Source organism: Halichoeres trimaculatus, unplaced genomic scaffold (genome assembly GCF_033239565.1).
Source record: "Halichoeres trimaculatus isolate MK-OKI-2021-1 unplaced genomic scaffold, fHalTri1.1 fHalTri1_scaffold_2, whole genome shotgun sequence".
Taxonomy (NCBI): Eukaryota; Metazoa; Chordata; class Actinopteri; order Labriformes; family Labridae; genus Halichoeres; species Halichoeres trimaculatus.
In genome coordinates, this window is record NW_027437180.1 from 5839468 (window position 1) to 6127825 (window position 288358).

Here is a 288358-nt window from a genome sequence, read left to right on the forward strand (position 1 = left end):
TATGACACCTGCTTGTACAAACAACAACTTGGACGTGTTATCCTCTCCATTTTCCCTCCCCTGCACTCCCTCCCTTCTTCCTCAGCTCACCACAGATAACGAAAGGCGATTTCAGGCCGTCTGCATTCAGTTGCAGCCGCAGAGCACGTTCTTCAGCATGTCCACATGTGTGTGTGTGAGAGAGAGAGAGAATGTGTGTGTGTAAGGTTAATAAAGGTATCATTGTTGGTTGCAGGTGTGTGCTTGTGCCAGGCAGGCTTCAGCGGAGGATCTGGAGAACAATGACTCTCTGTTTGAGGACACACCTGAGTCAGAGAGGGGAGGTGAGAGGGCCCGATCGCAGGAAGATTACACAAGAGCAGACTTCATTAAACCTAAGGGGAAAGGGGGGGGGTAACATTTGGATGGAGGGAAAGGGGCAGGGCACGGGGAGATAAAACGATGCAGGAACGTGGAGTGAGGGAAGGAAGGAGAGGAACGCAGAGGGAGAGACAGGGGGGGTAAATACCAGAAGGAGCTGAGTGGAAACAGAGGGTTGGAGGGTTAGAGTCTCAAAGTGAGCTGAATGTTGATGGGAACTTATCGAAGTGAACAAGGACAGAGGAGTCAAGGTTACTGTGGATGCACAACAGGTGCAACTTCAAATACCCCTAACCGACTCTGCAGCGATACTACAGACGCTTGCACACTGTTAAGACGTGGTGTTCATGCAGCAGCAGCACTAATCTACAGGAAAGTCATTAAAGCTTACAATGAGAAGAGGGAAAAGAAAGATGTAGTCTGATAAACTAAAAATGATAACGGTACTTTCCTTAAAATACTGCAAAGTCATTATGAGAAACATTTCTGTGGAAAACAGTGACAGAAACTGGGCTGTCAGCAACACTTCCAACAACTTTTCTTCCTTGTTCTGTTAAATTCATCCATTTAAAGAAGGTACTTTGATAATTAAAGTTGTAGGAAGTCAATTTTATACAAAAGACTCAGAATTTAAGAAGTTTTTTGTTGCTAGGCGCTGCCCAAGTAGCTGCCTGTTGCAGCAGCTCTCTCTTGTAATTTTTTTCGTCTCTTTTTCGTCATCTAGGTATTTGGAGTGGATCATCACTTTGTATAGTTCATTGTTGGTCATGGACACCAAACTTTTTGTAGCTTCAGTGATATTTTTACTACTTTTCTCCTGTGTTTGTCTGGAGATCCTACATGTAACCATGGCTGCATTGTTCACATGTGAAATTAGCTGTTAGCAGCCTGTAGCATGTCAATGCTAACTAGTGTAGAGCTTGATGATTTCCCTCGAGCTGAGGAGGAGGAGGTGAGGATGACGTGCTGGTTCTCAGGTGTGAGCTGGGAGGTGACAACATGGACCTATCCTTCCATCCATCGTTGTTGGAAACGTGGGATCTATCTCCAGTGAGATGGACGAGCTAGCCGTGCTAGCCCAGCAGCAGAGGGGCTGCCAGAGGGCAGAGTGGCATCGTGCTGTTCACAGACGTGGCTGACTGAGCTGACATCGGACGCTGGCGCCACATTGGAGGAGCTTCGCCTGCTGTGAGCAGACAGGATCCAGGAGACAGAGACTGAACAGACTGCTGGGGAGGCTCAGTCCTGGACCCTGTGGAGGTGGAGACTGGCTGGTCTGGAGAGTGGTGGACGGGGTGTCGTCGCCTTTTTCTTGTGGACTTTTTTGCACTTTCTATACACTTTCTTACTTTTGTTTTCTTAAATGCTGCTGTGACTCCTGAATTTCCCCTCGGGGATAAATAAAGTTTAAAGTAAAAAAAAGTAAAGTAAATAAAGTTTTTTCTATTCTATTCTATTCTATTCTATTCTATTCTATTCAATGCAGCAGAGGAGTAAGATAGTGTGGCCTTGTAGTGTTTCACTGGGCATAACGTTATAACTAAACTACAGCACTCTGCACCTTCTACTGCATCATCTGACCAGGCACGTGGTTCACTGTGTTAAAAAAAAAAAAAAAAAATCTTAAGAGTGCACTTTTAGATAAAGTCATAAACTCTATCAAAACTGTTTTATTTATTTAAGCTTATTTTCATTTTTTATTAATGTATTTTTCTAATCAGAAATAATTCTATTGAAAAGAATAAAAAACTCTGATATGGGTCTGCATTCACACTTTATTTAGAGAATTTTCAGCACATTACTTTCACAAAAAAACACTGCTAAATAAGGCTCTAGTTCTCATCGTGTCTCTTCGTCCTGGCAGACTATCTGCGTTTGTTTATAACTGGCACACTGCGCGCACAGACTGATGCACTAAGCGGCAAGCGCTTCGTAGCCAGCTGTGGCTCTGCAGCGGAGGTAGCGCCGTTTTACAACACGATGAGAACTAGAGCCTTATTTAGCGGTGTTTTTGTGTGAAAGTAAGTAGCTGAAAATTCAAGATCAGATTTTATTCCGTGGGAGTCCGTTTATTTGTGTTTTTGGTCAAGTAAAATATGGCCCCGTCTGAGTGCAGAGGAAACCGGCAGAGGAACAGGGAGGGGGTGTTTGGTACGAGCGCCCTGGGCTTCTGCTGCACAAAATCACTGCTGTAGGGGTAATTTCTGCCCTAAACTTAAACGAGAACATTATGGATTTGTTATAAACTACTAAGCTAGGATGCATTCATAAGGACTCCTTCTGTGGTTTGACAGCTGTTGTAAACGTGATATCCACTGACACGTTCAGCTGAAGGTCTCCACTTTACAGGGTCACTCTTTGAACTGGAACACCGGGGCCTGACAGAGACACATTTGTGTCATTAGACTCAGAGACCAATGGGAAGGAGACTTTAGATTTAGTGAAACAGCTCTGTGTGATGTGTCATGATTGAGGAGATTACTTCCCTCTGAGCAGGGAAATTTCAGGGGGAGATTAACTACTCCAAGACTCTATTTAGATCCCAGTTCCTGCTGTTTGAATACACAAGGTCACGGAAAAGTTCCTTAAATCTTATGAAACTATAGACATTAATTCCAGTTTTTACTGATCCACCTTCATATTCTTTAAAAACTAAGAGTCAAACCTGAGTTTACATCTCCAACCCTCAGCCCCACTCCCTCACAGGCTTCTGTTCTCTTTAAAACCACATCAGACTGAAATCAGACGAGGATGAATCCTCGTTTGTCTTGTAGCATGTCAGATGAATAATGAAGTTCTTGAGGCATGAGGAATGTTTAGCGCTGCTGGATTACAGACGATGACAAACAAAACAGGGATTCTCACTCAAAGGCTTTTGTCACTTCTTAATGACACGCTCTCTGTAAAGTTGGATGAGAGGGAGGAGAAGCTGTGACGAGATGACAAAAGAAAATTGCATTAAAAAACTTTCAGAGTAATTTTGCCCCTCACCCCCCATCCTTCCCTCTCCACTCTTCAATCATCCCCCCCTCCCTCCCCCTTCCCTCCCTCCTCTCTCTGCAAAAGTTCAGAAAGTCAAAGCATCCCTACTTTCACACAGAATGAACGCTGTTTCTGTCTCAACTCCTCAAACATGAAACACAAATGGTATGTAAATGTCGTCTTTGATTCTGTTTAATATATCCGGGTTACAAGGTGCGAAGAATAAAAGAGCCTTCTCCTCTTTGCCTATAAAGCATAACGGTACACCTTTGCAGGACAGAGGACCCCCTGCTGTGAGGATAATAGGAAGGAATTGTTTTGCAATGAGATGAAGAGATAAAGGGAAAAGTATGATTTTTCAAAGGCTTTGCCGCTCCTCTTCAACACCCTCCACGCGTTCCTTCTGGAGTGCATGAGAGAGGAATTGTCGAGCGCTAATTGAGTGATAGCTGATTGTTGAAGTGTTCATCTTTGATGTTTTTTCCTTTTTTTCCTGCTCATGTAAATGAAACATCAAGAAAGTGGCAGATGTTTCGCAGGGAATTAGGATAAAGTTTGAGTTGAAGGGAGAATAGTTTTCATAGATGTGTGTGTGAGTGAGGATGCTGCACCTGAGCGAGGGAAAGGTAGATAAATCAACACAGAGCTGAACCTTACCAGGAGAGAGCTCCTAACCTATATAAGCCTGAAACTTCTGAGAGTGAATTCTGACTGAAAGACCTTCCTCTGATCCAGTTTGCTTCAGCCTGACTCATAGCTGCTCACCATCTAACCAGGTAGTGGAACAAGGAGATTGTGGTGATGTCGCCTACAACCCTTGTTGTGTTAACAGACACATCATCCTCTCTAGAAACTCTGATCTTTGAACCTGAGCTGATCTGGATGCTCAAAGTCTAACCTGTCCATGCTCCTACTTTTGGCTCCTTTGACTTTGAGAAGTTCGAGGATTCATTTTGGATAACACCTGTTTGTCCAGTCGACATGTTATCCCAGCCCCACTGCTAATTCTTACATCCAGACACCCAGGTTGTCCCACACCACAGAAAACTAATCAGGAATACTTTACCAGAGACTGATTTCAGTTTCAAGACTTAAAAAAGGAGGAAGGATCAGAAACAAGTGTGCTAATGCTCAGGATTGGACTGAAGCCATATATTTTAGGAGTCAGTTTGCACTCCAGAGTCAAAGTGTGCAGCATCCAAGTGGTGCTGTAGCCCAGTCCAGTCTGGAAGAAAACTCTTACCTTTATGGAGTAAGTAGAGATAAATCAGATAAAACATTAATTCATGAAACCTAAAAGAGGTGTGTGGTGCAGGTTGTCCAGGTGGTGTGGCCATAATTGTAAGGTGAACATCTACATCAGGTATGTCCAGGGGTGCCGCCAGGGATTTTTGGGCCCCATGTAAAGAATTATCCCTGGACCCCTCTATAGTTGGCCGCAAGGCCAGCAATTTTTTTTACGCTTTGAGAATAAAACTGTGCATTTAAATGACATTTGACTTGATCATTTATGATGACAGCTTGTTAAACTTGAACAGTGAAATGTAAAAATCTAGAGTTTTTTTTTTTTTTTTTTAAATATGAGGCAGGAGAAAAGTGAGCTAGCTTAAAAACCGCATAGTGAGGAAACAACAGGCTAATGTTTCAGAACGTTCCCTCATGAACCACCTTGTTGACATATTGACGTCCCTTTGCTTCTTTCTCAAACTTGGTCTTTTCTTTTCTTTTCTTTTTTGGCTGCCCGACTTGTGCCGCATTTTGTCGTCATTTTGTGCCAGTCAGACTGAGGCACCATGCTGTGCGTTGCAGCTCAGTTGATTGGTAGGAGCCTCGAACCAATCACCTGAGCTGCTGCTCATAAATGCTCCTACTAGGAGGACTGAACATTTTACGCTAAAAGGGAGGGGGACAATGAGAAATGTTTCTAAAACAAATAAACGTAACATATCAGTACATTGTTCTAAATAATATATATTTTTATGATAAACAAATGACAAAGCATCAATTTATTTTTGTCAGTATTACAATTTTATTAGGGGCATTTCTGGGCCCCTGACAATGATGAGCCCCTAGAATCCCCCCATCCCCCTTCCTTTTTCAGGGCCCATTGGCATGTCTCAAAGCAGGCCCAGTGGCTCACTGTATCCTGATGTCTGATTTCATAAGGCCCCAAGCTTTCATCTAACAATGCGTTAATTATGGCACTGAAGCCAATGTTCTAAACAACATAAGCATTTATACTTTCTGTCAAGGTCACAAACAAAACCAAAATATATCTAGTAACGGCTCACTTTGTTACATTTGGACTGTGCATAGGCTACTTTCATTTAGCTAAAGCTGTTTACATTTTGCAGAAACACAACAACTACAGATGATGTATTTAAATGAATGTGTTTATAATGATGGGGGAATGTGCTTCGTGAACATCAAGAGCCCAAAAGACACGTTAGAGGACATAAGACTTAACCTTTCAGAGCAGATGGACCTGCCTGATTCAGTTTCTGAAATCCTGCAGATCCATCTCGCCAGGCTCCATTGACCAACAAATTCAGCAGGAGCTGCAGGAGCAGTGGAAGTGACAAGCAGACTTTCGTACTTGTCAGCGTTCCTTTGAATCTTAAGTTAACTTTACTGAAGGCAGCTGTAGTCTAACGCCATCATCACAGCTGTTTGTCGTGTTCCTGTAGTTGTTCGTCTATTTTAGTATTATATCAGTCTATAAATTGTTTTAATTTTCAGGTCAGGAAGAGAATAGTTACCCAACTGTTACTTCCTATTCTGGATTATGCTGATGTCATCTATGTATACACTACTGACTCCTGTCTACACTCCATTGATGTAGCATTCAACAGTCTTTGTCGTTTTGTCCTTCGCTGCCCTTACAGGACACACCACTGTGTCATGTACGAACAACTGTCCTGGCTCTCACCCTCTGCCAGAAGACAATATCATTGGCTGCAATTTATTTTCAAAAGTATTCATCTTAATTTCCCCAATTATTTAAAGCAACATCTAGTGCTCTATAACTCGCAGCATAACCTACGACATGGTGGGCAATTTTTTTTTAAAGTTCCAAGAGTTAAGCGTGAAGTAGGTAAATATGCATTTTGTGTTAGGGCCCCTGATGACTGGAACATCTCCCTGTATTTATTCGCTCTGTGACATCATTAACCTCATACCGTATGGCTCTACTAACATATCTTCATAATACCTGCCAGTGTTTCTAGTTTGCTTGAATTTGTTTGTTGTAATTACTTTGCTTTGTGCAACCACAAATGAACTTGGCCATGTAATTTTTTATTTTTTTATTTTTTTTTCTGGAGTTACTTTGCTTTGTAAAACCTTAAACAGACTTGGTCATGTGACTTTTCACTTTTCTTCTGGTTGCTTTGCTTTGTGGGACCATAGAGGAGCTTGGTCATATGATTTTATTTTATTTTTTTGTCTTTGAGTGACTATAAATGATTGTAATGGCATTATTACTGTAATGTTTTTCATTTGATGTAGTGTGACTTTGATGGAGGTGTTGGGTGGGGGAGGTGAACAAGCAGAGCTGGTTTGTGTATATGTTTGTGTGTGTGTGTGTGTGCTGTTATTTTCTTGCTTGTTGTGTTTATTTGGATTTGTTTGTTTGTTGTTATTTTGTTTTGTTTTGTTTTGTTTTGTTTTGTTTTATTTTGTTTTGTTTTGTTTTGTTTTTTATTATTATAATTTTTTTATTGCTGTTTATGTTTACATATACTTTTTCATTTGTATATATAATTTTCTATCTTGTATTACGCTATTCTGCTCTTTACGCTGTTTTGAATCCGAGGATCCCCTCGAAAACGAGATCACTTATCTCAAGGGGCTATTCCTCGTAATAAAAAAAAAAGAAATGTTAAAGATGTTTTCTCAGCAGCCGCGCACACAAGCTACATCATGGCTTGATGTGGATTGGTCTGTGGTGAGTGTGTCAATCAGAACGGTCGTCCAATCACCAGCTGCTGATTTTTTTGAAGGTCCCACCTCTGAAAACAAATCTGAAGAGCTGCTACCCAGATGGACTAGTGAAATATTTCTGTAGTGGAGATATGAAACTGTTCTTCTGGTGTGTCAGGTTACACAAGACTAGATTAAAGGTACGAAATGGTTCAGACTTTTAGAATATAAAATTCAGAATAGTCTGAATATTAAAAAACAGTCCTTATAAAACCAGATTCTGTTCCTTGAATAAAAATATCATAACATATTTTGCCCATATCGACCCTAATAAAGAACATTTTTCTTGTCTAGAAGAAGAATTTAATTTTTCTTAATACTGGAGTAATATTAATTAACTTGTGAAATTAAAGCGAGTCCTTTGTCCACCACTCCTTTCCTTGCAAACTTCTTTGAGAGAAAGATACATCCATCATAAATTTATGAATCATACTCAGACTTCTGACCTGCATGTTGAATCCAGTCCTTGTCTTCAGCAGCCACGCCATGTTCAATGTTCATGCCCAGAAAACTGAGGTTACTGAAACTGCAGCATGAGGATAAAACCATGAACATGGAGAAGTCACTCTGCTCCCTTTGAACTTCCATTTAACATTCAGCTAATATCTCCCAGAGACATGAAAGACCACGATGAAGACACAAGTTGTTCTGGTTTATCGCCAGTAATTTAGCACTGCTTGTTTGCAACCAACAAAGACTGCATGTGACTGGACTGGCAGGCCTGATCCAGCTGGGCTTGACAGCAGAGCACACATGAAAGAAAGGGATGGAGGGATGGAGCAGTGCGAGCAGGGAGAAAGTGAGGGATGAACAGAAACACACACTGGGATCCTGCTGTTCACAGCAGCAGGTGCAGAGGCAGAGGAGGGGGGTGATGGAGGGGGGTACAGGCGGTTTTGTGGAAAGCAGAAAGCGAGCATGTGAGAGGGGGAGTGGGTGGGGTGACATATGGGGAGTATTCACGGAATCAAACTCAGTGCCTATAAGCCAACGAGATGGAGCCCCTGCATGGGTTCCAATAAATGAAACCCCTGTTTGATTTCGCTCCACTATGAGGCTTTTCATTACCATCCACTGAACTCTGGTGCTCTGGTGACGTGCTGGACTGTTAAAGGCAGTGAAACCAACACTGACAACAGCAGGAAGGCACACACTTAACTGTCCACTGCCTGCTGTGTGGAGGTGCGAGAGAGAAAAAACATGAGCAGCAGAGAGCGGTCAGGGAGACATCAAGAAATACTTTCTGACCGGGTCGAAGACTGAGAGTGCAGCCTGCTCACATGGCCCGCTATAATTGTTGTAATGCTACTTGAAATACATGATCCATGCAGCCACAGCAGTCCCTTCTTATGCCAGCTTTCTTCTTTCTGCTGGCTGAGGCAGTCACACCCAATTCGGCATGCTCCAAATTCGACAAAATTTGGAGAAAATATGTTCTTGTGGCCTTAAACTCATGTAAAGAAAGCTACACTTTCCATCTTTTCAACCACTGGAAACCAAACCCACAATGGTCTTCTGAAGGGGTACAGGGGGTCTGCTGGTCGGCTGCTAAGAAAATATGAGATACTTGATTTCTTTGCTGATTAGAAATGTCTGTGGTGATGCTTGATAATAAAATGCTGGCAGCAGTGGTGGAGTCTACTAGACAGTTTTGTCTGCCTTAAGGTTTTGAAGTTGTTGATTTAATGTGGGCTGTTCTTCCTCATCATCCCTTTGTTTCCACTTGCATATTTAACTGGTGTCCATAAATAGACCACTTCACTATTTTTGACCTTGTAACGTGCACCAGTGGTGATTGCTTTAAGACTGCAAGGGAAGCTCAGCTTCCCATAAAATGTCCCCAAAAAAAGTGTTGATATGTTCTGCTGTGTGTACATGTCATTGACAAAATCTGCGCTAGAATTCCTTCATCTTTTGTTCAGAATCAGCTCCTATCACAGGTAACTGACTCCACCTCCTTCTCATTCATCCCTGCAGCGTCTCAGCACTTAAAAACAGTCCAATGCTGAGCGTCTTCTGACTTCAGCGGGGAAGCATACAGTGGGTTGTTCTACTGTGGAAACTGGACGGTCATTGGATAAACGCTGGGCTTTGTCCCGCCCTGGGACGCTCAGCGTCTCTGGGGTCTATGAGGCAGTGGGCTGGCCTGGACACTGAGCTTCTACATGATGATTGGATGATCTGTCTGAGGCTGACTCCCTTTTTGATTGACAGTGAAATGAGCCAGTCAGCGATCTTGAAGTATGGCCCTCCTCCAGAGCAACTTCTGAGTTTACATTAAGTTGTTCTGGACTGATCCGGAGGCTTTATCGATCCCCAGCGAGTTGACCTTTCTTAAAAACAATGAGCGTTGTGTTTAAAGATTCTCTTTCTTTTTACCAATGAGCAGCTACAGCTACAGCTGCAGACGTTGAGCGTCTGATGGGCGGGACAAAGCCCAGCGTTTATCCAATGACTATCCAATTTCCACAGTGGAACAACCCACTCTACAATTTCCCGCTGAAGTCAGAAGACACTCAGCGTCCGACTGTGTTAAAGCTCTGAGACACTGCAGAGATGAATGAGAAGGAGGTGGAGCCAGTTACCTGTGATAGGAGCTGATTCTGAACAAAAGATGAAGGAATTCTAGCGCAAATTTTGTCAATGAAATGTACGCACAGCAGAACATATCACCACTTTTTTGGGGACATTTTAGGGGAAGCTGAGCTTCCCTTGCAGTCTTAGAGCAATCACCACTGCTATTGTTTCAAACCAATTTTTTTTATTGAATTACTCAAAGTGAAAACTGGATACAGAATTTCATCAGATTTTATTTAAATTGTTGACACTCATAACTCACAGCCACAGACAGCTCGGGTGTTTCAGTGCAAAGTGTGACCCTGTTAACCGGTGACTGCCAGCCACCAATCACTGACATGTTCAGCTGAGAGTCACCACTTAGCATGGTCACTGTAAACACCAGAACACATGTTGCTCTGTAATTGTCCTGATCTAGTCAGGACTGGATAGAACTTCCACAGTGTAGTATCATTTCTGACAACAGACCACAGAACAACCAGACATTTTTATGCTACTCACAGTTCAAACTAGAGTTCAGAGAACACAGACTCACACACACTCAACACAGAATGGATAGAGCTAACTCTGCTTCCTTTGCCAAAATATGTACACATATTTATGATGATATTTACTTATGTAAAGGTGTTTATACAAAAAAAGATTAAGGTTACCTCCAGTGTTAAAGCAGAAGAAGTATACTTTCTCATACCTGTGGCCATTGGCTATATAACTGATAAATGTGACTGAAACTTCATATCAAACATCATTTGGCTGTGTGTAATCAATAATTATATCCATGTAGAAAACACAACTCAGATTCACAAAGTGTTCCTTTTAATTTATAAAAGGTAGAAATCAAAATATTCAGTGAGATATCTTTGTCAGATTCTTTCAAGGCCATCAAGCTCCGGATGATAAGAATGATCCTTCATTTATCTCTTTTTACTACCAAAACCTCAGCAGTAAACCCCCTTAGGATCCTAGTTTGGATTCATGTGTCACAATTTAGTGGTATCATTTGAAATGCACTAATTTTTTTAGACACCGACACAGGCACATTACATGTATTTACGCTAAGTATCGGTATTGGATCAGTATCCATATAGCAGCCTGAATTTTACTCAAGGAAATCAGTGCATCGCACATCACTAGTCACAACATCCTCATCTAAAACTGTTGAAGATGCATCTTGATAAAAAGTCATCAATGAACGGACAAAATAAATGTTTGAAAATTTTGAAGAATGTTTGAGGCACCACAAAAAATATGAGGGGAGGAGCTGCATAGAGTTGTAGACTTCTTGTGACATGACTCATACCAGGTCTCTGTCTGGTCCATCTCTGCTTTGTTGAGGTTTGACTCTGTGATCCCCCGTCTGTCAACACTCACTTCCAGCCTGGCTCCACTCATTATGATGCTGTTGTGTTACTGTGGCTGACTGTAATAGGATCTAGTTTTGTGTTTCATTCTGAAAAATCACCTGGATGTTTGGATGCTGTTTCAGTGCCTGACTTCTTGCCCTGTTCCTGCAGGATCTGCTCCAAACATAATGATGCATCTTGCTGCTGCATCCTGCAAAAATAGAAGGAGTCTTGGTTGTCACACACTGAAAAAAGAAAAAAGTTGGACCAACTTAAATTATTGCTTCAATTGGTCACACCTAAATAAATCAAATTATTTGAAATGAAGCGAATTAGTTCAATCAACACAATTAATTAAGTCAAATGAACTTAAAAATGTGATTGTTCTCAAATCAACATTTTGCATCAGTCAAACTAAAGATTTTCAGTTGTTTCAACTCAATAATTTGCAAAACCTCAAAGTAAAATCTGACGAGGTGTTTTTTTATACTTTATTGCACTGTAAAAATGTGACAAATTGAACTTACTTAAAAGAATCTAGGAAAACAATTGCACTAAAAAGGTCAGTAAATATGACTAATAGTCTTAAGTTGAGTTTACTTTGTGTCTACTTGTAAAGTTTACTTTACAGCCTATTGTATTGACTCATTTCAAACCGTGAGTGAGGAGGGAATGCAGTGGATTTTTGACCCCACTGTACATTAATATGTTAACCTGCCAAGAGCACAGGCTTTCTGTGCTCCACATGGCACGGACCTGCTGTCTGTGCCCTGTGGCATGGACGGTGTACCTTTAAGCGTGTTTAATGTTATATATATTGATAAATGAGATGTGTTGATGGGCTAAAATTATGATCAGAAATGACAAACTGGGTTTTGTCTCCAGGTATATTTAAATTACCATTACTGAGAGTATTTTAATCTTGAGCCCTCACTGCCGTGGAGCACAGACAGCCAAGACAAGCAGTCCATGCCATGGAGCACAGACACACTGTTCCCACGTGGTATCTTAAGGTCTCATATCCACAGCATTCCCTACTCACCCATTGTTTTTTCCTTTTGGGTTTTGCAGATTATTTAGTTGAAACAACTTAAAAGTTTAAGTTGGATTGATGAAATGTTGATTTGAGAATAATTAAAATATTTGGTTTATTTAACCTACTACATTGTGTTAAATGAACTTTTTAATCTCATAACAAAGAACTTAATTTATTTAGGTGTGACCAATTTAAGTAATTAATTTAAGTTGGTCCAACTACTTCTTTTTTTTAGTTGTAGCAATGTAGATTTTCAAGTTCATATGATCCACAAAAATACATTGGAAACCTTAACTTAAAAATATTGAGTTGGATGATTAAAAAATTACATCACTTCAACTGATTGAAGATTCCTCCTTTACAGTGCAGATCGGGACCTAGATCAGGTAGAGTTCAGCCATAGACTTAGCTCAGTGTCTTGGTATAAATGTGACTGCTTAGTTTGATGCCTTTGTTAAGCAGGTGTATCTAAAAATCTGATTAGCCGCTATTAACACCTTGGTCTAGTTAGTTTTTGTGGGAGTTTGAACACTTTAAAGTTTTTCTTTCAGTCAGACTTTAGCAGATGCTTAATAAAACTTATACCTTTGTTAACATGTATGCATTTTTACAAGCCTGTAAGGAAAGGTGTTCTTTTTTTCTGATGGCAGCATAAAAAGAGAGCAGATAAAGTAACCAAGGGCAATCTTTTTCATTGGTTGCTGTTTTATTATACCGTAAAACAGCATAAGTTTCTGACTGAACCAGTGTTAACATCTACGCCTGCACTCCCCAGAGCTAGCTTGTGCCCTAACAAAGATTTTTCAAAAAACCCCAGAGTCGGGGAGATGGAGCGGGGGATATATCAAATTACAGTACATCAGTCTCGAGGAGAGGCATCTTTTTTGAAGACTGGGCGTTGACAGACAGCCAGAGAACAGGCAAGGGAGGATAGCTGAGGATCTCTGCCTTTGATGAGACATAACAATATCCAAATCCCCGACCGCCTCTTATTTAAGTTACTGAGGACTCTAAAAAAGGGAAGTTCTTCCAAAGTCGCTCAGAAGCTTGTGCGCTTTAGGTGAAGGGAGGGAATGGAGGGAGCAAGAAGTAGAAGGGTGGGGGAAAGAAGATAATGTTTATGCATTAGATTTTCAAAGCACTTTTTTCTGCAAGGAAATTCAGATTCAAAGGTGTACTTCTTGCAGGAAGATCTAAAGGATTCTTTCTCCCTCTCCCTGTTATTGCTTGAGTGACAAAGTCTCTCTGTAGCTTAGCCAGGACTTTGTATGCACATGGTAACAGAGCGTGAGTAGGCCCGACATAGCTACAGTACATCCACCAAGGGGATTGAGTGATGTGTAAGTGTGTATTTTATATATAATATTTTTTACGCTCAAACTACACATTTGACATCAAAGAGAACAGTAACACTAAAGTAACACCTCGGCTAGGCAATCAAATGCGACTGTTGAAGTCGTGTCAGGCACCCTGCCGCCCACAAGCAATGCCACTGTGCTCACAAAGGAGCCTGAACTGTGTGCCCGCGCTTATCGCTCCAAATTCAAACTCATCTGAGCAATATTAGCCGAGACTTTTTCTAAGTGGAAGTTTGAACTCCGAAACTTCAGAGGCAGAGCACTTTGAAAGAGCTGAAGGAGCGGAGATGAGAACACGAGGATGTGTGTATGTGCAGGCTCGCGTCGGATAGTTGCTGAGCGCAGCACTCGTACATACGTGTGATTAAAAATTCAAATGAGCGCCTTTAGAATCGATGGAAGGCTTTGAGGCTCCGTAATGAGGCTGATATATGAAGTTTAAACATTCGGAGCTGCTGGAAGTGCCACCGTGGAAAAAGAGACAGAGAAAGGGGAGGGAGGCAAAGAAAAGGGGAAGATTTGTGGCTTTGATGCAGGGATATCACCGTGGGGCATGGCTGGTTAGCTGGTTGGCTGGTTGCTGAGATCCGGAGCGCTCTCTGAATGTTTGCGACAATCCCCAAGACACCATTTCCAGCAATCCCCTCGCCAAAGAGTCCAGGACAAACTGGGAGGAAGGAGGGTGAGAAGCGGAAGAGGAGAAGAAGAAGAAGCGAAGAAATCGTGAAGCAAAGAGAGGAGAGGATGGGAGCGGAGAGCGCGCTGGTACGAGGGGACGGGTAGGGAGGGTGATCACAGAGGAGGGGAACAATGAGAGTGACAGAGAGGTACCTGCTGTCTGTCCTCTGTGTACACCTGTCATTCACACACCAACATACACACTGACACACACACACACAAACGATAGAACAGGTAGCAAAGGGAAGTTTGGTGTGAGGGTTTGGGACAAAAGAAGAGGAAGAAGAAAGGTGGCAGTTCTGTATGTGGGACCATATTCCCATTTTGCCCCCCTCACACTCGCGCACACACACACACACACACACACACACACACACACACACTGTTCTACTTCTATCCGTGGAAGCAGTGGGAGTCTAGTGCCACTTTGAACTTGCCTACCATTAAAAGCCTGACAGAGTTTTGAAGAGGCCTATTGAAAGGGAACCTGTGCATTTATGATGTAAATGTATTTTTTCCAACCCTTTCTTCTTCTCCCCCTCTTTTTTATTTTGACAGCCTTTGAAATTTGTCATATGCACATCCAATTTAACAGCCACGAAAGACTTCTTTGGCCTCCTTTTTTTCTTTTTCGCTGCAATCCATTTTCATATCAACTTGAAAGGATTTGGCTGAATATTTTTGCTTGATTTTCTTTAATGTGATCATCACTGTTTCAGCCGCTCAATGTGTCTGAGCTAGATTCTTTTAGTAAGGTAATCTTCTGTCAGATTTACTTTCATAAGCAATTCTTCAAAGGGGAGAAAACAAGAGATTTCTCAGGAGAACAACAACATCTGTGGGTTTTCTGCGCCTCGTCTTTCCTTCACTTAAAACCGGACAATTCAACCTTTGCTTTAATTTGTGGCTCATGTCCTCTTTAATGTCTCCATAACGCTGGGTCAGGGGAGCATTTGAAGATTAGTTTCCTTTTATCCTGCTTGCAGAGAGAGGGATGAAAGATTAGACTAATGTTTAACTGGGTCAAACAGCAAAGATTGTCAAAATTTAACAGTGATTTTGTGTGAGGGATGATTGTGATATCTGTGATGTGGTTGATTTCTATTAGGGAGTGACCGTTGTGTTAATGTGACAGGGTTAAAATATACCTCTGTGTTTAACATTGAAAATATTTATAAAATCATACCTGTGTATTTGTGGTTGTTGAGACTCTTTGTTAATGTTTAGTATTTCTATACGCAGCCATTTCTTGACACCATTTCTTTTCTTTTCCCTTATTAATTACTTTACCACCACCGCTTTTTGTATGTTATTCCTGGTAGGAAGCCATTCTGTAAAGTGTTACCTTAATCAATATTTTTTGTTTATTCTATGTATGTTTTTGTTCTTTATACTGTTTATCAAACTGATTTTATATTAATTTAATTAGTATACTCTGTCTAAAATGTTATTTGATTAAGGGTCCCATATAATGCCAAAACCACTTTAAGTCTTTTAGTGAAATTTGTGGGTCTTTGGCTTTCCTCCCAGCCCACAAAATGTGATATTTAATAGTAAAACCTGTACTTAGTAGTGCTTGTGAATGTAAAATGCTGACCCTAAAACAAGTTGTTTGGATTTTGGGGATTTGCTGATGTCAGCGATTCCCTTTTTTGAACAATCAGGAGCAAGTCTGACCTGATTGGTCCACAGATACCCCCGAACCCACTTCCTTTCCGCTGCTGCTCCAGCAGCCATCACTGCTTTGTTTTTGGCTGTAAACAGCCACATAGTTCCATGCACAAGCTTCCCATCTCAGAGGAAGACAAGACTAAGTGGCTAGAGTTCATTTATCAAGGAAATGTGCCAGCTACCCTCAGTAAAGCTGTGCATGTGTGTGCTAGTCACTTTATGGCTGACTGTTTTTCCAACTTTGGACAGTACAACAGAGGACCAGAGAATAGACTGTTCCTGAATCCAGGCGCATCTCCAACTATCCGCCAACAAACCTCGGACCCTGGAAATGTGAGTATTTTAAATGCTGTGTGCAGTGGAGCAGATGTAAGAGCTTTTCCTCAGTGTCCCCTGTCTCTGTGTTAGCTTCAGGATGCTAACTTTAGCTGCGGTTAGCCTGTTATTTTAGCCTGCTGTGTTACGGTAATCAAGCTTCGCTGTTTTCCAAACATTATGCACTCGGAGCTCGTAGCGGCGCTCTCAGTGACGCTGAAGAGCGGGGCGGTACCAGTGGTGGCTAATTTACATATGAAGGCCACGCCCACTAAATCAGAGCGTTCTGAACAGAGGGGCTATGAGAGCCTGGAAACAATGCTGCTGTGCTTGATTTATTGGCTTTTTGGACCAAAAAATGTTGCTACTATTTTATGAAGATATCAATGATCCATAATTAACTACAAAAAAGGAGCAGAATATGGGACCTTTAAGGTTCAAGTAAGCTAGCTGAGCATGCACTAAAAGTTAAGCTAGCTGAAATGTACTTTTGTCTGTGAAGGAGCCATAGACTGTATATAGAATGGACAGTGTGGCTCCGCCTTTTGCTATTATACAGTTTCAAAGCCAAAGTACCCCCATTGGAGGGGCCGCCATCTCAAGCCGCGTTTCCACCAAGCAGACCAGTTCGATTTGTCTCAGTACAGCGTGCATTTTGTGGTATTTCCACTGACCTATCCCAGGACAGATCCCTAAATAACCGAGACAAGCCGTCCCACTTTTTGGGACCCTTTCGTATGGGTGCCAGACGGAAGGTGGAATTACAACACTGCAGACCGTTGATTGGTCAAAAGAATTGTTACTTACCCCGTGACAGCGGCTGCATTTCTCCTGGCGGCACACAGTCTTCTCTGAAACAAAGCTTGATTACACTTTGTATCAAAGGGCTACACGCCAATCACAATTTACTGTGGAAACAGATCAGGCTTAACTGAACCAAACCGAGCCAAACCGTACTGAACTGACCCAGACTGCTTGGTGGAAACGCAGCCAGTCTACGCCAAGAGGCAACATCAGGTTTAGAACATAAAGCCAATGCAGAAGTGGAAAAAATCTCTGGCTGCATTTAAACTGCATTTAAAGACAGAAAACAAATACAAACACCAGGCAGTCACAGTTTGTTTAGAAAGTTTAATTTCTGTTTGAGTCATGTTCTGATCTTCAAAGATCCTCTGTTAAACTCAGGGATTTATGTGTTTTTGTGTTTGGAGGGGTTCAAAGCCTCCAGCTGGACGAAGCAGAATAGTAAGACCTCCAAGACAAACTGAAACCTACTTTAAAAAAAGAAAAGGAATTTTATTTTTATAACTTTAACTTTTTAACTACAAGAGGTATAAAATCTTATAAACTTTTAGACGTGTTTCTAACTTCTCATATTTCCTCTTTAGTGTGTTCTCTCATTGCCAAAGGGGCTAAGGTTAAAATCTAGTTTCAAAATAAAAGCCCTAAAAATATTTTAAAAAGCAACTGGATTTTTTACCAAAATATAGAACTTAATGATGAATACATTGTTCATACTAACATCAAAGCCTGGTTTATTCTTCTGCTTAAATATGCATGCATCACACTGCAGTACATCTCCCAAACACCTGAGGGCGGTGTGGTTGATATGGTCATCAGATCACCTGTTCCAGGTTAGCTTCATTTTCTGCTTGATTTTACACAGATTTGAGCATATTATGTTACTTAGAAGCTGAAACGTGCTGCTGTGTATCATAAAGAAGCTTTGACAAAGAAGGATTGAGACAAACTGAAAAGCTCATGTGCTGTAAAACTGTAAATGATGTTTAAAGGTATAATTGGTCGAATGACTTAGATACACTTTTTGTTATACTGGTTAAAATGATCTATACATCAGGCTTCTGCTTCGGAAAAGGGCTTCACAGACCTGGTGTTGGCAATGGATTCAATTCACTGCAGAAGTATAAACAAAGCTTTACATTCTCATCAGAAAAAGAAAAAAACAGAAAAGAAAATCAAACCAAATCTGACATCAGTTGTTAGATGCTCCTCTGAGGCACTTTTTGGTCCTAGCACTGTGTGGACAAAACCTGAATCAGCAGGGTGGAATTAATCCCTTTGTTTTACCTTGAACCATTTGTTTCATACATTTACTATAAATTGTTTGCCTTGTGTGACATCAGTATGAATTTCGTATGATAAGAAAACAGTGTCCTGTGTAGAAAATTCCCCAAACTGATAAAGCTTGTTTTTTGTTTTTGTTTTTATTTCAACCAGGACAGCTGAGGAGATATGGGGGATGAGGGGGCAGCAAAGGGTCACGGCCAGGAGCTGAACCAACAACTGTGACAAGGGCTACAGCCTCTGTTTATGGGACATCCTCTTTGTTCACTGAGCCATGAAACAACATTAACCATCACTGAAACTGAACATCTTTGATACCATAAAAAGAAACAACACCTCACTTTAATATATTTTCTAAAAGCTGCCATCAGCCCAGCCTGATTGCCTCCATCACATCATCACATCACACAGGAGCAGTACATATGTTGTGTGTACGAGCAGAGCTGAAACTATACGACAGTAAAGTGAAGTGACGTTCTCTGAACAAGTCGAGCGACACTTTTAGACATGAGATACCTATTAGAGCTGATGTGTATCTTACTCCACTTGGAGACCACCTATAGGTTGAGAAAGACACTTTGTGTTGTATCCTTCACTTATTCGCTCACACACACTCACACGCTGTGTTGTTTGTGCCCATTCGTTGTGTCTGAGCCTTAATAAAGCCTAATCCCCGCCGAGCATCCTCTCTCTGTTCCACAACTCCTGCTGGTCGTCTGTCTCAAGAGTGCCGTAATTTACTGTCACAGAACTCCTCAAACCGGCCACCACACAGCGCGCTGAGGGGGACGGGAGACTAGGTAACACAGATCAGTGTCAGAAAAGACGGAAAAACATTCCTACTTCCCCTTCTGGAAAAGAATAAAGTGTTAAGAAATAATGGAGGTGGGGAAAGAAACTGTTTTTCAGAGACTTAAAAACACACAGCGGTTCGCCCAGCTTTGTTTTGGGTTTGTGTTTTTTTCAGAGAAAAGAAAAAGAAGGGGGAAATATTGCGAGGTGGTTGTCAGCGGTTGAAGCTGCAGCCGCACCTGGCATCGTGCGACTGGTCTTTGATCACTTGTCGAGTGAAATTCCACCACTGGATTAAAGTGAAGGAGGGGGCAACCGAGGGTGGGAGGACTCGAAAGAGTGACAAAGACGGAAAATAAAGAGAGGACGACTCGTCTGAAACGCAGCACTGTGTGTTTATTGCCTTTAATGTTGCATTCATCGCTCCGTTGGCTGTAATTAAAATCAGCGGGAACTGTTGAATTTGTCAGACCCGCTTGGTTTAGACCCTGCATTCTGCACACGCTCTGTTTGGACACACTGAGAAGAAAATGTCACCTTGAAGAAAACTGAAATAGGCTGTGTTCATACTATCTGTTAGGATTTGGGTTAGCTTAGTTAAATTTTGTATGTGAAAGAACCAAAATGAGTGACATCACTGACAGTCATGTGTCTATAAGGTGTGTTCACAGGTTGATTGTGATATCATCTCCGATCCATCAACAAACAAGCCTGTTCAAGATAATGCAACTTGTTGTGTTGCTCTTCTTGGAAAAATTGTGCTCTTCACCCCAAAATCTAAAACATCCAGACCCTAGTGCTCCCTATAAAAGTTACAATGAAGACAAAATGTTCAATGAAAATTTCTTGTAAATAACAATCTTATGGTTAAGATCAAATAGGTGCAATATATAGAGATTCCTTTCCTGGGTTATAAGACCTGACACAGGAGGTCAAAATGCCCTTTATCACTTTTTATATCTTGCCTTTCTCAAGGAGTAACCAATCCAAAGTGGGGGTTGCAAAATTCCCTTTAAAATATGTTTTATCGTTGTGTTTTATCTATTATTTAAAGATGCAATGAAGAGGATCTGTTTTGATTGCACTCCTTCACCACCTTGTGGCCTGGAGTCTCCATACATTGTCGAAAATTGTTTTTATTGAGGCGTGTGTTTGTTTTAGAATTAAATGGAGATTGGATCGAAACACATTTTCTTTTTTCAAGACAACTATTTAATGGATACAGTGCACTGAGATTTGGTATTTATCAGTACAGTAATGTAGCACTACGGTTTGAAGCGTGAAAGCAAACATTGTAGCAGCCAGCTATATGTTAGCGACATCTTCAGTGCTCCGATGTATCTGTAGGCTAACGTGACAACATGTAAACATTGTCAGTTTGTAAGTAGTTTAGTAGCTGTTTATATGTAGTGCAGCTCAGTAATGTGTAACATTAGTGAATCCTGGTTACGTCCTGCCAGTCATCTACCAATCAGAGCTAACGTAACCTCACTCTTCATTTTATTGATAGACTCTCAAGTTTGAATAGACCACTGCAGAATAACTGCTGACTGTGGGTTGGAATGAACATTAGCACAAACAGTTTAGCCCCTGTGTTAAAGAGTGAAAGGCTAATTAGCCTTTAGCTTGCACTGTATCACTCTCCTATTTAGCTTTCTTCTCTTATTACTGTCCTGTAAACACCCCCTTTTGATTGGGCTATTAGTGCATTCCCACAGCAGGGAGTTGCCCGTCTTCTGCATGACCACTTTGAGATTCAGTTTGGGAACCAGTGTACTAAAAGGTCACTTTGTTAGTGCAGTTAATGTCAGTGCATCACTAGAATATTCTTTCAACACACTTCACAACCAATCTACATTGTAGTGGGCATTAAAACTCTGAAGGTCATGCTGTGGTTTGTGATGAATTCTGACTTCCATCAAGACAATAACACATTTCATTTGAGTCAGTGACCAGCAGCATTGTGAGTAATTCTGCTGCTGATGGCTGTAAAAGGACTGTTTCTCCATCCAAAACTTGATTCAGAGGAACAGGTAACTCCCAAATCCATCTTCAGGTGGGATGAAACAGACTGATCCTGATTTATGTTGCTGAAGATCTGCTTCACATATTGACTCCTCAGTCTGCCACTTTCACTGGACTTGATAGAATGATGCTGCTGAGCAGAGGCTTGGTACGTGAATGCAAGTATCATGGTTAGGGATGGGTACCTTTCACATTTATGGTACCGATGCCCAGTATCTGGCAAATGGTACCGGAACTCAACAGTACCAATTTTCAGTTTTGTATTTATTCGGTGAAAATATTGTAATATTGTTTAAAATAAATTATTTACTTTTTTCAATTTAACATATTTATTCTCTCGTATATAACCTTTCAATGTTGTGTTCATGTCCAGCATGGAAAATCGCCTACTCTTCCACTCCCTCACAGTCACAAGGATGCATTTAGGTACCTAGACATGGTACCTTTCTGTTTTACATGAATCGGTACTTGGTACTTGGTACTTTTGACAGAATTCTGACAGTACCTATAAAAGTACCTCATCCAGTACCCATTCCTAATCAGAGTCAAGGAAAAAATTATCACTTTCCCAAGCGGCTTTTCCCAATTGAAATTAAAAGTTCAATAACTCAAGGGCCACATGGCGGCGCAACGGTTAGCGCCGCAACCTCACAGCAAGAAGGTCACCGGCTCGATTTTCAGCTTGGCCGATGAGCCTCTCTGTGTGGGGTTTGCATGAGCGGGTTCGCTCCGGGTACTTCTGCTTCCTCCTTCCTTGGGATCAAGCAGAATGTTGAACATCTCCTCTTCTAAGATCAGCTTCTCTTCATCCATGCCTTTGTGTTGCATCTGAGACCCTCTGACCGACTGTTTACCTGATGCACGTGCCTCCAGATGTGACGTATTTATAATATTTTGGGGAAATTTATATTCAAGAGTTCGTGCATTGCGTTTTATTTGGAATCTTCCGGTACTTCACACAGTGACTTCCTGTCTGGTGCTTTCTTATCAACAGTGAATTCATGAGGTTTGGAAGCAGCCATGCAGAAAATAGACCTGAAGCATATTAGCGTACTACAGACTACAATTAATTACTAATTCTCAGTGACTTCCTTAACAGTGGTCCATAGGAAAAGAGTCATAACCTGTCATTTGGGACACACTGATGTTTTAAAATCCAGGAAAATCTTAGAACATATCCTAATAAGGAATAAAGTAGCTGACAAGAGTGTAGCTGTTCATTTTAGATTCTGATGTTGGTTTTTGGTCTTTTCATAAAAATTTGCAATGAGAAAAAAAACAAATAGGTGAAAATGGACTTATAAAGTTTAGTTTCTGATCCTACCATTAGCTTCAACCACAGCCATTATCAGCTCTAACTTGAGTTCATCCATGTTTGAATCTTGGAGCCATCTGTGCATTTATGAGTACCCACTGTCATTTCTCCATAATGAAGAGGTCCTTTAAAGCTGGAGTGCTCCTCTCTCACAGTAGCCTTCTGTGTGACCTCCTCATAAAACACAGTGTGTAGTGTGTGCAGTGTGACAGGTGAAGCTCACACACTGTGGCCCTGCTGTATACATGTAAAGCACCAGTTAAGACCCTCTTTCAAACATGCCAGGACATCCAAGCTAAACTGTTAGCGATACCGAGTTAACACCTAGCGTGGGAGCCACGGCAGAGCCCCATTGCTTTGAATGGTGGGAGCGACCTTGGGTAAAGGACCAGGAATTCCCTCCACTTGACAGCTGGCTCTCACGTACGCCCTTGACTTAGCATGTGCTAATGCTGTCAGAGATGTTTGGGAAGAGGACTGCTGGCATGCTAATCTGTGCTATGTTTGCCACAAGGCTAAGCCGGGCTGTCCGTGGCGTGTACAGGGAGGTGTTGACAGCAGCGCTACCAGTTGTTCAGGCCTCCTCTGGGGTGGTACTGGGAGATGAAAGGGTCTGAAGAGTTCCCAGGTTGTAGTGGACACTCACAGCAACTGGGTGGAGGGGTGGTGTTCACGGCAGCTGCTGGTGGTGATATCACCATGAGGGTCTACCCCGTAGGACATACAGGCACTTCTAAAACAGTCGTAGCCTCTGCTCACTCAGAGTGTTTAAAAATATGAGGATAAATGTGTCCGTCAATCATCCCTTCTAATGAAACGATTGCGATAAAGGGTATATGCTCACATGTTGTGATTGACATGAAAAGTTTGAGGATACAAAAACATGTGTCCACCTGAATTATTCTATTGTCAAGGAATGTGCTATTCCCTGTAATGCACTAAACAAAAACATTATTAATCTATTATTAATATTATCTTATTATCATTGGAGCACGTGTTATCGAAGTGACATTGATGTTTGATTATGTTTGCAATGTAAATTAACTATTGTATGAAATATATCATGTAACAATTTTTAATGTGCTAGATGGGAAAATTGAAATAGTTCTCTGCAATAACAACCTGACAGCCTAGCAAAAAATAATAACTATAATGTGACATTAAAGGCACTGTGAGGACAAAATTTTTGGTGTTGGTTGCAGTGACACCTACGACCAATATGAGTCGTGTTTTTCCAGAGCAAAGACTCAGTTTCCCATGAGCACCGTCACCCACTGTCATAAGGCTGTGACTCTTGTTAAAGGGTTGAATGTTTAGAAGAAAATTAATGGAGATTAGATTTTCTTTCTAACACCATGTTTCTTTGTTCCAGACATATATTCCCAGGATGCACTGCAACAAGGTAATGTATTTACTTGTAGTTATGTAGCTCAACAGTTTGAAACGTGACAACAATCATACTTCGCAAACTCACTTTGCAGGTTAGTGTCCAGAAGGTGAGCAGACTATTGCTCTGAGACGTGCTTGTAACATTAGTGAATCCTGGTTCTGTCCTACCAGAGCTAATCTACCAACTCCAACCTCACCAATCAGAGCTAACGTAACCTCACTCTTCATTTTATTGATAGACTCTCAAGTTTGAACAGACCACTGCCAGTGAAGTCAAACAGCCAAAGTGCACAGAGTTCTTTGATTTCTTGTATTGCAGAAACTAAGCAGTGGTTGGCCCAGAATTTTCTCCACCTTAATAATGATAAAACAGAGTACATCATGTTCGGAGACACAGGGGTGACTGGCTTTGGAACCTTGTTTCCACAGTCAGTCGAAATCTGGGAGTGTTTCTTGACTCTAAACTTAAATTCGACAACCAAATAAACAGTGTCGTCCAAACCAGTTTTTTTCCAGTTTCGTCTCCTGGCCAAAGTTATAATGTTTTTAAACCATCACAACCTTGAAATGGCCATCAATGCTGTTATAAGCTCGTGACTTGATTACTGTAATGCTCTTTATGTTGGTGTCTCCCAGGCTTCTCTTGGTCGCCTCCAGCTTGTGCAAAATGCTGTGGCCCGTCTTTTAACCAGCACTAAAAGACGAGAGCACATCACTCCTGTTCTTAAATCACTTCACTGGCTTCCCGTTCAGTACAGGATTAATTTTAAAATTTTAATGTTTGTCTTTAGAGCTCTTCATGGTCTCGTCCCAGTGTACTTAACTGAGCTTTTAACTGTTAGAGAACCTGGTAGAGCGCTGAGGTCCTCAAACCAACTTTTGCTGGAAGTGCCCAGGTCAAAATACAAACACTGGGGTGATTAAGCCTTTTCTGTCGCTGCTACCGGGCTTTGAAATAAGCTCCCTGTTGAAATGCGTCTAATTTCTGACCCGGGCTTTTTCAAATCCAGACTGTAGACATATTTATTTAGGATGGCTTTTGATACCTAGTAGTATGGTGACACTTTTACTTTTAGTCTGTTTTTACTTTTTTTATTGTATTTTATTGCTCTTATTGCATTTATTATTTTCATTGCTTTTATTGTTTTGATTGCTGTTATTACTTCTATTTGTTTTTAATTGTTTTATTTATTGCTTTCTTCCAACTATTATAAAGCACTTTGGCTCACTAAAAAGGGTTGTTGTAAAGGGCTGTATAAATAAAGAACATTTACATTTCTGTGGGATCACTCTCCTGTTTAGCTTTTTTCTGCGCTTATGACCCTTTTCTTTTTGATAGCCCACCTTTTCTACAAAATAAATCTGAGGAATCCTTTTCAGCAGAGAAAAACACAGATCTTGCTTCCTCACTTATAAACTTTGACGGCCAGCTTAAGCCGCGTTTCCACTGTACGGTTTGGTACAGTTGAGTTTGATCCTGTTTGTGTTTCCACAGCAAACTGTGCCCTCTCGTGGTAGGCGGCGTGTAAGTTGGATGCCAAAAGCCCCAGCTTTTAAGCAATACCGTGACACAGTAGTGGCGCGAAACAGTTTACCCCACTAATAAATCCAACGAAGAAGAAAAACGCGACACAGTAAACAAAGAGCAATGATGGAAGACATCCAACTTTTCATCCTCTCTGTGATTGGCATGTAGCTCTTTAATACAAAGAACAATCAAGTTTTGTTTCAGAGAAGTCTGTGTGCCACCAGGAGAAATGCAGCCACTGTTGGGTTAAGTGACAATTCTTTTGACCAATCAACAGTCTGATATGTTGTAGCTCCACCTCCCGAGAACAGATTGGTTCAGTGTGGCACCCATACGAAAGGGTCCCAAAAAGTGGGACGGCTCATCTCAGTTATTTAGGGATCTGTCCTGGGATAGGTCAGTGGAAACAACACAAAATGCGCCGTACTGACGAACCGAACTGGGGCCTGTACTACGAAGCTGGATTAAGTCATCCAGGATAACTCTGCGACAACTCGCTGAACTTCACCGGATCTCCGTCATCCAGATCTGCTGTAGTACGAAGCTCGTTATCAAGTCGATAAGTGAATCTGGCTGCGCGCACATAAAATGGGCATGGTTAGCGGCCCCAGAGCATTTTCCACAATGGAGAAGAGAGCAGCCTACTTTACAGCGGAGGAGCAGCAAATAATCCTGTAAAAATATGAGTACCACAGTATTATCCAGGCCAGGAGCAACACAACGGCGGCCGCGAGAAGCCGGAGGGATTGCTGCAAAAAATGGCCGACTCTGTGAATGTGTAAATTTCCAAAATGCTGATATTAATAGACCTATCTCATCATGTGACGACACGGGCAGGTGTGCGTGTGATCAGCATCATATCCGACCTCATAATTAGAAAGAGTCCACTTTCCTACAAATCCCAAGGAAAACGCTCATTATAGGCAGTTTGTACTACAGATGCAATAGCAGTGGGGAAAAAAGGACGTGGGAGCAAATAAAGAATAAATATAAAAACATCCTTCAAAGTGCTCAGAATGAAAGATTCCATTTGCACACATTTCTACTTTTCCCTGACAGTGTCTCAGTTATGATGATCAGTAAGATATTGTTTGTTCACAGCCCATAAGAAAAAATGTTGGGCCAAAAAGACAGGGGGCGGTCCCGCACCGGAGGACTTCACACCAGCTGAGCAAATTGGTGACTGTGCAGTCTTTCATGCCCGCCCGAGAGAACCGATTGGTCAGCGGGCGGTCTGTCACACCCCGTGAGCTCTTTTCCTGGAACTTAACCTGCTCCGGACCAGGTTTGGCGTTCAGCATCAGTTACTGGGGCAACGTGTCTGGATAAAAAGAGATCCACATTCGTAGTACAGAAAACCCGAAACTTGTCCAGGAAGTTATCTCTCCAAGAGCTAATCCAGCTTCGTAGTACAGGCCCCTGGTCTGTTTGGTGGAAACACGGCTTTAGTGTCATTGAAGGGACATAAGATCTACATGCTGTAAACAGATTCTTGTTCTCATGGACACAGTGAAATATCATTTAGAAATATCCCATTTTGGAGCTGATAATCTAAATCTAATCATAGAATTGAAGCTGTTTTAAGATCACTTAAAAATGTTGATATTGCAGTGTTTCATATTACGGAAGCAGCTATGACATGAAACTAGATCTAGGCTGAGGCTGTTTCAAGAACAGATCATCAAGAAGTCACTTTTATTAAAGAGACAATTAAAAGTGACCCTGAAACAGGGTCAGGTTCATTGTTTACTGTCTATGAGTATTGTCATAATATATTTTGTGTTGTTGTGATGTTTGGTATAGATCCACTGTCAGCCTAACTTTGCAGCTTTTCTTCCAAACTGGCTATGACTTGCCTACAGCGCAAAATGGTGAGCATTCTTTTTTATTAAACCTTGTAGAGCGCCCCCCATGACTCCAGGCTCCCCCTGGGGGTCCAGTCCCCAGTTTAGGAATCTCTGGGATAAGGTGAGGTATGAACACAGTAAGAGCTAAAACTAAAGAAAGCAAAGCTCTCACTAAACACATAATTTAGGGGCAAACTTCAAGAAGGCTTCCCTTCAAATCAGCAGGAGAAGGAGGAATCAACAGGCCCCAGGAGGCGTGTCTGCTTGTCCACTCCTGCCACATTAACAGTATGTGTGGATTTTTCCAAACAGGATATGTAAGAAAAACTCCTGATATACACTTAAATACATGTATGTGATGTTATTTACAGGCATTTGGATAAGTTTTTCTGTCAACTTATGTTTCCAAACAAACAAGTCTGAATCGGAATGATTCAGCTCAGGTTTCATGTGAATAAGACAACGGACAGTGAGTTCACTACTTTAAGTCTGTGCCACAAAATCAGGGTAACAAACAAGGTATCTAACAATATCTTAATATCTGTGTAAAAGATTCAAAGAAACGGCTCTTTCAAAGTGTTTTGCATCAAGTGGGAAATGAACTAGAAGACTGTTTAAGGTTAAAGTTGACCATGAATGTGGAATATTTTTTTCCTGAGGTTGGGTCAACTGTACATTTCTTAGATGGTGACTCACCCATGACCAGCATCTCAAAGACCAAAGAGTCTCCTTCGTCTCTGCAGAGACCTGTCATTCCCTTTGGCTGAAGGCTGCGTGAAAGCAATTTTTTTTTTTTTTTTTTCCAGCAGGACACTCACCACAGAGATTCACCAAAACTACACTGAGACTGATCGAACCACAAGATGGAGGAAGAGGAGAGCCATTCAAGTCTTTTCCCAGCAGCCACCAGGCTGAAAACCCACCAAATGATTTAGACACACATCATAAGGGAGAACAGATGAAAAACTCAACAACTCTGCTGAAAACATGCACAGTCATTAAACGGTGTGACAAATGAAAATAGTTGTTAAAACATCTGAATTTTTTTTTCTAAATATTTGAGCAGCGTGTTGCTTTAAAAAGTTTGTTGACTGGATAAAGTTGGACTGAAGAGTTCTTCTAACATGAGGCTGAACTCACTCCCCAGTGTTCCTGGCTTGTCCAGCAGATGGCAGCATTCACAGCACTTGAACTACAGGTTTCCTCTCCATAATCATAGTCTTAGGTTGTTGATGACTCCATTCTGCCTTTTAATATGTTAATAACAGAAAGAGAGTTAAGGATGCTGATTTATTAATAGTCATCAATATAATCAAACAGCATCATTGACAAATCCTTCCACAATGACTGTGGTGACATTTGACAGAAAATATCAGAAAAAAAAAACACAAGAAACACGAAAAGTTGAAGGGCTTTATTTATGGTCTGTTGTTTAAGCTTGGTTGAGAGGTATGTGCACCTGATAACTGGAAACTGACACAGGGTTGAGAAAAGGGCAGCACCAAGTTGTGCATCAAAGATCTAGAGAATGTCATGAAAAATTATGCTGAAGTCTATTTTCTGAATGTGTATATAGTGGATTTTACAGCATATGTTGAATTACTAACACAATACAGCCCTTTTCAAATGGTTAATAATGTAATTTGTCTCATGTCTTTGTTAGTGTCCTGCACTTTCTTTTCCCTATTTATCTGTAGCTCTGCAGGTGGTACTGCATTGCAGCAAGTGTTTAAGGTATAATTGGTAGTTTGATTTAGTTACACTTTTTGTTATACTGGTTAAAATGATCTATATGTCTCGATGGCTAGCAAAACATGATGTGTTCTTAAATGAGAGTGAGTAATATCTGCTATCTACGGCAGGAGAAAACCCAGGAAAAAATCAGCCAATCACATCGATTAGGACTGTAGTCTGGATCAGAGTCTCTCACTCTCACCACAGGGGCTCTGACAAGCAAAAAAAACTGTGATATTTGGTAAGTCCTAGAGAAAATGTACATGTACTATTTGTATTATAGCTTCATTCCTGATATCGTGTCACAGGAAAAAGTGGATAATGCTAGCATGACGGTTACGAGTACTAACAAAGTCACATTTGTTTATTTGTTTTTTAGCTTTACGTGTTAACGTTTTGGTGTTTCCTTACCTCTAAATGAGACATGACTTGACGTAGAGCAAAACATAAAATGATGTGCTGAGTCCGTCTTTCAGTTATTCACAATCAAAGTCACGTATCAATGGGGCTCGTGCATGTGAACGGGGGCGTTGCTTTGTCAGAGCTCCAAGGGGAGGGGGAGGAGGGGCTAGGAGGAGTCCTGACGAGATGCTACATTCAAATTCCTGCTAGTTTTTCAGGACTGCCAATCCTGCCTTTAATGTCTCATTCATTCATTTATCTTCTACTGCTTATCCTGGTCAGGATATTAGAAGTAATGAGAGACACATCCGGGGCTTGACATTAACACTGGCCAACCGGCCAAATGCGGGTGGATTTCGGCAGTGGCTGGTAACACCGCCGCTCCCACTGGCCACTTTGGCGGGTTGAATTTTATCTCAAACATGGAGCAGAGAGACAAGCAAAAAGATGACTGATGATGAAAGCTCTGAGGAAATTTAATTTACCTCTCCTTCATTGTCATTCTCATGAAAAAAGAAATGGTTTGCTGATTACAATTGTTAATAAATATTTAAGCAGACAGTGTCTCTTGCTGAGTTTTTATCAGTTCAGTTAATCCCCTTTACCATTTTATTATGATAATAATAATAATAATAATAATAATAATGTTTATTTATATAGCACCTTTCACAGAGAAAACTCACAAAGTGCTTCACAGATTTAAAACATCAGTCGTTTCCACAAACAAAAAATAGAAAACCACAGAGAAAAACACAGATTCATAAAAGATCATGATCAGCAAATTATTCAACATGGTCAAGGAACGCTTGCCTGAACAGGTGGGTTTTAAGTTGCTTTTTGAAATTAGCAATGGATGTAGCATCCCTCAGGGTCTGGGGGAGAGCATTCCACCATCTAGGTGCAACAGACTCAAAGGCTCGGTCTCCCCGGGTCTTAAAACTAGTACTGGGAACTATTAAAAGTTTGTGACCTGCAGACCTGAGTGACCTGCCAGGAACATACACCTGAAGCAGCTCACACAAATACTCAGGAGCCTGACCCCGTAGAGCTCTAAAAGTTAAAACCAGCACCTTAAACTGGATCCTGAATCTTACTGGAAGCCAGTGTAGGGATGCCAGGGGTAATGTGACAATATTTTGATTTTTTTGTCAGAAGCCTTGCAGCAGCATTCTGAATAATCTGGAGACGATCAATAGAAGATTTGTTCAGGCACAGAAAGAGAGAGTTACAATAGTCCAGGCATGATGACACAAAGGCATGAATTATCATTTCAAGTTCTGTATAAGAAACAATGGATCTCAGTTTTGAGATATTCCTCAGATGGAAAAAACATGTGCGGGTCAAGGCCAGAATGTGTTTATCAAAGAGCATGGCCTGGTCAAAAATAATACTAAGATTTTTCAGGTTAGAGCAGACATTAGATTCCAAAGAACCAATACACTTAGCAATCTTACCGGCAGTACCTTCAGGAGCGACAATCAAGACCTCAGTTTTGGAAGCATTAAGTTGAAGGAAATTATTGCTTAACCAGTCATTGATTGCGAACAGACATTATAAGCAATAACAAACTACTATTTTAATTACTATGTCTTAATAGACTGCATATTTTAATATGAAAGAAGTACAATGTTACACAATTTTATCAGAGCTGAATACCTGATTAAGGACCTGTGGATTTTAACATTGATGTAGTCTTGTTTTGAGTGTGCATAGGGGTCATTTACATTTAAAGAGGTTGTAAATCTTTTTTAAGTAAACTTTAGCATGTCATCATCGGCTTTAATCATATTGAACATAATTATCCAACAACAAATTGTGGCCAGTGAAAATACTGAGTGGCTAGTAACTCAGGGATACCACTAGCCACAGTGGCTGGTGAGCAAAAAAGTTAATGTCAAGCCCTGGACACATCACATAAAAAGTTCTGAAAATGTCTCAGTTTAAGATATTAAAATAAAGAGAAGTAACGACTGAATTGCTTGAATTTAGGAAAAAAAAGAGTTGCCAACAGGGTAAGAAAAATATACTTGTGAATTAGGACATAGGGCCTCATTCACTAACAGTGAGTACGCACAAATCTGTACTTGAACCCTGTGTACCATCATTCATTCATTCATTCATATTTTGAACCTCTTATCCTGTTCAGGGTCATGGGTGACTGGAGCCGGGAGGCGAGGTACACCCTGGACTGGTTGCCAGTCAATCACAGGGCTGACACATAGATAGACAACCATTAACACACTCTCTCACCTACAGACCTTCTTGCTGTGAAGCTGCAGTGCTCACCGTTGCGCCACCATGCAATCCACATACATCATTTGAAGCACTAATATGGGATACATTAATGTTTTCTTGAATTCATTCCTGCACTGCGCTGCAGAAAAACTGAACTTCCCCTGCTGTGTGTTCACCTTTTGTGCCTTCATGCAATTTTTAAAACACTTGGAAACCAATAATGTGTTTATGAAGGGTCATCGTGTTCTCATAAAACTACCCAGAGCTCACTCAAAGGCTGACATCATACGACAGGGGCTCCTGGTGTTGGGACTTCTTCTCATACAGAGATTATTGTGTTTCCCTTTCTTTAAAGAGGGGGTATAATGGTTTCCATATTTTGAATATGGATATAACAAAGTAACAATGCTGGATGTTCAGACTAAATATGTAGATTTTAAAACATCTACATAATCGCATTAAAGACATGCCTGAATCTGTCTGTTAATTATAAAAAAAACAGTCAATTCTAAAAACAACAAGATATTCATGAGATTTGCTGAAACGATGAGCTCATCACACTGGTTCATGACACATTAAAGGGGGCTGGCCAATCAGACAGAAGGGGGGTTGTGGAGCGAGAAGCCTTAAAGAGACAGCAACTAAAATGAAGTGCTTCTGACAGAGGCTGAATTAAGGGTTTCCTAAAACACCATTCTGAGAAAAAAGAGATTTACAAATACAAAAACAAACAAAACCTCCCCTTTAAAGATTTTTGAGTTGGCGTTTCTTATGATTGTAACTATTTGAGCTTTTTAAAGGGACAATGCAAACTTTGTTGGGTCACTTTTTGTAGCATATTTGGTTGCCTCCGAGCTCCCTAAGGCTCTGTTTACTCAGACAGGACAGAGTGATATAACTCTTTCTTTCAAATTTCCTGTCATATTTCCTAAAATAAGGCTTTGTATTTTACAATCACCTCTGCAATAGAAGCAAAATGTTGTCAAATGTGTGTTTCAGTGTTTCATTCTGTTGGTTCATCTCCTGTAGTAACTCCCCTGCCAGCTGAAGGTTGAAAAAATCAGGGCCCTGCTCTTCCTTTCAAACAAAGTGCTGATGTTGACCCTGTAATTTTAACATTTCATTTTTTACACTGCTACTGCTCCCACTGTGAAATGTCAAAACATCATCAGTTGAAAAAAAAGTCCCACTGAGACTTTAAACTCCAAACTGTGTGTTAGCCTCAACCCTTTCACCTTGTTCGAGTTCTTCCTTCAACACCGAGCTCTAATCTTGATGAAGTGTTTGCCTTCAGAGAGCTTCTGTGGGACGACAAAGACAAACAGGCCTCACAGGCAGGATGAACTTACTCTGCAGAACAAACCCATGATGAGATTCACTGATGTATTTGAAACGTTAGCCTTTGTTAAAGTAGCAGGAGGTTTATTTTTGTACTTTAGCTTTGATTTACTCTGAATTATCTGCGTGCTTTAGTTTGAAGTATCACTGGTAAGGAAGAGGTCTCGAAGGCTCTCACTTTGCAGAACCTTCGTCATACGTGTAACCTCAGTCTTCTTGCATCAGTGCCCAGTGTGGTGTCTGTTGAATATGTTAATGTGCGTTGGTGTTTGTGCATGTGTGTTTTCATGCACACACAGTCGTTCAGGGTGTGGTAACCTCTGAAAGCCCTCTCCACCTCGCCCCGGTTCCATGGGAACCTGCGTGCAGCTAATCCTCCTTTTGGCTGGAGAGGGCTTCTCCAAACAAATCATCCAGCTCTAAGACCCACTGCTCCTCAAGTGGGCTCCTGGCTCTCTTTGCCAAGCCTCACCAAAAAACCTCTCTCCTTTCTTCTCTCCCTTCTCATATGCTTCACATAAAACAGCTACCTAGTGTGAGGCAAATCCCCTCATCTCTGTCTCTTTTCTTCCAGGGGTGAGGGAAGGAGAGAGGAATGGGGTGTGGATAAGCCGGACCAGCAGGAGATTGTCAAGTTGAAGAACTGAGATGACCTGTTTGGGGAGAGCGGCTGGTTCTGAATAATGGCTGCTGGTAAAGGGGTCATTGTTTGATAGCAGACGAGGGGGGAAGTGGGGAGAAGGGCCTAGATCTCAGCTCTTTGATGTGGTTCCTTCTGCTGTCCCACATTACGCATAAAGATCCTTCAATATGAGAGCAGTATCTTTCCATCTATCTGAAATATATCCAGATATCCATCTGAGCTGGCTGTCTCAGGAGATAGAGTGGGGTGTCCTCTAAAGATCTCTGGGTTCACTTTAAGGTGTCTCTTGTGTCTGATGGTCAGAAGGCACCTTCAGAGCCGTGCATGAGTGCATGTTCATGTGAGTGAGGGTGAAATGTTATGTAAAGCTGGTTGGATAGACATGTCACTCTATCTGCAGTTGATTTATTATTTCTCAGACTTGCTTGAATTTCCTCGGAAGACACGAAGAGTAATCTTTTTATCCTATTCTTAAATAAAAAGTTGGAATGAAAGGGTCCCTGATCTGGATCAGGGTTGTAGATCTAGACCCATATGCATGTCTAGTCCAAACAGGACCATTGGTCCCAACGTTTTGTTATGGAACGACCCGTTTGGCAGCAGCGTCACATGCGTGACTGCAAATAATCAAGCAGTTAACTAATTACATCATGAAAGAGACACAGGTGCAGGTTATGTCATAATGAAGGGGAACTGAACGGAACACCCCATCAATAAATTTAAATCACACATTAACACAACACATAAAAAACAATAAACCTAGCAAGCGGTAGCAGTGCAACCGAGGAAAGATCAAGAAAAGAAGAATAGAATAGAATAGAATAGAATAGAATAGAATAGAATAGAATAGAATAGAATAGAAAATACTTTATTTATCCCTGAGAAATTCAGGAGTCACAGCAGCATTTAAGAAAACAAAAGTAAGAAAGTGTATAGAAAGTGCAAAAAGGTCCACAAGAAAATAGGTGACGACAGCCCGTCCACCACTCTCCAGCCCAGCCAGTCTCCACCTCCACAGGGTCCAGGACTGAGCCTCCCCAGCAGTCTGTTCAGTCTCTGTCTCCTGGATCCTGTCTGCTCACAGCAGGTGAAGCTCCTCCAATGTGGCGCCGGCGTCCGATGTCAGCTCCATCAGCCACGTCCGTGAACAGCACGATGCCGCTCTGCCCTCCGGCAGCCCCTCTGCTGCTGGGTTAGCACAGCTAGCTCGTCCATCCCACCGAAACTAGATCCCACGTTCCCAACAACGATGGATGGAAGGACAGGTCCACGTCGCCACCTCCCAGCTCACACCTGAGAACCAGCACGTCGTCCTCACCTCCTCCTCCTCAGTCGAGGGAAATCATCAAGCCCTACACTAGTTAGCATTGACATGCTACAGGTTGCTAATAGCTAATTTTACATGTGAACAATACAGCCATGGTTACATGTAGGATCTCCAGACAAACACAGGAGAAAAGTAGTAAAAATATCACTGAAGCTACAAAAAGTTTGGTGTCCATGACCAACAATGAGCCATACAAAGTGATTATCCGCTCCAAATACAAAGATGACGAAAAAGAGATGAAAAAATTACAAGAAACGGACAAAGAGAGAGCTGCTGCAACAGGCAGCTACTTGGGCAGCGCCTAGATATGAAACGAAGAAAGAAGAAGAAAGAAGAAGAAATTAACAATTTATTCAAAGAACATACAAACAGCTGTTATCAGGGAGTCGCTCAGATGGCTAACAAAGAGAAAGTAAAGTTTGGCGATAAACAGACTAAATGTGTGTGGTGTTTCTGAGCACACAGTAGAAAACCTTGAAAAATAAAATGTGCAATATGAAAGCATCTGCACTACACAAGCACAGCAGCAAGCCCCCTGTACCTTGATGAATATCTCTTATAGCAATTGTTTGATGAAATCCAACATTCACCCCTCACATGGTGGAAGAACCTAGATGTACGAAAGCAAAGGGCGAATCAAACTTGTAAATCTGACGGCAGCAAAGCTTGAAGACTTCAATTGCATCCCTATCTTATCTGTTAACTGAAAAATGTTGTGTCTCCTAAATCTAAATTTGATGTATAGCTCCACATGGTCATACTTTTCCAAAGGGTTATCTCAATCATACATATCTGCTGTCTTTGCAATACTTGTCTTTGCATGATGTCTACCTATAAACAGCCGAACAGGCGGTGTTATTCTGCCGTTAGCACCTGTAATGGTGGGGTCTACCTCCGTTAAGTTTAACGCTCTTTAGGGCAATTAACCTGGCTAATGCTAAGTGCTAAATGATTTTTTTTTTTTCACCATTAGAACAAGCGGTCCATTTTTCTTGCAAATGGCTGGACATACATATGATGGATGTAATGTTGTTTTGCCTCCCTGCCAGAGGTGGTGCTGTTTTCTTTCCAGTGCTTCTTTCTTCCCCTTTTGGTCAGAAGCTAAAGTGGGGACTTTCTGCTCCACTTTTTTCCTCACCTTCCAACCAAGTGGTAATCTCCTTTAAATGAAGCTGATGCAGAAGTGCTAAAAATGCAGGTTGTCTTATGTCTGCCTGAGGCTGTATTTGGATGTACAGCAAAATACAAACACCCTACTATTAAAAAAATAACTGTATGAAAAACTAATTTCGCCACTGAGCTGATTGAGTGCATCTTGAGTGAGCATTTGGTTCTGGTCAATGGACATCATGGATATTATGCCCATAAGTTATATGCCAACGTTATATGCTCCAGACATGTCAGCACAGTTCAGTTGTGTGTCAGTGTAACAGAAGACCACAGTTGTTTTTAGACTTGAAAATATTGTACAGGCTGGCACAGTGGTCCATGGCGCCCTGGATCTGTGGTCTAAGTTGGGGTTCTGCTGTGTTACTTCCTCAAACTGTACTCAGGGTGACCAAATTTCCATAATGTAAGCTTAGGTGGCTGGATAGTGTTAGTAAGCTCACAGAAAAAAAAAAAAAAAGACTCAACATTTATTATAAAATCTACAGCTCTTTTGACCTGTATGTGACATTTGGAACAATGGCTTTGTGGTTTTATTTAAAACCCTAGTCACATGTAGACACTATTAAACCAAGCGGGACAGAAATGTTTCTGCTTCAGGTACACATCCATTCAACATGAACAGCTAACTTATCTTCCTTTAACAAAGCTGGAATCATCTGTAGTTGTGGTGTGGTTTGATACAAAGTGAAATGATCCAGCTCCTGATCACTGATCAAATCAATCATCACAGATTTTTTGCTCTTATATATACAGTTTTGTGGAGATTTATTTATACCATTAGATTAACGTCTTTCTTGTGCATTCATCTAATTACATCCACAGGGAGTCAGTGCATCACAGGAAAACACATGGAAGGCCTTCAACATGAGAAAGTCCTTTCCAGTAAATACCCAGCAGTCATCTGTCACACTTTCTGAAAGCACTCACAGTCCCTGCTGGGTTTTGCAGATGTGGACTTAAGTCAAGTCAGCTACAAACAATTCCAGAGATGTGGACATCACAGTGACTGCAGGAACTGATCTCTGCTTTCTGATTTGTGTTTTTAAAAGTTGGAGACAGTTTTTTCCAAAAGTTGATAGTTCAACATGTTCATCACGAGAAGCTGATCCATAAATGTCCTGGACATTTCCTCCTCACACTGACCCTTAAATAGTTTGTCATGTACTTTTTTCATGGATCATTTCCACACTGTAAAGTAAGATAATTAACTAATTTAACAACTTTTTAGAGCTTGCCTCCAAGAATTGGGCATTTTTTTGCATATGAATCTTCTGAATATAATGCAGTGGTGCAATTGATATACACAAAGCTTCATGTTCTTCTTGTTTATTCTTTCCAGAGAAGTAAAGACCAAGGAATAAGGAAGTTATTAAAAGTCAGGTTTGTGTTTTATAGTGAACAAATGTTAAAGTAGCATAGTGCTAAAATACTACTGTAGTATTTAAAAAATGTTTTTAGCTTTTCCTGGATTTTCAGGTGTAATGTCAGAATGTGGTTTAGTGTCTGCTGTGTATGACTTGCATAGAACTATATGTCTCTGATACAGAACTGCAGAAGCTCAGCCTAGCTTGCAAGAAGACGAGGTAAAGAGATGGGCCTTGAGCCTCTTAGCAGATAGCTACACACCAGAGAAAAAAAAAGGAAAAAAGAAAGAAATTTAAGCATGTAATTATTTTATTTTAATTAACATTAACCTCATTGGACTTCTCGTAAGCTACATTAACATGGCAAGTTCAGAAAGAAAATATATTTCAGGATATTCAGAGACAAAAATGATGACTGAATTGCTTGTAAAGAGTAAAAATGAATTCTGCTAATGGGGTAAAAAAAAAAAACCTGATTGTCCAGTTTCTTGAAAATAATGAGAATAATGTACGAAAAACGCCACCAAAGTTGCAAAACTCATGAGTGCAATACTATAAAAAAATATTAACAAATAAAAAAATAATCCAAGAATCAGGCTTCATTTCAGCTTTAATTATCACATTTTTGAATGGGTGTGTATGTGGTTTTTGGTTCTTCTACTGCCAGCCCCTAGTGGACACTTAATGAACTGCAGCTTTTTAGCACTTCCACATAGGCTTCATGTTTTAAGACCCAAGACTGCTGCTTGGTTTTGTTTCTATAAAGAGACCTCTGTGGTTGTCTTTGCTAAACTAGCAAGTTTAGCAGCGCCTAGCGTTGCTAGGTGCTGCCCAAGTAGCTGCCTGTTGCAGCAGCTCTCTCGTCTTTGTCCGTTTCTTGTAATTTTTTTTCGTCTCTTTTTCGTAATTGTATTTGGAGTGGATCATCACTTTGTATGGTTCATTGTTGGTCACGGACACCAAACTTTTTATGGCTTCTGCGATATTTTTTACTTCTTTTCTCCTGTGTTTGTCTGGAGATCCTACATGTAACCATGGCTGCATTGTTTACATGCAAAATTAGCTGTTAGCAGCCTGAAGCATGTCAATGCTAACTAGTGTAGGGCTTGATGATTTCCCTTGAGCTGAGGAGGAGGAGATGAGGACAATGTGCTGGTTCTCGGGTGTGAGCTGGGAGGTGACAACGTGGACCTGTCCTTCCATCCATCGTTGTTGGGAACGTGGGATCTAGCCCCAGGGGATGGACGAGCTAGCTGTGCTAACCAAGGGGCATCGTGCTGTTCAGGGACGTGGCTGACGGAGCTGACTTCGGACGCCGGCCCCACATTGGAGGAGCTTCGCCTGCTGTGAGCAGACAGGATCCAGGAGACAGAGACTGAACAGACTGCTGGGGAGGCTCAGTCCTGGACCCTGTGGAGGTGGAGACTGGCTGGGCTGGAGAGTGGTGGACGGGATGTCGTCATCTAATTTCTTATGGACCTTTTTGCACTTTCTATACACTTTCTTACTTTTGTTTTCTTAAATGCTGCGGTGACTCCTGAATTTCCCCTCGGGGATAAATAAAGTATTTTCTATGCTATTCTATTCTATTCTAAACGCCGAACTCTTCTCTGCCCCTTAATTCCACCAACACATCCCAGTCATCTCTGGTCACATTGAGGGAAAAAGGCACCAGTACTTGACTTAATTCACAGGGATCACAACAAAAACAGTGAAATACTTCCAGTTATGTTCATCTAAGGGTCACATGTGCTGTATATTTGTATTTCTACTCCTTTTAATTTTGAAGGGTGACGTTAACATTTGTGTTAAATAATCATGAATGTGATCATTTGTACAAAATGATTTGAGGGTCTCTTTAAATAAATTATTTAACACAGAGCAGACCTCATCAGCTATCACCCAGTAATGTCTGAGTTTAAAGAAACCTTTAACGACATAATATTCATTTTTAACTTATTTTTTTACCATAATGAGAGGATTATGCTTTGAAGTGAGCTCCTGAAGTCCATCATACTGTTGAGATCCCTGTGCTGTTTCACTGACTTGACTTTATTCAAATGAAATGTATTTTGGTCACTTTAACACACACATGCTGTTTGTCATTTCATGTTAATCATGAAGACTTCATTCAACTTAAAAAAAGAAATGTTTTGATCACATTAAATGAGGAAAACGTTCATATACCTGTAGCTGTGATCTCATTAAGATGTTCTCCCTCTGCTGCTGCTCTGTCAGCACCACACAGGCTGATCTCAATGTGTGTGGATTGAGATGTCTGAAAGATGCAGTTTGTTTGGCTACCACAGAGGGGCGCTAGATTCATGTTTAGAGATATCAGATGATAACAAAAACTGATTTTTATCAGCATTGCCTTCTGTTTTAAACCAAATACTTATAAGATGCGGACTTCTCCCTGGATGTTTTATTATATATCTATTATATAAAATTGCATAATTCAGCTTTATCATCATGGAGCCTCAAACAGAAATTCTCAAATTAATATAACTTTCAGTGCATTTTTTCAGCCACTTCTCTACTTATGCAAGTTTCTTCTGTTTATCAGGTCTTATCTGTTATAAAGTGTTACTCCTCTTTTCTGTTAAAACAGAAGTTTCTGAAATGAAGCAGTGTGACACCGGGGGAATTGATGTGTTTCTATTTATAGCAGAGAGCAGGTGTGATGGTTCACAGAGGCAAAGTGATTGGTCCAGCTCCTCTGAGGACTTGTCTGGCATGCCCTATCGAAACGTAACTGCAAAGTGCATTTATGTCATTAGACATTATTTTACTATGCAAGCTTAAGCATCCTCTTATATTAGTAATTCTTATGCATCTCAATTTTTTCTCTCAATATCAGCTTCTTCTCCTTCCTCATCATGGAAGGTGAAACAGGTCCACACCCAAAACTAAGCAGAACTGCACCCACAGCAGCAGGTCACGCCTCACTGCAAACACTCTAATCACAGTTTCCAACTCTGTGTTAACAGCGTTCTTGTCTTGTGCACCATGAAAAGTGTGATCAGAGCAGTGGAGAAAGAAGACAGGAGGTGGCGCTGTGTCACTACGGAACAGGAAAAAGAAACAGCATTTCTTAAAAATGAAAGACAACAAAAGTGAGCTTGTTGCATTTGCTTCTCATTGTGGTCGTGTGCACCTTCACCTCTAGTGAGACTGAAAGATCTGCTGCAACCTCAAGAGGAAGCAGACCTACTTTTGAAGCAACAGCATGCAGAAATGTTGGATTGCATGCATTTTGCAGTTTTTTTTTTTTGTTGTTCACGTTCCTGTTGTCTTACCACTGAACCCTTAACAGCTCCTTACAAATAAAGTAATAGTCTCAAAGACATTTCAATAGATGGGAGACTGGGTAATGAGTACCATCAAGTCACTGTTAACTCAAAAATCTTGTATAACAGTTTATCCAACATTCTTTTTCCGTAAAGAGTCAGTTCATTTAATGACTTTTCCCTGTTAGACTCAAACTGTTACACTCTTTTTACTTTTGTAGATACACTGAAGTGGCTTCGGCAGGATATCTTTTTGTGTATTAACCACTAAGAAAGGAATAACATCACACATTTGTCTTTTTCCAGTCAGACAACTATTTAAGCATTTAACCAACATGTTATATCATTATCAAGATCTATCATATAATACAAGGTTAAAATCTCATTCTTGCCAAAGAAGTCTCATAACCCCACTCTTTATTGCCATCTTATCTGGTTGTCTGATGTAATTTTGGAGCTGCTGTGTGTAGAAATGGGGAAAAAACGTACTTAGCGAGATATCAAGAAGTCAGACCCTGAAATAAAGAGTCAGAATGATTGAGTGCTATTAATCAATCAGTCTAAAGGGGCCAGTTGTTCAAAGAATTTTATCCAGATTAAAATTATCCAGTTTTGGAAATCGATATTTTTTTGCTATCCAGGATCGGGTAATTCGTCTCATTTTTCTGCCCATTTTTAAAAGCAACATTGGATTGGATCACCCTGATCCAGATACACAGTTTTAAAGATTACCAAATCCGTATTATCAGTGCTCTAAATGGGACAACATATCAAAATGTGGGCTACCAGCTCTGTGAAAAACAACAGGTAGGAGAGCCAACATGGGGGTCATTGAAGGTGTTTTTTTAAAAAATTCTGAGAAAAAAACAACATAAATATCAACTTCTATGTCTAATTTCTTTTATGACCCATCATCTGAGCCACAAAAAATGAATAACAAATAATAATAATAATAATAATAATAATAATAATAATAATAATAATAATAATAATAATAATAATAATAATGATAATAATAATAAAAACTACAAAGTGGATATTTTGAAAATGTCCCAAATGTTATTGGTGCAATTTAGGTATTGTAGAAGTTTATGTTTGGGTTGATCAGTTTTATAAATGTCTCAGTTGTAGAAAGAATAACTTTTTATCCAGAAAGACAAAAAAGGAGTCTATTGGTGAAGACATGAGCTACGCATAATTTATCTTCCAGGCCAGAATTTAAATACATCTATATTTTGAATTAAAAAAATAGCATATAATAATAATAATAATAATAATAATAATAATAATAATAATAATAATAATAATAATAATAATAATAATAAATGAATACATTTATAAATAAATAAATAAATAAATAAATAAATAAATAAAACAGAATCAGAAGAAATAAATAAAATATATGGTTAACAACTGTACTCCAGTGAACAAAAGCAAGGTTTTTTATCCCCCCCCCCCCCCCCTTCATTTTCCCTTCACATATGTTATTGAACTGAGATGTTCCTGTTATGTTATTGAACAAAAGCTCATAGCTCATGTGAACGCCTGAATGGTGAAAAAACACAGACACCTGATTCATCTCACTCCATGTCTGTCCAGAAGATGGTGCCATTGACTTCAGTATCACATTTTGGATTTTGAGCCTCAGATGGAGGAAAACAAGCCTCCCAAAGGCGCAAAGCCTCACTGAAAGAGTCTTGAGGATCAAACTTGTGTAACAAAGTGTTCATCAAAGCAAATTCAGGGTCAGAAATCTGTCAGAGCAAAGTGAGGAGGCACTGAAACCAGAGTTCACTGCACTTACATGAAGCATTGCTAAACCCTCTTTACAATAGGTTCAGGGATTCAAAAGCTGTGGGTTGATCTTCAAAAAATACTTCAGCTTCTTGCTCACATTTCTGAATCTATAGATCATTTATTCTGTATAAGGGAGACTATATGACTAAATTCCCTCTAGGATAAACAAATTATTTATAATTCTGATAGGCTAAACATGAAAAACATGTAAACATCACAGAAACCAAGATTAGACTTACCAGTCTGTAAAATCATTATCATCTACAAATGGATAATTATCCAAGATCCTCTGATTCTTCATCTATTAAAGGAATTTAATTATTTGGTGACCCAAGGGTTTAAAAATTAATGTAAAATCTCTATGAACTCTGAATATGAGCATGGGGAGAAACTTAAACTTTTCTTCTGAAGGGTAAGGGAAACAAAATAAATGATAACAGCTATCAGCCTTAACCCTTTACTGGGCTCTCACTGCCACTGCTACTTCAGTGTTTATTCAAAACCATATGATTGTATTACACCAAATGGCTCTGATCTGTGGGGTTCACCAGGGTTCAATCCTGGGACCCCTTTTGTTCAATTTGTACATGCTTCCATAAGGCCAGCTAATAAGCAGCTATAATGTGTTTTACTACAACTATGCTGATGACACTCAGGTCAACATGTCAATGACGGCTGGCGAACATGGGCCTGTAGATTCACTCTGTCACTGCGTCAAACAGATCAGTGTGTGGGTGCAGATCAATTTCCTCCCGCTGAACTCAGATAAAACGGAAACCATTGTCTGTGGCCCAAAAAAACAACAAGAAAGTTATATCAGTCATCTTCAGACTCTCTCTAAATGTGAGTAACCAGGTTAGAAATCTAGGGGTGTTATTGGACTCAGACCTGAACTTTAACAGCCACATCAAATCACAAACATCAGCGGCTTTTTACCATCTCAAAAACATTGCCAAGATTAAAGGAATAGTGTCTAAACCTGATTTAGAGAGACTGATCCATGCCTTTGTCTCCAGCAGGTTAGACTACTGTAACGGCCTGCTCACTGGACTCTCAAAATGAGCTGTAAGACGGCTGCAGTACATCCAGAACGCTGCTGCTCGGGTCCAGACCAGAACCAGGAAATGCGACCATATTAGTCCAGTGCTCGGGTCTCTGCACTGGTTTCCTGTGGCTCAGAGAATAGACTTTAAAACAGCTCTGCTTGTTTACAAGTCCCTTCATGGTCTAGCACCAAAGTACATCTCGGACATGCTGGAACCATATGAACTAACTCAGTCTCTGAGAAGCTCAGGGAGGGGTCTCCTGCTGGTGCCCAGAGTCATGACTAAGCACAGTGAGGCTGCTTTCCAGTTTTATACTCCTAAAATCTGGAAAAGTCTTCCAGAAAATGTGAGACAGGCCTAAACTATGACAAGGTTTAAATCACAGCTGAAAACAGTTCTGTTTCGCTTATCATACAACAACTGAAAGTATTTAATCTGCTCTTTCCTCTTTTAATGTAATTAATCATTTTTCAATATTTAATGGTATGATTTTAAGCAATGTTTTTATTTTATTTTAGCTGTAAAGCACTATGAAATGCCTTGTGTATGAATTGTCTACAAATAAACTTGCCTTGACTTACACCGCCGAAATTGAACCACACAAAAAGATGATGGCAGGGCTTGCTTCTTATAGAAATAAAGATTGTATATAGTGAGCCTGTTTGAGGTGAGTTACATTTGGTAGCAAATATCTTCAGAGGAAACTCCACCACCAAAGCACAGGCTTTGTTTCATTTGTAAGGACTGTGAGAACAAACAGACAGGTTGGGAAACAAGACGATTACAGTAAGATTGTCTTGAGGCAAAAAAAAAAAAAAAAGTGTTTGCTCACCTGAGGTGAGACAGTGAGGACAAACAAGCTGTGTGTGGGACAGACAGACAACAGGTGGAGGTCATAAAATACAGACAGAGCAGAGGTTATGGCTGTATGACTGGGCTGTTTACTGTAAAAGGCAAAGTAGTGGATAATAAACTGACATGACTGGAGCTGGTTGGTTGTCAAGTTCAAGTTCAAGTTCTGGGGCAGGTAGTAGTCACCACAAAGAGCAGAGTGCAAGAAAGATATCCCCCCAAGGCACCACATGTAAAGACATAAGCCATGTAGATTACTGTATTTATCCTGTTTACCTTATATCTTAGGGGAAAGGGTTGGTGACAAGTTAGAGCTGTAAGCGGACAGCAGAACTGTTTCTGAACCAGGATCTCCTGGGCTGTTTGCGTCTTTGAATGGTAGCTCAGTAAACATATGCCAATGAGAAAACCCTTTTTATGATCTTTTATGATTTTTATGATTTCATTCTGAAGTCCTCCCTTAGTACTAGGACATCTCCACCCTGGGAAAGGCTTTATTCAACAGGGGTCACAAGAAACTGAAGCCAATCTTAGCAGCCAATGGGCACAGAGCAGGGTTCATCCTGGATAGTTCGTCAGCCTATCACAGGGCTACACACTCCTAAGAGCAGTTTAGTTTAGAGCAGTGGTTCTCAATCTTCATTAAGTGATGCAAACCCTGTGAAATATTTTTTCTTCCACCAAGTACCCCCAAACATGGACAAAGCAGTTTTGGATGGAAAAATAAACATGCAAAACACAGGGCTGTGCTCAAAGTGCAGAAATGCTGTAATAATAATGGAAAAATAAAGATAGAGACTCAAGGGAACAAGGTTCTTATTATAAGGACTCATATAAGATTTTAGAAGAACTTGGTTCTCACATGACAACAGATTAAAGTCAATTTTACATCAGTATTTCATATGAGCTGATTATACTCACTCAACACACATTGGCAAAATAAAAAAAATAATCTGTTACATTGGAAAATTCAGGATGTGTTCCTTAATTGGTTTAAATTGTCTACGTTGTCTTTGAATTTTAAAACTCAAGGGTTTTCCTCAAGGGGCTGAATTGAAATAACTTTTTTTATAAAAGTAATAAAAGTTCACCCATGGGCTGTATTCATTATCTTTTTGGCGCATGTGTATTAAATGGTCAAAAGTGGACCCTGATGGGTGTGTTTGCACCTTGTATGGCCTCATCAGTAAATGGATATACTGTATGTCTTATTACGGAATAAGTGTAACTGTGTGATTTTTTTATAAAATCAATCAGTTGTTATTTACAGAATCAGAATACTGGGATGGAATCATTCATTGATTTCTTTCTAAAAAGCTGATCAAATCAATATATGATAGTGCCATACCACACTTTACCAACTTTATTCATAAAGCACTTTTAAAAACAGCCACAGCTGTACTGGTCTACAGCTCTACCTGTACAAAGTGCTGTACAGGTAGATAAAAATAAAACGATTGAAAAAGAAAAAAGAAAAAAAGACGCATAAAAGGATACATACTAAGAAAATAAAAGGGAATAAGATCAGACAAAGAAACTATGTCTCGCCGAGGTTAAAAGGTTAAGAATAAAAATGGGTTTGAAGACGCTTTTTAAAAGTGGACAGCAAGCGGACCTCTCTAATGTGCAGGGGAAGACTGTTCCACAGTCTGGGACCAGCATCAAAGAAGGCCCTGTCCTGTCTGGGCTTCTTCCTGACCCTTGGTACCTGCAGGAGCTGCTGGTTGGCCCACCTGAGGGACCGAGAGGGCGAGTAGGGCTGAAGAAGCTCAGAGAGGTAAGGCAGGGCAAGACCATTTCAACATTTAAAAACAAACACAAGAATCTTAAAATCAACTCTCAAAGTCACAGGCAGCCAGTGAAGTGAAGCCAGTACAGAGTAGTACTGCATTCAGCCTTCTGACTTCAGCTGTTCTGAGTAAAAGTAGAAAGTACCGTCACCTGAAGAGAAGCTTCCTGTGTCACACAGGGGAAATTTGCTCTGTGAGAGTTGCAGCTGTGCAGATGCACAACATCAGGAAACAGTATCATAGTGTTGGATTTCTTCTGAAAAATATATGTGATAACCAAATCGTTCACATCCAAACAACAACAACAAAGAATTAAAAGTCAGTCATGTTGGGCACACAGGATGCAAAATCACCTAAAATTCTTTCTTTGAACAACACTGAAGTACAGAAGATGTCTGCTCTGCTCTCATACCTCCAAACTGTAATAGACTGTGTTTGTGCAGCGTCATGAATGTGACTCCTTTTTCTCTGTTTCTCTCGTGGTTCGAAATCCTGCTCACTTTACTTCACAAACTACACTGAATGTCTAAGACCCAGGATAGCCAGTACAGCTCTATACACAAAGATATATCAGCCGGATGTGGATGTGAACCTACCTTTTCTGACATTGTTTTACTCTACATGGAGACAGGTTTACAGACACTGACTGGAACCACAGGTTCCACCTCTGTCAACATGTGATACTAAATTATTTAAACTGATAGAAGTACTTTGAGCAGGCTCAATGTGTCAGTTGTGCAAGGGTCTTAACACGTCTGAACCAGTTATATGTTAAAAATTACTAAAATGTCTTTTGCTACTTAAAATTAATAGTTCTTTAAGCTCACCTAAACACTGTGGATTAGTCAAACAACCTGAAGTAATCCAAGACATTTCCTTTTTGAAGAAATAATAATAAAAAAATCATGCTTACTCACTTTTAAAGTTACAAATCACTTACTTGTCTTTTATTTTTCTTGTTGATCTTTTTGTATTCTGTTCAAGCCCATTAACACCAGTTGAAAAAAAGGTTTGTAGCTTATGTTATAATTGACATTTCTAAAAAGTTCAGTTGTAAATGATTATTAACAGTATTTTTTGTTACAACTCAGGAGAAAGTAGTCTCTGGACCCAATAGCAGACGAGAGGCAGTCAGTGCAAATTAACAGGTTTTATTTGATAAAGCGTGACAGTGATCCAAAATCCAGAGATAAATAAGGTAAGTGAGCTCAGCAGAGTGAACAGGGTGGCGGTGCAGGAAGCAGGGAAGGCACTGGAAAAAAACAAGAAAACACAAGGTAAGTACTAAATGGGATTCAACAAGGAATATCTTTCTTTACTTGGGAAAAATACTCGAAAGGAGCAGCCTGTGCACCAATGTGGTAGCTGCAATACTCTGGCACTGGAAGCAGGTCTGAGCAGTCCTTATATGCAGTCCCTGATGAACCCAACGAGCTCCAGCTGTGCAGGTGAGGGAGAGTGAGAGTGATCACAGAGCGCCGCCCATGCTCTGCAGCAGGGGGAGGTAGAACTCTACCAGGATCACCACAATTTTTTATCTTTTTGCGCAGAAATACTTCATGTTAATTTTGCTGAGCAATCCAGAACAACAAAAAACTTGTTTTAAATTTAATCTTAACAATAATATATTTATACTTATAAATCCTACCCTGAAGCAATACACAGCAGTTCACATCAAGCGTGTGAATGGCTCTTTTCATAACATAACAGCTCTATTAACACCACACAAGGGTCAAAACTGCTTTTGGTTTTATTTTTGCTATAAGTTTAGTTTTGTTTCTGCAGCTGTCTTTTTTTTTTTTACTGCAGCTCTCTTAAACACTTTTGGCTAGGTCACATCTGTGAAATCTTTTTCAATATGACGTCAGAAATGTTAGTGCACTTAAAAATAATAATAATACATTGAAAAAAAAATAGATGAATTACAAAAAAAAAACCCAGAGACATTTTGTTGAACTACTTGTCTGAACTGAGGGATAGTTTGTATTCAATATTGTTTTTTTGTAGATCATGCAGTTATTGTGGTTAACACATATGTTGTCACCTCTTGTCACCTCTGACACTTGCAGCGGCCACATCATCTCTGACAGGTGACAAAGTCATACCTTTTCCTGCAGACAACATTCATCACCTTCATCAAGCACCCCTTCACACAAACAGTGTTTGGTTTGTCCCTTTGTTTCATTTGAATATATTCCCCCCAGAGCTGTCACCTCAGAGATGTGTCATTTAAAACCAGGTGAGAGGTTATAACTACAGAGGAGAGCAGAGACGTGAGTGTTTAAGCACATACCGTTGTAATGGTGAATGATAGGAAGGAACACCATCTGGGGTTCTACCTTCCATTAAAAAAAAAATAAAAAAAATGCTTTCTTCTGTTTTACTTTCACTCATGCAAACGTTAAATTGGTGGTCAATCACAAGCCTGAACCCTCCTCATCTTTCTCTCATGCCCAGACCCCTGATATAGCGGCCATGGCATGAGGATGAACTCCCTCTGCTGCTGGTCATCCAGTACTGCAGGCAACTCTTACTCATAAAATGCATTGGATCCAAAATCAATGTGATTCCCCCTCATACTTCAGAGGGGCACTAGTGTCATGCATTACTATAGCATATCACTTTATGTTTTTATTCTTTTACCTCTCTCACAGAACCCTTTACTTTTTTTACCTGATGTAATGTCATCATTTTTCCCCTTTTTCTTTTTTTTTCTTTTTCAATCTTTTATTTTTTCATCGGTATATTTGTCACCTCTCGCCTCCCTCCGTCTGATATTCTAGTCTTGAATTCTCTGCTATGTTTTTATGAGTCAAAGCACTTTGCAAACAATTTATTAGGGTCCTCGGCCTAAGCAGAGAGCACCATCTAGCAGAGCTAGTTTTTATAGGTACTTTATAAATTAAGTTTATTGTTGTATTAATATGTTGTTGTGATTATACTTATAGTAGTCTACCTGCTTGATTTAATTAAGGGCAATGAAGGATGTTTTGCTCCATTAGATCATGATCATTCACCCCTAATCTTTTCCTGATGCCCTTTTTCAGCCAGTCTTCGAGCATGTTTTTCCAAAGAATGAGAATAAAAAAAATACTGGTGTTGTGTGTACTTTGAGTTACAGATAATGCACAATTCTACATATTTCAGCCATCCTTCATGTAGAGGCAGGCCTCCTCTGTTGATCAGCTCAGGTCTGTCTTTGTGGAGTGTGTCTCCTCACTTCTGTCAAAACAGAAGTTTCTGAAGTGAAGCTGTGTCACACCAGGGAATTGATGTATCCACCGTCTATTTATAACAGATAGCAGGTGTGCTGGTACACAGAGGCAAAGTGATCGGATGGGATCTTCAGATCTCAAGCTTCTATGTGCCTGTATAAATATAGTACACACACATGTATACTGTATGTTACACACACACACGCAACTTGCCTGCATGCAAAAATGTGCATACACAGTATTATGCATTTGTAAAAATGATTCACAGAAAACTTTATTAGAGCTTGACTGCATGTACACACACACACACACACACACACACACACACACACACACACACACACACACACACACACACACACACACACACACACACACACACACACACACACACACACGTCATTGACAAAGGCTTTCCCATGCATGTTCGTGCAAAGCTTCACAGCTTGAGACTGGCACCCCCACAGATATCCAACCACACATTTCCATTCCTGCTACTCAAACATATTTCCTGGCGTTGTCAAAAGAAACGAGAGACAAGGAGCTTTTGATAATATCATCCTCTTCTCCCCTCAGGGTAAAACAGATCATCTGAGCTGCACTTCACTCATCGTCTTCAACATTTAACAACAAATCCAGTCTTAATACTGATGCTCCACAGACTGTTTCAAACGTGACGAGTGTTCAGACCACCACCTGTGACCTTGGCGGCAAAGAGAGCAAGCCGTCTTCGACAGAGTAATGTCTCCAAAGGCGGGAGAATCTGTTCCCACTTTTGTTTACTGTTACATCAGAAAAGAGGAACAACTTTTCATGAGAATCACAGGTGTGAGAGATACTTTTGTTTGCATACGCACTTTATTGTGGTCATTTGCACCTACCTCTTCTGAGACAAAGAGCCCTGCTGCAACCTCAAAAAGGAAGTAGGCGAGGCCTCTTTTGCAGGAGCAGTGCTACAAAACATAATCCAAGAGTTACTATTTTGAAGTTTTATTCAGTGTGTGAACAAGATGAGGTACCGCTGAACTGAGCAGAGAGGAAGCAGGTGTTTTTTATGAAACCTGGTGGTTGCTCGAAGATTAGCCGGCTCACTGTTATGGACTGATCATCTGAGCTCAACATCACGTATTTGTTTTGAGAACAGCTGGCTGACAACTTCTTGTAACTGAAAGGATTTAGTAGGAGAAATCATCAGAAGGACTGAGGACCCAGATTCATAAAGGTATCTTCTTTCTTGGATTCTGGATTACTCAGATTCAACACTGTGACGATGCCTGTGATCGTGCTGGAAGCCAAAGACTTCACCAGTCCTCTGTTTCTGGTGCGGACTGTAGAGGTCTTGTCAGGCTGCACCACGCTCAGTCTTGTGGCCTCTCTTGGAGATTCTGAGTTCAACAAAAATGCATCGAACCCCGACTTCAACACTTTTAAAATCTTCTGCATGTTCACCTGGTGCTTCTTCTTTGTCCTTTCACTTCTAATCCACATTCTCAGTGTCATCCAGTTCCACAGCCTTGTCCCAGTATCCTGGAAGAACCTAACAATGACTGTAGCAGTTTTGGGCATGTTAATGTACCTCACAGCCACTGGGCTTTACTACTGGATCATCATTTATAACAAGACAGTATCGCCGCGCCCTGTGGCGGCTGCTGTAACCTCCTGCCTAACCTTTCTGGCCTACATCGCTGAGTCCTACGTTCTTCGCACCCAGGTTCACGAGCAAAGAGGCTACATGGGCAGTCTGCCTGGTATCCTGAAGACAATCCAGCTGTGGGGAGGCTGTCAGATGGTTCCCCTGGTTGTGGAGGTGGTCCTCAGACCGCAGAGTGGACTTAATATCTGGCAAATCTGGGTCACAAGTGTGTCATATGGAGTCTGCGTCTTCATGTCTCTAGCTACACTGGTGGTGATAGTAGGGGACCTTGCAGGACGATGTCTTCTCCCTTTCGACAGATTCTTGGCTGGCTTCAGTCTGATTGGAGTTTTACTCTACATGGTGGCCACAGTGATTTGTTTTACCAAAATACTGCAGCTGAGAGACCTGGGACAACAGGTGCTGAATGAAAGTTTAGGCCTGGTCATTATGGAGACAGTGGTTGCTAGTGTTACACTTTTAGCTTACACAGTGGACCTTGCCTTTTCCATTAAATTGCTGTGTGACAGGGGTCACGCATGAAACACTTCTTCGAAAGTAATGCATCTGAGTTCCTCATGTTAAGTACTGAAACCCTTTAGAGATAAAACTGTATTGTCATTTTGTTTAAAAGTTTAAAAGTCAGACAGATCAAATTTGTTCTTCTTATTGTAGTTAATATTATGGGCTTCTTTGAGAGGATAGGGCTTTGGATGGACCAGGAAACAGGGACAGAGAGGGGAATGACGTTCAACATGGAGTTGGACTGTGGGCCACCTCCTCAAAGACAGTGGCCTCTGAACATGTGACATATGTGCAATTTAAATATGCTGAACTAAACTGGCACCCAATGAATGGATGTTTTTAAAACGTAAACTACTGGTATCTGATCAAACTGCTCCTCTACACCTATGTACTGCTGAATTAAAAATCAAATACAGTGACATTTGAAAATAAAACAAACATCAAAATAAGTATGAAACATCTAACAATGATGATCATGTTTTTTTTTTTTTTTGTTATTTGAGTCCCACAAAAGGAGATTGGTCCAACTGTAAAACATCATGTGACATTTATGGTGCAGTTAACTTTGACATACATACTGTTGTACCACTGAACCAGGGATCTGTGTGACAGGTTAACTGACTCGTAAATACACAGCTTCCTCCACTGACATAACAATGTGGAGCTTGTTGTGGAAGCCAAACAGCAATAACTTGATTAATCATGTTTCTGTTTGTAAACATTATGGTCTACAAATATGTCTGCAGTGTCATCTCTTTAAATGAGAACAGTTTCTATTTAATAACACTAGATGGCAACACTATATTAGGATTTGTGGTTGTAAAATGACTGAAAATGACTTGAAGACATCGTTATTTCAACCGTCTCCTTACACCAAAAATGTATTAGTCTCAACAATATCTTATTATGTGGGTGTATAACCCTAAATCACATGATTTACCTTGAAAATCTCAAATAACAGTAAAAGGGTCTCACTTAAAAGAAAATGTTCGCATGGAAATTGAAAGAGATTCATTTTTACATGGGAGTCATTCCAAACCAGAAATGTATATTTCCACAGGTAATATCTTCAATTGTTTTAAAATTCTTTTAAGAATATGAAAATTAGGACAAAATTAGGTATGTCAAACTGTACAAATTGCACAAATTCACATCCCAGGATTTTCTTATCCTTGAATTAGAGTGTACCGTGAATTCTTAATGAAATATCATTTTAACACATGTTTCAAATGTTATTAATCACTAAAGGCCCAATTTAATTATACTTTTATACCCTACCATACCCTTATCACAGTCCTTTAACACAGTGATGAGACAAGGGTATGACAGTCAGTTTGTTTACCTGCTATCACTCAAAACATATGCATGCTAGTATGTAAGTTGTTTGTATGAAAGAAGGGCATTAAGTGAATTTTTCAAACACATTTTTTCCCCAAATACTTCAGTGTGATGGGGCCTCAGACTTTGGCTTGGACTCTCAAAAACAGGGTCAAGTTCATGTATATCAGCAACAGAACTCAATCTTGATAAATGTCAGTTACATAATGTCAGTTCCTCTGAGGTGAAAGCCTTACAGCACTTTGCATCACTATTTTCACACTGAGGGGAAACTTCAGCACAGTAGTAAATTACTAATTATTTTTACAATTAAGGAATAACTTGAAGTTTTGAGTCAATCTGTGTGGAGGAAAGCAACTTAAACATGATATACAGTAAATTTAACTATTAGTACACTTGGCATTTTAAGAGGTTTCAGTCCTTTTTGTTTAATTGATCATTAATATACCCATAAAATGAACAAAATCTTGCAAAGTCATCATTTTGTTCTATACATTGGATCAAAACCATCATAAGTACAATGAGGTCATTAACCTCATTAAAAGGAACACTGACAATAATGGTCTGGACCCATAAAGTCAAGACCTCAACCATATCCAGCTAATTTGGAAAGAATTCAGTGGAAAAAATATATTGTTCATTCAAAGGAATGAGTTACAGAGGGTATGGGACTACATTAGTGTTTAAGTTCTCAGGATACATATTGACACTACGCCAGAGACGTGCTTTAAGTTCAGCAAAAGATGGACGAAACCAATCACTAATGTTAGATATAGAAAGAAAAAAAATAGTACGACTCACTTTTTTTTTTCTTGTGATCAGAGAAACCATTTGAATATGTCAAGATCATGTTTTGGAGGCTGAAAAGGTCAAAACTTTCAGTAATCAGTAATTTCAGGGAATTTGCCAATGCCCTAAAAATGTATTTTTGTGACAAAACTGAAAAAAAAAAAAACCTACAAAAAAAAACCTACAAAAAAAAAAATAATAAAATAAATAAATAAATAACAAAGAAAACAACCTCTATGAATCCAGAAATGTGTGTAGGCGATACTATTACTGAACAGGTCACAAAAAAATCAGCCCTCTATTTTGTTTTTTCTATGTACGTGTCGCTTGGACATGTATATTTTGTGGTTGGCTGCAGAAAAATGGGTAAAAAAAAGTTTTGAAAGCAAGTCTCAAACTTCGTATACATAGGTAATTTAAAGTTTTCACTTACTTTATTTTCCTCCGGACACTGACAAACTGTGAAACACTGTTATAACTTATTTACATTTTATAATGTTTACCTTCCCACATCTGCCTCATCCGATCCCAGGCTTCAGAGAAGATCTGTCGAAACAATCGATCATCAATCCTCTGAACAGAGAACTTGTATTTGAGGCGCTCTGGCTCGATTACTCTGGCCTCAGTGGGCTGCTCCGTTTCTCCTTTAAGGAACTGGGTCCAGTTAGCCAGTTGTCAACAGGCTGAGCGAGAAAACGAGCCGTGGATATAACTCGGTACGTGGAGCTGATAACACAAACGTTACCGGACCTTATCGTTCAGAGGAATCCTCCTGGGCTCGGTCGGTTTTGTTTGTTGTACCCGGACAAATATGAGGAGCCCCTGACACGGTAGGAAACCGTTGAACCGTCTCTTTTTGAAACATTTCCCGAGTTTGGAAAGCGGATCTCAACCAACAGGACTTTAAAACAATTTAAAAATTAATCTCATTTTGTTTTTAGCCTATCACGTTTTCTATTTAGTTCAAGTTTGATACATATTGGAGTTTAGAATTGGTAGAAAGTCCTCGTATCAGCGTAGACTGGTTATCTTACCTGCATCACAAGACAAACTGGTTTACTGGTCATTATGGGGTCATTGCTTTTTAACTTTGACAAGACTGGTTTTGACTGAGACCACCGAGCATGTCTGTTAGCAGTGAGGCTAAACTCCTTCTTGATAACTCACATTGTTTGTCACAGGAAATGTGTCATGTGCCATATGGTAGGGTCTGTGTAACTGTTCACTCTCCGAGAAGTGGAGTTTCTGTGTATTTACTATAATGTGTAATAATTTAGCATTCGCGCTGTTCATAATGTACTCTGCAGAAGCTCCCTGAGCATCATGGAAATGTGAAACTTGACTCTCCAGCAGCCAGATGAAAGTCCCAGGCTGGATTGAATGGCACTGAGGATACAAGGTAAGCACTTTGCCAGTAAATTTGAACTCATTATCGATCCATTTCCTTGGTGAGGGCAAAGGATAGGCAGGCAGAGAGGAAAACTAGATGCTCTTCAGGAAGATAATGGGAGTTGGAGTAGAAAAGACAAAGCTAAAAGCTTTCAAGATTAAAAAAATTAATAAATAAAAAAAGACCCTTTTTAATAAAATTATCAACTTCATACCAAGTAATAACCCTGAAGAAAGTTGAAATCAGAGTTTTTTTCCTCTGACATAAAAGCAAAAGGCCTTTTTTTGATAATCACCCACAGTTGCTGTATTTCCATTCATGCGTGAAAGATTTAAAATGTATTAGTGGTGTAAGCTCTGACTGCTTGATCATTGACTTTCCACCATTTTTTTTTTTTTTTCAAACAAGGCAGACCTAGAGACCCTTAAGCTAGAGATTTGTTTTGCAAACTGTTGACAACCTTCACAGGGTCTTACAGTTACAGTTCAGGGCCTTCAGGTAAAATCCCTGAAGTGTGGATGGTTAAAGTCAATAACACAAAGGTGTTTTTCAGGTTTCTTTGCACACATTGACCTCAAGGTATGTTCAAAATGAAAAATAACTTGCCATGCAAAGTATCTAAACACAATGACCTACTTCTTATACTGAGTTTGAAGTGGTCCCTGTTTGTTTTCACAAGCCTCTTTTCTCATTTAGAGCATGAAGTGTTTGTTTCTGTACTGAAAAACATAACAGACACTGTTGGATTGAAGTTAAGTGGTTCCTAAAATTAACTTAGCATGTCTCAGTGATGTTACAGCAGGAGGACTTGAAACGTTACTTCCCTGTGCTTATTACTCTGGATAAACAGGCCTCTGTATCTCCATATCTAGCCTGAGTTATATAAGATTGGTTTATTGGCTGACACAATCAGGTATCCATGCTCTCTGCACACCTTTCCGCTACACACTTGTCTTGACCATATTTTTTCACCTCTGGGTTTCCTTTGGTCTTGCTATTAAAGATGTTTTGCAGGTGTCAGGTTGACTTCGAAACCATGATGGTTTTCTGACCCTTGAACGTCTACTGTATTCATTTTCAAATTAGATCACAATTGCCAAGGAAATATTTTGAAGTCATATGGAAAGAATAGTTTTCATTGTGTTTTGTGTAGTCCAAAAAAACTTATACATCACTGATTCACATATAAATAATTCTGGGAAAACATGTAGAAAGCACTGTCTGCACTTGAAAGCTTATCAGTTACAATGCTCTCTGAAAGCCTGGCTTCAAGAATCAGGAAAGAGAACCTTGTGTTGTTGGTAGTTGTGGTCTCAGCTTCTATGTGTGTTAATCAGGAAAATATTCACACTTAGCAATGGTGTTATATTGTGTGCAGTGTTTCTCAAGCTTAAACCAAAGAGCATGTTTTCTTGTAGAATTGGATGTAGAACTTTGATTTGCTTAAAGTAAAGATTGAACTCCTGGTATATAACAACAGCAACAGCCTGTTTTTCATGAGATATCAGGATATACTCATTTTATTGATTTACACAAAAACTGGTATCCGTGTCATCGATGCCCCATGTACATTCAGACAAGTTTTAAAGAAAAAAACAGCATCAAATTCAGAGGAAAGTTGTTCTTCTTAAAGGGGACATATCATTCTTGTTTCTCCTTTTCACTATGCCAGACTAGGATGCCTGTAAAGCATTTCTGCCCTCAGTACAAGTCATTTAGTTCCTTCATTGCCCCACAATAGCGTTCTCAATATCCTCATTTTAGGCCATTCTGAAGATCTGGTTGAAACACTCCTTTTGGAGAATGACCTCCAGTAACCTCGCAATGTCACAGCCCTTTGTACTCTGATTGGTCAGTTCTATCAGAGGGGCGGAGGGGGTAAAGCCAGGGGGCGGTTTTTGCAGCATGGCAGTATTTACAAAATCGCCACATTGAATGGAGCAGACCGAGCGAGTTTGCTGTTTGCCAAAACTTCACCGTAAGGCATTGATAGCACTAATAAAATGGCAGAGTGTAGGATACGTCCTTTTGTATTGGACCCTGAGTCAGACCCAGACGGTTCTGCAGCTCAGGAGGAAGAAAATCCACCTCGACACAGATCATCTCAGGACGCTTCAGTGTGGTGAGTCAAACCGGTACTGTGACATGTATAGTTTATACGTTTATACTCGGCTCTTGGTGGGTGTATCCCTCTGTGGCGGTTGTGTGACTAACTGACATCACAGAGGAGGAGCTGCTTTATCAGATTACTCCAATAAAAAGAAAGGATCCTCGTGTCGTCATGACGTTGGAAATCTTGCGGCCAATTGGCAATGAGGCATCAAATCTCGTTCTAGGATATCAGAAAAAATACAATATCTCATTTTTTTGAAAATTCAGGGGGTGTAAGGTCTTGATTTCAAATTTATTATATGTAAGTATTAAATCAGGGATCAGCATGATATGTCCCCTTTAAGACTTGATGTGTAAGTAACATTGATCAGTTTAAAAAAAAAAACAGGCTCTATGATAATAGATTAGCCTCAGGTTGAAAGAGAAAAAATATGTTTAAATTTATGGATGTCCTGATTAGGGATGAATACCTTTCACATCTGAAATTATATGGTACCAATGCCCAGTACCTGGCAATTAGTAATGGTACTCAAGAGTACCAATTTTCGGTACCTTTTGGTGTTTTTGTGGTAAAAAATATTAATTTGTTTATTTATGAAATCTCAAGTTTTTTTTTTCAATTTAACATATTCATTCTTCAGTATGCAACTTTGCAATTCTGTGATCATGACAAGCATGGAAAATCACCTCCTCTCCCACTCCCCCACATTCACGAGGATGAGTTTAGGTACCAAAACATGGTACCTTTTGATTTTGCATGGATTGGTATTTGGCACTTTTGAAAGAATTTGGTCAATACCTAAAGAAGTACCTAACTCGGTTCCCATCCCTAGTTCTGATTGAGACAAACAAAAACAAAGGACATGAAGTATGTCAATAACTAGCTTTGCAATATGCAGAAAAGAAACTGTTTGAAATTGTGTTTGTAAAATGCATAAACTCCACAGTAAGCGTCTTAAAGTACAACACTTAATGTTATCTAGTAACCATAAGCTTTACCTCCAAATCTCTTATTATTGGAATAAATACTTTCCAGTTTTTAAAGGTGAAAGCATCATAGGACTCATTGGACATAACTGCTGTTGTACCCTTCACCTGTGATCCACCTCGGAGCAGAGACAGCTGTTGGACATAATGGGCTTCAAGAGTCATGTTAAGCGAAGATGAATCGAGGGCAGAAGGTGTTTGATTGTTAGTGACAGAGAAAACAAAAACAGGATTTAAAGCGCTTTTCAAAGAAGAAAGGAGGGTTTGAGCAGCATGTGCCGTGACCTTTCACTGGCATTAATTTTCCAAGGATTGTGTGCGTCGTATTAAACTTTCACACTGAGATAAGGAGCATGTGCTGCTTATCATACTCTGGGTGGGCATTAGACTTCACTCCCGTTGACTGTGCACCTGCTCCTCGCTTTGACTCATCCAGTGGCTTTCCAAGTTCTCACCAGGTACTAACCTTTATTTATAGAGCTGAGGTCTGAAAAACATGAAGATTTTCAAAAGGAGTCTCTGTAAAGCTCTTATTAAGGTGACTGATGTTGACTTGACATTATAATGATGGGTGATGCCTTATTATAGCTTAATTACATTTCATTAGAGTCTTAAAACACAGGAGGCTTTGACCGATTTGAGACATAATCTGTGAGAAGTGCCCCACTTTTGTAGGATTTCTTCCCCCTGTGATCTGTTTTTAGGTGAATGTAGTTTGCCCTCTTACACTGAACTTATTTAGCTTTTGGTTTTAAATGTGTCACAGTTTTCAGGCTGCTTACTCAAGGCTTATTTGGATTAAATCCCCTCAAACCAAGCCTCCTCTCTCAACAGCTCAGCCTTTTATTAAATTAAGAAGGTGCTGTTAGTGCCTTGCTTCAGGGTTACCCTCTTACTGTTTATCCAACCATAATGTCACGCTTCCTGAGGAAAAATTTCCAGTTAAACAAGTCTGCAGAAGTGTTTTGTCACAAAAACATGTCCTTCATTTTTTATGGAGTGATGTGAAGGCGAAACAGCCTTTGTTCACAGAGCAGCCTGCCCAGCCCAGCACACTTAAAAATCTTGACAACAATGCTGAGGCAGTAAGCCTCGCCTATTGTCACATGAGAGTGTGCTTATCGAAAAACTCCGCTTTTTATTGGAGCAACGTCCAGAGTCTGGAGAGACATGTGATTTCTTGTGAATTTCACATTGATGTGCGTCCTTTTTGATCTCTTAAGGTCACTTTTTCCATCACTGAGAGTCGTTAAGTTAGTCTCATAAAGGTAAATAATTCTTGTACATGTTAACAACCTGAATTCTACACTTCTGTTGATGTGATCAGCTTTAGTTGTTTGAATTCAGAGTTCAGGCTGCGTTTGTTATACAGCTCCTATATCTGCTCATTCATGCAGGTGCCAGCATCACTGGGGTTATAAACAGGTGCAGCTCCTCCACCCATTCAACCCCTGACAGCGGGAATGTGTCACCTGCCAGCAGTCAACATACACCGGCCCTCCTTCAGGTGCCGTCTGCATTGTGCTCTGACAGCAGCATTCATCTCACTGCTGTCATAATAATCACTTGTTATCGGTGGATAAAAACGAAGGCAAGGTGGGAAGATGTAAAAATATTCTTCACAGTTTCCCACTTGAAACTGAGCTGTTATCCACAAAGCCACAGTGCATTCTCAGGATGTGTTAGTTTAAAGGTAGAAATGCTGAGAAACAAAACAACATAGAGGCCCTGTGTCAATGTGAGTCCTGAGCAATAGTGCTTCTTTTTTATATGATTTGATATGATTTAATATGATTAAAGCTGCTTCCTTTGACTGTTCAGCAGCCACTCATGCATCAGCATCCACAGACAAAACACAGACCATTTCAGTCTCCCATGGGCTGCTCTCGCTCTCCATAACAATGCAGCCTTTTGTCTTTACAGTTTGGCCGAGAAATACTTACCCCAATTCCTTTCACTTTGTTCAACACTCAAAACAACAAATGTGGGATTACTGCATTCCTCTCTCAAAGTTAAATATCTTTTAGTGTATTGCTGGTCAGGGATAGACACTTGTGGATCCAGGATTTTTTTGAGACGGACACCACTTTATGAGTGGAGGATTCACATATTGTTGAAATGAGAGTTTATGTTTTGTGCCATTTTTAAGTAGTAATCAAAAGAGGCACTCTTTACACAGACTGTGCTCTTGATTCGTATTATGACTCTGAAAGATTCCCAAATAATTTAAGTACGGCTCATTTCCTGCTTAGTGAAGCTCTGCTACACTTTCTGCAGACAATTCTAATACTGCTTAGTATAGAGTATGAGTCGATCTCGAGACAAACTCAGTGATAACATCTTTATGTTTTCTGCTTAAGCTGTTGATAATAAAATTATTTGTAATGATGCATAACATGAAACCTCACCAGTGCTGATATACATTCATCAGCCCTTTTTATTAGGTACAACTTGCTAGTACCAGGTTGGACCCCCAATCAGAACTTCCTTGATTCTTGGTGGCATAGATTCAACAAGGTAGTGGAAACATTCCTCAGAGAGTTTGGTCCATATTGACATGATAGCATCACACAGTTGCTGCAGATTTGTCGGCTGAACATCCATGATGAGAATCTCCCGTTCCACCACATCCCAAAGGTGCTCTATTGGATTGAGATCTGGGGACTGTGGAGGTCATTTGAGTACAGGGAACTCATTGTCATGTTGAAGAAACCAGTCTGAGATGATTCCAGCTTTATGACATGGAGCGTTATCCTGCTGGAAGTAGCCATCAGAAGATGTCTGCCTCAAGGTTGGACGTGTTGTGCGTTCAGAGATGCTCTTCTGCAGACCTCGGTTGTAACCAGTGGTTATTTGAGTTACTGTTGTCTTTCTATCAGCTCCAACCAGTCTGTCCATTCTCCTCTGACCTCTGGCATCAACAAGACATTTTGTCCCACAGAACTGCTGCTCACTGGATATTTCCTCTTTTTGGGACCATTCTCTGTAAACCCTAGAGATGGTTGTGGGTGAAAATCCCAGTAGATCAGCAGTTACTGAAACACTCAGACCAACAACTATGCCACATTCATAGTATCTTCAATCACCTTTCTTCTCCATTAATTTCCTTGCAGTTTGAGCTTCAGCAGCTCCTCTTCACCATGTCTGGATGACTAAATTGCTGCCATGTGATTGGATGATAAGATTTTTGCATTACTGGGCAGTTATACAGGTATACCTAATACATGAGTAAGAGAGGTGAGGGTGTATTGTGGGGTCTGCCCTCAATTTAAACTTATATTTTTCTGTTTCTCTCCTACTGAGGGCAGTAGTGCTGCAGTGTGTTTGGCCGTATGGTCCAACCATAAACTGTAAAGTAAATGGACCTAGTCTTCCTGACACCTGTTTCCAAAACAGAGTTTTGAAGCAGATCGGCTGGTGCGGCCATATTGGAAATGGGGTGGGCTTTGTCTGTGATTGGGGAGACTTGGGATCTAAATATCTTCTAATCTGCTGAGTTAGATAAAACATTCACCTCCATACAGTGTGATGGTGAAACATGAAAGTGAGGCGGGAGGCATGTTTTGTACCAGGCTGTAAACGCGGTCATTTCTGCTGTAAAAACAGCTGTTTTTGTCTTGGTGTACGCAACTTGCGGTACTTGGAGAGCCAGCCAAGCGGACACTTGGGAAACTGCAGACTCTAGTGCCTCCCCATTGTCTTTTATTTTTAGACCAGACGTTGTCGCTTGGGTCTAATTGCTTTCTCATCAGTAGCCACATGGACCCAAATATTCTGCTTGCATTCGATTTGCTCAAACAGAAAGAATTTAACCTTTGTATACACCTTATATATCAAAGTTCCAAACCGAACGGACATTTAATCGGTATCACAGGGGTGGATTATTCCTTTCCCCAAACTGATTGAGGTTTTCATGTATTCACCAAAATGGAAAGTTGTCAGGGTACGTTCTTTCAGCACATGCTCAGATATGACGTAAGAAGCAACTAGAGACGTTCCTCACTTTGTTTATGTTTGTTTACATTTGTTTGCGCATGCCCAATTGACTATTCTGTTTGATAATAGTGGCGCATGTAGACCACAGATTGGAATATTCCTTTCTATGTATACTATTGTTTTCGGAAAAGTCATTCAGAAAGATTCCATTCGGAAAGACAAAAAACTCCTTCTGTAACCATGGCTAATGTTTGACAGGGATGACCTGATCTAGTTTTTTTGAGTTTTTGTACCAATACGGATACCTAGACATCCTTCTGGTTCTGATCTGATACCAGTATTAATCTAACATTCTCTCCTTCTTGATATGAGGACGAGACTGAGACTTGTGTTTTGGCATCTTTGACTGTGTCCATATTTTATGGAGTTAAAGATGTCTAAATGTGTTGTGACTCTACTATCTGTAAACCTCAGCAGTGGGTGGAAATGAGGAGTTAAACTGTCATGTATTGCAAGAGTTGTTGGTGAAACAAACTGCTGAGACCCTGTAGTTATCTTTCTTTATAACTCTGCTCCACAGACCTACCTGTGTTGATGATGTTGTAAACACACATGGTTGTTGTAAACACAGAAGAGCATAGAACTGAGTTGAATAGATCTGTTCTTTGGGTGTGTACTTTGTCTCTAATATCTAATGTAACTTTCTGAGTCTGTCAGACTGGAACCATCAGATCTGATTGGTGCATCCCTAGTTTGACGTCTGTTATGTGTCTGCTTTCAATTGACTGTATTCATTGTCACTCAATAATTGTTTGGGTATTGAGAAATATTCATATAGTAGATCTTTGGAAACCCAAAAACCAGATCATCTCAAAGGTTTCCTCTGCTTTCTCTCATTCAGGGTGTAAAAAAACACATTAAGGACAGCTCATTGCCTGTTTCCCAGCCTGAATTTTAGGGCATTAACTAATCAGCTGTGGACATTTGTCATGAAATGGGATCTGATTTTGAGAACAGAAGAGTCTTTGTGGAGACAAAGCAGGAACTTGGTCCAGTCCTCTATGACTTTGACTATTTGTGCCCAGCTTGACAGATCACTGTCCCAAATCCCTCCAAACACACTGGCTTGGCTTGGCTTACTGTGGCTGTCCCATATTCCAGAACTGGTTAGCAGACTCTGCTTCACTCTCACTGGTACTTCAAAAATGTGTTTTTCAGTTGTTATCTTGAACCGCTATGAAAGTTAATCTCAGATAAAATTTCGTGCTAATTTTCTTTCACATGTTAACTTTTAATGGGGCCAACAACAGTCAGTTCAAAGTAGACTGCTGACTGTTTCACCACTTCATTGCATCATAAACCATAACTAACAAGTTAGTACACCGTGACAGTTAAAGTGAGCGTTAAAGAGGCCTGCTTTGTCCCTTATCCCTGTGTGCAATCATGGTGTCACAGTTGACCTCTGGCTGTGAAAACAGATAGAAAGTCTTCTTGTTTTTAGATGACTCATTATTTCCCAGGAACTTTTCATTTGACTACTTCAGATCCTTTGAACCATGGCTACAGTAAAGCTGGTAGTGATGTTAGAGAATAGAAACCCAGAGTTGTTATGCTCTTTGAAATGTATTTGATGTGCTGTTATGATGAACCATGAAATGATTTCCTTTTTTTGTGTCTTCCCTTTGGTGTGGTTGATGAGGATGACTGAGTCAGTGTCTGTAACCAGAGCAGAGAGCCAGATCACTGAGCCTGATTTATGTCACAGGTTTGTCACTGTCACAGCCAAGTGTTCATTCATAAATGATGATAGCCTGTTGACAAGGTTAAGGAGTTAAGTGAAGAGTGCATTATTTAGCAGGAACACAGTCAGGGTGAGTGGACTTGAAGGGTTTTTAAGCTGAACTCACAACCAAGTAAGGCTTCTGTCTGTTCTTTGTGAGTAAAAGCAGTCCCTACTGTTCAGAGTTTGAGTAATTGTTCAGTTGGAAAGCCAGAGTCAGAGTGTTGTGAAAGCTGACTGTTAAAGTTTCTCGCTCTCAGAGGTTCCTTTTCACTCCTAGCCTTGGTGGTCACTCTGTCACATGCTGTCCACGAGCCAGTGTGTTCTCACTGTTGTGATCCACAACAGCTGAGCCAATAGAGGCAATAATTGAGCAACCCAACCTCACCCAACTATCCAGAGGACTTCTTCAAAACAAGCATTGTAACTGCTCTGTCACGGATTTGTTGTGATATTATATTGAAGCTGAAAGAAGTTGTTTAGATTCAGAGCTTACTGTGTTTGTCTTTTATGGATAGATAGATAGATAGATAGATAGATAGATAGATAGATAGATAGATAGATAGATAGATAGATAGATAGATAGATAGATAGATAGATAGATAGATAGATAGATAGATAGATAGATAAATAGATTGATAGAACTTTATTTGTCATTTAAACAAGTTCAACGAAATTGCAGTTACATCCCTTCCAAGACATATAGGAAGACAAACATAGACAAGGGAAGACCGGAATAAGCCAGCTAGACTTTTGACTAGACAAAAAAATAACAACACTGGAAGAGGAGAGGGAAAAATACCATCAATTCCAGACTTTTCCCCAGAGGGGGCACAGTTTAAGATCTAGAAAAAAACACCTCAGCACATAAGCACATGATAACAACAGATAAAAAACTCAAAGACTGGCACAAGTGTCACTTATTTGTGGAAAGTAAAACTACAGCTTGCAGAGCTTGACTCCAGAATAGCGCGGCGTATTATTTACTATAGGGAATAGTAATTTAACTCACGACCCATGATTCAAAATGAATTTAGCAGTTTCTCAATTGATTATTTCTAAATTCTACTTCTGAGTTTACGTTTTCAGGTCAGATTTTATCAGGAGAATACAAATCCATTTACATTGACCAAAAGTCCCTTGATAACAATACACGGGCTGCTAAGGTTAGAAATGAGGAGAGCTAACGAACTGACAACTGTTGGTCTGCGTTTGGTGTGGTTGAAGTTGGTAGATGATCCCTGGTAGGACATAACCAGGATTCACTAATTTTACACGTTACTGACTTGTCTTAGAGCAAAAATCTTAGGAGGCTGTGAGTAACACTAAACAGACAGTCTGGACACTACACCATGCTACAAATATATGTGGAAAAAAAATATTGATGAATCGGTGCATCAAAATATTTCCTTACCCAATTCAGTATCAATTCAGCAAATCCTCTGAATCGATTCATCTCCTTGGAAGTGAGGGGGACTGTGAGTGATATTTGTGCTGTATGGACAAGGGCCACCAGAGACCAAACAACAAAGAACTGGCAGCCAAAGCAGCAGCATAAAACTTGATCCTTCAGCTTTAAAGTCTGACGTTTGGATTGTTTTATTGCTCCAAAAGGTGAGGTGACATACCACATATGGGGCATAAAAAGTGATAATTGAAGCATTTGAATCAATATCGAATTGAATCTGTATCAAATTGAGTTGCGACCTAGGGAATCAAAATCGAATCGAATCGAATCGAATCTTGAGGTTTTCGGCAATACCCAGCCAAACTGAGTTTAAAAAGTTTGATTTCTATCTCACTCTAGACAATAGCTCTGTGTGACACCAAAAAATACATTACCTTGTCACTTTGCATCCTGGGAAAAGTTCTCTTGAGATAACAAATGTATACTTTGGCAAGAGTCACGTCTTTACAAAAGTGGTCAACGATGCTCATAGGGAGACACCACTAATTCTGTGAGGGTTAGCAAATTGATGAAATGATAATCACTTACAGAAAACACTTAATAAACCTGAAGACAGGAAGAAGGAAAATAAAACATCTGGATTGTCTTCCTACTGAACGTTTTCTGATGATTTAGCTCAGGGAGGGAATTTTTGTATTTTATTTCATAGGACAGCTGAAGTGAGACAGGAAATGTGGAGAGATGGGAGAGTAGGAGGTGACATGTAGCATGCAGCAGACACGTACTGGTTGAGCTCAACCTACAGAAACTTTTATCCCTGTGAGCTACAGACACTGCACATGACCGTTTCCCATAGAGCTGTAAACTCACCTTCACTTGCCACCTGTATTGAACTAAAGAGTTTGAACAAACCAGCAGACCTGCATTGATTTGAAAGTGTTTTCTTTTTATGCATTATGAACTCAAAGGGTAGAAAAGCTGTTAAAGTTGTACTGCTCGCCTAATTTACACCGCCGTGTATCCCAGCACGCCAGCAGAGAAGTGGCTGCTCGCTATACTAAAAATAGACCTGTGCTGCTAATGCAAAGATAATGGAGCGGAATAGAAAGTGTAACTTACACACACAGTTTTACTGTACTTTTAGAAAACAAGGTTTTACTTATGATGTAATTCATCTGCAACTAAAGTTGTGTTTTTCACTACTTACACAAGAAAATCAGAATATGTGGTTTGTTGTTTTATTTGTTTGTTGTCGTTGTTGTTGTTTTTCAATTTGTAATGTTGATATTCAAGAATTTTATAGCCAATTTATTGGAAGATCACAAGAAATTTATTTTTTAAAATTTATTATTAAGAGCAAATTAACCAATGCATTTTATAGCTGATTTATTGCAGTTGCTTGTTTCTGCTCCACCCAATCATATTTACAGTTCTGTTGTTTTCAGGAAGCTTTGGCATCTATCCTTAGATCTGAACTTTTTATTTTAGTAAAGATTGTTTATTCATGTTTAATACATATTGAATTTGAAGTTAATAAATATTGTTTCAGAATTGTGAATAATAATGTATGAAAAGATATAATGAGTAGAACAGTCTTACACATAGATAACTTGTCAGAAATGAGTTTCTGTTGCAATTGATTATGTATTAAGAGCATTTTTAGCCTTTATACCGTAAAATGTAGAGAGTGTGAGACATAACATGTGTTAATAATCCTGATAAAAGAAGGGTTGGGTTACAGGAGGTAGAGTTAGTACATTCTGTGACATCAGTTTTTCCCATGATTACATGCCAAGTGATGTTGTGCCCCTTGTGTGTCGATTGGAGGTTGTTGATTCTTTGTTACTGTTACTGTTTTTCACCATCATAAACAACAATTTCCCACTTTTTTTGGAGAGGGAATATCTCAAAACAGCAGCAATAAAAAGTTAGGACACAGATATTTGTGTCCATGAACTCTGTTGAGGATAACACTGGCAAACAAATCTTCCTCAGGTATGTTGTCAGTCCACCTACTTATTCCCTGGCAGAACGTGCTTCAGCTGGCAGCCTAAAGACAGGCCGTACCCACAATTGTCTTGTCGCCTGACATTTCAGTCCCCACCTGTTTCACCAGTTAGCCAGCATTCCTGAGAACAGTTTCAGTTCTGTTGGCCTGTGTTTGTTTATTTGCCTCCTGATGATGGAATCTTAAATGGCTTCATGAAATCCATTTGCTAGTTTACCACAGCCTCCGAGTCACTCAGACATTCAGTAGACACACACACACACACTTTTGTCTGAATAAGATTTAGTTTCATTACATAAGGGACCATCAGTTGTTCACAAATTATGAAGATTCACAAACACACACACAAAGCTGATCTATATGAATGTGTTCTGTCACCTAAAGCCTTTTCCAGCCGGAGCGTTCAGTCAGTAATTACAGCCTCTGACAGTGTGGGCTTTTAATCCTCATGCATCTCCTGGATACCTGTAAACTGCCATGCCTTTGGGGCCATTAACTTTTTGCTGCCAAAGCTGCAATGTTGTGAGCACTGGAGTATGAGAAGCAAGTCATTAGCTAAACTGTCAGTTAGAGTCCAGGGAAAGCCATTACTACTGCAAATAAACAGCAGGACTGAAAGTGTGACTTCCACTTCTCCCTTCCTAGGCAACCTGGAAAACATAAAGCACTCTGGGATTTCACTTTGTCCTCCATTGGGGTTTCAGTGAGTCATCACATGTGTTTTTTGTTTTCTCTCTTTTAATTTATGATCTGTACACTAGCACTGATGCAATCATGTAATAGTGGTGTATGATATTTGAGATGCCACGAGGGGGCCTGGCATGTGTTGAATACGCAGGAAGCAGCATGACTTGCAAAAATACCTCCAGAGTGTTGTTACAGAGCTGCAGCACAGGAAATACTTTGCACTAATATTCTAAACCCACATGCATGCAGGAGATGGGGCAGTATTATGAAGAAGCTGGCTTTTAAATTCTTATAATTCACACCATGACGTAAGTGGAGCCTCTGGGAAACAATCACAAAATGCATCGTCTTTGTCTGTTGTTGTGGACTATGAAGCCTAGTAGTAGGGCTGAACAATTAATGGAATTGAAACTGACATCGCAATATGATGTACTGCAATTTTCAAATCGCAAAATCTGCAATTAAAAAAAAAAAAAGGGTTTCATTTACACAGACCTGGAGGAAATACAGTAACTTGTACAGAGATCTGCAATAAATTGACTGTGGCTGGAAGAGCCTTACCATACAAAAGAGGATACAAGCCACTAAAAAACAGGAAATTAAAAAAAAAAAAAAAAAAAAAAAAAAAAAAAAGAAGGAAATTCAAAATAGATGTTCAGTTTTTTTTCCAAAAAAAAAGAAAAAAAAGTTACAATTCTGAAATTAAAGTCAGAATTCTGTGGAAGAGGATTAGGGCCACGGACAAAAAAAGTCAATTTTTTTTATTACTATTTTTCTATGGAAAAAAAATTAGAATTCCAAGATTTAAGTCAGACTTTGAGATTAAGTCAGAAGTCCGTATTTTCTTAAGATATTTTTATTAATTTATTTTTTTCCCAGTGGCCATAATCTTCTTCCTTAATACCCTTTGTTCACTTTGTTCTATATAGTTTGTTACTCTTACTGACAACTGGTGGTCAGCCAAATTTCACAGTGTTCCTTTTTCTTTTTCAATCAAAAGTTGCAGGAAATAAATGTTTATATGGTGACAGCATGCTTTGTCATGTTGGTTGTGCTATGGAATGAATTAGTGCTTCTGTATCGTGAATAATTCAGAATAAATGTCCCTCCCAAACAAAATCGCATGCTAAATCGCAAAAAATCGCAATTAGATTATCTTCCAAAATCGTTCAGCCCTACCTAGTATTGTTCCCCAGATGCAGTCCCATTGAAACATTTTCACTGATAGTTCAGGCTTCTGCTAAGAAAGCTGCCAGGAGTGTTGACTGATCTGAAATGCCTACCTGGACAAAGGCTCCTAGGTGTTAGGAGTTTCATGAGGCAGCTACTTTGCCCTTATTTTTAAAGAACTTATTTTTTTAAAGACAGTAACATAAAGCAAAATAAAGTATGATAATTCAAGGGATTATTTTATCAACACAAACTAACTCATTTAACTTGACATGTGGGCAATTTATTGATGGTTACATTGAAAGTTTGTTTGTCAGGTCTTCATTCTTCTTCTCACGGTGTTGGACTTGTGCTATCAGTTGTTGATTGAAGACTTGAACAGACGGCTTAAGAGAAGAGTTTCACCCCACCCATCCTTTCACACACTCACACCTTGACGATAGCTGCACCTTTCTTTTTTTAACCTTCTCACTCAGGATTCCCCTCATAACAAAAGCAGGAGTATCTCTCTTCAGAAAAACACAACAGTGTTAGTTCGAGGAGGATGACACGTACTTTTTCAGAGCAAGCGCTGACTCTTATATCGGATCCATTGAAATCATGGACTGTATGTTAAGATGGGTAAAATTTAAAATGCTTAACGGCAGATCTTCTTGGCTGTACTCATCTTTGACCTGAATTCCTGTTTTTGCTATTTTGGTGGAACTGCTTCTCATCTTACTCAATTTAGAAATTTCAGCTCCAGTCAGAGACTTCCCTTTTTTCACATGTACATCACACTGAAACCAAGAATATAAATAGTTATTGTCAACTTTCATAGAAGTCAGCGGAAAGGTCAGCAAGTCAAAAAGAAGTGACTTCTTGATGCCTTTTTTTGTCTTCCTGGCATTGCTGTGCTTTTAAGTTACTGATCAGCACATAAATGAAACTCAAACCTTTCAGCCTATTTTTTTTCTCCACACCAGTCATGTCCAACCATCACTACCTGATAGGTACACACTCAACAGACTCAAGTTAAAGCTATTAAGGAAAAGATGGGTGAAATTTTATTCCTGTGTTATATTAGTATTTTAGCAAACCCAGTCTATATGGTCATATTTGCTTGTTTTTATGATGGAATAACACTCAGCCAGGTTCAAACCAAGTGCAAACAGCTGACTTAAAAAAAGATTGACTAAAAGAAACCAAGTCAATGGAGTAAAATGCTTTTTTGTACTTTCTGAGATGTGTTTTTGTTGACTCGGATGTTAAAGGTCACCTTCTCAGAAACTACTGATAGTAGAGGAACAAGGGGTCAGCAAATTATGTTTCGCTGCTATGAAAAGCAAACACATGAGTTGCAGCATCAAGCCTGTAGAGACATTGATGATTAGTTCAGTCCTGCCTTTATATAGTTTTTGTTGTTGTTGTTGTTGTTGTTGTTGTTTTAATTATTGATGTTGTTTAAAAATGTATTCACTTTTATATAAATCATTTCAGATCTACTGTAGAGAGCTATAATGGATTCAAAGTGCATTGTGGTCAGTGAGATGGATACAAACTTGTTTTTTTTTCATTACTCAAGTGTAGAGTCAAAAACTATGTCTATTCACCAACAGTTTTGGACAATGTAAAATAGGGCTGCAACTAACGATTATTTTTAGTGTCGACTAATCTATCAATTATTTTTTCGATTAGTCGATTAATCACGATTATTTTGAGTTTCAACCTAATTTGGCCTTTAAAAGGTGCAGACCTTTATAATTCAACCTGTGTTTTGCATTTTTACTGCATTTACCCAGAGTTAGGTTCTCACCTCTGATTGGTCAGCCCTGTGTCACGTTTGTTTGTTTGTTTGTCTTTATTTCATTCATGATGACGTGAAAAAATATAAGTACTAGGCTATACAAAAAAATAAATAGGCTAAATCTCAAACTGAATGAAGCAGGTAACAGGGAAATTAAGTTGTTGTACGCAGTGTTGGACAGACCGCTTATTAGTGACTTTGGGCTCGTTTTCGAATGTTTATTTGCTCATTGGGGCTTTGCTCTCTGTGCGATCCCGTCTGACTCTCCCCCAACTCTCCATGACAACGCGTTAAGTTTCGTTTCTCTACATGCGCGACTTCCACTTCGCTCATGCGCACTCCTCCCCTCCTCCTCCCCGCTGAGTGTTACCGCTGCAGTGTGAGCTTGAGAGTGATAAATTTCCTCTCTTTTCAAAAGTTAGGGGGATTTTTTACACTAGTTTGTCGCTTAGAACCTTAAAAAAATTGTTGGTAACAGAGAGTGAAGGAGACTCTCTAGATCACGTTATCAGACGCTAACCTCCGGGAGCTGACAGGCTCCGTCAGAGCCTCTGTCAGCGCACAGCGCTCTCTGGAAGTGGAGATTTTTCCTCATCAATATTCCTCACGTATGAACTTAGTGATCTTTTCCCATAAAAGTATCCAATAACACAGCACCTCATGGTGTGAACTGAAGTTACCAATTAGTATTACCCCCTGGTATTTGATTTCACCATGCGACAACAACAATAAAAACAATAATACGACGCGTCGACTATTAAAATTTGCGTCGATGAATTTTTTTCGTCGACGTAGTCGATTATGTCGACTAATCGTTGCAGCCCTAATGTAAAATAAGAATGACAGCATGTATTGATGGTTTACAAATCATTTAGACTTTATATTTGTTTTGAAAAGATTGAGAAACCATGAAAAACGTTATTTTAAGAAACAGGCTCATTTTAATTTTATCATGGCAACCTGTTTGGGTACAGCACTTTTAAACAAACATATTACATCATCATTTTTAGACCACTAAACAGTACTCCATTTTGCCCCAGTCTATCTTAAATAGACTTAGGCCAATAAAAATAATTAGGGTTTCTTCTTTATGCTTTCACATGGTCCTGCATGATACATGGATTTAATGACAGGGTTGTTCTTAAACTAGCCATATTAAACTGTAAAAGGTCTGAAATCCAAATATGTGAAGTAAGCTCTCTAAGCCCTGATACCTTGGTTTTGGTATTGACTGATACTGATCTGATATAATAATACCAGTTAATTTTACAATCTCTATTCTTTAATATGAGGATTAGACTGTGAAATATGTTTTTGAAACTTGAGCTGAATATATAACTCTATGGATTGGCCTAATTGATCAGTCAACTGCTAATATTCGATCCAGATTTTTCAGTCTGTATCAGATTGTTTCCCCTTATCTGGGTTGGATCAGTGCATTCCTTATTTTAACTCTAAGCACTTTAAAGTGATACTCCGGGATGGAACAAGTTGGGTCCTATCACAAGGTTTAGGGCAGAAATTACCCCTACAGCAGTGTTTTTGTGCAGCAGAAGCCCAGAGCGCACACACCAAAGACCCCCTCCCTGCTCCTCTGCCTGTTTCCTCTGCACTCAGACGGGGCCATATTTTACTTGATCAAAAACACAAATAAACAGACTCCCACCGAAAAAATCTGATATTGGTCAGCATTCACACTTTATTTAGAGAATTTTCAGCGCGTTACTTTCACACAAAAACACAGCTAAATAAGGCTCTAGTTCTCATCGTGTCGTAAAACGGCGCTACCTCCGCTGCAGAGCCACAGCTAGCTACGAGGCTCCCGCCGCTTAGTGTATCAGTCCACGCACGCTGCGTGCCAGATACAAACATACGCAGGTAGTCTGCCAGGACGAAGAGACACGATGAGAACTAGAGCCTTATTTAGCGGTGTTTTTGTGTGAAAGTAACGCGCTGAAAATTCTCTAAATAATGCGTGAATGCAGATCGATATCAGATTTTTTTGGTGGGAGTCCGTTTATTTCTGTTTTTGGTCAAGTAAAATATGGCCCCGTCTGAGTGCAGAGGAAATCGGCAGAGGAGCAGGGAGGGGGTCTTTGGTGCGAGCGCTCTGGGCTTCTGCTGCACAAAAACACTGCTGTAGGGGTAATTTCTGCCCTAAACCTTGTGATAGGACCCAACTTGTGTCATCCCGGAGTATCACTTCAATGTCTTTTGATACGTACAAGCCAATTCATCCTTTCACTAAACATTGTTATCATCTCCTTCAAATATACTGTGTGAAAAATTGCACCTTGGGCTAACACCTGATAACATTTTTAGAAACAGCTTAAAGAATTTCATTCATGCTTCTCCAAAACGTGTGGCATTAGTTTGTCAAATGATTTATTTCTTACAAAGATGATCAAATGTTCTCAAAGGAAACTAAAAAGAGAACAGACAGTTTTTACTGCTGTAGACTCTTGAGCTGTTGTTTGCTGGGTTCTGGTGTTTTTTGTGCAAAAGAAATAATATTTAAAATTCAATGTACAGTGTACAAGATCTATAGCCGTGAATCTGGCGTGACGCTAAGCTGCCCTGTGTAAAGCTCTACAATGCGCTTATGATGGAAAGAATTCATACTTGAGCTGTACTTTTCCCTCAGAAATATTTCCGCTTTCTCTCACTGAGTGACATTTTGAAGAAAAAAAACACGAGACCTCTGTGACATGAAGAAAACACGTCTTGTGTTTTGTAACTCCATATTTCTTTTTCAGTCAGAATTCCTGCTCAGTTCCCTCTTTGTGATAGAAATCCATGCTGAAGTCTTGTTGATGATGTCTTGTTGACATTTAGCTCTGGCTTATGCCGTGTCTGGACGTCGGAGGTGGCGTGAGGTCATGCTGCTTCACTCATACACAGGCTCAACTTGGCCACTCATTGTCACATGGGTCACGAGTGAGCTTGTTACCCAGCCAGGCAGACTGCCAGCCACCTCTGTCCCTAGCTAGTCAGCCTTCAGTCAGCAACAATGAGCCTATTCTCCCCCACAAGTTGGACATGGCTTTCTGTGTGAGATGTTTCTCTCCAAAACTGAGATTTATGTTAAGATTAGTGGTGAAGTGAGGAGCACATGTCTCTGTTTGTGTTTTTGAAGTTGCCAGTTCATCTCTTGAGAAATTGGGAAATGTAACAAAGAAAACTCTTAAGTATGTGCACGAGCATGTTTCTGTGTTCATTGCAGTGTGTGTATGTACATATTAACAATGAACTCCTTGTCTGTCCTCTGTTCAGTCACTTTTCCTGAGCTCAGCAGACAGTGCAGGATGACATCTGGCCATTGATAGCCATGAAGCTAATTACATCAGCACGCCAGCTTCTTTGACCCTCATGTTTTGCACTAATTAGAAGCATGTTCACAACTCTCTTCTTCAGAATCTAGCAGCACTAACTGGTAAGGATAAAATGGACAAAGCTGAAACACAAACTGATGACAACACATGAACAAGTCAGCTTAAAGTGGCTTTTGTCTTTGAGCCAAAAGACATTCACTCAAGAAACTGCTAAGGAGCTCTGAGATGAGAAAACAGTAGTTATTAAACTTCTGCTGCGTATTTGCACACTCTAGGGCAGAGGTCTGCAACCTGCGGCTCTTTGGCTCCTTTGCAGTGGCTCCATGTAGCTTTCAAAAAATATTATAGAAATACAGAATTTTTATTTTCTTACAGAGGGTAGTTTTACAGCCCTGGTAAGATAACTAAATCTACAAAAAGACAAATCTGGAAGAAAACACAGTTTTTAATTCTGTGTGGATAGATTCATTTAACTGACAACATGCTTAAAATACATAAAAAAAATGTGTGGAAAGTCATCAGTAATCAACAAGAAATGATAAATTGGGAAACATTATCAAAATATATAATGAAATTCAAGTATTTTTTTCATTGGAAATTTTTGCAAATTTATTAAATTTCAAAATATTATTTTGAATATTCATTTCATTTTAAAATGTTTGCATTTTTTTTTGCAAATTTTGGTATTTCTCTTTTTAATTTTTGCAAATTTCAAATGTGTATCTTTTCAATTTTTTTAATTTTTTTTTTTTCAAATTTTGACAAATTTTTGAAATGTCAAAATCTGTCAGAATCCTTCAGAAATTGTTAAAACCTCAATTTTTTTGAAAATGTATTAAATTTATTTTTTTTACAAATATTTGCAGATTTTTGAAATAATTTTTCTCTAAATTTTTGACAATTTTTGAATTTGAAAAACTTTTTGAAATTGTTGCAGAAATATTAAAAATAGAAAACTAAGACATCACATGTTTAAGTCCATACATTAAAAAAGCTTTCTGTCTAGATGATTATTTTGTTTTAAATTTTAATAACATAAAATTTCATTCACTTTTTTGCTCCTTGTTTTGAAGATAAAGTAGATTTTGTGGCTCCTGAATGACTTCAATCCAGGTGAGCTGGGGAAAAATGGCTCCTATGAAAGTCAAGGTTGCAGACCCCTGCTCTAGGGTCTGTCAGTAGGCTGTAATATAGATGTTATGTGTTGATTTTTTTTCTTTTACACTGAAAGTAAGGGATTTGAATTTTGTATGTCTTATCTTGACGATCTCACTGTGAACTATTGTCCAAACCACTCCTCCTCACAAAGAAATTCATCCTGCTTCCTTCTTACATTCAAGCCATCGTGACACTCTGAAACTCTTTAAACTATTAATCATGTCATGCACATCTGATCGCATAGCTGCGATGACAGGCATAAAAAATATCTCAGCAGAAACACCAGCTGTGGCCTGGTTTGCTCTACGGGTCATACAGGGACAGCGCTAAGTTGTGGCAGTTTCCGGATGTTCAAGATAAAAGGCTTTGAGTGATGGGGAGGGCTCAGCTGTTGTGCTGATTTAAGAAATGGGAAAAATACAATTTTCTTTTTTCCCGCAACTCTGAGGATATTTATGGTATAATGTGCTTTGTTATAATACTCAAGATATACAGTGAAATGGTCACACATCCCTGTAACTTACCGTGGCAGCCTCCAGTCTAAAAAAATAATACGAAAGATGCTGAAAAGTGTATTTCCCCAAGTGTCTGTTAGAGACTGGCTCCTAAAGTACCAAACACCACCAAAAAGCTATTTTCACAGGATTTTAGGAGGACAAGTGCATCCAATCAGAGGCACAGCTCACCTGATTAACAGGCGGGCGCCCTATAGCTGTCATTCAGAAGGCTCAAAGCCCGCCCTAGTTTCAATATGGCTCTCACTGATGATTTGCATCAGTATTTTGTTTCAGAAAGAGACAGGTGACAGGGAGACTACATTGTAAAAAAAAAAAAATCTGGAAAAAAAAAACGTTAAAAGCACTGGCAGCAAAGTTTCCAGACAAATACTGTAAAATTACAGTCAAATTTCCTGTGAAAATACTTTTTTTCCCATGTACAATAATAAATTTGTAATGTTTGAAAACAAACTCTGTACATAAAACTCAAGGGCACTCAAAGGATATGGATCAGTGTTTCCCATTAATTAATGAGACTGTGGCGGCCCGCCACAGTCTCATTTGGCCCCGCCACAGTCTCATATGGAGACAAAAATACGATCCGTCACTCTGTCAGACCATTACACAGCTGTACTTTCCTACCGCACGTAAACAAGCGAGAACAAGAGTGCGCGCGCACCGGTCACACTCATAGACGTCGCCCTTTACCTGTTAGGTTTGGCGCGAACCAGATTCCAGCGAAGTTAGAGCAAGGCGTCTGACTCTGAGGTACGTGTAACTTCTTTTTTGGGCATTAGCGGCCATGCTAACTGCGGCCGTGGACACAGTATCTCACTGCGCTGTCGGCCTCCCTTCTCGGGAAGAGGAACGGCTGCACAGCGCACGTCTCGGCTCCAGAGTTTCATTATCACTGCGCATCCAGAGTCAGTGCAGGCACACAGTACAATCACTTGTACAATACCAACGAGCTGACGCGGCTTATTATTTCATATTCTCCTCTCCTCTGGGGCCTCATTTATTACAGCGTGTAAAAGTCCCCTTAAGTTTCACTTACGACGAAAAGGCAGAACGTGCATACGACCAACACTCTTTTTAGATCTATCAAACTCTGCGTGCACACGGCTGCACGCTGTTCCCCGTGATAAATCACACTGCACCGAGAAAAGTGTGAATGTGGTGGGCACGCCTCCTTTCCCGCCTTCAGCACGCCCGAACTTTACCATTTATGGTCAATGCAAATCAGTACGTGCATATTAAGTAGCCATGTGCGCTCTGCGATTTTTGTAGTGAAGTCAGCCTAAGACGGTGAACACAACAGATGGAGAGAGCATGGAAGAAGATGAATTTCTCTCAAAGTCAGATACACAGCAATATCAGGAAATATCAGTCAGTAAATGATCTTGCATTGATTTAGGCTACATTTTGTGATGAAGTGGGCCTCAGCAAATTTAGGCATCTTTATTTATTTAGACTATTTTCTGCAGTCACTGTAGAAAAAAAACAGAATGAAAACACAACACTCCCAAATCCAAATAAGGGAGCAGAGAGAAGAATCGTATTCTGACCCTTTATCCCAAAAGATATTTTATTTAAGATGTTAAAACATTATAAAGGGTTTCCACTTTGCTTCCCTTTCACCTACTCACATACTGGTGCTCTCTTTTCTCTCATCAGCTTCAAACACACACCTCGTTAACTCAGGTGAGAGAATAACGGTAGGCTACCGTTTCAGTAGCCTGATTACAGATCACGGGAAATAGTGTAAATAACCTGTCGTTGAAATGTTGTTCAGTAAATTGTTCAAAATATTGTGAGAGACTGAGTTTTTGGTTTTGTTTCTGAATCAAATTTAAAATATTTCTGGTATGCCTTTGTAAGTTCTTATTTATCAGCGTACGTTCATGTCCATGGTCTTAAACTGCACTTACTGTAAGGGCGATACATCGCGCTTTAAAACGTACACACACATTGAAACCGCCGAGGGTCAGAGACTCCCCCACCACAGTCTCCTAAAATCCTGTGGGAAACACTGTGGATTGTGGGAACATGCTGCCTGTGTAACGCTGCATGGACCAGCTGTGTTATTCAAATATCATCAACACACCTCATTTAATAAAAAAAACAGTAATCAACAAAAATCACTGGGTACAGCGTCTGCGCAATGGAGCACAGACAGCCAGTCCACTCCATGGGGCACAGAGAGCTGGTCCGCCGCCTGGTGCGCAGACAGCCAGTTCGCCCCCTAGGAGTACCAACAGCCGGTCCGCTCCGTGGAGCACAGATAGCCAGTTCACGCCATGAAGCACAAACATGCTGTGCCCCCTGTATGGCAGGGTCTCATATCCACAGTGTGTCCTCCTCACTCATGGTTACAAGCACTGTCACAATAAAAATGACTTTGCTGTGAAATAAAAAGAAAAAAGTAAAATTTAGGACACAAACTGGTGGAGGACAAAATGACCAGTGATGCATGGGAGGAAAGTGTTTATGGAAGAAGGGCAATGTGTTCTGTTTGGAGGGGTTTTTTTTGTTGTTTAGTTTTAATTTGTCTCATATCAAAAAAAAAAAAAAAATTCCTGTATATTTACAGTTATTTCATGTCGTTCAGCTTTTTTTTTTGTTTTTTTTTTACAGTGTTTGAATGTAATTTTACTATATCTGTCTGAAAACTTTGCTGCCAGTGCTTTTACCGTTTTTTTTACAGTTTTTTTCTATCAGTAAATTGCAACCATGAGTGAGGAGGGTACAGGGTTCAGCTAGCATAATACCTAAAAAAAAGATCCAGCATGTCATTTTACAGATAGTTTCTGTAATTTTGCAGTATCGTAAAATTGTTTTTGAAAAACAGAAAAAAAAACTTGAAAAATTAAGGGTTAATAACTGTAAAATTCAGATTTTTTATTTTCATTTTTTGACTACATAAAATTATTGTAAATATCTGTAAATCTACAGGCATTTAATTGTTTTATAAGAAAACAGGAAAAATCTGTTAAAACTTACAAACCATTTCCTGTAAAATTACATTTTTTTAACAGTGTATGTCCATTTTTTATACAGTCTGTGGCAGGGGTCTGCAACCTTTACTTTGATAGGAGCCAATTTGCCCCAGCTCAGCTGGATTGAAGTCATTCTGGACCCACAAATTCTACTTTATCTTCACAACAAAGACTAGAAAGTGTATAAATTCTATGCATAGTAAAAATCTTGTGAATATATATCTCAATGTGAAAGTACTTTGGGGATTTATAAAACTGAGCATGTGATGTTTTAGTTTTTGTTTTTTATTTAATGGCAAAAAAATGAAATTTTAAAAAAGTGGCAAAAAAATAACAAATTTTAAATATTCTTTTGAAATTTAAAAAAATTGCAAAAACTAGAAAGATCACTACAAATGTTGACATGGTCTGAAATGACCTACACAACGATCCAGCCTTAAAGGTATATACACACATTAATGTTGCCTGTCTAAATTAGTTGGATCAGTGTAGTCTGTGTCGATCCATCTGCTTATTTTCATCATGTTCCTAATTGGTCTCATTGAGATGAGCAGTGCGTGGCAGGTTTTCGTCACAGTCTGAGCAGGTGGTGAGTGGGACTGGGGTTTTATCACATCTGAGTGGTGCTCGGTGCGGTGATTCAGCTGCTGATCTCGAGTCCTGCAACCAGCTTGAAAAAATACAGCACTACATCTATCTTTACACCATGTCATTTTTCAGCTCAAAAAAAGCATAATAAAACACACTTTTACTGTTTTTTTTTCTAAAGATATTGGGTGTAAATGTATTGACATTGGAGGTTATAAGTATGATATATAAATGTCATTTTTTGTCACTCTTTGAGGCTATCACTCAAAGCAGCCTCTCAAGTTGATCCCGGCACTCTCAGGAACCCAACCCTGTCCTATGCATATGGCTGACCCTTGTCAAATATCTTTTTGCATATGAAGTCTATGAGGAAAAGTTGAATTTTTTTGCACCACTCTTATGTCATCTCCTCCTCCTCTACAGGCTGTGACTCAGTTGGAGTACTGCAATGACCAGCAAGCATCATAGCCATGCAGAGAGCGCTCACTCCACAGAAAAAAAGCCACTCACCGTGTCCCCCAAGCTCCATGTCCAGCGGTCACTGTCGAAGGAGAACATCACCATCCACTTCTCAGCTCTTGGGAAGGAGGAAGAGGAGGAGGAAGAGGAGCTGTACATGACAACTGTTTCTGCTACCTCAGCCCCTCAGGATGACGCAAACATTGTGACAGCTCTGGAAGCTAGTGAGGAGATGTTCGACGGGGTGGCACCGGACGCCCAGGCTGAGGTTTCTGTCATGCCTGCATCATCCAAAATCCCTCTGCTTTCTCGACATCGCACTAACAGCTCACCCACTCACACCTCATCATCGCGTGTTTCTGAGAAAACAGGCACAACTTCCAGCTCCTCTCCCACAAAATCATTAAGCTTTCCCTCCAGTGACAAACCGCTCCACAATTTGGTGAAGTCTCTCTCCTCTGATATGGAGACACGTGAGGGGATCCCTCCTGTTGCTACTCCCACAGTGAGGCACAGACATCTGAAGAACTTTGTCAAGTCTTTATCTTCAGATACATCCCAGGACTCATCCTCCTCTTCCTCCTCCACACCCTATCGTCTTCCTGAACCCCGCCTTAACCTGCAACTCTTTAAGCAGTTCACACAGTCCCGGGCTCCGTCTGGAGTAGCATCATCAGCAAGTGATTCTAAAACAGCCCCTTCATCTCCGTTAACCTCCCCAGACAACCGCAGCTTCTTCAAGGTCTCAGAGGTCGAGGCAAAAATTGAAGACACAAAGCGGCGTCTTACTGAGGCCATCTCTGAGCCGCTGCAGCTGCTGAGTAAGATTATGGATGAGAAGAGTAGCAGCCTGGCTGGCAGCAGCATGTACCGTCCCAAGGCTCTCTCTTCCAGCGCCACAGAACTCTCCAACATATCATCTCTGAATGGTCACCTGGAGAGCAACAACAACTACTGCATCAAGGAGGAAGAAGGAGGTGAATGGGAGGCTGAGAGCCCAAATACTGACCCCTCTTCATCCCCCTGTGCTGACACTAAGTGCCCCAACAAATCATCCTCACTGTCCATGTCTTTGGACAAATGCTCCATGTCGGCTCTTGCTAAACAAGAGGACGAGGACTACTGCATTCTTTACAACGGAGACTTTGAGAATTGCACTGAGACGGACAGTAATGGTTTTAACAGAACTGATGATACTGCCAGCCAAACTAAAGTGCCACTAAGTGGTAGTACTGAACCTTGCAGTGAAGATGAATCTGAAAGTATTGAGCCGGCTCCAAGTGTTCCTCTCTATACTCTCATCATCCTCACCGTACTGGTCTATGGGTGCTTTGTTTTACCTCTGCCTAGCTACGTAGGAGGAGTGCTGCTTGGGATTGGGCTGGGATTCCTTTTAGCCATCGGTGTTGTGTGGTTGACCGGACCAAAACCATCCAGCCGTACTTTTAGACGTTCCAGACAGTACGGAAAGCTGTGGAATTTGGCAAAGATGGACATCAAGGAACCAGAGATCTACAAGGTCAGTCAGTTTTTCAAATGTCCACATTTAAAATTCCTTTTCATAGTCAGCAGAGCAAGCTGTTTTAATTAGCAGAAAATATTCTTCATGGATGCAACCATAGACTGTATTTAGAGTGGACAGCATGGCGCCACCATTTACCATTGTACGGTTTTGAAGCCAAAATACTCCCGTCACAGGCGCCACCATTGTAGCAGTTGTGCAGCCAGAGTCTGAGCAGTAGAGACTGTGAGGGATTCTGGGAGAATCTGAGTGGAGCTGGGTGACAAAAATAATATTTTTTTTTTTTCTTTCGAGAGTCTAATCACGTCTTGACTCTACCTCCCGACATATTTTGCAATCCCCGAAAAAAATACACGAGAACAGCAGCTGTCAATAATCGTTAAATGTGACGTAAAACCTCGTTTTTAATCTCTTATAGCTAATGAAAACAAAACTTTTCCGAAAAAGAGGACTTGAATAAAAGGCAGCCAAAAATATCTACAAATCACCACAACAATCAGACATGAGAAACATTGTCACAAGGTGTATTAATTTTTTAAAGTTCGACCGCAGCCCATCTGGAATGGCTGGAGAGATGGATTTTTTGACTTATACTGCAGCCAGTCACCAGGGGGAGCAGTTTTCCTGGCGTCCTCACTTCTAGCTAAGCAAGATGACATCCATTTTTTTTTACAGTCTGTGGGTGAAGAAAAAGTCTTGTTGTATCTGCCCCGTAGTTCATATCATAATAAACATATGATTAGAAAAAACAAAAATGCTGTCTGCCAGCATGCCTTTTAGCTTTGCATTATTTTTTTTTTCTGTAACAGGACAAGCAAAGCAATCCAAAACTTATGAGCAAATTTCCTTCAAACAAAAGAAAAACAGAAAGAACCAAAAAATTCCTTGTTATAATTGTTAGTAATGTTTTTTGTTTTTTATTTTTAATTATTAGTCTGTTTTCAGTTGTAAGGTTAGGAATATCGTTCATCCCTGTATTTTTTAATATACTAGTTGTGATATATTTTTTGAAGATACTAAGTGATTTGGTTTCTTCAGGGTCTCTGTCCAGCTCCTTGAGTGCAGTTCTGAATATTGATTTTCTGAATATTTTGAATCCTTTTGATCTGTAAATGCTTTCTCTCTTTACAAATCTGCACTGAATGTTTAATGATAGGAGTATTTTTCATGTTCTTTAAAACTGTGGCTCAAAGAAATAATCTCAAAAGGGAAAAGTTCTTCGCACATCTATTTTTTAGGACAGGTACGTAGGAGGTTCAGCAATAACGTGTGTGTTGAGTCATGTTTTAAAGGATTAACATATCTTTCTGTATCAGCCTCTGTGTCTTTACCCAAACAGCAGCAATGCTCTGGTCTGCTCAGTGTTCTATAAAAGAAGCTGGGTCTCATTTAAAACTGTGACATGGCACAAAATCTGTCTGACAGAGGGGATTTTGGTTTGTAATAACTTCATCATGGCATCAGATTTTTTTATGGTAGGCTAAGAAAAATGTCAAATAGGTCAGACAGAAGTTTCACTTTAAAAGTTTGTGCATTCAAGAGAAGAAGCAAAAAATAAAAGGTTTTGACATCACAGGTTTAATTTAGCAGGTGGAATTTCAGGTTAACCTCAGACTGATCCTATCTTATCAGTATGGGGTAAAACTTGAGTAACAACTCATTGGAAGATGATGCAAAGTATCCTCGTTTTCAACGGCACAGTTTGTTTTGATGTCTGAAAATTAGACTAAGTTCAAACATACCTCTTATTAATTGGAAATTTAAACTTTTTTTGGTTTGTTTTCTTCTGGGTTGTAAATGTGATCTACATTCTGAAAAACAGTTGGTGTTGTCTCACCAGGGCTGGATGAATGAGATCTCAAACTACGACCCTGAGACGTACCACGCCACGCTGACTCAGTCTGTGTTCGTCCGGTTGGAGGGCTCCATCATTCGCTTGTCCAAACCCAACCACAACATTGCTCGCAGAGCAACTCATAATGAACCAAAACCTGACGTCACGTACATCAGCCAGAAGATCTATGACATCACCAACAGCAAAGTATGTAATGTGATACTAAAAAAAATGTTTTTTTTTTTATCATGGTAATCCTTTCATAACTTGAATCGGTCTTCAACTACATTTGATTATATATTAAAAAAAACTCAATCCAGCTCATAACATTTTAGGATGACATTAAAACTTGACTCCTGTTTTCTCTCCCAGGTATATTTAATGCCTCAGAGCCTGGCCAGGAAGCGTCTGTGGAACAAAAAATACCCCATATGCATTGAACTTGGCAAACAGGACGACTTCATGTCAAAGGCTGAGGGTGAAAAGTGGGAGCCCAGTGAGAGCCCCAGTACGAAGGAGAGAGGAGAGGGCACAGGAGGAACCCAGGATCGGCGCTCCTCATCCAGTAAAGAGCTGACTCTTTATCTGTTCGGAAGGACGGGGAGGGAGAAGGAGGAGTGGTTCCAGCGGTTTCTATCAGCTTCTAAGCTCAAAGTGGATTTGAAGAAAGCTGCAAGCATGGTCACCTGTAAGAGTGGTAAGCAAAAGAAGACAGACAATGATCCCAAAATCAGATTTTGTTTGTGAATTTCTGGAAACTGTTAAGTCAAGTTAAGAGGAAATAAGAAAAATAGAAACTTCTAGTGACCTTAACAAATGATAAATAGTTTGCTACACTTTAATTTCCTGTATTGTATTCGGGAGATTTTACGGCGTGTAGCTGCCTGAGAGCCTTCACTGTCATTGTTTTTTTAAAGAATGTAATTGAATTTAGAGCTGAAACGATTCCTCGAATGATTCGAGGTACTCGATTACAAAAAATACTCGAGTAATTTTCTCCGCCTCGAGGAATCGTTTAATTTTTAAAAAGATCAAAGAGTGGTATTTCAAATAGAGCTGAGGCCATATTAAGAGAGTTTTCAGACCCCTCAAGCTACCTCTTATACAAAATAGCAACTAGCAACAAATTTAGCTTCTTTTCTGGAGTTTGGAGACTAATGGGTCATTCTACGAAACGGGTGCCATTTGGGTCCACAGCATTTGAGGAGATGTACAAGGCACAAAAAATGTGTCAAAGTGTGTTTACAAAATTTGGAGCTACCAAAGCAAGTGCTCTTATCAGAAAATATAAAATATCAGAAAATTCTATTTCTTAAAGAGAAAAGTTTTCATTTGTAAAAGAACTGCTCTTTAACTAAACAAAAATGTATTTTATCTGATTACTCGATTAATCGATGGGATTTTCAGTAGAATACTTGAATACTAAAATATTCGATAGCTGCAGCCCTAATTGAATTCAGTCTACCTAAGATTTAACTGGATTAGGTTTACTCAGTGTGTGCAGCATTTAATACCTGACCTCCTTGTGTGTTTGCAGTGCCCACAGCTCTGAGCTCTCACAGTCGCAGCAGCAGCCGCAGCAGTTTGGATGAGCTGGCCTCTCAGCCCAGGTCCAAGGACTCTTCAGCTTCTGTAACAACAGCAGGCGGTGCCAAAACAAAGCCACTATTAGAATACAGTGTGTACATGGCCTCCATACTGCCAAAACAAGCAGCAGTTAGTCCTGCAGCTACCAGTCCTGCTCAGCAGAGTCCCCAGAGCAGCCCTGGGTCAGACAAAAAGGTTGAATACACTCTTTTACTTGTGTGTTTGTTTTTAAAGGGGACATATCATGCTGATCCCTGATTTAATACTTACACATAATATAATAAATTTGAAAACAAGAACTTTCACCCCCTGAATTTTCAAAAAATGAGATATTGTATTTTTTCTGATATCCTAGAACAAGATTTGATGCCTCTGAAAATAGGTCATTGCCATTTGGCCGCGAGATTTCGACCTTTGTGACGACACGAGGATCCTTTCTTTTTATTGGAGTAATCTGATAAAGCAGCTCCTCCTCTGTGATGTCAGTTAGTTACATAACCGCCACCGAGGGATACACCCACCAAGAGCCAAGTATAAATACAGCTCCCTACCAGCTCTGGCTAACGTGACTGAGTGCTGAATGCAGGGACTCTGCTCTGCTGAGCAGCTTGGCTTTACATGGTGAATTAGCAGTTAAAACACTGTAGTTTTAGCAGACGTCGTAATACTTGTGAGACTGTGATATTTGCATGCTTGTTCTGACATGCACTGTGAACCTGGACCACAATAATGCTGCGGTAATAACATAGTGACGAACTGACGTTAGAGGCGATCTTTAGACTACACTTTCAGCATGATGGATAAAACAGACAGAGAAAAGTGAAGGAGCAGGATGGAGCCCTGTTATAGAAATAGTTTATTGGTGAAGTCTGCCTATATTTCCACGTATAAACTCTACATGTTACAGTACCGGTTTGACTCACCACACTGAAGCGTCCTGAGATGATCTGTGTCCAGGTGGATTTTCTTCCTCCTGAGCTGCAGAACCGTCCGGGTCTGACTCGGGGTCCAATACAAAAGGACGTATCCTACACTCTGACATTTTATTAGTGCTATCAATGCCTTACGGTGAAGTTTTGGCAAACAGCAAACTCGCTCGGTCTGCTCCGTTCAATGTGGCGATTTTGTAAATACTGCCATGCTGCAAAAACCGCCCCCTGGCTTAACCCCCTCCGCCCCCTGATAAAACTGACCAATCAGAGCACAAAGGGCTGTGACGTTGCGAGGTTACTGGAGGTCATTCTAGAAACGGAGCGTTTCAACAAGATCTTCAGAATGGCCTAAACTGAGGATCTTGAGAACGCTATTGTGGGGCAATGAAGGAACTAAATGACTTGTACTGAGGGCAGAAATGCTTAACATGCATCCTAGTCTGGCATAGTGAAAAGGAGAAAAAAGCATGATATGTCCCCTTTAATTAAGATACAAGATGGTGAAAATAAACTATTTATTGAGGTCTGACTCTGTTTTTCTTTTTTTTATGTGAATGCTTGGTTGGTAGCTTCAGACAGCTGCTTCAGCTACGTTGCGGCCCAGTGTGGTGGAGGACGACAATGTTGCCTGGGTGAATGCAGCTCTGGGCCGAGTCGTCTGGGACTTCCTGAGCGAGCCCCACTGGGCGGAGCTGGTCTCCAATAAGATTCAGATGAAGCTCAGCAAGATACGGGTGAGAGGAACTGGAACTACCAACAGTTTTTTATCTACAAGCATTTTCTCATAATTTAATTTCTTGTATTATTACATCAGTACTCTTAATACTTCCACCATACCTTCTCTCCTAAATGATTGTTCCATAATCCAAGCATAAATTATTCAAACACAGTGTTCTCACCTCAGCTGTGTGTTTCCGTCCTTTTACAGCTGCCTTACTTCATGAATGAGCTGACCCTGACAGAACTGGACATGGGCGCGGCCACTCCCAGAATCCTTGGAGCATCGAAACCCTCCATTGACTACAGAGGCAAGAGAGAAATGAACTCACACACACAGAGAATCAGACACACTTTCATGCCTGGCTGGTTACGCTATCTGTTTGTTTCATCAAGGTCTCTGTCTATATTTAGGTCTGTGATCTGAGAAGACTCTGATAATTGTGCACCATTTGCTCATGCACACAGAGCATTTTGATGATCTTCATATTTAATAGTTTAACACTCGTTTGGTCGTTGCCTGCTGCAGAGTTAGCTGTGCCCACATTAGACACAACAAATATTAAGTCAAAAAAGCTTTTTGTCACATTGGTTTTTAAAGTTGGAGGTGGTGAGTTTGCACCCAGAATGCATGAGTAAGACAGGACATCTGTATGATTGTGTAATTTCACAAACAGAACACAAAAATAATTAGCTTGGAGAAACACTGACCTATTTGTAGAATGATTAATTTCACTCACCAAATTAATTATTTAATCTTCACAGATATTTTCTAAGCCTCTGATAAAACTCTTTCTGGAATGATTAAAAGTTAAGCTCCTCTCGCAGTAATTAAGGTCAAATTTTAACAATAAGTTAAAAAACTCAAGAGTGGGAATGTGAAATAACACTTTGCACAGTTACATACCAGGAAGTGCAGCTAATGTGTTGAGGATTTATTTTCTATCACTGTCTGTTTGACATAAAGCTTTATCCATAGCATTTGTAATATGTTACATAGTGTTTGTTGACTATTTCAGACGCGTGGTCTGCTTATGGTTTCATTTCTACTAATGTTCCTGGAATGTATGATGAGATGAATCCACCTCCATCAAAGCAGCTTGGCTGAAACTTCCAGTATATGTGAAGTAAACAAGAAAAAGCTTCTTAAAACCAAGAGTCACACCACATTTCACAATTTTCATCCCTCAGTGGATAAACTGCTTTAATGCTCAGAGTTGTAAACAAGAGTGAAAGACAGAGCTGAATTCATCTGAACAAGCTTAACAGAGAGTGAATTCATGATTTTTCCTGTGATAGCAGTATTGTTTATGCACGTTTTTGACAGATCACAGCTGAAGCTTCTTTTGAAAGTTGTCCATATGAATCGTTTATACTTATTTTCATTTACTCAAGAACTATTTGTAAAAAATAAACAGAATTGTCAAATCTTTGGGAAAATTAGATTAATTTGATTATACTCTGAGCTTTGATTCTTTTTAAGGTGCTCAGAGATTTCAAACTGGGTCAAAACCCAGGTGGGAATTTATGATTGATTCATTAGAGTATGTTACGATATAATATAAAAAGAAGAGGTACCATATATTTTAATACAATATTATAAGGTATGATACATTATAATATAATATTTTATGAAACAATACAATGCAATATGTTACAATGATACAGAAAAACTGTAAAACAATGTTTTAATGTGTCATGAGGTGATTCGATATAATAAGATGATATTTGGACCACAGTGATCACTTCACAGCCCAGGATTGGTGCAAGGCAATCACATAATGGAAGGTTAGTTTGAAGGACGGAAGAAATGCAAAATGCCCCACAAAAAGGGAAAGTACAGGATGAATATATTCAGTCCGCTTTGAGTTGGTTTCAACAATCAGTGCATGTATGGAGAACCAAAAATGCCAAAATTAAAAGTAACTAAAAGTGAAAATAAAAACAGGAAAAAAAAATGTACATAAGTAAGTAGAAAATCGGGAGAAATTCCAAATCGGGAGTTCAATGGGAGAGAGGGTTAAAAGACAGGTGACTCCCACAGAAAACAGGAGTGTTTGCAGGTGTGGGTCAGAGTGCATCAGGATAGTGCTGCACGATTTGGGGAAAAGGTGCGATTTGCGATTAGGTGGACAATATTGCGATTGCGATTGTGCTTGCGATTTAACAAAAAAAGTTGTGTCATGATGAGTCTACAGACTTTCTTGGTTATCATGGAGAAAAATCTGAATTGCATGTGCTGACATTGCGATTGCGATAACCTCTTTTGCGATTACGTAATTGCATGTGCTGACATTGCGATTGCGATTGCGATTGCGATTGCGATTGCGATAATCGTGCAGCCCTACATCAGGAGGAAGAACAGATGAGCTTTACATCTAGTCCATTTCTGCACACACTTGTGGATCAACCAATAAGCAAACAGTTTCATCCAAGACACACTTAGGACCGCCCCCTCATTTGAATAACATTTCCTTCTGTATTTAATGTTGGAAGTGTCTGCCAAAAAAAAATATCTAAATATAAAAATAAATAAATACGAGAGCAGAGCTTTTATTTCCTTATTAAATTATATATATTTATTCTACTTCCATATTTATTTTTGTATTGATTTTATTTTTATTTATTAATCAAATTAGTTACTTATGTATATAATTTTTTTTATTTTTGTTTTTATTTTCACTTTAATTTATTTTTAATTTTGGCATTTTGGTCCCCCATATGTATATTCCTGTTTTTTGGGGTGTTTTTTTTTGTTGTTGTTGTTTTGTCCATAAAGTAAATGGACAGAACTGTTACATTTGTGTAATAATACAAATTCCTTTTTTTTTTTTTTTTTTTTAAAAGGTGCATTGACATGTAAACACATTTTGGTGCATGACAAATTGTGACCAGCTCATGTCACTAAACGTGTTCACACTATACGCTTAAGCTAAAAAGCCCTGTGAAGACTCTACAAAGGATCTTAAAACAGTCTCACTTTCATTCTCCTGTTTTTAGTCCATGATTACAAAAGAGTATACCAGCCCCAAAATTTGTCATTTCCAAATTGTATTTCTTATCTTTGGTTGGATCAGACTTTTACAGGAGAATACAAATCCATTTATGGCTTGTAGACTGAAAGTCTCTTTGATGCCACTACGCTGGCTGGCATCATTTAGCAGTGAGGAGCAAGTTCTGTCCTTTTCTCTGCTGAAAATGTTTTAATTGATTTATTTTGTAGTAATTCTGGACACTGGAGCTGAACTGTCAAAACAGAAAAAAGAGCTGGAGAAATCTAAACAGGAGAGTGATACAGCCCGAGCTAAAGGCTAACACAGGGGCTAAACTGTTTGTGCTAATGTTCATTCCAACCTACAGTCAGCAGTTATTCTGCAGTGGTCTGTTCAAACTTGAGAGTCTATCAATTAAATGAAGAGTGAGGTTACGTTAGCTCTGATTGGTGAGGTTGGAGTTGGTAGATGGGCTCTGGTAAGACGTAACTAGGATTCACTAGCAAAGTTTAGTTGATTTAAAAAGATCATTAGTTTGCTATCAAAACAAATGCACGTCTTGGCACGATTTATTCAATCCAAACTTTGATATTAAGTCTCAGTGTGTCTCACAAAAGTCAGGAAAAACATATTGCCCCATCTGTTGTTGTTAGTGCTACAGCCATCCCTAATTACCTGAAGTTAAATTTTAGGTAACAGCTTTTTTCCTTTGTGCAGCCTTTTTGCTGTGACTGATACTATCACTGTATACAGCTGTGTCTGAATGAGCAGCACTGATGAAAGCAGGTCAGACTCTCCTTTAAAAAATCACTGTGCTCTTAATGGACAGTAATAACTGTCAGACAGCTTTAACGACCCGGTGTAGTGGTGGGAATAGTATAACACAGCAGTGAGGCTTACATCACCACCCTGGTCTGATTCATGGCCTGTGGAAAGACTTTCATGCACATGTGAAACAGCATCTACATTATGTAACTGTCTCGGTATCCAATAGGAAAAACTCTCAATGTTGAATAGAGATGTTTTGTGTTGGAATGAAAAGTACTGCTTCATTCATGTGAAATCCAGAGTATTACATGCTGTGGTGCCCTCCAGATTAGAGAGGTATTCTTGTTACTTAACCTCTGCGCTGGTTTGAGAAATGAAAAACCTTTGACTCAGCTGCTTCCAGACTGTCTGACCAAAAGTAACACAGCCCAGAGGTTATGAACGTGCCACTTACAGTCACAGATGTCTATAAGTGTCTATTTTTAAACAAGGGGAATAAGAGTGTCATAAAGTTTAGAAAGAGCAAGCTTTTGATTTGAAAGTTTAGGGCTTAATAATGTGAGGTCTCCGCTTTGGGAAGTGCTGTAGATCTGTTCCCTGTAGTCTGTCTAAGATACAGTTTTGGTCAGCAGGAGTTTAGTATGTCAGTTATAGAAGTCCTTCTGTTGTGATTCTGCTCTGAGCTTTCCATCCCATCACTGTTTTTTGTCACTCTCTCCAACATCCTGCTACAGATCTGTCTCAAACTGTCTTCCCTGTTTTCTCTTCCTCTTTTTTTTTTTTCTCATCATCTCTTTCACTCTCTCATCTCAGTGTCTGTCTTCCTCCCTCCAGTGCTATGACTCACTGGCTCATTTCTATCACCACAGCACTCACATTACCCTGTAATCAGAGCAGGAATTGATTGCATCTCCAACTGAGATGGCATTTGTTATCGCTGAACACTCTCCCACAGCCACTTCAAACAGAATCTGTGCACATACTGTAGGCTACTATTAGGTCATCAGCTTTAATAGCTGTCACTGATTTGGAAACTGCTGCGTGTGGCCAAATATTTTGACTTCTCTCTGACAGAATGCAGAGGATTTGATGCTGGACTGAAATGATGGAGTGTCTCATAGAATCGCTGTGCACAGCTCCTATGAAAATCATTGATACTCTTCTTTGTGCTCTGTTTCCAGTCATGAATAGACTTCTATCTTGAATGCTTACTCCACAGGTTCCAGTGGAACAGGTCAGTTTAGCTTCTCCTTAAACTCACACTGATTGCACAGCGGTTACATCCACCAAGCATCTCAAGTTCTGACTTTACCTTCGATCACCCTGCTCCTTCCTGGAACAAGCACGCTGAGTGCAGTGGATCAATGAACCGCTCCAGCTGTGTGTGTGTGTGTGAGCATATCTCCACAAGGAGTTAACCCTGTGTGTGCATGTGTGTGTCCATGCTTGTTTGTTACTGCATTCAAAGCATTGTTATGATGTCTGTTTCTGGATGTGAAAAAGAGGTCGCTGGTTTTGTTTTATGACACCTCTAAAGAAAATACTGCCCCAACTCTTTGCCATATGTGTCCACACCATTTAGGCAGGTCTACTCAGGTTCTGACCCAGTTTGAAACGACTTTGATTATCTACCATCCCACTCAGAACAGAGGTGGTTGAAGTAAAACTCACCATGTTCAGCTGACTTGGGCTGCCTCACAACGTCCTTATCCATCAAACTTTTCTCTATTTTTACTCCACGCCTCTCTGACTCTTTAGCCTTCTGTTTTTATGTCTTTTAACTCTTTTTTTCTAAGTTATTTTTGTCTGCTTTCATTTGCAAACGCTTTGTTTCCAACCGCATGTCTTAACTCTGGGTTTTTTTTTAAGACACCAAAGGCTTTCTATGTACCTTCACACCAAGCTGCTCATGGTGGACTACTGAGGTTACAGAAATAGTCTCAGTGTAATCTTGATCCAGCATGAAATGTTCTTTAATTTGGACTCATGGAAGGCTGATGCCAGACAAAACAAAGGAGTTTATCACTCCTTTTGTCCTGCATGTAAGGAGGAACTCTTAAGGCCCTGTTTACAGGACAAGGTGTCATACAAAAAAATATAACGCAGTGAAAAAAATCTGCATTTACACCATGGACTGTATAAAACATGGACGTAGTCTCCCCAACGTGACCCGTCTGTCTCTGAAACGGAAAATGAAGCACATTGGCTATAGCGGCCATATTGGTTGTGGCAAGGGCTCCTCGTAAAGCTATAGCCGGCCATGTGTTGGGCGAGCTCGCTATCTTGATATCCTCTGAACAGCCGAGTTAGAAAAAAATTCACCCCCTTACAGCGTGTGCCAACAGTAAAATTAGCGTCTCAGAGAGGAGACGTTTTTTGGACCAGGCTTTTAATAGGTTAATTTCTGCATTGAAAACGTCTTTTTTTGGCATAGTGTGTGTGTGACTTCCTGTACTTCTGGAGCCAGCCTCTAGTGGACACTGGAGAAACAGCAGATTTTAGCACTTCAGCATTGTCTTATATTCTTAGACCAGAGGTTGCCGTTTGGTTTACACAGAAACACTGAGGGACTGAAAACGCTGTAGTAAGCATGTCAGGCCTGTAGTTGGAGCTATAACTGTCTTGTCCCGAAGCAGCTTTTGGTAGATTATCACCCAAGTAGAGTTGAACAGATCATCTGGTGAATTGGTGAATACTAAGAGCAGAAATGGAGCAACAGATGCTCATTTTGTATAAAACAGTCAGCAGATTCAGCAGCACAAGCACAACACGGTAGTTCACAAGGATCGTAAAAATGGAACTGTTGGACCGCTGTATGCGCTCGCGCAGAGTCAGCGTTTCCACTGAAAATGTTGGTTTACTGTTAACACAGCAACAGTGTCGGCAGCGTTTCAGAAAAATCCCACTCTGGAGGCCATTTTCAAAAGTTTGTGTTTGAGGTCGGCTGAAACACTGTTTCCTTATAAACATGAGGCTGAAACACAACAAAACTTTTGCATTTCATAACCGTTATTGCGTAAATGGCCCTCAAGAATCTTCAACTCTGGGGCCCCGTTTACACAACAACGTTTCATCTAAAAACACTAAAAAACGCAGTGAAAACATGGGAATGCTGAGGGACTGAAAACACTGTAGTAAGCATGCCAGGCCTCTAGTTGGCGATATAACTGTCTTGTCCAGAAGCAGCTTTTGGGAGATCTCCACCGAAGTAGAGTTGAGTTGATCATCTAATGTATTGGGGAATACTTAGAGCAGAAGTGGAGCAACAGATGCACATTAGAGACAGTCAGCAGATTCTGCAGATTGAGCAGCACAAGCAAGTAGTCCGCGACTATTGTAACAACGGCACTGTTGGACTGTTGTACTGATCTATGCCCCACTGAAAGGCAGCGTTTCCACTGAAAACACTGGCTTACTGTTTACAAGGCAAGAGTGTCGGCAGCGTTTCAGAAAAATCCTACTGTGGAGGACGTTTTCAAAAGTTTGCATTTTAGGTCGCTGAAACGCTGTTTCTGTGTAAACGTGAGGCTGAAATGCAACAAAACGTATGCATTTCACCCTCAACCGTGTTTGTGTAAACGGCACTTTAGACTCTTTAACTCTTAAACTCAGATCAATCAATCAATCAATCAATCTTTATTTATATAGCGCCAAATCATAACAAATGTTATTTCAAGACACTTTACAAAAACATTTACAGGTCTAGACCCGTAAATGTTAATAAAATTTTATTAGCAGAAACCCAACATCAAGACAAGATAAGAAGTCTTATCTTATCTTAATCCACCATGAGTACAGGACTTTGCAGCATTTAGCAAGTTACAATGGCAAGGAAAAACTTCCCTTTAACGGGCAGAAACCTCGGACAGAACCAGACTCATGTTAGACAGACATCTGTCTCGACTGTGTTGGGGTTAGAGAGAGACAGATAGAGGAGAGAGAGTGGGAGAGAGAGGGGGGGGGGGGGGGGAGAAAAAAGGAGGGGGGGGGGGGTAGGGATACACACACACGCACACAGACACACACACAGACACACATACACACACACACACACACACACACAGAAAGGGAGAGAGAGAGAAACAGACGGAGTCTGAAGTTTGGCGCTGTGGCGACAGTTAAGGTGAAACCAGCAGGCCAAATCCAAAGCTGTAGCAGCTGGTGTCGGACAGGAGCACAGCAGCAGGCCGTCTTCTTCACCGATCCCCAGGAACCTACAAGACAAACTCAGACCCTCCCAGAGAGGTGTATGGTCAGTAACTATAACAGGACAGTAAGACTAGAAGTTAGACTGACAGTAAAAGAGGGAAACAGGAGCCCTGTGTGTCAGTTCCCCCCAGCAGTCTGAATGTCTTCAGATCTGAATGTCTTGCTCAGATCATTTAGAGTAGTGTCTGCAATGTTGCAACTCATGTTAATAACTGAACTTATTCAACCTGTACAGTGGATTAGGGCCACTAGGAAAAAAGAAAAAAAACTTTTTTTGATTACTATTTTTTCCAGAAAAAAACCCCCTCAGAATTCTGTATTTTTTTCTCAGGAAAAATAATAATATAAAAAATGGCATGTATTTTTTTCTGACTTTTTATACAGAAAAAATAGCATAAAAAATCTTGGTGGCCCTTGTCCTCTCATAAACTGTTTTAGGGAAAGTAGAGATCCATAAAAACTGAAAATGACAGAGAACATGAAAACAGATTTTTTTTAACATTGAAGTTGTGCATCCTGTCCAATCAAGCGCCCCTCTTCAGCCGTACTCTGCTGCCTCTTAGTGGTGTAAAGAGGAACACAATCATACTTCTCTGGCTCTTTGTAAGCAAGGACATGTGATCCTGTTTGAAAGAAAAATGAGGGTGCAGTGTGTGTGTATGTGTGTGTGTGTATGTGTGTGTGCCCAGTGTTAGTTAGGATTTAGCTGAAGGCTTTTAGGAGTTTGTGTAATCCAGATTACAGCAAATTTAGTGGAGCAGAGGACAAAGAAAGTGGGAAAGAGACATAGCATGAGTGAGAGTGAGAGACCTGTTTATGCAGCCAGCGCCCCCCTGCTGGTATCAAAAGGGGGCTGGGGGGGGATTGCGTGCTCCCCAACTGTTTCTCCTGTGTTCAAAGAACCTTGTGATCTGCTCTTTAACAGAGTCTTTCGCTGAGTATTTCTCGTCTTAACGCCGGGATCAAGAAAACAAAATCTGTTGGGGTCCCAACTCCTGGGATGCTTTGAGGGAAAGAGTGGCGTCACAGAAAGGGCAACACAGCAAGGAGAGAATCTAAGAAGTGTGGAAACAAAGACGTGAGAGGGGAGAGATGTAGCATGCAGTAGAGGGGAGGTGGCCTGGAGAGAATTTAAGATGAGAAAAAATGAGGAAAACAATGAATCGCAGCTCTGACGTGACTGTGGAGTTTCTCTTTTACTGAGTTTTAGCTCAAATTACACACTCAGACCCCCTCCTGGATTATTTCCTCTTTGATAACATGACCTTCTTCATGTGTTCCTTCAGGCCTGTGGTTTGACTTGGAGCTCTCCTACAGCGGCTCTTTCCTGATGACCCTGGAAACCAAAATGAACCTCATCCGCCTGGGCAAAGAAGGGGAGAGCGTCCGTTTGGGGGAGTTTGGCAAAGATGGGTAAGATCATCAAGTCCCTCATAAAAAGGTGTCCTCTCTAAAACAACCTGAGTATTTTTCATATTTCAGTGACAGTGTTGAAGACACTTCCTCCTCTGTAAGGCCTCTGTATGTTGTACTTGTCTCTCACTGGGTGTCCTGTATCTTTGCTGTCTGTTATACCTTATCTCTTCTTTTCTTTCCTGTTTTCTGTCTCTACCGTCTGGATTCTGTCTTTAATTCAACTGGTTAACTCAACAAACTGAGTGCATTTCTGCTGTTGGTGAGTGCTGCATGATTTTCAAAGTTTATCTTTTTTTTTCATCTCTCATTCTTCGGTGTCACACTTCATGATGTCTAACTTCATGATACCACCTATTGCTTCATTTCATTTAGTGTTTATGGTTTGAGTCTAATTCATTCCTTCACTACTGGTTGTGGTAGTTTGCAACCCCATAAAAGACGCAGAGCTGCAGAGATGATCTGTTTTGATATCAAACAAACTATCTGTGTGCAGTGTAGAAACCTTAGGGCTGTAAATAATAGATGCCCTCCTTCAGTTTCAACCAGGGAACAAGCTCACCGTCAGGCTCAGGAGAGAGTATAATACAGGTCAATCACAGCTGTGTGGGATGTGTTCCTCGAGGAAGGGGGAAATTAAAAATTTGCTGGAAACTTTCTGCTTCCTGGACTCTCCCCAAAGGTTCCTGGACAAGTTTTAACCCTCTGGCAGGGCCTTTTTCAGGGATGAATTTGTTACACCAGGACTAAATTTGGACTTAGGGCTGCAATGATCAGTCCACATAATCAATTACATCGACATGGGAATTAAAGTGCAGTGCATCTTATTATTAAAGTGATACTCTGGGATGGAACAAGTTGGGTCCTATCACATGGTTTAGGGCAAAAATTACCCCTACAGCAGTGTTTTTGTGCAGCAGAAGCCCAGGGCACTCACACCAAACACCCCCTCCCTGCTCCTCTGCCTGTTTCCTCTGCACTCAGACGGGGCCATATTTTACTTGTCTGCATTCACCCTTTATTTAGAGAATTTTCAGTGCGTTACTTTCATACAAAAACACCGCTAAATAAGGCTCTAGTTCTCAATGGTCGTAAAACGGCGCTACCTCCGCTGCAGAGCCACGGCTGGCTACGAGGCGCTCGCTGCTTAGTGTATCAGATATAAACAAACGCAGGTAGTCTGCCAGGACGAATTATGCAATAACAACGTAAAGATGAGTGATAATGAGAGCGAGGACGACCTGCCGTTCACTTTGGATAAAGCGTGAATACAGACCAATATCAGATTTTTTCGGTGGGGGTCGGTTTATTTGTCTTTTTGGTCAAGTAAAATAAGGCCCCGTCTGAGTGCAGAGGAAACCAGCAGAGGAGCAGGGAGGGGGTGTTTGGTGCGTGCGCTCTGGGCTTCTGCTGCACAAAAACACTGCTGTAGGGGTAATTTCTGCTCTAAACCTTGTGATAGGACCCAACTTGTTCCATCCCGGAGTATCACTTTAAGGCCCAAGCTCGACCCCAAGGTCGTGGGCATGGTCCCTTTGAACTTTCAAGAGTATTATCATCATTATTATCATTATTATTATTTTTCCTCTGCTGCTTCAACCTCAAATCATGTGCCTTCAACTTGATTCATGTAAAATCAAACGGTACCATGTTTAGGTACCTAAACACATCCTTGTGACTGTGAGGGAGTGTAGGAGAAGGGGATTTTCCACACTGGACATGAACAATGTATACTGAGAAATAAATGTGATTAATTGAAAATTTTATTTTTAAACAAAGTAATATTTATTCTCACATAAACACACACAAAAGAACAGAAAATTGGAACCGTTGAACACTGATACCTATTGCCAGGTACTGGGTATTGGTACTGTTTTGTTTTAAATTTGAAAGGTACCCATCCCTAAATACCAATGGGTAAAAACTCATCTGGACTTGCAGTTCACTACAGGAAGTGGTGGGGCCAGTGTTGTCTCAACTGTTAACATTTTTCACAGAAACAGAGAAGAAGAAGTTCAAACGAATTATGCTGGAAAGCTCAGAGGCTGCTCAAAAAAAAGGCCTGGGCCACACCAATGTGGATATATTCCTAAACACATTTTTCTGTCCAATTGGGCCTCTCAACCATGCGAACACAGCGATTTCACCCACATAAACTGAGATTTTTTAAAACAGATCAAAAAGTGAAGAGCTAAAAAAAAATCCAGTTGAGTGGATCCATGTAGCGGTGTTAGCAACGGTTGCCAACAACAAGAACGATGGCTGACATTTACTGCACTATTTCTGTGTTTTTTGCACTTTTTGCCCTCATTACAGCTCTACAGATGAATGTAATGTTGTTGATGATGATGATGATGTTGTTGATGTTCATGAAGTTACATGTCCACCTCATCGACCGTCCACACAATCAACTCAATTTTATCGCCATCACCTTACTCCATTGACTGTGTCTTCTTCCTGTTTTTGACTGCACATGGTCATAACGTTCTTCTTCTATGGTTTTCACATTTTGCTCATTTTTTGCCATTTTGCCACTTATCGGTGGCCACGCATGGCATTGCTGCTTCAGAGGCAATCATTTCTAGAAGATATCCAGTCAAAAAAAAATATCCATATATGTGTGGTCCAGGCCTAAGTGCATACTGTGCGTGTAGTCAAACTCTCCTTTGATGGCAGCACACTGGCGATGCACAAACAACTGAAATATGCATGTGCATGTTTAAGCAGGCGAGGTGAAACAGGGATCCAAAATAGCTAGCCAAATAATCGTGATTAAACAAATAATCGAATGTTATCAATGGGTTAGTAGGCATAAAAAAGTCATTGGTTACAGCCCTGGTCAAAATGAGCATTTGTGCAGTGTGACCATAGAAAAAGTTTTCATCTGCACTGTTTGGACTTAGTCAACAAATTCTGCTCTAAAACTGCTTTATTACTTTAATTTTTCTATTTTTAAGTTTTGATACTGCATGCCCACTCTCATCAGGCATCTTTATTTAAATACAGCTCCTGTATCATCTGATGTGTCATCACAGGAGCTCCACATACACACTGTCACTCACACTGTGCTGATTCTCTACGCCTGCTCCACCAGCTCACAGTGATCCTGCCTCACCTCTTTACACCTCTTGTTACTCACTGTGCTGCTGCCGCTCACTCTCACATCACCTCCTCAAGATTCATACGTTGGTGAGATGTTGAAGTGGCGTGATTATCACATCTTTCACTGGCAATGTGAAAAAGGCTGCTGTTACCAGACTTCATTTGTGCACTCTTGTCATAGCAGCAGAATAAAAATCATCTTTAGGTTCGATGGAAAATGTCTGAGTTTCGTGCACATGTTGCATGCTTGTAGCTGCATTTCATAGTGTGTGTTAGTGTTTTTCTTACTGTGTGTGAGTGAGAGTATCATAATCTTTTTTTGTTTGTTACTGTGTGTCCAGATACAGGCCGAGGACTTACTGCTTAGCAGACAGTGATGAAGAGTCGTCCAGCGCAGGCTCATCTGATGAGGAAGACTTCTCAGAGCTCTCAAATGACTCTACTGGAGCAGAGGGGTACGAAGGAGTTTCTAGACTTTCTCTTTAAGTTTATGTCTCAAAAGAAAAGACCACAAACTTCCATCCACCTTGAGAATAGAAGAGAATGGATAAAATAATCTATGAACTGATACATTTGCTGCTCTGTTTTTATTTATTCTTTAAGTGTGATCAGAGGGACGTGTGTTCATAAAGAATTCAGCTTCTCTAAATTAAATGTACAACTTTCACTTTCTCTTCCCAAACAGACTTGTCGGAGGTCACAAACCCAGCAAAATAATGCGCTTCGTGGACAAGATCACCAAGTCCAAATACTTCCAGAAGGCAACAGAAACAGAGTTTATCAAGAAGAAGATGGAGGAAGTGTCCAACACGCCTCTTCTGCTCACAGTTGAGCTGCAGGAGCTCCAGGGGATTCTGGCTGTCAACATCCCCCCTCCACCCACCGACAGGATATGGTGCGTGAGAAAGTGTTGATTGCTTACAACGCTAACTCGCTTGTGAATGCAAAGTGTGTTTCAGTGTTTGTCAGAGTCACACAGAGTCACATCTTCACCACGCTCTTTCCCACGGGAGGTTAACAATACCTTACTATGCTCACAGCAGTGGTTCTCAGATCACTTCTGATCCCTCAGTTTTATGTCAACAATCACGTAAACAAATGACAAACTTACAGAATGATTGGTTTAATTCAAAGAGGATTTCTGCAGTCAGAGCTACATTCAGTCTACACAGCATGTACAGATTTTTATCAAATAACAGTAGAAGTATTGCTGTGTGCAACACTGGACTCAATGTTACTTCTTTTTCTTGTTTTTCAAATATTTAATAGTATTGACAAATAATTTATTTTTCTGAATTTTCTATTGCAGGTATGGTTTTAGAACACCCCCCCACCTGGAGCTGAAAGCACGGCCTAAACTGGGAGAAAGAGAGGTCACTCTGGCTCATGTTACAGACTGGATTGAGAAGAAACTGGACCAGGAATTCCAGGTATTATTTTTGATCATTAAAGATGCTATAAGGAGGATATGCTTTTATTGGACTGGCTCGCCACCTTCTGGCCCGGAGTCTCATGCACACTGTCGTAAAAACATGACTTTTAATCAGGAGTGTGTTTGTTTGGAACAAATTTTCTTTGAAGACAACTTTGTACCAGATACAGCACAAAGAAGCAAGGTATTTATCAGTACAGTTACGTAGCACTGTTTGAAGAATGACAACAAGTAAACATAAGTTTGTACTGTATGTCAGTAGCCAGCTATAAGTAGCGCTAATAGCAGCCCGTAGGCTAGCGTGTCAACAAGCAAACTGTCAGTTTGTACAGTAGTTTAGAAGCTATCCATGCCTAGTGCTGACAGTCCAGTGCTCTGAGACATGTCTGTAATGTGTAACGTTAGTAAATCCTGGTAAGCTATCTCCTGCCAGTCATCTACCAATCAGAGCTAACGTAACCTCACTCTTCATTTTATTGATAGACTCTCAAGTTTGAACAGACCACTGCAGAATAACTGCTGACTGTGAGTCAGAATGAACGTTATCACAAACAGTTTGGCCTTTTTAGCTTTTACCCTTATCTTTCTTCTGCTATTCTGTCCTTTTTTTGTGTGACAGTTAGGCTCCTGCATCCACCATCACTACAAAATTAATCACAGAAATTGTTTCCAAGCAGAAAATAAACTTTGTCAGCTGGCGTGGTGTTAGCATTAGCCGTGTTTCCAGCAAGCAGACTGGTTTGGTTTGTCTCGGTATGGCGCATTTTGTGGCGTTTCCACTGACTTCTCCCAGGTCAGATCCCCAAATAACTGAGACGAGCCGTCCCACTTTCTGGGACCCTTTCGTATGGGTGCCAGACTGAACTGATCCGTTCTCGGAAGGTGGAGCTACAACACTGCAGACTGTTGATTGGTCAGACTTCTCTGAAACAAAGTTTGATTGTTCTTTGTATCAAAGAGCTACATGACAATCACAGAGAGGATGAAATGCGGCTTACACGCCGCCTACCACAGGAGGGCATAGTTTGCTGTGGAAACACAAACGGGATCAGGTTTAATTGTACCAAACCGTGCCAAACCGTACGGAACCAAACCAGACTGCTTGGTGAAAACGCGGCTATAGAGACTTGAATGTACTGTAAATCAAACCTGTCTTGTCCAGCCTGATAGGAAAGCTATGAAGAAGCTACAAAGTAACATTTTGAAATAACCTATAGTGCTGATAATCCCATTTTTAAGTGTGGATTACGATTGGGCATTTATCATTTATAAGGGAGACTTTTTCATCACTTTGAAACTCCTCACAGCCGCTTTCAATATATCTCAGACAATAAAAGTTGTTAAAAACGACAGATACTTAAACTCACTAGTCTCCTCACCATTCATCCTTCTTTCTTCTGTTTACAGAAAATATTTGTAATGCCAAACATGGACGATGTATGGCTAACCATCATGCATTCAGCCATGGACCCCCGCACAGCTGGTGGACCCTTGGTTGGCTCTGCAGCAGACCCAGGGCCCACCCAGCCAGAGAAGGACAGCCCCAGCCAGCCATGAAGATTGTTTACAGTATTTCCCAGAGCTTAAACCTGGAGCCAAAGTGGTTGGGTTAGATGCTTCTCCCACAAAACACATTCCTCTCAGGAGTGGGTTTCCCATCACGTCAAGACGCCTGTTTAAATTTGAAAGGACACGGTCAAGCCGATCACGGAGACACTAAAGACAAACTGTTGCCTGCTGCTCTGTTCAGAAGTATTTATCTCACCAGAGGGAGAGGAAATCAGTCTGTGATGGACTTGTAGAACAGAAAGAACCTATTGAATAGGAACTGAGAAATGAAGAGAGTCATGTGTCTAAAAATGGGTTTCCTAAGTTATGGAGGTGAATATATAAGTGTATTGTGTCTTTTGAACATAGAAATGTGTGAGCATTCACCAGATACCTTACAGCCTGCAGACGAAAGAGTTTCTCAGGCTACAGAGTGAAGTAAAGTGTTGTGAAGTGAAGGATTATTCAGTGATGGGGAAAGAAGTCTATTGTAGAAACTGCATTAAGTGTTACTTTGTTTTTAAAAAGAACTGTACTGGAAGAAACTCGATGTCAGGTTTAGTTTCTATAAGAAACCTTTATCCTTTAAGTGTCATTTTGTTATGGTTTTTGACTGGGTGTTAACAGTTAACAGTATTCATTAGAGCTGTTATCACACCATCAACACCCTCTGCCATTCCTCAACACCCCTCTTTTATACCAATGATGCCCTTATCATAGTCTGTATGGATAATTGCTTAAAAGCAAACAAACACTCTAGGACGTACTAACGACAAATACACAAACACAAAAAGTGCAATGATGTAAACGCTGCGTAGGCTTTAGTGTGATCCTGTGTGGATGTTATATAAAAATATCTGTCTGATGAGAGATGCCTAAATCACCTTTGAATGTATATTTGAAAAAGATTTTAGTTTCTATTGTTATTGTATGACTTCAGACTTCACCCGGTCACATTCTGACTGTAATATGAAAATGATTGCACAAGTTCAAGTTTTACACTTTGTTTATGGTAAACACTAGCTCATCAGATAGCACATCCTTCATGTCCTGATCTGTCATTCACTGGTTCTGTTCTGGGACAGTGGAATTAGCATCATTATACCTAATGGTGTTAACAGAGGATATTGTTGGATCATCATTAATTTGCAACAGTGCTTTAAAATGACTGTCTTTGAAGGTACACACTGAATCGTAGAGCTGCTGTTGCCAAGAATGTGTAGTGTATCCACCGGCCTCTTCTCTGGATGTTCCTCCTGAACCGTGTCATGTTTCTTATCTGAACCACTCCTTACTTTAGCCTTTAGGTTCAGATCTCTCTGCTCAAAGGTACGCACCCAGAAATGACAACACCACGTACAGTAAATTGAGCAATATGCTACAAAACCTTCATTAACATTGTTTACAGGAATTCTTACCTTGAGTTAATTTTTGCTCTGTTAGGATACGACAGCATTGTGCCACAAAATAGAGTTGTTTCTGTATGATTGTCTCTCCCTTTATGCCTTGGTTGCCATTTGTTTATAAATGACTACAAGAGATGGGTTATGGTAGTATTTTTGTCTACTGCTTTGGAATAAACAATGAAAATGAGTTTTTCAAGGATATATGAAGAAATGCCATGATTTGTATCTGTGAAACATTAATGACTTTTTATCATATTTTAAGGCCAAATTCAGTGATTCTGTGTTCATGCCTTATTTATAGAGCAAAATAAAACTGTCAGTGCAAGCTTTTGTGGGTTTTGCTTTCATTTTATTTTCAAAAACAGAGTTCATGTGCATCAATGTGGTGAAGTTTGGGAACTTGAAAGAGTAGCCAGGGTTTCTTCCGAGGAGCACTTCCTGTACATTAACTTCATATCCTCCTGACTACCAGGAAAAAAATATTGTCCCATCACAAAGATTTTAAGATTCCCCAATCTTTGTGAGGTTATTAGAATACTGAACACTTTTTTTTTCTTTTGGAAAAAAAAGTTTTTTAATATTTCAGATATTTTGTATATTGCAATGCATATTACAATGCTAAAATACAGTAAAAATTATTCAGATAATGTTCAAATGTGTTGTTAAGAGTCACATATAAATATGCTTATTAAAAAGTTTTATACACTTACTTTTCCTCTTCCCATAAATTGCACTTCCACTGATGGATGCAATTTTTCTTAATGAAAAAGAGAAAGGTACCAAAGCCCCATCCCTTTACATTTGGTATCATTGAAAAGCCCTAAATGTCCTCTGTAGATGGCATGAGGAGTTTATTCAGTAGTGTGAAGTAAGTGGAAGATATTTAGGTTTACAAATGTCCTCCACAGAGGACAAATTTGAACTACTGGTAGTAAGGAGGATATGAGAGTTTTTTCTAATATATCCTCTAAGTTTAAGCTCAATTCAGTTATCAAAGAGTAAGCTGCATTTTCTTTCACAGTAAAGTTCCAGCAAAACAACTCAGATTAGAAAGATGTGTTTTTATAATCGGACAAACCAATGCAAACATGTAGTGTACAGTTATAGCATAGGCTGTAACCTTCCATCGTTAATTAGAGAAACACATGTTTGAAGTACACTCTCAAGGAGGACTTAAATGCACGGTTTTACATGTGTAGTAAAAAAAGCTAATGACAATGATTAAAAGCAATATCACAATCTATTTGTGTTAAATTAGACACACAGAATAGCATTTTTGGAATAACAAGGCTTTCTTTTTATACAACAGGTATGGAATAACATGAACACAAGCCCATGAATTACTCTGTTGCAGTCAGTTAAACTCGCTGATTACTACTGTTCCATCATTTGTTAAATAAAACAAACACTTTGACAAACTCAGGCCTGCACTGATGAGCAGTTATACTTTATTGTCTTAAAACATTGAATTAATAACTGACATAATCTTAGCATTGGAATTTATTTGTACCCCTTGCAACTAAATCTTAACTAAAATAGGTATAATTCTTGTCAATATCTAAGTACTTAGAAATAATTCTGACTGATAAAAGTGCAAAAATTTTAATAAGTATGTCTTGAGTCTTATTTGATACACAGAGCGTAAAAGTTATTACTCAATGTCGCTCCTAATCAGGATCAGAGGATATAAAAGTGTTTCTGGAAAGCTCTAGGGACCAATTCTCCTTTTTTCACTAAATCTAAGGGCAATGCTTTTCTCTTAAGATGTAAGATCACCTCTTTTATGGAGCCCCTAAAAGGACAAAGGGACATCTTGTAAATACAAGGAACTTTCGCATGCAAACAAGATATCAGGTACCCAACAGAAACCAGCCAGGACTTCAGCACTATTTGCACAGGATTAGTCTACCTGGAGATCTGATTATATGTATTTATTGAAGAGGACGTCTGTGAGTTTAATTCCATGTGAATCAACCATGTATGTAATGTGTAAAGTAAAAAATCCAGGTCAAATCACCGACCATATTTCAAGACACACAAAAGTCCTTTGATAATACACTGCTCAAAAAAATAAAGGGAACACTTAAAGGGGACATATCATGCTTGTTTCTCCTTTTCACTAGACTAGGATGCCTGTAAAGCATTTCTGCCCTCAGTACAAGTCATTTAGTTCCTTCATTGCCCCACAATAGCGTTCTCAATATCCTCAGTTTAGGCCATTCTGAAGATCTCGTTGAAACGCTCCGTTTCCAGAATGACCTCCAGTAACCTCGCAACGTCACAGCCCTTTGTGCTCTGATTGGTCAGTTCTATCAGAGGGGCGGAGGGGGTGGAGCCAGGGGGCGTTTTTGCAGCATGGCGGTATTTACAAAATCGTCATATTGGATGGGGCAGACCGAGTGAGTTTGCTGTTTGCCAAAACTTCACCGTAAGGCATTGATAGCACTAATAAAATGGCAGAGTGTAGGATACGTCCTTTTGTATTGGACCCTGAGTCAGACCCGGACGGTTCTGCAGCTCAGGAGGAAAAAAATCCACCTCGACACAGATCATCTCAGGACGCTTCAGTGTGGTGAGTCAAACTGGTACTATAACATGTATAGTTTATACATGGAAATATAGGCAGACTTCACCAATAAACTATTTCTATAACAGGGCTCCATCCTGCTCCTTCACTTTTCTCTGTCTGTTTTATCCATCATGCTCTACCATCGGTGGTGGTTGTGTGACTAACTGACATCACAGAGGAGGAGCTGCTTTATCAGATTACTCCAATAAAAAGAAAGGATCCTCGTGCCGTCACGACGTTTGAAATCTCGCTGCCAACTGGCAATGACCTATTTTCAGAGGCATCAAATCTCATTCTAGGATATCAAAAAAAATACAACATCTCATTTTTTGAAAATTCAGGGGGTGTAAGGTCTTGTTTTCAAATTTATTATATTATATGTAAGTATTAAATCAGGGATCAGCATGATATGTCCCCTTTAAACATCACAGTGTAACTCCAAGTCAATCACACTTCTGTGGAATCAAACTGTCCACTTAGGAAGCAACACTCATTGACAATCAGTTTTACATGCTGTGCAAATGGAAAAGACAACAGGTGGAAATTATAGGCAATTAGCAAGACACCTCCAATAAAGGAGTGTTTCTGCAGGTGGTGACCACAGACCACTTCTCAGTCCCTGAGCTTTCTGGATGATGTTTTGGTCACTTTTGAATGCTGGCGCTGCTTTAACTCTGTTGGTAGCATGAGACGGAGTCGACAGCCCACACAAGTGTCTCAGGTAGTGCAGCTCATCCAAGATGGCACATCAATGTGTGCTCTGGCAAGACGGTTTGCTGTGTCTGTCAGTGTAGTGTCCAGAGCATGGGGGTGCTACCAGGAGACAGACCAGTACATCAGGAGACTTAGAGGAGGCCGTAGGAGGGCAACGACCCAGCAGCAGGACCTCTTCCTTTGTGCAAGGAGCACTGCCAAAGCCCTGCAAAATGACCTTGCAGGCCACAAATGTGCATGTGTCTTCTCAAAGGGTCAGAAACAGACTCCATGAGGGTGGTGTGAGGGCCCGACGTCCACAGGTGAGGGTTGTGCTCAAAGCCCAGCACCGTGCAGGATGTTTGGCATTGGCCAGAGAACACCAAGATTGTCAAATTCTACACTGGCACCCTGTGCTCTTCACAGATGAAAGCAGGTTCACACTGAGCACATGTGACAGACGTGACAGAGTCTGGAGACGCTGTGAAGAACGTTCTGCTGCCTGCAACATCCTCCAGCATGACTGGTTTGACAGTGGGTCAGTAATGATATGGGGGGGGCTTTCTTTGGGGGGCTGCACAGCCCTCCATGTGCTCTTCAGAGGTAGCCTGACTGCCATTAGGTACCGAGACGAAATCCTCAGACCCCTTGTGAGACCATATGCTGGTACGGTTGGCCCTGGGTTCCTCCTAATGCAAGAAAATGCTAAAGTTCATGTTGCTGGATTGTGTCAGCAGTTCCTGTAAGATGAAGACATAGATGCTATGGACTGGCTCACCCGTTCCCAAGACCTGAATCCAACTGAGCACATCCGTCACATCATGTCTCACTCCATCGACCAACGCCACGTTGCACCACAGACTGCCCAGGAGTTGGCGGTTGCTTTAGACCAGGTCTGGGAGGAGTTCCCTCAAGAGACCATCCACCACCTCATCAGAAGCATGCCAAGGCATTGTAGGGAGGTCATACAGGCACATGGAGGCCACACTCACTACTGAGTCTCATTTTGACTTGTTTTAAGGGCATTACATCAAAGTTGGATCAGCCTATAGTGTGTTTACCACTTTAATTTTGAGTGTGACTCCAAATCCAGACCTCCATGGGTTAACTCATTTGATTTCCGTTGATAATTTTTGTGTGATTTTGTTGTCAGCACATTCAACTATGTAAAGAACAAAGTATTTAATAAGAATATTTCATCCATCCAGATCTAGGACGTGTTATTTCAGTGTTCCTTTTATTTTTTGGAGCAGTACACTATTCCAACCTCTTAAGACCAAAGCTTTTGTCTGGTGTGCATTTTTTAATTTACCTTGCTATTTGGGATAAGTGAGACTTGATAAGTATCATAACTAAATTTGGTCTTTGTACAGGAAGTTTGATTATTTGTGTTACTAGTTCTCTATTGGTTGTTTGTTATTAGTGTTATTGTACTTAAATATGTTGTTTTTTTTACACTAAAATGGGTATAATGTTGTTATTTCACCAAAATATGATGTGGGCAGTGTCCCTAAATGTGGCTAATAGGTTAAAGTTTTAAAAAATAAAGTATCATAGGCCTGGGAGGCAGAAATCTAAAGTCCACCTATGTGGACGCTGGGTCTTAAAAGGCTAAATTGTTAGCATTCAGCTACACCCTAGGAGTAGGAAAGGCAGACGCTAACTCTAGCTAACTATGTTTATAACTGTGGTGCTAGCTTAGAGCTAGCTGGATGCTTCAATGGTAAACAGGGATATTCTTAAAGCTAAAGTTTTTTAAAAAGTATCAGAAATTCAATAAAGTTAGCATTTAACATATAGCTTTATGATATTAAGTGAAAGATATGAACTCTAACAGTGATGCTTCACCCTCTGAGCTTTCCTCAGACGTGCGGAGAACATGGCAGCTGTGGGAGTGACACAAGTTTCTTCTTAGAAGAGTAATCAGTTGAGTGAAAGAGTAATAAATGATTTCAGTTTGTCTTATTTCCTTTATTAAAATAAAATTAAATTGGGATAAGTACCTCATAATGCTTTACACCTGGTCTGTGACCAGGAAAGCCACCCTGATCACAGAAGACTCCCCCCCCCTGCCACTGCTTTCAGATGCTGCCATCAGGCAGACATTATGAAGTTCCTCTGGCCAGAGAAACATCTTTAGTCTTTCATCCTCTGCAATAGCCACCATGAGCAGGGATAGACACATGCTGCTGTTAACAACTCCCTTCCTTTGACTAGACTTTGTTGCTCGGCGCTGCCCAAGTAGCTGCCTGTTGCAGCAGCTCTCTCTTCTTTGTCCGTTTCTTTGCATTTTTTTCGTCTTTTTTCGGAATCTTTGTATTTGGAGTGGATCATCACTTTGTATGGTTCATTGTTGGTCATGGACACCAAACTTTTTGTGGCTTCAGTGATATTTTTACTACTTTTCTCCTGTGTTTGTCTGGAGATCCTACATGTAACCATGGCTGCATTGTTTACATGCAAAATTAGCTGTTAGCAGCCTGTAGCATGTCAATGCTAACTAGTGTAGGGCTTGATGATTTCCCTCAAGGTGAGGAGGAAGAAGTGAGGATGACGTGTTAGTTCTCAGGTGTGAGCTGGGAGGTGACAACGTGGATCTGTCCTTCCAGCGCCACATTGGAAGAACTTCACCTGCTGTGGGCAGACAGGATCCAGGAGACAGAGACTGAACAGACTGCTGGGGAGGCTCAGTCCTGGACCCTGTGGAGGTGGAGGCTGGCTGGGCTGGAGAGTGGTGGAGGGGATGTCATCACATATTTTCTTGTGGACCTTTGCACTTTCTATAAACTTTCTTACTTTTGTTTTCTTGTTTGCTGCTGTGACTCCTGAATTTCCCCTCAGGGATAAATAAAGTATTTTCTATTCTATTCTATTCTATTTTTTTGTGGAAGAATGTCTGGTGTATTCCTTTTCAAGCATTGTATTCTCTTTTTAATTGGTGTTGTTATGTTATCCCTTCAAAATCTTTTGAAGAAGCCTGTCAAAGACAAATTTATCAATGGTGACAGACAATAAAGTTTCTATCTTTGATTCATGAAATAGTATTTATTTTTTTATTCAACTGCAACAAGTGTGTGTAAGTGTGTGTTTGTATTGGTTGGGGGGGGGGGGGGGGGGGGGGCATCCTCTTCTAATAGAGAGACAGCCACTTCTTCATCTGTTCCTGGACACTAAAAAGCACATGAAGTCAAATAGGGAGAGAACAGATAAAACAGTTATCACAGCAGGTAGCGATACACCTAGAGCAAATTATTCAGATCATATTTTAATGGAACAGCCCTGAAAATTCAGGAAGAGACAGAAAGAGAGATATCTTCTTTTAATCATGAACTGACTGTTGTGATTCTATTCTATTCTATTCTATACTTCGCACCGGAAAAAAAAAAAAAAAAACCACTTTGGTTTAGTTAGTTAGTAGTTTTATTCTTGACCTGGGTCATTTATAGTTCACAAGTTTCCATTACGATTTGCACATACAAAGGCTGATAAGTACAAAGCTATGCATCACAAAGAGCCTCTGATAAAATATGGAGAGCGGATAGTTAGAAAGAGGTAGTGCTTTAACCAATTTACTCCTGGAGATACTTTTATCACTAGCAAAGTCGAGCTAATAATAGCAGGTGTGGCAATGCCTTAAAGTCAGTTATCTACCTATACACACACTTACAGATACATTTATGCATCACAAATCACCTCTCATATGGAGTTCACAGCAAATAGCGATGGCGATTTAATCAATTTATCCAACATACAGTCACAGTTAGCAAGAGTCAACTTAAAAAGTATCAGGAAGTTGGACACCAACTGAGATAAAAAAAAAATCTATATAATTACGCTGTGCATATACAATTAAAGCATATGCATCATAGCAAACCTCTGATAAAAAAAGACGATTGAAAATTCAAAAGGGGTAGCTTTTTAAACGACTTACCTGTTAATATACTCAATACTCAGTGTCTGTCGCTAGAAGTGGTGTTTGGAACTATTCGAAGCTCCACAACCTGGAAGTAGACCGGAAGAAAGCATACAACAGCGTCTTAAGGGAATGTCGAAACTCTTACTATCTCTATAGCTCTGGATGTACCTTACCAGTTTAAAGCAGAGCAAAGAAGAGCTGGATGAGTGGTTGTTTAGTCTTGTTTAGTGTTAGTTCGTATTGCCCCTTCTCATTAATGGAAATATTCATGCATTTAGTACTACTGAAGTAGGGCTGAACAATTAATCGATTTTCAACCGACATCGCAATGTTATAGAATGCAATTTTCAAATCGCAAAGGCCACAGTTAAAAAAAAAAAAAAAAAAAAAAAGTTTAATGTTTCATGGAGGGAATATAGATACTTGTACTTGTTCTCTCTTAAAAACCAGCAAAAGTCAAAATGCTGTTTTTTTCTGGCAAAAACAAAACCCCTGTGGGCTACTAAGCTCCAACCAGTACATCGTAGAGCCATACCCTTTGATCACTTTATTCTGTATGGCTTGTTACTCTTACTGACAACTGGAGGTTAGTAAAATTTCAGTGTTCATTTTTCTTTTTCAGTTAAGAAATGCAAAAAAGACTTGTTTAAATGCTAACAGTATCTTTTGTTGGTTAGTCATACAATAAAATGACTTAAAACGTGTGTCAAGTGGACAATGCAGAAGATAAATAATACATAAATAATTTTAAAAAATGTATGCTGCACCGCAATCGCAATATTGGTCTAAAAAAAATCGCAATTACATTATTTTCCAAAATCGTTCAGCCCTATACAGAAGTATGTGTCTTTGTAATTGCATGTAGTACTCATGATCTCTATTAACCCAGCAGGGGGCGTCTTTTCACAGCTTACCAAAAGCTCATCAACCTGAGGTTTCAATAGAGGAGTTATTTCATGATGCATTGTTGTTCTTGTTGCACTTCATCTTTGCTTTGGTCTTATAGAAAAATGAATTGATGTTCTAAAATAAAAATCCTCATAAGATCAAAATACACAAGGGTTGTGTCTGTTTATAAGAAAGGCTATAATTTCCTCAAATAGATGTAATGACAAACTTTTGCCCAGCATATATAGCATATAGGCAGTGATACGCATAGACATAATAAAGAGTCTGTCTGACTCTGTATTATGTCTATGGTGATACGGGAGTACGGTGGCCGGTATGTGTCAGACCATCCCCAAAAGCTACAACGCTAAAGCAAACACATCTACACATCGGAATTACAACCACAACGCTGGTTAAAAGAGGTTAGTTAATTACCAACCTCTGTACCAACCACCAACGCCTCTCTGAAGACCTTCATTCAAGTGGACAGAGCTGCCTGTTTCTTCAAATTACTAAAGTTGTGACAAAAATGGATCACTCAGCATATTTTCATTTTGCTCTGATCTGCCTTCGCCACTTCCGCTCTTTCCCCGCCCCCTCACTCAAGAGGAAGTTTGCCGTTGCCTAGCAGCGGTTGCAGTCTGCTCTGGTGTCAGCGGTAAGTAGCTTCACCGTTGGTCAAATCAAATTTATTTGCTTATATTATTTGATTAATGAATTTGTTTTTCAAAAAAAGCTGTGTAATTACGATATCAAGCCCTAAGCCAGCTGGTCGCAGATTCACGTTCAGACTTTACGTATAATGTCGATGTAGTTATGGCTGCGGTGCCATATTCCCTTTAATGTAGGCTATTTAATATTCCAAGGTGAATTCAGGTATAATGTTTTAGTAATTTAAAACACCAAGAAAATCACAAATTTGTGAAATGGAAAGACACCTGGAAAATATGAGTTTATTGTCTTATCCTTTGACATCATTCATACCTGTAGATAACTTTTATATAACTATTTTGAAATGTATGCCCTTAAATACGAGTTAAATTTCTCTTATCTTTTATTCGTGGTGAACTTCTAGTTTGACACCCTCACACATTAAATTAGTCATGTGATTTTGGTCACCTTCTTCCAAAGCAAGCTCTGTACTTGCTGGTTTTAATTTTAACTTTAAACACAGAAACCCTGAGCATTTATCTTCAACTTTCCCAATAAATCCTGAGTCTCAATTTACCTGAAATCACCTAAAACAGTATACTTTCAGGTAAGTTCCTAAACATGTCTCATTTGATCCCACTTTAGCCCAACCCAGGCACCCCTCAATGCTTCTCATGAAGATCCAGCCTGTGCTCATGATGCCCAATCTATAGTTTTTATATCAAGGCTTTATCTTTGGTTTACACTCAGAAAAATATAAATTAACAGTCTCAAATAATAAACTGTTCTTCCTTTTTTCAGAAACATAATCTTTTATTTCATTTTATTTATTTATTTTTTACAAAAAAAAAAGAAAAAAATATTTAACAGTAGGAAATAAAATATATATCTGCAGCCAGTCAAGTTGTCCTTTTTAAAGTTAAAATGGGTGTGCTGAAAGGTACCCCAGAGAAAAAAAAAATACCAATAGAAAGTTTATTAAGTTAAGAATAATTGATAATAATTGATTTTATACAGATAGTCTGACGTGTTTTATAACTTAAGGAGTCAGAATTCTTAACTCCGGTAGTCATTTAATGCATAGGTAAATTAATCTGGAATTTCAACAGGAATAAAACTAATGCTGCCTATTAAAGGTATACAAATATATATAACATTGGAATGTTAGGTTATATACATGTATCATATCTCATCTTATATCACATTATCTGACTTTATCTTGTCTCATCTCACATCACCTTTCCTAACTTATCACAGCTCTCACACAGAGTGCTGCTTTTGGAGGAAGCAGGAATAAGCAGAAAGAAAAAAGGATGGAAAACTCAATCCAAGAAGAGAAAGAGGGTGAAAGAGAGGATGGAGGTGTCACAGATGCATCTCTTCCACCGGCTCAAGAGGTTAACTCTTTTTCACCATTTTCTTTGATGCAATGTATTATTCTGAACTACTTGTTTCTATAAATCTTTATAAATTAAAGTGAACTTTGGTGCATATGTTTTCAATGGCAATGCTGGGACACTTTTTGTTTATGCTACTGAGTGTGTAAAATATAAGTCAACAGGGAGTCCGATTAAGATTTGTTCTTTAAACACAAATGAAATGGTCCAATCACAGACCAACATGCAGGCTTTCTGTTTGTTTATCCACAGGACTCACAGGATCAGTCACGATCAGAGCTGGGTGCCTCGACTGCAGTCGATGAGGATTTTGCTGCAGCTTCCAACTCAGGTCAGTGTCACTAATAAATATGTTCTGATTACAGGTACAAAGCAACTCTGTGTCAGGCATCACAAAATCATTTACCACATTGCTTCTCACTGGTTTGTAAACACGAGAGAAATGAATAACAAGTCTTTTGCTGATTTTCTGTCAATTTTCATATATGACAAAGTTAAAATACTCCATTTAAGCATTTTTGCTTCTTATTAATGAGTTCAGTTTTAATATAACAGATCAAATGAACAATTGGTGGTTTATTTACTTCAACCGAACTTAAAGGGGACATATCATGCTTGTTTCTCCTTTTCACTATGCCAGACTAGGATGCCTGTAAAGCATTTCTGCCCTCAGTACAAGTCATTTAGTTCCTTCATTTCCCCACAGTAGCGTTCTCAATATCCTCAGTTTAGGTCATTCTGAAGATCTCGTTGAAACGCTCAGTTTCCAGAATGACCTCCAGTAACCTTGCAACGTCACAGCCCTTTGTGCTCTGATTGGTCAGTTCTATCAGAGGGGCGGAGGGGGTAGAGCCAGGGGGCAGTTTTTGCAACATGGCAGTATTTACAAAATCACCACATTGAATGGAGCAGACCGAGCGAGTTTGCTGTTTGCCAAAACTTCACTGTAAGGCATTGATAGCAGTAATAAAATGGCAGAGTGTAGGATACGTCCTTTAGTATTGGACCCCGAGTCAGACCCGGACGGTTCTGCAGCTCAAGAGGAAGAAAATCCACCTGGACACAGATCATCTCAGGAAGCTTCAGTGTGGTGAGTCAAACCGGTACTGTAACATTTATAGTTTATACCTTTATACTCGGCTCTTGGTGGGTGTATCCCTCGGTGGTGGTTGTGTGACTAACTGACATCACAGAGGAGGAGCTGCTTTATCAGATTACTCCAATAAAAACAAAGGATCCTCGTGTCGTCACGACAGTCGAAATCTCGCGGCCAAATGGCAATGACCTATTTTCAGAGGCATCAAATCTCGTTCTAGGATATCAGAAAAAATACAATATCTCATTTTTTGAAAATTCAGGGGGTCTAAGGTCTTGTTTTCAACTTATTATTTTATATGTAAGTATGAAACCACAGATCAGCATGATATGTCCCCTTCAAGTAGCCGTAAACCTTACTTTGTGACAATTTAATCCCAAAAAATTGTCACCACTAGGCCTGCCAAAGGAGGAAACAATGCTCTCTTAGAAAATTGTTTGACAAAAAACTCTTTCAGTTACATAACTTCTAAGACTTTAACACTCACAATGTTTATATCAAGATGCTGCGATAGATTAAAAACTGTCTTTTGTGTTTTAGTGCAGGAAAATGTTTCTCAAGTACCATCCATACCTCACATCTTAGCCCTACATGTATCTGAAGACATGGAGGATCAAGATCCTCTGCCAGAGGAAGAGGAAGTGGAAGAAGGGGAAGAAGAGGAGGAGGAAGAGTTTTTTGTTCTTGGCCCTGAGCATGTTTGTACATTTTTATTGTTTCACGGTTTTTGCTTCTAAAACTGAATAATGGTATCAAGTGCCCCAAACCATACATATACAAGACTCTTACATGTTTATATGACAGTCATGATTGTATTGATATGCTTGATGTGTTGGCAGCCCCTGGTCAGGAGGCAGCAAGTGGCCCTGAGCAGCCAGCTGAGAAAGCAGTTAGAGAGGATCGATCTGGATCTGAGGGAAAAGGTGGGATTATTATTGTTAATACACACATTTTTTTAAAAGTCTTTTTATAATTTTTAATCTAGCTCTTGTCTTCTTTGCTTTCACATACATGGGCATAAAGATGGAAAACAAGATGATGTAATATCTAGAGCCTACAAGTTTTGTTTCCCTGTGCCCCCTGATGTGTTATGCCTCAATGTGTCCAGTAGATGGTGCTGTTGACCCATATGGAAATTGCATACAAAACCTGATGAATGTTACATTGAAAGGCAAAATCATCCAAAGATTTCCTGAAGCACCAATAAAGTAATTGCATGAATTTCCCCAGCACCCTGTGGAGAAGGCAGCTGAAAATCACAGAGGGGAATTATACGTTGAGCTCTACAAGATCCAGGCACAGTTCAGCAGACTCAGGAACAAGCTGGAAGACCGTCATCATACCAAGGCACAGGCTGAGGCCAAACATCGACAGACGCAGGATGAAGTGGAGGTGACAAAGGGACAGTACTCTGGTGGTAGCCGACAGAACAGTGACGCAAAAGCCAAGGGTAAGACTGATGTGGTAGTTTTTGCTTTGTTGTTGACTCTAGATTTTATTTTTCACTTAGTTTCTACCAGTTTTACTTCATGAATAAATAATCAATGACTAATTTATGTATGGGAAACAAGCTGCTACAGAATGTTTAAGAGGACAGGCCTGGATTTTAGTTTGTGGAACTGTGACATTTAATGTTTAGAGGGTTTTTTGGTCATCTTCAGAAACAAAATAGAACATTTCTCCCACAGCTGAGTTCGTAAACTATGCAGATATATGCCTTAACAACAGGGATTTATGAAGTTTGATCATAATTTTAAATTCTTTTTGAAGTGATTGGTGACATCATCTAATCTGTTTATGTTGATGGTTCAATCTCTTAAAGTGATACAAGTTCAGATGTTTAGTGTTTTTATGGAAACCACAAACACTGAAGCTCAGGGGTTCAAACTTTGCTGAGAATGAATTGGTTGAAACAACGTGATAAAGCCTGATTGAGGTCTATTCTTTAATAAACTATCATTCAGATTTCAGGTTTTTAAGCTAAACCTAAAGAGGCAGAAGTGCAACAGTGCAAGTCAGCAAAGGTTTAATACACTTTATCTTTTTTCCCTAGTGTCGAAGCTACAGACTGGGCTAGACAACCTGATGCTGAATCTCATCTTCACAAAAGGAGTGAGTGAGGATTTGCACTCTCAAGTGAGAGCTATGGAGAATGCCAGGCGCAAAGTGGGAGATGAGAAGAGACAAGCCGAAGAGCAGAAATTAAAACAGGCACGAGAACAAGCACCGTTTCAAACAGTTGTTCAAGTTTTGATTGCATGAGGCACCATGAGATAACTTGCTATGATTTATTGTATCACCAGGATTTATATGTGGAACGTTTAACTAAGGACATGGAGAGGCTGACGCAGCAGATAGCGATGTATGAGGCCCAGACTTCTGCCCAAGCAGAAGAGACACAGGCGGCCAAAGACGGTCTCTCTGAGGTAACTCATGAGCACACTGTAGACTGTATATAGAGTGGACAGCTTGGCTCTGTCATTTACCATTGTGCGGTTTTTAAGCCAGAATACCCCCGTCACAGGCGCCACCATTGTAGCAGTTGTGCAGCCAGAGTCTGCGCTGTAGAAACTGTGAGGGATTCTGGGAGAATCTGAGTGGGGCCAGGTGACAAAATTTAGAAGAGTCTAATCTCTTCTTGGCTGTCCCTCCTGACATATTTTACAATCCCCCAAAAAATACACAAGAACGGCAGCTGTCAATCATTGTTAAACGTGACATAGAACCTCTTTTTTAACCTCTTATAACTAAAGAAAACAAAACTTTTCAGAAAAAAAAGAGGACCTGAATACAAGGCAGCCAAATGATATCTTCAAATCACCACAACAATCAGATGTAAGAAACATTTCTACATGGTGTATTCATTTTTTAAAGTTTGACCACAGCCCATCTGGAATGGCTGGGGAGATGGATTTTTTGACCTATACTGCAGCCAGCCACCAGGGGGAACTGTTGTGGTGACCTCACTTCAAGCCGAGCAAGATGATGTCCATTGTTTTTACAGTCTATGGAGCACACACAGTAGACACCTGTGGGTTGAGACTGATGTTGTCACCAACAAGGACTTTAGATATTAATACAAATTTGAAAAGATTGAAAGTTCAAGGCAACTTGTTGAAAACTTGTTGTACACAGGAGCAATGAGACTGCTGAAGTCAAGAACATCGCATGGTGTTGTCCCTTCAGCCTCTTTTAACCCTTGTATGGTATTTGAGTCTGTGGGACCCTTTTTCGTGTAAAGAAAAATGAAACAATTTATTATTTTTTCAACCTGAAATTCATTGGCTTTGGCTCAAAACACATTTTCTCTGACCACATACTATACACCCACCCTATGCACTTATATTACATTCAGGGTGTTTTGGTCCACTGGACCCGGGGCTAATAAAAGTGTGGAACGTGGAACTCCTTTCTGGGCCTCCTGATAGTGTTTTCTGCCCCTCCTGTTCCTGCACAAGGTGTGTGTGTGTGTGTCTGTCTGTGTGTATTCGTGCGTGCGTGTGTGCTTGACAGTTGAAACATTGTTGAAAATTCAACAAACACCATCCACTCTTACATTCCCGCACATTTTCCCCTTTTGTCTTGCGGGTACCAACCTTTTTTTTCTCATACACTATCCCATAAATAGACCCATAAACACTGGCTAAGTAACCGCAATACTAATACCACACAAGGGTTAAACAATATTCAAGAAGTGGCTCCATCAGTCTCAAATACAGTTTTTCGTCTCATGTTTCTTTACGTCGGCAGGCTGAGATGGAAATGGAGTCTCTGGCGATGGCTCATCGACAGCTGCTGCAGCAGTGGAACAGCAGCCTGAACGGCATGAGGAGACGGGACGAGGCATTCAGTGCAATGCTGGAGGCCATGCGGTGAGGAAGAGGGCGAGGGGAAGCTGAATATGCTGCTCTTTTAATCCAGAGAGTTAAGTCAAAATGTCCTACATGTAACCGAGGGCATCCCTGCACAACTTCATTCATAAACACCACCAGGGTTATAGTGTCCCTCTGCAAAGACAGGATGTCAGATTGCTGTGTTTAAGATGTAAAGATTTATCACTTGTCTGTATCAACATGGACAAATGTATGTCAAAATATACATAGAAATATAGTCAAAGGGGTGAGATATACCAAAATAAAAGTAAACACCCATTTAACCTAAAACACCTTTCTTTCCAGTGCTGTTACACACCAGAGGATCCTACTGGACAGAGAGATTGAAGGCTACAAGAGGTTTGTCTCTGAGGAGCAGGAGCAAAATGAGAGACTGACTATTCAGCTCAAGTGGTCTCAGATGGATGGCAGCACATCAAAAAAGCAGATCAGTCAGAAGCAAACACAGAAAGAAGCCCAGCACGCCCACTACACTACCTGCCTTCATACCCTGAGGGAGACTGGGCGCACCCTCGCCGCTTTGTCAAAGGTAGAAACACAACCAGGCTTTTACTTAACACCTCTGAAGTTTATTTTTTCCAGAGGGCTGTCCTGTTCAATGAGACACTTTTTCTTTCCTCTAAAGCCATTACACCCTCCACCTCTCCTTCTTCTTTGTTTTAGGAAAGCAGCACTTACCAGCTTGAAGCGAACGATCAGAGGAAGCAGCTGGAGAAAGAGAGTGCTGTGCGTCTGGAGTTGGAGGACATGATCATGACTAATATGCAGCAGGAACTCACCCACAACAAAGCTGCCAAATACTCCCAAAGGCTCACCAGCAAGATGGACACACGGAAGAGGGAAATGGTAATTTGGGGTTTAGAAACAGAAAAAGAAAAAAGAATTCTGGATGTGTAAGGCAGCAAAACTCAACAGCTCTAATTCCAAAATCAATTACCCTCTTTTAGTGCTGTCAGTCGACAGTTAAATGAGCAGTTATGCATTCATCAATGGCGAAGTTTGCTCTTTTTATTTGAGAACAAGCTTTGTTGCAAAAAGAAGTCTTGTTTAATAATTCAACTGCTAACAGCTCTGCAAAAGTAGAGTGAAATTATAACTGTCAGCTGAGCGTTATTGTAACTGGGCTGCTGTATTTATAAGAGAAAAATGGGACATTGAGAAAATTAATGACATTGATATTGAAGCTCAAAAGGGGTCAAGGCTAAAAAAATGGCTGCCCAAGAAAGCTCAGTAGTATTGTGGTCATCAAGCCATTTTGTGGTAGTTTTGGCAGTGTGGGCAGGTGTCTGTCCTTTCTTGACATTCATCTCAAGCAGTTATTGTTTTTGCTTGCGCTCCTTTTCCAGCCACGCTTTCCCTTTGAGCAGAGGTGTCAAAAGAATTCACATTCATTACTCAAGTAGAAGTATAGATAGTAGGGTTTTAAAAGACTTTTGTAGAAGTTGAAGTTTCAACGTCAAGCTTTTTACTCAAGGAAAAGTATAAAAGTACTGGTTTTAAGGCTACTTAAAGTATAAAAGTAACTGGGTCTCTGCCATGGACATCTTCACACTATGCTACATACGTCTGTTATGTCATTGCTGAAGTGTGCCGTGATTTCTGTCATGTGCAGGTGTGATGGATCGCGTACAAACCAATATGGTGTTGGAACAGTATTTAATTGTAGATGGATGTTATGTATAAATATGATTCACTTTTTTGGGATTGCGCAATTTTAGCGATTTTAGGATAGGTTTTCACTTTTTTTGGAGTGTGTCCTTTTGAACGATGGCCACCTGAAATGAAACAGGGGTAGTGAGGCTATTTCTAAAACGTGCATGGTAGAAAGCGCAGATATTTGCCAGAAAATGTAAGGAGTAGACGTAAAAGTCAGCAAAAAATAATTATGCAAGTACAGTATAGATACCCAAAATTTTTACTTAAGTAAGGTAGTTAAGTATTTTTACTTAGTTACTTGACCCCTCTGCCTTTGAGTCAACTTTCTCTTAACTCTATATTGTCAAACGTATCATATTAAATACATGAGTTTTAAAGATCTCTATCCTACCAACAAAATAGTTTCCTAAAAACCTGTTAAAACAATTTAAAAAATTATTTTACTCCCTTGAGGACCATCATTCCTCTAGGCCAGGGATGTCCAACTCGTGCCATGGAGGGCCAAGAGGCTGCAGGTTTTCTTTCCAACCAAGAACTCCACCAGCTGATTTCACTGATTAGTCCCTGCTCTCTGCTTGAAGGTGAGGTAATCAGTGGAATCAGCTGGTGGAGTTCTTGGTTGGAAAGAAAACCTGCAGCCTCTTGGCCCTCCATGGCACGAGTTGGACATCCCTGCTCTAGGCAGGTAGCTGAAGTTGTGTTTTTGCCCTTTTCAAAATGGTTCAACATATTTTTTTCCAGGAAGATCATTGCTAAAGCCTGGCTCACACTACAGGATTTTAAAAATCTTATGAGATTCTGAAATTGGGTTGTATCTCACACATAAGGAGAACCTTCACAGATCATCTTCTCTTAAATCTTAAGCACACTCTAACAACAAGATTTGATAATACTGACCAGCACACACTACAGGATTTCACCAAGATTATTTGACCAAAGAGAGTGATGCACCACATGTGCTCAGTTGTTTGATCTGAGGTTTTTAGCGCACTGGTAGGACAGGAGGAGAGAGAAGCGGAGCTGTCTGCAGCGGTGCCTTTCATCCATTATGCACGCAGAGGGACAGAGGTGAAACTGTTGCTGTATAAGCCAATAATGGCATGATCTCACACCAATCACTGATAAAACAACAGTTTGCTACTGTATGAAAATGGCGTGGTTATGTGTTATTTTTAAAGGCATTATTGAACTGGCTCGAGTGGGCCAGTGGAGCGCGCAGTCAGCTGACCCGGAGCCTTTCAGTTGCACTTTGAGCCTGCGTTTGTTGTCTGTTGTCCGGTCTCTGGGGCTCTTTCTAATTGTCCGTTGTCATCCTCAGTGAGAATGAATGTTGTGATCACCCAGATTAATATCAAACATGTTTAAAAATCATCAGGGCGGTTCCGACGAGTCTGTGAGATGATCGTGGGGCTAAAGATTCATCTGTCAACCGCTCACACTAGAAGATAATCTTGCCCGTACGTCTGGGCCGATTTTAGTCACCGACCAGATTTCCTCCCCGATTGTTGGGAGGACCGAATCTGGGTTAAATCGGGGCGAGAATCCTGTAGTGTGAGCCAGGCTTAACTTTCAAGAAGCTGCTCTTAGAATAACATCTAAATTGTGACTCATTTTCCAAAAAAGTATTCTCTGCAGTGAAAGACTTCAGACTTGCCCAAACTACCCAATTTATCAAATTTGATAGAAAAATACATCATAAACAAAATGATACAGCAACTTTTGTGCATTCTGTTCAAGGGATTAATAGACATCAATGTTCTAAAAAAAAAAAAATTTTTTTTGAATTTCTGCGTTTCTTCCAGTGGGTCAGGCTTTACAGGGCTAATACACTTTGACACAGCACTTTGCTGGCAGCCGATCTTTTCAGCAGGGGCCTTCTTTGGCTCACCCTCCTTGTGGAGTGTGTTGATGACTGTCATGTAGACATTAATCAAAGTCTTCCTCTATCAGCAGTCCACCCAATGATTATTTAATTCATGTTGTGAATAGGGCTGTGACTTTAACGCTTGAATTAGATTAATTAATTACACCGCACGTTAACGCGTTATAAAAATCAACGCAAGATTAACTCATTAGCTACCGGCCATTTTCAGAGCATCTTGAATGATCTTTTAAGACCCAAATAATCTTGTTTTCTCTGACCATGTAAACACCAAAGTTACTTAAGAAGAGTGGACTCTCTTCTTTTATGTCTCTTTTCCTGTTTTTGGTCCAAAAAACAGACAAATCAAACTTTTTTGATCGTGTTCATCCCGGGCGCTCCATCCTTTGCTCCTCTCCATGATCTCCATCGTCTTTTCTCATGATGTCGCCGCTCTTCCTCTCTGAGCTACAGCAACGCATCCTCAGTTGGAGCGTGAGCTGGCTGAAGTTTTCTGACTCGCAGCGTCTCTCTGTGTCTCTGTCATCTCACATTTCTCCTCATATCCATGCTGAGCTCTCGTCTAAAGAGCGCACAGCTCTCACCCACAGTAGTTTACGAGCAGGATTTTGATTGACAAGCTCGTCCAGACCCCGCCTCCCTCCGCTGAAAAATATAATTTAATTCTATAGCGATAGAGAGTAGATAGTAAACAGTAATGGAATGTCAATGGCAGGAAACACAGACATTTTAATTAATATTTTTCAGTTGAAAGAAAAAAAAGATTTGCAAATCTTCTCTTTTTCGTGTATTCATTGGAATACATTCATTCACTCATTAGTCATGCACTTTGATTTTGTAATGCCTTAGAATTCAAATTCTTGATGTGGGGACCTTAAGCAGACATAAGATTAAAATGTGATTAATTAGATCAATAAATTACAAATCCTGTAATTAATAAGATTATTTTTTAATCTCCTGACAGCACTATTTACCACATAATGGCTGATGAATGTACTTGAAAGTAGTGTCCTCAAAAAAACATCTTCTGAACAAAATAAACAGGATTTTGTTGTTTAAACTTGCGTATGAGAATATTTAATGATTTAGTTCTACCAAAATCTGTTTGAATTGAAAAGTGTTGCTTCTGATGTTGAATATTGATGTGATTAAAATGTGATTAATTACGATTAATTAATTACAAATGGCATAATTAATTGGATTAATTTTTTAATCAAGTCCTACCACTATTTCTGAAATAGACTCAGAGATTCTCTGTGCTTATAGAGAGATTAACTGATCCACTGAAATTCAAACTTTGTTTTTCATTCTCTTAGCTGAAGGCCATACTGATCAAAGTCAAACTGAAGAATAATTGAAACATTTCAGTTTACACTTATTTGGTCTAACTTATATTGAATTTTCGCTTTCTTTAAGGAAAATATCAACTCTAAAATGTGAAATTCTTGAGTTGAATCTTCATATCTGAGCATAGATTTGAGTAATGTTTATTTGATACAGTGTTATCACTGGAATATGGGTTGAATGTCTACCTATTGCTGTAGACACATGAAAGGAAACTATCAACATCTGAGCAGAGAGTCTGGTGCAACCAAGTGAAGATGGCTGTGATTGCACTGGAATAAGCTGCTTTGTCGGCTCCAAAGAGGAAACTAAACTATGAACTACTCTACTGCTTGGTAATAATGCGTTTCTGGGTTGCTTGTTTTCTTCCTCTCCTTTAGATCTCTCAGCTGTTGCAGCTGGAGAACAGCAGAGTGAGTGTAGAGCTAGAGGGCAGCGAAGTCAGCCAACATCTAGACGGCCTTGCTCTCATCCAGGAGGCTCTAGATGAAGAGATCGCGAAGAACAACAAGCTAACGACCATCACAGAGGCAAAGATTTCCTCCTTCGTCCAGCTCATAGGGCAGAAGGAGGACACTGTAGCTCTCTATCACAAAAAAATCCATCAAATTGCAGCCAGCACTGGGGTGAGTGAAGCAGTGTCTGTTTGTTTGTTTGTTTCCAGGAAATGTGAATTTACTATCAGTATCTTTTACAGTCATATTTCAAAATCACACGTCTTCTTTTTGATTCATCTGCATTTATTCACAGCATGAAGACCTCAGTCCCATGCAGATCAAGATATGGGAACTGATGGCTCGTATTGAAGAGGTGGAAGGAAATATTAACAGTTCCGAGGTGCTCAGGATGACACGGATGGGGATACTGAAAAGACTGACCAATGAGAGAGAAACCAACCGCATGAACATGCTCAAAATTCAGATTGAGTACACAGGCATGCTGCAGAAGAGAGTCTGCCTGGAGGGTAAGCAACACACATATGTGCGACTAAGAAGACACATTTTCATAATATTTGGTCAGATTAGTCTGACAGCTAAAACAATACCATTAATGTGTGATGTAGCCTTGCTGCCCTGATCCTACAGAAGCCAAGCCGCGCTGTGGAAGAGTAGGATACTGAGTATTGTTACTTCTAGATCTAAATGTGTAAAAAATGAATAAAGAAAGAAAAAGTGAAGTGGCTACAAGTTTTGGTATGTTGGCTATTGCAGTTGCAGTGTTTCCTCATTTCGATTTCAGAATGTGTAAACTGGCCGTTCTTGTTCCAGTATCTCCAGAGAAGTGTGACAGTTTGAGCCTGGAAACTATGAAGTCCTTCGAAAAGCAACTGTGTTAAAACTCTCCTGATTCTTTTTTCAAACTTCTCCTCACCCTCCAGGTCAGGAAGAAACCGAGCACCGTGATGAGACGGAGCTGGAGAAAGATGAGAAGGTGCTGAGAACAGACCTGCTGAAGCTCAACACCCTGCTGGGTAAGCGCAGGCAGCTCAGCGTGGCGTTGGAGCAGGAGAACGCACTGGTGGAGACCGACTTCCTCCACAGACTCAAGGCACTTCAAAACATTACTTAATCACTGCTATGGTCCAGATTTTTTTTTCCTACAAAATATTGAAATGGATTTTACATGTAATTTAACATTTAAAGGAGGCAGAGCAAGACTCCATTGAGATGCAGATGAAACAGGAGAAGATCCTGAAGGAGAAAGAGGGACTCCTCAACACTCAGCTGGAGGCTCAGTCAGTCACTTTCATCTTTTCTGTTTATGTGTCATGAGATTATGTGTACTGTGGCTGTTTTCCAAACCACATACTACACTAGTAGTGCCTACTATTTTGGCTGAAATTCAGTCTGTAGTAGTCAGTATTCAAAACTTGAACTCCTATCATAACTTTTTTTATCTGGAAAGCACTTTGGTCACCTTGAGTGTTGTAAAGTGCTCTATAAATAAATTTTGATTGATTGATTGAAAAACATGCAGTATGCCAAATATCCCTGGATGTCCTGATCCTGATCCAGGAAAATTTCTCAGTATGCCACAGACCAGTCTACTGGCATACTGTTTCCCACAATGCATGGCACTAACGCTGTTTGTCTTTGTGGGTGGCAGGTTTGAGTCAGTTTCCACCATCTACTGGAATGAGTCGGCATTACAACTACAATACAACAACACTAACATTAGACGGTTTGTGAGATAGAAATAAAGTTATGCCAAAGAAACACAAGTAAATCTGGTTACTTCCAGTTATAAAAGATCCATTACCTCTACAAAAACCATATATGGATTACGTAGAAGTGTCTTTTCCATCAGCTGTAAAAATAAAACTCCCTTCCTTAATTATTTTCAGTGAACAATTTAACTTTTGATGTCAGATTAAAAATCAAATTCAATCATTCTGCGGTGATATAATTAACAAATTAATTGAAAATAACAAGACCTACCCAAAGTTTGGGTTGTATATCTATAATAAAGGCAAAGTAAAATCCATCATTTGTAGCTCCACTTTCCGAAACTGAGAAACAGAGTAGTTTACTAAAAATCAGACCCAACAGAACACTCATAGTAGTTCCTACTTCATAGTAAATTTACAGTATGTAGTAAGTGGTTTGGAAAACAGCCTGTGTCTGTTTGGTAATCAACTGGGATTATGTCTGGACTATTGAATGTTTGAAAATTTGGATTAAGTAATTCATAAGTATCAAATTAATCTACCAGCAGTGATTTTATATACCATTTCATGGTTTGTTCAATCTTGGTTTGGCGTGTTTGTGTGCGTTCGTGTCCATTAGGCGACAGATTTTTCTGTGGGAGAAGAAGATCCTGCTTGTTAAAGAGACTCGTTCTGTTGTGGACACAGAGGTGGGCCAGGGAGACATCCAGATGATGAAGGCTGAAATTCACCGTATGGAGGTAACACCACAACACGTTTATACCAGTGGCTATGTCGTGTTTCTGTTTTTTCCAGTTTGAATTGGCTTTTTTTTTTTCTCTACCTGGTGTAGAATCCAACAACCCATATGTCAACAATGAAAATAAAGAGGTAGTTCCTGTAGAACAGTTTTTCCACAGACTATCAGATCTGTTTCAGCAGACTGCATCTCCTCTCATGCTAAAACTCAGATCTATCCCCATGTAGATTTATTTTTACTTTCTGTTTTAAAAAAATATTGTTAAGAGACAAAAAAATACAGGAATTTGGGCTGTAGAGAAAATCAACAGACATTTGTTATTGAAACAAATGTGTGTAAAGACATGTGACAAGTTTCCCACATTTATATACAGTGGAACATTCGTCCAGGTAGACAGACTCTCAGTGGAAAGTTGTTCTTTGTTTTCAAGAAGACCAATCGCATCAGTAAATGTTAAGGCCTCAGGAAAGTTTAATTTTCTAGAACTGTATCAGGCCTTTTAAGCTGAGTCATGTGGTGAAGGTAGAGGCCAAAGGTGAAAAAACTAAACCGCTGAGCCTCTGCAGTCATTTAAAAGGTGAAATCCACGAGACGTAAAAGTCTGGTTTCTATCTTTTTGTCTCCAAGTGATTCTATAATTAGGAGTAGTTTTCATGTCCATGGGATTTACTAATCAATTTCACTAAGTATTAATTTCAAGGAATGTCCATTTTGGTGTTATTTCATTTTTATTTAACACAGAAAGTGAACAGGTTACGTCATTTATTAGGCAAAAAATGCAAATCACGTGTTTGAATTTGCAGTTTTTGTGCTGTCTGATTTCTCAAATGTCAGGTTTGCCCTTCAAAATTAACATTTAAATACATGTTTGTGAATATTATTTTAAGAATAATTTGTTTAAAATAATCATTAAAAAATAACAAAGGTGTTTTAAAAACTGTTTTAATAATTTATATGAATAAAATAATTCATTTTGTGTATGTGTTACTTAATCCCCATAATACCCATTGAAAAAAACCCTATAAATCAGCAATGGTTTGCTCCAAAGTCACATGACTTACATCAGCTGAGGTCACATTCTTTTTGGTGGGAACCATGAAGAAAGTGAGGCATATCTTAACTCCTCATCAATATTTAATCATTTATTATTTAATGATTGTCTGTACATGGGTCGCATTAATTGTCATTAAACTGTGTTACCAACATTTTCTGGTATTCCTACTATAAATGTTTTAAAAAAAAACTGTAAAAAAAAATGCACAGAAATATGAGGTGACTGAGGTCGAGTTGAGCTATGTTCAAGGCCAGCAGTTAGCACAAGGGCCAAAAAATGGAGAAAATGTCAACTGTGTTACCCGTCAACTGTGTTACCCATCTTAAAATTGATTGTTGTAGAGACAGGTTTGTCCTGTCAACAGTGTTAACATGTGTTGTCAACTATGTTACATGTGATTTTTGTGTCATAATTCTTTTAAATTTTGGCTAAACTGTGATACAAATGATGAGGGACATTTCTAGGGAAAGTAGTCTTGCATAGAAATTTTGTATAACTCTAAATTTAGTAAAATATGGATTTATGTTGAAAAAATATTCACAACGTTTGTCCATAACACAGTTGACAAAATTATGCTCCAAAATTTTTTGTGTTACTTAAATATTTAAGAATTCATTGGAGCTTAAGCTTTCCAACTAATAAATTTAGTACATTCCATGTTTATTATTTGCAATCAAATAGAATATGAAACAAAAAAAGCACTTTTTTTTTTCTTTTTTTTGTATACCTGAAATGTTCCCCTAATTGTACAATCACTCCTACTTTTTTTTTTTTTTTTAGCTTTTTTTAGTGTGTTTTTAATTTGGAGTGTGTGTGTTTCTGTTCAGGTACGTCTCAACCAGCTGATGAAGCAGCAGGAGCAGCTGCTCAGAGAGAGTGAAGCAACAGTAGAGAGAAGGGAAACCATTGTGCTACGCAGGGAGGCGATGAAAAAAACTTCCAAACAGGCAACAAAAGGCGAGCTCAGCCGTGTCATACAGGGCCTACAGCGCAAGATCAAGGACACCCATAAGGTATGATGCTGAAATACGATCTGCTTATGTGAGCAAGGCATGTCCCAAAATGGTCTAATATGTGTTCTGAATAATTGCAGCACGTGGTTGAGTGTGACCAGGCGAGAAGGGACTTCCAGGAGAGCCAGGCCAGTCTGGGGGAAAGGCTTTCACAGCAGAGGCAGCGGCTGGTAGAGCTCTGTGGGACCAGCTCTGTTCTGAACCCTGACTATGTACATATCCAGGACACCAAAGACAGCGTAAGATGTTCTTCCTGTAACGTTGATTAGATCTTAAAATATTACAGGAGGATCAGTCAAGACATGTATTAACTGCATCTCCCAATAACAGATAACAAAACAGTGAAGAAAATATTGAAATTGTATTGCACAGAATATTGTGTGATTCAGGTTGTTCTTTATGTTGAAATGTGTAAATCTTTTCTTAACCAATCAGAGTAGAGATAATAATCATTGTGCAATACTCAAACATACCGGCTACACAAGCCTTTCTAGGCAGGACCGGACAGAAGGTGCATGATAAACCATGAAACAAACCAGACTGTGAAACGGAAATACCTGAGACTGAGACAGGCTAGTCACAATACAATCATACCAACAAACTCTTCAGATATTCATTGAACAAACAGTCACATAGTTTTACTTTTCATCATGGTTTTTATCAGAATACAGTCACACTAGTGGAGAAACACACTGTGGAAAGTTTTGGCCATGAAGTAACACTTCCAGTAATTACCCTTGCAACCTGTCACCACAGTGGCCACCCTAAATACCTAAGCCAAGGTTAAGTGACAGGCCAAGTCACAGGTAGGAGTGAATTCCTAGGTTTAAGTCTGAAAATCATTTTTTTCTTCTTCTTTTCCTATGAAGTGGCCCTTATACTCCAGTTTAATGTAGAGAGATTCTATTCCACATTAACATTTAAATTTTTGTCAAGCTCCAACCAATCAAACATATTATGGTTTCTTTTTGATCTCCTCAAACTCAGACACAGTAACTGCAAAAAAAAAAAAACACAGTTTGCTCTGAACAGTTATTGTTGTGTTGAGATCCTACCGACAACGCCAAAATTTTGGGGAAATTTCAGGAATCTTGACCACTTGATGAAGGAGACTCAGGAGACTCAGATGGCTTAAGTTAAAATAATTTATATAGATTGATAGCCCAGTGTAATGCAGTTAATTCTGATAAACCAGTCTGTGTCCTCAGTATTTATCATCCCTGAGATTGGAATTGCTATGTCTATCTATGAGCCAATGGGTGAACAGATAATATTAAGGCCAAATACAGGTTTGTGACGATTTAACACATATAGAGATAATTTACAGAAATGACCAAGGAGAGGCATGGAGTAATATAAAAATTCCAACATAGATAAATCAGTATTCAAACATATACCTTTTTGCTTTATGCATGACATGGTTTTCATTCAATATGATACCTCTTAATTCATTTTAAGTGGTATTTATTTATTTATTTCATTGCATTAATCACATATTTTGGCAGTTTCCAAAACATACTAAGTGTTTCAGCGTCTAACAGGAAAAATCAATGTTGTTTTTTAACACCCCAATCAAGTCATTGGTCAGTAGTTAGTTTGGCTGCTTGAGAAGTAAAAGTAAAGTGGTGTCACAATCACGTGATTGTTAAATGCAGCCCCAGTCTTTTGCTTGTAGTTGTCAGACAAACAAAGGTTTGTTGAGACTGTTTGTTTAACATATATTTGGGTCAAGTGTGACAGGCTGTTGATTTATTGACATGTGCATCATTGTTTCCACTCATAACTACCACACCCACACACAGCCACAGCAGCAACAACCATTTACTGTTTGTCCTACCTTCTGGGTACTGAGACAACAAAAAACCCGTCAGCACTCATTGTCCGCCTCTCCCCCCCTACAGAGCGTGACCCGCTTGGTGACTCTGCAGAGTCGAACCAAGAAGCTGCAGAAGGTGAGCGAGGGCAGCTACCAAGCCTTATCCACCAGCGAATCCATTGATCCGTCTTTGCAGAGCAAGATGGAGCGAGTGCACGCTACCAGCGCCGTCTTGCACTGCGTGTGTCAGGAGTTTCCTCAGCACCAGGAGGCGCTGCGCAGGGTAATGCTAGCACTGGCAGCACGCACACAGGGTCCAGAACAGGGGACTTCCTGAGAGTGAGGGGGAGGATCTAAACATGGTAGTGCATGGTAGTACAGAAGAAAAACTGGGGACTATTCAGGGGGGTATGAAGGGTGGAGACAGAATAACAGATGAGTTTAAAGAATTAGATGTTTATTAATTTGTTGTTTGCTTTGTGTGCTTTGATTGTGAAAGTGATTGTGAAAAAATATAATAAAACAAGACCTTGGATGCTGGAAACTTTATCCCTGAAAATTTGATGCTTTTTAATCCAGTGGCAGTTTGGAAACTGGTTGTGGTTTTGTGCTGTTTAAATGATTGGAGTAATTTCAAAACCCATTATATACATACATTTAGAACATAAAGTAAAGAAATTTGTGTCATTATTTCTTTGCGTTAGCAATGCCTCCTGCCAAAAAATCTTTTACGCTTGGAAAACCTGTTCATTCACTTGTAAACACTTACACAGTCAGCCTGACCATGGGGGGCAGTCAAAGGCTGTTTTCGAATTCGCATACTATACTAGCAGTGCCTACTGATTCGACCAAAATGCAGTATGCAGTATGCAGTATGGGAACAAATGTCAGAGTTGTAGTATGAGAAAAACACCCGGATGACGTACTGAATCGGGAAAAATCCACAGTATGCATCGGATCAGTCTGCTTCGCATACTGTTACCCACAATGCAACGCGCCTGGTCCCATATCAGAAGTGAAAATGGCAGAGGGCGGAGCAACAACAACCGGAGTAGCAGAGGAATATAAATATAAGAGCCATTTCTTTTTTTATCTTTAAATCCTCATCATCTCCACCACTGAAAGTTAATATAAAACGCTCTCTCTGGATATATATTTGCAGATGAGTTACTCGTGGTTTGTTTATTTTCTACATTTTCAATAAAGTTATTTTGGGAAAAAAAGTCAGCCGTAGCCAACTTCCGTTTTCTTCGAACTGAAAACCAGCATAGCATACTACAAAAATTAACCTAACTGAACAGTCATACTACATACTGCTTATGAAAGTAGTATGTAGTAGGCAGTGCCTACTACATACTACTTTCATAAGCAGTATGTAGTAGGCGAATTCGAAAACAGCCATAGTCTGTTTCCCAAAGCCCATGTACCTTGCCTTGCCTTGCCTTGGAAGGCAGTGCCTTAGAAGCCACTTCCTTCCAATCCAAGGCAAGTGTCCTGCTTCTGCTCAAAGGAGATGCTGATGTAACAGCCTAAAAAGGCATGTTTTTTACCATCAGATTCCTTACACAAATTTTTGTAATTGGAGTTACATTGTCATACATAAGGAAACTCCTTCTCTACAACCAGAAGTGACAAGATTTACAGGTGTTTCTTTCTCACTACTTGACTTCTATCTCACGGTCCGTCTAACATTAGTGTTGTTGTGTTGTAGTTATAGTGCTGACTCATTCCACTAGATAGTGGTAATTCACCAAAACCTGCCACCCACATTGACAAACAGCGTCAGCGCAGTGCATTGTGGGAAACAGTTTGCCAGGTAAACTGGTCCGTTGCATACTGAGAAATTTTCCTGGATCAGATTTTTGGCATACTGCAGATTTTGCAAGTTTTCGCATACTGACTACTAGGTACTAAATTTTGGCCACAATAGTAGGCACTGCTAATGTTTGGAAAACAGCCAGATATATGTGGTTGAAAACAAGAGGGGATGAGGGTAATGGGAAACAGGTGAGGAGAAAACAATCAGGGAGCAGAAGAGTAAATGACTTCAAAATAAAGCCAGAAAAACATGAAACATGAATGTAAAAAATAAAGTACATACATGATAGAAACAGAATTCTCCAGGTGTTGTCTTTTTGGGACGCCCACTTCAAGACTGATTCTTTGTGCAGACACCTACTGACCACTGTAGCCAGGCCCATGTTCACACATGCTGATATTTACAACCAGAAGCTCAAAATAGAGTCAAAGCAACAGCAGAATAAGCTGTTCGGCATTGGCAGAGAAGATTTGGCAAATGTTTTACGTGTGCAGCTCATATTTTCAGCTGTGCTGCTCGTCCCAAAAATGCATGTTCCTCACAAATGTGGTTTTGTGAATGTGCCGTTTATTACCAAGAAGCATTGTGACAAACAAGAAAATATCTACCAAACACAAATTTCTGTACTGTTTCAGCCATAAATTGTTTTTATTATTTGACAGAATAACCCTTTCAGAGGAATGATTGCATCTCTTTAGTGTGATTCAAGACTCAGCCTGTAAGCCTTTTGAAAACTAATGGCAGATGGCCACATGTTTTTTCTCTTTCTATCAATGTCAGTGTATTTCTTAGTATCATTAAATCATGAATCTGTATTAATGGTTTGATGATACTCCAGCTAAAAAAGGCATCAATCACCACACTTGAATCTTTGATTGGCAGTTAAATTTCATCCATCCATCCATTTTCTATACTGCTTATCCTGTTCAGGGTCGCGGGTGGCTGGAGCCTATCCCAACCATCATTGGGTGAGAGGCGGGGGTTAAATTTCATCTACTGACCTAAATAGACAAAAGGGAAAGCTGTGGAACAGCAGAACAATAGTGGGTGTAAACATCACAGCCATTTAAAAGCTGGAATCCACAGTTTATTTAAAACAGCATGTTTACGATGGGTGTGTAAAATATGCATTCATACGCCTTAACCTGGAATAAACAAACCACACAAATCCTGTTTGACAACAGCATATTAAGTTAACTATCTCACACCACACATGCTCTAAAATAAAAACATTTGTCACATTTACAATATCTGTCCACCTTCTTTGGAGAACATTTACAAATGATTTGAAAACTAGAAATGTGATACTCCTGATCTCCAAACAGCACGCTGTCTGTAATTATTGCCTTTCACTCTGACTGTCAAGACTTTCCACAGCGCCTGAAGGCAACAGACGGGTTATCCTCAGGTGAAGATTCTAGTCAGACACTTTGAAGGTGTAAATTCAAAACAATCATTTATCCAGCAAGTTTTTAGGCAACTTAATAATCAATACACCAGTAAGATTTGTCATGTTAACATATCAAGGAAAACACACAATAAACATTTGATCTTGTGCAAACTCATTATTGAAAAGTGAGGCTTGTGGGAAATCCCCAGGTATAGGAGGATAATCTGTGAGTTCATAGAGCTCTGTAAACAGGGCTGTGCCTCCACTATAACTGCTGCCTAAACAAAACATGGTAAATATGGATGTGTTTAAAAAGTGCTTTCTCTTCATCTTCGACCACTCAAAGTGAAAAGTGCACATTCTGTGAAGAATCAAAAAACAAGCATCTAAAAATATGATCTATATTTACTCCAGCTCCTCCCAGCCCCCCCTTTTTTCCTCACTTTATGAACGAGATCTCAGCTTCAGATAACCAACCCAGCCACTGCATGCTATAGATAGAATCTGTAAAGCGTTCCAGGCAGTGCTGCGGAAGAATCTTTCGTGTTAATCTACAGAATACCATGACGTAGCAGCAAAGGGGAAACAACCTTGCAATTCCAGGTCAACAGCTTTTAAGAATTATGACGTTTATAATGTTTTACTGCAGACAGTGTGCTCTACCCAAAGTTGTTTTTGTTTACATGAAAAAAAAAGACCTGTGGGGTTTTTTTTGTTGTTGTTTTTTTTTTTTTCAGATTAATCCAGCAGCAGTTTTGTGAATACAAATTTCAATTTTGGGCTGTTTTAACCCTCTGGTGCAAAGTGGTGTCTGCATGGACAGCTATTTCAAGTCATTATCTCCTAAATGTAATGGTTTTTATGGTGGAACAGCATGTGCCAAGACTTTTTTTTAGGTGTTATTATTATTATTATTTATTTATTTATTTATTTATTTATTCTTTTTTTATTTTTATTTATTTTATTTTTTATTTTTTTATTATTATTATTATTATTATTATTATTATTATTATTTTTTTTTTTTGGGGGGGGGGGGGTATGAATAAAATGTTTTCAGCGTCTTTTTCAAATATTCAATTTAATTCCTTTTAACTCTTTAACTTTCACTTTTCAAATGCAGAGGATATAACCTCTCAATGTTCCATCCAAAAAGTAAAACATTTTTATTTTTGTTATCATTGACATAGTTGTTGCGCAAAAATCAGAAACCACAACCAAAAAACTATATATATATTTCAAACTGTACAACCTAATTAGGTTTCACTCAGTTCTGCATATTTTTAATGATTTATTATTATTATGACTTTTTTTTTAAAAGTTTTATCTTGTATAAAATCTCACTCACTTCTAGCCTTCCTCAGCCCAAAATTCTATTATCAGATTATCCGCCACATTTTTATCCGTCAAAGCACTTTGTAAATTATTTGTTTGTAAAGGTGTTATATACATAAAGTTTATTACTACTACTATAGGGATATTTTGTTTGACAATACCAAAATCAGGATTCTTTGTCAAAAGTCTTTTTTTTTTATTTTTTCAATTTCAAACTCTTCATTTCTGTCTTTGTTTATAGACAGGATTGGAAAAAAAATACCACTTTTCTCCAGCAGAGGATGAAATGTTTCTCTCTGACTCATGTGATGTACATTTTATGGGAAAACATGGCTCCTGATACAGGGGCTGTTTACACGACAACGGTTTTAGGGTGAAACACTTATGTTGCGTTACAACCTTGCGTCTACACGGAAACAGCGTTTCAGCCGACCTAAAATGCAAACTTTTGAAAACAGCCCCCAGAATGTTTTTATGAAACGCTGGCAACATAATTGCTGTATGAACAGTAAGCCAGGGTTTTCCTTACAAGACAGTTATAGCGCCACTTACAGGCCTGGAATGCTTACTGCAGCGTTTTTAGTCCCGTTTTCACTGGGTTTTAACGTTCTCAGATCGTGTAAATGGGGCCATAGTCAGACAAAATCATCATTATCATTTCACTTTTTCCTATGATCTGGTGTTAAAAAAACAAACAAAAAAACAACTAAAAATCGCAGAAACTGTAAATATCAAAGAATCACTATTTCAATTGGATGGGCGCCCAAAAAAATCGGAATAGAATCACAAGAGTTGCGTATCGTCCCACTCCTATTTTGTTTGTGGCCCAAGAAGAAAAAATAAATGAATAAAAATCTCAACCCAGGCTTTCATATTTTACATTTCAGAGGGTTTGTTGACACTGAATCCTTATCCACATTTCACCATTTGATCATACTTGTGATCTATTCAGTGAAGTAATGATGCAGACTCTCAGCCCTGTGAAGTGCCTGTTAGCCACAGACCAGGTTTTGTCAAAAGCAGTGTTCACTTTTCATGATTGGACTGAGCCAGTGATTAAGAGATCCTTTTCACTGACGGCGGGATAATGAGCCCGAGCTTTGGTGCTCTCAAACCGTCGTTTAGCAAGTTACACAATAAGACTGAAGAAGGAGAGCACACGTTTCCATTTTTTATCTTCAGACACCGAGGTGTATTATATATCTCAGTGTTCTACATAAACATGCGGGAGCTCATTTTTCTTATGTAATTTTATTTCACTTCTCATGTCACTGTTTGTGTCTAAACACAGTGTGGGGAAAATCCCTCGTGTTGAGCTGCCCTCATTATTTAATATGTGGGAAATGAGTAGCCTTTGTTGGTCAGGTTATAGAGCACCAGCTTCAAATAGCAACACTTTTGAATAGAGTGAATGTGAAGCAGGTGTGGGAGGATCACACTTTGTTAGTCCTGCAGGTTTTAATCAGCTCTGTGTGTCACTCATTACTGTGCTAAGACCTTGTGTGTTTAACCCATAGACTGTATATAGAGTGGACAGCATGGCTCTGAGTGGAGCTGGGCGACAAAAATGATATATTTTTTCTTTCATAAGTCTTATCACTTCTTGACTCTACCTCCCGACATATTTTACAATCCCCCCCAAAAATACACGAGAACGTCAGCTGTCAATCATCGTTAAACGTTACGCAAAGCCTGAATGAAAACAAAACTTTTCAGTAAAAAAGAGAACTTGAATACAAGGCAGCCAAATGATTTCTTCAAATCACCACAACAATCGGACAAGAGAAACATTTTTTGCGAGGTGTTTTAATTTTTTAAAGTTTGACCACAGCCCATTTGGAATGGCAGGAGAGCTGGATTTTTTTTACCTATACTGCAGCCAGTCACCAGGGGGAGCAGTTTTCGTGGAGGCCTCACTTTGAGCCGAGCAATATGACGTCCATTTTTTTTACAGCCTATGGTTAAGCCCCTCCAATACACTGCAAAAAACAGAAATCTTATCCAGTGGTTTTATCTTAGTACAAAAAAAAAGTTAAAAGTGTCTTTTTATACTTGATATGAGCAACATTCAACTGATTAGTCCAGAAAAGTGTTTTATTTCAAGGTATTTAAAGACAAAAATGAGCTCTGAGTTGCCAGGAACAAGTAAAACACGCATGCCAATGGAATAAAAAAAGGTAAAAAAATTAGCTTAAAACTAGAATAATGTCTCAATACAAGTAACTTTTCTCGTGTTCCAGTTCAGAGCTTATTTTTGTCTTTAAATAACTTGAACTTGGACTAGTCTGGCAAATGTGGCTCATATTAAGTCTAAAAAGGCATTTTCTACAGAAAATAAGACAAAAACACTTGATAAGGTTTTCTTTTTTTGCAGTATAGGATCTTTCATGACATCTTTTTAGTGAGTCAAAGTTTCATTTTTGCATCAACCATATTGTCACTCAGTGCTTACTTAAACTTTTCGCGACCATCATAAAGCTAAATGATAAAAATGATGATTTTTATGAGATAGCTTATGTGTCCATTGATTTATCTTGATCTAAACATGAGTCGTTACTTTTTCTTACTTAATTAAATTCTGTCTAATCTTTGATCCTACTTCCTGTAACTGTTGACGACTTTCCTGTATCTTTCCACTCTATAGGTTTGTTTACCATTTACAGTATGTTTGCATTCAAATGAACACTGACTTAATGACTTACAGGGTCAGCGAGTGTGTCAGTTCATCCTCTGACCTCCCTCCACTTTTTTCCAACAGTGAACGTCACGGCTCAGTGTTTGCTCCTGTCAGCAGTGGTGCGTGTGTGTGTGTGTGTGTGTGTGTGTGCTGTGTGTGTATGTGTTTGCTTTGCTGTGATTATGAATGAGAACAGCTCGCCTCTGTTCTGTTTAATGTTTAGGTATCAGTAAGAGTCTTCTCTCACCTACAGCTCTGACAATATATCACTCTCCAGTGGAGCAGGCAGAGATTTATGACCTTATATATTGAATTTGCTCATGAAAGCAAACAGACTTTATGAAGCCTGTAAGTGTGTGACAGGAGAAGAGGAGGAGAAGAGGTATCATGGTTTTTGTGTGTGCTTGTGTTTGGGATATGACTGTACCACAGCTCTGTTTGCAGAGCATGAGGTCTTGAGCGTGACTGTCCCTTGTTGCTCTGCATCACAGAGGGCCTGTCTTACAGGTTTTCCTTCACGCCCACACAAACACAAATACATACTTTGACACCAGCACCAGCAGGGCGTGGAAAGAGTCCTTCTACTGTGCTCTTTTGCCTCTTTCATGCACTGCGGCTGTTCTTTCAGAATGTCGCCGGCAGCTCTCTGTAAAGCTACAGGTGTGTGTTTACTTTAGCTGTGCGCCTTGACTCAGCAGCACACAGCTGCCCCTCTTTCAAGCCGGGATGGCTGGGGAGTGCGCTCCTGAGGGTTTCGACCTGAAAGAGCTGAGTGAGGAGGACCTTTGGGAACTGATTAATGACAACCGCCACCGGATCTCCCTCAGCGTGCGACCATGCATCCTGATCCCTTACCTGAGGCAGGCCAGGGTGCTCAGCGAGATGGACGAGGATGAGATCATATCGTGCCACAACCTTACCAACCGCAGCATGAGAACCAGTGAGTCTTCCGACTGTACCTGGACTTTAAAAAGGCTTTGGTTTGTAGATGTATAATCTTTGATCTCTTTTACTGCAGCTGGTTTGTTTACAGTGACTGCCAAATCTTCATGTAGGCTGTCTTAACATATTGCTCTTGTGTTTTCTCATAATAAAAAAAAATAAACGGCAGAGCTTCAACCTCTGAGTTGGTGTTTGTTTTGGCCGTGGGGTTACAGATTGAGCTGGATAATATTTGATGCCCTAATCTGTCTCCAGGCTATATGTTAGACCTGCTAAGAACCCAGGGGAGGAACGGTGCTGTGGCTCTACTGGAGAGCCTGATGATCCACTACCCAACCCTGTACACCCAAGTTACTGGACGGAAACCCAGCACTGAGCCCTCAAGATTCAGTGGTCAGTAGCCTCTCTGTATTTTAATGTGACAGTTATTTACTTCCTCTCCGTCTGACCTGCTTTCCTCTCCTTCAGGCCTGATAAAGTACTCTGAGCTGACAGAGTATCTGGTCAGAGCGGTGACAGGGATGCAGAAGGAGCTCCAGGAGGCCCGATGTGAGGCTGGCAGACTGAGAACGCGCTGTACCTCCCTGGAGTCAGAGATCAGGCAGACTATGGAGCAGGAGGAGAAGTCTCGGTGCCTTCAGTCGGAGAACGAACGCCTGAGGAGACACTTGTGTTCGTTGCAGCATGATGTCACCAAGCTGAAGGATGAGAAGTGTGACCTGTACATGCGCTACACCGCGTCGATTGAGGAGAAATCAGCTGTGAACATGCGGCTCCATGACCTCAATCTGCAGGTCAGTTATCCTCTCTACAGTCTCTCTCTGCTCAGCGAAAACTCTGTGAACCATGTCCCCTGTTGCCTTTCTAAAGCCTCGTCTTCAGTCAATCCAAATATCAAACACTTTGTAAACTAAAACCTTGAGTGTGTAATTTTGGCAGCCAGCAACTTGTTTGTTTTGGACCTTTTGTTACAGACTAGCCAAGAGTAACTCTAACCTTTACCCTAAATTTTACGAAGAAACATTTGACTCTTACCACTTTGTGAAGGAAATACTGTCACTGTAGCAAACTTATTTAAAATGTGGTAGCTTTGATATTTAATGACATGGTTTGACAAGAAGTGTTTATTCTTTCCTCTCAACGTGAAGTCAGCAAATCTGGTTTAGAGCAAGAAGCAAATTGACAAATCAAAACCAGGTTCATTGTTTATGCATTTTTGATTGTTCCTGACTCTGGTACTGGTTGCTTTTTCCAACAATAATCATAACTCCTAAGCCTGGACTGCCCTAAAAGAACCAAATCATTTGGATGAGCCACTCAACCAGTTAGGACAAGCAATATCATCAGTGCCAAAAAAGTCATGGTAAGAAAACAGGTACCTACAAAAGGAACCGGGAACATCAATCATGAACCAGTCTGCAAAGCTTTAAAACAGCTCTGCTGATGATCATACCAGACTTTTGTAAGAGCCAGCCTCAATTCAAAAACCTGCACATTGACGCTGTGTTTTCAACCTTGAGTAGAGATACTGAACACCATCCCTCTTCTTCTCTTCCAATCTATTTCAGTGAAATATGGAGTTTTTGTGTGTAAATACCAATGTAATAACAACAAAAGATTTAAAAGGCAAGTGATAAGGAAAAAAAATAGGGGAAAGGGAACTTTGAGGAAAAGTTAACTGTTGTGAGAAAGTCAAAACAAGATTTTTGGAGAAAAAATTGGTAGCCTCCTGAAGTTACCTTGAAGATATTTAGGTAAGGCCCAGCCAAACATCGGACGATGGAGAGACATACAGAACAGGTCAATGTTGGGTCAGTCCATCAAAGACCATATCTAGATGTCAGAGCAACGTGCAAAATAGGTACAAATTTTGACATCTGAATCTGACCTTTTTTTGGATGTTGTAAAGACGTTCAGCATTCGGTATCATTTGCAGACAAAATCGTGACGTCAATGAGATGCTTGAAATTGATCCAAGAATCAGACGTCATTAGTAGACCTTTTTTTGATGTTAAGATGACATTCAGATTTAAACCTCACGTAGTAGTCCGTAAACGACAAAATCACGACATCATTAAAACGTACAAAATAGCTCCAAGATTCAGATGTGGTTGTTGGACTTTTTTTAGACGTGATCTGACGTCCAGATTTCTACCTTATCTGGACGTCCTTAAAGGACTAAATCTAGACGTCAGCACAACGTACAAATAGATCCAAGTCAGACAACATTATTGGACATTTTACAGAAGTTAAAATGGCGTTCACATTTGTACCTCATCTGGATGTCTGTCAACAACCAAATCATGACATCAGCAGAACGTTCAAAAAGAACCAATGCAAAGTGTTGTCTATACTGTGGTTAGCACTGTGGGTACAGTTCAAAGCTGTTAACATTATTATTTACTGAAATATCTAAAAACACAGTGAGGTGTAAATGATCACAGATCACAGTCTACGCCCAGTTCTTCTCCCTCTTTCAAGGAGATTCACTCCTTTCTTTTATCAAACGAAGGCGGGGCGGCTGAACCTCAGCCAGCTGCTCAGTTCATAAAACTATGAGGAAGTGTCAGATTGAATGGAAGTCAAAGCCAAATAGAATGACATGATGATTGCAGCTTTTACATAATTTGATCAGCACCAGCTGAGCAAACATTATTCAACAATCAACCCCAACAGTGTCTGATGACAGATGATGTGTTGTATCTGCATGTTTATCATGTATTTCGATCATGTATTTACACTTAACCATTGTGATTTTTTTTTTCAAATGTTTCAGCTCTTTATCTAATATCACAAAATCTTTTGGCATTTTGATTTGAATTTAATTTTCAATAACAAATTAGTTTTTAACCTTTAAAAAAAAAATCTTTATTTATACCATAATTGAACTCATTCTTAACTTGATGTTACTTTGCTTTTTGCCATAAATCTGTTCTTATTGTGCCATCGTTTACTGTTTTTATTAAATTGTAAAGTGACCTTGGGTGTTCAGAAAGGCACTTAAAATAAAGCTCATTATTGTTATTACTATTATCATTATTATTATTATTATTATTATTATTGGTGTAAATTAAATTTTTACTTCCTCCTACAGTTAGTGGTCCCTTTTTTTTCCAAGTTGAGAGTTTTTTTTACAGATCACATCAATAAATGTAGAGAAAAGCCCATCATCAGTATTCTCTCCATGTAGTGATGGGTGCCGAATTAGGTCCTTTTATAGGTACTGACCGAATTCTGTAAAAATCACCGTGTACCGATTCATGTGAAATCAAGAGGTACCATGATTAGGTACCTAAACACATCCTTGAGACTGAGAGAGTGGAAGAGTAGACAATTTTCCATGCTGGACATGAACACAGCATTGCAAAGTTACATATTGAAGAATAGATACGTTAAATTGACAAAAAAAAAATTATACTCATTATTAAACACATTGATATTTTTTACCACATAAACACAAAAAAGTATCAAAAATTGGTACCATTAAGTACCTGTACCGATTGCCAGGTACCAGTCATCGGTACCGTATCGTTTCAAATGTAAGAGGTACCCATCCCTATCTCCATGTGACTGCAGGTGTATCAGCTGCAGACGGAGCTGCTAAAGGCCCAAACAGAGAACGAGTTCCAGAAGAGACGCTCACTGCGATGTGCTTCTCTTGATACACACCAACAGACCCAGAAAGAGGACGGGAGTCTGCCCTGCCAGCTGGTGAAGGTGAGAAAACTGTGCAATCATTTAACTGATATTCTGGAGTGTTTCAGACGTTACTTCTGCTGTTAGCGTCTCTGTCAGCGTCTCATCCTCTGTGGGTGTGTTGTGTCTGCATCAGGCGCGTCAGGACATCCTGGCCCAGGATCTGGCTGAAGCTATGGACAGCCAGGCGGAGCTTGCAGAACAGCTCAGATGTTACAGAGAAGAGAATGAAAAGCTGTTGAAAGAGAAACAAGCGGTGTGTATGCTCTTTGTGTTTTTCTCGTCATCATGGAAACACCATGCAAATTCAGTTTTTGACTGTCATATGGAGCCTTTGATCATCAGAAAGATGTGGGAATGCTGATCACAGGGAAGTCTCCATGTTTTTTCCTAAGCTGTCAGTTCAGCTGTTCCATGTAAACTAAAATAAATGTAAATTTACACTCAGGTTTAAGGAAGACAAAGTAATGAACAAACAATAAACAAGCTTGTTGAGGGGTGATACTGTGCAGTATCTGTTTCAGAAACTAAATTAGATCATATTAGTGTGTTGCCTTATGCACAATGTATGATCATGTATGTGTTTGAATTCAGCTCTTGGATCAGAAGGAGTGTTTGAGCCTCCAGGCTCAGCAGCTGACTCTGGACTGTAAAATGCACCAGCAGAAGAGCATCATGATCCAGAACCAGATCCGAGAGCTGCAGGCAGAAAGAGACCAGGTAAGAAACTGATTCTCGCCATTCAAACTTTCCTTTCTTTGAAATTCCGGCACCTCCTGTTGTTGAGGCATTAGGTTTTGCTCCTGCCCAGGGCTGCTCTGACACACACACTGTCTACTGTTTTTCTATGAATGTCAGCCAGCGGTGCTGTTGTTGGAGAGGATCATACACAAACAGGCTCCCTGATTAGCTCACCTGTTCCCCTTTCGTGTGTTGGTGTGAAGATAAAAATAGCTCATTGCCAAGGGACACTGGTTAAACCTGTCTTCAAGAAATACTTTTACTTTTTGTCACTTAGAGGGTTTCATCCATTTCACAATTACATAAACACACCGCTTTTGATTTAATTTGAACTTCAATGTGAGAAAGCTTAATCTCAACTCAAGTTTCTGACTCATTGCTCCTCTTAACATCACTGACATTCAGAAGAATAAAATGTGCAGTCCACACCCTGGGATAATTTTAGGTGTGACAAACAAGTGACAAATCTGCCAGCCTCACTGAAAACCAACGGCTCCAGGCTGTAAACACACTTGACAGGAAGGTTATGATTAATGGGTTCATGCTTGATGGATGTGGCTGCATGAATGTGGCCTGTTTCCTGCCTCTCACTTTTTCTATTTTTTATTTTGAGAAGGGTTGATGGATAAGTTTGGTAACAAAAAAATCCCATTTCCTATATTAAGATAGGATCTGGCACCAGAACTGCCCAGGACCTGCCCTATTCTCAGAAAGCCTGTAAGTCATAAGGCCACTTAGTCAGAGAGCTCCTCAGTTTTACAATCAAGAGGCCCATTGTTCACAAGACCCACTAATGAGAAGGCCTAAATGTCAGAAGCTTCTTTAGTCAGATGGCCCACTAGTCAGATGGCCAATAAGTCACAAGGCCTGTTAGTCAAAAGACTCATTTGTTTGAAATCGAAAGGTCCATCAGTCAGAAAGCTGGTTAATCAGAAGGTCTGTTAGTTCAAAAATCAGTGTGCTTGCTAGTCAGAAAGCTTTTAGAAGGTCTGTTAGCCAGAAGCTACTTCAGTCACAAAGCTTGTTAATCTGAAGGCCCTTTAGTCAGAAGGTCCATAACTCACATGGCCCTTTAATCAGAAGGCCTGTAAGTCAGAAGGCCCCTTCGTCAGAGAACTCCTTAGTTTTAAAATCACATGGCTCATTGTTCAAAGACCCACCAGTGAGAGGGCCTAAATGTCAGAAGCCGCTTTGGTCAGATGGCCCACTAGTCAGAAGGGCAATGAGTCAAAGGCTTGTAGTCAAAAGGCCTGTTTATCAGAAGACTGGCTGGTTAACCAGAAGGTCTGTCAGTTCAAAAATCAGAATGCTTGCTAGTCAGAAAGCTTTTAGAAGGTTTGTTAGCCAGAAGCCACGTAAGTCACAAGGTCCGTTAGCCAGAAGACCTGTTAGTCAGAAGGCCCTGTAGTCAGAAGGTCCATTACTCAGATGGCCCTTTAGTCAGAAGGTCTGTTAGTCAGGCCTTTCATCAGAAGGTCTGTTAGTCAGAAATTTATTTTTTATTTAGTTGATATTCTCAGATCAAAACTAATTTTCTTATCAACAGGCCTTTTGACTTTTGGACTGAGGGGCTTTCTAATTTTCTGACTGATGGGCCTCCTGACAAGAGAGTGGACTCTGAACCACCTAGTCACCCATTAGACTGTAGTTTTTAGGTTTCATTTAAGAACTAAGCGTCAACATCTGGTCTACAAATATAAAGCACTGACCGAAGTTCTAAAAAATGAAGTTGCTAAAAGTTTGCCTGTGGCTGCAGAAAGACCAGAGTCCATATAGACACAAACCCAAACTGGCGATCTTTAGTAAGACTAAACATTTTTACAACCTGGGTCAAAGAAATGTCTTGGCTCTGATTGATGCATTTCTCTTGGCACACTCTACGGGTGACTTTTTTTCAACTTATCATTAAACTAATGAATGTTGTAAGGTCATGGCTGGCTTTGGGCACCCTGTAGCTGTCTGCAAAGAGACCTAAGTCTCGCCTTTTTACCTCGTCCAAACTCAAACAAAGCTAGGCTGAGTTCAGCATTTCCAGCATGGCCCCTGCCGACAACAAGCTTCAAAACCTCTGTATTAAAACAGATGTGTGATGCAACACAAACTGTGTCCATGTGTTATACAGTTTATGCAGAGGAGTTTTCTGTTTTAAAGTTTGTTGCGCCGTGTGAGAGTTTTAGTCTCTACACTCCTACCCCCCAGGTTTCTGTCATGTTTTGCTGTTCTGTTCATGAGATTGTGTCAAAGACTGAAAGATGGCTCCACTGTTTGCAGGCCTACCTGTCCAGAGATGAAGCCCAGGGAACGATTGCCCGCGTCCTGGCAGAGAAGGACACCCTGAGGAGTCAGCTGATGGAGCTCCAGGAGCACGTCTTCAGCCTTCAGGCCAACCCCAGCCCCAGAACACGAGAGCAGAGCTGCGATGTAATTTCTCACAAAACCACAGCACAGCGCACAAAAAAAAAAAAAAAAAAAAAGAACTCATTCAGGATTATCATGTTTAATGTATTTCTCATAGGAGACTGAGGCAGAATGGGAGAGCCCCAGATCCAGCTTGGAAGATTGCACAGTTAAACCCAGACGAAGACTTCGGCGTATGGACGCAGTCAACCCCATGTCAATGGGTGTCTGCAACCCAGAGGTCTGTGTAGCTTAGTTTAAAAGACAGAGTCAGTGAATCCATCCAGAAATGTTTTCACTTTTGGTTCTAAAGCATTTGTGAAAAAATACCAAAATACTATCATCAGCCTCTCAGATTTATCAGACACATTTTTTTTATGTGACTAAAAGTATTTTTTTGTGTGTGTACAGAGCGAAGACCCCACAGCGAGTAGTGTCCGCTCCAATAACGCAGAGCCGCCGAGTCCAGAGTCTCTCCGTAGAAGGAAGGAGGCCCTCTATGCTGCCAGCAGGTCTGTGTGTTTCTGAATCAGTGCAGTTCATGTTGCTCGACTGGAGTGCTACTCTTTAATGACAAAGCTGTTGGCAGTGGGTCCGCAACGAAGGATGCCGCTACTGTTTCTTTAACAACATTCAACATTCCTTTCTGCTCACTTAACAGTGCTGGTTTCAAATGGATTAGCTATTTACAGGATCTTAAGACACAAATAAACCGAATCAGGAGTAAAATCAAATGGTATGACTGCAGCAAACAGAGGATGTTAAGAAACAAGAGAGAAGAATTTTTCAGAAAGAATTCAGACGCCTTGTCGTGGAGCTAATTCCGTCAAACCCACCAAACCTGTCTCTAGGTATATACTGAAAGTTAGGTCACACTTATTTCCGTATTATGTAAGCTGAGTTTACAGTGTAGTTTAAAACCAATGTCATCTGCATGTGTGTTTGTGTACATGTCTTTGTGTGAAAACAGACAGGTGACACTCATGTTGTTGTTTTATTCTTCTCTTGTAGCTTGGAAAAATCAGAGACTGATTCGTTATTGGATGACTTTGTGTTCATTCCCAGTGGTATGTATATAAAACACACAAACCTTTGTTTTACTGAGTGTCTCTGTGTCTTTGTGTAGAAGGGGTTGGTGTTTAACAGACTGTTGTCTGGCACAGCCTTCGTTTCTCAGAGCTGAACCTTTGCCAGGGCTGTAAAGTGACATATTAACCCTGGCACATTATTTCCGGGGAAACAAACATGATGCCAAATCACTGAACAGCCTCTCCTTTGTTTAGTGAGGAGTGAAGAAGAGAAGCGTTCAACCAAGCTCTCCTCTGCTGATGATGGGTGAGTCTGCCCTCCAAATTAGCCTGTTAGCAACCAAGAGTTTAATGTCACTGCACATATTTCAGTCTGTCTGTAATAAAGTGTAAACATGCAAACCCTTAGATAGTGATGCATTAAAAGGAAATGAGTTTAACGAAGATTAATCATTGACCAATGACTAAAATTAACACACAAACCCACCTTTAGCCTGATGTGATCATCAGTGAGCTACGACTTATGGTAAAAGCTAGTGGAGTTCTGTCAAAGAGAAGGGCAGAGACCTTTTCTTTGTTTTTAATTCAATCCACATTTAAAGTAAAATAAATATTGAAACTCAGGGCTCCAGGAGGGTTTCATTTTTGGGAAGGGACTTCCCAACTTACTGTTGCAAAAACAACACAACACTGACAGTTTGAAGGGGCTGTGAGGAGTGAGTGATCTTGAAAAAGTCTCTTTTCTACAAATATGCCAGTTAACACTTAGAAAAATAACTTTATCAGCACTAATACAGGTTATTTTGAAATGCTACCTCTTAGCTTCCAGTTCGGGTCGACCAGGACCGTCTAAGTCTCTATGACAATACCGAAGATTGGTAATGAAAAAATTCATCTATGTTTTTCTCTGCTGAAAACGATTTTTGTGATTAATTTGGTAGCAGTGGTGGAAACAGAAGCCTAACCATCAGACAGAAAAATGACGGGAGAGCAGAAGAAAGCTAAGCAGAAGAGTGATAGCGCACAGGCTAAAGGCTAACACAGGAGCTAAACTGTTTGTGCTAATGTTGATTCCAACCCCCAGTCAGCAGTTATTCTGCAGTGGTGTGTTCAATTAACTTGAGAGTCTATCAATAAAATGAAGAGTCGGGCCGTCAGTAGTGCTACATATGAATGGCTACTAAACTATTGTACAAACTGACAGGTAGCTTGTCATGTTAGCTTACAGTTACGTCGTAGCACTAGGCTGCCACTAGCACTACGTATACCCAGCTACTGGCGTACAATACGTTTGCATGTTGTCGAATTTCAAACAACAGAACTGTGTAACTGTACTGATGAATACCTTACCCTGTTGCACTGTATGCAATAAAAAGTTGTATTAGATAAGGAAACTTTGTCCCAAAACAAACACACGCCTGGTTAAAAGTCACATCTTCACGACAGTGTGTGTGAGACTCTGGGCCAGATGGTGGCAGAGCAGTCCAATTAAAATAGATCCTCACATCATCTTTAAGTCAGTCACTTTACCTCAACCACAGTTCATTTTTTGTGAAGATCTAGGGCAAAATAATTAATATGGCTTCAATCAGGCTCACTTTGAAATATAAGGTCACCTCTAATCACAGCAGAGCTTTAAGCTAAATATAAAGGTCTACGGTACTAACAGCATGTTCATTGTGATGTTCCATGTGTGATATTTTCAGTACGTTAAGTAGGAATTCTAGCATTTAACACCAAACACAAAGTTAAACTAAGACTGATTTTAATTTACCTGCAGGTCTTTAGTTACACATCAAAGCATTGATGGTGATCCATTCACTATGTGTGGAAACATTGAACTTGTAAAAAAAAGAAAAATGTCCTATGTAATAACATTAAGTGTTCCTATTACAACTCTTGGGGGAAGGCTCATGGTGATGCACTCTCCAAACTAGACTTGAGGTTGCAAAATAAGGACAGATTCGAAGTTGTGAAATTGAGAGATGTATTTTCTTGTAAATCAGCAGGAGTCTGCAGAAAACTCATCAGATTGTTGCAGTGTGGTATCAAAGTTTTTCTGTTTTCAAATGAAAATAAGGTTTCATTAAAACATGGTATTCATATGAGAAACTAAAATGGACCAAGAACTAAATCTCTTTTTCCTTCATCATTTCTCACCAGCCTGTCAAGAACCTCAGCCCCTCCTTTCCTCATGCGCTCCCGTCCAAAAGCACTTCGCGTGAACGGCAGAGTTCTTAGCATCTCTTTCCAAGGGGAAGCTCTGCTCAGCCAGCTGGCCGTGGCTGGAGGCAACAAGACTGGAGTGTTTGTGCACCAAGTGACAGAAGGTAGCGCTGCCCACACTGTGGGCATCAGCCCAGGGGCACAGATAGTGGAGGTGGGTGTAACTGTGCTCTGATCTCTCCAGTTGTTCTTGTCCTTCCTCCTGCTGTGAGGGTGTTTCTGATGGTGCTGTTCATCTGCAGGTGAAGTACCAGCAAAACCAGAAGGCTCTGAGGATGGTGCTGGAGGATTCCACTCTGGAGGAGGCTATATGGGCTCTTGGCCAGGTCACCGGCTTCTGTCACCTCTCCCTGCGGCCCAGACAGGACGGTACGCTTTGAAGCGTGTTAAAATGTTTGACTTCCAGGGCAGGGATTTTTTCTATTCCAAAGGTTTTATTCCTAAGAACTTGATAAGTGACGTATTAAATTCAAGTGTACCGTGGCTTTGAGTAAGAGCTTCCTCCTCTGCCACCTCAGACTATGAAGTGCTCCTGCAGCAGCTGCAGAACAGCGAGGCCTCGTCAGGAGACTCCTTTTATGTCCGTGTCAACATGTCCTCCCCTGCTGGTCCAAACGGGACGCTGGCCATGTCCTGCAATGACATCCTTCATGTGACCAACACGCGACCAGCCGGCACAGAGGACTCCTGGTACGCCAGCCAAGTTCATCCCTGCCAGCTGCTGGACCTCCAGAGTGGAAACGTACCCAACTACTACAGGTTGGTGCTGAGAGGAGACAAAGAGTAGATTATCAGGAGGCAAGATCAGCTCAGTCACTGGTCCCTCAGCATTGTTGTGAAGCCAGAAATAATTTGAATATTTGATATTGGATTGAAAACTCTGCACAAAGCACTGAAAATGTTTTTCTCTGGCTGCACAGGGCACAGCGACTTTTGATCCATGCAATTGAAGAGATGAGCTTTCAAACAAAGAAGTCACAGAAGGTAAGAATATGAGAAAATACTGTGATCTGTCGAATTTCCCAGCATGTAAGCGATGATCTCCCTCCTTTAAATCTGTTTACTTATCTGAAGGCGTGGCGCCTGGTGTCTCAGAACAAGGAGAAGGCGGTGAGGATCGTCAGCACGGGGCGGCAGGGCAGAAACCCTCTGTGGGTCAGTGTGGAGGATGAAAAGACCAAAAACACTGACTCAGGTGCTGAACGCCTTCAGCAGCTCATTTATAAACAAAAACATGATGTTTAACTCTGTCTTGAATCAGCTTTTTTACACGCCCTCTAAAAATTTTACATTTCTTTCAATGTAGGTGATTCATCAACATCTAAAACCTTCATGTCCCTCATGCCCTACACCCTGGTCACACCCCACTACCCACCCACCTGCAGGCCTGTCCTGGTTCTGCCCACTGTTCTGGGACGCATCCTTGACAAGAAGCTGGCAGGATGGCAGGGCTTCCAGCTGTGTGAGCCTGGTAAGAATATTATTGTTTTTCTAAACCCAAAACGTGTTTTTATATTCCAGATCTTTTTATAGTGGAGCATCTGCTGTGGAGGAAACAGCTTGTGTGTCTATGGCTGTAAACCAGGAGGGAAATAAACTTTTTGTATAAACAGTAATAAAAATTACAGAGGCTGTAAAGAGAGTCAACGCTGACTGTATACACTGATATGATAAAGTGTAATTAAAGCTTTGCGTACTTTTCTGGGAAGTTTGATCAATACAAAAACAAGTGTGCTGAAGAGAATACAGGAACATGTCATTCATAAAAAAAACAAAGAGATGTCTCTGATATTTACCTTGTTAGTTTAAGATAACACAGCCACTATGGATAAACAAGCAATAATCATCTCCAGAATGACAACGCTATGAAAATAAAGATATGCATTAAAGATACGATCACTTCCTTTTCTCTGAATTCCCCCCACCCCTTCCCCTTCCCCTTTCACTCTGCAGAGATGCTGAGCCCCGGTGAGCATGCCGCCCGGCTGCAGAAGTCTGAGATCCTGGAGGAGTCTGAGCAGGGAGTCAACTGCTGCTACACTCTGCAGGGTGTGGAGAAAGTCATGAAGAAGGTTGGTACACTCAGCACGAACACAGGGCACATCGTCAGACTTGTTCAGATGAGGCAGGAAATGGAAGAAAGTTGCAGTAAATAGCTTTTACATGAGCTCAGTTTGATACTTTAAGCAGCATTTTTTCCAACAGGGGAGTATAGACTATAACAACGCAGCCCCTGAATTGATGATAACAATGACATAAATAATAACTTTAATTTATATAGCACCTTTCAAGAAACCCAAAACCGCTCTACGAATGTAAAAAAGAAACAGCAAAAAAAAAAAAAAAACACACACACAAATGCACACATCAGAAACACAGACAGACGCACACAATTGGAATGAGGTATTGGTAATGGCAAGGCTGTAGGAAAAGGTCAATGGGGTACAGTGGGGAATTCTGCACGTACTGGAGTCTGTTCAGGGCGGTATTTGGGAGCCTGAACAGAACCCCATCACAATAGTCCAGACAGGATGTGATGAAGGCATGAATGAGTGTCCCTGCCACGGTGTCAGAAAGTTAGGGTTGGGAGTCATGACAACAAACTTGGTGACGAACTTGATATGTTTTTTTTTCTTTCTTTTTTTTTGTGATCAAACATTTTTGTGTTAATGTCTTTTAAATCCCATGCAAAATAAAACATTTGATATTAGATTTAAAAAAGAGGGAGTCCAGGGTGGTTCCTAAATTAGGGACCTCATGGAGATCTGCAACCTTCCTGAGCAGAGCCTTTGGAGCTACAACCATGAGCTCAGTCTCAAGTGTTGAGTTTGAAGACTTTGTCCAGATTTTAGTGTCCTGCAGACACTTGACTAGAGAAACACACAGAAAGCACTCATCTCAGTCTTTCTGAAATGAAGATGAAAGATGAAAGAGAGCTGAGGTAGAGTTGTGTGTCATCGGCGCAGGGCTGAAAACAGAGATAATGTTCAGGCAGAACAAAGGAGCCAGCTATGATGGCCCAGAATGTTCTGTTTGCACCATGGTTATACAGTATGTCAAATGTGCACTGTTTCACATCACCATAATAAAATGTGTCAGGCAAAACTAGTAAACTGAGTGGTTTGAAATAATGACTATAAGAAACACAGTGATGCAAAAGTATAAATTTGGATAAATAACCTGATTTGTTACATCCTTCAATTGTAATACACATCTACAACTACAAAGTAAGAACACACACCTCACCATATACATGCTTACATGGCAAACATGGTTCTGTTTAAACGCTGTTATGTGTTCATGAAGGCAAATTCAGATGAATAGGGCTCAGATTCTCCACATCCGGCTGTTGTTTTAATTCTCCCCTGGGATTAGCCATAAACTACCAGGTGATGTTAGCAACAAGATTAGCTGTGGGTTTATTTATTAATTCCTCTAATCTGTGTCAACTGCTCTCAGCTAATAAATACCTGATGTGAATACCTGAGCTAAAATAGCAGCTCTGGGTCAAAACCTGCCAGTGTGTTTATTAAAGCCCACATAGAGCATTAGCATTATCCTCAGGTCAAAAATGATCAGGTCGGTTTCAGATCACCTTGATGTAAGTCCAGATATCTTCAAATCAAATAATATTTTCTTCACTTGGCTGTGCAACATGCTGTCCACATGTTAGCATGCTGCTAATTTATTTCTTTCGTTCCACAGGGGACTCACTGTGTGCTGCCTCTGGGGCTGGACTGTGTGCGTCGGCTCCATCGAGCTCAGATCTTCCCTATTATCATCTTTGTCGGCCAGTCTGCGCGTAGTGCACGTAAACTAAGGTAAGCGTCCCTCTTCTGTTAAACCACCCATGACATAGCTCACCTCATTGCTCACCTCATTGCTCATGACACTGATATCAGATGTAGATAATCTCTTTAAGCACTCAGGTATGAGAATGTGCTCTCAGTGAAACTGACGTTCCCTAGCTTTAAAAGTGATCACATGTAATTACTGGCATTAACAGCCCAAACAAAGAAACATGAAGGTTTGTCAAGTTATGTGTCTGTGTCTCTGCTGTAAGGTTTGTCTCATTGTACACAGCTGATTATTGCACAACAACCATGAGAAGTTTCTTCTATCAGCATTTTTTGGAAGTTATGTTGTCTGTCTTTAACTTGACTTTCCAGAAATACAATTTAAATTCTCATTAGAGAAAAAAACAACACATAATTAAGTTTTGCCCTTCATCAGGTACTAATACTGCTGTCCACTGATGCTGTGATCTCTGGAAAAACTGGTTCTTTTGTTGCTCAAGTTCACGTCACATCCTAAGAGAAACCTTTTCCTTCTGATTCAGAGATAAACATGAAGAAAACCTGTCAACAGAATCATAGCTTAACCCCAGTTAGCTGTAAGGAAACTGATTGAGGATTTCACAGTTTGGACCTAAGTACTGTCATTAATCTTTGAATCGATTGTGCTTTTTAACTTCTTCATTCTTTCTGTCCAGGGCGAAGCTGCATCGCCACAGCCAGTCTGAGGATCAGCTGCTGGCGTGTTCAAAGAGCGAGGAACCGCTCCTGGATAAGCTGCCGTGTCTGTATCACAGTGTGGCCCCGGACTCCTGGTGTGATCAAGCCTCCCTGCTGACCAGCCTGCGCACCATCATCTGGGAGGAGCAGAAGAAGATTGTATGGGTGGAGCCTGACCTGTGGTGAAGCAGAGGAAGGGACAGAAATGTGTAAATAACAAGAGTAACCAGTTCTTCAAGGGCTATTTATCATTGTGGGTTAATGATAATAATATTTTGAAGATAAAAATCAAAGTTTACGAGAAAATATTTTTTTGTAAACATGTGTATGTATCTGTGATACTTCTGTAACGTGGTGAAGGAAAGCCTCTCAAAGTGAGTTTTACTGTAGTTTCAGAAAATGTTGATTAACTGACCACCAAGAAATGTTTTCTACAGTGTGCCGCCTCACTTAACAGGCCTTTGTTTTAGATAACCACTGGTGTCAGGGCCTTGAAAACCTACAAACATCATTAAAACTGACTATATGGTAAGAAATGTTCTGGGCCTCCTTGTTGTTACTTACATGTTTCTTTTTTTATAATTATTATTATTAGCATTTGTAAGCCCCTCCTTGGCAAAAAAAAAGGTCAATGCAAACCACTAATTTAGTTTTGTTACCGTTTGTGTCAATTCACTCTTTTTACAATGTTTTGAATTAATACTATTGGCAGACTGTGATCCTGTTTCCTCATAGAGAAAATGCTGCCCTCGTGTGTTTTGCTGGAGTATTGCATAGCGGCACAGCCACATTAACACATAAAAACAATAATATAGTTTTCATTTTTAAAATCTCAGGACTTTTCAATTCATGCCACAATACTGAAAGAAAACAACTTTGTGAATCTTTGCATAAATACTGACATTTTAATTTTTTTTTTATTTATTTAACCCTAGTTGGTTCCATTGATTTTAAAAACCTCTTTTTAAAGGGAGACCTGACCAAGAAGGCAGCAGCAATAACATTAAGTTAGAGACATAAATACAAAGACAGATAAAGTACAATTTACAGAACGTATAATTATGCATTGAAAAACAGCAATTTATGAGTTAAATCTAAGGATAACATTTTTAAACAGCTGAGCTAAAACTTTGGCACCCTTCCTTGCTCCCTCTGTGTCTTTTATTTTGGATTTAAAAAAAAAAAAAACACAGTTAAGGACACCAGCTTCTTGAGCTTTAAGTTATTCTGCAGCAGATCCCAGAAGCTTTTTCCCAGTTAGGAGCCAACAGTTTGTCAAAGCAAAGACAATCCAACCTGAGAGTACAACTGACAATAGTTAGGGGCTCACAATGAAACAACAGTCTATGAATAAATCCTACATTAAAAAAAAAAAACAAATTTGACATGGCAATATTTGGAGGGGGGGGGGTTACAAAATCTTGCTGTCCTGGTCCTGATGCCCCAGAACCTCCTCCCAGAGGCCAGCAGAAAACAGTCTATGCTGGGCATGAGTCGCTAAACGTCTTGGTTCTGGTCATGGTGCTGTTTTTGTCCAGTGTCCTGATTTTCTCTGACAGCTTCACTACTCTCTACAGAGATTTCCAGCCCGAAATCTTTCCCTCAATTAAAAATAAAATTGTGTCTTTGCTAATCAAGTAATAGTTTGGTTTGTAAGCTGTAAACACACCATAAAGGTGATTTTCTTAAACAAGACCCTTTACTGAGACAGCTATCCTTTTCTTTTCTTACTTTTTAATTTTATTTTATTTTTATTTATTTATTTTTTATTTTATTTTATTTATTTTTTTTTTGAGTTGTGTAATATCATCTTTAAGGGCTAATTCTGAAAACGTCGAGGCTGGCGTAAACACAGGACTAATGAGGAGACTTTGCGTCTGCGCAGAGAATGTGGGCGTTCCAGGCATCACCAACAGGGGGAGTAGGGTATGAAACTAACGATTTACATTGAGAAGAAGAAAAATTAACGAGAGAAACAGTTTTGTCACATATCGGCTCTTTGTATTTGTCTTATCATATATCTTGGGGTTTAACTGATAAGTGATGGGTGCGTAAACTTCTCACGAGGACCTGCTGACCGGAGCGGCACGTGAGGCTCGCGGACCGAGAAACAGCCATGCTAACAGGTGAGTTTTCTGCTAGCTTAAATGTGCTTCCATGTCGGTCGGTATCAGTAATTTGTGAATAAGCACCACTGTCTGAATTATGATAATATTACAGTACATTAAATTAACAGCGTCCACCCAGAGTACTTTCTTCACACCAAACACCAGCTTATGACTCGAACTCTGGTCCTCCACTGGTAGAGTCCAGCTCCCCTCAGTAATGTCAGCCATGTCCAGAAACTTCGAGAAAGGAGATGGCAGCAACACGTCCATACCAAGGTTGTTATGGCTTTAAATTTTATATTAGGTTTTAATTAATTTAATTATTTCATTTAACTTTTTGTTTTCAGATATGTTTAATGAGATTTTAATGTGGATTTCTAGCTTTCTTTTCTTTCTTTCTTTCTTTTCTTTTTTTTTTTTTAATGAAAAGTAATAATCCTTAGTTTGCTGTTTCTCTGCAGTTCTGCCTTCATACTAACACATCCTGAGATTGCACTGTGGCTTAAGTGGTCGTTTTCAAAGGTTTAAATATTAGTTTCAAGCCTTTTCATTACATGTGATAGCTAACTATCTTCATCTCTCCTTGGACAATTTTCCAGGAGATGAAGAGATGAAGCGTTTTGCAATTAAAAACTCTAAACATCATACCATTTTAGAAATGTATTCACCAAGTACAGATGAGCAACTGTCCTCAGAAAACAATGAAATGTGTCACTCAGGGTTGTTCTGTGTGGCCTCAGGGCAGATGAGGAAAAAAACAAGAGTGAGTTTATGTATTGACAAAGACTCAAACCAAAAAGCTTACAATTTTAGTCTATTTTTTTAGTTAGTTTAATTAACTCAGTACAGTTTAATGTAGTTCTTGTTTTTTTGTAAGCCTAGTTTTTATTTCAGTTGATGAAAACACTTTTTCTTATTTTTATTTTTATTTTTTTATTTATTTTATCACATTTATTAACTAAGCATACGTGATCCAAAAAATGAAAACAAGCCAACCAAAAAAACCCTCTCTTTCAGATCGGTCTTTTTCAACTAACAGATACACTGATGTTTCTTTTACCTCCCTGAAATTTAGTTAGCTGTTTTGGCTCCTTGCACCTCTCCTTTCCAGTTACATCCATATGCTTCAGTTTTCAGGGCCTTATCTCTCTGACCATTAGAAAGGCGTTCAGCGCTGACCAAACCTCCGTTCGTCATTCCTATAGATCGAACTTTTCCAAGCCTTCCTCCCAAAAACTTTCCAACCACATGAGGGTCTTCTGGGATCTTCATTTTCAATCTTGTGCTGTGACTCCTGCTCTGAGTCCATTTAACTTTAGCCTCTAAATGTGCTGTTTTTTTTCTTGTAGGTATGAAAAACTGTGAAGCTAACTTCATCTGATCAACAATGAAGAGGGTTTTTCCCTGCTCTGACATCTTTACGGTCGCTGGCAGCTCTGCTGGTGATTGATGTTGGGCCCTGAGGCCTCTGCTCACACCTCCTGTCTGCACAGTGAGGCATGTAAGAGCCACAAAACCATGTCACTCATAAATTACTAGGTACAGGCTCACCTTTAACGAACAATATTACCATTAAAAAAGTTATTTTTAGCCATACACTTTGTTTGACCTACCGTGGTTGACCATAAATGTAGTCCTGGACCAGTGTTTTTTAAATAATTCCCTTTTATGGGAATGAAAAACTGAGGTTAACTATGAGTTCAAGCCTTTAAGTACAAGTTTAATGAGACATAGTGAGAGTCAGCCACCTGTGCTGTAAAATATGTATCAACATTTGATTTGCAGTGCCAGAGATTTAGTGCTTCATGTGTTTTAAGGACAAGTTGTCAGGTTGCCAAATAATGAGTCACATATAGGCTTTGAACGTGGGAACTCTTCTTCCTGTCGTTAAAGATTTAATAAATGGTTGTTAACTCAATTAAAGTCATTATAAAAATATAAACCTCCTCGCCTTACAGTTAAGTGTCTCCACATGGTGGAAAATGACTCATTGGATCGTAGTCCTCTCATCACTGAACAGTTTTGTGCTGTTTATTTTTGTTTTATGTCTAAGGGTGCTGTTATGACCTTTGTTGGCCACAGGGGGGAGGCAGAGGGAAGTGGATGTGGGTCAGAGGGAGTGGTTGGGTGAGGAAAACATGGTTCCTGCTGAGAGAGGGAAGAGCAGGGAGTGATGAGAGGGGGACACTTTGATATCTGACCACGAGCCCAGAGCAGCGCTGTCTTTCATCAGGCTGTCGTGCTGTTTCTTTGGCTGTTCCCCCAGCTCTTGATTTTTCTGCCTGTGTGTGCTTAGCAGCAGAAACAAGAAGAATCAATGCCCCAACCCAACCCCCCTGTTCCCCCCACTCCTTCTCCCCCACTTCCCTTATCTGGTGGTGATTATTGACTGGATCTGAAGGATTTTTTTTAAGACTTCCACTGAATCAATTTCCTCCCCTGGAAGATGTTTTTGGCTCCATCGGGGTCCAAACCCTCCCTCCTGTTGCTGGGAAACCACTCCAGTGATTTGTGTGTTGTCAGAGTGCATTATAGACAGTGACATGGAGAGAGGGAGACAGAGAGAAACCTTGGCTGGAGAAGGGGGGAGGAAGGGGGAGGGAGGGGGTTCAAGTATAAAAATGATTACATGCACATCTTCTCTGGCTCTCTTTCTCTCCCTTTCTGTCCCTCTTAGAAACACACACACACACACATCCACACTCACCGTACTGCACCGTAGGGCTCGATTAAAATGCTTTGATTCCCCTGTCTGTCTGTCTGTCTGTCTGTCTGTCTCTCCCTCCCTCTTCACTGGCATGTCGATGGGCTCGAGTTTCAGCTTCTGGGATTAAAGGAATGAAGAATGTGTTTGGCAGCAAAACTGTTGAGGAGAATATTTGATGTTTAATTGATAGAGGTTGGACGTCAGCGCAGAAGGCTTGTTATATGCAATTACCCTAAATCACAAATTGCCTGACTGCCTGTGTGTGTGTGTGTGTGTGTGTGTGTGTGTGTGTGTGTGTGTGTGTGTGTGTGTGTGAGAGAGAGCGCTGTCTTTGTGTTCTGTGAGTGTGAATGATTTCATATCGAGAGCAGAAACGCTGTTCGCTGCCAAATTCCCGTCTCCGTGATGTGAAAGTAAAACTGTTACTTTAATTAAAAACATTGTGGCCGTCGTTATGCTCAGCTCTGTGAACTGTAGTGACCTTTAAAATGTTCAGAAAATATAGGATTTCCAGGGCCTGTATGCACGTTCAGTCATTAAACGAACAGGACCATTAGTCTTAATGTTCTGTTGTGGACAAAGGTGTAGATTATGTCATAATTAAGGGGAACCATAACGGTGTGACTGAGAGAAGATCAAGAAAAACATTTTTCAGAAGAAATTGAGATTTTATTACAAGAACACACAAACAGCTGTTATCAGTGAGTCAATCGGATAAACAAAGAGAGAGAGACTGCTTGGAGATATAATAGAATAGAATAGAATAGAATAGAATAGAAAATACTTTATTTATCCCCGAGGGGAAATTCAGGAGTCACAGCAGCAATCAAAAAAAAAAAAGTAAGAAGGTGTATAGAAAGTGCAAAAAGGTCCATAAGAAATTAGATGACGACATCCCGTACACCACTCGTCCACCACTCTCCAGCCCAGCCAGTCTCCACCTCCACAGGGTCCAGGACTGAGCCTCCCCAGCAGTCTGTTCAGTCTCTGTCTCCTGGATCCTGTCTGCTCACAGCAGGCGAAGCTCCTCCAATGGGGCACTGGCGTCCGATGTCAGCTCAGTCAGCCACGTCCGTGAACAGCACAATGCCACTCTGCCGCTGGGCTGGCACGGCTAGCTCGTCCATCCCACCAGAGATAGATCCAACGTTCCCAACAATGATGGATGGAAGGACAGGTCCACGTCGTCACCTCCCAGCTCACACCCGAGAACCAGCACGTCGTCCTCACCTCCTCCTCCTCACCTCGAGGGAAATCATCAAGCCTTACGCTAGTTAGCATTGAGATGCTACAGGCTGCTAACAGCTAATTTGACATGTAAACAATGCAGCCATGGTTACATGTAGGATCTCCAGACAAACACAGGAGAAAAGTAGTAAAAATATCGCTGAAGCCACAAAAAGTTTGGTGTCCGTGACCAACAAATGAACCATACAAAGTAATGATCCACTCCAAAAACAAAGATTACGAAAAAGAGATGAAAAAATCACAAGAAATGGACAAAGACGAGAGAGCTGCTGCAACAGATACTGAGATACTGAACAGAGTAAATATATGTTATATTTTGATTGTCTCTCTTATCTCATCTGTTCACTAAAAAAATTTGTGTCTAAAGTTGCTATATGGCTACACATCATCACCTTTCCAAAGGACTGTCCACTGTCTTTGCATATTTCGTCTTAAACTAACGTATTGCGAGATGTCTGACTTTAAACAGCTGAACAGGTGCTGTAATCCTGCTATTAGCTCCTGTAATGGTGGGGCATACCTCCATTAAATTTGACGCTCTTTTGGCCCGTTAGCCTGGCTCATGCATACATTGCATTTCAGCAAGGCAATTCAAAGTGCTTTACAGACAGAACAAATTAAAAGAAAACAATAAGATTCAATTAAAAAAGAGATTAGAATTAATAAGATACAATAAAACAAAAAAAAGATTAAAAGAAAGAAAAAACAAGTTAAAACAGATTTTAAGATAAGAGTTGCAGAGCAGAGGTGCTAAACTGTATGATTGTTTTTTTAAAGAAAAGTTATTTAAATGAATTGTTAAAACCACTAATCATTTTATTTTTTATTTTTTATTTTTTTTTGCCGTTAGTACAAATGCTCTGTTTTCCTTGCTACTGGCTGGACATGCATACGGGCCCTGGCGATTACGTTGTTTACAAATTTTGCAGAACCCTTTTTTCTAAACATAATGATAGATGAGACAATGATGCTAAGTCTCAAAAAAAAAAAAACAGATGTGCAGACATTTCAGCTTTCTTCTTGAGAATAACAGATTTCAGATGTTTGTATTCTCATTTACAGTATTTGCTGGACGTATTCTGCAAAATTTGTCATGAGCTTAAATCAGTTTAAATTAGGGCTGGGGGATATATTGAATATTCTCTGTATCGCAGGGTTTTTGCACGCAAGATATATAAAATGACTATATTGCAATCATAGAGTACAAATGGCAACCTAAATGTTTTCAGATGTCAGATCGTACTTCTCTTCAGTGAGTCGCTCGTTTCACTCTCTGCTGCTCAGCCGGAGCTCCTCTCACAGCAGAAAGTCGTCTGCACGTCTCATCAGTCGCGGGTTGTGGGTTCCCCGGGCTTGTTTTCTAGAGTGTTCTTGCTTGTTTGGGTTTGATTTGCTGCCTGTATGATCCCTGATCTCTCCAAACTCCCCACAACGAGCTCATTGTACTGATGTCATTTTATGCATCAAAGGGTTGGATTTAACATCAATAGAGTGATCTAGAGGAGAAATCAGGATATCCAGATATATATCGCGTATCAAGATATAGCCTACAAATATCGAAATATTGGATTTTGGCCATATCATGCAGCCCTAGTTGAAATCCATCAATAGGTGGTTTGCTTGAAGCTGCACACTTCCAAAGTAGTCAAAACCTTTTGGGAAGAAACTCCATACTTTAAATCATCAGACCAGACGAACAAATGCCCAACCTTGCAGAGGTTGGACTGAATTTAAGAAATACCTCACAGTTTAATGCTACAGTCTTACAGCCTTAAAAGTAACACCCCTGTGAAGCACTTGAACACATAGTACTGAGCTCTGTAACCATCATAAACCTGCAAGTCTCAGCGTGTGCTGTGAAAAAGCTGCAGGCCAATAAAAATAATCAACATCAACAGACTCTGGCACCACCATCAACATTTGCTACATTTTCACATTTTATTAAACGTTCAGCAGCAAATCACGCTGAGTTTTTATTATGTTATGATTACTGTGCAATGATTTCCCCTCCATGTTTCCACCAGCCAGCAATAAACACCTTCACCACTCACAGCCGTGCTCCTCCTGCACAGGTGGTGTCACTTATAAAGCCTGGTTCGAGCTCAACCTGGCTGTAGCCCATTCTCCCCTTTGTTTGCTGTTAGAGCGCTGTCCATCGTTTGATTAGAGAGGTACAAATCTTAGAAATGCATGGCTTATAGACTGTGCTACTGACTGATGAGCTGACATGTGACCTGTTTTTAAGAAACTGCTCCAAGTGAAGTGAATATTCACACCTGGGTCAGTGTTAAAGCCGCACATTTCACAGTGTGCTCATCCTCTGGGTGTGAAAGCATGTGTTAAACACTGTCCTTCCTGCTTTTTCTGCGCTCCCGGGTTTCTGCCCTCCTCCATCAGCCAGAAAAAAAAGGTCATTTTTATAAAAGAAGACTTCACATAGTTTGATGACAGTGTTTGCTTTTTATGAACCCAGCAGCAGAGCAGAGAGTGAAATCCATCAGGAGCCATCCTAGTTTCTCTGACAGTCTTCATCATTAACCCTCTGTTTCCTTTTTATGTCTTTCAGCTCTTCAGGGAGGGATGTGGCTTTTTTCATCAGCTGGATTTGTCTCTTTGTCATTCGATACTTGGAATAGACAGTAACTTAGCGCTGGATAACGGTGAGTTAGAAACACGGTGTTGGATATTTGTAGTGGGGCAGACGTCCCAAACAGCAGAGTTTAGCTCAGGGGTCTGCAACCTTTACTTTCAAAAGAGCCATTTTGCCTCAGCTCAGCTGGATGAAAGTCATTCAATTTCTAAATTCATTATTTTTTCTAAAAAAAAAAATGTTGAAAAAATATCTAAAAACTGCAAATTAAGTTAAAAATTTTAAAATGTAAAAAAAAATGCCGGACCTAAATTATGCAATTTCTAAATTTGGCTTTATTTTTTCAAAAAAAAATGTTAAAAAATATCTAAAAACTGCAAATTAAGTTAAAAATTGGATTTCAATAAAAACTTCAAACATTTGCAAAATCTCCCCCCTTTTCAAAATTTGAGAAAATGTGAAAAAAAAAAAAAATTGAAGTAAAAAAAATGACAAAAATAAAAAAAAAATTACAAAAATGTAGAAGCTTTATTGCAAGAGGTTATACATATTTTGTACAACACAATGTTAAACTGTGAATTGTTTAGTGTCTGTGTTGTTATCATTTATACCCTTTGGAAGAAAAAATTGTAAAAATTTGTCTATTAATTATTAAGTTTTTAAAGCTACAAGGAGCCACGGCAATGGAGTCCAAGAGCCTCTGGTTGCAGACCCCTGGTTTAGCTACAGTAATATTCAAAATCTTACAGGGAACCAGTGACACTAAAGAGGTTAAACTCTTTCCTGAATTTGTTTTCACAGAGGGTTAAACTAAAAAGCTCTTTCTCTCTCGGTCCTCTTCTCTTTTGTCCTCCTGTGTCTCTCAGAGTGTTGCTGACCCTTCAGTGACCCAGCTCGGTGTGAAACACTCTCACAGGAGCGGCTGTAAACCCTTGTGTGAGTCCCTGCAGGCAGCTATCTGTCTGTCTCTCTCTCTCTCACACACACACACACACACACACACACACACACACACACACACACACACACACACACACACACACTCACACACACACACACTCAGAGCTCACCTTTAGGGCAGACCTGCCTCTCTGAGTACCAGCACGGATTAAGCCCTCATGGGAACTCTGCTCTGTCAACAGTGTTTTAGTGCATCAGTTCTTTATCAGCAGCTAATCCAGAATCTACCACCACAGGTTTCTCTGTGGACCCTGAAAACATGCACCTAGTGGGAAGCCTGGTCACTGTGTCACATCCACTCTCACGCAAGAAAGCTGATCGCCAAAAGCAAAAGCACACAAATCAACAATCTGCTCTAACAATGGTAATAATCATAAAAATAAATTTCATTTTCCTTTATTGGTTTGACTTTCCTTCCTCTCGCCTCTTTACCTTCGGCTGTGTTCGGCTGTGTTCTGCTCTCCTCAAGGGTTTCAATTTTTATGGTGTCCTGTTGGTTTTGACACTATCATGAAGGTCAATATTATTCAACTTAAAAACCTGAGGAGAGATTCAAAATTTATATAAATGTACATCATTTCCCAGTATTATGATAACAGTATTCTCACAGGCCAGCTAGAGATGGGTACCTTTCACATCAGAAACAATACCGTACCAGTACCTGGTACCTGGCAATTGGTATCAGTATTCAACAGTACCAATTTTCTTTACTTTTGTTTGTGTTTATGTGGTAATAAGTATTCATTTTTTTCAATTTAAGGCATTTGTTTCTCAAAATATAAGCATGGAAAATCAACTTCTCTTTCACTGCCTCACATGTACAAGGATGTGTTTAGGTACCTAAACAAGCCGCGGTTTTATCAACATGAATCAGTATTCGGTACTTCAGACAGAATTTGGTTAGTACCCATAAAAGTATTTAATTTGCTACCCAACCCCAAGGCCAGCTGACAGTTTTGCCTGTGCCTAAGATGCGATAAGTCCCTGCCATAATTTAATTAGGGCCCAATTCTGGGACCCCTCCTGCCCTGGGCCTGGAACAACAGTCCAGTTTGACCCCCAGTCGGAGAGCATGGCTGTAGCGCATCTTAAATCTGTTTGCTAGCTGGTTTCATAACAAAACACAAATGCTAACTCCGATTGATAGCAAAGGAATCATGAAAATAGTAATATTCAGAGTATTCTCTAGGGGTGTAATGGTACACAAAAATCACGGTTCGGTACGTACCTTGGTTTTAGGGTCACGGTTCGGCACATTTTCGGCACAGTATGAAACAACGCAAAACCATTTGCTTGTTTAGCATGTTTATTAAACCAAAAACTTGCCATAATACAGCGAGGGGGGGGGCTCTTCAAGCGTTGGTCGTTCGCAGCAGCCATGATGCACAATTCAGACACAAGCTCCTGTGGCTACGGAAGCTCTTTGATATTCATCTTCTGATTGGCTCACCGTGAGAGGTCACATCCACATGATATGCACATGATCACAAAGCACGAATCACAGACCACTTTCCTCATGAATATTAAAACGCCTTCCCTGCTCAGCCAATCATACACGAGTACTCACGTTAATATTAAAGAGCCATGTGCAGCGGCTAACGTAAACTTACTGTACTCGTTCGAATGCAGCACTGTACTGAACCGAACGGCCTTATGGAGCGGTTCAGCACGGAAACATGTACCGTTACACCCCTAATATTCTCACATACTGACTCTCTGTGATTTTCTGTGTTCACTTTGTTGAAGAAAATTACGACAATAATGTTCGTCATATTTTCTGACCAGCAAAGACGGGATGATGAAAAGCTAAAATAATTCACTGATGATAAAATCTCTGAGGAAGGAACATTTTGTTTTTTGTTTTAACAAGACAATGAAGAAATGAAGTGGTCTGTGTGGGACTGCTGGACTTCCAAAATCCACATTTTCTCCACTGTTTGTCTACTCTGTCAAAATATAAGCTGAGTATTCCTGTACCAGGCTAAGTTACCTAATTGAGGGGTGTTTAATCAATGTTTTCCATTTTTCTGCTGCTGTTAGTGATAATATCTCTATATATATTTACAAAGGTTATCCTTATTCTGGCCTCTGTGGTGACTTAGTAAGTGCCAAAAAAAAAAAGAGTGGGGTTACGTTAGGAGCACCGGGCTGCCGATAGCACAACATATAGCCGGCTGCTACCTGCTATATGTTGTATTATTGTTGGTGATGTCACATTTCAAATAGTAGCACTACATAACTGTACCTTACCTCTGCGCGTTGTATCCAGTAAAAAGTTGTCTTGAACAAAGAAAATTTGTTTCGATCCGATCTTAATGGTAACTCCAAAACAAACACATGCCTCGCTACAAGTAATTTATGACAGTGTGTGAAGACTGTGGGCCAGAAGGTGGCGAGGGAGTGCTATTTAAACAGATCCTCCTCATAGCATCTTTAAGCAACTTGTGCACAAGTCCAAAATCAACAAACATGAGGAACAAAAAACTTGGTATGAGAACAGAGTTCATACCAAAAACAGAAGTCCCTAAATGTTAAAGATGGACATTCTGGTATCAAGATCTAGAAATTCATCCAACCTCATGAAATACAACTTTTATTTGACTTTTATTTTGCAATCCACCTTCCAAAATCCACTGTTATAAGTCTTATCTTTGAGATAAAAGCACACCATGGACATGGACCAAACATCTCTAAAAGGATGAAGTACCCAAGGATTTGGACGTAATATTAAGAGCTGTTGTCTTATCTCAAAAACAGGAGCTTTCACTTCTTCCTTTCTCCCTCCATCTCCCCTCCCTTCCTCTCCTCTTCTCTCCATTCTCTGGCTGACAGAGGAGCAGGCTGCGAGGCTGTGAGTGAGGCCATTGTGCCCACAGGTCAGAGCGAGTCAGAGATGCACAATGCCAGGGTCAGAGTCACTGCAGTGATGGGCCGGCCACTCAGCAGCACCATCCCACTCCGTCAAACAAACCAAGGCTGGACAAAAAAAGCTTCAGGGATGGAGAGTGAGGAAGGCCAGACTCACTGAGAGGTACGACACACAAAAGCTGTGCAGAAGAAAAAGCCAGAAATACAGCTTCAGTGGGAGTCTCTCCTGAATTGGAGAGCAAGGAGAGGAAAGGTTCAGAAAAAGAATGAAGACGGGTTAATAAAAAATGTATGACACAGTGGGTAGGATTTTGGAACAAAGGGGGAGTTCAAAAGAAAAGCACAAAACTGAGGCAGAGAAAAAGACTTCACTTTGACATTATGAGACCCTGCGTGGTAAGGTTTTTAACATTTTTGATTCTCCAGGCTTTTTAAAACCACATAATAAAAGTGAATACAGTCCCCATTATGTTTGTGCTCAGAAGTATTGAAAGTACCAAAGCTCATGAAAAACACTCATCTCGTCATTTTTGAAGAGCTGCTGGGAGTGATAAAGAGTGAGCACGCCGACAGACAAAAAGAGGAGATGAAATGAGAGAGAAATACCAATGGAAAGTTTGGTCTTTAAGTAGAATTAAAGATTTAATCATTTATAAACACATCCACACCGAGGTACAGGCCTTTGTTTGTGGTTTGTTTACTTGTTTCTGCACTATTGGTGTCTCTGTTTTGCGCTGCTCTCAGTCACGCCAGCAGCTCTCATGGAGTCCTGACGCAATGCAAATCCCGTTCTTCAAGCTGAGAAATACCAACACTTTGTAAACCCCACTCAGCATCTCATAAAGATGCACAAGTTGATTTAGTGTGTGCTGCAGACAGAGAACAAGAGTGAGATGCTCACTTGGTTCTTTATTTTTCTTGGTTCTTTTTTTTTTCCTTGGACCATGTGTTAGTTCTAGGAATCACCTTAACTTGTTTTAACTACATACTAAATGGTTGCATGTTTTCTATTTGCAGTTATACAGTTTATTTAAGAAAAAGAATAAGAAATTGTCAATTTATCTTGAAGAAAATTCAATCTGTAAAGTTAGTTTTATGTACACAATAAAGCAATACTAGGAGCTATGTGCATAGATGCTGAGATCAGGTGATCCCTCGATAATGAAGATGTAGTCAGAAATATCCTGATGCAGCCAAATCTGTTTCATATGCTGAATCCCTAAACTCTGTCTTATTCCTGCTAGTCCTGTTGGCTCATCCATCTTGTTTAGCGGAGATCTCATGCTAACCATAGTAAGAAAAGAGCGACATGGTGAATATCTCCTCCCCAAAAGCCTCTGTTGTCTTGCACCAGCTCTCTTTCCATCTAATTTTAGTGTCCGCATCCCTGTGCATCCATAGTTCTGCAGGAGCAGTTTGGCTGATGAGTAAGCTTCAGCGCTACCAACCGAGCATGAAGGTTAAAGGGGACATATCATGCTGATCCCTGATTTAATACTTACATATAATATAATACATTCGAAAACAGGACCGTACGCCCCCTAAATTTTCAAAAATGAGATATTGTATTTTTTCTGATATCCTAGAACCAGATTTGATGCCTCTGAAAATAGGTCATTGCCAGTTGGCCGCGAGATTTCGACCGTCGTGATGACACGAGGATCCTTTCTTTTTATTGGAGTAATCTGATAAAGCAGCTCCTCCTCTGTGATGTCAGTTAGTCACACAACCGCCACTGAGGGATACAGCCACCAAGAGCCGAGTATAAACGTATAAACTATACATGTTATCATAGGCGCAAATCCCGGGGGGGACGCAGGGGTCATGTCCCCCCCTTCCATAAAGTTGTCCCCCCTAAAAAATCCAGTTGTAATTAATTTTCTAATAGTAAGGTTTTTTTTTTTCAATGGTGTAATACAAGTCATGCTACTTAAAACACAATGATTGACGAGTTTAACTATTGAAAGATCACACACACACACCCCTCCCTGCACGATCCTTGCAGTGGTTTGATCCAATCTATTTCTCCCGGCACGGATGCTGCAGCCGCGCACACACACGCACACAAATAAACGCATACAGACAGAGCGGAGGGTCGCGGTCAAGTAAGTAGCTTTCACTGAAAGACTTATCAATCATAACTTCACTTGTTAAACAGACACACAGAGAAAATGAAAAGCAAATGTCAACTCCTTTTTCCGAAGTCTGACAGTATGCTTTACAAAAAAGGCGCTGATTAAGCTTTCCATCCGATGTGGTGCGCACACACAGACACAGACTACAGAGCGCCAAGGATCGTGATTAAGTGCATTAAAACACTGAACAATTTATAAGTTAATTATCACACCGTTTGCTGCTGGCTGGCAAACAGTCTCTCCTTCATGATGCAAAGAAGGCTGTGACAGATAAGACAGACAGGTGACATGCTGACATTCTCGTCCTCTCATTTATGACACAAAGATTAAAACTATTTAAGATGCCTCTAGTGAGATAGAGGCATCTCTAGTGAGATTTAAGAATTCATAGATGAAGCCATTATTTATTAAAGTCTTATGTTCTATTCTAGATTTATTGATTTAAAAATAAAGTAGTTATGACTGTGACTAAGATCTTGAATAGATCCAGTTTCTAATTCCATTCTGACTGTTAATTTTAACCCCTTATTGTCCTCCAATTAAAATCAACACTTTTTTCATTAATTTGGATATAAAATACTAATTATTGAGTTCATAGTGTTATGGATGTGTTGCTTCCACATTCATGCCAAAACATTTTTTCATGAACTAAAGGAAAATTAAATCTAGGCTGATTATCCATAGTTGGGACTAGTCACTGTATATTATCACAATATAAAACAACACAGCAAAAATTATAGCATTTATTTTTATGTCCCCCCCTAGGAATCAGTCTCTGAAATTTTACTGTTTATTGTCCCCCCCAACAATGAAACGGGATTTTCGCCCCTGCATGTTATAGTACTGGTTTGACTCACCACACTGAAGCATCCTGAGATGATCCCTGTCGAGGTGGATTTTCTTCCTCCTAAGCTGCAGAACCGTCCAGGTCTGACTCGGGGTCCAATACAAAAGGACGTATCCTACACTCTGCCATTTTATTAGTCCTATCAGTGCCTTACAGTGAAGTTTTGGCAAACAGCAAACTCGCTCGGTCTGCCCCATCCAATATGGCGATTTTGTAAATACTGCCATGCTGCAAAAACCGCCCCCTGGCTCTACCCCCTCCGCCCCTCTGATAGAACTGACCAATCAGAGCACAAAGGGCTGTGACGTTGTGAGGTTACTGGAGGTCATTCCCCAAACGGAGCGTTTCAACGAGATCTTCAGAATGGCCTAAAATGAGGATATTGAGAACGCTAACTAAATGACTTGTACTGAGGGCAGAAATGCTTTACAGGCATCCTAGTCTGGCATAGTGAAAAGGAGAAACAAGCATGATATGTCCAGTGAATGAAATAAAAAAAATTAAGAGTTTCAGTTTATGAGTCTGGTGTTTTGACAACCCTCCTGTTTGCTAACAGTGTACACTGTATTATAAATAGACGGAGTATCCATGACATCACCCATCTGATAGGATTAAAGCTAATCACGAATATTGTTAATGCTGATCTTAACTTTCTAAGAATGAAGTAAAGAGGCGGGACTTAAGCCTCATTGCAGACAACTACAGGGTGCCCTCCTGTCAATCATGTCTCGCATGACCTTATATGGGCAAAATGTATAGGTTGAATAACTTCTAAAACAATGAGTTGGGAAAATATTCACAGTACAGTGTGTGCCGACAGAGAAATGAGATACATGGACGTTAAAGGTTTTTTGAACAGGGCTTGATGTGAATCTGGTTTCAGGTGTTTCTGCAGCCAGTCAGCAGGATCTTGAAAAACTGCAGAATTTAGGTCTTCTAAATAGGAGTCGTATTTTGAGACCTGATGTTGCCTCTTGGTAGGAACAACAGAAAGATAACTGTAAATTATAGGTTCAGCATTATAAGTAGTTATTTGTTGTTTATGTTTCAGAAGAGCCCTGTTTGTTTTTTAATCAGTTTAATTTCTTGTTTTTCTTTATTTTTAATCCTTATTTATGAGATTCAGTCACTGCTTTAAGGAAATTTAGTCAAAATACAATCTTTGATCCACACCACTGCAGACTCTCAAGAAAATATAGACTTCCTTTAGGGCCAAAGATCACATTTTAAGATGTTACAAGACAAAAATAAGACCTAAATAGGTTGTAAGGTTTAAAAAATCTTCCAGCGGGTAAGAGAAAAAGTGTTTCTGAAAAACATGAACCAAGTCGTAATGACAGAAACTTAACACTTATTTCACGTAACTTGTGGATCACAGTCAATCTTCTGATTTTTTTTATCATTAATCAGAAAAAAGTGAGTTTTGGTTTTAAGATTTTGTAGTGATTAATGGGTAAGAAACTGTAAAATATATAGAGGGAAATGTATTATTTCAGGATAGTTTTTCTTTGCATTTCTTCATGGTCTGAAGAAACAGACTGAACTATTCTTTCGTCAATCTTCCCTGACATTAAACTGACTGACAACTGGAGCCTAATGCTGGTACATAACTTGAACCTAAGTGTGTCAACAGTTTGTATTTACACAAGAATTATTTTTTCCTTTAAGCAAACTAATCTCCTGTCAGGTAGCAGTGTATGTATGTTGTCAGCATTAATTATTAAAACCAAAGATAGTCATACATTATAAAGAAGACTTATTTACAATGATTGGACGAGCTTTGAAGCTAGTTTCATAAACACTTCTCACAAAGTGTGATTCATAGTCCTCTTTGCATCAGTCATATTTAGTGCTTTATTTTGCCAATCTATTGTTAAGACGGATGAGGCTTTGAGTTTGTGTTAATGTGTTACAGATGTTCTCTGTTAGTAAGGATAATTTCAGATTCAGAAAAAAAATATTTACCCCATACAAGCAGTTCAGCTGACAACAAATAATAAATCACAATAAATACAACAATAATTCATTTGACATATAAATCTGACATCTTTCATTTGTCAGTAAATCAGTTGAACTAATGGTTTCCCAGAAGCGATATCTTGTACATGTGCAAATGTGCATAAATAAGTATTCAAACAATGAAAAAGAATGAATAAACAGGATAACAATAAATAGAGAAAAGCAGCAAAGCACAAACCTACTCAATAGAATTGGTGTTCATCAGCCTTTCACATTGTTCTCTGTCCATTTATTCCTACACACAAAGTCCAGCCTTGCCAGAAATAGCTGAGTGCTATTGAGCTTTTAGATGCAGACAGAGATGTTTTGATGGCTTTCAGAACATCTTGTATATAAATTTGAGACATAATGTCAATGTTATGTTCAATAATCCTGTCTTATAGTTTACAGCCCGTCTCACTGAAGCGCTAATGTGTTGGTCTTGAGCTGTCTCCGGTCTATAAACGCAGCCTGGCCTGGAATAAGCACCATCTATTAGCTGACCTGCTGTCACCCTGCCAGAGGACAATCAATACCCTCTGATAATGATGTCATTTACTCACAGTAAAGCACAGATAATAACCAGACTGCAGGTCTCCTCTCATTACCTCATTTCATGGGGGTTTGTCTCAAAGCAGGGATCAACCTGTGCATGAGGTTCATTATGGATGTGAGGACAAATCTGCGACAAAATGAGCTGTGTACTTACATTAAATAACTGTATAAAAACAGGAAATAGAAGCTTGTTGAAATCATCTTCAGAGAAATCTGAATAGTTAGTGTAGTTGCTGATAAATAAACCTTTCAGTCGTCTTTTTGTTGTTCTGTTCATAAATGTAGAACAAGCAGTTACATTTTCCTCCTGTTTCACACCTGAACAAAACTGACTTCAGCTGACCTGGTTTTATATCACCAAGATTATTTAGTATAATTCAGCTCATTTGTTCCTTTTGCTGGATATGTTTGAGATTATCAGCTCATACTGAAGCAAATTGTTATTTATATCAGAATTTATTAGGAATGAGACTTTTACGCCTTAATTACAATTGGGTAATTACAAAAAAATATTCCTTAAAAAAAAAAATAACACATTTTAACACAGTTTATCACTGCACTCCAGACAACACAGAACATTTCTCAGTGCATGAGTTGCTGGCATACCAGTCAGGTAACACCCCCCCAATGAGAGAAGTGCCCTAGTAACACCAGGCTGACACACACACAACATGGTGGAGTCAGCGTTGCTGGGCCTGGTGGATGAAAAATTCAAGAAATCCAACAGAAGTTTAGAGGGAAAGTGCTGTTTTGTACAAATTATGCAACAGAGAGTTTGCATATCATCAAAACAATCCTAGCCCCAGGTATCACTCCACTGCTAGACATGAAGCAGCCAGAGTCTGTACTGTATGGTGGTGGTGAGCATAGACGCCAGAGTCTGAGTCTGAGCTCTCAGTGTCGCCAACCCACACTTAAGTTTACAAACAGTCCTTAATAGAGTGAAAGACACATAACTGATAAATTTCAATTGGTGAAATTAATGTTTACCATAAAAATCTTGGAAAAAAGTCACTATTAATAGGGATGGGTATCTTTCACATTTGAAATGATATGGTACCAATACCTGGTACCTGGCAATCAGTACCGGTACTCAACGGTACCAGTTTTCGATAGTTGTCTGTGTTTATGTTATAACACAATAAAAGTTGGGGTTTTTTCTTTCAATTTAACATATTTATTCTTCAATATAAAACCTTGCAATGCTGTGTTGATGTCCAGCATGGAAAATCACATACTCTTCCACTCCCTCACAGTCACAACGATGTATTTAGGTACCTAAACATGGTATCTTTTGGTTATACATGAATTGATACTCGATAATCGGTACTTTTGTCAGAATTCGGTCTGTACCTTTAAAAGTACCTAATTCGGTACCCATCCTTAACTGTTAGTATGATTTATCAATCAGCTACACTGTAAAAATAAAATTAGTTTACACCAACTGACCCACAATTAAAGAGAAAACTACACATGCAGCCATTGTTGCTTTTTGTTTTGAGACCTAAAACTCAGGACACTTTATTGGTTGTTTAAGCAAAAACATAAAGATTGTATTGTTTCACAGGTTTTGTTCAATTATTTTCAACAAAATAAGATTGAAACATTAAAGGTATATGCTATCAGCTATAAAAAAATAAAAATCAGTATTGGCAAGTCAGGCTTTTTAAAGATCTGTGATCTGCCAGAAAATTATCATCAGTGCACCCCTAGAGAAAGCATTGATGGCAATGGTCCACGGCCTACTGACTTACTCAGTGCAATAAAAAACATGTTATCATTTTTAGAAATTGAATATTTTGAATATAATTTGAGATGATATTTTATAACAGCTTATCTCATTAGTACACTTGCATAACTTTGAGGAAGGGTGAACTATTTAATACTTGTACTGCTTTTGTGGTTACACCATTTGACAGTTCAATAGAAGTGACTCTTTGATTGGTTAAAAATGGTCGAAATGTCATATTAAAAACTATGAGACAAACATAAATGTAAACTCCACATTAAACAAACGTCTCACATGTTGTTGTAACAAGTTTAAAGCATATTTCTGACACCAACCCTTATTTGTTACTGTTCCTTACATCACATATACAGCAGTTGGTAAAGAGGCTAAAATTAAAACTGTGTTTTTGTTTTAGACTCAAAACATGTCTTTCTTTCGAATCGAGGAAGAGACTTGTAGCTGCAACATTTCTGACTGTACTTGATTATGGTGATGTGTTGTACATGCACGCCTCAGCCCAGAGTTTACAAGCCCTGGATACTGTGTACCACGGAGCTCTGAGGTTCATCACAAACTCAAAATCCCTCACTCATCGCTGTGTCTTGTATTCACGTGTAGGATGGTCCTCTTTGTCTACACGTAGACTAATGCATTGGCACACTCTCATTTATAAGGCGATTTTAGGTCTACTCCCTTCATATCTTCTGACCTTCATCAGCCAAAGGACTTCAGGGTCTTATAATCTTCGGTCCCAGAATTTCCTTTTGTTGTTCGTTCCTAAGGTTCAAACTGAGCAGGGAAAAAAGGCTTTTAAATTTGCTGCTCCTTTTGCTTGGAATGAGCCGCAAAAAGACCTGAAACTGAATGAGCTGGTCTCATTGGACACTTTTAAGAGATTGTTAAACGATGGAAACACTGAGGCATCTGGCTGCAGATGTGTCAACAGATGATCTTGCTTCCTTTAATAATCCAGCCCGTCTTCAAATGATTGTACATAAAGTGTTTCACAGGTCTGTGTATGTTGTGAGGAATGCTGTTGTGTGAATGTAAGAAACTTTGTACATTGTGCTGTTGCCTATCTTGGCCAGGACACTCTTGTAAAAGAGATTTTTAATCTCAATGAGATTCTCTTCCTGGTTAAATAAAGGTTAAATAAATAAAATAATACTTTTATTACTTATTTTGTTGTATGTCTGTCATGTTAAAAAAGGCTTGATTAAGTGATATTATTCAAACAAAGAACAGTAGTCAGCAACAGTAGGTATGAGGAAAAACTGACCCATTTATTATCAACCAGTGAGTAACAGAAATTTTAACATTAAACATAAAAAATACTAGTAATTGAATAAAATAAAGAATAAATTAGAAGACCCAGAAAATAACCTAAATAAATCAAATAAAAACAGCAGGAGCGGAGTCTGGAATGGACTGCTTAAATCAGTGATTTTAGATGCATTCCGATACGATTCCGATATTTGTTTTTTTGCTAATATCGGACCGATATCCAATGATAATATCAGACTGGGACACCTCTAAAGTGCACTGGAAAAAAACGCTGTGGTTTTGTTGTTCAAGCTTACGCTCATGTCTATTCATGATTCAGTCATCTACAAAAATCCATTTTAATTGAAAAATGTTGCTTCTCTTGTCAAAGTTTGATATGTGATTAAAATGCTATTAACTGCACTTAAGTACAAGAACTCTAATTTGTAAGAACATTTTCTTAACTTTTCTTTTTTTCTGTTTTCTTAACTAGCAACTTGTTTCAGATGTATATCTTGTTAAATCATAAATTATGTTCAGCTGTGGATTTTATATAATGACCAATATTTATATCAGAAGCAATAATAAGGAGTATTATTCTCTGGATGATCACAGATTTTTTTTTATCATACACCATCAGAAACTTAAATTGGTAAACCATTTAACTAACTGAAGAAAATTTTGACAAAATGGACATAAGGGGACACTGTTTGACAAAGACATCAGCCTGGGGAGTGCAGGCATCAGCCAATGCTGATTATAAAAAAATGCCATCAATAAGCTTGATTATGAGGCTGAAAAATCAATGTATCTTTAATTTTTGCACCATCAGATTTTAATGAACTTTAGTATCAGATTTCACTTAAGATGTTAAAATGCAGCTGACTGTGTCGCTTTTCGGCTCTAGTTTGTGTAATCTTTTATAAACATTAACACATGGACAGGGCTCTTACACTGGATGGTTTTTAAACAGACAGGTTATTCTCTAGAGTTTCCTTTTCAGCATGAAATAATTAACTGGACTCACAGCTGCAGGGGCTGGCTTTTTTGTTCTTTTATTTCTTTTATCTCCAGAGATTCAAGTTTGAGATATCTGTGGTGATGTAAAGATAATTGCAACAAATATAAAATCAATGCCTCTATTAGTAGTTGCATAGCTAAGCTTTAAATATCAAAGGTGAAGGTGTGTGATATGCAGAGTCTTGGCTCCAGATGCACTACTTCTTTTGCAATCAATAGTTTGTTTGATATGTCAGCCAAGCTCCGAGCAACAGTTTAAACTCCACCTGCTAATGTCCGCGCTGAATTTTTAACACAGGTGCTGAAGTAATTCTGGGAAACCTTGTACTTATTTACCAAAGATGTTGCAGTTTTAGTCTGAACGCTGCAGGACTTCTGCCTCCAGTGCTGTTTGTAAGGCCATCCAGACCCAATCATTAAGGCTTGTAGCAGAGCAGAAAGTGCAGGGTGGTTGTGTGCGTGTGTGTGTGTGTGTTTGCAGGTGTGCATGGGTTGTAAATTCATGCTGAGGTGAGGTCTGAGCCTCAGGTTGATCCACGGTCTATCTGACAAGAAGCACAGGGAGTCAGAGTCCGCCTGTAGGCAACTGCCCCCCACACACACTTTTTCTACTCCCCGCACACACACACTTTCACCCCCTCCTTGTTTACTACCTCCACAGCCTCCCACTGCACCCTCCATCCACCCCCCCTCCACCTCTTCCCTCCAGGATGCAGGAAAAGGCAGCCAGACTGAAGTGGATGTCGAGGGGAATTAGATGCTAGCAGACAATTTGATTTCTTCGTCTTCAAGGCTTCCTGCTCCTCCACAGACACGGGCAACACAGAGGGTTTGATGCTCGCAGACAAGCAGGTGTGAGAGGAAGACATGGATAGAAACAGACAGATAGAGGAGCAGATGAAGGTGAAGACTGATAAAGACAGAGAGGGATTAGAGGTTAGAAATGTAGGTTGAATTTAAGGGTGCTTTAAAAGGCTGAGGACATAAAGGATACAGACTGACACCTAAAAGAAATAACAAAAGAAGATAACAGAGGAAAACAACAGAGCAGGGGAAAGGTTGAGTGTGTCAGTGGGAGAGAAACGGAGACAACAGGAGAGGCCATCCATGCAGCCACTTAATAGTCCACCCACTCTGCTGTCCAAATGGGCAGATTGACGGCTGTTAGCTCCTCTAAAAGATCCCATAATGGACCGCAGCGTAGGTGGGCGGTGGAAAAGGAGCCGTCCTGTCCAAAGTAACTCAATTCCTCCGTCCTGCTCTGTTCTCTCATTTCAGCCTCTTTCAGCACATCATGAAGGTGGACACAAAGTGAGCTCTTACCTCGCTGTGATCATGTTCACCAATAGATTTACTAACCCACAGAGGAGGGGAATTATCCAGAGAGGGGCAGACGTGGTGGTGATGTGGGTTTGAGTTGTGGGTGTGCGTCTGTGGGTTCTGTACATTACATGCATAATGAACAAAGCACACATTAGTAGAGGTTTGTCATTTGTAAACGTCCCCCTGCCTGAAGGCCTGCCTGTGTTTGATTAATGTTCACATAATGATGTGTATTTATCTGTATGGACTTCACTGGTTCATCTGTGAGCTCATGTGGAAATCTTGATAATCCTTCGCACACCTCTGCAAGTGTGCCTGAAATCACCTCCACCCATCATAGAGCCTTAAAGTGTCAAAGCCTTTTTCAGTATGGGCCACAATTAATGTAGTAAGAATGACCAAGGGTCGTCATCTCTTACAGATACATGTATAAACTGTGAAAGTAGTTTACTAATGCTCTGTTTCTCAACTATTTCTTTTTGTGATTTCTGTTAAAATCAGTCAGTACATCCGCTCTAGAGCTGCACAGTTTATCGAATTTAAACCAACATCGCAGTGTAATATGATGCAATTTTCAAATCGCAAGGTCTGCAAATAAAAAATGACACAATTTTGAAGTGCATTTACTAGTGTTTTTTTTGGCGACCTGTTTTAATTTTAGTTTTAGTCTAGTCTTTGTGTCAAACTATTATTTTAGTTATAAGTTTTATATAACTATGAGCTGAGCACACAGCTGCATCCTCAGACTGATAGAAGCGTTTTCTTTGTTAAACCTAAATCAAAATGTGGTGCACACTTTTCTTTTTGTTGTCTTCATTTTATTCCAGAAATGAAACAAATATAAAAACTGTTTTACATTATAACATTTGACTTAAAATGGTATGAAAGGTCAAATAAGGAAATCTAAAAAATGCAGTGAAGGATGTGGTTACCAACTGAAATTCTGTGATTAGCCACAACTTTAAAATCTGTTGTTTGGCTTCCCTCAGTACAACACTTTATTTTGTTTTCTTACTATTAAAAAAATTACTTTTTATTTAGCCATAAGCTGTTAGTGGTCACCCAACGCAAGTCTAAAGGCACATTTTTTAAATGTCACCTACATGGATACATTTTGTTTCCTCTATGTTAAAGTCTATCAGCTGCTGTGACATTTCCAGATTTCAGTGTTGGCTTTCACAAACTCATCGACAGGGTTTCTCTCTCACAGAGCAGTCAATGTCTACATGTGGTAATTATTGATGATGTGTAAAATACTCCTCGTTACAGTGATGGTTGAAACAGATGTAGGATGAACAGCAGTCTCCTTCACTCCCTCTTCTGCTGCTGACAGACTCAGTCATAATTAGCGGTCACCAGAGGGTTCGGTCACTTGAACCTCCACACCTGTCGTCTTTGGCCTTTAGCTGAAATGACTGCGGCTGCAGTAATGCTTGGAATGGCCGCTTCATAGCCCAGATATGCTTGTGGTTACACTAATCCACAAAAACTCACACAGACACGTTTGTGCTCAGAGTTCAGTTGGGTATTTTATTCAAAGTTTGGTTAGGTATATTGATAATAGTTAATAGATGTGGGACCATCAACAACTGTCAATGGGGGGGTTTAGAGAGGATGCTTAAAACAATATTGGATAGTGTCAGACTGTTTCAAAAATATGTATTTTTTTACATTAAAAATTCAAAGGGTAAAAAAAGAACAAATTCGCAGATTGAAATTGAAGGAATATAATATGAGCATTTACAGATAATGACCTTTGAGCTCCTAGAAGCATGTTCAGTGTGACCCTCTTTTTGTTAAGTTCCAACCTCAGAAATATCTGTTGATACAGATTCTTTAACCCACTCTACCAACCTCCAGCTGGGGCATTTTTAGTGGTCACCATCTAAATACAAATATCAGAATCAGAAACCGGATATTTAGCTCAGGGGTTGTTCAGTCATTATCAGTGTAGGGCAAATTACTTAAAAAAAGTAATTAGTTACAGTTATTCATTATTTTCCCTAATAAGTAATTGAATTAGTAACAGAATTGCTCCTTCATAAATGTAATTATTTACTAGGAAAAGTAATTATTGCATTACTTTTTTGAAAAACTTTGAATTTTGCAAAAGAATTCAGTTTTTTAACAGGTTTAGCTCTTGGACATAATGTTCACATGTATGTTCTTGCGATTAACATTTTTGACACTGTAGTGATGTCTGTTTACTCCCGTCCTAAAAAAAACCACCAGTTTTAACCATAGACTGTTTATAAAGTGGACAGCGTGGCTCCGCCATTTACCATTGTACGGTTTTGAAGCCAAAATACTCTGTCACAGGCGCAGCCGTTGTAGCAGTTTGGAGCCAGATTCTGCACAGTAGAGACTGTGAGGGATTCTGAGTGGAGCTGGGTGACAAAAATGATATTTATTTTTTCTTTTGAGAGTCTAATCACTTCTTGACTCTACCTCCCGACATATTTTACAATCCCCGAAAAAAATACGCAAGAACGGCAGCTGTCAATCATCGTTAAACGTGACGTAAAGCCTTGTTTTTAACTTTGTATAACTAATGAAAACGAAACTTTTCAGAAAAAAAGAGAACTTGGATACAAGACAGCCAAATGATATCTTCAAATCACCACAACAATCGGACTTGAGAAACATTTCTACGAGGAGTATTATTTTTTCAAAGTTTGACCACAACCCATCTGGAATGGCTGGAAAGCCTGATTTTTAAACCTATACTGCAGCCAGCCACCAGGGGGAGCAATTTTTGTGGAAACCTCACTTCGAGCTGAACAAGTCTATGGTTTTAACCCAACAGACTGCTCCAGACTTATGCATATCATGAGCGAGCTAGGTCAGATAGACCTGACAACTCTCCTGATTTAGGAGGGATTCTCCCGCTTTTTAACCCTGTCCCTTACTCCACTTCTGACTTGTAATTTTTCCAGATAAACCCTTTATTTTTAAGTCTGCTCCTGTTGTCTCTAATATTTTTTTAATGTCAAAAGAAGTCGGCCACTTGTGTTACATTCAAACCTCCAAAAGCATCCACCCCTCTCTCTGGAGTTGGTTTGATCCAAAGACGCTGCAGGAGATCCTCTTTGACTGCAGGTTACACAGACGCACACATGTAGATGTGTGATATTTGTTACTAAAGAGTTGACTTTAGCCTCAGCTCTTTGTTAAAAGACGTGTCAACATGATTGTTCTCATCATTACTTGTGTGTCTGACGCTTTTCCCTACATGTTATCTGCAGCTCCTCTTTGTGCCTGGCTGAGCGAGCCTGCTCGGATAAATAGTAACAGGCCACATTTCAATGACTGTAACGGTAACAGTGTTATAACCATTGAAATGGTTAGATTAGATTAATTTGTTAGATTTCCTGCTAAAAAGTAACAGTGCTAGTAACGCTATTAGTTATAACACCATTATTCCCAACACTGGTCATTACGGTTGGACTTACACACCATAAAGTTATATGAAAGTACAAATAATTAAGGAATAAATACTACATAAAATAAAATAACATTGAATTAAGTAAGAATCACAGACCAGTTGGGATAATCTATGAACAAAAGCCATGATGTCAGTTGATCTTGGTGCAATCCCAGGCAGCCATTAAAGCCATTGAAGGAGACAGCGTGGTCAGGAATATCCTAATGCAGCCACGTCTCCATAGGACACACCATATACTGCATTCCCAAACTCTGTCTGATTCTTCTGTTAGCTTATCAATCTTATTTACCAGAGAGCTCATGTTGCTTCAACTAAGAGGGAAGAGACAAATCTCATATCTCCTCTCCAAAAGTCTCTATTGTCTTCCACCAGAGCTGTTTCGTAGCAGCATTTTTTTTTGCCCCTTCTGCATCCCCATGTGTCTTAAATATCCAGAGTTCTGCAGTAATCTCAGCAGTCGGGCTGATCAGCCAGACGGCTTCAGCTCTACCAGCCGAGCAGGGTGTAAACTAGGGCTGCAACTAACAATTATTTTAAAAGTCGACTAATCTATCGATTATTTTTTCAATTGGTCAATTAATCACAATTATTTTGTGTTTCAACCTAATTTGGTCTTTAAAATGTGCAGACCTTTATAATTCAACCTGTGTGTTGCATTTTCACTGCATTTACCCAGAGTTAGGTTCTTACATCTGATTGGTCAGCCCTATGTCATGTTTGTTTGTTTGTTTGTTTTTATTTCATTCATGATGACATAGAAAATATAAGTAGCCTACTATACAAAAAAAAAAAAAGTTTAGTTTTGTTTCTCTACATGCGCTATTTCGCTCATGCGCACTCCGCCCCTCCTCCTCACCGCTGAGTGTTACCGCTGCAGTGTGAGCTTGAGAGTAATAAATGTCCTCTCTTTTCAAAAGTTAGGGGAGTTTTGACACTAGTTTGTGACTCAGATCCTGAAAAACTGTCGGTAACAGAGAGTGAAGGAGACTCTCTAAATCACGTTATCAGACGCTAAACTCCGGGAGCTGTCAGGCTGTCCAAGCCGGAGATGCAGAGCCTCCGTCAGTGCACAGCGCTCTCTGGAAGTGGAGATTTTTCCTCATCAATATTCCTCACGTATGAACTTAGTGATCTTTTCCCATAAAAGTATCCAATAACACAGCACCTCATGCTGTGAACTGAAGTTACAAATGAGTATTACCCCCTGGTATTTGATTTCACCATGTGACAACGACAATAAAAACAATAATACAATGCGTTGACTGTTAAAATTTGCGTTGATGAATTTTCATTGTCGACGTAGTCGATGATGACGACTAATCGTTGCAGCCCTAGTGTAAACAGCACGGCTGATGGCTGCTGTGTTACTGCATCATCATGATCATCATTACAAGTCATCATATATTTGCTCATGTTAAATAGAGGCCAGTTGTACAGTTTCTGTACACCCTGACAGTCAAGAATTAATTTTGATACCTAGGATTAAAATACTGGAGAGGAGTAAGAAATAAAAATTAGATTTTTTTTTTTTAATGGCTGTTCTCTTTTTTCATATTCACGCTGAGTTCTCAGTAACATGTTGGCTTTTTCACCTGTTCACTCTCTGTCAAATATCTCCCTCAGCTGCAGGTGGAGCTGCTCCCTCAGCTCCGTCAGCAGCTGTAGATTCATTCTGGTTATATGTTACCAGACCCTGAACACACCCTGAGAAACTTAACTATTCACTCTTCTTGCCCCCGCCCTCCTCCTCCTCCTCCTCCTCCTCCTCCTCAGCCAGCCCAGCAGCTAAGCTTTGCACGTCTCCCCCACCCTCTCTGCCTGGCAGTGGGTTGCCAGATCCCCCCCCCCCCCCCCCCCCCCCCCCAGATACGGGTTGCCAGATCTCAGTAAGCCCATGCAGAGTGGAGGGGGTCCCGAGGTGCTGGCTGTGGTCCGGTGCCACGCAGGGTCCGGTTATTATCTCCAGATGACATCAGCATGAGCAGCAGATGCCTTTTTGGCCACAGGGGCTGAACAGAGAGAGGAAAACTGTGTGTGTGTGTGTGTGTGTGTGTGTGTGTGTGTGTGTGTGTGTGTGTGTGTGTGTGTGTGTGTGTGTGTGTGTGTGTGTGTGAGAGAGAGAGAGAGAGAGAGGCTGTCTGCATGCTGCTCTCTGCAGGATCAGGCAATTTATTACCTCCCCACTTATCAGACCATCTCCCCCACTCAGCTGGAAAGGAGAGTCTGTTTCAGTCCGAAACCTCCGTCTCTCCTCTGGTTGATAATGTAATCACGCAGACAGACTGAGATGAGCTGTTTAATAATAGTAATCGCAGTGATGCTAACATACACATGAGGAATGACATGATAATTGGCATCATGAATAATTAGGATGTGATGCTAATTGAAAGTAATAATTACAGTAAAGGCAATAAAGAATCGTCTGAAGGTGACAGTCCACTCAGTTATGCTGTAAATACATGAATAATGTTGATACCAGGAGACACTGCTAATGATGGCGATCGGGTTTGTTATGTAGGTCACCTGGTGCGTGTGTGTGGGTGTGTGGCCAACTGTGTGTGTGGTGCCCTGTCGACGAAAGCTGCTGGTTGTTTTCTTTGAGGGACAGGCTGGAGAGGCAGGAGATTAAACTCATGGAAGCAAATCAAAGCAGAAGCAGACGATTCAGATTAAAGCGGCTGCACATCGCAAGGTTTACCAAGTGCACCAGTGTGCATGGAGATACGTGTGTGTGTGTGTGTGGCTGCAGCAGCTCCCTGTCTATCACTTCAGTTATTTTACAGTCCTCCTCCCCAGCAGCATATTACACATACAGTCTATCCCTGCTCAGCTCGGACCAATTTAATGGGGGAAGAAGACGGGCATCAGGAAATGATATTTCTAATCACACAATGGAAAGAGCTCCTTTTATTAAAGTGGGGGGTTCTCTCTTTCTGACTCTCTGTCGGTGTTCAGAGCAGTCTACAGGGCGATAATGGCCTTGGCTGGCCTGGTGTCATCGTATTAAAGAAGTGAACAAATCCACACACACACACACACACACACACTGAAGCCCTAATTCACATACCCTCGCCTCCCTCTGGCCAATTCCCTCATATTCTTCCTCCTTCGCTCTTTTCCTGTGAAAATGGGAACTTGTGTTGTTCCGTCTTTTATTGCTCCTCACTGACGTGTGTGAGACCTCTAAAAAAAAAGATGGCACTCCCTGGAGTTCAGGCCGTCTCATAAAGCAGCTGTGGATTTGTGAAGCAGTAATGTGCTGCTGCTGCGCTGTGGCAGGTGGATGATGTGGCGGAGCAAACTGTGCACATCTGCAGAATATATATCTATGACGTACAGTCAGTAAGGTGAGAGAAACAGGAAATGAATCTTTTACAGAGAACAAAAAGAGCTCAGGTAATTGATTGAGTCAGTCATTTCTTTTTCCTCCAGTTTTGTGGGTGCTCACGTCTAAAAACCTGGAACTCACATCAAAAGATCTCGACTGGTGCTTTATGGTTCAATATTCCTACACTTCTGCGAGTGTTTATCATTTAGAGTTTATAAAGACATGTTTCAACCTTTCTCATAGATTTTTGGGATCAGCTGTCTTAATAATAAAAAATATTCACCTGTTCAATAAAATCTTTCTATGCCGGCCACAAAAAGCAACCCGAGCCTTTTAAAACCTGCCTTCCTAAGCCGCAGCAGCTCTGGGGAAAAGCTTTAATCCAGTCAAAACCTTGTAATTATCTTTAAGACCAGACCTTCAAAATGCTTCTCAGAATGGAAACAGGCGTCAAATATGCATAAACAAGCAGCAAATAACATGCTGATGGAAAGTCATCATGTCACAGTTTTTCTTACATGTGTCAGTGGAGCAGTGAGATAAATGTCAGTTGACCAGCTCACAGTCTTTTTGAGAGCTTGTTAGAAAAAGGTTGTTTTCAAGCCCCCTACTACATCTGAAGATTTGTACTAGTACTGTTCTGTTGGGTCTGTTTTGTAGTATGCCATTCTGATTTTTTACAGTTCTACAGTTTATTTAGCAGACGCTTTTGTCCAAAGCAATGCATAATGCAAGCAGGTGTCTAGATAGAAGGAAAACCTTAGTGTGACAAAGTGCTTCAAGTTCTTTGGCTTCAGTTGCTGCCATTAAGTGCAAGAATTTTTTTTGGGTGTGTTTATTTTTTTCCTCATATAGAATAATGTAACCATAACTAACCACAATTAGTTGCTGTAAATCCCTGGTTTTCAGTTTCTGGAAGCTGGACCTACAGCTGATGGATTATTTTTTTTTATTTTGTAATAAATGTTCAAAACAATCTATAGGCATCATCTTGACATTTCAGCTGTTGATCTGTAAAGGGATTTCCAGATAGAGCATTTTTCATAAATCAATCAGTGATAAGATTACAGGAACATTATGATAACAGACAGTTTAGATTAAACAATGTTGATACACATGAAGAAAATTAGGAAAGGAAAGAAAATGGTTCTTGTGTTTCAGCAAGGAACAAATTCTTTAAGTATTTGGTGTAGGTGTGTGTGTTCTCCTTAGGGATGGGTACCTTTCACATTTGAAATGATATGGTACCGATGCCCGGTACCTGGCAATCGGTACCGGTACTCAGCGGTACCAATTTTCGGTACTTTTTTGTGTTTCTGTGGTAAAAAATAACTATTTGTTTAATAATAAAATACATGTGTTTTTTTTGACTACACATATTTACTCTTCATTAAATAACCTTGCAATGTTGTGTTCATGTCCAGCATGGAAAATTGGCTACCCTTCCACTCCCTCACAGTCACAAGTATACATTAGGTACCTAAACATGGTACCTTTTGATTTTACATGAACCAGTACCCGGTACTTTTGACAGAATTCGGTCTGTACCTATAAAAGTCTGTACCTAAAAGTACCCATCCCTAGTTCTCCTTGCATTATTTTCAATGGTTTGAGGTATATCTAACATTGATTTTTACAAACAACAAAATCATGGGGAGATATCAGGGCCCTGATTTTATGAATAAAACAATTTGGAGAGGCATTTATATTTATATTTTTAGAATTATATTACATCTTGTTTGATTTTTGATCTTAGACCAAAAGTAGTTTTTTATTTTTAAAAAATCATGCCTAAAGGATACACTTTCATTTGTACTTTTATGTTACTGATGGGTAAACTGCTTTTGTTGAAACTGGTGTTTCTTCCAGATCTCTTCACTCCTATCTCAAGGATCATCTGACGTAATAGTTGTTGAGTTGTTGTTGTAGTGCAGACTCAGACCAGAAGGTGGCAGTGATTCACCTTAACCTCAGCTTCACCCACACTAAACAGAAAAGAAGAAGAACAGCATTAGCACCTTGTGAGAAACAGTATGTGCAGTAGACTGGCTCGTTGTTTACTCAGAAATTTTCCCAGATCATTCCATCGTGTCGTAAAACGGGGCTACCTCCGCTGCAGAGCCACAGCTGGCTACGAGACGCTCGCCGCTTAGTGTATCAGTCCGCGCACGCCGCTTGCCAGATATAGACAAACGCAGGTAGTCTGCCAGGACGAAGAGACACGATGAGAACTAGAGCCTTATTTAGCGGTGTTTTTGTGTGAAAGTAACGCGCTGAAAATTCTCTAAATAAAGCGTGAATGCAGACCAATATCAGATTTTTTGGGTGGGAGTCCGTTTATTTGTGTTTTTGGTCAAGTAAAAAATGTCCCCGTCTGAGTGCAGAGGAAACCAGCAGAGGAGCAGGGAGGGGGTGTTTGGTGCGAGCGCTCTGGGCTTCTGCTGCACAAAAACACTGCTGTAGGGGTAATTTCTGCCCTAAACCTTGTGATAGGACCCAACTTGTTCCATCCCGGAGTATCACTCTAAGTAACATGTGCAAAGTGGGCAACAACAACTACAGTAACAATGGCGGACCACCTTGTTGTGCTTGTGCCGCAAATCTGCTGACTGCCTTTCAACAAAATGTGCATCTGTTGCCCCAGTTCTGCACTTTTTCTGTTTTAGTTATTGACAGCCAGCTAGACTTCTCCTAGTCTGTATCTCTGCAGTTATATCGCCACCCATAGGCCTGGCATGCATACGACAGCAGTTTCAGTCCCTCAGCTTTTCTGGGTAAATACAGATTTTTTTTTTTGCTGCGTTTTTTGTCTTTGCAGGTGAAACGTTGTGTTTACTGAGCAATCAATGTAAAAGCATCCTCTGCAAACATATAATTTGCTCACTTCTTAGATGAGATGTCTCTCTTTACCAAAAAGAATGAACGCTGCAGCTGTATGGGTTTCATTGAATTGAAGCATAAATGAATTGTGCACAGCCAGCTGTGTTAGGACAGCTCTCAGAGGACAAACAGAGCACTAAGAGCAACCAAGTGTGTGCAAACACCTTTTATTTGTATAAATTCAGATCCCTGCCCTTGGACATCATCTCCAGGTTTCTGCTTTGCCCCTTTTGCAACCCTCTCCTCCTGTCTACAATAAAAAGGGAAAAGAAGAATCAATACGCCTTGTCTTATCTCAGCAATGCACTCGATGAAAAATAGAAGAGCGTGCTGTCATACAGGCAGGATAGATTGAATCTCCATGACCATCTACTCTCATATTCAGAGACTGTTAAAGATGCAAGTTATGTTACAATCCTTGTGGAGCTCATTTCTTCAGCAGAGGCACAGAACAAGTGTGTGTGTGTGTGTGTGTGCAGTGACACACATCCATATGTAGGGGCACATACGGTAACTCTCTGACGGTCGGTTTGATCGTAGCTGGGAATGCAGATGGTGTCTCAACTCTGCAGACTAAACAGTTGCTCTGGGTTGCATCAGTTGTGTTTTTCTTACTCTGCTCCATATCATCACCGCGGAGCTAAATCAAACTAAAGTGCTAATTAGAGGCCACTGGTGGCTACGTGGGAGTTGTCCCAGAGATAGTCAGTGGTTAGTGTGGAAGCCGAGAGGAAACAGAAAGTGTCACTCAGGTAGAATAAACAAAGGAGGCCTCAGCTCTGGGTCGTGTTTACCTTGACTTCCTTTCGTACACTTTCTTTTTTACAGCTGCAGTTTGCAAACAGTTCCTGCCTCACAGAGTCCAATTATAACTCCTCCGTCTGTCTTTTCTTGGCCCTGCAGCCTGTGTGTTTTCATCCAGAGGCCTCTTTGCTGTCCTGGAAGTTGAGTGGTGACCACAGGTGGAGAACCAATGGTATGTTGTCACCCAAAGTCAGACACCACCTCCAGGCTGGAGCTCAAGGTAAACATGACTGTCGCCAGCACACGCAAACACACACTCTAACACACACACAAAAACACATAGCAGGTCTGCTGACATGCCTGGTAAGCTCATAAATCCAGGTTTCTGACGTAAGCTTTCACACACACACACACAAACGCACACTGTTGGCATATGGACACAAAGCAAACATGTCATCCCAAGCCATTAACACACACAAACACACTCATCTGCTGCCTTACACACGTACACACACATTCACACAGAGTTGGAAATAGTGTGCAGTGGTTGCTGAATGCTCGGCCTGTCTCTTGGCAGTGCGTCACTTCTCCGTAATCCCTCAGGTACAGTGTTAACAGCATGTGACAAGTGCACACATTCAGGCAGGATTCACAGGGTGGAGTTTGACTGCTTATCTTTTGTTTCTGAGCAAACAAACACTCCTCTTGCGTGCAGTTATGGTGCTACTTTTGGTGCATGGCATTGTTTTTGTAAACCTCATTTTTTATGTGATGTTACGGAAAGGTCAACATAGCTGTGTTGATCTAATGAGGAGAATGCAGAGAGGAACAGCAAAATAATGTCAGAGAAACTGTTATGCAACAAGAGTAAAGGATCGTAATCACCAGCTGATTTAACCTTTTATTTCTGTATGTGTTGGCGGCGACACATTTATGCATTTTGGATGATGGTTAGTCCTAAACAGAATCGGAAAATATCCAACAGTTTGTGAAAGTTGAGATGTTGCCCTTTCAGCCAACATGTGGTTATTACGGTAATTTCCCTCTGGAAGCCTGTGAATACACACAGAGTGTGGAGCAGATGTATGAAAGGAAAGCACAGAAAAGCAGAGCCAAGAAGAAGAAGATCCTCCCTGGTTATAAAACCTCCACTGAGGTTTCCACATGATTGACACAGAAAGAGCATCTGAAGGACTGGGGTTGCGTGAACCGATTATTTTCTGTCTTTGACAGAAATTTTTGAGCAATGACTAGCGTTGCCAACTGTCCCGTTTTACCTGGGACATCCCGTATTTTGTACTAAATTAGTTTGTCACATATGGGACCTCAGTGGTCCTGCAAAGAGGGATTATTTGTTAATCAACAACACTGACTGCATTATCCGTGGACACTTACCAGACTGTGACAGACCATCAAAAAAGAGCACACAGACTGCTGAGTCAGTGACCTGGTTCGTAATAAAAAAAAACAGAAAACTACGTCCAGAGAACTGCACCAAATCAGATACATAATCACATAGATAATATAGTTAATCAAATAGACTGTATCAAACATGGAGGAAGCATCCGCAACGTCACCCATCTGTCACTGAAACCGTGAAATGAAGCCAGTCCGCTGACGCAGCCACATCTGATATGACGCCGGTTGGGAGTTTTTCTTCAAGCAGCTACAGGGCAGAGTCCTGCACTGGGTTGGGTACCCGCAAAAACAGCTGATTTGCGGGTGGTTTTAAAAAACTTTTTTTCGGGTTCAGATCTGGGTGCAAAAAATAACATGCGGGTCGGGTCGCAGGTTTTAGTTTGGCACATCAAAATTAATTTAAAATAATAATAAATACAATAAAATAAAAACGTAAGTTTTAAGCTGGTTGTAAGGCTGTGACCATACAGACTGTAAAAAAACATGGACCTCATCCGTAAATCTGTAACATGGTGGAAGGCTGAGCCACGCTATCCAGTTCTTATAATACAACCATGGTTGTGACGTGATCACTGCTGAGCGTCGCTAAAGTCTGGACAGAAAGTAAGTCTACTTTAACACATGTAAAGAATACAAATATACACTGAATTCACACATCATGCTCACACCACCATGGCACCCTGCACCTGTCCTGTATTTAAAAGTGATAAAGTTGGCAGCCCTAGCAATGACAGAAAAATCTGAAGGTTGCCCGTCATTTTGACGGATTAGAAAACCTAAGAGCGACCCGGTCCATCACTTCCATTGTCACACAGCCGTTCATAAATCACATACAGCACCTGCAGTCCACCCGCTGTCCAGTTGGAGTCGAGCGTGCATAATTAATTAGGTATTGTGTCGGGGAATGTGACGGCTCTGAGGAGACCTCTCTTATACACCTGGACCGCGCCCTCGTTTGATGATCTTGATTATGCCAAAACAAGCTTCCACTTTAAATCCATGCAGCCCAGAAGAAAAGTTCAAGCTCAGGCAAATCGAAATAAAAAAAAATTGCAAAACTCTTGACTTTAAATTTATCGTGAAAACAGTTATGAGTTTTCTGTTTAATTCAAAAAAGCATGTTCCGTTTGCTGTAAGAGCGTTTTTTTTTTTTTACGAAGCTCTAGACAGCAGGGTTGATATTATCATTCCTGTTTTCAATTATTTGTCAATTATTTTCACTTTCTGCCCATAAGCAATGTTATTGCACCGCATAATCAATGTTACAAGTTGCATTTGAGTCGCTTTTGTGATGAAATGCAAAAATATATGATTTAAAAATGATAGGTCTCATCATTGTTTATTTTAAATTGACGAATCATTGTTTATTATGACTGAATTGCCACGATCCTGTCTTTCAATATGACGGACAATTAAAATATCTAGTGCAACATCTGCTGAAAAAGCAACATGATGTGACAAAGGTAATGTTACATGGGTTGAATTTCAGGATGAATGAAGCCCTCTACATAATTGTATGTGTAGATTGAAGCTTGTGTTGTTTTTAGAACAGTGTACCATGTCGTATGTGAACACAATGTGGGTAATTCATTGTTTAGGACAGAGTACCATAATGTGTTTGTACTGTATGTGTGTAAGTGTGCACATCCTGCACCATTTAACACGGCACATGTATTTTTTGTGCTATTGTAGAGTAGTATGCCAAGTCTTCTTTGTACAGTGTGAGCGTGAGCTGAGGCTTGTAGTGGTAGTGCTAACCTCTGGAGAACAATGTGCCATGCCTTGTTTGTACTGTACAGTGTGTGTGTGTGTGTGTGTGTGTGTGTGTGTGTGTGTGTGTCCTTGTGACGAGGAGCATCCTCAAGTGGGTTATGTGCTTGGAGAGGTAGAAGCTGTGAGGATGCTGGAGATTCTGGTGATGCTACCACATTTTTTTAGCAAAACAAAAGAAAAAGACTCATAAATGTTAGTGTACATGTGTACAATATTGTTCAAATTTTAAGTTTATCTGTACATTTTTTTATCGGTCTTCAATTGCACAGTTTTTCCTTCTCTAACTAGGAATGGGTACTGAATTAGGTTCTTATATAGGTACCGATGAAATTCTGTCAAAAGTACCAGGTACCGATTCATGTAAAACCAAATGGTACCATGTTTTGGTACCTAAATGCTTTCTTGTGACTGTAGGGGACTGGAAGAGTAGGCGATTTTCCATGCTGGACATGAACACAGCATTGCAAGGTTATATACTGAAGAATGAGTATGTTGAAATGAAAAAAATATATATCAAACATATTGATATTTTTTGTCACATAAACACAAAAAAATACCAAAAAAAAGGGAGTGTTGAGTACAGGTACCGTTTGCCAGGTACCTGGCATCGGTACCATAGTGTTTCAAATGTAAAAGGTACCCATCCCTATCACTAACACACTATATCAAATTCAGTTTTTTTTCTTCATTTTAAACTGTTTAACTCTCATATAACGTGCTGTAAATTGGAAATAACTACCAGATACTGAAACTTCCAAGCATTCCAGAAAAACAGGCAGAAGCAGTCACTCACCAGACAATTTATGACCATTTTATAGTCAAAATAAGAAAAAGAAAAAAAAAGTCCAAGTAGAAGTTTCAAGGGTCAGGTGTTAAGGGGTAATGAAAAATAAAGTGTGATATACAAAAGAAGAAAAGCACAGAAGCTTTCATTTGACCTGTATGTGCACAGTTTGTGTCTGTCCTCTGTTTATTAAACCCACCTTCCCATGCCTGCTATTCATTGAGCTACATGACAGCATTAAGCTATTTCGAATGCCTTAAAAGACGATAGCTGTGAGTCGATGGCCTCGCCCCACACAGCCCCACACAGCCTCACACAGTCTCACACGGTCTCAGCCGAGCGGACATTTTAATAGGTATTGACGGCAGGTTTTAGCCTCGTTCTCCCACTACGCTTAAAAGCCCATGTTCCACTGATTAGCTAATTAAAACCTAGAGCGAGGGCTATCGATTCATGGGAAGGGCAATCGGGAGGCATCTGTCCCTCAGCTTGAGATGGCCTTACTACTCCTAGCACACACACACACATACACACACACACTCATACAAACCCTGAGTGCCTAAAAGCATCACTGAGGCCTTTCACACTTCACTAGATCTATATATTGGCTTAAGTTAAAGTTATCTCTTCTATTTTGAGAACATTTAATTCAGCCCAATCCCAGTGAGGAGGTGATATTTTCGTGTGTTTGCTGAGGAGGGTTCCAGCCTGTGTTCGATCGGCTCCCTGCAGTGCCCTCAGTAATGGCTGGTATTTATAGTCAGGGCTATCAGACACCTGATGGAGGTAGATTACAGGTTTGTGTGTGGACAGGTAGCTATAGAAGTGTCCGCCCTCGCTTTGACAGAATGAACACTCTTTCCGTTTTCTGCCACCTCACATTACAGCTAATACCATGATACAGGCAGACCGCTTCCAGACGAGCTCATTTTTGGTAAGGGACAAAAATAGATAAATGTAGGGTGCTGTGTTAAAGGCAGACATAGAAACGATTGGTGTTGCACTATGGGAGAAATAAGTCACAGGATGGACATGTAGCAGGGGGCGGGGTCCAGTTTGGCTTTGTGCACTACATTGCTGATGCTGTGGTCCTTATAGTGTGTGGCTTTTTGCCTCATGTTGCGCCAAAAAATTAACTCAAGAAATATGGAAAAAGGTGACAATGAATAGGAGTGAATATTTAAGATTGAATTCCCATCCATTTAGGCCTGTCACGATAATCAATAAATCGATTAACCGAACGATAAATAAAAACGTCCTCTGTAAGTTTGCCAGCCTCGATAAACTGCATGCATGTTTGTTTTCCTCCTCTCTTTCCACCAAAGAAGCTGAATGAAAAGATGGCTCACTACGTCTATCTTTCCTAACATCGGGATGCATAGGTTCTATTGCGGATTTAGCAGATTTATAGCGGAGTGAGCATCTGTCAAAAATGCGATCTTTGGGGTGAAGACGGGGCTGCTCGCGCGTACACACAGAGAGAGCTGAAGCGAGCGTCCTGAGGGGTAAGGAGGAAACACACGCTAATATGAGTGATGGCACAAAAGATGCGGTTCTTAAGCCGCCTGCCACAGTCCCAGTGTGGGAATATTTTGTTTTTTATCAGAATGAACAAAGTGTGAGCTCATGAACACCAACGAGCTGATATGTCCCATTTGTTTGAAAATAGTGGCGACGAAGAAGAAGAAGGGGAGGTGCAGCGAAGCCTTGTTCTTTGACAATCTGCTCTTACTGAGGCTTTTGGTCTGCAAAGTAAATAGAAATAAAAGCTCCAAATGGTGGACGCTCAAAGACAGCTACATTGCCAAAGAAATGCAGCCCTTCAATACGGTTGAAAGCCAGAAATGTTCAAAATGTTTGACAGACAGTACGGATTGACTGGGAAAAAGTACATGTTACAAACAATTCAGGAACTGTATAAACTCCCTTTTATTTAGGCTATAGTTTTTATTGTTGTTGGGTTTTTTTTTTGAGTTTTGTTTTTTCTTTAGAGACAGGGTCTATGTTTTATTGTTTTTGATTAGTATTAATTATTTTCACTGACATGTATTTTTTTCTAAAGAGAGTCCATTTCATTGTTATTGTATTTTTTTTTCTCTTTCTTGTTTGTTAAATTTATTATATTTTTTGTTTAATTTATTTTATTTAAAAGATCCTGACCTTTTAATTACAGTTAAATACTCTTAAGAAATTAAAGTTTCTTGCTTTTGATATGGTGTACTCACTTTATTATCCCATTTATCATAATTACATCAATGAAAAAATGGGGGAAAAAAAATCTAATTATATTGACAATAATATCGTTTATCAGCAATAATATTTTGGAAAATTATCGTCTAGCAAAATTTGTTATCGTGACAGGCCTAATGAGCATGTTGTTGAACTGTGGGAGGAAACATGGGATCATGGGGACAGCAGGGGAACATGCAAACTCCATGCATGAAAGGAGTCTGTTAGGCTGGCACCACCCTGCAGCTAACATTTGATTTAAAGAGGGTAAATTAAATAGTAGAAGGAATTTATTTCCTGGTATTCTAACCACCATAAACATTTCTACAATAAGAGTACATCAGTTTTATTTTTTACTACAAAATATTATGATTCATATTTAGTTTACAAATTAAAACCTTTTTTGAATTTTATTTTAAAGAATCACCATGGACTCTAAGATAATAGTAGAACAAAAATGAAAGAAACGAAGGTCAAATTAAGAAATAACATAACTCATTTTCATGTTTATTTTTGTTGAGGCCTGAGGGAGCAGATGTAAGGAAGCTGAAGAGCCGCTCACAGCTCCACAGCCACGAGTTACTGACCCCTGAATTTTAAAGTTTTAAAGTTTTGTTCAACATGAGTTTGCCTCTCATTGCAGGTTAAATTCAGAGACCAGTTGAATCGTATGAAACAGTCCTTTTGTGTGTGTATGTGCATCCCATTTTGATTTAAAGCCACAGAACCAAAATAAAGAGATTGTGGGCACAGTGACAGAAAATAAAAACCAGGAACCTCCTGATTGAGTGACTTCTAAGTCTGCCACTGAGCTACAGCTGTGTCAACATTTTGATTTTCCATAGTGGTTCACAAACCTGTCACTTCTGTGTCACTATGAGGCTGATACATTTACCTTAGTTCACATGTTCAGATATTTCAATTTATGTCAAAATTGTGTCGCTTTTGTTTGGTTACATAGTTATCAGTTTGTTTTAAATTTTTATTTTAATTTATTTTATTTTATTTATTTTTTGAATGAATCAATGACAGGATCACCATGTTTGAGTTTTGAAAGACGACAGTGTAAACATTTTTAAACACAATAAAAAAGGAAAATTCAGTTACTCATCCAGAAGCTTTTTAGAGGTAAAAGTTGAGAAAAGAAGAAACTTGAATGAACCCTCTGTGGGCAGGAGCTGAGAACCAGCGCTTTCTGTACATAACAACGTGAGGTTAGCCAAGGTGGAGGGACAGTGAATATTTCATTGGCACAGTTATGCAACTAACACACAGCACAACCACACGCGCACACACATAGAGTCACCTGTGTAAAAAGTAGGTCGTGTTAGTTCCATAATCAAACTCTTTCATAATGACACTTACCTAACCACTGATCCCAGCTTGATAGATTTAACACAAACAAACCTTGTATGTGTGTGTGTGTGTGTGTGTGTGTGTGTGTGTGTGTGTGTGTGTGTGTGTGTGTGTGTGTGTGTGTGTGTGTGTGTGTGTGTTTGTTAAGCACTGCACTTCTAAGCGTTTCCTCTTACAGCGCATTGAATATTTATTGTGCTGACCAACAGTTTAGTAGGACATAATGGTTTGTGTGTGTGTGTGTGTGTGTGTGTGTGTGTGTGTGTGTGTGTGTGTGTGAGTGAGAGACAGAATGAGAGAGGGAACAAATGATAACAGTGTGTATGGTCGAGGGACACATCTATCTTTTAACAAAGGAATATAAACATGGATGTTAAGGTAATGTGCGTTTGATGGCGAGGAGCGCACAGCGCCTTGCAGAGTCACATTTCCTCCTCTGTATTCATTAACCTCCTGCTCGTCTCTCCTGGGATGGAGGATTAGCTCGGGAAGGGAAATGAAAGCTTTCTGGGTAGACGGCGTTCTCTGCGCCTGCAGCAGGAGGTCCATTGTCTGGTTTGATATCCGCGCAGGACACGGGACATCTGATCTGGCAGCCCTGACACACATGGCACAGCCGTTAGCACGAGGGCCAGAGGCAGAGCTGTGCTGACAGAAAGTGCTGCCGTCTCTACATGGAGCACTGCTGTTTGATTGGAGCTTGGATTGACTTTTCTTGTTCGAAAAAAACAGAGTGATGACTTTATTGGCTTCCTGTTGTCAGGCCAGGACGTTAACAGGAAGTTGATCTATGCTTGTGGTGTGAATCAGTAAATCAATTCAGCATTGTTACAGTAGGCAGAGTGTCAGCAGAAAGGCAGTTAGAGGGCGACATGTCAGAAAATAAACATTAAATAAAGAAGTTCTTCTTCACTTTAAATATGCTCGCAGAGGATCACAAATGTCAGTTATCAAGGATTTCTGGCACCAACCCAATATTTTCCAGATTGCACACACAAAGAAAAAAAGATGTTCTTGATGGAATCTGATCCTTAATTCACAATGAGATTTAGACAGGGATTTAAAAATCTATATGCAACAGCAACCGTTTGATGACGGCATCATTTAACAATAGTTTTACCTGATATAGCAAGTGCAGCTAAAAAAATATATAATTTTTTGAAAAAGTTTTACCTTTTCCAATATTTATTGAAGACTATGAAAAACATGATACAGGTTATTCTGGACTCATTATGTGAAATGTTTTAAGCATCTCTGGATTTTAATTTTGATTTTTATGCCTATAGCCAAAAAAAAATCCAAAATTCACATCCTCACAAAAAAGTAATTGTAATTTCTTAGTCTACTTTAGAACATGTAACCACAGTTATGTGAAAGACTGCTGACTGGACGATCCAAACATTGATAATCGACACCTTGCAGAAGGAGAGAAAGACACAGAAGGTCGCTGCTCAAAACACTGAGCTGTTCACATAGTGATGTTTCAAAGTGTATCAGGGAAAAGTGGACCAGAGGGAAAAAGTGCAGCCTTGCAAGGACTGTCAAGAACTGGTGTTAGTGAACCAAGAGCCACCATGGAGTGATGTTTTTACAGTCAGTGATGGTTCGGGGTGCCCTGTCTGCTGGTGTTGGTCCACTGCGTTATCAAGTCCAAAGTCATTACAACTGTCTACCGGCAGATTTCAGGGCATTCCTTTCTTCTGCACACAGGCTTAAAAAAAGATACTGATTCACTTGTCCAGCAGGATTTGGCTCCTGCCTGCAGTGCCAAAACTACCACCTGTTTGTTTGCTGACTGTGATATTACTGTGCTAGATCAGCCAGACAGTTGGCCTGAGCTGAAACCCACTGAGCTGCTTATCCTCTATTTATCAAAAGGAAAATTTGGAACATCTGACCCCAAATCACAGACCAGCCAGAGGTCAGGTCAAAGCAACTTAGGCTTCAAGATACACCCCACTGTTAGTGATATGACAAACTCAAGCCCCAACCAAGTGCATGAATAAGCATAGTAGTCAGAAGGGGAATATTTCTCTTTGATATTTGAAAATATTTTAATGATTTGATATGTTTTAAGTCATTACCATCAAAATCAAAACAAACTTGGCTTGAAGTATTCAATTAAATTTTCTTGACTGAATAAATTTCTAGAACTTTACCTTGACAGTTTATGATGAAATTATCAGACTGATAGGTTTATATATATATATATATATATATATATATATATATATATATATATATATATATATATATATATATATATCCAAAGTTTGAGCTGCACCTGCATGTTCTAGTCCTCTTATCTTATTAGAAAACCACTTTAATAAAGACTTAATTTAAACAAAAAAAAAAGTGTGAATGGAGTTAGCCTAAGTTCATGCAGGACATGGAAGTCATATGCCCAGCTGTGATCAGCTGACAGGCTGATGTTCAGTCTCTAAACCCTCTCAACCAATCACAAGGTGGCGTATTTAAATCACACCATCACTCTGTCTTATCCCTGCTACCTTTTTGCTACCCAGCTGCTGCTGTCTTGATAATTCCTCCTCCACCCCAGCCTCCTCCTATTAAGACTCTGTATGTATCCCATTGGTATGCATCCTTCTAAAGTATGTACATATGATGGTTTTGCTTTGAACTCCCTGGAAAGCTTGAGCAGGCTGCTCGGCTGACCCAGGGAATACTCTGAAAAGAGAATCAGAATCAGAATCAGCTTTATTCGCCAAGTATTTTCAAGAATACAAGGAATTTGACTCCAGTTTAAACTGCACTCTCTCAGTACAATTGTTGTGAATATAAAGACCCTAAGAGAAACACTAAATATTACAAATAGTAGAAAAAATGGAGCTTAAGTAGTAGAGAAAAAATAATAATTACAATATTAAATAAAGAACTTTGTATATAGTAGAATCAAAATATAAACACAATTTAAGTTAAAAAATAGTGCACTGAACATATGTCAGAAAAATGTGCAACTTGCAATAGAGAAATGGAAGATGAATGTCTAGACAGGCTGTACAAGCAGAGCTGTAATGCCAATTCTAACTGTATCCATTTGGCAATAAATGGTTCCATGTATGATGAGAGTGTTCCTGACTGGACCAGAGGTGTAAGAGCACAGACCAAATCACAGTGTCGGGCTTCAGGGGTTTAGAGGATTTTGTATTGCTAAGGCCTGTAAAGACTAAGTTTTCAAGCTGCCACTTAATACAACCAGTGAGTCCTTATTAGCTACAACAGTTTGTGTTAACCCCCAGTTATATTAGCATTAAAAAAAAAACTAAACCTTTAAAGATGGCACATGTGCCATTTTATACAAGAATAACACATTATGCAAGAATGTTTTAATTAATGAGGGGGGTATTTTGCTCTCTCTTTATGTTGAACATGGATACAAATTAACAATAATGTATGTTTGTACAAAATGTGTGCAGATTTTTTAACCCTTACATATTCTCATGTTGTAGAAATTCTCTAACCTTGCAGAGCAGACAGACCTGCCTGATTTAGTTTCTGAACTCCTGCAGGTCCATCTTGCCAGGCTCCAATGACCAACGAATTCACTCGGCTAAATTCTAACCGGCCCAATCAGGCGGGAGCTGTGGGAGCAGATGTGACGTCAGCAGACTTTCGTACTTGTCAGCATTCCTTTGATTCTTAAGTTAAATTTATAAAAACGGAAGCTGTCGCCTAACGCCATTATCACAGCTGTTTCTCGTGATTCTGTAGTTGTTCATATATTGTTTCTCAGAAGCATCGGCTCACATAAGCTACGTCACACCGTGGCTTGATGTGGATTGGTCCGTGGTGAGTGTGTCAATCAGAACGGTCGTCCAATCACCAGCTGCAGATTTTTTTTAAAGTCCCGCCTCTGAAAACAAATCGGAAGAGCTGCTACCCAGATGGACTTGTGAACTAATTCAGTGGCGGATATATTAAAATGTCCGTCTGGCGTGTCAGGTTAGAAATTCCCTGAGTCTATCTGTAAACTGCTCAAAATGCACTAGTACAAGATCGGACTTGCTGAAATCACTGCATATGGATCTCCTAACTGATTGATTAGACATTGGCCTCAAACACCAAGGTCTACCCATAGCTCCACCACCCAACAGGCCTCAGATGACTTAAAATAAGAAGCTGTAATTCGGGTTTTCTAAAACACCAATGAGAGAAAATAAATGGTAAAATTGAACATCATGATAGCGCCGTAGCTGTGCTTTTTTTTCCTGCTCCTTGGCTGGCCGTCATTTTGGCAGCCTTGCCCGATCCTTTTCAAGCAAAAAAGTTAAAGCATTGTGCTGCTCTGAAAATTTCTAACTTCTGCACAGAGATGTGTGGACGAACACAAGCTCCTTGTCTAAAACACCAATGAGAGAAAAAAAAGGATTTTGTTTGTTAAGCTGTAAATCATGAAAAGCTACAAGGGGTGTACCAAAAGGGACAGACTAAAGCCTTTAAATAACTTAACACCACCTCCTTAAGCTCCTAACAGAAAGACATGGTGAGTGAGTGACAATTAAACGTGAGTTCTTTGAAACCCTTTCCTGTATTGAAACCTGTGTCACTGTCACATTTGTGTGGCTGATCATTGTGGCGCCCACATACACAGAGTGTCTGCACAGGTGATGCATTTCTATCACTCTTTGAGGGGCACGTTTTGAATCGTGGGGATTGATCTGCATGGAACATGAATCACTGTAACCATTTCACCACTTTCCTCAGCGCTGAGCCTGAATGGAAACCTCTGGGACAGGATGGGGTTAAAATTTGATGCAATCAATGGCAGCCAGCACAAATGCAAAGAGGTTTTCATAATGCATTAGCAGCTTCTTGTATAATTCTGCTTCATGGCTGGATAATGCTTCATCAGGATGTAGATTTTTTTTTCCTGAACTAATCCTAGAAAAATTCTCTCTGGGAAAATTACTTTCTGCAAATGGCGGCATTAAGCTTCAGAGGATAGAGCCCATCTTTAACCATGCTGCCCCCTTCCCCTCTTCCCTCTGTCCACAAAATCCATCAAGGGAATTTAAGTAGCTGTTAATTACTTCCTCGTCCCTATTGAAAAGAGGAAGAGAGCAGGAGAGAAATCGAGAGAGAGTTTTAAAGAGCTAAAGCTTTGCTGCGGTGAAAATCCTCTCTGCCTAACAAAACTAAATCAATCTATACCCCTCAGCCATCCACGAACCGCTCCGCTCTCACGCATACACACACGCACAGGAAGATGATCCTGTAAATCTGCGGTCTCCTGGGGCTGTTTGAGTGCTACTCTGGGGGTTTTGGGGAGGGGGCGACCACAGGGGCTCAGAGACCGAAGGAAAAGTGTAAATATCCCCAAATTGCTGCTGAAATGTAACATTAGGACCTGTAAGCCCCACTCATGCCCGTTATCTTCTGTAGCACTAAAACGTTGCACTAAATGACCTCTATTACCGAGCCTGAACCCATTAAGTCAATACAGGAGAGATTACCTGTGAAATAGAGGCAACAAGCTGCCTGCGCTGACAGCAGAGGCCCCCCAAAAAGCCCGGGGCAAAATTAGATTTGGGGCCGGGGCGTGGCCTGTGCCTGCAGGCCAGAATTAGAGGATGTTTTATCGACCTCTGCGTGCTTGTTAGGAGGAATGTGTGTACCAGGGCATGAGGGTCGATCATAGTGCAGATAGCAGGGATGGAAATCAGAGCGCTGTTGTGTGGTTCAAGACCAAATGAGACCTGAAACCTGAACCAGAGCTGCAGAGAGCTCAGGTGGTTGCTGTGAATGTCACATGTTAGACGTGAGCAACAGATTTACCATCAGAAGCTCAGGGCCTGTTAAAGCAGCAACCTCCAGTGTTGGTTAAAAGACAGCTGCAGTTCCTACGGTGTCCACTCGAGGCTTGCTCCAAAAGCAGAAGGATCCCACAGTAAATACCTGTTTTTTTAACTAAATATGTTTTTAGCCTGGTTGGAACAACAATTTCGAGTATGTGGCACATTTCGCAAAAACACAGGTTAATCTTTCTGTAACATGTCAATAAGAAAACATATTTGATAAGTGAGATGACTGTCAGTCGAGGCAGATGTCTGTCTAACATGAGTCTGGTTCTGTCCAAGGATTCTGCCTGTTAAAGGGAAATTTTTCCTTGCCATTGTAACTTGCTAAATGCTGCAAAGTCCCGTACTCATGGTGGGTTAAGATAAGATGAGATAAGACTTCTTATCTTGTCTTAATGTTGGGTTTCAGCTAATAAAATATTAACATTTACGGGTCTAGACCTAATGTTTTTGGAAAGTGTCTTGAGTTTGTTATGATTTGGCGCTATACAAATAAAGATTGATTGATTGATTGATTAAATGTCAAGTGGGGCTCGCCTCAGCTACATCTCTTTCCCTGTTTCTTGATTGGTCCACTAAAGTTTGGTTTATGCTTGGCGAGTTCTACGCTGCTTAGTGCCATTAAATGACGTCAGTTTGCTTTTTTAAAGCAAAAAAATTCCAGCGTTGCCCCGTTCCAAGAAGGTCTAATTTCTGCACAGAAGCACAAAACACAAGCTCCTTGTGTCAAAGTCTAAAACAAACTTGCATTTACATGATTCAACACCCAGAGACTACCGTGATAAATGTGTGATGAACATTTCCTGGTGTGAAACTGTGGTCAAAATCAGCAGAGGGGGGAAACTGGAAAAAAAAATGTTGTAAATACGATACGATACGATTCAGGAGCCTTGGATCGATTTAAGACGATATAATGTCCTCACTGAACACAATCAGCAACATTTCACCTGAGGCAAGAAAGAAATACAAAACAATTTTGATAGTTTTATTACTGAAATGTGGAACGATGTGCTGACCTTTGGGTATGACAGTTTGTAGTGGATTATTGTCATCTGCATGATCTAATTATGTTCTAAAATTGACACTGGTTAAATTCAGGTAAGGTGCTTTTTTTCCCCCACAATTACCTTATGGGTCTTACTGTTATACTGTAATGTTTGATTATTATATCAAGTAATGATGCAACACTATAATTAAAAATGACTGATTACATAAACTTTATTATTGACCTCCAACATTTGACCATTTTCAATCAAACCAAAAATTTAAAGCTTTGATTTTAATTAAACCCAAACATTTCTATTGTTCAAAATTAGAACTATCAACTTAACTAACTGAACATGGATAGTTTTTTTTTTTTACTGTGATGCCTGATAACCACAGTTTGTATGTCAGTGTGATCAGACTTTGTTTCACTGTGTAATAGTCGATGTGGAGGAGGAATGACACTAAGCTCTCGCCGTTTTACTTTTTAACTTTATGAAATTTCATGAATCAGTTGCTACAAAATCAAATCATGAGATAACTCACTGCAGCCGTGTGATGATGCACTCGTGTCATGTGTGCAGCATGCATCCTCTGCAGTCAGGTCGACCGTGTCTTACCCAGATACAGGAGAGCTATTTAATGATTGGCCGATATGTCTGGCTCCCGTTTAGCTCTGTGATGCTAACAGCGTCTTGCTACACGTTCGCCTACAGCGGTGTGACTCGGTGAACTCTTAACAGTACATTTTACAGCAGGAGAAATATCAGGCGGGGCGTGTCAGAGAGTGAAAAGGTTCAAATGTGTGTCTCATACGCTGAGTGCGTTAGGCTTGAGAGGAAACTTCAGAACGACTTGCGGTTGGCTGGGAACAGACATGCGTGTCCGGTCGGCATTTCAAAATAAAGGCATACATTAAAGACAACGATGATGATCGATGTTTAGACTTTCCATCAATGTGATTGGATCATTGCTTAACCAATCGATGTATCGATGTATATAGATGGATCATTACACCCCTAGTAAACAATGTATTTGCTGATAGTTTAGTACTGGAGTAGACGTGTGTTTGGATACACCAACCCTTGCAGTTTGGAAACAGACACCATGCAGAGTGTAAAAAGTATAAAAGTCACACACATTCTCTCGTGCTGATTCCACGCGTTTCATTTCCGTGCATCACATTTGTGCGGAAAGCATAATCCAGCCTTAAGGATGAACCAGCGTTTTCATCATACCACCTGTCGTGTTCGCGCTTTAAAATCAACTCGTGGGTGAGGTTCTCAGACTTTGTACACATTTTTAACATTTTCTAGTGCAAACCTAACGTTTGGGTAAAATATGCTAATTTAAACACACCATGAAAAAAAAGAAGGAAGATTTTGTTGCTTTCAGTAGAGTTTTTAAACATAGATCTCTGTGGGGTACCCTGAAAAAGAGACTTTGGTCTCAGTGTGTTTCCAGCTGACATAGATAAATAAAACACAGAACAGAACAGCTACATTTTAAATACTCCTATCTACAACTCATAAAATAAAGTGTGCTTTAGCAGCTGACTGTCACATCATCATCCATCCTTAGTCATGTTAAGTCATTACAGATTACAAGCAAATGAAGGGTTACATTGTACAATGGAATCACATACAAACCGTAGAAGAAAACTGATTCCATTAATTTTAACCCCTTAAAAATCATAGTATCTGCTCAATGACAGAAGAAAAGGGTGTGCATGTGTGTGTGAATGGGATAACACAAATATTGACCCTAGCAGTGTGTTCTCCCTGGTTCATCAGGCCCCCTTGAATTCCACTACTTCAGGTTTTGCTGCAAATAGCTCCGGTACATTCTGTGTCTCTCTGAAGTGGCTCTGTTTCTATGGGCCATGCTGCAGACAGAGTCACTGCTGTCACATCCAATGAAAGGCAGAATACAGCGCAAAGCTCTGAAAGCACTGAGTAGCAACGCTAACACTGGGTGAATGTGGTGAAAATGCGAAAGTTGGTGTACTACAGAGCTAGAATTGAAACAATGATATTTTGGATTTAAAGTTGATTTTTTCAGTATCATGGAGCTGACTCAGAGTTTAAGCCTTAAACAGGCTGCAGTGGCAACATGACAATGATCTTTCAGGTCAGTTTAGATCAGGGGTTTTCAGGTTGTTTTTTTTAAAGAGGTCCATATTTAATTTTGTGAAAAACAACAAAGGCCGGAAGCTTTTACTGACATATGTAATGTTGAAAGTAACTTATAAACAGGGATGGGTACCAAATTAGGTACTTTTATAGGCACCGACCAAATTTTGTCTGAGTACCGAGTACAGATTCATGTAAAATCAAACGGGACCATGTTTAGGTATCTAAACACATCCTTGTGATTGGTGGGGAGTAGGAGAGTAGGAGATTTTCCATACTGGACATGAACACAGTATTGCAAGGTTAAATATTGAGAAATACATATCTTAATTAAAAACATTGAGGTTTTATTATGAAACAAATTAATATTTATTTCCACAAAAGTACTGAAAATTGGTACCGTAGAGTACCAATACCAAATACCAGGTACCAGGCATCTGGTATTGTATCGTTTCAAATGTGAAAGGTACCCATCCCTACCTATGAATCCCCTATTTGTTGACTGTTTCTTTGAGTAAGTTCTGTAAAAATCAGACACCAAGTGTAGTCAAACATACTTGCTCCATCATTACAGACTGATGAAATCAAACTTCACCCATCTCTCTGTTGTCTGTTGTTACCAGGTGATAAGTGGCCAGTTTTCTGCAGTGTGACATGCTGCATAAACATCAGCAACTCTCACTCACATCATATAGGATTTTTTTTCATATTCAGATTATTTTGACATCCAAAAAATATTTTTAGTCCCAAATATGTCTTATCCATGATTCTGTGTTTTGAACTGGATGTTCATGCGACACATTTTCACGTCATGGTAAATCCATTCATTTAACGATGTCAGCTGTAAGAATTGCTGAGTTTCTGCAGAATGTTCAAAGCTTTTGCTTCATACAAGCAGTCTATGCACAATCCAAATAAACATGATTTAGAACATTTTTTTTTAAATTATCTATCAGTACATTGTCAGATGAAATCAGGGGGCCATGTGAAAAGGAACATCAGGCCTGAAAGTAAGATCAAGTTTAAAACAGTTTTGGAATCTGAAAACCAAACAACAAACTCCCTGAAGCACATGGTACCAAAAATCACTTGACTCTCCAAGACCAACAAACAAAATTATCAATGTGTAAATAAACTGTGGGCTAACTGTATTACTTCATCAAAGAAAAGTAAAAAGGAGCATGAAAGCAACAGGCATTATGATGGGTGTGTTTTTTTCTGAATGTTGTATATTTGTTCCAAGTAATTATTTCATCCCAGCACCTGTTAAAGCATTTTTACATCTGAGTCTTGCAGTATCAGATCATGCTGTTGGATCAAGATTTATCCATCTGTGTTTTAAGATATTCAGCCAAAATTTCAATTATGGTGATGAAATATAGGTATATGCATTATGATTTAACTATTGCATGCAAATGGACACATCACTCCACAAGTTCCATTTGAATAGTTATGCAAATGGAACTTGTGGAGTGATGTGTCAGTATTTGAATAACTGGAGTAAGGGTAAACAAGCAATGTAAAAATACTGTCAGAGGAAACTAGGGGCAAGTCAAAACTAGGTCTTTTTGTTTTTACTACAACAACCATTTTAACGTTCTTTTTGATAAAGTGAAAACCTGAGGGAGGTTGCTTATCTAAATTTAACCTGCTCATTACAAAACTCGTTCTTTGAATCTCTCCTTCAAGTCCTGTTTTTGTTTTTCCTTTCCCTGCTCTTAGGTCTATACGAGCTCTGTCATTTCAACACGTGACCCCATGTTTGCCAACATACTATCAAAGCTGATAATGAGGTTGTGTTTTCATTGGTGTGTGCGTGTGAATCAGTGTGTGTTTGTGTGTTTGTGTGTGTGTGTGTGTGTGTGTGTGTGTGTGTGTGTGTGTGTGTGTGTGTGTGTGTGTGTTCCTTTTAGACACTACAGCATCAGAATGAGGTATTTGATTGTGCGGTCACACAGAGTGACAATGTTCTTTGTGTTGATGCCCGTTCAGACTCATGCATGCATTGGTGTGTGAGGTCCAAAAGTACAGAGATTGTGTGTGTGTCTGTGTGTGTGTGTGTGTTGTGCCGTAGCAGTCATCCCGCAGGGAGCGGATAGTGGTAGGGATGGAGGGAGGGCGTTTTTAAGCACTTCAAAGTGGCCTCATTCCACACAGCTGAGCTCAGAGGTGTGTGTGTGTGTCTGTGTGTGTATGTGTGTGAGTGAAATACACTGTCAGTATATTTCTTCTTTTAAGTGTAAATGTATTAATGTTAAAGTGTTCACATGTATAAACACAAACAGCAACTTTATGGTGTGTATTTAATGTGCGTGTGTGTATGTGAGAGAGAGAGAGAGGTAAAGATGGACTGCCTAATGTACCTTGCTTTGTTTATGCCATCTTCCAATCTAGGCCTCTCTTGGGGCTTAACCACAGAGAGTTGTGTGTGTGTGTGTGTGTGTGTGTGTGTGTGTGTGTGTGTGTGTGTGTGTGTGTGTGTGTGTGTGTGTGTGTGTGTGTGTGTGTGTTTGAAGTTTATGTGTAAAAAATAAAAGAAGCTGCAGCACATGTGATGCTTGCGGTGGAAGAGTGAGGGCAAAGACAGAGCGCGTCGCAGTGACTGATGAGGAGCTGAACCCGTCTTCGGCCATCGTAGGAGAGAAATCCACTTTCTATTGCTTTGTCTCCTGTTTCCCCGCAGGAGAAAATGGAAATAGCCAACATCGAACCGACACAGTCAATACCACTCTCCAGAAAAGGGCTGAGAGGGACGCTCTCTGCCGCAGAGCAGGGCTGATGGAGGGAGGAGTGGGCGATAGCAGGAGTATGTCAGGTTTCATCTGGCCTGTGTGACATGTGGCGCTCTGACAGCTCTGCGACACTCGATCGACTCTTAAAACTAGCTCTGCCATGCTCATACACTGCAAGTCCCTCTCCTCTGTCTTCTGCTGAGTATTTGTTACAGGCTTTTTCTGCCACAGATCGACCCTTTGGAGGGAGACAACACATGACTGTCAACATGACCAAGCAGCTTACATCGAGGATATTGTATCTGTTTGTTGGTTAAGAAAATCCAAACACTGATTTATAATTCCATTCCTTTTAAGTTTCTCACATCTTGACCCTCTGTGAATTGAACCACAATGCCAAACAAGAACCACATATACCATTTCATTTTCCATCTCTAAAAACATTGGACCTCACAGTGTTGGCAGGGATGTGTAGTAAAGACCACACTGTGGAGCCACAATATTCAATCCCATTGAATTGACATTCCAGTGAAGCATGCATAAGGAAACTCAATGATCAATACACGCAAGTTAACAAAAAGAGAACAAGTCAATCATTGTAGATAAATTCAAGATGTGCAGAGTTATGTTCAGGATATTGAGAAAATCAGCCTTTTACTGTCAGATAATAATAAAAAATGTATTTAAATGTGCAAAATGTGGCACTCTGAAGTGAAACAAAGTTCTTTGTATTTTTAGCTGAATGAAAGGATGTAATGTGTATTTCATTCAGACGTACAGTGCTCAACACATTTATTTGACCACCACCCAGTGTGAGGTGTTTCCCACCACTAGGGATGGGTACCTTTCACATTTGAAACAATACGGTACCGATGCCCGGTGCTTGGCAATTGGTATTGGTACTCAAGGGTTCGGTACCACTTTTCGGTACTTTTTTGAGTTTATGTGGTACAAAATATCAATTTGTTTATTAATATATATATATATATATATATATATATATATATATATATATATATATATATATATATATATATATATATATATATATATATATATACTTTTTTTTTCAATTTAACATGCTAATTCTTCCATATATAACCTTGCAATGCTGTGTTCATGTCCAGCAAGGAAAGTCGTCTACTCTTCCACTCCCTTACAGTCACAAAGATGCATTCAGGTACCTAAACATGGTACCTTTTGATTTTACATGAACTGGTACCCGGTACTTTTGACAGAATTCAGTCAGTACCTATAAAAGTACCTTATTCGGTACCCATCCCTACCCACCACTACCCTGAATTATCAGCAATGGTTAAAGAACCAGGAAGTGCAAGCATCTTTATAAAAATTATAACTTAAATGCTGAAATATAGTTATTGTTGTTATCCATGAATCTTTAAATGTCTGGTTTTACCAGAAAGCCAAAAAAGTAAAGCAAATTTAAATTTTTGATAACCAAATTACAGATATTTACTTGAATTCCTGATTATAAGAATGTGTTCCCGTGGTCCTCTGTCAATATTCTGATTTATCAGAGGACTCCAGTGTGCTGGCTCAAGCTTGGGAATAAAACCTGCAATCAAGCTTGAAATTTCTCTCATGTCAAAAACGATCAATCTGAAGGCCAGGTTTACACAGAGACTCCTGCAAACATTCTTCCTTTGTGTTTCCAAAAGCCGCCCGCGTTTACATGAGGACGGCATGAAAACAATCAGCATTCATACGACTCTCTAGTCACAAGGCTGTAGTAGTCATGCCAGGCCAGTAGTTGGCGATGTGGATACATGTGTGTATATATGCTACTCAGAAATCAGCCATCATTGTTGTGGTTGTCCTTTCTTTTTCTGATGGTTTATTGTGTGAGACGGTTGGCAATCCAACCATGAGGCCCATTACCGCCACCAACTGGACTTGAATGGCTTAACTGGAAGTTGTGGCTGCGCGCGCAACCTTCACCTGAAACTGTGAGTGCACATGCGGTGATGTCAGCGTTTTACCCTGAAACCCTCTGCTCTGTGTTAATATGAGGCTGGATGGAGGAGGGTTTTGAAAACTCTCCACTCTGAAGAGCGTTTTTAAAAGTTTCCATGTTCGAACAAAATGCAACGCGGTCTCATCTAAACACAAGGCCAAAACACAAGAAATATTATCTTATTTTTGTTTGTGCCTGTTCGTGGCAGCCTTAGAGAACTCACTGAAATAAAAATGGAGTTAAAGCACGTCATGATGCTGGCTGCTTTTTTGTTTTTATGACAGGTGGTTTAAAACATGTGTTAAGCTTTAATTTCAGGAATAACAGCCAAAACATCAAAAGTGTCTATTGTCTTCAACTGGCATGTAAATGATCCTGTTTCATAGAAGCACCATAGCATCTTTAACTGATGAATCCAATCAGATCAAAAATGTATAATGGAGCATTTCATGATATTAGAAAATATACATATTGCAGTGTTGTGATGAAACTGAGGGTTTACACTGCCTGCTAGTAGTTTAAACCATGTTTTTAGAGTACTGCCCCTTTAAATGTAAGAATTTAGTATTAATGCAACATCACATTAAAGAAAGTCATCACTCTGATGTCAAGTTTAGTTCATGCAGGTGACTTGTTGGACACAGAAGTTTTTAAAGTTGCTCCATGCTGGGAGAAGACAGATCAGGAATTTTGGTTGAACTGGTTTGAAGAGGAAAAGTGAGAGGCAAGTATTTTTTATTATTAATTTGATTTAATCTTTATTAAACCAGGTTGGTCCAACTGAGATTAAAAACCGTTTTTTAAGGGAGACCTAGCCAAGACAGGCAGCAGCAAACTCACAAAGTTACAGACAGGAAGCACAAAAGAGACAAAACACAATCAATAAATCACAAGATTATGGATTAAAACCACGTTCTTGGAAATAACTGTTCAAATAACTGAGCTAAAACACTTGCATCTCATAGAACCAGCCTCCGTGTTTTTCATTTTGGTTTTGAAGTATTTAAGGACAACAGCTCCTTGAGCTTTAAGTCATTCTGCAACTGGTTCCAAGATGAGAGTGCAGAGTTCCCAAAGGCCCTTTTCCCAATTTCTATCCGTGCATTTGGGACAGAGATCGTAATGAGGTCCTGAGAACACAGAGAGCACTGTCTGCTACTTTTCTGCATGATAAAAACACATAAATAGTGGGGCAGCAGACCGAGAACTGCCTTAGAGATACAAGTATGTGTGAGCCTCCAGGTCGCCAAAGCAGGCCATCCAATCAGTCAGCGGTTTACAGTTTGTTATAAACCGTAAGGAGGCATGGTAGGCAGTGTCAACCATATGGAGACACTGTGCAGAAGCATACATGTACAATAGATATCCATAATTTAAAACAGGTAAAAAGGTCACAGCAATTTTACATTAACAGAAAAACACGCAGACAACAAGCAGAAAGAAACCTGAATTAACTAAAAGAAAAGTTGTTTATTTTTGTCACTGTTTTTAAATTACAGACAAACAAATCCTCCCCCCCACATGTCTCTGAACCACGTTGATATATTTGCCCAGCTTTATCTGGTCGTCTGTGTCTCTGCTCTTGTTGTAGCACACACACCTGCAGCTCTTTAAACCCTGATGAGAGCTGAGAAGGACTCAGACTGAGATGTATGAGGAGGCCTGTGGAAGCTGGCTTGTCCATCAGCGAGCAGACACATGAAGTACAGCTGCTTTGGATGAGAGTGACGCTGACTGATGGATGTGGGGATATTTTTGTGTTGGCATTTCTTCTTCTCTTTTTGACAGTTTTATCATATTTTTGATATAATTCCTGCTTTATTCTAACCGCTTCATTTCGTCTCTTCCACCATCCTGGCTTTTTGGTCTCTGGCGCCGGCTGAACCGTGTTTAAGGGGAAGCCAAGAATTCCTCTATGTTGGAAAAAGTCTGTTCACTCTTCCGTCCCTCTGTCCCTCCCTCTGTTTCTAGTTCTCACTCTATCTTTATCAGTCTCTCACCCCCTCTGGGCTGCCATTTTGCAGCATATGGCTCTCCCACACAACCACTCACACATGCACCGCCATATGTGTTTGCTCGTACTCCCTCACTGTCTTCCACTCTCCTCTCTTGTTTATGTGCTCATCTTCTCCCTCTGTGTGTCTTTGTTAAAATAGCACCTAGCCAGGTTATTTGCATTTAAATGAGCTAATTATGTGTGAGTGACCAAACAAAGAAGGGAGGATTTGATTTGGAGGAATGATTTTGAACCTGTTCGAAATGTTCGTCTCTGTCTTTTGATGTTTCCTCTGACCGTTCAGTTGGCTGTAGCGGCTGTCGGTCAGATGTTTTAAGCCTGTCAGTCACTGTGAAATCTCAAATCTCTACTCATGATTGGACTTGATTGGTTCATCTCTTTCCCTCTCTCTGCCCACATTTGTCTCCCATGGGACACACTGCCTGTACAGGCCTTGGTACAGTTTGTACCCGTCCTTCGTCTGTTCCTGCAGAGGTGTTTGATGAGGTACTGGTTGTTCTGGGCAGGTGTGACTGTGTGTTCCCATGGTGCGATAAGCAGGGCTTGTGTCAGGGCTAAAAACATGTTTTATGTAACATTGTGCGCAGAGGGGAGTCTGACCTGCTTGCTCACCAAGAAGCTGATGTGCACATTTTGAAAATCTGAAACACATGCATGAAATAGCATGCAGATGTTGAACATAGTGTGTGTGCACAGCCCTGTTCTGACGGCATGTTTAAGGCACCAGTTTATGATTTTTATTAAAGCTCATGTTGCACTTCCCTTATTTGCCAGAACATCTTGTAAAAGAAAGAAAACACAAGATGAGACAAACAGTGTGTTTACGTATTTACATGCCAGACTTACACAGTTTAACAAAAATACTGTTTGTGCACAATACAAATAAAACAGGGACATAAAGGTACTCAAAAAGCAAACAGACAGCTCAGACATGTACACTAAAAAAAACGGGAAAGTAAACAGAAATTTCTTGCATAGCTGTCAGTCACTCAGCAGAATATGATGTAAGTTTTACCGTTTGTATGGAGTATGTACGAAAAAGAAGGTGGGAGAAGATGAGTTCTAGTTTGCAAGAATGAGTCTCTTAACCACAACAGACTTTGACAGTTGCTCATCAGAGGATCTTAACATTGTGCTGCATTTGGGATTTGATGTTAGGAGTCTACTGGCTTGGTTGTCAAGAATCATGCAGAGATCCCCTTTTGTTTTATATTAATGTTAAAGTAGGTATTACCTCGTGAAAAAACAAGAAGTCGACACAGTGCTATCAAGACAGTTTAAGGTTATAAATCTAACAAAAAATATCAACCAGAAAAAGCAAAGTAAATTCTACAAGTTTTGCACAACATTTTTTTCCAGTGTAACCTTTCCTGAATTAAAATTTCCTTATTTAGCAGATGCTGTGTCTTTTTCCCCACCAGTTTAGTGTCTGCCTGCTCAGTGGCACCACGTTTGCTCTTCTGTGCCCTGAACAGTAACATGTCTAAATGATGGCACAGTCAGAGCGGCTGGCTGGAGCAACTAATCAGACACCAATCAATCAGAGGTGTAACTTTGACAAACAGATTAAAAATACAGCACACCAAAGCTTTTTTTTTTTTTTTTTTTTTTTATAAACATGCCTGTTCTTACTTTGTTGTTGCAGTTATGCTACACTGATGTTCTCTGATGTAGCAGTGTTCTCTGTGTCTCATTGTGCAGGCAGGTAGAGTATGGCACGGCTTGGATGGCCAGTGTGACTGCGCAGGAGACTGCGTATAAATGAATGGTGGAGGAGGTGGATTTAACATCTAAAAAAGAGTCAGCCAACCAAGTGAATTTGTAGTTCTCAACACATTTACTGTGTGATATTAAATGCTTTCTGTCCCTCCTATGATGTTCATGACCATTACGTGCAAATGACTTGTCATGCAATTAGTTGATCACGTCATTTAGAGATTTAGTTAATCTGTGAAACACAGCGCTGTTGAGTGAAGGAGATGAAAAGCTATAACATAACAGAGCTGGGAAGCTGCCAAATTAAGCTCACAGGTCAGTGAATGATAAAATATCAAGTAGTAATGGAGCATATGTGCTCCAATACAGCAGGGATCATCATTTTAGTGTGAAGACTGCAAAGACTCAAAATCTTTCAAGAATATCTAATTCCTAGTTGAAATGTCTCATATCTCATCAGATCGCATTGAACTTAAAATTCATCACCCAAAGTCACTTTTTTTACACTTGCTTGAAACAAATTTTCATTTGAAAAATAACTGCTTTTAAACTAAACAAAATTGTGTTTTATCTGATTACTTGATTCATTGATGGAATACTCAAAGACTACTATATTCGATAGCTTCAGCCCTATATAGAACATAACGTAGTTATTTACTTATCCACTGAATCTATTTATCACCCAGACACTTTTTTAAAATGCAGAGCCTTGTGTTTTTGTGCTCCTTTAAACAAGTCTTACCTCGAGGACACTACGTGCTTTGTTGAAATTGGAAACCTCGTCTCAGACCAAATGCTTATGACCTGTGGGGTTCCCCAGGGTTCAATTCTGGTACCCCTGTTCTTTAACTTCTGCATGCTTCCATTTGGCCAGCTGATACACTGCTAAAATGTGTCCTACCACAACTATGCAGATGACACTCAGATCTGCTTGATACTGACGGCAGGAGAACACAGGCCTGTAGATCCACTCTGTCACTGCATCGAACAGATCAGTGTAGGGATGCGAAACAATTTTCTGTCACCAGCACATCACCAAAATCAAAGGAATAGTGTCTAAACCTGACTTAGAGAGACTGATCCATGCGTTTGTCTCCAGCAGGTTAGACTACTGTAACGGCCTGCTCACTGGACTCTCTAAATGAGCTGTAAGACACCTGCAGTACATCCAGAACGCTGCTGCCCGAGTCCTGACCAGAACCAGGAAATAGGACTGTATTAGTCCAGTGCTCAGGTCTCTGCACTGGCTTCCTGTGGCTCAGAGAATAGACTTTAAAACAACTCTGCTTGTTCACAAGTCTCTCTCTGACAAGACTCTGAAAACCTCAGGGAGGGGTCTCCTGCTGGTGTCCTGAGTCGGGACTAGACACGATAAGGCTGTGTTCAGGTTTTATGCTCCTAAAAACTGAAAGTCTCCCAGAGATTTGTGACAGGCCTCAATGTTCAAACAGTTCAGTGTGAAAACAGTCTATTTGGCTTTGAATACAACAACTAAGTAGAAGTATTTTACCTGCAATGCTCACTTATAATTTAATAGGTTTATGATTACTTTTTGTTTTATGGAAGGATTTTATTTTGCCTTCTTGTGCTTTTATGTAGCTGTAAAAATTGTGCCATAGAAATTTGCAAACTTGTTTTGCTTTGCTTAGTCTACAATCTAACATTTAACTGCCTCAACAAAAGCTGGACATGTCGATTGTTTTTTTACGGACTGATTATCGGTTGGCAAAGTATCGGTCGTGCCGATAATCAGCATTTTAAAGGCATATCAGCATTGGCCATTTTTTAATCAGGTGACCGATAAGAAACCAATTTGAAACTGTAATCCTGGATCTGCTGTTTGCAGTCACAGTGAAACTTCGAAAAACTTTATTCACTGTAGAAAACTTTAAGGAGCTATTCGTTTTTTCAAGTTTTCATTTAACTTTATGAGACATGCTGCTGAGCCTGGGTGTTGTGTAATAAATAAATGCTTAAAGGCATTTGAATGAAGTTAAGTGTGGGAGTTTGTATTATTCAAAATTTTGACGCCAACAGTTTAACTTTTACTGCAAACAAATATCAGCTCCACACATCGGTTATCAGCCTCCCTGACCACTGATAACTTATATCGATATCGGCTCACAAGAAACCGTATCAGTCGATCTCTAATTAGGAGCTCTTCATCTTCAGCTTGTTGCACAGTTACAGATGTGATGAGGAAGTTGTGTATCCATGACGAACTGACCTGTTTGACAAGAGGAGACAGACGTGCAGAGCTGTAGGATAGAAGCTTATCCTAAAGAAATTGTGTTTATGTGTCTTTAAGAAAGACTGTGTAGTGAATATGTCACCTGCTTCTCTCCCACACACACACACACACACACACACACACACACACACACACACACACAGAACATACATAATCATTGCTTCTCTCTCCCTCCCTCTGTCTCTAATCAGTGGAAGCTCTGCCTCGTTTTTTTTATTCTGTAATTACATCCCACGTACCGCATCAAGCAGCAGATTGAATCCTCACCGCTGCTCTAAACGGGTTTCTGAAGGAGAGACTGAGGGAGGAGAGGAGGAAGAGAAAAAGAGAGAAGGAGACGAGGAGGGCTCTCACCATCTTTAATGAATTCTGTCTGTCTCTCTGCCATGTTGTCTCTCTGTCACTTTGTGTCTGTGTGTGTGTGTGTGTGTGTGTGTGTGTGTGTGTGTGTGTGTGACAGAATGAGGTTCTTCTATGACGGCGTGATCAAACAAACACACACACACTCACACTGAGCACCAAATGTACGCAGGCAGCGGGTTTGATCGCCGTGTTGTAGCTTGTGTGTCTTTGTTACCTTTGGCAGAGATCCAGTGTGAATGTTTTGCTGCGTCTCCCATGAATGTGAGCCGCGCTTTAATTAGCTGCAATTGTTGGAGGTATTTGTGTCTCACAAAAAAATGCTGACTAACGAGATGTTAATAAGCTGCACCAGAGCTGTGGCTCTGCCAGTGGAGGAGAATAGTCTCTATTCATGATCGATAGAGCCCTGGCCTCTCTGCTGTGGCTCCGTATTGATCTCGCTGCGTTGCTAAATGAACATGTGTCTCTTTTTTTTGTTTTTTCTTTCTTTTCTCCTCAAACACTGATCTTCAGTACTCTCATGTTTCTGTAAACCACTGTGTGAGTGTGTGTGTGTGTGTGTGTGTGCCTTTTTTTTTTGTTTTTTGTTTGTGTGATGGGTGGCAGGGGTGTGTAGGCGTCTTTTATTTGCATTTGCATTTTATTCAGACTTGTGCTCACATGTTTTGTTGTCTTCATATAGGAGAGTGTATCTGTGTGTGTGTGTGTGTGTGTGTGTGTGTGTGTGTGTGTGTGTGTGTGTGTGTGTGTGTGTGTGTGTGTGTGTGTGTGTGTGTGTGTGTGTGTAATGGGGGTCTCAGGCACTCCTGTGGTGAGATTGCATTGACCGCTGTGTTATTGCTCTTTAATTATCAATTACAGCAGCCCCCCGTCCCAGGCAGAGTGGGGGGGTGGAGGCGTACGCCGAGGTGATAATGAATACAGAGCTGCCATTAGGACAGTAACCGGGCTCTCCGTCTGAGGCAGGGGATCCAGGGACGAGGGGCAGGAGGAGGAGGAGGAGGAGGAGGAGGAGGGAGCTGGCTGGTGTGCTAATGAAACAGGCTGCAGCTCAAGACAAAAGAAAAGCCGCCATCCTTCTCTCTCCTCCTTTCCTCTCTGCTCCATCCCATCCTGATCCTCTCATCATCATCATCATTGTTTGTCTCTCTTGTGTTTGCACGCTCATTTTGCAGCACAGGCCTAAATGTGCACATTTATCACAATCACCCCTATAAACACAATGTACACACACACATATACGCAGTTCTAATGCACTCTCAAGAGACAGCAGCCTCATAAAACACAGAGACAGTGTGTGTTTACTGAGAGGTCATCTGTGAAGAGCTCTGTTTAAAATGTCCTTTCATAGAACAGCATTTCATTTTAAAAGCATTGCTTGCTATTATTCAAAATGTGAATGTGAAAAAAAGCTCTGATTGAAAAAAAATCCAAATTATTGAGGACATCAATTAGAAAATAATAATCATGAAATGCATTCTGTAGTTCAGTATCCTGTATAAAGTTTAACTATTTCAGTGCCTATCTAATGCCACACTGATGAGACTAAATTAGGCAAGACTAAAAATTTTGAACATTTGAATCAAGGTGAAAAGGATGCAGTTTTATTCAAGGGAGAGCAGGAACAGTTGTAACATTTCTGTTTCTAACTTTGAGCTCTTTTAACCCAAAGTCTTCAAACTGCTGTGCAAATTTGCCAAATACATAGCTTAGAAAATACCTGTACAACGCAAACACAAAACGTTAAACTTAATCTCAAATACAGGGAATAAAATGTTACAATTGACCCCACTGTCTGGGTCAGTTTTAAGACACCATCAGGTGAAATATAACATGATAACATAAAGACCATGACAATGACCTCAGATATTCAAAGCTTTTGTTTTTCAAAACTTTTAAACAAAAGTGCTGTGGTTCTGCAAAGTGAAGGGCTAAACCCTACAAACTTATCATATTTGATACATGAGTTTCAAAGACCCCTATCTTATCAACATGAAAAATAGTTTTCTTTAATAGAATATAATAGAATATTCTTTATTGATCCCCCGAGGGGGAAATTTTTTTGTCACAGCAGCTCAACAAAAAGTGCAGTAATGCAATAACAATGAAAATAGAATATGATGATGGTATATAAAATTAGAAATTTGAAGAAATATAAAGAAATATAAGAAATATAGGAAAGTAGAAAAATATTACTTTTTACATATTTATATAGGAGCAAGAGATCTGTTTAAAAAAAAGTAGAAAAAAAGCTCAGTTTTACTCAGTGTAGTGCAGTTTGTGTTATGAAAAATGTATCATAAACAGGAGGATATAGCAGTACTTTTTTAGATTTTGTTAAAGGATAAATAAACATCTCAGTTCTTGGAAAAAAAATAGTAATTTGAGGTTATTTTTAGATGGATCAGGCTTTCCAGGGATAGATTACACTGATGTATAAACATTTATGATAATAAAACTGAACAAAAGGTGCTCCTGGAGTGCAAGCTACATAGGCTTACAGATGGCACGTTATGCACTTACCCATTTTTTAAATGTTACAACTGACACCAAGCAAGTTTGTTATGACTGAGTGCATTAGCGATGAGCTAACTTGGCTTACAGCTAACAGCTAATGCATTACCACAAACAACCTGAACAAAAGAAAGCCAAACATACACATAATCTACATTATATGTGTTAAATGAGTTAGACTAAAAAGCAGGCAGTGGAAAAAAAAACTGCTTTCCTCAAAATTACGTTTTCCCTCACACTCACTCTGCTGTGTCTTCCTCTGGGCACTACGTCTTCACATGTGGACTAAACTGTGCAAGTTCAGAGCAAATCGAGCTATTCCTAACTTGCAATTGCAAGTGTTACAACAGACCCATGTTACAAATGTCCCGGGTCTCCCCTACAATAACAATATGTGTAACTTAAAGCAACCAGATTTCCTTCAACATTTTAGAATCATCTGTCAGAGTAAACGATCACCTTTAAAGAGCACATCACTGTATGAACCCTATCCAAAGTAAGGAAAAAAAAAAAACATTGTTGCCTATAACAAAATATTTTCTACCTCTTCTCATGAGGTTATCTTTATAAAGGGATATTGTGTTTTTATTTCTACTGTGGTGTTTGGATGAGGTTGAGGAGATATGGACTTGATCTATAAAGAATAATTCACATTTCCACAGTGATTTCATGAGAACAGGTAGAAAACAGACTAACCAAATGGGATGTTCCTCTATCATCCAGTATCATAGCACCACTAACAGAAGAGTTTATTTGCTATTTTAAAGGTGCGTGGAATAAAAATGGAAATATTCAGCTGTCGGATTCCAGATTTAAAGGCTGTTTTACTCACCTGTGGCTTTGAAGATGCAAAAATGGAGATGACCCTCCAGGACAAAAGGCTGGTGTGATGCATTACTTTGATTCTCCATGTCAAGTGTCTACTTTCAGTAATTCACGTTTACACAAGTTCCTTTTTGCACACAACAACCACTCTCTTCTTCTTCTTTGGTACAATGCATGTCTGTTCCTAAAAACATGACAGTGCCAAATGACAACCTCCATGGAAGGGGACCAGTTTTTACACAGCTGTAGACGACTCAGGCTGTGTCTGAAATGGCATACTAACGTACTACATACTACATGGTCATTGTGTATATACTGTATACTACATGCTATAAGTATGATTAGAGTGCCAACCGTTTACACTGTAGTAAACTACTCAGTTTCTCATGATGCATTTCAAAACCTTAGACGACAAAAATTGGAAGCACACATAAGTCTATGGAAGCACACCAGGCTATCAAATATCTCAGTTGATTCGCCACATTTGAAAGTTTTAAGAACATTTTAGGCGAGAAAGTCATCACGTAGAATACCAAAATGTGGTCATTTGGGCCATAAAACGCACGGATACAAATTTAATTTCGACATTTCGGACATTCTGTTAAGAGCGCCAATATGCTATCAAAGAAACTTCCGGTCGGCTCCAAAACAAGAGCCCAATTTACAAAAGCGTTAAAGAAGAGTTAAAGAACTTAAAGGAGATAATAAAAGATGCTTTTATTTTGAAAACGGGAAGTTTGCTAATGGCTGATTTTTAGCTAACACCGGTTTCAAGACGAATTCATCACTCTTCAAAAAATTAAAAAATGCATGCTCGTGGACAACGAAGACGATGCATCCGTCGCCTCAGGCACTTTATTTCTTTGTACTTACGTTTAGGTTTCCCTGTAGAGGTAAGTCCATTTTAGTTGCTTCTCGGGGCTTGCAATGCATTATGGGGCATGTCAGTGCTACTAGTATGTCCACCTCCCATACTTACAATTTTTACCGATATAGTATACATCTGGGTAATTCTCGCGCACACAATTTTTTTATACTATTTAATGTGAACGCACTACATACTATTTTTGAAGTTACACTTAGTATGAGTAGTACGTTAGTATGCCATTTTGGACACAGCCTCAGTCTCAATGTTTCAACATTAACAAACTTTATCTTAGACTTTGACTTACTTTATTGTCATTACACAAATTAAGCAACAGTACATTTGGAAATTAATTCTTTTTTGATGTGTTTGAAGTTAATACTGTCAAAGGTTATAAATAAATATATTGTATGAATACAAAGAGCTATATATAGAGAAGTGTTATTGAACAATGGCTGCTGGTTATGAAGTCATCTCTGACTGCTGACTAAATATTCACATGCAATAAAAGTTACGATAAATAATATAAATAGGAGTGTTTGAGTTGAATGACTGTGCTTTAGTGGTAGTTTTGAATATAAATGGATCTGTACAAGAAAATATTGTATTATACTTTCTTTTATTTCAATTTTAAGCAGATCTGTTCTCCTTCTAAATGATACATGATTCTCCTTTAATCTTTAAACAAGTAAATAAACAAATCAAATTAAAAATGTTACAAGGAGAAATGTTGTGGAGCCACTGTGAAGGGAGGTTCTTCTGGGCCTGCTGCCCTGTCTGTCTAAGCCTCTCACTCACCCATTCACACACATACACACACACACCCATACTTAAACACATATACACACATACACATTTACACTCTAAACATAAATGGGGGAATGTTGTTTTGGTATGTTCTGTTATGTTATGTTGAGTTTGGGGTTTAAAGGTTATCTGTAACTTATTTTGGATTTAAAGATTGGCCAATCAGTTTGTTCATCATATTCATTTTTCTTCTGTTAATAACAACAATCCATCAATATTGAATCTTTATCAATAACGTTACTTTAAGTTACAGGATGTTAATGGGGGGAATTGGTTACCAGTGTTTTTTTTTTTTTTTTTTTTTTTTTTTTTTCTGTGAGTACGGGGTAATCAGTGGCGCCTGGGGGGAAAGGTGTTAAAAAGGGTAGTGTGGCAGAGTGTGGGGAGACCCCTCCAGAGCCGAGGACTGGAAAGGAGAGTTGGGAGATGTCTCCATGAGTGTTTTGCCTGTTTGAATCCTGTTTGAAAAATGAAAAGAAATATATTTTTGCTATATCTGGGTCCGTCTGGATGCACTCTGTGACAGCCACTTCAGGGAACAATTTCCGGCTGTTTCCACACCTCACATACGTCATTTGACAGTTACACAACAACAAAAAATCATCCCAATACAGCAGTCTGTTAAGATTTTTGGACATTACTCCTGCTTTGCCTTTTCCCCCACTGCAAACTCCCATCACCCCCAGCTCATCAGCATCACCTGCAGCCTTCAGTTGATGAGGTTCAGTCACTTTATCTCATCTCCTCTCAGTATCTGCACGTAAAATAAAACTGAGTGTGATGAGTTCAGAGCCAAAAGGATCAACGTCCTTATGCTAGAGGAAAAAAATGAAAACCTAAACATGTGAATTCTCTGACTGAACGTTACTAGAAATTTCAGGTTTTGAGAATCCATCAAGAATCCTCAAAAATTTTTGAGCTTTTTTATGTTTTATCTCGTCAAGGATATACACCTGAGCTCCAGGGAAAAGGTGCATCCACACCTTTTATTAAAGATCTTTTTTTTTTGATGCAGAAATAAAAAAATCGAGCTGCCTTTTGAGATTTTTTTTGTAGCGTGCATACAGTGTTTGGATTATCCTGCACACAAAAAAAGATTTAAACCCGTCGTCTCTCAGGGCATCCAGTCAATAAATCTCCTCGCCTTCTTACTGTGTCTATAAAGAGATGCCACATGACATTATGTCAGCATCGCTCACATGTAAATAGCCCGTTTTATTTGGCTGACATGTAAATGCCATCATAGCCGCAGTGTAAAGCACAACGGGACAGACAGTGAGGGGGCTTCTCTTTGTCCTTTCACTGCATGACAGATGAGAGCTGCTCCGAAAATGCAGCCAGAAATCACATCCAATTTTTCCCGTCTACGAGATGAGACACGTTTAATGTCTCCTGGAGGGGAAATGTGAGAAATAAACAGAAATAAGCGTGGCCTCTGCACCAGCACACGAGTACATTAGTGAATTAGAAAAAAGGCTATAACAGTAACAGCGCAACATGATGGCACATTTAATGGAGATGCAAATTATTAGAATGACACAATCGAAGAAGTAATGATCAGAAATGAAGAAGCTCTGCAAAATGTTCCCCTGAACTCATCATGTAAATTGAAACGTGGTCCAGGAAACGTGACCTGCAGGCAGCCGTGCACAGCCCTGTCACATGTGCCTTCAACCTGACCAGGCTGCATGCCAGGCCGAGACGTGCTGATCCACCTGTTGTTAATCCGCTGTGGTGCGACGTTACACTGGCAGATAAAGAAGTGGATGAACCCTGGCCTCCAGTCTCTGAGCCCTGTCTGCCCAAACAAACGTATAAACACAGAAAAGAAAGTCACATGTCGTGTGTTTCTGGCTCTAAAGCTCTGAAGCAAAGAGTGACACACATTCCACAACCTCAGCAGACCGAGTATAAACCAGGGCTGTAGGTAACATAGGTTGAGGTGGTTTTACTCTAACTAGAAAGCTACAGGCTTCCTAAATTCTTCATTTGAGGGACAAAACTATTAGTTTCTATGACTTTTAAGCTGTTAAAGCTTTTCTAATTGCAAGTTTTCAATGCACTCTTGGAATCATTAAGCTCTAGTTGATTTAAATTGAGCTGTGCTAAATGTGTAGAGCTTACAAAGCTTATATAAGGAGAGGAATGCAGGTGTCTTTGATGAATAGGATTCATGAATCCATTGTTCCTCCTGTGCTCGCTGCAGCCGAGAAAGAGCTGAACATGCAGAGGAATTCATAGATGTGCACCAAGGTATAAAGCTGTGCGACTCAACCGTTTAGCCTTGTTTTGTGTCGTCACCTGTGTGACGTGTTTCACCATGCAGCTCACAGTCTTCTCTAAAACAAGGCTTGATTGTTCTTTGTAACAAAGAGACACATCACAATCACAAAGAAGACAAATTGCTGGATGTTTCCCATCATTGCTCTTTTTACTGTGTCTGGTTTTTCTTCTTCGTTGGATTTATTAGTGAGGTACACTGTGTCGTACTGCTATGGCGTCATGCTATTTTGTAACTGCGGTGGCTTTCTGCATCTGGCTTACAGGCCATCCACCAAGAAGGGGTGTGTATCAGTGTATCACTCTTTCATTCCATATCCGTTTTAGAACCCAAAATCGGAAAACCGGTAACGACTTATTTAATTTCTCAATTTCAAATCAAAAATTGGAAAACAAATAACGGCCTATTTTTCACTGTTTTGATTTTTTTTTTAATTAAAAATAGAATATGAGAGAATGTTATTATCGTGGGATTTTTGTTCTATTCGTTTTTGGTTTGTATCATTTTCGATGCGTTGTGACTTGGGAATTGTTGTCTTTTTTTTCCTCAGGAAGGTCAGTCAATCTCTACCAGGTGATTCTATTGATGGGTGAATCGAGCAGCACGAGAGCTAATGTTTCAGTTATTATTAGTTAACGTTTTTGTCAAGGATGGCGAACGCGTACATGCTTTTTAAAGAGGGAACCGTGTCACACTTAGGAGGCATCAGTAACATGACGTTTCTCCGGAGCATCTCCGGAAACCCATGTCCTGCAACGTCTCCTTCATGTCTTACCAGCTTGGAACAACTGCTTAATAACATCGACCTAATGTTCTAGTGCGGCCGTAGTGCTCTATTTTTATGTCACTCACTGTAAATCGCCTTCTCTATCTCTGTGAACAAGTTTCAAGATCCATGCGGTTAAAGACTGGCCTCCCTGAGAAAAAGTCAACAACTTCCAGGTCACAACACATCAAAAATGATACAAACCAAAAACAAATAGAATAAAAATCCCATGCGCGCAAATGAAACGTACAAAAAAGCCAATAAAAGACTGTTTTTCTTCAGACAGCTCAAAAAGTTTCGGGTCAGACACAACATTCTTCGTCAGTTCTACACTGCCTTAATTGAAAGTATTCTGACCTCAGCAATAATTGTCTGGTATGGGAACTTGGACAGTCACTCAAGCACAAAGCTACAGCAGATAATTCATAAATCATCCAAAATCACTGGCTACTCACTCCCATCCATAGACACACTGTATCAAAGACGCATCACACAGCGAGCAGTAAAAATCACCTCAGACCCAACACACCCTGCCCATCATTCGTTTACACTCATGCCCTCTGGGAGGCGCTACAGGTCATTGCGAGCAAAGTCAGACAGGTTTTAAAACAGTTTTTTTCCCATAGCCATACGGCGTTAAATCAGTCTCTTGAATAGCTGTAACCATATTTGTGTGTATCTGTATCTGTATTGTGTTGTGTGTGTGTTGTAATGTGACTGACACTGGAATGTCGAGCATGAAGTGCTGTACCGAAGACAAATTCCACCAACTCTGTTGTGTGGCCATTAATAATTAATAAATGATTCAGATTCTGATTCTGATGATAATTCTATTCACTCATACCCTATTTTTAATTTCAAAACAAAATCAAAACAGCAAAAAATAGGCCACTATTGATTTTCCGATTTTTGATTTGAAAACAAGAAATGACTTAACAAGTCGTTATCCATCGATTTTGGATTCTAAAACAGATATGAAATTAACGAATAGTACGCTGATAGGCATGGTTGGCTGTGGAAGTACAAACAGGATCAGGCTGTACCGATCTGACCCATTCCAAACTGAACTGATCCATACCGGGCTGCTTGCTGGAAATGGGGCTGAAGTCTGACTACTGACTGTTTCATGTCAAAACAGAAAGCTGCTTCATGCTAAGCTACAGGAATTAAGCATGGGGTCTACAGGGGGAGCTTCAGGCATCCTTTTTGGTGAAAATTTGTGCTTTTTATGCATCAGAAACAGAGACTTCTGCAGCTCTTGGTATGGTTGTGAAAATGATATGTATGTTTATAAAAAATATAATTAAATACAGAGGTCTTTCAAAGCAGGCCGCATTTGATTTTGTAAAAATAACCAAGGGCCACAGCTCTTACTGACAGTTTTATTAACTGTGAAGTGCTTAACTTGATTATTTCTTTTAGTGATTACTGTAAATACCAACCTCTCAGTCTGCTCAAACATCCTTTCTTCATCATCACAGACTGATGAAATCAAACCTCACCTATCCCTCAGTTAGGGATGGGTACCGAACTAGGTACTTTTATAGGTACCGACCGAATTCTGTCAAAAGTACCGGGTACCGATTCATGGAAAATCAAAAGGTACCATGTTTAGGTACCTAAATGCATCCTTGTGACTTTGAGGGACTGGGAGAGTAGGTAATTTTCCATGCTGGCCATGAACACAGCATTGCAAGGTTATATATTGAAGAATAAATATGTGAAATTAAAGAAATTTGAGATTTTATTACTACCAACTTTTATTAAATTGACATTTTTTACCACATGAACACAAAAAAGTACCGGAAATTGGTACCGTTTAGCACCGATACCAATTGCCAGGTACCGGGCATCGGTACCATATCGGTTCAATGGTGAAAGGTACTCATCCCTACCCTCAGTTGTGTCCTGTTACCTGATAATCAGTGGTCAGTTTTCTGCAGTGTTATGTGCTGCATAAACACCAGAAAACTCAGATTCCAACCAAGGAAAATGTTCTCCATTAGGGGGCGATGTGGGGATAATGTATCTGGATGTTTTTACGGCAGGATCAGGATATGGATTTTATCGGGATTGTTTTTCATGATGACTACTTCCGTCCTGCAAACAACATGTTTATCTGAAAATATTACTTGTCCTGCGCCATTTCATAACTTTAATCCAGTCTTTTGTCTTCCAATGTGTTTTTTGAACCATCACATTTCTACGTCATGATATATTTATTCACTCAAAGACGTCAGCTGTAAGAGTTTCTGAGTTTCAGCAGAATGTACAGAGAGATTGTAGGAAAGTGGGACGTTACAAAATGTACTTTGATTTTCTGTGTGTACCTGACAGAAAATGGAAACATTCACATCAGAATGACTACATCGTAGGATGGAAGTTTGGGGATGTGTGAGAATGGGCCCTGAGTTTGGACAAATCTGGCTTCTTATGTTTCTCTTCACTGTCAGTTGTTCAAGCATGTCTCTTACTCTCATTCTCTTTCACACATGCAAGAGGCTGCCCGTTTGTATTCTCAGATAACTACCTGTTTGAGTACAGCATGGCTCACTTGGGATTGAAAAAACACATGTGATCTAATAACAACATTACTCACATAACCACCAACTTAGACTTCTGGCTTCTGAGCAAATTTAAGGCCTGCTTTTGCACTGCCCAAAGATAAACAATCTTGAATGAACCATTACTGATTTCACAGTTCTTTCTTTTTTTCTTTTTTTTCCAGAGCTGATTCTGGATGTAGAAGTGAATCATCGCTCTTCCTCCTTGTCTGTGTTTGTAAGCTGCCTGTGAGGAGGATTCACCAGGTGTCATGATAAACAGCAGTCAGTGACTTCATGATAGAGTAAGTAGTGAATATATCACAGACTATCAAACATCACTATCACTCTGCAAGCTTTTTTTTCTTTTTTTTTTTCTTTTAAATACTTGAAGGCCTAAATGTGCATTTTGGCATTTTGGTCTGTTGTAAACAAGAAACTACCATACTATACCATACCGTACCAGATTTATTTATAAAGCACTTTTAAAAAAAACAGCTGTAAACAAACTTCAGTAGGTAGATATAAAAAAGTAAAATAAGATAAAAACAGATGAGAAAAACAGACACATTAAAGAAAACATACCTAAAACAATTAAAAGCAAATAAAATAAAATCAAAGGGAATAAGATCAGGCAAAGAAACTAAGTTTCACCAAGGTTAAAAGGCAAAAAATTAAAATAGGTTTTAAGACGCTTCCTCTCTAACGTGCAGAGGAAGCAGCACCAGAGAAGGCCCTGTCCCCTCTGAGCTTCTTCCTGGACCTCAGTACCTGCAGGAGTAGCTGGTCGGCAGACCTGAGGGACCGAGAGGGTGAGTAGGGATGAAGAAGCCCAGAGAGGTAAGGCGGGGCAATACCATTTAAACGTTTAAAAATTAAGAAAAGAATTTTAAAATCAACTCAAAAAGTCACAGGTAGCCAGTTTAGTGAAGTCAGTACTGGGTTGCTGTGCTGTCTTTTACATGTACCTGTTGAAAAAGTAAAAAAAGAAAGAAAAAAGTCAAAGTGAAGCAGGGACTGACTCACTCCACTCACAGTTTCAAACAGCTGCCTGGACAGAAAAGATTTGACTTTTGCCTTCCGCCTTAAATGATAAAAACAAGACTTAACAACAGTTTTACTTTGGCTTTCCAAGCACTAGCCAACTTAAAACCCAGATTGGAAACAATTGTTTTAAATCCACAAAAAAAACAACAAAAGACACAGAAAAACAAACACACTAACAGTATCAACCTCATAATAGTCTTCACTTCAATCTTACAGCCTCTCTGCTTTCAGACTGGTTCAGACTGAATCCTTTGGGCCAGCGTGTGTATTAAACAACATACTGTCCATTTCTAACATGTTTTAACACTCTTTATTTCACAAACAACAAACTAAATGAAAGCTTTTGCACTTGTTTAGTAATTAGTTTTATTTGCAAAAGTGGGACATGTTACTACAAGGCTAAAACATAGACTAAAATTTGATTAATGTCCATCTAACCCTGAAACATTAATATTTCCAATGAGACCAAGCTTATAATTGTACAAATTTCAACAGTGTGATTTGGTTGCACACAGTATGCACATTTGTGTTTTGTTTTTGTTTTTTTCTTCCCTACGATGAAATTTTTCCTATTCAAAAGACAAGGAAATGCATTTGTCACAGGAAAATGATACCCATAAAAACTATTAATAAATCGACTTTTCACAGCATCTTAAAGGTCAACTAGTCTGTGTGCAATAAAACAAAAAAGCACAGGTGATGACATTTTAACTTTCTGCACTGGCTGTTTCTCTAGGTTTTACATCAAGACGTGTCACATCGCATCATACTCACCTCCATGCGGAGCAGAGAAATAACTGATCAAAGTCCTTTAACACTCGCTGTGAATCACCCTGCACTGGTTTCAAACTTAAATAAACATGTTACCAGCTCCTTTTTCTCCCAGGAATTTCATGTTTCTCAACCAAAATCTGCAGTTTGGTGGTTTTTACCTTTGTCCTTTATGTCAGTGGGCAGAGGTAAGAAGGACACAGGTGACAGGTGGAGAAACTCCTGACGCCACGTGTACATTTGACTGACAGTGGACAAATGTAATGGCAATAGTCCTCCTTCAGCGATTGGATGAAAATCATGATTTCAGAAAACAGACTGCCGCACTTTGGAGACTCGAGCCAGAGCTGATCGAATGCGGGACATCGTCTCAATTTGCGGGACGTGGGAAAAGTGGTTAAAATGCTGCGCAGTCGTGCGCAAAGCAGGACACCTGGTCACCCTAGCACATTTGTAAGCATACCTTAAATTAAAAGGTGCTTTTTGAAGATTTAAAAAAAAAAAAAATGTTTATTGGGCATTTAGCAGGAAAATTGACAAAAAAATTATTATGAACACATTTTTAGATATTGACTAATAAATTTTCTTTTTTTGATGCTTTTTTTAGAAATAAAACAAAGAAAACTGCAATGCAAAACACATAAAAATAACACTCATCATTTAAGTTGGAAAGAGTCTTCGTCAGTGCTTCCTCTTTTGCTTTGAGCTGGAAAATTGAAATGTTACAAAAACGTTGGGCTCAAACAAAGACTTTGATTTAAGGAACTTGTTGGCGCAAGTACTCACATCATGTTCCTGCCCACAAAAGAGTTTTTATATTTCATGGGTTGGTTTGCCGTCATTTGACGAAGGTCTTTGATTTCACACAAGGCTGGGGTTTTTCTGCAACAACTTCCTTTTACGAAATCAAACTGGGAGAGCGATGAATGTTCTGCTGAATCACTCAGGTGTGGCATCGTATGAGGTTTCAGGTATATTTCTTCTTCCAGACACTTCTCGTAGAGTATTTCTTGAACGATTGTATCTTGAAACTCAAAACTTTATCATATCTGCTTTAATTTCAAAAGACTAATGGGGGTCAGGGGTTGTACATGTTTTTTTTTAAAATGACAGGTTGATGCTTTATGCATTTGCCTTTTTCATATAAACAAGTACATAAATCATATAAATCTTACTGTAAAGTACACTCAAGGGGGTGTTTAGCCTGTGCTTCTCTTGTTCATATAAAGGAGGTTTTCATGTTGTGCAGAGAAGAGGAGCAGGTCTGTGCCTCCTTCCTGCAGAGGATGTTTTGTGTTATAAACTTGCAGAGTTTTCACATTTTAGAGGACAAAGATGAAACGCTATGTGAAAAATGGGACAATAACACAGCCTCTTGTGCCATTTTTGGCTTCCTAATTTAGCAAAAATGGAAAGTCTTCAGGCTATATGGAGTCCACTGGGCTTTTAGTCTGTTCTCTGAGAGCAGCACTGAAGGATGCAGCCGTGTTAAAGGTCACGGCTTCCTGTCGAGTGGGAACCTTTCAAACCTCTTTAACCCACAAAAACACACTCCATACATCACTCTAGAGGAAATGTGTTTATCAGATTAATATGGAAGTGTTTAGCAGTTTGAAAGAAGGTGCCATCTTGTGTAGAAAAGTGTGTGTGTGTTTGAGAGTGTGTCTAACTGAGCAGCAGCAGGAAATATTCTGTTCTCCCGTGCTCTTTTTTTCCGTCATCAAAAAACAAACTCAGGGAAACATAACCACTCTTAGACTCCAGAGAGAGTTCGTGTTGCAGGGTGAGAGGAGGGGCAGGCGGTCGTCTGACCACACGGGGATGTTACAGCTCATGTCCCAGCACCACCTCGATCCCCCGCCAAGGCCCAGACACACAGACGGACGGGCAGATAGGATGTCCGGAGGGAGGGAGGAGGACAGCGGTGCTTACGGAAAGACGGCGCCCTGCCAGCCAACAGCCAGCTGTGCAGAGGAAGACGAGGCCCGCCCTCCCTGTCCCCATCTGTCAGCATGTGTGTGTGTGTGTGTGTGTGTGTGCCATCTCTGCTCCACTGTGCATCTCTTTTCTATGCTGATTGATAAGCTGTTTACGTCTCTGTCTCCTTACAATCACCCCCCTACTCCCACATTACTGCACCATCTTCTCCCCCGCCGTCTCCCTCCTCTCTTTTCTCTCCCCCTCCCTCCCTCCCTCCTTCTTTCTCTCACGGGCAGACAAAACACCCCCTCCCCCACCCCTCCCCTCCCCTCCTTATCCGAGAAAAATAGACTGGATGCTCATGCTTGCCAAAGTGCCTGCGGAAAGCCTGGCCAGGGCTTTCATAGAGCTCCACAAGCAGTAATAGGCAGGCGGAGGGGGGAAAAAACACGGCACAATTTGGTCCATGTGTCTTGTTTCAGGAAATTGCATTTTAAAGGGCAGCAGGTCTTTTTTGCACTCAAGTGAAGGGTGAGAAACCTTCACCTACAATCGTCTGTCTGAGAATATCCTGCGTGTCTGTGTGCGTGTCTGTGTGAGTGTTATTACAGAGCATCTCTTAAAGAAGAGTGCATTTCAGACATTTGTTAAGATACCATCTCCAGACATCTTTAATACCACGGGGATGTTTGAGATACTCAGCGTACAGACGCACAGTTCACTATCTGATCATCTCTCCCCTCAAGTCATTCTGTTAAACAGATTTGTCTTCTTTCACAGAAGCGTTTCTTTTTTAGATTATTGCCCTGGTCTTGTGTTTTGTTGTGTCCTGTGCTGTTCGGTTTAATGCACAGAGGCCCGTGAGGCACTGAGACAGAGAGGAAGAGAAAAGATGAGGAAAAACAGATTAACATGCAGCTAATTGTAACGGAAACACCATCTCCTTCCACCATTGTCTCGCCCCTGCGCCCGTTTGGAAGGCGCATAAAGACATAATTCCCCTAATGTGAGGTATTTGTAACGCTGCCTTTGTTGGCAGCGGGTCGGCTGGCGTGTTGCACCCCTCTGAGGAGCCTCTGCCAGCTTCGCCAGCATCACGCTATCCATCACTGGCATCCATGCCAGGCAGGCCAGGCACACATGATCCTGCACCCAGGCTCAGGCCTCCAGCCTCTGAGATAGCATCACGACTGTGTGTGTATATGAGTGTGTGTGTGTGTGAGTGTGTGTCCTTGTAACCTCTTGTGTTAGTCATCTCATTGTCACTGTAAACAGTGCTCTTTTTGTCCTCCCACAAGCCACAGTTGTGTGTTTTTGCAGGCCTGTAAGTGCTCATTACTATTGTTGCGTTTCACTGATTCAAGATCACGCTGACATTTTTGTTTGCTGATGTGTTTTCAAAATGTTTCGTTGCCTCATGATATGTATTTTTAGATATTCAGATATTTAGAGGAACCGCACCAACATTGATCCGACTGTCTGTGCGTAACGTGTATCAAAAGCTAAACCAATTAAATTCATAATGAAGAAAACGTTAATCTCCGTCGTTTCAGACCACAAAAGGAACTATTGTGTCAGATCGCTCTGTGAATAAGGCTCAGGCCTTTAATTTTAACTGGCTGCGTCCCCTGAATGGCTCATTTAAACCAGCACTGAGCTCACTGGCATTGTTCACATTTTTTGGCAGCTTCCACCGGCCACTCGGTCCTCAGAGTTCAGGAAGAGACGGGGTTAAGCTTGAAACACTTTTTTCATTCTGCCGCTCTGAAAGCAGCCAAACAGCTCTGAGGCTGCGGCTGCTGCTGCCTCTTTTGTCTCTGCGAGATCAGCAGAGTTACATACAGCAGAGAGGATAAAGTGCCCGTATACGTTCTGCTTTATTTACCATGTCAACATCAGCTCCCTCTCCTCCTCTCCTCCTCCTCCTCCCTCTGTGCACCCTAAATGCCAGCAGTCAGGAATTCATCTAATTCACAGCGCCAGCCGCAGTATTTCCCATCCCCCTGTTAGAAGCCAGATCCAGCCTCGTGCACCTCCTTGTTTACTCGCCTGCTTTCTTCTTCCTCCTCTCCTCGACGTACACATGCAGCTCTGACCACAGCGGAGACAAACACAAAGCTGTGTAGGAACACTGTGTACTAAACAGTAACACCGTCTCAGCAACACTGAGCCCAGCCTCATCCAGAGACTGTTTGTTTGCTCAGGCTCAAAGATCCTCACGGCTCTGCTGAGCAACAACACCAGAATTACTCCAGTCAGAAATGTTGTCAACAAAGTTTTAAGAGATATAAAAACTTGGCGCAAAAATAAACAGATGATGAAGAGGTGTAATAGGAGGATTTATGGTGAAAGCAGAGGAAAAACACATCAGGAAAATAAAGCATACATACAGTTACCTTCACAGCATGGTTTCCTGTGACAGTGCTGAGGCCCCCTTGAACTATTTGTGTATTTTTTATGCCGCTATATTTTGAAAATACCTCAAAACGAGGGTTTTCATTGACATAAGCTGGTAGATCTAAAACCAATTTTTGGATTAAATTTGGATTAAATTTGACCTGGAGGAGTATGTGAGAGTTAAAAAATGTACAGTATTCATTATATTATGAAATCAAAAATAAAACAAGTTTACATTTAAGTGGGGAGGATGAATTCGATTAATGTTAATGTATAAGATTTATCTAGCTGATTTCCTTAATTTTGGGGGATCGATGATCAGCCCATCCTTACATATGAAACTGATCTTATATATATATATATATATAAAGGTCTGACAGCCAGCCTTTGTTGCTTTTTGCTCTGAAGCCTAAAACTCAGGACACTTTATTGGTTGTTCAAGCTAAAACATAAAGATTTTATTGTTTCACAGGTGTTGTTCAATGATTTTCTAAAAAATAATATTGGAACACTGAAGGTATATGCTGTCAGTTATAAAAAAAAAAGGTCAGGCTTTAAAAAGATCGGTGATCAGCCAGAAAATTGTGATCACTGCACCCCTACATAGGCGCAAATCCCGGGGGGGGACGCAGGGGTCATGTCCCCCCTTCCATAAAGTTGCCCCCCCCCCCCCAAAAAAAAAAAATGAGTTGTACTTAATTTTCTAATATTATAGTAATGTTTTTCTAATGGTATAATACAAGTCATGCTACTTGAAACATTGACCATTTTAAATACTGAAAGATAATACTGATCCAACTCAGAGGATACATTTGTGAACATGGATGGCTCTTCAGTTCCAATGAAGAAAAAAATATTTTGTCTATTATTTATATGTGTAAAGGTCTGTGTGTTTTCAAGTTTTGAAGCAGTCATTTGCACTTTATAATTTAAATCCGTAGAGTATTGTGTATTTTTAACTTTTGTATCATATTCAGATTTTATTTTTGTTGACAGTTTGATAAAAACATATCTTTGAAGAATAGTTTGGTGTAGTGTAGTTATTCTCTGAAGTGTTTCTTCTAGTTTTAGCACTGGTATTGAGCTTTCAGTTCTTGTAAACTGCAGTAATTGTGATCAGACCATTGTTCATGGTGAGAAAAGAAATCCTGTTTGGTCACAACTGGTGTAATTGACACATATCACCCAACATCACTTGGAATTGCCAGTTGAGTATAAACAAACCTGCAGACAGGTAGGATATGGACTTAAAAGGAACAATGACATGATTATAGTAACTGTTTAATATCACAATTTAAAAAATCACAGCAAAAAAATATCATTTATTTTCATGCCGCCCCCAGGAATTGATGTCTTAATTTTTACTGTTTATCGTCCCCCCCAACAATGAAAAGGGATTTTCACCCCTGCACCCCTAGATTTATCCCACAATCTGTAACATCTTATAATAAGTAAAAGTCTAAGAGTCATTTATCTAAAACACAGATGTGATTTGATAAGCTGCATCAAGCAAAAAATTTTAGAGGAAAAAAATAAAGAGAAGAAAAGCTTTTGAAACCCGAAAGAGAAGACGTGATTGTTATTCATCCAAAAGACGACCAACGATTGCAGTCTGAAGCCAGAGACGTCTCGTCTCAGCCTTCAATTCTGCGTCCTCCCCAAAGGAAATTAACCGACGGATTCCTCCTGACAGACAGCTGTTCCTCCCACAGAGGGCCTTCTTCATAACCTGCACACACACACACACACACACACACACACGCACACACACACACACACACACTACTCCGAGTTAGTGCCTCCCAGGAGAATAAATCTGCAATCAACTGGGCCTATAAATAGCTGTGGCACACTTCACTGCTGCCGAGGCCCCCCTGCCCTTCCCAAAGTGCTGCAAACACACACACACACACACACACACACACACACACACACACACACGCTCTCCACTCTTAATCCAAAGCAGGGCACCCAGCCTTTCCTTCGACTCTGCGTTTCCTCCTGCTTAGCATTATGTGCTAATATTTCTGCGAGCAAACACATTAACAGCAGCTAATTAAAGTAATTTGTCCCTCACATATCTGCACATTAGCTCTAATGGCTTTCAGGCAATTAAAAGCCCCAACCACTAGCCATATTAGCCATTCCATCTGAATCACTGCGCTTAAACCCTCGGAGAGAGCCACTAACGCTACGCTAGGCTAACGCTAGTTATTGGTAGCCTGGGCTAATCACCTCATTAGTCAGCAGGCTTAATGAGATGTGTTATTTAAGTAGATACTGTATCAGGCAGGGGGGACCTGTTCCTCCAGAGCCAACACACACACACACACACACACACACACACACTGTGACACACACTAACAGGCTAATTTGATCACCATTAATCTCACATGCACACACTCCAGTGGTTTTACAAGGAAAAAACAGATTTTATCGTGAATATTTTCAACAACCGTACACTACAGCGTGAAACTATGTGCATGTGAGAGCACTGGAAGCATAAAGCCACGTTGTTTATGTGACAGAAAAACATGAATGCACAAAGCAGATATGAGATCGTTAATCATAAAGGAATTATTTCCAGTGTCAGAGCGTTTTATTGTTTGGAAGTCAGAGCAGTAAAAACCAACCACCAGTTTCCAGACGGCTTCTCCCGAGCTTCTCTCCTCCACACTCCTGAAAGTTATGAGTCTGGAACTGTTTTTAATTTTTCGTGGGGAAAATGGGCAGAGTGGATACAGCTGCTGAGGTGTGACACACACGTTTTACACACTCCTCCAGTCCTTTCAGATTTGTTCATGTTTAAACATGGAGTAGGTGAATTCAGCCATTATGAAGCACTATTTCCTTTTTTTTTGTTTTTTGAGAAGCTGAATCCTCATTATGCCTCTCTCCTGATTTTTCTCATCTCTAATGCAGGGCCATCAAACTATTACATTTTTAATCATGATTAATTGTTGAATTACAACAGTTAGTTCCAATAATCACATTTTAATCACTTCTTTAAAATTCCATTAGCTTGTTTCAAGAAACACTTAGTCCATCATTTGAACCAGCCACACATCTGATGACATTCAGATCCTGACTGGTTTTAAAACTGTGAGAGTCCAGTCACATAAAGGACAATTCAGACCAAATTCAAACCTAAGCTTAAATTAGGAAGCTTCACATAGCTCACAATGATGCACACAGAAGCAAGATATAAGCTTGTGTCTTAAAATGCCGCTCAGTTTCATGCCGTCTTAAGAAATTTTATGTTAAAAAACAAAAGTATTCATTGTTTGGCTCTGAAAATGAAATCATAAGTCAGCTGTTTCAACCCACATTTTATTCATAATTATTTATCTTCTCTTTTTATATCTTTATATATCAACATGTGTTTGAAATGAAGTGTGAATGATTCCCTAGGACCGCTGTGAGTCAGGAGATCTTACAGAAGCTTGTGTGATCAAACGTTACTTCAGAGGATAAACAAACATGGAGTGCAATCGATGTCGTCAGCCGGCTGTACTGGTGTGTGTTGCAGTGACAAACAACAAAAAAACGAGAAACAGCATCGTCCCAGTCTGCTCTTCTCGTGGTTTTTCAGGTATTCCCTCAGAGGCAGTCCTGGACTCGTAAATTATAGATGTGCTTTATTAATCCCCATGAGGGAAATTTAGTTGTTTGCTCTGTAGAGTGTGGAGCTGCAACTGGTGCAGCAATCTTGAGCAACTTGGTTCAAACCAGCAGGGTGAGATTTGTTTGAGGGATGATGGGGAAGGGGGAGATCAACCCCTCCTCTAGGTGTTACATCTCTACCTCTGCTGAAGGATTTTCATCATTGGGTGTCAACCCTGTCAATGCTTAAAAACTAATCAGAATAACAGGCAGGTTGGGGCAGAGTTTTCTTACACCTTTAGCCTCAGAGTGCGAACATGGATTTGGTGCCGTGAATCACATCCTCACTGATGAGCGTCACAGAGTGCGTCCACACTGAAGAGTCTCCTCTTCATCTCTGTCAATGGGCTGATGTGTTTTTGCGTCCTGCTCAGAAATTTGTAGGGATGTGGATCAAAGAAAGGTGAAACCTGCAGGTGAAACACCAACAGGAAAGCCAAAGGGCCACATGAATTGGCTGAATTATTCTGACATATAATGTGAAATTGTACTCCACTCTACTACACTGTAAAAAATAAACCTCATTTTTATGGTTAAAAAAAACAGCAGCTGTGATTGCCAGAGAAATACTGTGAAAAATATGGTTTAAATGTAAACAGCTTTAGAGAAGAGCCTGTCAATTTAACAGTTTATAACTGTTGTTAATTACAAACAAATGACATTTTAAACCATTAAAATCAACAGCTTCTTCACTTTTCTTCCACTCAGACTGACATGCATCCTATTTGGTTTAACTAAAAACTACCAACTTAATAACACTATAAAACAGTGAAATCTTCATTATGAGACGTTAAAGTTTACTCCAAAGTCACTTCAAAATTAGGGTATTTTTCTGTTGTAATGTCATAGTTTTACAGTGAAAGCAGCACCTAAATACTGCACAGCAAATACCCTGGTGTAAAACTCCCAGTCTTAGGTCAGTTCAGAGTGGAGTGTTTAATTTGAGACTGAAATGATAGAGAAAATTTATTTATTTATTTATTTATTCATTTTTATGAGATGAAATGTCAAGGGACAGGCCTCGTCATTAAAATACTTCTGAAACACAAACTGGCCCATAAATGCTGCCTCCTCCTCACTCATGGTTACGGTGTTCGTTCTGTTTTTACAATAAACCGTTCTTTGATCTGCACTGTTAAGCCAGAATTGTTCACAATCAAATCCTCTAAGCAAGGTTAAATAAGAAAAAGAAAGGAATGTGATGTGTTTTTGTGTTGTGGTGACGTTTTGTAAACCTGCGTGAAGTTGGCCCCCCACCCAACGCAAAACTCAATGAAAATAGTCTCAATTGTTTGTACTACGTTAGTGCTGGTTTGTGCAGAAAAAAATATTGTTTGTGCTGCTTTAGTTTTTAAGATATTAAAAAATATTAAGGTCATTCAAAGTTCACTCAGCCCCCCGACATTGTTCAAGCTTAACAAAAATAGTCTCAATCGTTTGTGCTACGTTAGTGCAGGTTTGTGCAGAAAAAAATATTGTTTGTGCTGCTTTGGTTTTTAAGATATAACAAGTTTATTACTTTGTTTGTACATGTAAAATGTGTCCAGCACTTGTAAAAATCACACTGCACCTGAAAAAGAAAAGCATATCAAACAATACTGTTCTAAGTTATTGAGGATCAATGAATCCTTAACAGGCACAGAAAAAAACATCTGCACAAACCGGCAGAAATGTTGGACGAACAATCAAGATCACTTTTAACCAGTTTCGACCATAAAGGGAGGCTGAGTGATGTCATCGTCTGATAATAAACTTATGTCTTGAAAACCAAAGCAGCACAAACAATATTTTTTCTGCACAAACCAGCACTAACGTAGTACAAACAATTGAGACTATTTTTATTCAGTTTGAACAATGACAGGGGGCTGAGTGACGTCATCCCCTAATAATAATAAACTTGTTATATCTTAAAAACCAAAGCAGCACAAACGATAATTTTTTTCTGCACAAACCTGCACTAACGTAGCACAAACGATTGAGACTATTTTTATTCAGTTTGAACAATGTCGGGGGGCTGAGTGAACTCTGAATGACCTTAATAATATTTTTTAATATCTTAAAAACTGAAGCAGCACAAAAGATATTTTTTTCGGCACAAACCAGCACTAACGTAGCACAAACGATTGAGACTATTTTCATTGAGTTTTGCGTTGGGTTGGGGGCCAACTTCACGCAGGTGTTTTGTAACCATGAGTGAGGAGGGAACGCTGTGGATATGGGACTGACCTGAACAACATTGGTACTAGACTGTAAAATTGACAGGTTCACTTGTAAAGCTGTTAACATTTTAACCGTAGTTTTTACTCTCCATGGCAACCACAGCTGCTGTTTTTACCGTTAATAAAAAAATGCCAAGATCTTTTTTTACAGTGTAGGTTTTTTTGTTACATTTTAGACATGGTCCATTTGATTGAGCTGCCCTTTCACCTTAAATCCTCTGCTGTGATCAACCTTTATTCATGGTCCTAAAGCTTAATGAGGACATTTACCACATCGCAGGTGCGGCCTTCACAGAAAATTAAATGTTTCATGGTTTTTCAGCATTAAAGATGAATTTTTAACTGTAAGAGATGTAATAGAGCCTACTGTCAAATTGAAAAAGAATTAGGCCTGTCCTGTACTTGTTTTTTTTTTTTTTTTATTTAACACCCCCCTCTGGTTTTTGACAAATCCTGCATACCAGGACTTGAAAGAGAGCGCTCTTACTGTGGGAATTTCCAGAAGTTGCCAAATATAGTTCCTTGCCTATCAAAGGGTTAATGCTCAAGGTTTTCTTTTGCTGTCTATCTGAAATGCACTTATTCTCTGATTTTATGTTTCATTTATGCAATATTAGCAAAAGTTACAGGGAGACCATGTGTAGCTAAAACAGTAAAACACAACAAATAAAAAATACTTCAAAACAGTTTTGTTGGGGAGAGGTTCTGGTCAGAAAGAATACACATATATCAATGATGTTACCTCGCTTTGACACACTGAAAAAAGAGGAGGAGTAAATACTGTAGTTTATTTCACACTTCTCTGTTCAGCTGACCTCTCAAAGCAACTTTACATGACATGTCTCATTCACTCATTAACATGGCACTCACTCATTGTTGCCAGAGGCGGTTGTGTAAAGCTCATTAATCCCATGTTTTAACTAATTCACACACTGTCCACACAGCCACCAGGGACAGCTTGTGTGTGTCAGACACTTCCACCCCCCATCCGCTTGAATGGGGGACTCAACCATAGCAATAACCATGGATGCAGAGGTCCAGACAAAACCTGTTTGTGTGAGCTCCTCTCCTGGATGCTTTGTTCCACATCCAGACTAGTTTAACAGACATGGGGGAGAATGTGGTGCTTTAATATAAGTGATAAAAACATCTTTTTTCATTCACACAGGAAGCATAAATGAGCCTTTCAGGAGCTCAAAGGTTGGATTGAAAAAACTCACATACAGAAATAACACAAAGAGACTGAGACCATTATTTCAGACTAACCATGTTTAAAGCTGCATGGACCCTGTTGGTTTTTGAAGCCAGCTTCAAGTAGACGTTGAAGGAGCCGCAGTTGTTGCACTTGAGCGCCTGTTTCTTTTCTTATTACACAAAGGTTTCTCATCCTATCCCCAAGTGGGAAATTTGTTTTCTTCCAGTTTTTATGAAACACTTCAGTTTGTTCTGAAGGAATTTCAAGAATTTCTGGCATTATTTCTGTACATCACAAAAGAGACTAGTGTAGCATGATTTTATCATGGGAGTGTTTTATTTCCTCTAAAAGATTCCTTTAAAGTAATTGAGGTTTTCTGAAACACTTTGAGAACAGTGGTTAGTGTCCTGGGATGACCTGCCAGGATTTGTAAGAGATGGTTTGGAATTTACAGAAAAATGAGGCTCTGTCCTGAAACGTAATTACATGAGAGACCACTTAGAGCTCTATCAGAGGCTTTTTTTCTGCTGCACAGTGATGTTGAACAAAAAATTAAGCAAATAATATCAGATTTGAACTGTTACTTCTAACATTATTTGAGTAGGAGATCTAACTGTAAAAAAAAAGTCAGGTTTACACACCTGATCAAAATTTTAAGACCAGTTGAAAAATTGAAAGAATTTACATTTTGTACTGTTGGATTTGAAGAAGGTTAAGGCCTGAACCACATGTATATGGATATATTCCTAAACGCACATTTTTCTGTCCAATTGGGCCTCTCAACCACACGAACACGGCGATTTCACCCACATAAACTGAGATTTTTAAAAACGGATAAAAAAGTGAAGAAATAAAAAAATATCCAGTTGAGTGGATCCGTGTAGCGGTGTTAAACGGAGCTGCTGTTGACGCGATGACGTCAAGCGCCTAGCAACAAGTGTTTGACTGCGCATGCTCATAACGTTCTTCTTCTATGGTTTTCACATTTTGCTAACCTGCCACTTATTGGTCAGGCATGGCATTGCAGGCTTCAGAGGCGATCGTTTTCAGTTTGGCCTCTTTGCACAGACAGAGATATTTCTGTGGTGTGGACGGAGATTTTTTTTTTAAAGAAGGATAAAGATATCCAATCAAAAAATATCCATATATGTGTGGTTCAGGCCTAAAAATAGAACTTCAAAATGCAAAAAGAAGAAATTGAAGCAAGAAAAAAATGGAGTAAGAAATCCATTGCAAAAAAACAACAACAAAAAAAAAAAAACTGAAACAGGCTGATCATAAGTTTAAGACCACAGTTCAGGAAAACCTGAAAACTCTAAAACAGAAGTTGAAGTTTCAAAAAAAGGCCTCCGTAATGAGGAGCACTACCGTTCTTGTTAATTACTTCAAAAACATGCTTCGTCCTGCTTGATTCGAGTGTTTCCAGGAGGCTACTGAGAACGTTGGAGGATCATCCTCTGTCTGGACCTGATGTCCATTTCTGTTAACGTCTCTCTCCATCCATCCCCAAATGTTGTCAGAGTGATTTAGATCAGGGGAACATCAGGATGGTCCAAAGAGTGAGCTGATTCCTCTAGAAGAAGTCCAGAAACCCAGTCATTACCACACAGACCAGGGCCCTCAGTCATGAAGGAGGCAGATTTTATCTTTTAAAGCCTCTGGTTTTAGTCTTTAATCTGTCAATGAATAGCCTATTTCATTTTAATGGTTGTTTCCAAAAAAATGGTAAATCTTTTTTTGTTTCATTCCTTTTTCTTCCTTTTGGCTTTTAAAACTCTACAACCTTCTCAAGATCCAACTGCACAAAATGTAAATTTGTGCAATTTTTCAACTGTTTTTTTTTTCCCGTCAGGCGTGTAAACCAAAGTTCATTTTTTGAATGTAGCTGAGGTTTTGTTGAAGATATGAAACGAAAAGGATGCTTGCAGTTGTGGAGCAGTGATTAAAAAGGAGGTGAAACACGTGGATGGAAGCGTCTCTGAAAGGTCAGATTGACTTATTGATGAACCTGCTGGTAATCACTCTGTGAGGGTTTAAACCAGATCAACAACTGATCAGCGAAGACGCTACAGGGCGGCCAGGGCTGTGTCTGTCTGCAGGTGCTTTGTGTGAGCAGGTAGAGACATGTGACATTCAGTTTTTTCTTTGTGTGTGTGTGCGTGTGTGTGTGTGCGTGTGTGTGTGTGTGCATGATTACTGTGGTGCTACCAGACCCCCTGACCTTTCCATGTCCTGATAGTGTCCCAGGGGACAGAGGGGATGCAGGGCTGGAGCGGGAGGCTTGCAGGGGGCTCGTCTTTGTTTTTTTCCAGCTGAGGTTATTGCATCATTACGACCGGAGCGGGGAGAAGCTGATGTAGGAGGCACCTGCTTGAAGGTGTAAAAATCAATCTAGTGACAGAAATTATTATGAAGGATAAAATTTAACTGTGGCAGAAAATTAATGGATGAAGGTAATGATTCATTTTTATGAAGCTCCTTAAAGTGATACTCCAGGATGGAACAAGTTGGGTCCTATCACAAGGTTTAGGGCAGAAATTACCCCTACAGCAGTGTTTTTGTGCAGCAGAAGCCCAGAGCGCTCACACCAAACACCCCCTCCCTGCTCCTCTGCTGGTTTCCTCTGCACTCAGACAGGGCCATATTTTATTTGACCAAAAACGCAAAAAAACGGACTCCCAACAAAAAAAATCTGATATTGGTCTGCATTCACGCTTTATTTAGAGAATTTTCAGCGCGTTACTTTCACACAAAAACACCGCTAAATAAGGCTCTAGTTCTCATCGTGTCGTAAAACGGCGCTACCTCCGCTGCAGAGCCACAGCTGGCTACGAGGCGCTCGCTGCTTAGTGTATCAGTCCACGTGCGTGGCGTGCCAGATATAAACAAACGCAGGTAGTCTGCCAGGACGAAGAGACACGATGAGAACTAGAGCCTTATTTAGCTGTGTTTATTTGCGTTTTTGGTCAAGTAAAATATGGCCCCGTCTGAGTGCAGAGGAAACCGGCAGAGGAGCAGGGAGGGGGTGTTTGGTGTGTGCGCTCTGGGCTTCTGCTGCACAAAAACACTGCTGTAGGGGTAATTTCTGCCCTAAACCTTGTGATAGGACCCAACTTGTTCCATCCTGGAGTATCACTTTAATTATCAAATGATGCCCCTTAGTCACTAAATGAAAATGTGCGGTAAGTTTCAGCTGCAAAGTCTCTCAAGGTTTGTTTTGGTGCTGCTTTTAAAGTGACAGACACCTCCACAGGAGAGGAGACGCATCATGCGCACCTCTTCGCTGAAAGCTGCTCCGTGTGTTGATGCCAGATTTAATTGTCTGGGGCAAAGGCGAGTGTAAACCGCACGCCTCACAGACAATAAGTGCTGGTGTTACCCGGCTGCGCAGTGTGTTAATGGAGAAGAAAGGATGGGTGGCAGGAGGTTGTCGTGGAGGGGAGGGGGGTGTTCTGGTACCTCAAACCCACGAAACACATCACCTCCTCCTTCCTCTCCCCCCTCTGCAATCCCCCATCAGGCACCCACCATTTGCTCATCCATCACCATCGCCTCCCGCTCTGCTCTCCCCTCCGTCTTCCATCACTCCACCCAGCCAATTTAGTCCTCACTCATTTTTCTCTCCTCCGCAGAGCGCTGCGCTTTTGTCCTCCATGCTAACCTCCCCTCCCCTCCCCTCCCTTCCCCGCCGGTGCCATCAAAAATGTTCATGCAGTCTGAAGTCATGGAGGACAATGACTGACAGCTCTCTGTCTGTGCTTTTTTGTGTGTGTTAAATATCTTTAAAGTGTGTGTAAGAGTGTGTTTGTGTGTGTGTGTACCTGTTGGTAATTAAAACCAATGACAAAAAAAAACAAAAACTACACTCCAGCTTCACCATCTGTCCCCCTGTAAACCTGATACTCCTGAACCACCTCTGTCTCCTTCTTTCTGCCCTCACACACACACACACACACACACACATCTATCACACACACTCCTACATGCACCACTAATGCTGCCATTGGGCTGTTCTCCAGGAGTGTCTCAGTAAGCCGCTGCATGCAGAATTAAAGAGCATTAGTAATAACTGCAGGGTACAGAGCCCTGGCCTCAGCCTATCATGTTCTCACCATTCCTACTCCAAATATTATACCCACAAATCCACACACACACAACCCACCCATCCATCCTCACACACACACACATCCCAACCCCGGCTCAGCCCCCCCTCGGTCCCCAGGCTCTCTTTGCCACTCATTAACCCTGTCACGTTTATGGTATGAATTAAATGGTTCCAGTGATGCATCCCCACGCACCGAGGAGCCGCAGCCAGACCTGGGTCCCCTCCAGGCTGCAGGGAGGCCTGAGGCGCTGCTCGGCACCCTCATTATCAGCAGCAGGGTGGGCGCTGGCTGCCATGCTGCTGTTTTAGCATGGATGTGTCTGAGTGTGTGCATGTCATCCTCTGGATGTTTGATGTTTTGATGACGGCAGCATGAGACCGTCCTGTTGGTGCTACAGAGTCGGCTGATGTTTTAGGGTTAAAGTATGTTTTTAGTTGAAGGCAGTCACAAAACTTTGATACTTTCACAAGCTTTCAAGCACTTTTTTAAAGGGGACATATCCTGCTGATCCCTGATTTAAGACTTACATATAATATAATAAATTTGAAAACAAGACCTTTCACCCCCTGAATTTTCAAAAAATGAGATATTGTATTTTTTTGATATCCTAGAACGAGATTTGATGTCTCTGAAAATAGGTCATTGCCAGTTGGCCGCGAGATTTCGACCGTCGTGACGACCTGAGGATCCTTTCTTTTTATTGGAGTAATCTGATAAAGCAGCTCCTCCTCTGTGATGTCAGCTAGTCACACAACCGCCACCGAGGGATACACCCACCAAGAGCCAAGTATAATCGTATAAACTATACATGTTACAGTACCGCTTTGACTCACCACACTGAAGCGTCCTGAGATGATCTGTGTCCAGGTGGATTTTCTTCCTCCTGAGCTGCAGAACCGTCTGGATCTGACTCGGGGTCCAATACAAAAGGACGTATCCTACACTCTGCCATTTTATTAGTGCTATCAATGCCTTACGGTGAAGTTTTGGCAAACAGCAAACTCGCTCGGTCTGCTCCATTCAATGTGGCGATTTTGTAAATACTGCCATGCTGCAAAAACCGTCCCCTTGCTCTACTCCCTCCGCCCCTCTGAAAGAACTGACCAATCAGAGCACAAAGGGCTGTGACGTTGCGAGGTTACTGGAGGTCATTCTCCAAACGGAGCGTTTCAACGAGATCTTCAGAATGGCCTAAAATGAGGAAATTGAGAACGCTATTGTCGGGCAATGAAGGAACTAAATGACTTGTACTGAGGGCAGAAATGCTTTACAGGCATCCTAGTCTGGCATAGTGAAAAGGAGAAACAAGCATGATATGTCCCCTTTAATCACTGGATGGTACTGAAAATCACCAAGCTGATGAAATAGACCCACAGTTGTCTTTTAAACCTCAAGCTGCTGCTGCTTCTTGAGGAAGAGAGTTCAGAGGTGATCAGCTGAATTCAAGAGGAAGTAAAAGAAGAGCTGAGCGTGACAAGTGAATACAAGTGAGAGAAATAAGACATCATCCTCTAATTTTGTTTACTTGATCCCAGGCTAAAACAAACAAACTAACCCACAGCTATCATTAAACATACAAAGTCAACAGGTTTTGTTTGATTGGAGAGCTGGTTAACTCTGCTCTGCAGCGTGCAGCCTGTGAGAAAGACTCAGGTGGGATTTTATTGCTCCTAACATTTTATTGCCCGGATACAGATGGAGAAGAAAAGTCTCACACACACTTCCTGCCTTTCCCTTACTGTTTTGTCTTATCATTTCAATCAACCTGCTCAGGTACTGCAGTTAAAAATGAGACTTTACTCTGAGACAGACATCCTGCACAGGTCATTCATCCCTCCTACAATCAGGCTGATCACAGTGTGAAGTGCTGTGGTTTGTGTAGTGCTTTTCTCCTCCTCTCTGCACTTCTTCAGGTGCTCCTCAGGCCTTCAGGTGCAGCAGTGGGTGATTGGGCTCACACCAGTTGGAGTATACGAGTGTCTTGTCAGTTTTTTTAACTTGCACCTTTTTACTTCAGCCTTGTCATGTTTGTCGTGTCAGATTTTATTTTGTCGTCCTCTGTCCTCTCCTTTCTGGTCACTTCACTTCCTGCTCATGTTTTCCCGACACTGTGATCGTCGTCTCTACTCTTCATCCTTTCTCCCTGTGTCCCTTTATCTCCTGAGTTAAAATCTGCTTCGTTCCCTTGTCCCGTGCCGTGTCAGAATTTTGTCAAGTCTGTCAGTTTGTGTGTCATCTTTGCCTTAAAGTCCCTGTCCTGGTCTGGTGTGTTTTCTTATTCTGGTTCCAGCTCTAGCTGGGATTTTATGTTTCTATGTTATCGTCTTTTGCCAGCGTTGCTTAGGTTTTTATGGTAGTTCTTTGTTTTATTTTGCTTCCAAAACATAAGCTGGGTTTGTGTTTTCTGTATTTTTTTGTTAAGAAAAGTCATGGGTCTACGACTTCAGCGGGGTGCGTGCATTCCTAGAGCGTCTTGAATTTGAAATTAGATCTTATTTTGATGTATTTAGTTGAGCATTGGCTTTTGTTTATTAGTGCTGCTTTATTTATTTTTTTATAAAAGTTGGTTAAAGTTAATTATGATTTTTTATTTTTGGTTCCCTTTAATTCCCCTAACTACCTTTAGTTTATTAAAAACTCCACTCTGCATCGTATCAACAGGACTCCTGTATACCACTTTTCAACACCTTTAAAGCCGTTAGTATCTGTTTATACCATAAAAACTCTTTTTATAAAATGACCATAATTCTGATTAAGACTGAAGTCGTTTAACCTTAACTTATTTTTAATTTATCTTTTTTTTAATCTTGAATTAAACTCTTTTTTTTTTTTTTTGCTTTGTGTGTGTGTGTCTCACTGCTGACTGTATTTGATTTTCGGTGTCTAACAGCAACAATGACAAACTCTCCTCTCCTGTTCTCCTTCCCTCCTCTGCTTCCACAGAATCAGCTCTGTTTACTGATGCTTACTCACCTTGGTAAATAAAAACTGCTCAGTTTTGTTGACATAACGCAGAGCAAAAGTAACTCAGAAATAAAAAAGCAACAGCAGGACAGGAGCAATGCAAAAGATAATCAAATTAGAAATAAGACCATGTCAGGCAAAAATAACTTATTTACATGTTGGACTAAATTAACTCTTTCTATGATCTCACAGGATAAGTTTGTTTTTGGGACTTTCAATAAAATACATAGTCTATGGTAAAAACATACAAGAACATGGTTTGTGCACACACACACTCACACACACTCTCACACAGACAAACTCTTTGTGCCTTGAAGAAAAACAGAAAGACAACACCAAGAAGGTCGTCCTCTTTTATTGCAATCATGTCACAATCAGCCCAAATAAAAATCCCATCCACCGTTTTTCCCTTCTGCAAAGTGTGTGTTTGTGTGTGTGAGTGTGTGTGTGTGAATGTGTGTGTCTGAGTGTGTGTGTTGGTGCATTCAGACATGACCCTGTGCCTCCTTGGTAAAGCAGCGCCTTGACACGTGTTCGGGTAATGGCACTAATACGCTCATAAATCGAAATCAGCCCGGCAGTGTCAAATAAAAGCAAGGGAGGGAGGCTGTGTGTGTGTGTGTGTGTGTGTGTGTGTGTGTGTGTGTGTGTGTGTGTGTGTGTGTAAAGTCTCAGGCTGCCGACAGTCCAACGAGGCTTATCAACTGAATCACCCGTCCTGCTGCCGTCTGTTTATGGCTTAAAGCGAACACACACACACACACACACACACACACACACGCACCTCCTTGATTCCTCTGATAAGACACTGCTGTTTCTGCGTGTGTGTGTGTGTAAATGCGTGTCCGTGCGTGTGTGTGTGTGTGTGTGCACACATGAAGGATGTGTCAACTACACCCATCGAGACGGCTCGGTGCTGTTAACCTGTGTGTCCCCCTCATTACAGCCCATATCCGTGTTGCTATGGACGATATGAGAGGAGGCAGATAAAGCAGTAGGAGGGATTTGCATGTTAAAGCCCCCTTCTCTCTCCCTCTGCTTCTTTTACTGGCTGAGAGCAGAGTGTCTCACTGTGCACACACACACACAAACACACACACACACCGTATCCCACTCTTTACAAGGCCTGAATGCATAATCGCGCTCTTTGGAACCTGAAGTCCAAGTACACGAAGCGCCCGCGTGAAACAAACGCCTGAAAGCCTGCAGGGCGAGCTGGAAATAAGAGCAGGAGCAGAGGGGAGACACTTGAGTAGGGGAATTTCTGGTGCAGGATGAGAGCCGTCTATCTTCAATATGCTTTGAGAAAAAAGACAGATTTAATTTCAGATTTATGGCAACACATTCTCGAAAATACTCAGAGGCTCCTGCCAAGGCCTCGGCGCTAGCTCGAGTGAGCAATCATATGATCCTCCGGATAAAAATATGCATCTAAGCAGACTTTCAGAGAGAGTTTTTGAGCGGTGTTCAAAATCCTGATCACACCGAGAAATCGTTTTCAAAAAGATTTATCTTGAGGTCGGGATCCCTCAGCGTGTCTGTGATATACGGCTGTTTGGTGTGGTACATTTGATTAAAATGGTTTACACGTAATGATTACCCAAACATTTTTGTGGTTTGTGGTTCAACCGAGAGCTTCTCCAGGGAGCGCTGGCTGATTGTCTGCTGCTCATGGTTGAAGTGATTTAACTCTGGCAACAAGGCCGTTTTAGCTTTGTCATGTTTTTCCAAGAGAAGCTTTTTTTTCATGCTTTAATAAAAACATGGAGCCAGATACTGGGGATTGTTCCAGGTTGGCGATGCCATGGTGGAAAATGTTTTAAGAAGTAAAATTTCAACAAAGCAAAAATGAGATTTAAAGCAGAAAAAGTGTGTTCACCAGGCCTAAACTGAAAACATTCATTATACTTTAAAGCTTTTCTCTTTTGGGGTCAAAGGGTGACTGGAGTCTATCTAAGCTGTCATTAGATCAGAGGAGGTAACATGAACACATTAACACAGGACAAGTAAAGCTGTGTTTGGACCAGGGGAACTAGGGTTTAATTTTAGTTCTCGGGATAATATGGTCCTACCTCAGAGGGGGAGTATTTTTTAGAGTTTCAAAGGCTTCAGGATGAATGTTTCTGATTGGTGGAGCACCCACAGTCAGTACATGCAGCTTAAGAAATCAGACTATGAAGATGCATGTACACAGCTTAGTCAGACCAAGAACAGACTAGGCATAGCTCGATCCACACACTGAACCAGGTGAACCAAACTCATTCAATATGCTCGCAGATTTGCTTATCAGATCTTATCTGCCCCAAAGTCGAAACACAAACAAACAGTGGGCCACAGGAGCATTTAGTCCTGGAAATGCTTAAACAGGAACTGAAAGTTCCTGGACCTTCTAGTAGAAAGAGGTTTAGAGTGATCATCCAACCTGATGAGAATGTTTTTGGACTGTGGGGTGATAATATGTAGCTCCACACGGAAAGAAACCTGCCCAAAGATTTAAACCCAGGTATATTAATGCAGACATTTTTAGTCTGCTGGCTAGTGAAAGTAAAAAGAAGTATTCAGATTACGGCTACTCCAACTATCCTGGGCTAATCACTACTAATAAACAACCTCTATCTCCTGCCAACTGGCCTTTCAACACCACCTAAAAGTCCCTGTGAGGTCTAATGCACAAACCACAAAAGACATGCACAGATATAAGACTTTTCTTTGTTAGGAAGATTTGACTTAAGGGAAGTATTATCCTACAAATGTGCATTGTGATCTTTTTCTGCCTAAAAGCTAGGGCTGCAGCGATAGTCGACAAAATTGACTAGTTGATGATAAAAATTAATCGACGCAAATTTTAATAGTAGAAGCGTCTTATTATTGTTTTTATTGTCGTTGTCACATGGTGAAATCAAATACCAGGGGGTAATACTCATTTGTAACTCCAGTTCACAGCATGAGGTGCTGTGTTATTGGATACTTTTATGGGAAAAGATCACTAAGTTCATACGTGAGGAATATTGATGAGGAAAAATCTCCACTTCCAGAGAGCGCTGTGCGCTGATGGAGGCTCTGCATCTCCGGCTTGGACAGACTGACAGCTCCTGGAGTTTAGCGTCTGATAACGTGATATAGAGATTCTCCTTCACTCTCTGTTACCGACAGTTTTTCAGGATCTGAGTCACAAACTAGTGTCAAAACTCCCCTAACTTTTGAAAAGAGAGGACATTTATTACTCTCAAGCTCACACTGCAGCGGTAACACTCAGCGGTGAGGAGGAGGGGCGGAGTGCGCATGAGCGAAGTGGAAGTAGCGCATGTAGAGAAACGAAACTAAACGCGTTGTCATGGAGAGCTGGGAGAGAGTCAGGCGGGATCATACAGAGAGCAAAGCCCCAATAATCAAATAAACATTAGAAAACAAGCACAAAGTCACTAATAAGTGGTCTGTCCAACACTGCGTACAACAACTTCATTTCCCTGTTACCTGCTTCATTCATTTTGAGATTGTTTTTTTTTTGCATAGTAGGCTACTTTTTTTTTTTTTATGTCATCATGAATGAAATAAATAAAAACAAACCAACAAACATGACACAGGGCTGACCAATCAGAGGTGAGAACCTAACTCTGGATAAATGCAGTGAAAATGCAACACACAAGTTGAATTATAAAGGTCTGCACATTTTAAAGGCCAAATTAGGTTGAAACACAAAATAACCGTGATTAATCAACTAATCAAAATAATAATTAATAGATTAGTCGACTTTAAAAATAATTGTTAGTTGCAGCCCTATTGGACTGTAAGAGTAAACAGACTGGCCTTTTTATTTTTTATGATTTTATTCTATATTTTGCATTTTGCTGTGCAAAACAGTGTTGTTTAATTAGCTCTGTTATGAGAGAGATCGTTTTGGCATTTATTTAGGATACATTATGGTTTTGAAATAATTGAACAACAGAAAAATAATCGTTAGACTAATCGTCCAATTAATCGTTAGATTAGTCGACTAATCGATAAAATAATCGCCCGATTAATCGTCTTAAAAATAATTGTTTACCCCCAGCCCTACAAACAGGCAATAAAAAGACAGCTGGTAATATAATGAGGTATAGAGGTGGAGTCAGGGGAAGCCATGGTCCCACCTTGAAATATTGACCAATCTTGGAATTCTAATCCAGGATTGGCAGTTTGTATCAGTCATTTCCAGACTGATGTTTCCCCTGAACATTATTATAACAGCAATGTCAGAGTATTATTAACAGACTTTGTACAGATATGATGTTTTTAGCTCATTCAAAGTCAGAATTGTTGTTCTGATTACCTCTATTTACTCATAAAAATGTGTTCCAAAACAAACCCACTGGTGCAAAAAGTCACTGTTTGTTCTGCAGCGCCGTTTGTGGAGCATTCAACAAGTTCTTAATGAGTTAGATTGTTGTGTCACTTTGGTTCACTTGGACCTGTTTTGTACAGAAGCCACGGGGAAAAGAGCCACTACCACCTCCTACCACAAACCAGTAAGCTAAACATTGTCACCATATGCTGGTTTTAAGCAGGGTAATGATATCCCTTTTCTTTAGAAAATGCTCTCAGTGTCGATAGAGAGAGGTTTTATGATGTAGCGTGCTGTGTCAGGAAGTACAAGTCTTAAAAAGAGTGGCCTGTATTAAAAAAAGTTAAAGTCACAGCAGATCAGCTCCAGCAGAAACACTTCAGACCTGCATGGACTGTGATGCCCAGCCGGGATCTGACGGAGCAGGTTTCACATGAGAGTGTTGTCAGGAAATCAATGCCTGTCAACGACAGTAGTGCCATAGCAATACTTATCTACCTTCCTGACCATATGTGGTCGCTTTTGGTTTCAGAAAACTAAGAAGGAGTGCCCAAAATGTCAAAATCAAGGACTGAAAATGGTGAGAACTGAGAAGCGGATCAAGATGCTTTCTTTCCTCATGTGTGTGGACCCATGAACCCAAAAATAGAGGTCTGAGTCATGTTTTTTAGAGCCTTTTTCACAGTTTCAGAGATAATTAAAAGATGAGCAGCAGCAATTTTAGAATACTGGGCTTTATTTTGAAATAAGGCTATACTGAGGTATCGATCCACCCAGAGCAGGAACCCTTTCCATCTTCTGACATGTAAAACTGAGGCACAGTGGACAAATGAAAATTATTTTTTTTCCTACAGAGCTCAAAGGCTGAAGACATGTGACTTATGGAGTCAGAGTGATGTTTGTAATTTGAGTCATGTTTTCATAAGAGCCAGAAAAACAACGACTCACTGATCTAAGCTCCTCAGGCTGCACTGAAGCATGCTTTACAATATTTAGAGGAGCTTCAACACGGTGGAAGATGACTGTGTGTGTGTGTGTGTGTGTGTGTGTGTGTGTGTGTGTGTGTGTGTATCTGCATGCATTCACCCAGCGCGTGAGTGCATGCTCAGCCTGCATGTGACTGTGTGTATGCCTGTTTACTTTACACAGCAGCCCCTTGGCAGCTCACCCTCTCCTACAGAGCTCTCCTCCAAACTTTAATTAACACACACACACACACACACACATGCTCGCTCACAGATATACACACAAAAATACCGTGAGTTCCCCCAGAGAGTCCAGCGGAGCAAAGGGAGCGAGGGGAGGAAAACAAAATATTTCTCTGACTGGAAGGGGGAACCTGCTTCCAGTAAGGGGAAGAACGGTGTTAAAGGTTGTGTGTTTGAGTGTGTGTTAGTGTTAGTGTTTGTGTTTGTGGGACCTAAAGGATGGGGTGACTCACCACTCCTCTGAGTCATCCCTTAATAGAGATGGAGGGAGAGGAGGAGATGTGATTTAGTGAGTGAAAGAAGAGTGCTCCCTCCTCTCATGCTGTTGTGTTAGAAAACACTGAGGTGTGTGTGTGTGTGTGTGTTTGTGTGTGTGTGTGTGCCAGTGTTCAAATTCATCCTTCATTAATATAATATTGAACTAAGTTTGTTGTCCACAAATTGAAGATCATTTGATTAGTTTTGTTTTTCCAGTGGAGCCTCCCATGCGCCCTGGCCCACAGTTGTTGATTTTTCCTGAAGTGAATTAATTCCTGTTTCCTGTAATAAATTCATCGACAGAAATTAAGTTTAAGAGACAAGAAAATCCTAATGAGATAAAGAGAAAACCCACCGTTTTGAAAACTTAGAAACACACATATAAATATTACTTGCTGGGTGAATGTTTGGCCAAAGGTTTAGATTTTATCGCTAAAACTCACAGGGTAAATGTTTTTTAAAAACGGCAGCACACATACAAAGAGCAATTCAAAGTGCTTTACAGAGAGAGAAATATAAAAAAAGTGGCATGACCTGCAGTAAAAGAAATACCCATGAACAAAACATAATAAAAAAGATAATTTAATATAATGTTACTGATGAGTTCAGGAAAGAAAGTGAAATTAGGTAAATGGAAATATTTTGTGAAAACAGTTCATCACCTTTTAAAACATTAGAGTTTGCTCAAAGAGATAATGAAACTAAAGTCTAAAAATGAGTTTGTATCCATCAGAGGGCAGAGTAAGCAGAATGACAGATACATGTTTTTAGTCCAGCAATATCAGGGCTTGTCAAACATTATCTATCGATTATTTTTTCCATTAGTTGACTAATCACGACTAATCACAATTATTTTGTGTTTCAACCTAATTTGGCCTTCATTTAAATCAGTGGATGAGGAGTGCATACTTTTAAAATCCAACCTGTGTAACTCACCTCACGGTGATCTATGCTGACGTTATTTCTCCTTCCTTTAAAAGTCAAATTATCATACTGATGACTCAGCAAATTACAACATGAATAATATGACTTAAACTAGTGTTGTACTAAGAAGAATCAATTATTGTGGTCCAACAGATTTGTGCTTAACACCAACATAAACCTGTCGATTATTGTTGGCTGTCTAAATAAAAAGTGATAAATAACTAAATATTGACCAAAAAAATAAATACATAACTCAGTATTAATCCTTTAGACCACAGAGTTCCCTTTCTATTTGAAATCTTTATCAGTGAAGTCAATGTAAAAATAACTTAATTCAGACACTTTAGTTAAAGTATGTTCACAGTATTTCCAGTGAGAACTATTTCCGTGTAGCTTTGATAAAATATTTGTAAATTAGGGGCTTTAAATATTTTTCTTAAAGCAGTCATATCTGTGACCAACATCTGTTGAATGTGCTTTCCAAGTTTTCACTGCATTTTAGGTTCTCGCTTCTGATTGGTCAGCCCTGTGTCATGTGAGCAGGTAACGGGGAAATAAAGTTGTTTGCAGTGTTGGTAGGACAGACCGTTTATTGGTGACTTTGGGCTTGTTTTCTAATGTTCCCGCTGGACTCTCTCCCAGCTCTCAATAACAACGTTACGTTTCTCCACATGGGCTACTTCCACTTGGCTCATGCGCACTCCGCCCCTCCTCCTCCCCGCCGAGTGTTACCAGTGAAGTGTGAGCTTGAGTGTGAGAGCTCCATCAGATAATTGTCCTCTTTGACACTATTTTGTGACTCAAATCATGAAAAACTGTGTGTAACAAAGAGTGAAGAAGAGCCTTTAAATCACGTTAGCAGACACTAAACTCCGGGAGCTGTCAGGCTGTCCAAGCCGGAGATGCAGAGCCTCTGTCAGCGCGCATTGCCATCAGGGCGCAGAGATTTTTCCTCATCAGTATTCCTCATGTATGAACTTAGTGATCTTTTCCCATAAAAGTATCCAATGACGTGGAGTCACATGCAGTGGACTGAAGTTACGGATGAGCATTTACTGCTTGCTATTTAATTTCACCATGTGACAACATCAATAAAAACAATAATACGACATGTTGACTGTTAAAATTTGCGTCGACTAATCGTCTGTTGGGGTCCCAGAGGGTTGCTAATGTCACAAGTACAGTGGTGGCTATAATTGTTAAAACACCTGAAGGGTCTGAATGTATTGATCTGAATGTATTGACCTATTTTCACCTCCAAATCATGATGATGAAACATTCAAACATTCAGCTATTTTGAGCACAGCAAGCAACAGATGAAGTGAGTTCTTCTGTTTTTAACTCCTTTAAACTTTAACATTTGGTTTGTCCACCTTTTGCAGCAGCACGTCTCTGGCTTAGTGTCAGTATACTTCCCGAGAAATTCAATACTAATGTTATCCCATGACTTGTGCAACTCAAGCCAAATACTTTCCTTTGAATGTTCAATGGATCTGTCCACTCTATTCTCCAACTCGCCCAAAATCTGCTGGACCAGATTGAGGTCCAGACTTGAGGGGGCCAGTCCATCATTTTTGACACTCCTTTTTATCAGGAAAATGACCTGAATCTCCTTATGATGGCTCTATTCTATCATATGCAGAAGAGCATGATAACTTTGTGGATATTTCATTTGTTTTATGGGTGTTTTACTTCATTTTTTACGTCACCTCAGTTCAATTTAACAAAAACAACCAAGCCTCTTAATTATGCCAAGTGTTCAAATAGTTTTGTCCACCCCTTGTATGTCAGAGATGTATTTTGTTGCTCAGTCGACAAGAGTCATAAACCAGCAGAGAAACTTTTAAATCTATTTGCAGCAATGAAGACAAAGGGTGAAGAAACACTGAACAAAAAACAAACAGTGATTTTTTTTCTCCATTCTTAAAAAGCTCTCTCTTAAAAGCTCACCAGTTTTAGTTCAGTAGATTCTGTCCTAATATTTTCAAAAATCTTCTTGAAGTGATAAGAGGAGCTGGCTTTATCAGCACTTCTAACCCCCTCTGAATTCATTAAAGGCCATGCCTAAAGACCAACATACTGTGTATATGTTTCCAAATGCTTCAGAGTTCTGTAAATAAATAGAGCAGTCAAGTGTTCACCAGAATGTTAGCGTGTTAAATAAGCGTGTTTGTGCACAGCACAGGTTACTGCACATGTATTCTGTCCAGCCTGCAGCGTGAAGCCTGTTTGAGTGTGACGTACCACTCAGCATGCACGGTGTGTGTTTGTTTGTGCAGTGTTTCAGTGAGTAGGCAGGCCGTCCTTTAAACAGATGTCTCACTGTCACCCAGCACAGATGTGTGTTTACCTTCAGCCCTAAAGTTGGCTGCTCTCGTGGGAAACAAGAAGAAACTGAATGAATGTATATTTTGATATTCACTGAGTCCACAAGCTTCAGCTGCTGTGTTCATGATCAATCCAGGAGATAGTCACTCTGCTCTGCTTTGACATCTTGTTTAGGTAACCTAAAGAAAAAAAGGTGTGAAAACACCTTCACACACCATTTAACTGATTGTTAGTGTGAACACTTAGTTTGCAAACACATTCGAGAGTAAACTTACAAAAGAGCCAGTTATCAGCAGCAGATGGAGCTCAGACCTGAGCAAAACAAGCAGACTACATGACTATTTCAGCTCATAATGAAAGTCTGATTGACAAAATTGAATTTGAATGATTGTATTGAATTTGAAAAGCAAGATCTGATAACAAGTTTAATGTCTTGAAACTGGATTTGTTTGCTGTGCAATTCTATTTAAACAGCTTGAAAATTCAACTCTCTGTACATCTTAAAATCAAAACTCATTTTTCCCTTCAGCGTGGCACAACCATTAAGTCATCAGCGTCCATAAGGAAGAGAAATTAAGTACAGATTCACAGAAATACTCTTCACATCCATTAAAAAAAACTCTGATGGTCTTTGGCAAACAGAACAGAAAATCCAATTTGATAACATTAAATTCAATTTCTGATCATACTTTTTAAATAAAATATAATAATTTAAATTCAGTTTCTAGTGGCGTAAGCTTATGTTTGGTGAATAACCAAAGGAGTGAATGCTCTTAATCATCAACGAGAAACGCAGTGATATGAATGACAGAGGAAAGTTTTCTTGCTTGAATTTATTCTGAGCTTCATTTTTTGTCACATTGACCCTTTAATTGGCTCTTTGTTAACTTTGATAGCTTTGTATCAACATAGAATAATGTCAATGAGATGCATCACTTTTTCCTTTGGCTTTGTCACATGAGTTTAATTTTTTATATTATTTTCTCAAATTTAACATTTATTAATGACACATCAAATGTTAAAAAGTTTAAACTCTGTTAGTTCACATTTCAAAGCAGAAAAAGAATGTTAAAAAAAAAATCTGACCAGTGTGGTGATATGGGAATAACAGGATGCTTTGACTTTAGATAACTTTTTCTTAAAAATGCTGTGCTGTTGCGTAGTGTGCATTTCTTTGATATAAATTTAGATTTGAGCTGATTTACACACTCTGAGGTACTGCTCTGCTGACTTTTGGGACACATCCACTGACAGTGTGATCAACTGCACCTGTATGCTCAGCTCAACAGGGGTCTCATAATCAAAGCATCTTGCTTGTTTATTCATTCGGTTTGGCACAAAATATATTTTACCTTTAAACTGTCCACAAAGCTGACTAGAAGGTTTTTTTTTGTTGAATTCAGCAGGCTTCTTTACTGATAAAAAATGACGTATAAGCACAATATTTTACAACTGATGTTAGTTTTGGATGTTTGTTGGATGTTTTGTTGAATTGGCTGTTGAAATACCCAGAGATTGGATTAGATATCTACAAATTCATCATGTCAGGAAGCTCTACATACTTTAGAATAGAGCCATCACAAGGAGATTTAGGCCCTATTAGAAGGAATACTGAAAATGATGAACTGGCCCCCTCAGGAACAGACCACAACCCCTTCCAGCAGATGTGGGCTTGGACCATGAAGTAGATGGACATATTTTACAATCAAAGAAAAGTCTTTGACTTGAGAAGTCATTAGATAACATTAGTGTTGACATACACTGACGTTATGCCAGAGACGTGCTGATGCACTGCAAAAAAATGAAATCTTATCAAGTGTTTTTGTCTTATTTTAAGTAAAAATTGTCTCGTTATACTTGATATGAGCCACATTCAACTGGTCATTCCAAAAAATATCTTAAGTTATCTAACAACAAAAATTAGGTCTGAATTGCTTGTAACAAGCAAAAAAAAAACAATTCTACCAATGGAACAGGAAAAATTTGCTTCGAACTCGAAAAATGTCTTAATACAAGTAACTATTCTTTTTTCATTGGCAGGCATTGTTTTAACTTGTTACAAGCAATTCAGACCTCATTTTTGTCTTTAAATAACTTTAAATGAGACACCCTCTGGGCTGACCAGTTGAATGTGGCTCATATTAAGTATAAAAAGGCATTTTTAACTGAAAATAAGACAAAAACACATGATAAGATTTCAGTTTTTCCATTGTGTAACTGCTGCAAAAGGTTGACAATCCAAGTATTAAAGTTAAAAATGGATAAAAACAGAAGGACTCACTTCATCTGGTATTTGCAGCCATCTGCACATTTCACCATCATGTTTGGCAGCAATACTTTCAATCTGTCAGGTGTTCTGACAATTCTGGCCACCGCTGTGTGAGATGAAAACATAAATGAAATCGTGTCTTCTCTGGTAATTTTCATACTTTGAAATCCATCTTGAGTTTACAACGTCAACCATGCCTCCTGATACTGTAGTTACTGTATTTTAAGCACTCCAGGTGAGTCGAGTCATTTCACTTCTATACAAAAGGAAATTATGAATTGACCTCGCTGCTACAAGTCATTTCCTTTAACAGTCGGAGTCTCCAGTTCCTCCAGCTGTTGCACAGTGATTACTGGACACAGTCTCCTTCCTGAAATTCAAAGAATCAAATTTACTCTGAGAGGAAATAATGACAACTTTTTCATGACTGGCATCCTTTTTGATTCACTTTAGAGACCTGCAGCCTCTGCCCACTGAGAGGTGCCTTATTTTTTACTCTGTCCTTTCTGTGATTTCGTATTCATGTGCATTAATTCCTTCTACTAAATTGGGCTTGAGGACAGGGGTTATTTTTTTAAGTTCTGAATTGTATATTTTTCTGCTGTTTTTCCTCTCTCCCATTATTGGTGTCATTATTTGGCCAGTGGCATTTACATGCTTTTTAAAGGGTAGTGGTGAAAATTTAGATAGTCACCCAAGAAGGCAGTTGATCATGCAAAAAGGGGCAGAGGGGGCAGTTTAGTGTGTTTTGTCAACCAGGAGGGCACTTTAGCACACATGTGCATTAGGGCTGCACGATTATCGCAATCGCAATCGCAATGTCAGCACATGCAATTACGTAATCGCAACAGAGGATATCGCAATCGCAATGTCAGCACATGCAATTCAGATTTTTCTCCATGATAACCAAGCAAGTCTGTAGACTCCACATGACACAACTTTTTTTATTAAATCGCAAGCACAATCGCAATCGCAATATTGTCCACCTAATCGCAAATCGCACCTTTTCCCCAAAATCGTGCAGCACTAATGTACATGTGCATGCACTTTAGCAGAGGGTTTGGGTGCCAAGAAGGCACACCACTGTTTTTGGCCATACTAAGAATAAGAATAGAACTTGATTGTCATCGTAACAAGTACAACAAAATAGAAGTCACAAAGAAAACAAATGTAAGAAAGTGTATAGAAAGTGCAAAAAGCTCCATAAGAAAATAGATGCTGACAGCTTGTCCATCATTCTCTAGTTCAGCCAGTCTCCACCTCCACAGGGTCCAGGACTGAGCTTCTTCAGCAGTCTGTTCAGTCTCTGTCTCCTGGATCCTGTCTGCTCACAGCAGGTGAAGCTCTTTCAATGTGGCGTTGGTGTCTGATGTTAGCTCCGTTAGCCATGTCTGTGAATAGCATGATGCTACTCTGCCTTCTGGTATTCCCTCTGTTGCTGGGTTAGCACAGCTAGCTCGTCCATCTTATTGGAGATAGATCTTACGTTCCCAATAACAATAGATGGAAGGACAGGTCAATGTCGTCACTTCTTAGCTCACACCTGAGAACCAGCACGTCGTCCTCACCTCCTTCTCCTCACCTTGTGGGGAAACATCAGGGCCTACACCAGTTAGCATTGACATGCTACAGGCTGCTAACAGCTGAGTTCACATGTAAACAACGCAGCCATGGATACATGTAGGATCTCTAGACAAACACAGGAGAAAAGTAGTAAAAATATCACTGAAGTCACAAAAAGTTTGGTGTCCGTGACCAACAAATGAACCATACAAAGTGATGATCCACTCCAGATACAAAGATGATGAAAAAGAGATGAAAAAATTACAAGAAACAGACAAAGAAGAGAGAGCTGCTGCAAAAGGTAGCCATAGCCAATAGGGCGGCGCCAAGCAACTGGACTGTACGTACTGTACAGCGTGTTTAAATTTGTAGAAAAGGGCTTTGGAAATGTGATGTTTCTTCCATTTGGAGGAAAACATGTTAAAATATAAGCACATCAATTGTAATTTTATTAAATTTTGTGAAAAAAAAAAAAAAAAACACAACAAAATAAGTATCCTATGATGGAGGCTGAGACATCAAATTCCCCTCTTACTTCCACCGATCGTTACATATATATTTAAGCAATTTTATCCAATTCACGCTGCAGACTCTCCACAATTCCCACCCTTTGTTTATGTCTCCACTTTTTCACCTTCAGCCGACACCCCCCTCCACAGCTTGTCAGGCACAGGTGTGGTTTAGCTTTGTGATGATATCATAGCTGATTAAGATATGGACTCCCTGCACATGAGCTTTACGTAACAGTCAGGCTGACTCGCTGTGGACTCCAACCAGCAGAGTCATTTGGCTGCTGCTCTGTGGATGATGTGTGAGTCCAGAGAGAGAGGTAAACAAAGCAGCAAGGAAGGAGGGAGGACACATGTGAATCACACACACACTGACACACACCTGTGCAATGTTTTCCCCAGCTGTGACTACGAACTGTTCCTCTCAGGGACTCTGACAGGGAGACGAGGAGACTCTAACATGCACAGACACACGCAGCCTCACACACACACGTGTGCACACTTTACTCTGTGGTTTGGAGATGTCACGTCTGGCTGAGTTTGAAGTGTATCATAGGGGCTGTGATTATTATTCTGCACCTCTCACATACACACATGCACACACAGGCACAAAAACAAACCACACATTCTTCTCTGGAGAGCCGGGGCTGAGCCGGGGACTCATCCAGTGTGAAGGCTGCAGTCGATGACTCTGCTCAGTGCGGTTTGAAGTCGCCTCAGGCCAGTTTGATCCAGACCTGTGCTTACTCTCTACTCTGCTGATCATTCTACCTGCCACACACACATACACACACACACGTGCAAGGTCTGTTGACTTCAACCACTCTTGGGAAAAAGAAACAGCCTTTATTTACTCCGTACGTGTTCGCCGACCTCAGCTGTTTTTCTTCAGTATGAGGGTTTTTATTTGACTTTGCATTACTTGCATCACTTATTATTTAAAAACAGATTTAGTTAAGCAAATCTGTCATTTTTTTTTAACTGCATCTATTTTTAAGTTTTCATGTTTTCTGTTTCATTTTATGTATCAACAGTTTCTCGTCATGCGGGGACTTTCTTGCTTGTTCAGATTTTCCATGAAGTGCTTCTAAATAAAAACTCAAGTCATCTGCTTTGTTCTTCATAAATACTTATGCACGGGTGTGTGTGTGTGTGTGTGTGTGTGTGTGTGTGTGTGTGTGTGTGTGTGTGTGTGTGTGTGTGTGTGTGTGTGTGTGTGTGTGTGTGTGTGTGTGTGTGTGTGTGTGTGTGTGTATGAAAGAGAGAGGTAGACTGGATCTGGTCTTGGAAACAATGACACACTCCGTTCAGCTTTGTTAACAGAACAAACAATGTGTTTCTTGTCTGCTCCTGTGTGTGTGTGTGTGTGCGTGTGAGAGAGAGAGACAGAGACTGTGTGTGTGTGTGTGTGTTTTGTCATAACTTAGATACTGTTGGCAGAAATGACACACCACCTGCTGATGGTGACATATGCTGTGCCACTCTCAGCAGGATGTAGGAATATGTTTTTTTATGAGCTCTCCGCTCTCATTTCCTGCATTCAAACAGGTTTCTGTGCGATGGAGTGGAGCTCATGTCCAACAATAACACCACTACTGAAAAACATTACCAAAGGATCTCTTGCACATATGTTTCCATCTCTGCTGCTGGAAAAAATATGTTTCCTCTTTGAATATGAGGGTTTTCACACTTGTGTACAATAAGCTGTCATTGTTGGTAACAGAATCTGTAACAAAAGTAATTTAAACAGGGATAGCCAGCATGGTGCCTGCAGGCACCTGTAGCCTGCAGTGTGCCCCATGTTAGGAGCCTGTGAAGCATGTTATAAAAATAGCCCGAATCACCACGAAGTTTTTGCTGCAAATTTATTTGCTGATCTTTATGAATCACATCACCTTGATTTAAATTTGTGAATGACAGTGATTAATATGATTTTCTCTAAACAAATTGTTTTGTGTGTAAATGAAGTCTGACCTTGTCTAAAGTTCAATGCCCAATGTCAAACCAACAAGTCACTCTTTGCAGAAGCAGGAGCAGAAGTGGTACAAACTACAACTGGACAATTATGCCAGAAATGATAATCACAATCATTTAAATATATATTGTAATCACGATTAACAAACACAATTGTTCATATTTTCAAAACTTGAGTATTTATTAAACTACAACTTGAAAGAACAATCAAAAATAAATTAGTTTCTGGAATCCTGGGTTGCTTATGGTACTGATGGAGCACATGTCCTTCGCTAACATAAATGTAGCAGCCTTCATTGTCTCTTGATGTCTCCCTGGTGAGATATGGAGTGGCTCTGTAAAGAGTGTCCTTAATGGAGGACTGTGTTGTCGTTGTGGCGATGGCTGAAGCTGACAAGCTAGCACTTTTTTGTCTCTTTTGGTCCTCTAAAACTTGGTCATAGACCACTTTGTGGCTGAACTTTGAGTGGTTAAATAAATTGGTCATGTTGCTTTGGGGAACGGACACGAAGTAATGCGAGTAATGTCCTTCTGCTGGATGTCGAACGACTTGAAGCCAAAATTCTTCTAGATGACTGAAATAGTCCTACCTTTCTTGTCAACTAAAGGCCCTTTCTGCCATGTTTGTAAACCACTTTCTTCACGTGTTGCTGACCGATAAATGCTTACTGCTGCTGCACACACAACACAGGTGCATTTACGGTGCTTTGGCAGCGCAGGAAATTACATACACACTGCTGCGTTTGGCACATTAATCGTGTTTTTTCAATTGTAACGTTTTTATGATCGTGAGTGACCAAAATCAAAATCAAGATTAAACTCAATTAGTCGTCCAGCCCTAGTACAAACTGAATATAATCTAAAGATATAACAGTGAATGATTCCCTGAGTGGAAGTGATAATATGTACAAAGCATAACGGATGTGATTTTGAATTAACTTCTACAAATGTACTTGTTCATACTAAACTGTAAAGATAGATGTGGCCAAAAATGTCAGAGATGTGACACCACTGACTTTCAAATGTTGTTTTTCTTACAGTTCAGTCAGGAACACTCTCGTCATAGATTAACCATTTATTGCCAAATGGATACAGTTAGAATTGGCGTTAAAGCTCTGCTTTTCAGAGTACTCCCTGGGTTAGCCGAGCAGCTTGCTCGAGCTTTCCAGGGAGTGCATAGCAAACCCCCCGTATACATACAGAACAAATGAATGCATACAGATCAATAAGATACATACATGAGGCTAAATAGGAGGAGGCTAGGGTGGAGGTGGGATGATTGTGACAGCAGCAGCTGAGCAACAATGAGGTAGCAGGAATAACTGAGAATGAAGACGTGATTTAAATACACCGCCTTGTTGTTAGACGCACGCTGTGATTGGTTGAGAGGGGTAGGTTAGAACATCAGTCTGTCAGCTGATCACAGCTGGGCGTATGACTTCCGTGTCCTTCATGAACTTACGTTAACTCCATATATTGTTGTGGAAATTATCGCAAATGAATATCTAGAGAAATTATTTATTGAAATATTTTTACATGTACGAATTATTGTTTTTTCGAAAAGATGATCAGTGCTAATTAGAAAGTTTGTATCAAACAAGTCGCCCTTAATACTATTCAGTACCTTCTTAAAAGCCACCAGTATCAATTAGGCCTGTGACCCCTGCATTAGAGGCTTAAAATTTTATTTAAAGAGGGGATGTTGTGCATTTTATAGGCTTAATACTGTCCCTCTTGCACCCCTGTTCAGCTTTATATGATTTACATTAATCAATAATCTCTATTCTTCCCTCACTGTTGTTTTATAAAACTCTATTTTAGCCTTTGTCTAAAACACATTTTAGCCGCTGTCTCTTTAAGGCTCCTTGCTTCAAAAACCCCCTTCCCTCTGATTGGTCAGCCCTCTGGGGGCCTGCAAAGTAGAGCTGTTGGCAGACCTTGGTGACTGAGGCCCGCCCTCTAAAGTGTCATGAAGCACTGAGTAGATCCGCATGTGATGACCCCATATGACAACAAATTTTGTGAGGATCTTAAAAAGATCTCATGGAGTTTTTAGAGCTGAACATTTTGATCAGTTTACGGACAGAATCAGAGGTTTTAAAATCTGCACATATTTAGTTAAAACATCTATCAATGTTACTTTATGTCCTTGAGTTAATTGGAAAAGCAAGATACACCCTCTTTAAAGTGTGTAAGAGTTAAAACAGCTGTTTTTCTTCTGAATCCAGTTTTAAGTTAAAATGACAAAATGCTGGCACAGACTTTAGAAATCGTTGGTTACGTTTCAAATGAAGAAAATGATAAATCATATGCTTCAGAACTAGTTTGTAACAGTTAAAGGAATTACACAGACTACACTTTTGTAGCAGCAAAAAGATGTTTCAGGAATTAGAGAGGATGTTGCTCCAAGGATTAAGTCAATTTGTGGTTTTCCTTTTTAAGTCTAGAGCCATTCATGTCGGATAAGCTCTATGTTATATGAACAAAGGAGTTACATCCAGAGTCCGTCTTTATCTATCTATCTTTCTATCTATCTATCTATCTATCTATCTATCTATCTATCTATCTATCTATCTATCTATCTATCTATCTATCTATCTATCTATTTAATTTATAAATGGACCATGAGCAATATATAACATAAATGTCACTATTTGATGCATTGTAAAAGCTTAAGCTAAAAGCTAATTTACATCTGCAGTCCCTTGCCGTTACATTACATAATTTGGAGTAAGACCCTGGACATTTAGCACTTACAGGTGCACAGTGTGATGTCTTGGCTTTCCTGTCTTTTTCTTAAAGATGTCTAATCTTGATTGAATGGAAACCCATTGAACCGTCATCGCACAGTCAAGTGTGAAGGCTCTCATCAAGCTTAAAAAACCTAAAATGCTGCACTGGGGGCACAGCACAGGGTTTTTTAAGTCAGTAAACCTTTCCTGTCTTACTTCCCTGAGCCTGTAACACCCTCCTCTTTTTTTGTTTGTTTAATAAAAAGCTTTCAGAATAAACCACCCCCATCCCCACATTGCTGACAGCGTCACTCAGAGCCGTTTACGGTTCAGCGCCTTGGCCAAGGACACTTCAGCGTGTCGACTGGAGGGGCGAAGGACTAAACCACCAACCCTCAGGTTATGATGACACTGAGCTCAGGTGCTGAGTGTGTGTTTACAGGCCTGTTACACCCAATTTAAAGGAAACAGTGTAAAAAAAACATATGTGCAAACAGTGTAGCCACATTCTTCCATATTTACGTTACAGAAACGTGGTTTTTCCTAAAATCTCTAACAGTTTCTCGGAGCAGAATTTGCCCCAGTAAACTGCATTCCTGTTCCTGTTTTATGAGGTTTTAGAGGAATTCTTTTGGCTCAGGTGCTGAATGATGATTTTGTGTGCTTCACTTCTTGCTGGATGTAAAAGTTGTCAATGAATGTTTGAGATTCTTTGACCGACCGTCGTTTGTGTTTGTGGTCTGAAGCAGGAGCTCTGAGTCAGAGTACCACAATGCAACACACACACACAGCTGTGAAGGACATAACCAATCCTTATGATGTGTGTGTGTGTGTGGGTGTGTGTGTGTGTGTGTCTTGGGGATAACTGCTGGGATCAAGCAGCAGTAAAACCCTGATGTATTGCCAGGCCTTGAGCGTAACTGCAAGGAAAGACCCTTGTGTGTGTGTGTGTGTGTGTGTGTGTGTGTGTGTGTGTGTGTGTGTGTGTGTGTGTGTGTGTGTGTGTGTGTGTGTGTGTGTGTGTGTGTATGTGTGTGTGTGTGTAAAGTGAGAAGTTAACATTCAGGTGGATAAGAACAACAGAGAGAGTGAAGCATGTTTAGATTGGCCGTTAACAAGCTGCTCTAAATCTTATCTTTAAACACTAACACCTCACGTTACTGTGTGTATGAGAGTGTGTGTGTGTGCCGGTGCATAAGAATGTGAGAGTGTGTGTCGACAGTAGACATGTGTGCATGTTATCAGCCGTCCAGAGGTTTACAGCCTGTGTTAAAGCGCTTCCACCAGGAAAAATGTTTTGATGGCTGCCACACATGGTTAAGCATTCACCACCTGACTCTGCTTGGTTTCACACAGCGGCCTGAGGGGAGGAACAGAGAGACAGAGTCCGAACTGTGGAAAAAGAGGAGTTGAACTGGTCAGGCATGCTTCCCCACACCTCCCCACTCACTCTCACCTGCCCTCAGAGCTCCCGACAACAAATAAACAGAAGCCCCTTTTTTTTTTCCCCCTTTGTTTTTTAACCTGCATGGACTTTAACTTTCCACTCCCCCACTCTTTCCTTCTCTTCTTTCCTACTCATTATCAGCTTAATCTCTCTGTCTTTCTCTCCTCCAAAATCCATATTTCACGCTTCACTGCTCCGCTCTTTCCTGTCTCCCAACATTTCTCCCTCTGCAGGCCTCTGTGCAACTGTGTGAGTGTGTGTGTGTGAGAGAAAGACCTGAATGCAGATATAAACCTCTTGTGGAAAAACAAACATATGGTTAGACACACACACACTCACACAAACACACATTTCCAAACGCACGTCTTATTCACATGCAAACACTGCACATTACACTCTTATGCAAATTGTTGCCCATTTTAATGTTTTTGTATGCAAAGCAGAAAAAAAACATTTTAGTGATAGTGTATGCAAATGAGCAAAAGATTTCCACTGAAGCACGCTGCACATGAGAAATAGTCGTATACATCAAAGAGAAACTCAAGGCACACAAATTAAAATGCATGTTAAGAGCAGCTCGGTGTGTCCAAACCTGCTGGGCGTACGGGCCATTTGGGAGAGATTCAGCACGCCGAGGAATTCACTGCAAAGCTGCTTCAAAGACAAGGATTTGCCAGAGTTTATTAGTCATGATGCAGAGAGGAGTACGGGGGCCCTGAAGTGCATGACCAAAAAAAAAGAAAGGCAACGTGCACTGAAAAAAGAAAACAGTTGGACCAACTTAAATTATTGCTTTAATTGGTCACACATAAATAAATAAAGTATTTGAAATGAAGTGAATAAGTTCAATCAAAACAACTGATTAAGTCAAATGAACATAAAAAAATTTGAGTCTTCTCAAATCAACATTTTGCATCAATCCAACTTAAGATTTTCAGTTGTTTCAACTCAATAATCTGCAAAACCTCAAAGCAAAATCTGAAGAGGTGATTTTATACTTTATTGCACTGCAAAAATGTGACAAGTTGAGCTTAATTAAAATAATTAAGGAAAAAAATACACTAAAAAGGTTAGTAAATATGACTAAGTCTTAAGTTGAGTTTACTTTATGTCTACTTGTAAAGTTACTTTACAGCTTATTGTATTGACACATTTCAAACCGTGAGTGAGGAGGGGAATGCAGTAAATATTAGACCCCACTGTACATTAAGATGTTAACCTGCCAAGAGCACAGGCTTTCTGTGCTCCACATGGCATGGACCTGCTGTCTGTGCCCTGTGGCATGGACTGTGTACTTTAAGTGTGTTTAATGTTTTATATGTTAATAAATGAGATGTGTTGATGGGCTAGAATTATGATCAGAAATGACAAACTGGGTTTTGTCTTCTTCAAATTACCATTACTGAGAGGGTATTTTATTTGGAGCCCTCACTACCGTGGAGCACAGGCAGCCAGGCAGCCTATGCGGTGGAGCACAGCCAGGCAGCCAGCGCAGTGGACCACAGACAGCCAGCTGGTCCATGCCATGGAGCACAGACACACTGTCCCTGCGTGGTATCTTAATGTGCATCAGGGTCTCATATCCACAGCGTCCCCTCCTCATCCATGGTTTGTCCTTTTTGGTTTTGCAGATTATTGAGTTGAAACAACTTAAAACTTTAAGTTGGATTGATGCAAAAATGTTGATTTGAGAAAAATCAAAATATTATGTTGTGTTAATTGAACTTGTCAATTTCATTTTATAGAACTTCATTTATTTAGGTGTGACCAATTGAAGCTATTCATTTAAGTTGGTCCAACTACTTCTTTTTATTAGTTGTAGCAACACAGAATTTTAAGTTGATATGATCCACAAAAATACATTGGAAACCTTAACTTAAATATTGAGTTTGATTGATTAAAAATATTACATCACTTCAACATTGAAGGTTCTCTTATTGCAGTGTGAAACCACAAAATAACCTGACAATAAAATAGAACATGCAAGATAACAAAAAAGAGACAAATACATTCATCCAATCAGCAACGATTCAGGTACCTTTTTATTTTCTCTTCATCTTGTGAACTTCCAGGGCCACCATAGAAAAAAGGCTTTTTGTTGTTTCGTTTTAATTAACTCCTTATAAAGAGGAATTCCCTGCTGATTGCACAGAACACAAACGTTACTTTTAGTTTTACTTATATGTTGAATTTGTAGTTTTGTTTGATTCTTGATATGTATAAAATCAAAGCTGGAAGCTGCTTTAAACTTCTCACTGATAAAATATCAACCGTCAAAGATGGGCTCAAAAAAAACTCTGCTTGTTCTCAGCACACAGGTGTTTTTCATATAAAGTTGACTTTATTTCTCTTCATCTCAGTGTTTGAGTCTTTGGTTTGGAATTGGCCAAACCAGCTTAATTGCTGAGGTAACGTAACGTCTCGGGCAGAGTTTGGAAGCACAACAGGTTTGAAGTTTGAGCAGACGGAGCTTGAAAGCAGCACAGAGAGGATATTTAAAAGCTGGAGCGTTGCCTCCATCCTGTTCTTATTTTGCTCTGGTACCGCTCACACTTTGAGTTCAAAGCACGTCTGACCCTGAATATATCAAAGTGGAGTTTAACACTGTCAAAATAAAACTGAGAAGTCTTACAGGTGCTATTTCCTGTCACAGTAACAGATGAGGGTGAGTGGTGTGTTAGATACAGAAGATTTAAAAGGAGAAATCTGAGATGAAGGTAAAGCTGCAAAGACGTGGGACATTAGAGCGACATGTTGGCTTGAAATAAATGTGGAGAGGCTTCTTACAAAACTAATTTAAAAATAATCAGGTTTGAAAATAAAAGGTGAAATCAGTGCACTCTTTTTATGTCAGTGCATCTATTTATCCTTCGACTCAGTATTCACAGCACTTACTGTTTTTAGCATTTCCTGTTTTTGTCCGTCCTGTCAGTGAAGGTAAAATAACTTTGAAAACATATCAGTAAGAGCTTTTCTTTGTGTTTAAAGAGGATGGTGACGTCTTGTTTCATGTTTTCATGTTGGCTTGAAAATTAAACCCACCTGTTGAGGCTGATCATTGAAGTTTAGAGGGACTGTCGTATGATGACTTTTGGACCTCTGATGGTCAGTTTGGAAAAATTAAACCCTTGAAAATGTTTAAAATTACATTATTTTGCATTAAAGATAAATGCAATATATGAAATATGAATAATACACAGTGATCTCTCTAGTGTCTTGATATGATAAGAAATTTTCCTGATGTTTAGAGACAGTCCGTTTGCTTTAGTTAATCTTGAATAAAATCAAACAATCGAAAAATAAGTTTTTCCTCAAGTCAAATGATACATTTTTGCAGCTTTTCATTCAACCTGAAGCGCACACACTCACTCGCACACACTCTAACACACAGTATCACACATGCACAGTGTTGTGTGTCATAAATCAGCGTGCTCTGTGAGAGGGCCGGATATCCAAGGACAGCTCAGACGCGTGGAGCAGACACAGCCAAGACCTCCTGGTCCCACGCCGCCCTGTCTCCCTCTGTGTGTGTGTGTGTGTGTGTGTGTGTGTGTGTGTGTGTGTGTGTGTGTGTGTGTGTGTGTGTGTGTGTGTGTGTGTGTGTGTGAGACAGAGAGACAGTGACAGACCATATTTATGGCTGCCTCTGAATGCTGTTTCCCGTGTGTGCTCTCACCAGCATGTGCACATTTATCTGAGTTTGTTACGTGTGTGTGTGTGTGTCCAGTGAGTGTGTGTTGCAGTCTGCTGGCTGCCTGTCTCTGTTCCTCTCTCTGGTTTGTGTGCACAAGGCCTCTAAGTTATGGATCTGCAGACAGCCCTCCCTCTCTGGCCCCTCTGCAGCTCCCTGCTCCGCCACTTGGCTTTTATTCAGGCAGTCATGTGTGTGTGTGTGTGTGTGTGTGTGTGTGTGTGACTGCATGCACTTGTTTGTGTCTCCACCTGAGACCTTTGTGCACTTGTGTGTCCACCCAGATGTTTATCCCCTTCATTATTAAACCACCTCAGACGGTCTCTCTCTGTTCCTTAAACACACACTCAGCTCTTCTTTCAGACCCAGAACGAGTCTGACCCCTGTTAATGGCCACCTGTTCTGGGCCCGTGTGGAACGTGCTGTTGCCAAACCGCGTGTTGTTTGACACGATTAACTCACAACAAAGTGTGTGGGTGGAGGATGAGGTGCGCGTCAAAGGAAGCTATTGGTTTTTAATGATGTTTTTCAGTCTGTAAGTGACTCCACGCAGCAGCTCAGAGCGGAGAGCTGTGGAATAAAGCGGCAGCAGGAGAGCGTCCTGTTGTCTTTTGTGTCTGTGGATGGGACTGTGAGTTATTTATGGGCTCTTTAACACACGAAGGGGTCAGGGAGGAGGGCTGGAGAGGTGAGCACAGTGCTGCAAGGAGGCAAGGGTTCATTCAGTAGCAGAGCAGCTTTTCTTCATCTCTCTTTACAGAGTTCCTCCTCCTCCTCCTCACAGCCCCCTCCTCTCCTCTCCTCTCCTCTGCTCTGCTCCTCCATACCTAATACTTTCCACAGATCTGAGGGATAATTCCAATTTTTCCTCCCTCTGCCTCTGAATCTAATCTAATTTCTCTCAGGTCCACTCCTCTTAATTTGCCGTTAATGCTTCAATCCTGTTTCCTCCTCGTGTCCGCCTCTCGTGTCTCTCTGCAGCTCTTTTCCTCAGAATGAAATCCAAGCGTCATTTTTGAATCTCACACTGAATCAAATCTAATTTTTCTCACCATCTCTCAGACTAATGTGTATTTAAAAAGATCTGATACCTCATTTTCTCTCTGGCCATCTCTCTCCTAGAGTTATCATTGCGTCTCTTACCCATGTATTCCTCTCTGTCCAGCAGACTGCGGCAAAAGGAAGACCTGCTGAATGACAAACGCCTTGGATCTGTGCAGATGTTTTTTATTAAATGAAAAACAAGTTTATTTCTTATTAATTGATATTTATCTGGCAGTGGTAACTCCTACAGTATATTCAAACCTTGGCCGTGTGTTTGCATGTATTGATGAGGAGGTCCAAAATGATCCGCAGCTGCTCCAACAAACTGCTCCTGAAAATGGACTTAAATTGTTGAATAGTGCATCAGTTTGACGTTTGTGAAGTTTTCTTAAAATTCTCAGATTTGCATCTTAAAGATCTAACAACATTGTGAAGATTACCCAAACAGGAACAGACTCTTTGCCTGAGGGTAAGATGATGTTTGAAACCAAACTGGGTGTTGTTGGTTTATCACGGCTTCTGATCCCACTTACTATAAAAATCAAAGTCACATGAGGTAAATTTAACTCCAATCCAATCCAACTTTATTTGTCAAGCACTTTAAAAAACAACCATTGTTGAAACAAAGTGCTGTACTGGATAATAAATAAAATACGAGGTAAAAGAAACAACATAAAACATAAGTAAAATGAATTTTCAAAGACAAGGTACAATTTGAAATACATCAAACAAGTTAAAATGAATAAAAAATGTAGAAGAAGCAATCAGAAACTTAAAGATTTACATTTTGCTAAGATATTAACACTCCTTATCAAATATTAAGACCAGCTGAAAAATTGCACAAACTTACATCTTGAACTGTTTGATCCTAAGAGAGTTTTAAGTAGAACTTAAAGAACCAAAGAAATTGGGAGTGACAAAAATATTGAGTATTACTTAAATTTATTACCAACAAAAATTAAGGTAGAATTGTCTGTTCATCATTAAATCAAAATTTTAGGACCACAGCCTTTTAAGGGCAAAATTTGCCCCCAAAAAGAGGATTCACTGTCATTTTCTGTCAGGTGTTCTCTCTGTCATGACCTCCTGATGGCAAAGGTGAAAACAGCTTTCTCTCTTTGGACATGGTTGATTGTTGAGCTGCATTAGCAAGGCTTCTCACAGTGCACCATCGTTGCCCTACTGGTACCGACTGCAGCCCAATAACCATCAGACAGTATCCACGAGAAGAAGGACTTTAAGAACAAAAAATGTCTTCAAACGCCACAAACTCGACCGTTTGGACTTTTTCAGAAAGCAGCAAACATGGGACACTGAAAGAAAACACATGAAGAAAAACTGAACCTTGATGTCCTGATGACTTCAGCATTACTGACATGACCAGGAGATCCCACTGGAGATGTTTTCACGGCGCCACAGTGGAGGGGGCGCCATCATGATCTGGGGCTTTTTCCTTCAATGGACCAATGGAGCTTCAGGTTGGTCAGGGGAGTCAAACGGCGGCTGGCTCTGTGGAGATGTTGAGGGGACCTCCTTCATGACTGAGGGCCCTGGCCTGTGTGGTAATGACTGGGTTTTTCAACAGGACAACGCTGCAGGTCACAATGGGCGCCTGACAAAGGACTTCTTCCAGAGGAATCAGCTCACTCTTTGGATCATCCTGATGTTCCCCTGATCTAAATCACTCTGACAACATTTGTGGATGGATGGAGAGGGACGTTTTCAGAAATGGACATCAGGTCCAGACAGTGGATGATCCTCCGTGAAGACATCTTCACCACTTGGAGCAACGTTCACACAGCCTCCTGGAAACACTCACATCAAGCATGTGGAGCTCCTCATTATTGAGTCCTTAATCAATCTTTTACATCTATTATAGGGGCTCTAAGGGTTCTTTTTTAGCTGTGATCTTAAACTTGTGGTCTGCTGATGAACAGCATATTCTGGTTTATTTTTTTACAATGAATTACTTACTCAATTATAGTCTCATTCCCATTTCTTCTTTTTAAACTTAGAAACTCTACTTACGACCTTCTTATGATCCAACAGTGCGAAAAGAAAAACTCTGAACAGACATCTCTGTATCTCAAATTGTTTTTTCAGCATTAAGGCGTGTCATGTCCCATTGTTATGGGCCAGGCCGAGTGAAAGTCCAGGCCTGTTTTTCAGTCCCAGTCCGCCACTGCCCCTATGTCACATTTCACTGGAGAAAAAAACTCCCAGAAGGCTTAGGTGATTTATGCACTTTGTGTCAAACAAAACTGAAGTTCATGCTACCACCCATGAGCAAAGCATACAGGTGCAGCTAGTCATACTGATGTTTGTCAGCAGGTACACCACAGACAAAGTTCATCGAGTCAGAACCACAGACCACGGAGTGGAACTAAATAATTTCATACATTTCATTCACTGCATATGTTTTAACAGTTTAATCCTTTAAAAAGAAAAGTAATTAACTATGTGTTGCTCAGAAGAATCACTTCAAAGCTGCCTCTCAGTCATGGTTTCAGACACAGACACTCTGCAGTATGAAAAAAAAAAAAATCTTGTTGCGTTCATTTCATTTCACGCTTAAGAAACAATATGAATATGATATGAATTTCACTGTCAGTATAGACCTATAACAGACTTGTATGTATGCTATTAAAATATGATAAATAGATTATTTAAAAGCCCTGAAATAAGTATTTTTCTGTCACTATCCTTATTTTCCTCTGCTCTGTTCCAAATCTCATTCCTTTTTTTTCTGCCTCACACTTTATCTCCCACCCACCCCCCTTCACCCCTCTCCCCTCCCTCCCCCCATCCTCTCCTCCAGTGTGTAACCAAGGGTGCAAGATGTCCGGTGGCAGAAAATGTTCCCACATATCAAAAGGCTCCTGGGTTCTGAGTGGAAGCGGCCAAGAGAAGGAGAAGAAGGTCAAGTTGAATACAGTGGGTGAGGGAAGAGGGATCAGGGCAGAGCTGTGAGGAGCAGTGATTAATACCAGCAGCAGAGAGGCAGCAGCGCTGAAAGGGCACCAAGAGAGGGAACAAACGCCGCATTGCTTTGTCCCTGTTCCCCCTTGAAATTTTCATTCATAGCCCCGTCCTATTGTCTGCTCCTGTTTCAGGATCACCTTTGTCTCTGTCAGATCTGTGCCTCTGCTGCTGCTGTTTGCTGATTGGAGCAGGTTCTAAATATGTTTCATCTAAAGCAGCTCTGTTTACCTTGTAAGGTTTAAAGACATCCTAAAGTTTGCCTGTGAGTAAGCACAGAGCAGGGACAAAAAGATGGGCTTTAATCTGCCAGAATCAAAGACAAAAAAAGAAATGATGCTTTAAACAAGACCAGTTTGATGTGGTAAAAAAAATCTTAGATTAAATTATTATTGTTGTATTAAATGTGATTTTGACTGATTATTATTATAAAACTATGGCAATTATTTATAGTAACAAATCAGAAAAAGAAAAAAAAATCACAAAGAAGTGTCTCAATCTTAGAGCGTCTAATTGTTGTAAGAGCTAATGGAGGTAGTTTTTTAGGTGTTTCTTTTAGAAAATTGTCTCTTTATCAGACAAGAATTCAAGAATTCAGTTGCTTTAAAGGAACAAAGATAATATCCTGTCTGTGTGCAGCACAGGACTGCAACAAGATCATGCATCACTGTCTTTAAAGGGATAGTTTGGGTTTTTTGGCATTGAACCTGTATGGCATCCTCATCTATAGTAACGTACATCAGCGCTGTCTTACCCCTGTCAGCGTCCTGTGACCCCAGATCTGGTGTGGTTTTGATCCAGACGAAAGTAGTCCAGCAACATGGCTGGGGTCATGAAAATAAAGCAATTTTCCTCTCAAAACAAATTGTGTTCAAAAGAGTGATAAATTTGCATCACAAAACTGCAAACCGGAAAAAGTCAGACTCTGTCAGCATCACAAACAATAATGACTGAATGCACTACTGAATGAGGGTGTCTTTCAGACCTTTTTCACATACCTAGGTTCTAACTCCATCCGACGAATTACAGCATCAGTATATTCGGGTTCCAGCCATGTTGCTGGACTACTTTCGTCTGGACCAAAACCGCACCAGATCTTGGGTCACAGGACGCTGACAGGGGTAAGACAGCGCTGATGCACATAACTACAGATAAGGATAACATACAGGTGCATGTCAAAAAACCCGAACTATCCCTTTAAGTGCTGTCAAACAATTTAGCAATCGCAAACGCAAAAATCGCAAACGCAAACTTTTGAAAACTGCCCCAAGAGTGGGATGTTTATGACACGCTGCTGACACTGTTGCTGTGTTAACAGTAAGCTGGTGTTTTCAGTGGAAATGCTGACATCACACTCTGTTTCGCGCGAGCACATACAACAGGACAACAGTACCGTTGCTACGATCGTCTGGCGCGAACTACCGTGTTGTGCTTGTGCTGCTCAATCTGTTGTATCTGCTGAATGTCTTTCAACAAAATGTGCATCTGTTGCTCCACTTTTGCACTTAGTATTACCCAATACACCAGATGATCAGCAACAACTCTACTTCGGTGGAGATCTCCCACCTTTAGGGTGTCCTTGGTCGGCTGAAATGCTGTTTCCGTGTAAACATGAGGCTCAAACACAACAAAACTTAAACGTTTCATCCTAAAACCGTTGTCGTGTTAACGACCCCTAAGAAACACTACAATCAAATTTATCACCCTTTGAGACTCTTTGCTGTGGGTTTAAAAAAAGGGTGTGTCAGCTGCTTAATGCTCACTGCTTAGTACGCCAACTATCACCTCCAGGGGCTCAAAAAAAAAATGCTACATTCAAACTTCTAATCTTCCTGTTAATGGTCAAAATATCCTAACTGATTTCATCCTGTTTTAAAACAGCTAAAATTTCCTCACATGAGCTTAATGTCATAATAAGAAGCAGATTTTTTTTCTGCTTTTGAGCAGAAGCAAAATTCTGAGAGCTACAGAAAACGTAACACTAAAAATACCTCTCAGAGTGGCAGCCATTTTCACTCTTTACCCAGATTCCTTTGTGACACAGCCCTCCTTGCTCTCTCCCTCTTGCTACCACACACACACACACAAAAAAAAAAAATCTGTTGCAATGAGCAAATTACTCCCCCATAGGACATCATTGAGGCTGCGTGCAGCAGTAGTGTGAGGTACTCCAATCAATGGCCTTGATCCTCCTCACAGGCCTGCAGCTCATCATTTGCATGACACTGCAACAGAAAAGCTGTCTCTCTCTTCCTCGCTGTCTGTCTGCCTGTCTGTCCCTCTTACACCAACACAAATACAACTGCATGCTTATTATGATTACATATTTATTACACTTCACTTCACAAATACAAGGATGTTCAAAGAGGCACAGCACAGTCTCTGAAATCAAACAGAGAGAAAGAAAAGGAGCAAAAACAGAGTAAACAGAGGCAGGTTATCCACACACATTTGAATATCACACTGAGTATTAATAAAATAAACTGCATCCTTCTTTATGCATTGCCTGCTGCTGCTGCTGATAGGAGGATATGTTTGACCGGTGTGTGAGCTTGTGCGTGAGCTTTGCCGATCATCAGTTCTCCCATGAGTGCTGCGTAATTCACCGTTAAATCCTTCCCTAAACAGAAATCCCTCAATCATGGCGTGGTGACAGAAAGTTGGCACAGCAGTCCAGTCAGGTGTCGGACTTTTAACAACACAGACGACAGAGAGCCAGGGTGTCAGAAACACGTCCAGCTGAGGGTTTCAATTGCCATAACTCAGCGTAACGTGGTTAAAAGCTCTTGTTGAGTAGTTTTTAAAGCAACCCTAAAACATTTGGTGTATAATGGTGTTTACACCAAGTGTTACTGCATGACTTCACTTAATGTGCGCCTGTTGAAGAAGTGGTCTTGATGACTGTCCAGATTTTACTGAACTACGTTTCTTATAGTTCAGTAAACTCCCTCTGGAAGGTAACTCAGAACAGGTATGGCAGACACAACTCGTCTCTTTTCTTTCCACATTTATTGGCCACGCACACACAACAGACATAGTTGGACAAATAGACCTATTAGTTAGAGAAAATAGGTTGTAAACCTGAACATAAATACACAAAACTCAAAATTAATTTAAACAAATATATCTTCATCTGTAGAACAACAAAAAAACAAAACACTGAAAAAACTCACTAACACGTCATCCTAGTTCTGATGATGAATCCAACAAGAATGAAACTTAAAGCCCTCCCCACCCCCATGCATTCAGCACATGATCAACAAATGTTAATGAGACGAACATCAAAGAACTACAAAAGTTATACAATAACAGCTGGAAATAAAAAATCAGAAAGGGGTGAGTGTCAACTATCACTTCAAATTAAAAAGTGGATCCATTTACTGCAAAGTTGTCCAGTGATTTGTGGATGGCTCCAACTCCTGGTTTGTTTTTTGAGGCTGTCTACCTGGGTGTGTTTGTGAGAATGAGTGTGTGCATCGTAGCTAAATGCCCAGTTTCATGTTAAACCTTATAGGCGTGCTCATAACACCAAATAGAAAACTCAAAGAATGAATACTATCAAGTTCAAATCTAACTTTATTTATATATAAGAACAATAAAGAAAGTAAAATCAGTAAAAGGTCAAAATGAATCAGTGAAAAGCTTTCATAGGAAAATAAACAAATGATTTATTAATTGAAAAACAAAAGTTTAGTTTTAGAAACCAGAGAGAGTTGATTTGATGTCCATAAGAAAAGGGTTTCAGTTAACAGGAACATAAAGAGAAAGATAATTTGCAATAGAGAAGAAAGACCATGTAAATCAACTCTAAAAGAAACAGAGAGCCAGTGTGGAGTTTGAAGAAGAGGGTGGTTGTTTCCTCTTTTTTTTTTAACACTTCAGCGTCAGATCAGCTGAATTTTGTTCAGACACTTCGGGGTTAATCCAATTAAAACAGAATTACAGCAGTCAGAGCAGCTGGTCATAAAAGCATGATCTAAAACTTTCAGTATACTAAGGTCCGAATTTGTTTTCTCAGTTAATAAAAAGACTTGGTAACACTTTACTTTAGAGGTCTGCAAAGTTTGTCTCACTTAGGTAACAATTAGACAAAGTTTTTTCTTACTTCTTTGAAATTACCCCCGAAATTTCAAGAGAATTTGATTAAAATGAGCACATAACTTCTGGTCAGATTCTGGTTTGCTGTGTGCCTGTACTCACAGTGTCTATCACAATCAGGTAAGGCCAGTTTACAACCCCACTCTTGGTAAATATCACATCTGAAGCTTTCAGCTGTATCATGTAAAACATTATAGGCCTAATCATAAAGGTTTATCATTTTGCATGTGATCTCAATTATTCACATCAACAAACTGGGTACTAAAGCATTTGGTGAAATTAAATAACAAACAGCTAGCTATCAACTGCTTATTGGGAAATTGAATTATTTACTGAACATTTCAAAGGTAGCTATCAGAGGAAACAATGAACCTAACTTCTGTTTTCAAGAGCTAAGCAGCTATTTATCACCTGCTTCTCTGGAAAAAGCAGAAACGTTGGGATACTTCTAAAGCCGTTTTGTGGTGGGTGGGTTGTGATTTAATTTCAGATTGTTTACTAATCGTCACCTTCTTACCTTGCAATTTGGAGTCAGTTTCAAAGAAACTGGAAAAAAAACAGTAACCTACCAATTCTGACTTGCAACAATAAATTTGGACAATATTTTTAAAAAGTTATTTGCTGATTTTAAGAAAGAAAAAAACTTTGTCTAATTATTACCTTAGTGTGATGAAATTTGCAGACCTCTAAAGTAAAGTGTTGCCAAAGACTCACTCGTGATTTGTTAAAAAGATCATTTATATTAAAACTTTTCTAACAACCTTAAAGTACTTCTGAATATTCCCATTTGATTCAAGCTGTTTATCAAAACCTCCCAACATCATTTGTAACTTTAAAGAGTCTTGCTCATCCATACATTATTGTCAGAGAGGCAGGTGATCAGGGACTGTTAAGTGAAACAAAAATGTACAGTTAGGTGTCATCAGCAAAGAAATAGTAGTTAACATGATGACATAAGATAATACTACCAAGCAGAAGCATGCATAATGTAAATAAAATGTGTCCTAGTACGCTTCCTTGATGAACACCCAAGGGCGTAGGTTTGATGTTGACTCTGGTGGAGACATCAATCACCATTAAGTGTAAGGAAATGGTCTGAAACAATGGTGGGACTATTTTCCTCCAGTCACTCACGCTTTGTTTGGTGAAACCGCTTCTCATGTCTTTGATCTTTCTTTTTTTGCATGACATTCTCAGACACGAGGGCACCACAACAGTGTCAACCTCCACTCATCAATACTGGTCAAACCTGCAAACAAAACAACTTCCACAGCCCGCAGGGAGCTAAGCCAATCAAAAACAGACTGGTCTCAAATTCATATTTGGGAGGCAGTGCTGAAGTGGGAAAGGATTTAACCCTTTTGTGTGTGCCGCATGAGGCTCATTTTTATTATTCCCTCAACCGTAGTATTGGTGTGGACATCTCAGCCACTGTTTGAGATTGGTATGGACATATCCATACAGTTCATTCAAAATCCTATGCCATTGTGAACACCATAAAATCATGTGAATGAGCTACAAAAAAAGCACAGAGTGAGAAGTGTCCTCCTGAGAAGTGTCAAAGAGAACACACCTCTGCATTGTTGTCAGTGATTTTAAACCATTGACTGTAAAATGGACACTGTGCTCCTCTCATTTTGAGAAGTGAAGCCAAAACACCACCTTGATGGGTGCTGACTCATCACCAGAGATGTCAGGTTACTAAATAAAAATACGTTGTTACCTTATTGAAGTAAAAATTTGGGGTATCTATACTTGAGTAATTATTTTTTAGCAGCCTTTCCACTTCTACTCCCTACATTTTCAGGCAAATATCTGTACTTTCTACGTCACACATTTTAAAAATAGGCTCACTACTCCTGTTTCATTCCAGCTTATCAACGTTCAAAAAAGACATACACCAAAAAAAAAGTAACAACCTATCCTAAAATCGCACCATCTGCAAAGAGTGAAGTTGATTGTGGATGAATGAGATGTGTAAATGTAAAACCATTCCATCACCCCAATTTTTGTTACATTTACTTTTGCTTTTATACTTTAAGTAGTTTTGAAACTGATACTTTTACACTTTTCCTTAAGTAGAAAGCTTGAGTTGATACTTCAACTTTTACAAAAGTCTTTTTAAACCCTAGTATCTATACTTCTACTTGAGTAATGAATGTGAATACTTTTAACACCTCTGCTCATCACACCAGTGGAGTCGAGGTTAGGGATGGTTACCAAGTTAGGTACTTTTATAGGTACCACTCAAATTCTGTCAAAAGTACTGGGTACTGATTCACGTGAAATCACAAGGTACCATGTTTAGGTACCTAAACCCATCTTTGTGACTGTGAGAGACTGAAAGAGTAGGCAATTTTCCATGCTGGACATGAACCTAGCATTGCTAGCTTAATATATATTGAAGAAAAAAAATGTTAAATTAAAGAAATTTGAGATTTAATTTTATTAAATTTTATTAAATTGATATTTTTTACCACATGAACAAAAAAAAAGTATCAGAAAATGGTACCGTTAAGTACCGATACTGATTGCAGGTACCAGGCACTGGTACTTGTATCGTTTCAAATGTGAAAGGTACTCATCCCTAGCCAAGGTATGCGCAAAGTCTGGTTGGGCCACAGCAGCTATGTCTCACTTAACATACGTTTAACTCACTGATAAAACACAAAATATTCCTCCATCTCTACAGTCTACAGGAAAACACAAGAACCTGTTCTTAAGAGTTGAGTGACCCTTCAGTGTCAATGTGTTTTAAACACTTAAATCCACACCAAACGGATCATCCTCTGAGGCCTTTAAATCAAGGTTAGCAGACCCAACATTTCTTCTCATTAAAAATAAATAAATAGAAAATAAATTTATGGAAAAAAAACAACACTATCTTTCTATTCTTTCTATTCCTCATGAGGCAGAGAGGAAGTTTCTCCAAACTTATTGAGCCACCGCTCATAAGGAGGCTGATTAAAGTGACAGTAGACGTTGTGGTCGACTGACAGCTTCAAAAGAGAAGTTCCACTTTGTGAAGCTCCATCTGAAAGCAGGGAGCCATTGTATGAAACATTAATATGAATTTTAAGCAGCCGACCGGCCTCTGTTCTCTGGAGCTGTGTGTGTGGATCGCTTGGCAGGCATAGCAACAGTAACTAAGGGAGGAGGGGGCGTTGTAAACATTACAGAAACACAACACACACACACATATTCCTCCAGGTAAGGGGCAGAGAAAGGGGTTTGTGCACGCGGCAGCTAAGTGGCTCAATGTGCTATCGACTGGCTCACCGTGGCAACCTGCAGAATTCCACCAGCCTGGCAGACGATCCGTTCACCCTCTCTCCCTCATCCCTCTTTCCCATCCCCCACTTCAGCAGCTCCAGGGAAGCGGTGACGTGGGAGCTCCCTGCTCTGAGAGCGGAGAGAGAAAAGGCTGAGACAGAAAGCCTAGCAAAACGCCAGCAGAGAGAAAGAGGAGGGAGAGAAAGAGAGGAAAGAAAAGAGATAAAGATCCTCACTCTCCCAGCACTCATTGACAATGACACTGGGAGAGTCATTTCGAAGCAATGAGCCAGAAAACACCGAGCCGCCACTGCCATTCATCCTCCTAAGCACGGCACTCAGTCAGCACCTCGCCACAATCACATTCATCTCGCAGAGAAAAGCACCAGCTTCATAAAACGTGGCAGAACGCTGCTGTTATAAAAACACACCATTGAATGCAGCGACTCAAATAATAGAAAAATAGATGGAGAACCAGAGAGGAGAGCTGGAGGGGCAGCTCGTTCCCGTGAGCAAACCACTCCGATTCAATCCAAAGAATAAATTTAGCACTAAATGGATTTAGATACCATAATAAAAGATGTTTCACTGATTTACCCCACATGGTGCAGCACCTGTGGGCTCATACACACACACTTTAAATGAGAGATGTTTTTATGCAGGAAACAGGATTAAACTTTGCCCCACTTTTTGATAACTGCTATTTCTTTATGTTCAACAACTAATCCATTTCTTTATCCATTTGATCACCCATATGTGCATAAACAGGATGTTTTTATTGTGTTTATTCTGTATTTTAGTCTTTATTTATTTTTTTTATGTTAACCTTTAACTTTCTACCAACTGAGGCTAAAACGATCTGGACATATTTCCGTTGTTGTGGCTGTAAATTGGTCTGAAAATGCTCTGTGTCTGAGAGCTCTGGTCATAAAATAATGGCACTGTAAAAGGAAAAATACAAAAAAGAAATTATTTTTTCAAATTTTTGTAGGACTGAACTCTGTAGTTAACATGCAGCTTCTCAGCTCTCTGTCAGTGTTGGAGATTTTTTTTGGAATCGGGCAAAATTTTTGAGAAATTATTTCCTCTGTTTGCTTCACAGGACTATGTCACATGCTTCTGAATATGGTAAAGAACCATATGTCACTGGAAAGCACAAATTCTTAGGTTTCCAATGCTGTTTGAATGTTTAAACAAACGGTGAAAGAGTTATGGTAATAACCAGAGATAGACCGATATGGATTTTTCTGGGCCGATACCGGTACTGATTATTTGTAGACAAAGAGACCGATAACTGATATTTGAAGCCAATTTTCACTCAAGTGCAAATATTGGTGTCAAACTCCAACACTTAACTTCATTTAAAAACCTTTAAGCATGAGTTTAACAAACAGCTCCCAGGCTCAGCAGCATGTTTTATCAAGTTAAATTAAAACTTAAAAAAGTAAATCGCTAAAGTTTTCTACAGCAAATAAAGTTTTCCAAAACTTCAATGTAACTGCAATAACTGTAATAACTGCAGTGCTGATTGGCTGTTTCCCAAGCCATGGCTCTGCTCATAACCAATCAGATGCTGCTGAGGGTGGGACAGTGCTGGAGACTGAGTAGTGACTGAACACACAGCCTGACCAATATCCCTTGTAATAACACTCTGGCCAAGGTAAATGTAGCGTAAGCGCTATCACAGCTAATTTTATTTTATTCTTTTAGATTTTTTCTTTAACTCCTGAGACCAAAGCTTCTGTCTGGTGTTCATTCTTGATTTTTCCTCACTATTTTGGATAAGTAATTAAAATTTAATCAATTAATTGAAATTTAATCTAAAACATTGTCAGGAACCCAGGAGACCAGACTACATCATAACACAAAGAGGACTGTTCCTGAACTGTTTACTCACAAAGACAAAACTAAGCAAAACTATCAGTGAGTTATTTCCATAATGAATCTGGTTTAGGAAAAAGCTATGTTGATAATCATCATCCATCATTTCAGAAAACAAGAGATCCTTCTTCAATGTTTGAATTCTGATTAAGAGTCAGATTGAGCTGAACAAAGCTTTTTTTAAGCATCCTCAATCACAACACACACATCTTTATACAAAACAATCACTTTAAGATGAAGAAAAAAGAAAATACAATAAAACATCAAAGAATCAAATATTTTTCAACGCCATTTGTCATTGTAAGCTGTGAAATGTTAAAAAAATAGATTTTGAAAGCAGAATTATTATTTTTTGTTTGTTTTTTTTTTGTTTATTTTTGTTAGTATTTTTTTATTTGCAAGACACACATTTCAAACATTTAAACATTTAAACAACAGAGGTATTTTGGAATTGTTGCAATGCTGTCTATGCCTCATCAAATGTTCACATATAAAGAGACACAGACAACCTACAACAGACATGGGGGCCAGTTAAAGGGAGAACAAAGGGGGTTCAGGTTAATGCACACATAGAGGAGGGCTGAGGGGCTGGATGGTCCTGGGTCAGGTCCTCACTGACCATCACTGGAGGTTCTTCTTTTTCTTTGAAAAAGTCCCAGGAACCTTCTGGTCTTTGATTTTTTTGGAGCTGCCTGGGCTCCCTGGGTGACCTGGGCTGCTTCAGATGCTTTGGCTAGCTCTGGTGTCTGACCATCCAGGACCTGTGAACTGTCCTCCACGCTGGTGGTTTGTGTCTCTTGGGCCTCCCTCACTGGAGTCTGCTGGAGTCTGCTGATAGACTCCAGGAGAGAGGCCTTCTCCTGCTGCCACAGGGCCTGTTGTTTCTCCACATCCTCACAGGCTTGTTTCAGAGAGGCCTTCAACCTGGAGCTTTCTGTCTGCTCTATGAGGAGCCGTGACCTGTCCATCTCCCTCTGGCATTTCTGGGTCACCAGCTCCATTTGGGCCTGTTGCAGCTCCTCTGACTTCCTGTGACTCTCCTCTCTGTGTTGTTCCAGGAGCTGTGATCTTTCCTCAGCCCACTGGTGCTTGAGCTTCTCCAGGTCCTCTCTGGCCTGGCAGAGGTCAGTCTCCATCCTGGCAGCGTTCTCTTGCACAGACAGGATGTGGGACCTTTCCTGGTCCCACAGGTGTTGAAGCCTGTCCATGTTGTTTTGGGCCTGGTTGTGAGCAGCCTGAATCCTGTTCCTCTCTTCAGTGTGTTCATTCAGGAGGTTAACTTGTTGTTTTTCCCACCCAGACTTCAGGCTGTCTGTTTCTTCCTGGGCTCTTCTCAGAGCAGCCTCCATGGTGCAGGTTTTCTCCTTCTGTTCTTCTAGGAGACGAGACCTAAAGTTGCCGCGCAGAGCAGTGGTTTTTAGCAAACATCTGCTCATTGATAAGACTGAGATCCAGGTCCCTCAGCTGGAATTTGGCAGCCCAGAAGACAAAGAGCGTCAGGTCTCAAGACCTGAGAAGGAAAAAGTGGCTTTGCCCCATGAGGTGGAGCAGTTAAAAAATCAGCTCCAACATCATGAAGCCAATGTTGCCTCTGACAGGAAGCTTCTCCTGGCTGAGGCCCCAGCAAGGGCAGGTGTTAGTGAGCTGGAGAAACTCAAAGAAGACCTGGAAACTGAGAGGAAGAGGTGCAGAGAGACAGAAGACAGCCTGGCCCAGCACAAAGAGGAGACCAACAAGCTTCAGGAATATCTGTACAAGGTTGTTGGAGACAATTACATCCAGGCACAACACTGGGGACAGGAGAGGTTTTACCTTTTTGGAGAAATCCAAAAGTTACAAGCTGCTCTGCAGCAGGCACAGTCAGCAGAGTCCAGGTCTGATCATTCTCAAGATGCGCAGACTGAGACCTGCAACACAGAGCCTGCACAGAACAAGGCCCCAGAGGAACCAGCAAACAGCAGCCACCAGCTGGAGGAGGAAAGAGCAAACCTCCTGTCACAGCAGGAAGAAATGAGCAGACTGAAGGCTGCCCTGAACCAGGCCCAAGAGGACCTGAAAAACCACCAACAGCAGCTGGAGGAGGAGAGATGTAATGGCCTGGCAGAAAAAGAGAAGAGCAGAGGACTGAAGGCTGACCTGCACAAGGCCCAAAAGGATCTGAAGATCCAGAGACAGCAGCTGGAGCAGGAAAGGTCTCGTCTCCTAGAAGAACAGAAGGAGAAAACCTGCACCATGGAGGCTGCTCTGAGAAGAGCCCAGGAAGAAACAGACAGCCTGAAGTCTGGGTGGGAAAAACAACAAGTTAACCTCCTGAATGAACACACTGAAGAGAGGAACAGGATTCAGGCTGCTCACAACCAGGTCCAAAACAACATGGACAGGCTTCAACACCTGTGGGACCAGGAAAGGTCCCACATCCTGTCTGTGCAAGAGAACGCTGCCAGGATGGAGACTGACCTCTGCCAGGCCAGAGAGGACCTGGAGAAGCTCAAGCACCAGTGGGCTGAGGAAAGATCACAGCTCCTGGAACAACACAGAGAGGAGAGTCACAGGAAGTCAGAGGAGCTGCAACAGGCCCAAATGGAGCTGGTGACCCAGAAATGCCAGAGGGAGATGGACAGGTCACGGCTCCTCATAGAGCAGACAGAAAGCTCCAGGTTGAAGGCCTCTCTGAAACAAGCCTGTGAGGATGTGGAGAAACAACAGGCCCTGTGGCAGCAGGAGAAGGCCTCTCTCCTGGAGTCTATCAGCAGACTCCAGCAGACTCCAGTGAGGGAGGCCCAAGAGACACAAACCACCAGCGTGGAGGACAGTTCACAGGTCCTGGATGGTCAGACACCAGAGCTAGCCAAAGCATCTGAAGCAGCCCAGGTCACCCAGGGAGCCCAGGCAGCTCCAAAAAAATCAAAGACCAGAAGGTTCCTGGGACTTTTTCAAAGAAAAAGAAGAACCTCCAGTGATGGTCAGTGAGGACCTGACTCAGGACCATCCAGCCCCTCAGCCCTCCTCTATGTGTGCATTAACCTGAACCCCCTTTGTTCTCCCTTTAACTGGCCCCCATGTCTGTTGTAAGTTGTCTGTGTCTCTTTATATGTGAACATTTGATGAGGCATAGACAGCATTGCAACAATTCCCAAAAACCTCTGTTGTTTAAATGTTTAAATGTTTGAAATGTGTGTCTTGCAAATAAAAAAAACAAACAAAAATAAGCAAAAAAAAAAAACAAAATACAAAAAAAACCCCAATAATTCTGCTTTCAAAATCTTTTTTTTTTAACATTTCACAGCTTCCAATGACAAATGGCGTTGAAAAATATTTGATTCTTTGATTGTTTTATTGTATTTTTTATGTTTTCCTCATCTTGAAGTGATTGTTTCGTATAAAGATGTGTGTGTTGTGATTGAGGATGATTAAAAAAAGCTTTGTTCAGCTCAATCTGACTCTTAATCAGAATTCAAACACTGAAGAAGGATCTGTTGTTTTCTGAAATGATGGATGATGATTATGCACAAAGCTTTTTCCTAAACCAGGTTCATTATGGAAATAACTCACTGATAGTTTTGCTGTAATATGTAGGAAATATTAAAAAGTTCCTTTTGAAGAGCAGCAAAAGGTGATGGACGGTGGGCAGGGTAAAACAATCCCTGTCTGCTTGATTTTAACTAATATTGGGAAGTTTAGCTCCTTTAAGAGAGCCAGTTATTCTGAGCTGGATCTTTCAGCTCCTGAACAACTCTTTATTCAGTATTATTTGTAGCTTGATGTTTTTGAGTTACTGAGTCATTTACTCAGGGAGTGCACAGAAAACTACATATGCCACAAGGTTAACACATTTTAAAGCCTCTTTATTCCACCCAAAACACATGAAGGTTCAGTATGGGCAAAAATGATAATGAAAATTAAAAAAGAAAAAACACAAAACAAAAACATATAAAACTACATAAATAAACACCAAAATTTCATTTTCACTTTTTAATAATTTAGATTTTTTTCTTGTTAACAGCAGCAGCAATATGTAGCAAGTCAGACAGTAAAGTTTTATGTTCTCTTCTTTAGTCTTCATATCATTTTTAGGAGACAAACGTAACGCAGATTGAATTCCTTTCTGTGGTGTCACTCAGACTTTTCGAGCAGAGCAGCAGACCTTTAGCCCAGGTGAGGAAGCGTCTCTCCCTGCACAGTTAGAGAGCTGCTTCTTCCTCACCTGAGCTGGAACGCTGTATATGAGTGAATGACTTGGACGAGTTGTGAGTCGAGCCATGCTACATCCTGTGAGCTAGTGAGAGATTTGTAGCTCTGGGAGGGAGGGGGTGAGTGTGTCAGTTTGTTTACACGTCCGACTAAGGTCGTAGCTTCATCGTGTTATCACAGCAGTAGGTCTACTCTTGTCTGCGTATACATGCAGAAAAGAGAATCAGACGGATGTACCATGTGGATGCAGGTGTAGCTCTTTCTGTTTGTTCGTGTGTATGTGCCATGGTGTTTGTTATGTTGGAGACCTAGGCTGTATGAGGGCAGCCACCCTATTCATCTTCAAGCTCAAAGTATTTTACATTCTACTCTAGTCTATCTCCAAACCTTTAGCAAAGTGGATGTAGGTATTTCCAGTGTTGGGTAAATTATTTTTTTTCTAAAGTAACTATAGTTATAGTTACTTGTTACTTTCCAAAAAAAGTAATTGAATTAGTAACTGAATTACTCCTTCATAAATGTAATTTGTGTGTTACTTTTTAAGAAAAAAAAACTTCAATTTTGCAAAATTCAGTTTTTGAGCAGGTTTTTCTCTGGGAAATAATATTCACGTTTGTTTTTGCCTTTTACATGATGTTGAAGTAGTGTCTGTTTACCAATCTAGAAACCTCAGTTTTCACCCCACAGATCACTCTGGTCTCATGTATATAAAATCTGCAGCTCCTGTCCTGTGTCTAGCTGAGTGATCCAGGTCGGATAGACCTGCCATCTCTCCTAGTTTAGGAGGGATTCTCTCACTTTTCCTCTCCCTGTTTCTTGCTTCACTCCCGACTTATAATTTCTCATGTTTGTCCCCCTTATCCTGTCATCCTGTTATCCTGTCATCTCTAAAAAAATTTTCAAGTTAAAACAAGTTGTCCACTTGTGCCTTACATTCAAACCTCAAAAAGCATCCACCCCCCTCCCTGGAGTTGGTTTGATCCAAAGACGCTGCAGGAGATCATCTCTGACTGCAGGTTACACAGAGACAGTCATTGAAAAGGCATATTAACAAACTGTGATTTCTTGCACCAATAAAATCAGTTATTTTTTCAACTACCCCTGCTCAATTTACTTTTGTGCCATGAGATCAGTTCTCAGATGATCCTGACATGTGTATCGCTTCATAATGTTCAACAATAGAAAAAAAAAAGGCATTTAAAGCGCACACTGTTGCAACTCAGAGGGCAAGTGGGTTTTGCCAACCAGGACGGCACTTTCACAGACATTTTGGCTCCTGAGAAGTCACTTTAGTAGGTGTTTTTCAAGAACTGGCATGAGAGGGATGACTGCCCCGTCTCTGGACACACCACTGCCTCGGCGGTACCATTTACTCAATGTTTACTGAATGAACTGCCTTGGTTGATGACGTAGATTGGTTGCTTGGTGCCGAGCTTCTGGATTTTGCTGTTTACTCACTACTAGTCACCGTCAGTCACTAGGTTTCAGGAGCAAAAAAAACTATTATAATGCCACATTGCGCTGCTTTTGGGTGCACTTTGCAGTCGAAAGGAAACAAGGAGACTGATGTTAGTCTGCACAGCTTCCCAAAAGTCAAGAAAAAAAGGAAGTTGTGGGAAATCGCTCGTGGGCGTAAACAACTTCCATTGGACAACATCAAGTCGTCGGTCATCCTCATGTAAAAAACACAACAGCGAAGGATTCTAGTGACTGAAATTATTTTTGATAGCATTAATTTAATCAAAGGACAGTTAGATATTGTTACCTTAAACGGCTGATGACAGAAAGTGAACCTCCTTACAGCAGACGCTCTCCCTCTCAGTTGACATAGCTACGCAGCAGCCGCTAGCACACCAGCGACTTTGGCCGGCTCTCGCCTCTTTGCGTCCTCGTTCGTCTTCATTTTTAAGTTTGTTTGATTGTCTGTTTTCAGTATTATCATTTTCACTTACGTCTCTCTCGGGTTCAAACTGAAATGGTTGAACAGACAACATGACTTTGCGTCGTGAGGTTAAATCCTATATGAGATTGAGACCAGTGCAACCATATGACGTCACTACCCAGACGCAGTTGTGGCATAAACAACAATGGCGACCTACGAGAGAAAATATTTTTTCAAATCTTATACAAACTAAGATATTTTGAGTGATTTCATAATCGTTCTTATGTAGCTGGTAAAAAAAGTGACATTTAGGAAAATGACGTTCTGGTAGCCAGGGTTCCCTTTAATATTAAGCTAATCATTGTTATGACGAGGAGGGGGTCCCTTGAAAAATGTCTAAACTGAAAGGGGTCTATGGTCTAAAATGTTTGACAATCAGGACTTAACATTAACACCCGCCAACCCCCCAAATGCTGGTGAATTTCCGCTGTGGCTGGTAACACCGTCACTCCTACTAGCCACTTTGGCGGGTTGAGTTATTT

General features: G+C 40.1%; 4 protein-coding genes and 1 long non-coding RNA gene across 6 annotated transcripts; all 5 read left to right on the forward strand.

Annotated features, from left to right (window-relative positions):
- The first annotated feature begins 50755 nt into the window (after positions 1 to 50755).
- Positions 50756 to 51886, forward strand: LOC141800859 (myeloid-associated differentiation marker homolog). Its single transcript, XM_074683694.1, has one exon. The coding sequence runs from the start codon at positions 50756 to 50758 to the stop codon at positions 51659 to 51661; it is 906 nt and encodes a 301-aa protein (XP_074539795.1). The 3' UTR covers positions 51662 to 51886.
- Positions 51887 to 54431: 2545 nt separating this feature from the next.
- On the forward strand, positions 54432 to 103849 carry LOC141805529 (testis-expressed protein 2-like). Of its 2 annotated transcripts, none has more exons than XM_074690632.1 (13): positions 54432 to 54600; positions 55078 to 55169; positions 80029 to 81583; positions 83427 to 83627; positions 83793 to 84117; positions 84958 to 85202; positions 86509 to 86673; positions 86868 to 86967; positions 95913 to 96039; positions 99483 to 99596; positions 99827 to 100036; positions 100451 to 100571; positions 101981 to 103849. In XM_074690632.1, the coding sequence occupies exons 3-13, from the start codon at positions 80054 to 80056 to the stop codon at positions 102128 to 102130; spliced, it is 3288 nt and encodes a 1095-aa protein (XP_074546733.1). In that variant the 5' UTR covers positions 54432 to 54600; positions 55078 to 55169; positions 80029 to 80053; the 3' UTR covers positions 102131 to 103849. The 2 variants fall into 2 exon arrangements, with proteins under 2 accessions (XP_074546733.1, XP_074546741.1); XM_074690640.1 differs by having other exon boundaries at positions 99489 to 99596.
- An 8112-nt stretch (positions 103850 to 111961) lies between these two features.
- On the forward strand, positions 111962 to 131070 carry ccdc40 (coiled-coil domain 40 molecular ruler complex subunit). The gene is made up of 19 exons (XM_074697747.1): positions 111962 to 112251; positions 113502 to 113641; positions 113894 to 113972; positions 115278 to 115435; positions 115577 to 115660; positions 115968 to 116187; positions 116791 to 116948; positions 117041 to 117163; positions 118488 to 118609; positions 118916 to 119159; positions 119294 to 119476; positions 123893 to 124138; positions 124263 to 124476; positions 124891 to 125060; positions 125156 to 125247; positions 126299 to 126419; positions 128300 to 128485; positions 128566 to 128724; positions 130387 to 131070. The coding sequence occupies exons 2-19, from the start codon at positions 113558 to 113560 to the stop codon at positions 130636 to 130638; spliced, it is 2895 nt and encodes a 964-aa protein (XP_074553848.1). The 5' UTR covers positions 111962 to 112251; positions 113502 to 113557; the 3' UTR covers positions 130639 to 131070.
- A 7175-nt stretch (positions 131071 to 138245) lies between these two features.
- On the forward strand, positions 138246 to 153479 carry card14 (caspase recruitment domain family, member 14). The gene is made up of 20 exons (XM_074662474.1): positions 138246 to 138459; positions 138717 to 138854; positions 138930 to 139255; positions 142038 to 142178; positions 142294 to 142413; positions 142752 to 142877; positions 145170 to 145319; positions 145414 to 145536; positions 145707 to 145807; positions 146307 to 146362; positions 146579 to 146630; positions 148487 to 148703; positions 148792 to 148918; positions 149068 to 149308; positions 149470 to 149533; positions 149624 to 149744; positions 149856 to 150020; positions 150503 to 150621; positions 152255 to 152370; positions 153042 to 153479. The coding sequence occupies exons 1-20, from the start codon at positions 138246 to 138248 to the stop codon at positions 153247 to 153249; spliced, it is 2925 nt and encodes a 974-aa protein (XP_074518575.1). The 3' UTR covers positions 153250 to 153479.
- A 1469-nt stretch (positions 153480 to 154948) lies between these two features.
- On the forward strand, positions 154949 to 166003 carry LOC141784709 (uncharacterized). The gene is made up of 6 exons (XR_012597470.1): positions 154949 to 155189; positions 155300 to 155447; positions 161693 to 161786; positions 162583 to 162652; positions 162913 to 163040; positions 165509 to 166003. It is a non-coding gene; the product is annotated as an uncharacterized LOC141784709 (long non-coding RNA).
- Positions 166004 to 288358: the final 122355 nt, after the last annotated feature.

What these genes read in the sequence shown, in the direction of transcription:
- card14 (XM_074662474.1), top strand. Translation starts at nt 138,246, where the DNA reads ATGGCTGGGGAGTGCGCTCCTGAGGGTTTCGACCTGAAAGAGCTGAGT. An exon ending in GACCAAAAACACTGACTCAG is followed by an intron (nt 149,745 to 149,855) that starts GTGCTGAACGCC and finishes CTTTCAATGTAG; the next exon opens with GTGATTCATCAACATCTAAA. An exon ending in TGGAGAAAGTCATGAAGAAG is followed by an intron (nt 150,622 to 152,254) that starts GTTGGTACACTC and finishes TTCGTTCCACAG; the next exon opens with GGGACTCACTGTGTGCTGCC.
- ccdc40 (XM_074697747.1), top strand. Translation starts at nt 113,558, where the DNA reads ATGGAAAACTCAATCCAAGAAGAGAAAGAGGGTGAAAGAGAGGATGGA. An exon ending in GAAGAGAGTCTGCCTGGAGG is followed by an intron (nt 124,477 to 124,890) that starts GTAAGCAACACA and finishes CTCACCCTCCAG; the next exon opens with GTCAGGAAGAAACCGAGCAC. An exon ending in ACTTCCTCCACAGACTCAAG is followed by an intron (nt 125,061 to 125,155) that starts GCACTTCAAAAC and finishes TAACATTTAAAG; the next exon opens with GAGGCAGAGCAAGACTCCAT.
- LOC141800859 (XM_074683694.1), top strand. Translation starts at nt 50,756, where the DNA reads ATGCCTGTGATCGTGCTGGAAGCCAAAGACTTCACCAGTCCTCTGTTT.
- LOC141805529 (XM_074690632.1), top strand. Translation starts at nt 80,054, where the DNA reads ATGACCAGCAAGCATCATAGCCATGCAGAGAGCGCTCACTCCACAGAA. An exon ending in AGGAACCAGAGATCTACAAG is followed by an intron (nt 81,584 to 83,426) that starts GTCAGTCAGTTT and finishes TTGTCTCACCAG; the next exon opens with GGCTGGATGAATGAGATCTC. An exon ending in GGGGAGTTTGGCAAAGATGG is followed by an intron (nt 96,040 to 99,482) that starts GTAAGATCATCA and finishes CTGTGTGTCCAG; the next exon opens with ATACAGGCCGAGGACTTACT.